This window comes from Amblyomma americanum, chromosome 9, assembly GCF_052857255.1.
Source record: "Amblyomma americanum isolate KBUSLIRL-KWMA chromosome 9, ASM5285725v1, whole genome shotgun sequence".
NCBI classification, from domain to species: Eukaryota; Metazoa; Arthropoda; class Arachnida; order Ixodida; family Ixodidae; genus Amblyomma; species Amblyomma americanum.
This window is the reverse complement of record NC_135505.1, coordinates 624161-912518: the sequence shown is the minus strand read 5'-3', so window position 1 is coordinate 912518 and position 288358 is coordinate 624161. Positions and strand designations below refer to the sequence as shown.

At 46.0% G+C, this 288358-nt stretch overlaps 2 protein-coding genes across 2 annotated transcripts; one reads left to right on the top strand and one right to left on the bottom strand.

Moving 5' to 3' along the window:
- The first annotated feature begins 73983 nt into the window (after positions 1-73983).
- LOC144105238 (ovochymase-2-like) lies at positions 73984-235268 on the top strand. The gene is made up of 8 exons (XM_077638384.1): positions 73984-74062; positions 74476-74512; positions 108602-108681; positions 109539-109642; positions 183185-183323; positions 204544-204658; positions 232367-232515; positions 234979-235268. Exons 1-8 carry the CDS (start codon positions 74009-74011, stop codon positions 235165-235167), a joined length of 867 nt encoding a protein of 288 aa, XP_077494510.1. The 5' UTR covers positions 73984-74008; the 3' UTR covers positions 235168-235268.
- Positions 235269-258321: 23053 nt separating this feature from the next.
- LOC144105137 (uncharacterized) lies at positions 258322-262156 on the bottom strand. Its single transcript, XM_077638309.1, has 2 exons — positions 262152-262156; positions 258322-259129 (listed from the first exon to the last, which is right to left on the bottom strand). Exons 1-2 carry the CDS (start codon positions 262154-262156, stop codon positions 258322-258324), a joined length of 813 nt encoding a protein of 270 aa, XP_077494435.1.
- Positions 262157-288358: the final 26202 nt, after the last annotated feature.

Here is a 288358-nt window from a genome sequence, read left to right as displayed (position 1 = left end):
CTCATCGATATAGTGCCCGGCCACATCATGAAGGTACCTTGTAAACAACACCAGAGCAGCAGCTAAGCATTTCCGGTGTATTCTTCACAGGTTTTCTTCGTTTTTTTTTTTTACTCGCTTGCACATCCCACTTGCTCCTGGCGGAGAAAGTAATCTCCCACCAGATTTGCTCAGAGTCTTCTTGAAATTTTGTAACACCTTGTGCACATCTAGAATGCGTGTGGTTATTTCCTTTGCGGTTTGATAAGCGTTTATGCACACATTTTACTGAATTTGCCTTTCCGCTATCAATGATTGAGCTATGTTCGACAGCAACTTCAAAGGATACTTTGCAGCAGTTAATCTGTTTACATGCTCGCCAAAGCTTTTCCGGGTTTGATGCACGCAAGAGCTGAACAAAGCGGCTTTTATGAACATTTTCGCAATTACGCGTTCCACAAGAAACACATATAGATCTGTCTTTCCCCTGCCATAGCGTCCGAACGCGATACGTGGCAACGTGAAATCGCGACAGTCCTGCAGAAGTGCCAATCGAATTTAGAAGTCGGCTATCATTTCCTCATCAGCAAATCTGAGGCAGTGTCGGACTTCCGGCAGAATGAATGCCCAGCTCATGTAAGCGCCTTTTCTGTCCATGTTAATTATTTCTATTATTATTTGCCTCAGAATGCTGTGACTGTAGAAATCAGGCAGTGCATTGACCGTTTTGTCCTTATCAAGATTCAGAACACGTGTGGGCTAGATGCTAGCATATTTTTAGAAATGCTTGGCGTTTATTTGCAGTCTACGTTCGCAAGTACTGCGGGCAAACGGTTTATTCAAAGACATGGAGTGTGCATTGGATCCAGCCGTGGTCACGTACTCAGTCACCTACATTTAGAACGGTGGACCTAAAAATTAACATGAAGAAAACCAAAGTAAAGTTCAACAGTCTCGAAAGAGATCATGTGGAAATATAACGGGACAAAGCCCTCCGCCCCCCCCTCCCCCCCGCACTCCCACTTCGTGGATGCAGCGTTCCCGCTCGCTAACCGCGGATGGGGTTCGTGCTCGAGGGACAAAGGGAAGGGACGACACAGCGTGAACACTCATATGCTATTTATTACAGTTGCAATTAATACACAGTACACAGAGCGGACCAGCTAGCTACAAAACATCAACAAGGCAGTCCTCGGAAATATGAAGGCTACGTAAGAAGGACTTCCGACTTACTGGCTGGGGCAGGGGCGCGACTTCGGAGGTATCGGCGGCGAACGTTTGTATGCGCCGATAACGGCGGCCGGGTTTTCCCGTGCGCGCCCCATTCTTAGGACAAAGCCATTCCCTAGCACTTGCTGGGGAAGGCGACCAGAGCGCGCGTTTGCTGCGCTCGCTTCGCTGCCTAGAACCAAAAGTCCAGCGGCAAGGCACAACACATCCCCGTGCGCCTGCCGCGGAAGGTAACGAGAGCGTGCGGCTGCAACCGCTCGTAACGCTGGCCGGATCCCGAAGAAACTCTGTTCGGTCCCGCAGAATTCCGCGTAACCTACGAGGTGGCGCTCCCGTCACCGTTCCCTTCCCCCCATGAGGGAGACTTCTCTCCTCGCCTAACCGGTGCTGTCCTGACTGCAGACGATGAAGATGGGCCGCGCCGAAATGGAGGAGGGAAACAGGCTTCCACAATCAGCAGTTGTCAACTGCAAGCGAGGTGCTGGAAGTGGTAGAGGAATACGTCTTTTTAGGGCAGGTAGTCACAGCTGATCTGGACTATGCGAGGGAAATAACTAAAAGGATACGCAATGGGGTGGAGTGCGTATGGCAGGTTCTTTCAGATCATGAATGGCAGTTTACCAATAACTCTTAAGAGATATTGGTACAACAGCTGTATCTTACCGGTACTCACCGACGAGGCCGAAACAAGGAGGCTAACGAAAATGGTTCACCTTAGGTTAAAGACAACACAGCGAGCCATGGTAAGATAACTGATAGGTTAACGTTGAGACCGGAAGCGTGCAGAGTGGATGAAGGAACAAACGCGTTTTAATGACATCCTAGTTTAAATCAAGAGGAAGAAATGTGCTTGGGCAGGACATGTGATGCGAAGGCAAGATAACCGCTGGTCCTTAAGGGTAACGGAGTGGTTTCCAAGAGAAGGTAAGTGTAGCAGTGGGCGGCAGAAGGTTAAGTGGGCGGATGAGATTAAAAAGTTCGCAGGCATAGGGTAGGCGCAGCTATCCAAGGACAGGGTTAATTGGAGAGGCATGGGAGAGGCATTTGCCCTGCAGTGGGTGTAGTCTGGCTGAAGATGATGATGATGAGAGGAGCCTTGAAGCCGAGCCAAGGTTGAAGACGCGTTCATAAGGTCATGAATTACGTCGATGACTTTTCAGTTTCTTATTGCACAGGTCGCACCCAGCAATAATAATAATAATAATAATAATAATAACAATAATTGGTTTTTGTTAAAGGAAATGACACAGTATCTGTCGCATATATAGTTAGACACCTGAATCGTGCCGTAAGGGAAGGGATAAAGGAGGGAGTGAAAGAAGGAAGAAAGAAGTGCCGTAAGGGACAGAGGAGGGTTAAAGAAAAGAGGGAATAATTTCGACCACCCAGCAAACTGCTGGTCAGATTTTTGATGTCTTCTGGCTGGCACTTAAGAACTTACAAGTCACAATCCAGTTTTCTACTAAGAATTGAGTAAAAGTGTTAGATATGAAACTCGTGCTATCTGATGAACATCGGTTCTCGGTTTATTCTCCGTGCCCCTAGAAGAGCTTTCTGCCACTTACAGGCAAAGACAGCGAGTGAAAAGGAAGTGGCATAAGAGTGAACATACTTCTAACCAGGCACTTTGCATTCTGCAGGTAATGCTCGAGTTTCCTTGCCATAGAAGTAATGATCACTTGTTGCTGCAGCTGCCTTTTCCTCAAAGAATGGATGAAGAACCTCTGTCAGCGAAAGTGTTCTCCGCCAAATGGTTGTCGTTGTGGTCGGGCGCCATTGGCCCGGCCCCGGCCCCGAAACAGCCTTCGCAGCCTGCAAGAGGGTCAGACAGCAATTCCTCAATGAGAGGTCCTGCCACCATAAAATTGCGGCGATCGTGCAGACGCAAGCGGTGCTGTTAGCCAAGGCGGGTTTCCCTTGTAAAAGAGTGATGGCAATGGCGGAATGCCTGACGAAGGAAATCAGTCCAGGCGAGCGCTCCAGAAGTTTGCAAAAGGTCTCGGGAACATCCATACCGTACATGCACCAGCTGTTGAAACTTCATTTTCTATTCATGCTTATCCTGTGTGTAATTTGTATGTAGTTTTCTTAAAAACGCTTCACGAGGAGAAATCCCGACACCTCTCGCTTGTTTATGGGAGGCGGCGGCTCCCCTCTGGCGACGGGACTCTGGGAACCAGAGGAAAAGGGCCAAAAGTTGAGACAAGTGGAGAGCTCCTCCGACTGGAGGGGCAAGAGAAAAAGGCAGAGCGAGCGAGGAGCCTCAACGATGAGCATCTAATTCTTCGAGCTCCTGCTCCCCTCCTAACAACAGTTTTGTTGTTTCTTGTTTCTTGCAATAAACGAAGTTACGTAAACGATAACAGTCTACTCTCATTAGAAACGGACTAAATCAGTCAGTTTCTCCAACAACAATGTATAGTGCCAAAGCCCGGGAACGGGGGACATCGACCAGACCCAACGACTCAACGTACCAACTACAGCAACATGGATGTTCTGAAGAATAGGAGGAAGGCGTTCAGGAGACAAGCTGCGCGGCTGGCTGAAAAAACGGACGACATCTTGGCTGCCGGGGAAGGTTGTCGAAAACGTGAGCGTGCTTCTGGAACGTGTACGATTGGTGAAACAACAGCTTGACAACGTAGACACGGCAATCGAGGCATATATCAAAGATGACGAAGCGGAGGCTTAATTCGAGCAAGTAATTCAGCTTGGTGACAAAATTGCTACTTGCATTTGCCGATTGTAACTCAAAAAAGAGCAAACCGAACAAGCAAGCGAAAATCAAAAAACCCGAATTCAAGCTACAGCTGGTGGCGCTTCCGCGGCTCAAAGAATCAAAAACCGAAACTAGAACTAACAAAATTAGACGCCGAAAGAAAAAAACTGGCAGCCATTCTGGGAACAATTCGAGGTGGCAGTCAACAAAAGGACGGAACTTTCTAACATCGACCGCCTCAAATACTTGAAGGCACTGCTTACCGGAGAGGCCGAGACCGCTATTCCAGGACTGCAGGCAACGGGTAATTGCTAGAGCGACGCGGTCGACATCTTGCGACAAAGATTCGGAAAGCCGGAAGCGTTGATCCAGGATCATATGCAGGACCGAACTGACGAGAAACCGATGTACTTTGCAAGGAACGTCGAGCTTTGCGAGGGCTTTATTATGAGATACAGGTTCACATGCGGGGGCTGAAGGCGCTAGGCATTGAGGAAGATGGCTGCCAGGCGACGCTGTATCCTGTAATACTCCGCGCTCTCCCGAAGGAATTAATCTTGAACTATCATCGCTCACACGCTGAAAACTAAGAGGAGGCGACGTCAGTAGTGGTCGACGATTCAGGATCAACGACATCGCCGTCGGGCAGCTTACATCTGACGCCGCTTCGTTCAATCCCTACTTAGATTCTTCCGCTTCAAGCTAGAGTCAAAGTCAAAGTCAAAGTCAAATTTATTTTTCTCCGAGAGGAAGAAAGGGGGCAACAGAAAAAAGCTGCACATGCGCAGCATGACGAAGCCCGGCCCCCTTGGATACAGTTCAGCAGCAATTCAAGAAAAATAAACAAAGGACTCTCAATGCGGCAACAAGCATTGTACAAGATATATACATATGGACGACAATGTCAGGGTTTTATACATGAGATACAAAAAGTAAGCGGCTGACATAATACAATGCACGTGGTACAGGGCGTAGTTGCAGCAATATGTAAGCAAAAATGTCGTTAGCTGCACGATATGAAGAAAAAAGGAAGGGATATAAAATTAGACAGGTGGGCAATAGTGCAGCGGAGGATAAGAAATGAAGCCAGAGACAATGGTGAGGGTATTAACAGAAAGCGGATGCATTACGATCTAATTTTTTGAAAAGTGAGCGTGCAGATTCTGTATTTGTATCAACACCAACACGACTGAGTGCGTTCAAGAGGACGGCGATGTGGTACGATAAAAATTGATTGCCATATGTTGTGCGGCAGAAACGTTCGACCCATGAATTATTGTGTCTGGTGTTATGGCTATGACTGCGCGTTTCAAGGTTGAATAGCTGAAGAAAATAGTTATTATTAGTGCGAACAGCAGTCTTGTACTGGCAAAGAAAGCGGAACGAGTACATGGTTTCAATTGGAAGTATGCGATAGGATGCGAAGTATGCGGACGTATGATCACGGTATGAAATATTCGCAATGGCTCGAATTGCGCGTTTTTGACATATTTTTAGTTTATGAATGTTTTCTTTGGATGTGGTCGCCCATGCAAGATGACAATAATTAAGTGCAGATAAAAATAAGGCGTTGTACACCATCCTTTTTACTTTTGTAGGTAATATATGCCGATTCCTGCTCAATATTCCCGCGATTCTGTTTAATTTGTAGCAAACGTGTACAATATGCTTATCCTAGGTTAGGTTTTCTGAGAAAAAGACCCGAAGTGATTTAACGTGCGTTCGTATATCAAGTTCATTATTTGCTAGAAATAGCTTTTCTGTGGGAGTGACAGTGGTGTTCCTTGCACGAAAAAGTATTGCTTGAGTCTTTTTTGCATTAATTCTCAGGAAGTTATTTTCGGACCAACGCTTAACAAACTGTAATGCTATATTTGCTGTGTGTATCAAATTGTTTGGGTTATCTCCGGTAATGAAGAGCGCGGTATCATCTGCATATCCGATCCATTGTACCTCGCTTATAGTGGAAAAGATGTCATTTATGTAAAGAACAAATAGGAGGGGACCGAGAATACTGCCTTGAGGGACACCGGAAGTAAGTTTTTTGACGCTGGAATTTTTATTATTATGGCTAACATACTGAGAGCGGTGTTGAAGGTACGATGATAAGAGAGCATTAGAATTTCCCCGTATGCCATAATGCTGAAGTTTCATTATTAACGTTTTGTGACACACGCAATCAAATGCCTTTGAAAAATCTATATATATGCCTAAAACTAGTTTCTTACGCTCTAGAGCGTTAATAATGATTTTTTTTGCGTTAAAAGAATAAAGATGAATGTGCATAATTTTTTCTAAACCTTTAGAGAACACTGGGAGAATTAAAATGGGTCGAAAGTTATTTATATTATTTTTGTCACCTCCGTTGTGTGTTACAATAATCTTGGCTATTTGCATTAGCTTTGGAAATGTATTTTGCTCAAAGGCTAAGTTATACATGCTAGTCAACACTGGAGAGATGATATCAATAATGTATTTAATAGGGGCAATTTGCATGTCATTTGCATCACGAGATTTAAAATTTTTGAGCTTATTATATAGATAAATAACTTCACTTTCATTAGTGGGAAAGAATACCATACTTCCAGAGATATTAGGGATGCAATCCGTAGTGGGAGAGTAAGCTGTACTTGCGCAGTCAGTTTCCCCAACGGAGACAAAATGCGCATTGAACGCATTAGATAGATCAGTGCCACTTATGTCTTCATTGTTGATTTTTATGCTGGTGATGTTGGAATGACTGATTGGTTTAATGATGTTATTTAGGCGTTTCCACAACAGTTCGACGTTCCCGGATGCGTCATGCAGATAGATAGCAAAGTATTCGTCCTTGGCAACTTTGAGCTCTTCATTTACCCTATTTCTATATGTTTTATACGCTTTTATTAAATTTATGTCCTTGCTTTTCACAAATTTCCAGTAAAGATTGCTTTTATGTTAATTTTATTGACCAGATCATGTGTTACCCACGGTTTCCGTGATTTCCTGTTCCTTCGTCGCGCTACAGATGGAAAGTGCTTTTGGTAAAGATCTGTAATTTGACATACAAGGGCTTTGTACATTGCATTTACATCAGTGCTTGAAAGAACATGGCTCCAGTCATGACGCTGAACATCGGCTCGAAAAGATGCCAAGAAGATTGGGTTATGTCTTGTCTACAAATCGGCGGAACGTTTGAAGGTGCAGGATAATCTTTTGCATGAATGAAGGCGAAAATGGGCAAGTGATCACTGATGTCGCTAGCAAGCGCACCGCAAGAAGAAACACTTTTATCAGTATTAGTGATGAACAGATCGAGTAGAGTTGCTGACGCTGATGTAACACGTGTTGGTTCATTTATAATGTTTAGAAACCCATATGACTCTAGAATGGACAGGAAATCATTTTTAGGCTTAGAAGTTTTGAGAATATCAATGTTTAGGTCACCGCCAAGAAAAAGAGAGTATTTTTTAAGAGATATAAAATCTAAAAGGCTTTAAAGAAAAAGTAGGAAATTTTTCAGATCACCCTTTGGAGGATGATAAAGAACCGAGAAAAATTGTGAATTGTCACGCGCTGTCACTATTTCGTAGTCGTCAGTTGAGTCAGTAAACTCGGGAACAGGGTACACGTTAAAGCTGTTTTTCATGAATAGCATAACGCCGCCATTATTTTGCAGGGGGCGATTTAACGCAAATGTTTGGTAGTCGTGCGACAAGAACGAGACAGAATTATTTTTGTACCACGTTTCACATACAATAATCGCATCAAAAGAAATGTCAGTTGCATTGAATAAATAATGAAGGTCATCGTGCTTGTTTTCTAATGAACGTGCATTAAGGTGAAGAAAAGATAAAAGACCTTTATGATGAAAATTTTTCAGATCGGAAGGTTGAACTGCCATGAGGGCGGTAGAAAACTACTAAAGACTGCAGGTACAGGGCCACGGACAGGATTGCTAGCCTGATCATAATGTCTCGGTTTGCCTAGCCATTTTTTCCAAGTCGTCCAAACAGTTGATTCGGAGTACAGTGGTGTTTTCAGCTTGACGCGCAAAGATTTTTCCATCTTTCGTCCATGCAAACTTCCAGTTAACCTGTTTTTTCTTTGTGATGGCAGCACCTAGCAGTTTCTTGTTTTTTTGTGTTAGATGTTCATTAACAAAGACGGCGCTTTCGGGGCTGTAGCCTAGGTCTGTTGTCGTTATTCGCGTTTTCTTCGCCATTGCTAATACTAAATTGCGTTTCTCCCGCCGGGCAAAGCGCACAATGACGTTCCTTTCATCTTCTTTTGAGGTGGGTACTCTATGGCAGATATCAATGTCAGTTTTCGAGATAGGTTCGCCAACGAGTGTTCTTAGTTTGACCACAATGTCTGTTGCGTCACCGTCCTAAGGAACCCCTTTTATTTCAAGGTTATTTATTCGGGAATATTGTTCCAGTTCATCTACTCGTCAAGCAAGCTTGCGGTTTTCCTCTCTCATTGCATGATTAGTGTCTCGTAACGCTTTGACTTCCTTGATGAGTTCCTTAACATCAACCTTTGTTTCGGATATGTCATCACATGATTCGCTACAGAAGTCGACGCGACAGAAGTCGACGCGAAGAGCCGCGACAGGCCTCCAGAAGACCGGCACGACGACGCGCATGGTAAGCCTGCTTCTCACTTTGATGGGCAAAAGGCAAGAAAGCACAATGCAGCCTTCTGCACGCAATGCATGTTTCGTGACCGAAAGAGACATGAAAGCCAAGACTGTGATTCGAAGATGACCGTAAACGAAAGGAAAGCAGTCCTCACAGCGAAAGGCAGATGCTTTCGTTGCACGAAGCATGTACATCGTCGAGGCAATCCTGGGTTAAGGTCAGTTGCAGTAGATGTGGATGCAGCGATGGCGTATAGGTAGAGCATCCGCATTGCGTGCAAAAGGACCGTGGTTCTAATCCAGGTGCGGCGCAATTCTCCGCCGGGCTTGAAAAAAAAATCCGCGTGTCGATGGAATTGCAGAACCAGGCCTGGGGTGCGGCCTGATCTCGGTGACCAGAATCGACAACGCATTCCCTCACCAGAACAGGATTTGGCCACCCTGGTGTAGTACTTGGCCATAAGCTTCTATGATCAAACCAATTAACCCTCGGCCCTCAGTCCCCAGCGGCTGCGGAGCAACTGACCACGGCGGCGGTCAGACCTGTGAGGCAGTGGAGGGTGCTAAGAATTTCTGGCTCCGGACAGGCCGCCATTGGAATCTGAACCTGGCAACGTTTCCCGCTAGAACTTTATCTAGTGAGGCTAGCCTAGCAGTGCTGTTTGAGGAGCTAGCGGGAATTAAATGGGATGTCACAGGGCTTAGTGAAGTTATGAGGACAGATGAGGCTTATACAGCACTAAAGAACGGACAGATTCTGTGCTATCCGGATTAACGGCTAGACGAGAACTAGGTGTGGGATTCCTCATTAATCAGGATATCGCTGGAAACGCTCAGGAGTTCCATAGTACTAACGGGAGGGTAGCAGCTATTGTAATTAGGCTCAATAGGAGGTACCAGCTGAAAGTGGTGCAGGCTTACGCGCCTACATCCAGCCATGATGACCAGACCGTTCAAAGTTTCTACGAAGACGTGGAATCGGCAATGAATACAGTAAAATCACACTACACTGTATTGATAGGCGACTTCAATTCGAAGGTGGGGAAGAAGCATGCTGGCGACCATGCGGTAGGCGACTATGGGATAGGCTCTAGAAATAGCACGGGAGAGTTAGTAGAATTCGGATATAGAAATAATTTACGGATCATGAATACCTCTTCTGTACTCATATTTTCTAGCGCTTAGTGAACACAAGGGACAAGAACACAAATACACAGGACGTACGCTAGTCTTCAACTAGTCTTCAAGACTAGCGTACGTTCTGTGTATTTGTGTTCTTGTCCCTTGTGTTCACTAAGCGCTAGAAAATATGAGTTCAAACAATATCCAACTAGCCCAAGTTTCTGCCTTACTTAACCTCTTCTGTAAACGAGAGAACAGGAAGTGGACCTAGAAGAGCCCGAATGCTGAGACCAAAAAAATGAAATCGACTTCATTCTATGCGCTCAACCCGGCATCGTTGGTGATGTGGCTGTCCTCAGAAAGGTTAGCGGAAAAGTTAGCGGTAAGAGGGAAAGTAAAGGAATTCAGCATAACGCTGCAAAACTGATATTCGTATTTAACTGAGGAAGACGATCTTGATGTCCATACAATGAACGATGATCTGACGGCCATCATTACGGAGTGCGCAGTAGAAGTAGGCGGTAGGACGATTCAACAGGATACCGGAAAGCTATAGCCGGGGACGAAAGATCGTATTTAGAAACGTCAAAGCATGAGGGCGTCTAACTCTACCGACAGTATAGAACAGACAGAGCTATCGAAGTTAATAAATAACCGCAAGGTAGCCGACACAAGGAAGTTTAATATGGGGAGAATCAAGCATGCTCTAAAGAACGGAGGTAGCCTAAAGCGGTGAAGAGGAACTTAGACATAGGTAAAAACCAGTTGTTAGCGTTAACAGACAAGGAGGGCAATGTCATTAGCCATATGGATAAAATAGTTAAAGTAGCCGAAGAGTTCTACACAGATCTGTACAATAGCCAATGTAATCATTCGTTAATGAGAGAGACAGTAGCGCAGAGCATTGCGTGATCCCGCCAGTAACGAAAGAGAAAGTAAACAAAGCCTTAGGAGCAATGAAAAGGGGGAAAGCAGCTGGTTAGGATCAGATAACAGCAGATCTGTTGAAGGACGGAGGGGAGATCGTTCTAGAAAACTAGCCACCCTGTATACGCAGTGCCTTATGACCTCGATTGTACCAGAAGCTTGGAAGAATGAAAATATTATCTTAATATATAAGAGAAGACACGCCAACGGCTTGAAAAATTACAGACCAATCAGCTTACTATATGTTGCCTACAAAGCATTTACTAAGCTAATCGTTAATAGAGTCAGGCCAACCTTAGACTTTAATCAACGAAATGATCAGGCAGGCTTTCGTTAAAGATATTCCACAATAGATCGTATTCACACTATCAACCAGGTGGTAGAGAAATGCGCAGAACGTAACCAACCTATATATATAGCCTTCATTGATTACGAGAAAGCATACGACTCAGTGGAAATCTCAGAAGTGATGCAGGCATTGCGTAATCAGGGTGTAGTAGAGGCTTATGTCAAAATACTGGACGATATATATAGCAACTGCACAGCTACCATAGTCCTCCATAAAGTCAGTAATAGAATCCCAATAAGGAAGGGCGTCAGTCAAGGAGACACGATCTCACCAGTGCTATTCACCGCCTGTTTACAGGAAGTATTCCGAGGCCTGATTTGGGAACGGTTGGGAATAAGAGTAAATGAAGAATACCTAAATAACCTGCGATTCGCTGATGACATTGCCTTGCTGAGTCACTCAGGAGGTGAACTGCAAACCATGATCAATGAGTTAGACAGGCAGGGCAGAACGCTGGGTCTAAAAATTAACATGCGGAAAACCAAAGTAGTGTTCAGCAGTCTAGCAAGGGAACAGAAGTTCACAATTGGCAGCGATGGCCTGAAAGCGAAGGCAAGATAACCACTGGTCCTTAAGGGTAACGAAGTGGATTCCAAGAGAAAGTAAGTGTAGTAGGGGGCGGCAAAAGGTTAGGAGGGCGGATGAGATTAAGAAGTTTGCAAGCAAAGGGTGGATGCAGCTGGCAAAGGACAGGGTTAATTGGAGAGACATGGGAGAGGAATTTGCCCTGCAGTGGGTGTAGTAGGACTGATGAGGATGATGATGATGCAATAGATGTAAACGCAGACATTCGACAGCGATGTGTGACCCTGCTGTAACGAAGTTGAGAGCGCACGGTCGACCAACGAAGGGGTACAGCCAGTAAGTCTGCATGCCTCAGGAGCAGAAAAGGACCTCACTCGCCGCACAGTCATAATGCCTACCTAAAGGAACTATGCAATAAATTAATTGAGATTACGTAAAGCAGACGAGAGATAGGCATTTCATCACTCGTCACCCCAACGCAAGAATTTTTAAGCTAGCATCAATAACAACGAAGATACAGACGATTAAAAATTCCGCTCCTCTTCTCTACCCTAATCTCGTACACGCGGGGCACCAGACAAAAATAGAGAAAACAGCTCTGGGACTGGGCCCCGCCCATGATTACGTCATCCGCTGACGTTCGCTTTGCAACTTCCGGTTGTCGCACCTAGCGCCTCAGCAGCAGGGTCGGCGGCGTGATTGCGGCGCGCATCGAGTTTCTTTGCTTGTCGTTTGTTCTAGTTAGCAGTAATTGAAACCATATGATCGAAGGCAATGCCCTGGCTCGCGCTTGACCGAGAGGGTCGCGCCGCGGCACGGGTAGAGGATTTTCACGGCTACCGGAAGTGTGCCCGTGACGTCGTGGCTGCCGTGGCTCCAGCGAATGAGAGCGTGTGGTGGCCTGGCGACGTCATTGGTAGTGTTACGTCTTTGTTCCACGATTTTAGTTCCAAAATCGGCCAGTACGATCACACCAATCGGCCCAACAATTTCAAAAAACACTGTTTTTAAAAATTCATAATAAATTGCCGGCTCACTTACGAAGACTCATACTTGGTGTGAATGCTCACTAGCATCATTTCTAAGCATTGAAAACATTTACAAGCGACTTTGAATTCTTTGCATAGTCCCTTTAACAGCGTTTAAGAAAGGGAGTAGAGCAAGCAAGTTTTCTCGAGTTCTCTTTGATAGCACCAGTGAGAGGACATTCATAACAGAAGACTGCTCCAGAAAACTTGGGTGCAGATTGCTCGGGACAGAGTTCCTATCAGTAGGAGTATTTGGAGGACAGACCAGACGCACTTTCAGGCCAGTTGAAGTGTGCCTCCTAGGACGATACGACCCAAAAGTGCATTACAAAATCGAGCCCTAGAAATACCTTCCATATGTGAACACTGTAGCCCTTGCCCCTACGAACTGATCAGAGAAACACTTCGAGAGCTGATGCTTTTTTGAGTGATGTTTCGGCTCTTAAAGATGGCACACCGATTGGTGTGCTGGTTGGCTCCGATCAGTACTGGTAATGCATCACTGGGAAGGTGAGAAAGCTGCCCAATAAGCAGACTGCCATCAAGACGGGATTTGGATGGGCATTTCAGGGCCACGCACTGTCCAAATGTCAAGAGACAATTTGTACACGTGCTATTGTCATGAGATCATGAGATCGACCATGGCTGATCGAGAAACCGCTCTTATTCTAAAGATGTTCTGGGAGTTCGAAGACACCGGTGCGTCAGACACATCGACCACAAATTCAAGCTTCCAAGCCCTGGAAGTTTTCGCTAAAATGCCAGTAAGTTCCGCGATCCCTACGAAGTAAAGCTTCCTTAGAAAGACGAAGTGGAAATGTCTGACAACCGAAGAGTAGCGGAGAATCGCCTTCAGTATTTTGCGAAGCGGTTAAGCGGAAACCATAGTTTCATGAGAGATTACGAGTCCTAGATGCAGCGTTTAACTGACGAAGGCGCAGCAGAGAGGTCAACAGACGCACATTGCGACTACTCTCAGCGAGTGTACTACATGCCCATCAACTTGCAGTGCGGCAAAGCAGCACGACTACCAAACTGAGGATAATTTTCGATGCCTCATCACACAATGCACAGGCAAAACCTCTCAACCAAATCCTCTAGTGTGGGCCGAACTAAAATCCTTACCTCGATCGGCTGCTGCTGAACTTTTGGCGGCATAAAGTCGTGCTCGTCGCTCATGTCGAAAAGGCCTTCCTTCAGATAAGTGTAACGCCAGAGGACCGCGACGCACTAAGGTTCCTGTGGTTCGCCGAGAGGCCTGTAGAAGGCAGACCATTGCCAGACATAAAAGGGTTCAGAATGACCAGAATAGCCTTCGGAACCACATCGAGCCCGTTTCTCCTGGCAGCAACGCTTCAGCACCACCTTGAAACAATGAAGGATGAATTTCCATGGTAACGACAGAGATATTGAAAAGCTGCATTTATGTGGATGATCTGTTTTGCGGCGCACAGGAAGATGAAGAAGGAGCGAAGATATGCGATGAAGCAAGTCGCATCTTTCGGGCTGCTTCAATGCGCCTACACAAGTGGAGTTCGAACAGCACAAAGATGAATGAACTGTTTTGTCAGGAGATACCCGATGAAATTACCCTGGGACAACTAACCAATTTGCTGAAAGTGGTAGGCTTAAGCTAGAAACCAGGGGAAGACCAACTGACATTTCCTCTTGACTCTGTCAAAGTATTCTCAAAGGCGCAAAATAATGCCAAGCGATTTGTCCTACAAACGACCTCGCAGCTCTCGGACAAATGGGAATACTATCGCTGTGTACAGTGAGAGCGAAGGAGCTCTTTCATGACATTTGGGAGGAAAACATCGCATATGATCAGCCACTTCCAGACCACTTCCTAAAGCAGTGGATCAAGTGGTGCGAAAAATTACGTTTGCTACATGAGGTCCCCATACCAAGAAGGTGACACGCCAGCGCCAAAGGGCGCCCACAGAGCCGAACTTTACGTGTGTTCGCAGATGCCAGCCCGGAGGCTTACGACGCCGTGGTCTACCTCTGCACTGAGAATTCTACAGGAGAAACAACTACCGTCTTCGTGCTGTCCTAATTCCGTGTCGCCCCCTTGAAAACGGTCACCCTGGCAAGGCTAAAACTATTGGCAGCCTTACTCACGTCGAGAATCTACCAGTTCGTGAGGTCCAATCTTGTTGTGAAGTTTGACAAGGTTTTCCTCTGGATCGACTCCATGATCACACTGAGCTGGATTCAAGGAAACGCAGCAGGGTGGAAGGAATTTGCGAGCAACCGCATCGGCGGAAATACAACAAACCACCGAGACCACGAAAAGGCGATATTTCCCAGGAAAATCAAATCCGGCTGCCCTCATGACCAGGGGATTGACAAGCACTCAACTGAAGACCAGCGAGCTATGGTGGAACGGGCCGCAGTGGATAAAAGGTGAAGCTGAGGTATGGCCGATTGAACCACAACCAGGCGACTGCAGGGCTGAAGAATTTGTGCAGAAAAGGGAGGTTGGTGTCTTAAATTTCACCTGCGATAAAGAAGATGAGTTGCTGGATCTGAAATAATTTAGCTGTGTATCTAGAATTATTCGAATAAGAGGTTGGACTTTCCGGATCGTACGAAATCTGCGATCTGCTGACAGAATTGCGGGCCCCTTGACTGCTGCAGAAATCGAACATGCGGAAAAAGTTTGGGTGAGAAGGGCTCAGAAGTCAGCATTTTCTGTGGAACTGAAAGCACAAAAAAGGCATCCGCACCACTAACGACTCCGCCTTGCAAGAATTAGCCCTGTGAACAGATGAAAATGGCCTAGTGAGGATTAAAGGGCATATCTGCTCCACAGAGACGACACTCGACGGACAACACCCGATTGTGCTCCCAAAGCAGCATCGTTACACAACGCTGCTGGTGCACCAAGCACATCGACAGCTGCTTCACGTAGCCGCAAGAGACACACTTGTGGAACTACGAGACAAGTACTAGATTCTGCGGGGCTGTAAGCTTGTGAAAGTGTCGTGAGATCATGTGTGGTGTGCAAGCGGCACAGTGAAACGCACTTCGACGCAGCAACAGGGCTCCTTCCACTTGACCGGACGTCCCAAGTGGACCCGTTTCAGGTCGTGGGCCTCGACTTTGCCGGTCCCCTCTTAGTGAGAGAGAAAAGTCGGAGTGAAATCGTATATTGTGCTGTTTACATGTGCTGTGACGTGAGCGGCGCATCTTGACCTTGTTGCAGACATGAGCACAGAACGATTCTTAAAGGCATTCCGTTGTTTTGTGTCAGGTAGAGGCTTGTGCCGAACCATTTTCACTGACAACCCTCCTTCGTTCAAACGAGCCTCAAAAGATATGGGCGCTTTGTGGAAGCTCCTGCACCACCCTGAAACTCAGAACCATTTTGCCAAGTCCGACATAGAATGGAAATTTATAGTGGAGCTCCCACAGTGCTGGGGCGGATTCTACGAGAAGCTAATCCGCAGTGTGAAAAGCGTGCTGAGAAAAACGATCAGACATCAGTGCCTAGACACCACTGAGCTGTCAACAATTCTGGCTGAGGTGGAGGAAGTCATAAACTCTAGGCCCCTCACGTATACATACGAAGAAAGACTGTGCTCTGCTTCCTGATGGGAAGACGCTTGACGGCCCTGCCTTCGCCTGTATCACGAGCCGTCGAAATGTCCGCCGCTTCGCTCCGGGCGCTCTGGAAGACTAGAGAGGGCGAATGACAAATCTTTTCTAGCAGACATGGCAGCGAGAATACTCGAGGCAGCTACGCTCGGCATTTGCCTCTAAACGACTCAAAGCCGTGACTCCCCGAGTCGCAGAGGTTGTTTTGGTTCGAGAGAATTAACCGCGACTGCTCTGGAGAACAGGAGTTATCGCAGCCGAGTTTCCTGGGCGATACGGTAAGATTCGTTCTTGTGAGGTCAGGATGCCACAGGGGAAGAGTTTGCGACGCCCTGTTGAGTTACTGCAAACATTAGAGTTTTCAGAAACGTAAAATGAGTAAGCTCATTCGGCGGGGCAGTGTTGAAACTTCGTTTTCTTTTCATGTTTATCCTGCGTGTTCCTTGTATGTCGTTTTCTTAAATACGCTTCACGAGAAGAAATCCCGACACCTCTCGCTTGTTTATGGCAGGCGGCGGCTCCCCTCGGGCTACGGGACTCTGAGAACCCGAGGAAGAGGGCCAAAGGTTGAGACAAGCGGAGAGCTCCTCCGTCTGGAGGGGCAAGGGAAAAGGATAGAACGAGCAGGGAGCCCACACGATGAGCATGTAATTCTTCGAGCTCCTGCCCCCCTCCTAACGAACTGTTTGCTTGTTTCTTGTTTCTTGCCATAAACGAAGTTACGTAAACGATAACAGTCTACTATCATTAGCAACGAACTAAATCAGCTAGTTCCTACACCAGCTATCACATCGAGTGAAAAAAAGTTGGAGGGAGTCGCGGTATCGTCGTTTTGTTCACTGCTCCCGAAAAGCTGGTGCGCATGTGCAAAGCCCTGAACAATGAAAGCACGCTAGCCTGCACAATAATAATAATAATAATAATAATAATAATAATAATAATAATAATAATAATAATAATAATAATAATAATAATAATAATAATAATAATAGTAATCAATCAATCAATCAATCAATCAATCAATCTTTATTTTTTCGGTCCCCAGGAACAACCCAAAGGTCTTGGTGCTGGTACACCATTCACACGCACAAAATGTACATTTATTTCACTACAAAAGAAGACACTCAGAGGAGGTAATGCAGCAGTCAAGGCGATAGAAAAAAAAGACACATAAACTAGGCGCGACCGCAAGCATGAATATTAATAATAATAATAATAATATTAATAATAATAATAATAATAATAATAATAATAATAATAATAATAATTGATTTTTGAGGAAAGGAAATGGCGCCCTTTCTGTCTCATATATCGTTGGACACCTGAACCGTGCCGTAAGGGAAGGGATAAAGGAAGGAGTGAAAGAAGAAAGGAAGAAAGAAGTGCCGTAGTGGAGGGCTCCGGAATAATTTCGTCCACCTGGGGATCTTTAACGTGCACTGACATCGCACAGCACACGGGCGCCTTTGCGTTTCGCCTCCATGGAAACGCTGCCGCCGCGGTCACAAACCACGAATGCAAGTTTGCACCTTGGAGAACTGGTATAGGATACCGATTACCACTTTCCTGCGTGAAGTGTTATGTTGGGCAGTCGGGACGCTGCCTAAACGTCCGGCTACGAGAGCGTCATGCAGCGGTTGACTCATTGGCTGAGGAAGTCTTCTTGGCCAAGCATTATAAGCCTTGCGGGCGCTTGCCAGCATCTGATGGTACGTGTGTGCTTGGTAGGGGTGGATCGAGGTTAACCCGATAGATATGCGAGGCCGATCCCATCAACATTCAAGGCGGTAACTGCGTCAGCAAGCCTTCTCTTGCCTCGTCACTAAAAGAAAGGATATACCTCAAAAACTTAATTGGTTTGATCATAGGATAGGGTTAATTGGAGAGACATGGGAGAGGCCTTTGCCCTGCAGTGGGTGTAGTAAGGCTGATGATGATGATGATGATGATGACCTCAAAAACTGTTTGCCATTTGTGGAATAGTGATTTCTTGCTTTGTTTTGATCCTATGCGCGCATGTGCCACGACATTGCTTTTATGTACCCTCTGTAGAAGTGAATTTTCAGTTCATTTTTGCCGCTCGTGCTATCTGTATATACCCCTTTGTTCCAACTCGTTGCGCTGGACTTTTTAACAAATAATGTATGCATTTTTTTTCCTTAGCTGATTGATCACATTGACCAGCATTGGCGCACATGTTTTTCTGAATTTTCGTTCCCACGACCATTAACCCAACCACGATCCACAGCAACATTAAAAGGCATCCTGCAGTAGTTAACCTTTTTACTTGACCAGCAGAGCTTGTCTTTGTTTGATGCACGCAAGTCCTGCGCATTACTGGTTTTGGGCACATTGTGGCAATCCCGCACTCCACTTGCTTTGAAGGAGCCGATTCAAATTTATCAACTTTTTCGCTTCCGTACTCCCTTTAGCACCGAAGCATTCATCATCAACATCATCATCACCATCATCATCATCAGCCTGACTACACCCACTACAGGGCAAAGGCGTCTCCCATGTCTCTACAAGTAACCCAGTCCTTTGCCGGTTGCGCCCACCCTATGGCTGCAAACTTCATCTCAACCGCCCACGTAACCTTCTGCCGCCCCCTGCTACGCTTAAATTCTCTTGGAATCCACTCCGTCACACTTAACGACCAGCGATTTTCTTGCCTTTGCAGTACATGCCCTGCCCAAGCCCATTTCTTCCTCTTGATTTCTACTAGGATGTCATTAACCCATGTTTGTTCCCTCACCCACTCTGCCCGCTTCCGGTCCCTTAACGTTACACCTATAATCTTTTTTTTCCATGGCTCCTGCGTTGTCCTTAACTTAAGCTCAACCCTTTTCGTTTGTCTCCACGTTTCTGCCCTGCAGGTGAGTACCGGTAAGATAAAGCGGTATTACACTTTTCTCTTCAGGGATATTACTAACCTGCTTTTCATGATCTGAGAGAACCTGCCATATGTGCTCCACCCCATTCTTATCCTTCTACATATTTCCCTCTCATGATCCGAATCAGCTGTCACTACCTGCCATAAGTAGACGTATTCCTTTACCAGTTCCGTCCCTCGCTGCCAATTGTGAACTGCTGTTCCCTTGCTAGACTATTGAACATCACTTTGGTTTTCTGCATGTTAATTTTTACACCCAGCATTCTGCTCTGCCTGTCTAACTCATTGTTCATGATTTGCAGTTCACCTCCTTTTTGACTCAGCACAGCAATGTCATCAGCAATTGCAGATTATTTAGGTATTCTCCATTAACTCTTATCCCCAACTGTTCCTAATTCAGGCCTCCGAAAATCTCCTGTGTCGTGTGTCCTTGCTTGACGTCCTTCTTAATCGGAATTTTATTGCTGACTTTATGGAGGACTATGGTAGCTGTGCAGTTGCTATATTTATCTTACAGTATTTTCACATAAGGCTATTCTAGATCCTGATTCCGCAATGCCTGCATGACTGCTGAGGTTTGCACTTTGTCGAATGCTGTCTTGTAATCAATGAAGGCTATATATAGGGGTTGCTTTATAATCCGCATTTCTCTACCACCTGAATAATAGTGTGAATATGATCTATTGTTGAATATCCTTTACGGAAGCCTGCTTGATCATTTGGTTGATTAAAACCTAAGGTTGCCCTGACACTATTAGCAATGACCTTAGTGAATACCTTGTAGGCAAAGCACCATAAGCTTACCGGTCTGTAATTTTTCAAGTCCTTCGCGTCTCCTTTCTTATTAATCAATATAATGTTTGCGTTCTTCCAACCTTCCTGTGCGATCGAGGTCATAAGGTATTGCGTATACAGGGTCGCTGGTTTTTCTAGTACACTCCCCTCCGTCATTCAACAGATTAGGTGTTACGTGATCTTCACTAGCTGCTTTTCCGCTTTGAATTGTTCCCAATGCTTTTTTACTCCCTCTTTCATTACTGGTGGGATGACTCATTGCTCTGCGCTGTTGTCTCTCTAATTGACGTTTTGATTACATTGGCTACTATATAGATTTGTGACATTTGTGTCTTCGGCTACTTTAACTATCTAAAGCAGAGCAGAATTGTGGGTCTGTTGGCATGGCATGTTAAAGAACAAATATACCAGCCAAAAAACCTACACGCAAGGAGAGAACAACACAGGAGGATAGCTGGACTAACAACTGAATTCTTTATTGAGTACAGACCGCCGAGTAATCTCTACGCCTGCGCCAATGAAAGGCAGACACTCAAACGAGGTCACTGAATTAATCAAATAATCAAATTAACGGGAGCAGAAAAAAAACAACAAAATTACGTTTGGCGTTACGCGACTATCTTAACTTTGTGCGTCACTTTGTGCAAATAAAGCATGACTTGAACTTTTTTCTTTTGTCAGTGGCTTCATTGTTTCCCTTCTTGGTCCCTCTGGTCATCTCATTTGATACTGAGTCAGCGACCGCTCTCAACATTTCTGCTGGGATACTTGCATCCGACAGGCGTTTGGGTTCTGACACTGGTTGACACGGAGTGGCAGCAACTTTTTTTTCACAGCGTTCTGGAAACAAGCCTTAGCAATACCTCGCTTGACTGGTTTAGAATCATTAGAGTCGAAGAGTAAGAGCCCTTTGTTCTTGGTGAGTACATGCAGAAGACTGTTTCCAGAACGCTGTGAAAATATTTTCAATGTCACCTGAGCACACTTGTGATTGATGATCCTTTTAAGCTTGACTGTTCCAATACTCTGGTAAAAGAACTTCGAGAAGACGCTGGAAGATTTAACTGTTTGTTTTCGGTGGACATTGAGGAACTGTTTTATTCGGTGCCGCACGAGAAACTTTTCTGGGCCGTCCTTGAGAGCATAGAAGAAGCTGGCGCAGTGGCTTTTCAAAACTCATGTGGTGTTTCTTTGGCTGGATTCTTAGAGTTATTGAGCCTGTACTTGAATTCGATGGTAGTCAGGTTTGAGAATAGGTGCTATGTTCAAAAACGCGGATTATATATTGGCTCTTGTGGCGCGCCAGTTTTATGCGAGGTATTTTCAGCTAAATTTGACCGCGGCATGAAGGCTGATCTCGAAAAGCAAAGCATTGTGGTATTTTTAGATATGTAGACGATTTTCTAGCCCTTCTACAACTAGAGCTTTAAACTGACGTTTCTATGGTTGCTGACTCAGTCTTCTGGAAGTTTTTTGCTTGCTCCAAGACTCTGAATTTTACCCTTGAACTACTTCAGGCCAACTGTAAGCAATTTTTACATCTAAAATTATTGTTTTACTAATGACAAACACCTTTGTTGGTCTTATATGCGCATTCGAAGAAAGCATTGCTATCAAATTATTCATCTCATTCTAAGCTCGTAAAATGTGGCATTGCGTCTTCTTGTGTTGTAAGATCAGCCCTTTTAAAGCCGTGCACGGACAGGGTCAAATCCAGTTTTGACCACCAGGTTGAACGTTTGGAGCGAGCCGAATTCCCGAGTTCGGTAATAGGTTCTGCGGCGGAGTCGCTACTTAAACAATTTAGAAGTCTTGAGAGGGCCGTCGATGTGTCTCACCTCACGCTGCCAAGAGAAAATAGGCCTTTTCAAGTCCTTCCATGTGTGCACAAGCTATCGCACAATGTCAAGAGAGTCGCTATAAGTCCAGAGTTTATGTCGTTTATACAGACCCCTTGAAATTGTCCTGCCTATGCGCCATAACCAGCAGATGCCAAGGCAAAAGGGCAAAGAAGAACAAATGTGTTACCGGACACCAAACTCAGTTTGTGCCTTTCACTGTTGGTGTGGTGTATAAGATTCCGCTCAGCTGTGGGTCTGTGCACATAGGCCAGACAGGGCGCTGTCTAAATGACTGGCTCAGAGAGCATGCCAATTCCCTGGGCGCAAGCGGCGGCTCGGACCTGTCTTTGCATTACCTTAAATGCAAACACTGCTCTGATAGGAATAATAAGAAGAAACAGCAGTGCCGTACTCTACTTCATTCTACGGTTGTTATCGGGTGAATTTCCGATAGGCTTGCCCGGGAAATTGTAGAGGCCCTCGAAATTAGTACTATGGAAGGCTGCGTGAGTAAGGCATCGGTAGCCCTTGTCAAAAAAGAACTTGCTTTTCTTCACAATAGATAACCCGATTTTGTTCGTCCTGGTTTTTATGTTATTCCGCTAAGTTGTGATTTAGCTGTGCCTATCCTTGATGCAATGTTTACTTTACCGATGTGCGTGCTCTTTTTCCCACACGTGATGCTCTGGATATTGTACGCATGCGCCCTTTCTGCTTCTTAAGGTGGTGTATTGTTTCTGAAAATACAGTTGCAAATTCGTGCCCGCGTGTGTGTGCGTGTTTCTCCCTCCCGTCCTGTGTTAATCTGCGCAAAGCTTTCTTCAGTATGTCGCTACAGAAACTGACCCCAGTCAGCTAGACGCACTTGGCGCATGCTAACTCTTACTCTTCCTGCCTTTCTTATTTTGGAATCTCAGGCAACCCCAAAGGTATTGTACATGACCCTTCCCTTTTTTCTTACATTCACTAATGACCTTCATTTCACTGTTTCATTTAACTAATCTTCATTGATTGCTATATGATCTGGCATCCCACTAGCAATACCAACATTCCAACCCTCCAGAACAACTGTTCGCGTGCTCGAGAGCGGCCTATTTGCGAAGTTTAATAGGACTGCACTAATCGTTTTTGTTGTAAGCCATACCCGTCTCCATTACGAACTGATATGTGTCAGTATTTCCTTTTTCCTTGTATCCACCCTGTGTAAAGGAAAGCAACAGAGAGACTCTCATTGTGTGAAGTGGTTAAAATGCTAGATGCGTTTGTTTATGCATGTTGCTTTTATGTACGTGTGTCATTCGATCATTAACCTCGTCTGAAAAGGCCAGACATGTATGCTATGGGGCCAGCGTTTCCAGTGCTGATAAAAGGGTGTCTCCTCCTCCTACTTTGTAGTAAAGCCAAAATTCACATACTGTTCTGCCGTCATGAATGGAGTCAGATTAAAGCTGCACTGATTTTCTTACCCTGACGGCAGTGAAACGCGTCGAAAGGCACAAACCTGTACTCATTTCTAACTTATTCATAGAGTTGCTGTTTTCCTTACATTAGAAACACGAGCTTTCATATAAAGCCATAAAAAGATTATCATTTTGGTGCATTATTTTGTAAAAGGAGGCCACAAACCAAGACATTTGTTTGCCTAATACATGCAGCCCTTCCAGAACGGTTTAAATTCACATACGCTCCCTGTTTGAAGCTGAAAAGTAGGCATTACCAACAATATGCTTAAGTCCTTTGTAACGCGACAGTGAGCGTGTATGAAATTGTTGTTGTATTTTAGAAACTCTCTTGTAGAATTGGTGTGCTACCGTGGCTGCCTTCCTTGTACATACTGACCTTTATTTGTGGCTCAAAAATGAGTATATTATTTTTGTATTGCGTATTACACATACTGACTTTTAAACTTTCTAATGTATAAAGATGTATGTTTCTTAATCTTCCACTGTATATGCCTCATAAATAGGGGGCCCGAAGCTCGTCAAGTGGAAACTTCCACTTTTTCTTCGAGCCCTCCTCGTCCTCCGCTAATCTTTTTGTGAGGAAGAAATAAAATTATTGATTGATTGATTGATTGATTGATTGATTGAAATGTGTTCAAGCAGCTTAGACCAACGACAAAGTCATTTTAACATAAGGTATGCCTGAAGGGAAATTTGCCAGTTTGAAACTGGCAATTAAATGAGCTTTACTTTGCTGAAGATGTAGCTAATCAGGAACAGCTAACATGTACCAAAATATTATACAAGACGAGCGCTGCAAACAAAGCTCACCGTTATCTGCTGTTTTGGTAACCAGAATCACTGTTACGATTCCTCATTTGTTTTGGTCAGAAAGAAGTCTTAAACATCACTGTAAAGCTGTATCAAGGAATACACGCATGTAAGCCCTACACACCCTTGAATGCTTATTTTTTGTTTAATTGTATATTGCGACAACATAACTTTCACCCTGTAAATATATTTCTACAAATTACGCTTGAGATAAGCACTGCGCTTGGTCAGTGTATCCTGTTTTCCTGAACATATGAAGTATTCTTTCCCAGGCACGACCAGGAGCCGTCCGGAGATGTAAGCAACTTTTACCAACTCCCAGATCGTGTTATATTTACACCGAAGGTAAAAGGCATATATGGCCTTTGACGAAATACTAAGCCACCGCTTTGTTTGCATTCACATGGGCACATTTAAAATTGTTTCAGGTTGTACAGGCAACATGTCAGCTTGTTTCTGCATACGTGGCCATTGGCTGGCTCTCCGCACAACTCTCCAGGCTTGTTAGCGCTGCTGCATTCCAGCTTGTGCAATTCTCATTGCAATATGAGCTCAGGAATGATTGCTAAAAAATAAAACTTGTGGCCCGCTGTTACTGTGAAAAAAACACAGCTACGCATTTCAGCACAGTGATACATGGCTTGTCCCCTTTAATTGTCACGACACTGTGCTCTTTAAATTTTGGCTTTTCTAATGGACTGAAGAACATGATAGAAATAAATCAGTATTGTTGCATGATCACTCTTTTGTGAAATGCAGAACTGCCCAGTTACAACTGATTTGATATATTCTAAATTACTGGGAATGTCATTATTTTTTGGTGTACTTGGGTCCGTATTCGACATCAATGTGCTAAAACATGGAATTTTTGAAATCATATGCATTATTCAGAACGCAATTCTTATACCAATGAATAGATAAGTATCTTTTGCAATAAAAGTTAAGTGGAGAGACACCAAGGGCGCTTGTCTGCATGGAAGTGATAATCAATGTTTACAGATGACAACTATACTGTGTATGCAGTAATGACAAAACTACAAGATGAAGGCAATTAGTAATACATGTAAGACAGTGCATTGTGGTAGTTTGAAAAACTGATGATTTAGCCTGTGGTTGATCTGAGCTATGTGCGTTTCCCTCTTATAGTTACTAACGATCAAATATGTAGTGCTAACCTACCTTGTTCTAGTCCCGTGTCCTTGGCTTTGAGAATTCGCGATACGAATCACGTCGTCGTCCTGAAATTGTTATAGCACGTGTGGGTATAGCGTAACTTTTAATGGGGACATTCTTCAAATATTAAGGGGCGAAAATATTAGATCATATAGCGAGAAGCTTGTTGCATATATGGGCGGTCTTCAGCGGAGTCTAACAGACTACCGATCGAACGAGTTGTGTCACGATCGCGGTGTGATGGCTTTTTTCACTTCCTGAAGTATAAATAGCTCAAATATTAATCCTTTTCCGCGACGCTGTTTCAGAACCTCGCCTGCGGTGTTACAGACTTTGTAGCGACTTCATTCGCCAACGTCAGGGCCGGCCGCACCGAGATCCATGGCTATCACAGCCGATCGGGGTTTTACCTGCTACGGAAAATTTCACAGCTAAACATGTCTCGGGTGAGCCACCATATCAATGTGTGGGTATTGGTACTGCAAAATATCTTCGTGTTTTGCTACGGCACAAGCCTGTGCTGCCGCACGGGCGGCAATTACGAGAGCGCCAGTCAGAACGCCGGAGTTGTACGCTCGTTCGCATGCAGCAAATTTGATCGCACAGCACCTGTTAGCTTGTGGATGGATGGATGGATGGATGGATGGATGGATGGATGGATGGATGGATGGATGGATGGATGGATGGATGGATGGATGGATGGATCGATGGATGGATGGATGGATGGATGGATGGATGGATGGATGGATGGATGGATGGATGGATGGATGGATGGATGGGTAAGGGGGTGGGCGGGCGGGTGGGTGGGTGGATGGATGGATGGATGGATGGATGGATGGATGGATGAGTGGGTGGATGGGTGGGTGGGTGAGTGGATGGATGGATGGATGGATGGATGGGTGGGTGGGTGGGTGCATGGATGGATGGATGGATGGATGGATGGATGGATGGATGGATGGGTGGGTGGGTGGGTGGGTGGATGGATGGATAGATGGATGAGTGGGTGGATGGATGGATGGGTGGGTGAGTGGATGGATGGATGGATGGTTGGGTGGATAAATGGATGGATGGATGGATGCATAAATGGATGGATGGGTGGGTGGATGGATGGATGGATGAGTGGGTGGATGGGTTGGTGGATGGGTGGATGGATTAGTGGGTGGATGTGTGGGTGGGTGAGTGGATGGATGGATGGATGGATGGATGCATGGATGGATGGGTGGGTGGGTGGGTGAATGTATGGATCGATGGATGGGCGGGTGGGTGGGTGGATGGGTGGATGGTTGGAAGGATGAGTGGGTGGATGGGTTGGTGGACGGTTGGGAGGATGGGTGGATGCATGGATGGATGAATGGGTGGGTGGGTTGGTGGGTGGGTGGATGGGTGGATGGATGGATGGATGAATGGATGAGTGGGTGGATGGGTGGATGATGGATGGATTGATGGATGGGTGGATGACTGGGTGCTGGGTGGATGGATGGACGGATGGATGGATGGATAGGGCTGAACAATTTAAATCGGCCGGTGGCTCAAGCCACCTAGCAATGACATGAAATTTTACTCTTGTCTTGATTTTAGCCACCACTAAGATAGCCTTCAGTTGGTTACTTCTACCCGCTTAAAATCTACTTTCCCTTCACTGTCCTGAAACCCCAATGCCTTGGATAAATCCACCACCTATCGGCAAGCGGAAGAAGCAACAGGAAGCGTTCTCCCCCTAGCGTCGTCTCCGCGGAGAGGCGCGCGCGACAGAGCGGGTCGAGCATTCGTGCCGCATGGACGCGCTCATCGAGGCTGTCATGTAATCCAGTTAAGCTTTCATTACATGTTGTATGAAAATATGGTTGTCTATCATGTGCACCAAGGCTAACATGGCGACGAGGATCCATTAATTCGTAGCCAACGCGGACAAGCAACCGGAAAGTGCCGTGACTCAACGGCTGATATGACAACGCCACGTGCTGTGCGACCATGAAGGCGCAACGAGTTCAGACGGACTGAGGACAAAGCTGAACGAGGTCATCGACGCGGGACGAAATCATATCGAAAGTACCCGGCCTCCGCGGTGTCAGTGAATGACGTCCCACTCCCGACAATAAAGCGGAACGTACGTTACGCGCGAACAAACGGCATGATTAAACAAGACGAAGCGAAGCACTCAACATTCAACAACGAGTACGAGAGTGACGAAGAACAACACCGAGGTCCGCAACCAAACATGCTTTTCGGCGAAACGTCCACGACCGCGCGAACTGAAACGGCGAACGGTACAACGGAACTCACGATGCTCGTGACTACAATGCAAATGATGGCACGACACTGGAAACACAAATTTGATCAGCCAGAAATCCGATTAACGCGGCCGACAACGACGACACCACGCGACGGGTCAACGAAAGCACTGCGATCCAAGTCACGACAGTGCCCGATCTCACGCCAAGTCTCCCGACGTTCTCCGGGACGGACAGCGAAAGTCTAGACGAATGGGCCACTTCTGTGGAGAGCATGCGCGAAAGGTGTTCATGGAGCGAGATGGTCATGCTCAACGCTGCACTCTCTAGGCTTCGCGGCCGCGCGTCAGCTTGGCATCGCACCGACGGCGTAGGCCTGAAGGAATGAATGGACAACCTGGGTAACGGCACTGCGAAAAGAATTCGACAAGCAGCCACTGTTCTGCGAGTGGGTCGAAAACGTCAACGCACGACGACAGAAGGAAGACGAAACTCTTACCGACTATATGTACAGCCGACTGCAACCCGTAAAGCGTGGCAAGTACGCCCTAAGCGATGACGATATCGTGGATAGGTTAATTTAAGGTGTACGATCAGAAAACGCAAGACCCATGCTAGCGGCCTTCCCCGATCTGAGAAAATTCAGCGTATCGGAATTCATGAACTAGGCCCGACAATTCGACAGCCGCATGACAATGACGAAAAGCGACGGCACTATTGCCAGGACGCAATAAACTGAAGGCCTGGCCGTGTTAACTTGCGTTAGTACGCTACATGTATGTGAAAAACAGAGGCGCCTTTGCTACCCCTGCTGCAAAAGTAAAAGACGGACCGGGCAGGCACGAATTTTTTGACGCATGCATAACTTTATCCTGAAATACGTGCGCTCCTGCCCGCCCTGCCAACGCCGTAAGCAACTGCCTCATCGCGCTGCTGGAGAGTTGCAGCCACTACATTGTCCGCCTCGCCCCTTCGACCGTGTTGGAGTATAATTCATACGGCCCTCTGCCGTGCGCCGCTGCTGGCAATCGCTGGGTCATTGTTACCATTCAAAAGCTGATTCGGTATGCAGAAGCTGCCGCGCTCCCCGCTGCTAAAGGTGGTGAAGTGGCGTCCTTCATTTTGAGGCCCTTAACGGCTTATACCCGCGGTGACCGTCCTTTTGTTACATCGCCACCTGGGTCACGTTACCTTGTGATGTCGCGTGATCTATAATTTGGGTAAAAATTGCAAATCAGAGCGCTCAGTCGCAAACGGCCTTCGCCTTCCCGCAGTGGAAGACGAAGTCAGAGCTGTCGGGCTGTGCCCGCTCGTCTCTGCCACTCCCTGAAGGATTTCTCATCAGTGCTGAACATTTACGTTCTGATAGCCTGCACTGCTATTTCGTGGTATGATTCCTGCGGTGGGTGTGGCTCCACCGGTGCTGCACCCTGGCTCAACACCTGACTGTTCACCTGGCATTCTGTCAGGCCAAACTCAGCAGGCCATACCTGTTGTGCGAAATCTACCTGCTGCATCAAACATAGTGTCTTCAATCACACTTCAGCTCCAGCTGCATCAGGACTAGGATTTCCAGATCTTCATGAACAACGCACCCCTGATGCTTACAACTCGGGCCGTGACCTGCAGCTGCCTTCAGGTCAGGACGATTTTTGATTCGTCAGATTCTTCTACTATCATCTACACGGATACTACTGCGATGTTCGGAGAAGGATCTGAGAGATTTATTCACGTGCCTTCAACGCCGTCGCAGCTCAAAACGGTCACTTATGAGTGCAGATACTCCGAATGTACCTCAAACTCTGAAGCACAACCTTACGGTTGTCATCAAGCCACTTGATTCCGGGCACCGCATTACATGCATTAATCCAATGACATTGACACAAGGATTAGAACCTGTGGCTCCAAACGGCGTTCTTCAATTCGTCCCAACGAGCGCCTAAACCGTCTCGCAGTAGATACCCGTACCGCGCACGCAACTGAACGCCTCTTCCGAATAACAAACATAGCTGGTGTTGCAGTTCAAGCCTACGAGCCTCACCTCCACATCAGCGGCGTTGGTGTCATTAAGGGTGTCCCCCTGGAACTTTCTCAATCAGATATCTACTCAGCGCTGCTACAGAAAGCTGCGATTAAATCCGCCCGCCGACTTGGAAACTCACAAAATATCCGCATTGTATTTGCGACAGAATCTGCTTTGCAATACATTATTCTTGGATATACAAGGTACCGTCCGTACGAGTACATTCAAACTCATCGGCAATGCACCAGAAGGAAGACGATAACGCTTCGGCCGTGTGGCTAGCGCTTGCCGACTTGCATTGCGCTGCTCTCGTTGCGGTGGCAGCCATGAACGAAATGAATGTGCAAGTGATAACCCCCTTTGTCCTAACTGCTGTAAGCAGCATGAGGCGACGTTTCTTCGCTGCACTGCCTACTAAGATGAGAAAACCATCTACAGGTGCAAGAACTCAAAAAATACAGACTAGAAGTCAGCAAAAACTGCTCTACTTGAGCAAAACCAAATTCGGGGAAGTCGCCGCAGGAAAAATTCATCGCGGAGGAAGACAGCTCCCCAATCGCCAGACAAAGATAAAGTCAGTCACCGGCGCGTTGAGGACGTGGTTGCGTTTCCTCCTCTTCCACCGCGACAAATTGTTGAGCCACCTCCGGTAGCGAGTACAGAAGTGAACACTCCACGGCAGCCGCAGTATGGAACCTGGAACCACTCACGCGAAGGATCTATTCGCCAAAACTCTGATAGGTCCAGTTCCTTATTTTGCTCGCTTGTTGAGGCTGTCCGCGCTTTCCTTACACCACATTGCTTGCCGGTGGCGAAGGCTATTCTAACAATCCTTGATTTCACTGCACCTCTTCTTGCACAATGGCTGGTAGCAGTCAATAGACCAGCAACAAGGCCACCATCTTCCAATGGAATGTCTGCAGCCTTTGTCTACGACTGTCTGATTTCCGACAATTTGTTTCGAAGCACCGTTTTCCGATCATTGCCATCTCAGAATCCCGTCTGCGTACTACCATCCGTCTTTCAGGCTATACCGTTCTGAACTCGATAACAGGTGCTGACATCAGCAAAGTTCTTTTAGCTGTTCGGAAAGACGTCACCTCCATTCCACAACCCATATCTGCCGACTCATGGAATGAATATTGTCGCCGACAAACGTAGGGCGGCACGAACAAGGGCTTTTTTAATCCGAAGGCCAGAAACCCAGCAGCGGGCGTTTGGACCGGAACGTCCTCTTCTTCGCTCCCACACGAGCCCAGTAATGCCGCTCGGCCGCATGGCGGCGCTCGCAGAATGTGAGCAGTGTGGCATTGCCCCCCTCCTTTCAAAAGGCATCGCCTCGATGCCTCCTGCAAGGGGGATAAAGAGTGTGGAGACACCGAAAGTGCGATGGCGTGTGGTGGCAGCACTGAATGTGAACTCCGGGAGGGGCTAACTGGCGTAATACGGTTTCATGAGGGACACGTGGACGACTTCAGACTTGGGCGGGCGAGAAGACCGGACAACTCCTTGCGGGTACACTTCATAGTTCACATCGCTGAGTTGACGTAGCACCTCGTAGGGGCCGAAGTAGCGCCGCAGAAGCTTTTCAGAGCGACCGCGCACACGTAGAGGGCTCCATACCCAGACGTGCTCGCCGGGTTGGTAAATCACCTCCCTGTGGCGGAGGTTGTAACGCCGGGCGTCAGTTGTCTGCTGGTGGCGAATGCGTTGTCGAGCAAGGTGGCGAGCGGCTTCTGCATCGCAAACGAATTGGTCAGCGCCTGGGACAAACGAGGGGGTACAATCCGGGAGCAGCATGGCGTCAAGCATGATCAGGGCATCTCGGCCATACACCAAACGGAAGGGGGTGAAGCGCGTCGTTTCTTGGAGGGCGGTGTTGTACGCAAACGTGATGTAGGGAAGTATTTCGTCCCAATTGCGATGGTCAGCGTCGACATACATAGACGTCATATCTGTGATGGTCTTGTTCAGCCTCTCAGTAAGTCCATTCGTTTGAGGATGGTAAGCAGTCGTTTTTCTATGACTGGTGCCACTAAGACGGAGGACCTCGTGCGTAAGAGCCGACGTAAACGCGGTTCCTCGTTCAGTTAATACAACCACGGGGGCGCCGTGGCGAAGCACGATGTGGTGAACAAAGAACTGTGCAATTTCAGCCGGGGTGCCACGGGGTAGAGCCTTGGTTTCACAATAGCGGCTTAGGTAGTCCGTGGCAACAACAATATACCAGTTTCCAGTGGAGGACACCGGGAATGGGCCCAGTAAGTCCATGCCGACTTGTTGGAATGGGATTTGCGGTTGATCAATTGGCTTCAGAAGGCCGGCCGGTTTTGTCGGTGGTACCTTCCGTCGTTGACACTCACGGCAGGTTCGAACGTAGCGTTGGACGACCGCAGCAAGCCGTGGCCAGTAGTACTTGTGGCGGAGGCGTCCCAATGTTCTGGAAAAACCGAAGTGGCCAGAAGAAAGGTCGTTGTGGCATGCAGCGAGAACTTCCTTACGAAGCACGGTTGGAACAACGAGGAGATACGCAGTGTCGGTCGGACCGTAGTTTTTCTTGTAGAGGACTCCATCTATTAAGCAAAACGACGAAAGTCCGCGCGAGAAGAGTCTGGGCGGAGACGGAGCGGTTCCTTCGAGGTACTCGATTAGAGGCAGCAGTTCGCAGTCGGCCCTCTGGTGGTGGGCAAGGTCGGATGTGGTGACAGCGCCGAGGAAAGCAGAATCCTCGTCGGACTCACCTGGTGGGCACGGAAGAGCAGCTCGGGAGAGACAGTCTGCATCGCTATGTTGCCGACCCGACTTATACACGATGGTGACGTCGAACTCTTGCAACCGAAGGCTCCACCGTGCAAGTCGCCCCGATGGATCTTTGAGGTTCGCAAGCCAGCACAAGGAGTGATGATCGCTGACGACTCGAAACGGGTGGCCGTACAGGTATGGGCGAAATTTTGTGGTTGCCCACACAACAGCGAGACACTCCTTTTCCGTTGTGGAATAATTCACTTCGGAACGGGACAAAGTGCGACTTGCGTATGCGATCACGCGTTCCACACCGTCTTGCCACTGCACAATCACCGCACCGAGGCCCACATTGCTGGCATCTGTGTGCAGTTTCGTGTCGGCCTGCTCGTCGAAGTGGGCAAGGATAGGCGTAGATTGGAGGCGGGCCTTAAGGTCTATGAAAGCTTTTTCCTGATCTTGGCCCCAGAAAAAGGGTTCGGAGTCTTTTGTCAGGCGAGTCAGCGGCTCTGCGAGCTTGGAGAAGTTTTGAACGAACCTCCGATAATAGGCGCAAAGCCCCAGGAAACGCCGCCAACTTCGTTTATCTGTTGGCTGGCGAACTGCAGCAACGGCGGCGGTCTTTTCTGGGTCGGGGCTAACGCCCTGAGCGCTCACAATGTGGCCAAGAAACTTGAGCTCCCGAAATGCGAAGTGGCACTTTTCAGGCTTGAGAGACAGACCCGCAGAACGAATTGCTTCGAAGACGGCATGCAAACGTTTCAGGTGCTCCTCGAACGTGTCGGAGAAAATCACGACGTCGTTGAGATAGACAAGGCAGGACTGCCACTTCAGGTCAGTTAGTACGGTGTCCATCATACGTTGGAACGTCGCAGGGGCTGAACACAAGCCGAAAGGAAGCACCTTAAATTCGTACAGTTCGTCAGGAGTAACGAAGGCGGTCTTTTCTCGGTCACGTTCGTCGACCTCGATTTGCCAATAACCGCTACGAAGGTCGAGTGACGAAAAGTAGGTAGCATGGCGGAGGCGGTCTAATGAGTCATCAATGCGCGGCAGTGGATAGACATCTTTTTTGGTAACGTTATTGAGACGTCTATAATCTACGCAGAACCGTAGGCTGCCGTCCTTCTTTGCGACGGGAACAACAGGTGACGCCCAGGGGCTCGTCGATGGTTGTATGACGTCGTCGTGGAGCATTTCGGCAACTTGGCGGCGGATAGCATCGCGCTCCTTCGACGAAACACGATAAGGACGCTGACATAGCGGTCTCTGGTCACTGTCGACGATAATACGGTGCTTAGTTATTCGCGTCTGGTGAACCTTGGATGTTGATGCATAACAGCCGCGGAAAGAGTCAATAAGGCTTTCCACGCGGCGTTTCTGATAGGTCAGAAGGTCAGGGTTCACGTCGGTCCTAATGGCTGTTGCAGTGTCCTGTTCAGCTATTTCGGGGGCCGTTGTTGATAAGGCACATTGGCCGGCATGCTCGCCAAGTTCTTCAAAATGGGCAATCGCCGTGTTTTTCGTCAAATGTTGGGGTTCACAACTAAAGTTGGTCACTAAGAGCGTGGTACGCGCGTGAACAAGTTCGACAAGGGAGCGAGCAACGCAAACTTGCCGAGACAGTAGCAGCGACATATTCGCTTCGGCAATGCCCCGAGTACCGGAGCTGGTATCACACTGGACTGTGACAGACTTGCTTAGCTCTCGGCGGTATCGTTGTGTGGTCATCAGAGATGCGTAATGGTGGTCTGTGCGGCTCGGGGTCGGTATCAACGGCTCGCTGTGTCGAAAACGATACCAATTGCTCGTGCAGGTTGATGACCGCCCCATACTCTTTAAGGAAGTCCATGCCGAAAATCAGTTCTTTAGAGCACTCTCGTAGCACGGCGAAGGAGCCAGTGAAAGTTGCACCGCGGATCTTTATACGGCTGGTGCAGACGCCAACCGGCGTTACCACATGGCAACCAGCTGTGCGTATCTGCGGCCCATGCCAAGGTGTTAGAACCTTTCTGAGGGTTGCGGCTAGGTTACTACTCATGACAGAAAAGTCGGCTCCGGTATCGACGAATGAAGATACGTCATAGCCATCGGCGGCAACAAGAATTTCGGCGGCGGAAACAATTGTTTGACGATTTGTCGGCGAGGTTTTTGGTGCCGTCGTCGATGGGGTCGTCGCTGAGGTCGTCGGTGAGGACGGCGGTGGGATCGTCTTTAAGGTCGGCGGGTGGGGTCGTCGCATAAAATCGTCGGATGGAGGCTGTTCACTGTCTGCGGCAGCGGCGGTCCTACCCCCAGAGGACGCCGTCTTCAGTTTTCCCGGCGGGGAGACGTGCCTCTGAATTGGCCAGATGATGGTGCATTACTGGGTGGAGGAACTCGTCTTGGAGACGGCGACCTAGACTGGCGTCGTGGAGGCGTTGAGGGCAGCACATTATCGGCCAGGTACTGCTCAATGTCTCGCGGTCTCTCACCATAGCGCGGTCGAGGTGCGCTCGGTGGAAATCCTCTTAACCTCATCCGCCGGTAGGGGCAGTTGCGGAGGATATGACCGGGCTCCCCGCAGTGGTAGCATAGTGGCAGGTTGTTGGGTGTGCGCCACACGTCAGCTTTTCGAACAGGGCGCGGGTCACGCAGCTCGGCGGAGGGAAAGTACCCCTGCGTTTGTTCGGCAGCAGGGCGGAACGCATGTGGAACTGGCGCAGGTCTCCGCAGAGCTTCACTGTAGCTCATGATGTACGTCTCCGGCTGCGGTGTCTGTAGGGCTTCGTTGTAGCTGCTGGCGTACGGCTCCGGCTGTGGTGCCGGTGGTGGCTGGACTGCTCGCCGAATTTCCTCGCGGACGGCATCGGCTACAGCTGCAACACTGGCAGGTGGAGCATCTAAGCGGAGGTTGCGCAGTTCTTCGCGAACTACACTCCGCACAAGCTCCCGAAGAGCCTCGTCCCCGGCGACTGGCAGGGACGCACAATAGTTGCTGGCCGCAGCACTTCCCGGACGACCGTACTGCGCACTGCGTTCCTGTAAGGAACGTTCCATGCCTGTGGCTTCTTTAGCGATGTCAGCGACGGTTCTTGGTTGGTCGCGTATGAGGCCAGCGAAGAGCTGCTCCTTCACACCACGCATGAGGTGGCGCACCTTGGTAGCCTCTGGCATAGCAGGGTCAGCCCGATTGAAAAGGCGTGCCATGTCTTTAATAAATATAGCGACGCTTTCGTTCGCCTGCTGTGACCTGGTGCGAAGGGCGAGTTCGGCATTTTCCTTGCGTGCGTTTGTGCTGAAGGTAGCCAGCAACTGACGGCGGAACGCTTCCCAGTTCGTAAAGGATGCCTCATGGTTCTCGAACCATGTCTTCGCAGAGTCTTGGGACGAGAAATAGAGGTTTCGCAGTTTTCGGTCGTCGTCCCACTGGTTAAAAGTGGCCACACGGTCAAAGCTGGACAACCAGTCCTCGACGTCCTCAAACCGATCGCCGTGGAAGGATGGTGGTGAGCGAGGGGTGAGAACTACAACAGGCGGGACAGTGCCGGAAGGCTGGCCTGTCTGACTGCCTGTAGTAGACGTCATGGTACGCACCGGCCTCGTCAGTGGCTGACTCAGGTTGCAGGCCTCGCAGGCGGCGGCTCGCTTTGTGGACGGGTGTTGTGTCCAAGCGTCGCTGATCAGCGTCAGAGTTGCCCTCGGGGTGAGCGTTCATGGAACGATACCCAGCGGCTCCACCAAAATGTCGCCGACAAACGTAGGGTGGCACGAAAAAAGGTCTTTTTTAATCCGAAGGCCAGAAACCCAGCAGCGCGCGTTCGAACGGGAACGTCCTCTTCTTCGCTCCCACACGAGCCCAGTAATGCCGCTCGGCCGCAGGGCGGCGCTCGCAGAATGTGAGCAGTGTGGCAATATGTTGCAGCCACCGTCAAGATCATGAACCGGTCCTTCACAGTGATCGTCGGGGACATCCCTCTCGTATCACCTTTGACGTCGACCGCCTTCAGGTTATCGTACGCAGTACCGCTGCGCCGCACATCATAACGGGAGATTTCAACGCACATCATCCAGCTTGGGGAGGCATCAGATCCACAGCCAGAGGACGACAGTTATTTGATTTCGCACAGTGCAACAATTTCACTTTCCTCAACAACGGCCAGGCAAGTTTTATCAAGGTACAAGATGCAGTGCCCTTGACATTTCGATGATTTCTGATCATCTGCTGTCTTCAAAACCTGGAGTGTTGACATAGAATCTCATGGCAGCGATCATCTACCTACGTACATTGAAGTTGGGGGTGCTTTCTTAACAGCGGCGTGTGGTACGCTACACGAATTCGGAAGTTTTCGCTGACACAGTTGAAAAAGTGGGCCTCTCACACCTCAACTATAAAAGCTTCATCGCTGCTGTAGCACGTGCTAAAATGTCCACCACAAAGGTTACAACTCTGTCAAAAGTGCACTCAACTGCACATGCTGAGTATGAGCGACTTCGAGCAATTCGACGCAGAGCAGTCAGATCAGCGCGCAGAACAAATTATAGAGGAGACATCAGGGTTTCTAGGCGCGCACAGAAACATGTTCAAAGTCATTTAGACAAGCTGTCAAGACGGGAATGGCAATCCTTTTGTGTGAAGCTTGATCCCAGGAAGCCTCTTTCTAAGGTATGGATCGTTGTACGCAGCCTCAGTAGTCAGCGCGCCCCAGTAAATTCTTTTGACTGCGTAACTTTAAATGCGAATATTTCTCGTCTCAATGTAACGGAGGCTTCCTGTTCTAAAATAACTGCTCGATTAACGCCCATATCGGTGCCATTGCCTCTCCAAAGCTTTACCCCTTCACATAATACTGCCCTCTTTGATGAACCGTTCATTATGAAAGAATTCTAGCGGCTTTGGCAGCTACCAATAAAAAAATTGTGCCCAGGACTGGACGGTGCAAGCTACACTGCCCTTTCGCACCTGAGAAGTAAGGCCAAGGTTCGGCTGCTTGCAGTTTATAACACCTCCTGGGAGACCGGCAGCCTTGAAACGTGTTGGGAACGTGCGCGTGTGGTACCTATCCTCAAGCCTGCAAAAATATCAATTGACTTAAACGCTTACCGTCCCATTGCACTTCTAAGCTGCGTCGGCAATTTATGGAGAAAATGGTACACTCCCGCCTTACCTGGGACCTGACGAACAGAGGAATTTACCGTTCAGCCACGTCTGGTTTCCGAAATGGACGCAGCAGCATTGACAACGTTAATGACCTCAACAATTGTGTCAAACGCAGCAAAACAGAGCGGTCTATGATGATTGCTGTGTTTCTTGACACAAAGGGAGCTTTCGAGAATGTCACACATGATGCAATTCACTCAGCCTTACAATCAATTGGCATTGGTGGGAGGATGTATAACTGACTGTGCGATTATCTGCACGAAAGATCGATTTTCATGTCAACAAGTGAAGGGAACACAGCTGTGCATCAAATATCTTCCGGAGTACCTCAGGGGGGATTTTAAGTCTCACCCTTTTCACTACCTCACTTGTTGGCTTGGAAAAATGCTTGCCTCCTACAGTTGCAATCTCCCTTTACGCCGATGACAGCTGTATATGGTGTTCCGGACGCAACAAGCGCATTGTGCATGCCCAATTACAGAGGGCAATAGGATGCATCCAATCGCTTTTAAGTAAGCACGGTCTCGTCGTATCACCAGATAAAAGCTCAGCAATGTCATTTTAGAGGCGTGATCTTCCACGCTATGCGCTGAAAGTTTCTGGTACTCCAATACCATACGTGACAAGCCATAAATTCCTAGGGGTGACATTCGACAGGTCACTGTCATGGTCCCCACATGTACAACAGCTTAAAATAAAGCTCTGCTCTTACTCCTCTATCTTTCGTATGCTCTCAACCACCAGGAATGGCTGCTCTACACTTTCTGTACTACGTCTGTATGGTGCGCTCTGTGAAGGCCTCCTACGCTGCAGTCTCCCAGCTGTTCAGGGTATCTCAACAACACCTCCTACGCTGCAGTCTCCCAGCTGTTCAGGGTATCTAAACAACAAATATCAACCTCCTTGAAGCTATGCAAGCTAAGGCCTTGAGAATCTGCCTCGGCCTTCTCAAGAACACCTCCACAGTGGGTACTTTAGCAGAGAGCAGATGTCTATCTGCATCAGTACTGCTAACTCAGGAGTTGCTTCGTGCCCAGATGAGGTTCGTGGATCGTGTACCTCACCATCCACTGGCAGCGCACTGCACAGAGTAAGTTTGTGACCTTCTCCCACCACGCTACCAGAGCCCTGCCAGGACCTCTTCCCCACCTTGGAGGTACTCAGCATGGCAAATCATGATGACAGTTCCTGGCATCAAAAGGAAATCAAACACCCCCGGTGCTGCACTTATTTATTTTGTTCTTAAGCACATTTTTGGATGCTACAGTGCGTTCCTTCACATCTACAATGAGGCTATGTCACATCCGTCTCATCAGTGATTGGCGTCTGGGTTCCGCCAACGCGCAACACAATTTCGGCGTTACTCAGTCACCGCACCTTGTCTAGTGCTACCGAGCTGGCTGCTCTGCGAGCAGCATTTACTTACATTCTCCAACAACCACCAACAGCGTGGGTTATTTTCAGTGACTCCCGGGCTGCATTACAATCAATTAAGTCATCAGGAAGCCTTCAGGAGCCGATCATCGATGACTGAAACAGAACCCACTCTGAGGCCTGTGAGCTTGGCCACCATGTTGTGCTGCAGTAGTTACCCGCTCACTGTGGCCTTGCAGGCAACAATCACGCTGACGATGCAGCGAGGCTGGCGCATGACAGCATCATCTTGCTCCTACCTATACCATTTTCTCGCAGTGATGGCGTGAGTCTTCCAACTACAACATCCTGGCAGACGCAACGCTCTTTGTGGTGTGATCCGAAGCATCAATATAGACCCGTTCTTCATATAGACCCCACTTGTGACTTCTGCATGCCACGCAATATAGCCAGACGTGATCAAAATTGCCTCTACCGAATTCTCCTGGACGTTGCCTACACTAAATCGTATTTACATAAAAAACTGATGCATCAATTACCCCTCTGTTCCCAACATATGGTGTACCCGAGGATCTGCCACATTTGATGTCCCGCTGCCAACTCTTCAACAATCTGCGCAAAGCACCTTTAAGGGCTTTAGGACTCCGACAGGATGGCCCCGTGCACCTGGAGCATGTCCTTGGACCCTGGGGAGAAGCGGCTTCGGGTGTACGCGGGAGAAAAGCGTTTTTAGTGTTTTTAAGAGAGACGGGTTTGACAATTGTGTGTGTGTGTGTGTGTGTGTGTGTGTGTGTGTGTGTGTGTGTGTGTGTGTGTGTGTGTGTGTGTGTGTGTGTGTGTGTGTGTGTGTGTGTGTGTGTGTGTGTGTGTGTGTGTGTGTGTGTGTGTGTGTGTGTGTGTGTGTGTGTGTGTGTGTGTGTGTGTGTGTGTGTGTGTGTGTGTGTGTGTGTGTGTGTGTGTGTGTGTGTGTGTGTGTGTGTGTGTGTGTGTGTGTGTGTGTGTGTGTGTGTGTGTGTGTGTGTGTGTGTGTGTGTGTGTGTGTGTGTGTGTGTGTGTGTGTGTGTGTGTGTGTGTGTGTGTGTGTGTGTGTGTGTGTGTGTGTGTGTGTGTGTGTGTGTGTGTGTGTGTGTGTGTGTGTGTGTGTGTGTGTGTGTGTGTGTGTGTGTGTGTGTGTGTGTGTGTGTGTGTGTGTGTGTGTGTGTGTGTGTGTGTGTGTGTGTGTGTGTGTGTGTGTGTGTGTGTGTGTGTGTGTGTGTGTGTGTGTGTGTGTGTGTGTGTGTGTGTGTGTGTGTGTGTGTGTGTGTGTGTGTGTGTGTGTGTGTGTGTGTGTGTGTGTGTGTGTGTGTGTGTGTGTGTGTGTGTGTGTGTGTGTGTGTGTGTGTGTGTGTGTGTGTGTGTGTGTGTGTGTGTGTGTGTGTGTGTGTGTGTGTGTGTGTGTGTGTGTGTGTGTGTGTGTGTGTGTGTGTGTGTGTGTGTGTGTGTGTGTGTGTGTGTGTGTGTGTGTGTGTGTGTGTGTGTGTGTGTGTGTGTGTGTGTGTGTGTGCGCGCGCGCGCGCGCGCGCGCGCGCGCGCGCGCGCGCGCGCTTGATTCACCATTCACCCTTTCTTTTTCTCTTTCCCTCTTCTTTTCACAGTCCTCTTCTCTTCTTTCATCCTCACCTGGAGTAGCATGCCAGGCCGGCAATCAGGCAGACCTCTCCTGTTTCATTAAAGGTCTTCTCGTCCTCCTACTTCTCCTCTAATTGCCTCCAACGAATGTTTGCTGCACTTTATACTTCGCCACGCTGCCCCTCGTGAACTCTTTAGTGACAGGCGCAATATAATTCATCGGACTTGTACAGCCTACCATCCGCAGGTCTAACTGAACGATTCAATCGCACTCTGGGCGACATGCTGGCTATGTACGTTGCTACCAACCATACGAACTGGGACCTCGTTCTACCCTATATTACGTACGCCTACAACACTCAATGCTACCCCGTCTACAATCGGTTTCTCCCCATTTTTTCCGCTCTGCGGCCGGCATCCATCCACTCCCATCGACACAGTTCTCCCGTACAGCCCTACCTCATCTTTGTGTACTACTGTTTCTGAAGCTCTCAGCACTCAGAATACTGCCGCCAGATTTCACGGTCACTCACGACAGACACTCAGTGGCGCCAGAAACACCGCCATGACGAAGGTCCACTTGATCCAAGATTCCCACCCGGTTAACTCGTCTGGCTGTGGATCCCTTCCACTGCTCCCGGCCTTTCCAAGACACTTCTTTCAAAGACCCATAGCCCCTAGCACGTCTTCAGTGAACTACGCTATTGAGCCCCTCACACCGTCTTAAGATCTCCGCCGATGTGGTCGCGAGACTGTACATGTCCAATGACTCAAGCCATACTACGATCCGGTTGTGTTGTCCGCACTCTGAGTCGCAAGGATGGCTCCTTTTCTCCCCGGGGCCATTGTGAAGAAGGTCATTACCCTAGCCTTACTGCCATCACTGAGAGTAAATAGATTACTTCAATAGAGTCAATAGATCCCTTTTTTCCTCTTTTGCCGGAGTTTCGCTTCTCTCCGTAGAACATACTTGGTTATCCGCCTCGCTCGACCGGGGCATCTACCTCTGTCTATTCCGATCCTCCTCTGCTTTGGGGCAAGCGCCAAGGGATGTGCCTTGAAAGCGGTGTGCGATTTTTCACGGATATATAATTGTATCAGGTAGATTCTTATGCTAGAATGTGAATTCAGAGCTGTTTCATTTCCGTTTTTTTATCACCTTTTTTAATCCAAATTCGAGTCTTCGACACAGAATTATCCAATTACTCCACTCCTTGCCCATGTGCATCAGCAATGCAGCCTGGCCAATCCCCCGCCGTGCGTATGTGTCATTAAGCCTGAGGACATCATCATCATCATCATCATCGTCATCACCGCTCAGAGCGAGAGCCTGCTCACCTGGACTGACCGGAGACTCTGTCGCCGACGCCTGAACGCTGACCTAATCCCTCGTTATAGCAACATGTTTGGTAAGGTGTTAGAAGCGTGAATGGGTCGTCGTTTAGTAAGTTATGTATATGACGCTGTAAGGAGCGGTCCACAGTAACTTGCTGCGTTTCTTCTCTATGAAAATCGCCCTTTATGGACACTCGGGTTTGTGGGTTTTTTCCTGTGAATAGGACTTCGAGAACGTCAAAGCTGGCTGCTTTAACTTTTGTACCAATATTGTTAAAACGAAGGACAGTGAGCAACTTCGATGATGCGCTTTTATGTTTTTCCGCCATAAGCCTGCTACCATTGAAGTTTTTATCAGCCTTGCTTCGGAATTCCAGAAAAGGGCTCAGTTGATCTGGCTGGTCCGTGTCGATGGAAACCGATTGAAGAGCGCTAACAGAGAGGTCGCAAGGGAAGAACACGGACATATGCGCTGAATAGTATCCAAATGATTTTTTGCGACAAGGAACGCAACAATATAAAGGAAAGATAGCTAGCGAAACAGAAAGCATCCAATATATCGGAGAAACACCACAGTTGGCAAAGATCTACGAGTTAATATATTCCAGACTCGACTCCAAAATTACCTTGAAGATAAGACCCCCACACAGTGGTCGGCTGCCCATCTCGCCTGTCTCTTCAGGACGCCTTCCTATTTCCTAAGGAAGAAGTATCAACACGAATAAGACAAGGGGAAGAACACTTTATCCTCGAGCTTTATTAAACGGACACCTTTGACAACGTCTCGGTTCATGCAATCCTTGATCGCAGGATTCAGTACTTTTGACTAGCGGGTGCGAGCCTTTAATTATTTGAAGATATTTCCCGAAGGTAAGACCCGGTCTGAAAATTTTAACATCCCCAAAAAGGTACACCGCAATTCGCCGTTATGTCTCCACTCCTCTCTAATATTGCAATGTGAAGCCTTGCCCGAGCCCTTAAAAGACTCACAGATATTAGGTACACTTTGTGGTCAGATGATATCGCTATTTGGCGAACTAAAGGCTCGTTAGTACAAACGGAAGGAACAGTTCATGCGGAAGCTGTAAAGATGGAAGCCTTTGCAGCGAGGAGTGGACTCTATTGCGCGCTTAAAAAATCCGACGTAGCTCAAAGAGTCCGCGTCTGTACCTGCATTTTGCCCGGGCTTATTAAACTCTATATTAAGGAACAGAAGATCACGGATTTGGATAAAGTTAGGGTGCTAGTGCTTTAGACATAGAGAAATATCCATCCTTTGCATACAATTCAAACCCTCGAACCAACTACCACCCAGATCGCTCGCATGATAAGGCGTATCGCTCGACGTAACCAAGGCAAGATGGGGGGAAGGCACTATAAGACTGGTCGAAGCCTTAATAATTATTAGCAGGGTATTATACGGTCTCCCGTACCACACGCACAATAGAAGCGAAGAAGCCCCAAATCGACACTACCATCACAGGTGCCTACAAAACAGCAGTAGGAACTGCGCCTCAAACGAGCGGTTAGACGACCTCTTCGTTCACAACAATTTTAAAGAACTCAGAGATGCGATCAACGTCTCTCAGAATGCAACTCTACAATCCATGGCAACAAGCTGAGCCATACTTCAGAGGACTAGCCACCAGGGAAACTCGAAAGTTTTTGAAGCCAAGCAAACGCTACCAAACCGCATTAGGGATCACTCAACGGTTGCACAAATCCCTAAACACATGCACTATGATTTCACGCGGGAGAGCGCAAAGCTCGAGTCTGTCGCAAATTGGTAACGCGTCCCCGACTTTCCGAAGGGGAGCGCTATCGCGTCCAGGCTCGAGCAAGAGAACAAAGAGATCAAGCAAAACAAAACGAAGGCGTATTTTTAATTTAAAGGAAAACAATAATTAATAATAATTGACTTTTGGGGAAAGCATATGGCGCAGTATCTGTCTCATATATCGTTGGACACCTGAACCGCGCCGTAAGGGAAGGGATAAAGGAGAAAGTGAAAGAAGAAATAAAGAAGACGTGCCGCAGTGGTGGTCTCCGGATAAATTTGAACCACCTGGGGATCTTTAACGTGCACTGACATCGCACAGCACAAGGGCGCCTTAGCGTTTTTCCAATAAGAAACGGAAACCAAAAGAAGAAAAACACACACTCAGCACCCGTACAACACTACAAAATAAAGGAAAAAGTTCACCAGGTACTGTGAGTCCAAGGTGAAGCGGGGATGCCTTGTAGACAGTACAGAACGCTGGTTGGTGAACTGCGACGTATAGCTGGCGTTTCGTCGACGGAAGCGGCGAAAAATAGCCAGGTGGTATTAGGAGTGGAGAAAACTGCAGAAAGACGCCGGTGGTCTCCCGCCAACAGCCCGAAGAACTTGGCAGCAGCTGAAAGAACAAGCGTATCCAGGTCTCGTCGATGGAATCACGAAACGCCTGAAGCTTAAAGCAGGCTATCTAAGAGTGCCCTTCAGCAGCACGGACCCTCAGTCCATCGGCTGCCACCTCCACGCTTGCAAGGAACGCAGTAGGCTTGCGTCGGTGATCTAAGGGAAGTCACGGCAGCAAGGACCCAACCTCGGACGGCTGCCACCTCCACGCTTGAATGACACCACCTCCGCTGCGCTGTCTTCCTTGACACCTCGGTTTTCTGACACGTCAGCTCACCGCTCCTCGTGCCCGCCACGCTTTCTGTCGCCGTCGCCTCGCACACACCCTTCGCACGCGCAACGCTGAGCTGGCACGAGCAGCGCTCCGGTGTCCAACGCACCACTGTCGACGTACCGCGTTCAGAAGTCCTCTGATGATCTTTTGTGAACCTCACAGAGTGGAGCGTTTGCGACAAGAACTTCAGAATGACGCTTATGCCACATGCGTGGATGCTGCGGCATATTCGGAGACAATTCCCACTAGTAACAGTCTCTGTTAGGGAAGAAAGCCCTGCCACAGCTGAAGCCAGACCTCTGGCCATTCTTATTAAACACCAAAACAGACGCGCAAAAATTTCCAATCGCTTAACCTAGTTAAAATGAGTAGACGTGCGAACGCAGATGTTCTTTAATTGAAGGCGCACTAAAGCTCCGCCTTAAAGTGACACTGAGGAGAAATTGAAGTTGGCTTGTATCGATGGAATACCAGCTCCTGATCACAAAAACGCCGCTCTTACTGAAAACAAAGCTCTTGTAAGGTAGAAAATAGCAAGAACCAAAATACTGGTATCGCCGCCACAGGCCAATCTCGCAAGTACAAGCGTGGTGACGCCATTGGACAAGAGACGCCACCTTGGAGGAATTTTCCATCCTACATGGGTTCGCGAATATCTGAGGCTGACAAAGGTAGGTTGCGCAGATTAATATTGAAGTAAGTTTTGTTTTAAAACCAATAGTGCACTTTTATCACACAAGAAAGGCAGGCAAAACACAACCTGAATGATGGACGCAAAGAAAACTGATGCTTGGCGGCGCCACAAGCGGCCAGGAGAGTTTCGATTTGTTATGGCGCTTCGCGTCTATAAGCTTTGCGTGCCCCGTGGTTTTGTTTTTGACGCGCCTCGATTTACAAGCGCCGAACAGCAGAGGAGCTCCAAGTGCCGCTTCAAGTGCTAGTTAACCTTTGAAGGAGCCTGTTAAGGCTTGTCAGGTGATCGCTACGGTCGATGGAAAGCTATGATGGCACGATGGTCGGTGATCGTACAAGGCAGCACTTCTGTATTCGCACGCTTGCCCGGCGAAACATTCCCGGCTGTGCCAGTCAACTACAAACTACTTAACGGAAATCGTTTATTAGGGACGGGAGACAAGGTACAAGGCAGTTCAGAATAATTGCTGATGGCCTAGCTCTGTTAGGCCAGGATATACCTAGCGAAAGGGCGGAGATTTCTGCATCAGAAGAGTGCATTCACTAGATGCGCCTTTATTGACGTTGTAACTTGAGCAGTCGTGGCGGAGTGGTAGCGTCTCCGCCTCAAACGCCAAAGGCCCTGGTTCGACTCCGAACCTCAGCACAGGACTTCTTTCCTTTTATTCAGTGAATGGGCGGGGGTCTTCAGTGGTTGCCATGGATGCCGCCGGCGCCGAATACGTTCGTTAGCGGTTAAGCGCAGGCTCTGTTAAGGCGCGTTTATGCTGCGCCGATGCGCGCGCGAGCGCTGCACGGCGAAGTCCCCTTCGTCAAAGCGAGACCCTCTATACTCCAACTGCGCTTGACCGCCGACGCGTTCGGCGGCTTCGGCGAACTCTGACCGCACTGGCGGGGGGAGACTTGGAGCATGTCTCTACTTCGCGCCGAGTGCGCCAGCCGCCGCCGGCCCGGCCAGACTGATTCGGCTCCGCGGCGAGGTGCGCGTTGTATTCAATAGCTGCGGCAGTTGGGCGGAGCTGTTCTTTTCGAGCTCGGCTAATTTAATAGATCCACAGTACATATCTGAAGGTACATGCAAGTGGGCGAGAGAGCCAGATCCAGTGGACCCATTGGATCTAGCGGAAGCCGTTGAAGCGTCGTGCGCCGGCTTTAGTTTCAAGCAGCCGACTTTAAACGCGACCGCCCTTGAGCACCCATTTGTTTTTTGTGGCAAAAAATAACTTCGTCCTTGCAACCGTGAGAGACCTCGACGCCGCCTGCTGCGCCGTGCAACCGCGCCGTTCAAGGAATCACAATCCGTTGGCCCCAAAGCGCCTGTCAGCCTCCGATGGGCGCAAGGCGCCGACCTTGTCCTGGCCCCTTACGATTCCCCGCACTGGGGTTATGATATTTAGTTTGCAAAAGCTGCTCTCTGAGGAAGGGGGAAACCACCCGCCGGCGCCTAACCTAACCGTGCTCCCTGAAAAGCATCGCACGCTCTGTGGGGCTGAGGTCGCTGAAATGCAGGCCAGAGTTTTCGCGAGAGCTACGTCGTCGGGTTCGGGAACGGGATCCATCGTAACGCTGGCAAGACGCCGATGCAAACGTAAACGAAGCGACGGTAGCGACCCCCGACAGATGCCTTGAACGTGCGGCGGCGGTTGCTTTCATTTCGGCAGCTGCTAGACCGCACCGCTAGCCGCCAGAAATCACGGAGTGTCTGTTTACGTCACGTTTCACGTCACTCCGTTCTGTGTCGTCATAAGAGTTCTCCGTGTCGTCATAAGAGTTCTCGAGTTTGAATCGGAGCGGCGGGAAAATATTTTTCAACTTCGAATCCAAATTTCTTTGAAATAAATCCATCCTTTGCTCCCGGACAAGCGTCAACAAAGCCATGAAATGTCGAACTATCAGATATTGCTAACAAAAAAATTTGATAGGGTTCTCTTCAGTGTCCCTTTAAGGCTATGACTTAGTTTGGTTAATGCCCATATATACATAATTGGTGATTCTCTTATTAAAATTTGCATATTGCAGCAAGTCCTGACAGCACTACCAGGGCAGTGGTGAAACGGTTAAGAGATGCGCCGCTGCAGTGGCACGTGGTATCACAGCAACCATCAGGGATTGTGCGACCCGTGTCGCTCTTCCAGAGCAAACTGGCGCAGCTGCCGCGACGCTCCCCCGAGCTTGCCCGAGTAAGCTCGGGTAAGTTTGGAGGAGCGCTGAGAGTTTATCTGAGAAAACACGGGTAGCAACGCAGGTTTCTTGGCAACGGCCCAATATCGGACGCACGGCGATCTGAGGTTCGTGATACGTACGATCTTGGACGGTGTTGGTGAGCGTACAAGCCCTTTCGCAATGAAATGGCTCACGTTATCACAGACTCACATCATACCTATCGTAATTATGCGGACGGTAGACCACGAAAGGAGTAGTACTACCCCTCTGCAATAACATCACCGAATTTCTACTCGGTCATGCCATGTTAAGGGCAACAAGGCGGCTCATTACCTAGCTCGAGCGCTAATTAACCGAGCGGGTCCGGCCGTCCCAAACTCACGCGGCTTCCATCAACATGTAGCGAACGAAGAGAAATATTTTGTCTTATACCCCTGTCACACGGGCACTTTCGATCCTCATCGAGTCAATACTCATCGAACTCAATGCAGATCGGCGGTTGTCACACGGCCACTTTCAAGTGCAATCGAGCTCGATCCTGCTTGGCTCGATGCCGATTCTTCAAGACTGCTAGAGGTTCCAAGCACAATCAAAAGCACTCTCGCTCTCATGAAGCTATAAAAATAAACACTAGTTAACAAAATAAAACCACAATTGTTGTTGTTCTAATTGATTAAAATGCAAGATAGAACATTTTCAGGTACTATGCCTGCTTATATGCAAACATATTTGAAAATAATCTCTGCACCACGCTCCAAGCTTCGCCGTCAGTGTAAACAAAGACGGCGTCCTCCTTCCCGTCGGCGCGCGAACTATGGAGCGAGCGCGAGACAGCCGCTCTCATCGACTGCTGGCAAGACCGTCTAGAATATTTGCGACGCCAGAAGAGAAACGCCACAGTCTATGGAGAGATCGCGGAGGCGTTGCGGACCCTCGGGTTCCATCGCACAGCAGTAGAGGTGCGCCACAAGTTTAGAAACCTGACGCAGATGTACCGATTTGGGTACGGATTTGGCAGCCGCTGCCCCGACTTCACAGTTTAATGGTGTTGTAAGTTCTTAAAAATTGCCATTTTCTTTAAATACGTCTTCCCACACTTTTAACCTTATGTCACCTCTCTGCTTTTTTGCCACCAGTCCTCCGATCGCTTTTTGCTAATTTCCAACGCAGATTTATTTACATGTCAATTCTTATCTCTATACCCTAGGGCCTCAGGAAGACTGACTGGCTGCATCGACAACTGGATGGACACCATCACATTTTAGCATGAGGTGTTCTATTGATTCCACAGATTTGCCGCACACACATGTGTCATCGTCTTCGTTAAATTTCTTTTATAGCTGCGCGTTCTAAGACATCCTGACCTAGCTTCAAAGTGTAGGGCACTGCCTCTTGAGTTATCTTAAAACGCTTCCTTCCTGATCTGCTGTTTCCATTATCGATATAGTTCTGCACTATGTATATATAGTTATTTTGCATTGAATTGATCAATGTTTACCTTCCGCGTTTTTCATTTAATGCTTGCTCTTTCTCCGGCCTGGTTTCGGGCATACTTACTGGTTAGCTTCTTAGATCTCGTTCGGCAGCGGTGCACCACAGAGCAACACCTAATTCCTCTGTCTTCTGCAGCTTTCGGCCCGTGCCCATATACCGTGCAGAGCATCGCTTCGTCGTTGGACCGGTGCTATCAGCGGCCGTCAGCTGATAACTGTAAGCATTGCAAGCTTCGAGGGGTGAAACAAAGACGCCCCCGGCGGACAAAACTGCCTATATTAGGAGCGACGACTCAGCTGAGTCTTCAGTTCGGCAGCGGTGCACCACAGAGCAACACCTAATTCCTGTATCTTCTGCAGGTGAGCAGTATTCTTTTCTATTGTATAAAGCCTGAAATCTTGACTGTGCCCTGCTGCCGAACACAGCAAACATTCTATTTGATGCTGCCTTTGCTTTTGTTGGGTAGTTCTTTAAGGCACTTGCGCTAGTTAAAACGTAAATGAGTAAGGACGTGAAAAATATTGCCAAGGCCCTCGAGGACCTGATGCGAGAACTGAGGACAGATCTCAGGTCATTGAAAGAAAGTGTCAAAAACTGCAACGATACCGGTGATGGTGTCAATGAAATCATAGGTGAAATGAAAGAACTTAGAAAGGAAGTCCAAAGTCTTTCACAGAAAAACGAAGAGCTGGAAGCTGAGAACTGCAGACTGAGTGAAAGGATAAATCAATTAGAACAGTATCAGAGGATGAACAACTTAGAAATAAAAGGAGTGCCTGAGGAAGGTGACGTCGTCGATGTTGTGAGGAGGATCGGGAGTACTCTGAATGAGCCGATTGCTAATTCGGACATTGATATCTGCCATCGTGGGCCCACATCAAACTCTTCCAAAAAAACATTGTTGTCCGCTTTGTACAAAGCACAAAACGGGACAAAATTCTGCAAAAAGCGAGAACGCAGAGGATGACTACAAAAGATCTTGATTATGGTGGTGACGGCACACCCATCTACGTGAACGAGCACCTGACCCACTCAAACAAGATAATTCTGGGTGCTGCGTTCGCGCAGAAAAAAGCAGCAGGATGGAAGTTTCTGTGGGTGGCTGGCGGGAAAGTTCTTGCCCGCAAGGACGAACGAACCACAACTCACAGAATTTGCAGCATTGCTGACATTGAGGAGATAATTGTATAGAAAAGATGTACAAGCTGTACAGTGCAAAACAGCTATAATGGAAGACATACCACAGGAATGCCACTATTATGAATGGGATCATTTCAACGAAAAACATAAAAAAGGCGAAGGAAAGTTTTCAGCAATCCATCTAAATATGAGAAGCCTTAACGATAAGGTTCAAGGTCTTGAAATGTTTCTGCATTCACTTAGCTTAAAATTTACCGTTATAGTGCTTACGGAAACTTGGCTAACAAAAGAAAACGAACCTCCTTACCTTCAGGGTTACAAATGGGAAAGCATAGGTGGAAAAGAACAAAAGAGGTGGCGCAATAGCCATTTACTTAAAAGATGATTTCCCGCACAAGGTATCAGGTAGCATGTGCAGAATGGATGAAAATGTCGAGAGTTTATCGGTAAAACTGCTTAACACCACTCTCTGCGCCATGTACAGGCCACCTTCTGGCTGCGTATCTGAATTCATGTAGTTTCTTGAAACTTCACTTTGTTCTTTTAGCGCGGTGAATGCGCCGTTTATGATCCTTGGAGATATAAATATTGACACAATATCCGGTAACTTACATGCCAACACATTTCAAGACATTGTTCACCAGTACGCGTGCCACAATGTGATAACACTGCCCACTACGGTGACCTTTCACACAGCCACATCCCTTGACATCTGCGTCACATAGATAGCGATGGTCTTTCCACTGGTGTAATCTTAAATGACATCAGCTATCACCTGCCCGTGTTCTGTCTAGCAAGCACATCCTATAAAAAATAGCATAATGATGAAGGAAACCTGTTGCTCAGCACGATAAACGAAACTACGTTAAACATGTTCAGCTGCATTATCTACCAAGAAAGCTGGCAGGCCGTCTATAATGAGCATAACCCAGCAACTGAGTACAAGATCTTCATGGATAAATTCAAACAGTGCTACATTACAGCCTTCCCTCTACGAAAGCAGAAAAAAAAAATAAAAAAGTTAGAAAGCCATGGATAACTGCAGACTTATACAAAAGAATACGTAAAAAGAATAAAATGTACCACAGTTTCATTAGCTCTCGAAATTGCGGCATATTGAGAGAGTTTAAAAAATACAGAAACAAATTATACTTCGATCTGAAAAAGGCAAGGGATGATTATTACGAAAGAAAATTTTGCAACATTCAAAACGACCAACGTAGACTGGAATACTGTGAACGATATAACTGGCCGAGGGCGAAAAACACATATCGTGAATGAAATTAAAATCGATAATACCATTGTAGTTGGGAAAGAGCTTGTTGATTAAATGAATCTACACTTTGTTACCAAAGGTGCATATAACGGACAAAACTCAGAAGTGGATTGTTTTATGACTACAGGGCAGATTGATTCCATTATGCTTACACCAGCGACCCCTACTGAAATTGAACCAATTATCATGGCCCTAGAAAATAAAGCTGCATGCGGGGAAGACGAAATAAAGGCCTTACCTGTGAAGTATGTCGCTCATCTTATTAGTCCTGTATTAACCCATATAAAAAACGAGATGCTTACAGGTGTTGAGTTCCCAGATGAATTAAAAATAGCTAAGGTCACCCCTGTTTACATAGTCGGTGATGAGAAAAAGCTTACCAACTACAGGCCGATATCTGTTTTGCCGGTGTTCTCCAAGATATTTGAGCGTGTTGTTAATGATAGGCTCACGGCTTTTTTTCATAAACACGGAATAATCACGAAGTCGCAGTATGGCTTTCAAACGGATAAGTCTGCAGAACTAGCTTTGATAAACATAAAGGACAAAATAATTGAAAATATTGAGAGCAAACTGCTTACTCTCGGGATTTTCTTGGATTTGAAAAAGGCATTCGACACTGTACAACACGATATCCTTCTTCAGAAGCTTACTGCGTATGGTGTTCGAGGTGTAGCGACGAATTTAATTATATCTTACCTCTCTAATCGGTATCAGTATGTATGCGTCGACCATCTGGCATCACAAAAATTTAAAGTCGAATATGGCGTCCCTCAGGGATCAATCTTAGGACCCCTCTTATTTCTTATATACATAAATGATATAACGTTACTACCAAACTCCCCTGAAATAATAATGTATGCTGACGACACTAATATCTTCTTCACTGGCGCGACAAAAGAGGTCATAGAATCATCAGCTAACAGTTACCTCTTACACCTCTCCAGGTGGCTTAAAAGCAACCGGCTGAGTTTAAACACGAGCAAAACCAAATATATAATTTTTAAGCCAGCAAATCAAAGAGATCCCTACTGTGTTCATCTGAAATTTGAGGACACGTTACTGGAAGAAGTTACAGAGCAAAAGTTCCTGGGCGTTTGGTTTACAGAGGACCTAACATGGAATACTCACGTTAACAAATTAAAAAGTGAGCTATCTCGAGTTACTGGCTGCATGTATAGAATACAAAATATACTACCCACCTGGTTGAAACAAGCAGTATATTACTCACTCTTCTATTCAAAACTTAGTTACGGCATTCTAGTATCGGGAACTACGACAGCTTCAAACTACAACAAACTTACCATTGTACAAAAGAAAATATTGAGAATGTGTGAAAACTATGTGGTGGACAAAGTAGGACTCCGAACAAAACCGCTCTTCATTAAATATAGCATGCTTAAAGCAGATCAAGTTTATTATTTCAAACTACTCCAGTGGATTTTTAAAAATAGGCTGCATACAATACCTGTCGACAGTTGCACTTCATATCCAATACGTAGACCACACCATCTAAAGCCGCCACAAGAACTAATTACGGAAGGCAAGCATTGAATTATCAAACGATTAATATATAAACAGTGATCAGTTTAACATACAATACACACAACCCTTCCACAAATTCAAAAAAGACTAAAAAGCTATTAGTGGGGAGTGACATCGCATTTTCACTTTGTGTAACTTGATCTCATCCCTAATAACACATGTAACCTCGGTTATGTTGCATTATGTTGTGCTATTTCTATGTTAACATTTATGTTATTATCTACTTTATATGTTATATTATGTTATGTTATTTCTCTAAGCGCTTGTAAAATATATTTGCCATTGTCTCAGCATTTACATTGCAGATCTGTCTAAACCTTGTTATTTTCTGAAATGTCTATATGTACTGATCTATTTACTTCATTTGCCATTTATTTTCAGACCAGTGAATTCTATGATTTCCTTTTCTTTTTTGACTTCTGATGCAAGTGAATTTTAATGTTACATAATATTTATTCTTTACGTATCCTCTGCCTTTTAAAAATCATTTTCAAGCACAGGAAGGCTTTGAAGGCACACGTAATAAATAATGGAATTTTTCGTTGCTGTCTGTTGTGTGTTGAAGATATGTTTTTCAGATATCTATGTGAATGATACGTCATGCTGCCCTGAACTGTGGCGGCGCAGAGGCTCTGTCAGGCATTTTGCCTTTACCTCTGCCCCCTACACGGACAGAATCCGTGAACCAATAAACATTCATTCATTCATTCATTCATCTTTTCAGCCATTGTGAGTCAATGCTGTTTCTGTATAGGTATTTAAATACCTTAGCTGCCCACCTTTTATCGTCCGATTTCCTCGGGCGTTTTTCGTATAGTATTTTACTCTCTGCTTCCCGTGCTTCCGGTGTCCAGCCCATATGCCCCTGTACTGCCTCGTTTGTGGTTTTCCCGTGGGCACCCAGTGCTTATCTTCTAACAGCTCTCTGATTTACTTCTAATCTCGACTGAACGCCCGCCCTTAAGCACAGAACCGCATTCCCAAAAGTAAGCTCCGGCACCAATATTCCTTTCCAAATACCTCTCAGTACTTCATACCTGTTGTACCCCTACAATCCCCTATGTTTCATTATCACGGCATCTCTTCGCCCTTTTGATATGAGAAACTGCTCATGCTTTCCTGTGTACATCTGCCCTTCGTTTACCCATATCCCGAGATATTTGTATTCGGCCACTCGGGGTATTTCATGGCCCTGTCACGTAAGCTTCTGATTAGTTGTATCAAAAGAGCTACAACTGGGGCTAGTCGGAAATGCATCCTTGAAGGTATTGGTGAGCGCTACCAAAATACGGAAAGGGACGAACACACAAGACAGGCGCTGTCTTGTGTGTTTGTCCCTTTCCGTATTTTGGTAGCGCTCACCAATACCTTCATAGTTGTATCAATGAATGAATGAATGAATGAAAAACTTTATTGGTTCCTTTAGGAAGTAGTAGCGGTAGAGGACGAAGTCTTCGTCTTGAAGCTTGGGTCCTCCTTGGCCGTGGGTGGGTCCCTAGTCCAGGGCTCCACTGAGTCGGGCAGCTGGTGAGCCGGCTCTCCCATTGCTCCGCACATGGTGTTTTGTGTTTGTGGAATGCTTTATTTCTTCCGCACTCCCATGTGACATGATATAGTGTTGGTTTTGCTCCGCACCACGGACAGTTGGCGCTATACTGTGGGGGGGAACATCTTGTTTAATATGTAAGTTTGGGAAGGAGCCTGTTTGCAGTCTTCGCCATCCTGTGGCTTCCTCCTTGGATAATGCTTTATGTGGTGGGGGCTATTGAAATCTTATCCCCTTATATAGGTTTAATAATTCCGAATAGCTATCCCCGCAATTAATCGGGGGCCCCTCCGGGGTTAATGACGTTCCTGCTCGGCTGGTCATTCCTCGAGCTATGTTGGCTGCCCCTTCGTTGCCCCTGATCCCTGCGTGACTCGGTATCCAGATTATGTTGTGTATTGTTCGTCCCTCAGGGCGCAGAGCTCTACTGAGGATTTTGAGTGCCGTGCTGCTAATTCTGCCTCTAGTATAGTTCCGGCACGCCTCTTGTGAATCCGTCAAGATGTTTTTTTTTTAAGGGATATCTCCCTGTCCTATATCCTTCATTCGCTGCCAGGGCGACAGCAATCTCCTCTGCCTCCGTTATGTTAGATACTTCGGCTGTGAGGCTTGTGATGAGTTCTCCGTGGTAATTTACAACTACTGCTACCGCGCTATTTTTGTGTGTTTGGGGGTATAGGGAGGCATCAGTGTAGACTGTGTTGTCCCGATGCCGCATGTTCCTCATAAAATTCTGCCCTAACCTGTCTCCTGTTAGCATGGAGGTTTGGATCCATGTTTCGGGGGATAGGTTGTATGCATAGCTTATTTCTTAGCGGGTCTGGTATTGCGGCCCTGCTATTTTGTGGCTTTACTATTTCCCGACCTAGCTTTGTCAGGAGCGCCCTTCCAGTCGTTGTGTTGCTATGTCTTCGTATTTGTGCCTTGAGCTGGCATTCTCTTAATTCTTCGAAGGTGTTGCAGATTCCGAGTTGCATGAGCTTGTCGTTGGATGTATTTCTTGGGAGATGAAGAGCTGTTTTGTATGCCTTCCGGAGTATTGTCTCCGCTTGCTCCTTCTCTGCTTTGATAGTCACATGGTACGGTAATGAATATGTTACCCGGCTGACCACTAGGCTGTTGACTAGCCTGAGTGTGTTCTCCTCCTTCATGCCATACCTCTTGTGCGCTACTCTGCTCATCATCCGGCCTACTTGTCCTGCCGCTTTGCTTAGCAGGCTGAGTGTATGACTGCACTTCCGGCTTCCTTGCAGCCACATGCCGAGGATTCTGATCATCTTTTGTTCCGGGATGTTCTGGCCCTCTAGTTTTATTTCGAGTGGAGATCCGTAGGGTGCCTACCCACTCTGAGGAGCTCATATTTTTCCGTGGAACATTTAAGTCCTCTTTGTTTTGTGTATTCTTCAATGCAGGTGGCACCCTCTTGTAGCGCCTCCTGCTTCTCCCCCAGTGAGCCTTGGGTGGTCCAGATGGTGATATCGTCTGCGTACATTGCACGACTTATCCCCTGGACTTGGCTGAGTTTCTTGGCGAGGTTGATCATCGCTATGTTAAAGAGTATTGGCGAGATTACTGAGCCTTGCGGAGTGCCCTTGCATGGCGTTTGAAAGGTGTCACTCCGCAGGTCTCCTAAGCCTACCATCGCTGTTCTGTCCGTGAGGAAGCTTCTAAAGTAGTCATAGACCTTCTTCCCGCAGTTGGTGGTGTTAAGTCCTTCCATAATGGCGGCATGGGATACGTTGTCAAAGGCCCCTTTAATATCGATGACCATGACAACGTTCTCCCCGTTCTTTGGCATTGTTTCGAGGACCTCTTCTTTTAATTGTAGCAAGATGTCTTGGGTTGATAAATTTTTTCTGAATCCGAACATGGCGTTGGGGTACCATTCTCAGTCTTCTAGATGCGTTTGCATTCGTCGGGTAACTTTTCTCTCGTACAGCTTGCCTAGGCATGATGTTAGCGAGACCGGTCTGAGGTTTTCAATTTGGAGTTTCTTGCCGGGCTTGGGGATCATGACGACTACGGCGTGTTTCCACTCCGCTGGGACCGTCCGTTCTTCCCATTGTTTGTTTAGGTATAGGGTGAGTCGGCTGATTGCTTCGTCGCTTAAATCTCGGATTAACGAGTTATGAATTTTGTCCGCCCCTGCTGCCGTATTTTTCGTTGTTGGCCTTATGGCCTCGACGACCTCTTCTTTTGTGATGGGTCTGTCCGTGGTTGGGTTTTCTTAGCCCTGGTAGTCCCCTTGGTAGCCGTCTACCTGGTCCTTCCCGTAGCGTTTCTCTCGTACTGCCTGGAGCAGCTGTTCTTCTGTACCTTTGTACTGATGAATTAGCCTTTGGATGGATTTCCTGCTTTCCGTCTTGCTTTTGCTCGGATCCATGAGTGTTCTGAGGATCTGCCACCTTCTAGCCGTGCTGAGGGTGCCATTCAGCGAGGTACTAAGCTGCTGCCACCCTTGTCTTGCCAGCTGCGTTGCATATTCTTCTGCTTGCCTGGTGATTTCAGCAATCTTCTCTAGCTTTCTGTTTATCTTTTGGCGCTTCCACCGCTTGGTCAGGCCTCGTCTTTCCTCCCAGAGCCTGAGGAGTCGCTTGTCCACTTCTGGTGCTTGTTCTGTTCGATCCGCTTCTTTAGTGTAGAGATCCCTGATTTGTCTAAGCTGTTGGCTCCAGTCTTCTGCCGAAGGTATGTCGTCCTTAAGTTGTTTGCAGTGGGTGCGGAAGGCATCCCAGTCAGTTAGGTTTGCCTTGCCGATCTTCCTTTTGATGCTTTCTGCCTCTGTGCTGACCCTAATGATGTAGTGGTCGCTGCCGAGATTTTTTTGCAGGTTCTCCCATTCGACTTGCTTAGCGCCCCTGACAAAGCTTAGTTCGGGACATGTGTCCACGCTTACGCTATTACCCTGTCTAGTAGGCTGACTTTCATCTGTGAGTAACTCGCAGCCTATGTTTTCCGCTGCTGTGCAGATGCCGCGCCCCTTTTTATCTTCGATCCTGCTGCCCCATTGTGGGCTTTTCGCATTAAAATCCCCTGCTATTATTACGGTATTCTGCCCTGCAGGCTTCTTTGCTTCCGCAAAAAGCTTAATGAAGTCTCCTTTATTTTTAGGTGGGCTGTACAAATTTACTATAAAAGTGCTTTTAGCTTTTCTTTTTCTCTTGGGAATCACTTCAGTTATTATGTGTTCTAGCTGTGTCTTCAAACTCCTTATGAGCTATGGTTGTGATTTTGTTGCTAATGAGAGTTGCTGTTCTTCCGTTCTCCTGACATGAGTATCCTTTTAGGGTTGGGGTGCAATTTGTTTCTTGTAGAAGTATTAGATCTGGTGGGTTTCCTCTAGTGTTAATGAATTGCTGTAAGAGCCCTTGCTTATGCTTGTAGCTCCGGCAATTCCACTGCCATATCTCTAGATGTTGTTGTCCTGCCATGTTATCGTATTGGTACTCTTTTTTTTTCCCTGGATTCTGATCCAAACCTGCGCTCATTGTAGAGGCGGTCCCTAGCGTCATTTACTGTCTTCTGTGTGTTTTGACTCTTTACATAGTTTCTGATCTTGCAGGGCTATCTTTTGATTTAGTTGCTGTATCTGCTGCTGCATCTGCTGCATTTGTGGCTGCATGAATGTCTTTAGATCGTCTATTGTTGAGTTTCCTTCTTCATTAGTTTGTAAACTTTCTACACTCTGTTGTGGGGGTGAGGGTGCCCTGACAGGTGAGCAGCCTGCCTTTCACATCTCTTGCATTTCCGCTATTAATTCGCTTATTTGTTTCTTAAGCTGTCTGTTTTCCTCTCGGGTCTGCTCTTGTTCCTTCCTGATGTTATTAATTTTGGTAGTAAGCCTTTTTTCATTTTCTGTTTGTGTGTTTGTGTTGTTGTTGTGCGGAGCAAAAAGCGTTTTGGGAGGGCCGGCTCCCCAGCTCACATTGACTCCGCCGCTCTTCTGTTGCTGCTTCGGCTTCACTCAGGACTGCTGGCCGCCAAGGGGTGGGTAGAACTCGTCCCGATCCCGGCTCCGGCCCTGGCCCTGGCTGCTGCTGCGCCCCCGGCTGCGACTCCTCGATTCGCTCCGGTAGTCACCTTGCCGCTCCTGGTCCTCGTTCCGGAACCAGCGCGGTCTCAGTGCCCCGCCTCTGCTTCGGCTGCGGCCGCGTCGCTTCTGGCTCTGGGGTCCCCATCGCAGTTCGTTGATTGGCTTCAGTCGTTGTGCACCGTCCTTCGTGCCCGCCGCGTGGGAGCCCCCGCATAGCAGGCACTTGGGTGTACATTGATATCGTTCCTCCGGATCTTTCTGGCCGCATTGTCGGCATGCCTTGATTCCCGGGTTCGGACAGACGTCCGATCGATGTCCGTGTTGGCAACAAACGTAGCATATTTGCCGCGTCGGCCTATAGGGGTAGCACCACATCTCTCCCCCGTAGTACAAGACTTGCTTGGGGAGGATGGGGCCATCAAAGGTGATGACGGCTGTGCTCGATCGGCCTAGCATCCTTGCCGCCAGGATCTTCACCCCTTGTGTGCGGGTTCGTAAATTCGCCTTGAGTTCTTCGGCCGGGGTCCCCGGGTCCACTCCGTGGATGACCCCGCGCAGCGTTCCCTCCGGCGCCGCCACGTGTGTGTTGATTCCGTAGCTATGCTCTCCAAACTTCAGTTGCGTGATGCGCCTGATTTGTTGAGCAGCGCTTTCGTTATCGGTACTGATTATTATAATATTCGAGCCGGTGCGCAGTCGGATGATGAGATCTTCTGCCTTGCATCCGTGTCCGGTAGCCGCGACCACCGCCCGCGCCACTTGGTGCGTCTGCAGGTTCTTCACTGCCAGTTCTTTCGGCGGAAGAACTACTTTTAAATAATCCCTGGGAAGTGGAGGCAGCCTTCTCCTCGGCGCTCCTTCCCCCTCTCCTTGTTTAGATGCAGCTGGCGTGCCACCTGTGCTCTTCGCCGCGCCTAGGGAATTTTCGTTCCCTAGCGCTTTTCCCGCCAAATCTCCTGCTTGGCTTCCACGTTCGCGTTTCTTTTGCCGCTTGGACATGGCTATCTCCCTGTCCGCGTCCAAAACCTTGTTCTGACTTGCCTGTAGCGTTATTGTCGCTGGGGTGCTGCTTTTTAGGGCTTGAAAGGCTGTCGCAGGTCCGTGGGCGAGGGTCTCCCCGGTAGCGTCTTGATAGTCTTCGTCCATATTTTCTTGGGTTTCCGCCATAAAATTCGTCTGGTCATTTAGCGGTGCGCGTTCTACGCTGGGATTTAATGCATTAGTCATCGCTCCGTCGCCTCTACCCCTGACAGAGGCTGGGAGGGCCGCAGAGCCCCACTACTGTGTTAGGCCTAATAGGCCTAGCTTCGGTCGGCCATGTAGGAGATCTTCAAAACCGTATAAATCCAAAAATATTGGACCCACCGGTTTGAAAGAGGTGTCCTCGTGACCCGCTTCGCTTTCGGCGTCGCCTCCCAACAAACGTTTGGCGGTCCAGTCGAGTTAACCGAGTCAAAATTCCCGAAAACTGCAGAGCGCATGTGAAGTGCGTCCGCTCTCCTCGGCTGCTCGCAGCGCCCGTATCTTTGGAATATCAGCCAAGGCGCATCTAAGGTTTGTAAAGCAGCTCTGGCCACTGGATTTCTGAAATGAGGATCCCCCCCCCCCCCCATCTGATCGCCAAGCAACTCTCAACACTTGTTTCTAATAAACTTTATTATCTCTCTTTCTTTCATGTCTACAGCTGCCGTTGTTTTATGGTGAAACAGTTCACGAAGCCTCCATCTTTGTCATTCTTCGCAGCTAACGGTTTCCTTCTTACTGCTACCGTTGCAGTAAACAGAATACACTCGACTCTTTCATGAATTATTTTTCAATATTGTCGCAGATGCCTGTTATCATGGCGAGGTAGCTGTGATCTGTTCGCAGAAGGTTCGTACTGTACTTCGGGCCCCTTCTCAGTCCCTTTGCAACACTGTCTGCAAGTGCTGCATCCTCCAGTTTAAAAGAACTTCTATTTCGACTAGCTGGTTCATTTCGATCCAGAAAGGAAAACAGTATAGCGCCGAAAAACACACAGACACAGTAGAAGAACGACCTAGGACGAGCGCTCCTCCTACGTCGTTCTTCTACTGTGTCTGTGTGCTTTTCGGCGCTACTGTTTTCCGTTCTGCATCCCCCAGGACCGTAAATGCCTCTGTCTGTTCAGACTGCCGCTCTGTTCACGGTCGGAAGGCTCAGTCGAAACTGCTGCTACAAGCATTCTGTGGCTTGGGCAGCCAGATTCTTGTGCCCTTGGGAGCGGCGTTCTGCTGGTGACGGGCAAAAGCGGGCTTCTATGTGAGTCGACGATACATGCGCGAAAAATAGTGAAGAAAATAGACGTGACGACAAGACAGAGCGCAAGATAGTGAGTCATAGCCAGTCTGATAACGCGAGATGTCGCGAAAGTTCTGACTTCTTTTCCTTCCCATTTTTTAGGTGTGACTACAAGACGGCTCAATCGAGCCCCAAGGTGGCCTTGATCCTTCCGGACCGGACCAATGATTTGCAGACCCCAGGAGAGGGCGTTCCATTTGCAGGTCGTCGTGGCGAAGAAATTGACACATGTGATGGCCATATCTTGTGTAGCTTGTCGCGAAGTCTTGTCGTTTCTTTTTTTTATTTTTATTTTATTTATTTTATTTATGAAATACTGCTGACACTAAGTCCAAGCAGGGTGGGCGTACAAGTGAGCGAAATAAGAAAGAAAAAACTCTGGAAAATAGACAGAAATAGCACTAATTGGTTAGACCTCATGGGGCAATGGTTGGTTTATTTGATTCCAATCTATTATAGTTCATGGGAAAAATGAAAACTTGTAGGTGTCTGTTTTGGCGAATATAGGGGTTAGAAAACTAGGGTGGTAATGTCGAGTTTGTCTGGCAGATAACGGCTTTAAGTAAAATGAGGGGTCCAGACCAAATTTGTTCTCTAATAAAAGCGCAAGAAACTCTAACCTGAACTTTTTACTTCGGAGTTCAAATCGTTCAATTTGGTTAATATCCATCAAAGTGGTGGGGGAGTCAGTCTTTGCATATTTATTAAAGATGAATCTGACAGCCTTTCTCTGTATTCGTTCCAAATTGGCTATATTAGATTTAGTATACGGGTCCCACACTACGCATGCGTATTCGAGTTTTGGTCTGATTAAAGAAGAATAACAAAGTAGCTTGATGTTAGGAGGCGCGTTCTTCAGTTTATGTCTTAAGCAGCACAATTTGCGAAATGCGGAAGAGCAAATGTTATTGATATGAAAGTTCCACGTTAATTTGCTAGTTATAGTTATGCCTAAGTATTTGTAGTTAGGTACTTCTTCAAGAGGGGACGAAATTAATTTGTATATCTAACTATGTGGTATGTTTTTTCTTGTTATCGGTAGATACACACTTTTGTCCGCATTGAGAACCATGCCCCATTGGTCGCACCATTTCAAAACATTGTTCACAGCATTGTTCAAAACATTCTGGTCATCCCTATTAGTAATTTCATTGAATAATATACAATCGTCTGCGAACAATCTAATATGCACTGATGGGCTAATTACTTGAATAATGTCATTAATATATAAAAGACAAAGCAGAGGGCCCAAGACACTTCCCTGTGGTACACCGGATGAAACTGGAAGAGAGCCCGAACATTGTCCACCAACTTCAACAAACTGCCTGCGATCCTTTAAGTATGCGTTTATCCAAGTTATGAAAATCTCAGGAATACCAATATGTTTCATTTTTAGAATTAATTTATCATGAGGAACTTTATGGAACGCCTTGCTGAAATCTAAAAAAATTGCATCAATTTGGCTCTTACTATCTATACAGGATGCGAATGAGTTAATTACCGTAATCAGTTGTGTTACTGTCGAGAAACCCCTTCTGAACCCGTGTTGGGATTCGTTTATGACCAAATTTTTTTTCTAGAAACTCATTCACGCAGTGTGCAACTATATAATCTAGTAGCTTACAGCACGATGAAGTGAATGATATGGGACGATAGTTTTGCTACAAAAGACGATTTCCTTTTTTGTAAACGGGGACAATTTGGGCTGTCCTCCAGTCATCAGGTAATTTGCTTGTCAGCAATGAAGCACGAAATATGATCACGAGGAATTTCGCCAGGGTTTCAGCATAACGACGAAGGAATACATTTGGAATATTATCAGGACCACATGACGTTTTCGTTTTTAAGTTTAATAACATAGAAAAGACACCTGAATAAGATATGAAATTCACTTCAGAAAGATGATACACCCGGCTATTCGCGATACACGCGCTCGGAGCGGAAAATACGCTTTGAAAGTACTCATTAAAATGCTGGGCAATAGCCATCTGATCACATACCATAGCGTTGTTCACCGAAACTTGTGACACGGTTTTCTTTTTCTCACTGATGTAATTCCAAAATTTGCTTGGCTCGTTTTTTATGAAATTTTGAAGTGATGTGTTAAATAAATAATCTTTAGAATCACGTATGGCGCATGCTAGATTGTCGAGCAAATGTTTTATCTGTTTAGGGTCTGTGTGCTTCTTCTTGTGCCGTTTTACCTTTCGCCGGAGTTGAATTATACTACGTGTCATCCATGGGGTTTCCTTACGTTCTTTTCTATATTTGCTTGGCACAAAAGTTTCGATGCAATAAAAAAATTTTTTTGAACCGGTCCCAGAGTGCACAGACATCAGTATCATCGAAATCTATAAAGCAGGTTTCTAGATGCTCAGTTACAGATGCGCCGTTAGCACGTGAATAATCTTTAAAACAACGTAGTGATGATTGTTTGTTTTTAGTATGTTGTGCCAAAGGTAAGGAAGCACTAACTAGGCAGTGATCAGAAAGCCCCTGCGCCACAGTGACAGTAAACCTTACAAGATTGCGAGGCAGGAACAACAGATCTAATAATTATTTCGTGGAACCAACTTGACGGGTTGGTTCGTTAACTACTTGCATCAAGTTGTGAGTTAGCATTATATTAAACATTTTATTTACATGCTTACTGTTAGCACCAAAACACTCAAGGCGTTCCCAATCCACACCAGGCAAGTTGAAATCTCCCATCAACAAAATTTTGCTATTTTCGTGCTGTGACATATGATTTTGTAGTTTATTTAAGCAGTCAGGTCCAGAATCGGGAGGTCTATACAGAGCATATAAAACGAAGTTATGACCCCAACAAGACAATTTTACGCATAGGCATTCAATTTCTGGTACCTCGTCCTGCAAGACGGCCGCAATTTGTTTCTTAATGAGGATAGCTATGCCACCACCTCTAGATTCTCTATCTTTTCGAAAGACCGTGTAGGCGGGAGGAAATACATCATCATCATTCACTTCGCTGTGAAGCCACGTCTCCGTAATCACTGTAATGTGTGGATCATGCTGTAATAAGGTTATTTCAAGATTAGCTGTTTTATTAACTAAACTACGTGCATTAAGGTTCACTACGCGCAGCTGCTTGCATTGTTCTGAGTGACGTCATGCCTCGTCCTCTTGAGGTGTTCTAGGTTTTGAGGAGGCTATCTTTACGAGCTTATTTTGGGATTCATCCCAGACAAACATATCTTTATCCACTTTTAGCTTATCGTGAAAAAGGGCGACCTTTTTTTTGATCTCTGTCTTCTTTGGAGCTATCCCAGAGTAGTTTGCGCTTCTTCAGTGTAGACTGCGAGTAGTCATTCTGAATCGACATACCTGAGCCTTTTAGTTTTCTAACGTTCTCCATTATTGTCTTTTTTTCTACAAAATTCTGCAGGTAAATAATTATAGGCCTTTTCCCGCTGTTACGTCCCAGCCTATGTATACGCCCTATAGACTGGCAACTAACTTGCAGTTTATCTTCAAATACTTCCTTGATTACTCTATCTTTCAGCGTAGTTTCAGGCTCTTCAGGGGCTTCGGCGATTCCGTGTATAATTAGGTCCGAACGTCTGCTTCGATCTTCGAGATCGGTTATTTTTTTGGCTTGAAATCCCATCACATTTTCTATTGATTTCAATGTGTGGATTTGCTGAGGCGGATTGGTGAGGGTTGACGGTTCATTAAGCTTTTTTTCCATCAGTAATAGTACACGCTGCAGGTCAGTCACTATATTTAAAGTTTTAACGAGCTCTTTTTTTATTTCAGTGATTTCGGCTTGAAGCGACTCTTGACCATCCAATAATTGTTCCAGAATTTCCTTCTGGGACGGGCCAGGATTCATTTCGACGTCGCCGCAGAGGAGCAATTTACAAGAAACAAAACAATCGTATGCCAAAGAAAGACAACAATGGGGGCACGGCAGGACAACAATACCGCGGCAGTCACTACGAAATGTACTGGTATGACTACCAACGTGCAGTACGAAGAACGGTGTTCCCGTTAGCAACATGGTCGATCCGAGTCCGCCGTGCCCACTGAAGCTGCATTCCTGCGTGGCTTCTTTTATAGCTGTTGGCTCCGATGACGTCACAGTGCGATGCATGAACGTTGACGCTGGAAGAACACGCATGTCCAGAAAAGTGTCATCAAGTGACGACAGCAAGATGTGTGCGTTTTCGATGAGGGTCCGATTTCCATCGCAGCAGCAAGCGACATGGGGCCACACGTGTCAAGTTTTTCGCAATGCAGCGCAACCCAGGATAACCTGCAGTACGAATAACGGTGTTCCCGTTAGCAACATGGTCGATCCGAGTCCGCCGTGCCCACTGAAGCTGTATTCCTGCGTGGCTTCTTTTATAGCTGTTGGCTCCGATGACGTCACAGTGCGATGCATGAACGTTGACGCTGGAAGAACACGCATGTCCAGAAAAGTGTCATCAAGTGACGACAGCAAGATGTGTGCGTTTTCGATGAGGGTCCGATTTCCATCGCAGCAGCAAGCGCCTTGGGGCCACACGAGTCCAGTTGTTCGTAATGCAGCGGAACCCAGGCTAGCCTGCAGTACGAAGAACGGTGTTCCCGTTAGCAACATGGTCGATCCGAGTACGCCGTGCCCACTGACCTCTTTAGCGCGCTACTTACGGATACGAACGAAACGTCACGCAGAAAATCCCCATATTAGACATGGCACAAACCTGAAAAATCAACTTGGCTTATTTGAAGCTTTTCTTCTTTTTAGTTAAAATGGATGCTTGAGCAAATTGGCAAGCCATTTTAAACAGAACAGGGACCAACTAAAAGAAAAGAAAATGACCATTCATAGATTCACAGTCATTCATACATGCCGCATTAAAAACAGGAGATAACTGTGATTATCATTTCCCCCAGCTAAAAATGCCAGTTCTTTGGAACCAATCGATAAAGAGCGGCTTCTGACGCAGGCGTCTTTTGACCAGGCGATATGCGCTGCTTCAATTATTTCACGTGTTAGTTGGTTACTGTGCTTGCTTAAAACTTGTGTGCGAATGAATTCAGGGTGGCAAGTTTTGCTGTCACAGTCTCTACAGCGGATTCCGGGATGCCCTTTCACAGTGTTATGCACATGGTTGTTGTGTTCCTTCAAGCGGTCATTGAGGCATCTCCCCGTTCGACCCTCATAAAGCTTGCCACATGACAAGGGAATGGCGTAAACTACACCTTCACAGGAGACGAATTGGTTTTCATGTTTGATGTCGCACTCTCGAGGAACATATTCGGTATTAACCGTTTTGCACATCTCAAGCTTAACCGGAGCCGAAAAATGACTTTGACAAGTGCTATATTTGCAATCTTTTTTAGCATGTGGGAGAAATGATGATTGTAACGAACAAATCTTGCATGCACTCCAAGCAAGATAGCTTCTTTCACCAAATTGATCGGCTCGTAAAGGCTGATTATCGCAAGCAGCTGCTAGTGTCAGTGTTTTTAATTAGTTTTTTAATTGGTTTTTTGGGGGGTAAAGGAAATGGCGCAGTATCTGTCTCATATATCGTTGGACACCTGAACCGCGCCGTAAGGGAAGGGATAAAGGAGGGAGTGAAAAAGAAAGGAAGAAGAGGTGCCGTAGTGGAGGGCTCCGGAATAATTTCGACCACCTCGGGATCTTTAACGTGCACTGACATCGCACAGCACACGGGCGCCTTAGCGTTTTTCCTCCATAAAAACGCAGCCGCCGCGGTCGGGTTCAAACCCGGGAACTCCGGATCACTAGTCGAGCGCCCTAAACACTGAGCCACCGCGGCGGGTCAATAGTAGTGTCAGTGTCAGAATCTATTCTCAGTAGTTTGAGCAAAAAAAGAAAAGCGGAACGGGCAGATTCATTGACGCGAAAGGAAAAAGAAAAAAAAACACTGTTGTGCCTTACCTTCATCATTTCCCCCACAGACTAAAGAAGATAGCAAATAGAGCACGTGTCAAAGTCACTTTTTCGGCTCCGGATAAGCTTGGGAAGATGTGCAAATTGGTAAATACCAATTTTGTTCCTGGAGAGTGCGACATCAAACATGAAAATGAATTCGTCTCCTGTGAAGAGGGTGTAGTTTACGCCATTTCCTTGACATGTGGCAAGCTTTATGTGGGTCAGGCGGGGAGATGCCTCAATGAACGTTTGAAGGAGCACAACAACAATGAACATAACACTGTAAAAGGGCATCTCGGCATCCACTGTAGAGGCTGTGACATCAAAACTTGCCACCCTGACTTCGCTTGCATATAAGTTTTAAGATATCACAGTAACCAACTAGCACGTGAAATAATTGAAGCAGCGCATATCGCCTGGTCAAAAGACGCCTGCGTCAGCAGCGTCTCTATCTATTTGTTCGAAAGATCTGGCATTTTTAGCGGGGGGGGGGGGGGAATAATGATCACAGTTATCTCCTTTGTTCACTGGCATGTATGAATGACTTTGAATCTATGAGTGGTGTTTTGTTTTATTTTTGTTGCAACCATATATATTCCTCGCTCCAAACAATAAACATTAGTTGGAAGTCAGCGTTCGTCTGTGTCGTGTCTCCCTCGTTGTCCCTGTCAAACAGCGCGCTCTTCTGTTTAAAATGTCTTCTTGCCTTTCGCTATTTGTTAAGTTCAGTCAGAGTGCAAAGCTGTGCATATTCTTGGAGAATCGGGATGGGGTTAACTTGAGAAAGTACACCACTTTAAAACGGCACCGCTGGTTTGTTTGTGAGAGCCTGTATGAAGATACGACGCCTGGTGTGTAATTATGGTCAGTATGAATGGCATCAAAGGGCTTTTGGGCAGTGTTTTAGTTCACTCAGAAGAAATGTAGAAAGATTTGCCTATAATCGTTGAGCAATCCTGATTCATTTTGTTGAACGTCATGTGCCTAATGGTGGCCGTGCATGTGCACGTGTCCGGGGCGGTAAGAATATGGACGTTAAATTGGTTGTATGCGAGCCCTCCTTGACAATTTAAGGTCACGGGGCAATGTAACGTTGCCTGGCATGCCAACTCCAGAACCGACTGCTGATGCATACTCGAGGTCAGACTTGAACTAGAAGAACAAGTATGCAAAGGAATCAAAAAGCTAGAGTGCGAGGTTAAAACAAATAGAAGCGATTAGGTTCAAAGAAGTACAAAGAAGACTATGTGTGAAGTGAGTGTCTAATGCGCAGTGTCATCGAAAACTAAACGGGTCTTATGGTAGACGTTTCTGTCGGAACGGCGCATCTATCACTTGCAAAATTTTTCTGTTGCTCTGGTGGTGTAACCGTGTGAATGAAATGATGGCGTGCGCAAGAGAAAAATTTACAGGGCTGCGCCATTAGGAGCTTTACTGTACGGCCCGGAGATGAGCAACAGAAGCAAACTGGCGGGTCTGTAGATGACACACCGCAGCTCAAAGTCAGTGCGTTCCCCAGAAGACAACATGAGTGCATGCCACCATGTGGTTGGGGCCGAAAGAATCTGGGCCCATGGTTATGCGGAAGGGGATAGGGGTGAAACGTAGGTTGTATCAAAGCCAGAAATCCTTGACAAGTGCATCCTTCAAAGGAAGATTTTTGTGGGCGCAGGTCATCTTCAACTGGCACACCGTGGACGTGAAACGCCCCAAGTCGTCTACGCGCTAGAAGATGTCCACACTTCCTTACTCGGCAGCCCGCCGCCAAAGACTTGCTAGTAATTCACAATCGAAACAGACCCCAAGCCGTTGCTACCTATCTTTATGTCGAAGAAGTCTTGATTACCTTACACCGCGGCTACAAAGGATTAAAATGCGAATGATGAGGTATCAGTACTAAGTCGTATATGTACCTGTGAAAGAACTGCTCGCGGCCGACACGCTTTCCAGAACGCCTCTGGAGGAGACAGACGACATAGAGCTAGAAAGCGACATCGAGGTTTTTTTGCGCTGCGTGAGGACAACCCTTACCATCAAACAGCACTGCCTTCACTGGCTGAGAGAATCCCAACAATCAGAAAGCGTGTGCTTGTATCTCCGAGAACTGTGCGCAAAAGAAAAGCCTTCCCGACGAGATTTGCCCCTTGAGGTGAGATCCTTCTACGAGAATCGTCGACAGCTCATTGTAGAGGACGATCTGCTACTCTACGCAGCCCGTGTGGTTGTCCTAGTCACGCACAGAAAGAAATTTTGCGCCTTTTGCTCGAAGGTCACTCCGGTATCACGAAGACGCAGACTCGCGCTAAGGACTCCCTATGGTGGCATACAGTGGCCAAAGACATCTCAACCACCATAAACCATGGTCCAGAATGTGTCAAGGCATACAGAAACGAAAAATGCCCCTTCAAAGCACCTTGTTTCCTTCAAGACTGTGGCAGAGAGTTGCAATGGACCTGTTCTTCAATAGCCACTGCTGGCTAATCGTGACTGATTATTACTCCACATATCCGGAACTCACTCCTCTAAAGAACCTGTCATCTAGTACAGTGATCAATCACTGTAAATCAATTTTCGCCCGACACGGCATTCCGGAGGTGGTGGTCTCCGATAATGCTCCGCAGTTCTCGTCCTCTGACTTCACTAAGTTTGCTCAAGAATACGGGTTCAAACACGTAACATCAAGCCCACAATACCCTCACAGCAACGGACTCGCTGAGGCGGCGGTGAAAATGATAAAAATTTCAATCAAGAAAACCCAAGACCCGTACCTGACCCTCTTGTCGTACAGGTCAACGCCACTGAAAATAGATACAACCCCTCTGAACTACTTATGAGGAGGCCGTTGTGGCCGAAGATTCCTCTTACTTACGGAAGGCTTGTTTCCCGTTTGCCAGAGGTCACTAAACTTGGGAATTTTGGAACCCAATACCGCGAACGGCAGCGAAGAGACTACGATAGACGACATGGCGTGCGGCAACTTCCGACCCTTCTGGAAGGAGATGGAGTCCGGGGTGACAGACTTTTAAACCGAAAAGGAAACGTGGTGGCTCCTGCAAGGGAATCTAGATCATATATACTTGACACTGGGAACGGCACTATACGGCGAAATCGAACCCATCTTATCCTTTTTTCTCAAGCCTGCGGAAGAGTAGAGCGACAACCAAGACGTCGTATACGAGGAATCTTTGTATAGAAACATACATGAAGGTGACAAGGCACTAACACTCCCTAGGACATCACTTTTTCCAGAAGAGTCACAAACAACCCGCCATGACGCCTCCCACCAGCACACCAGGTGTGGTCGTTACGTCATTCCTCCCAAGAGTTTGCTTCTTTGTCAGCGGAGGCGATGTAGGCAGTAGCCACATGCAGTGGCTGAGCCGGTTAGCTTGGCTGCGCTGCTGCACGCTCGCGCTAGGCTCGCGGCGGCTGGCACGTGTCTTGTGCTCGTGCCTGTATTCGCCTGGCTGGAATGAACCTGTCCTGTTGGCATCTCAGCAGGAATAGTTCATGAACGCAATTTTTTCTTATCTTCTAAGATTTATTATTATCAATCAATATATGCGGAGTTCATGGTAATCAAGTAATATAAACGACAGGAGCTGGACCTGTCGTTTCCGAGTCTTTTATGCCCCCGTTGGGGGCGAAGTCTTCCAATTGCTTTTATCATCAACCGGCTAGGTTGCAACTAAAGCGAAAGTTTAGATTCAGCGTACGCGCTGATATCCTCTAGAAACTTTTGCATTTTTCCACTATTAACGTTTTCGCTAACGTAAAAAAAACGCTCCTGACTGGTTTTCTAAGGCAGCTCTAGCTACTCGATAACCAGCGATGAACAAATCTGAAGAGCTTTCTCTTAAGATTTTGCTACTCAGCGGAAGAATCAACCTCCACCTTCAATACCTTGAAATACTGAAAAATACCAGGTAAAAAAACCCAGCGGAACCGGGCGCCTACACAAGAAAAGAAGTTCACAAGCACGACGCTGGAAACACAACTGAAAATTATACTTGATCGAGGAATCCAGCAGAGCTGGCCGCACATGCGCGTGAGCAGAGAATGCACACAAAAACAAACAAAATGAAATAAAAGGAAAGGCCACTCATTAGGCATATTGTTATCTTGCATGTGGAGACTATGTCCCATACCTCCGTGTTACCTCGCCCGATTATTTTTACACTCCTGAAGAGGGGAGTACAGTTCTGACATTTGTTGCAATGCTTTGGGAGATTGGCCGTATTATCCGGTTGCAGTAATGTGCGATGCTCTATTAAACGGCCATTAATGCACTGGCCTGTCTGGCCGATCTAAGCCTTACACATCATGGAGGGGGGGACGAATAAACAATGTTTGTAGTACATTTGTTGAGCATCGTTGGTGCTTGACTTTACAATCTTTCCTTGTGGTCTTCGCAGAGGTACGAGAACGTAATGTCGAAAGTTTTGTGGGAGCTGTAAACACAACGTTCTCACCGTATTTCATTGCCACCTTTTTGATACCAGGCGAGACCTTGTGCATGTAGGGAATAACAGCAGGCCCCAAATGCTGACGCGACACTTCTTCGTTGTGGGGTGCGTGCTGTAACTCAAGCTTACGTGACAGTGACTCAGCAACTGAGACTAGGACCTGTTCGGGGTAACCGGCTGACCGGAGACGATCAGTTTGCTCAAATATTATGTTTTGCATTACGTGGGGGCGGCTTTTTCGCACGGGATTTCCTGGACAGAGATTGGCTATACCCCTTCTCACTAGTTTTGAGTGTGATGTGGTGTAGGGTAGATGGGCTTTCTTAGTTCGAGGAGCGTATTTCCAGCAAACGTGGCCATCATTAGAAAAGGTCAGAAGCAAGTCTAAAACCCGGATGTTGTCATGAAGTGGCATCTCATGAGTGAAGCTCAGGTTAGTGGAAGTGTGCTGAAAGATCGACAAAATATTATTGGCTGCCGATTCGACGCTGTCAAGAGGGGTTAGCTTTAAAAAGATTAAAAAATCATCAGCATATTTAAAAACTTTAACAACCCGAGCGCCAGTGTTCAGGCTGTTGTGTAACACATTTTCAAAACTAGATAAAGATATTTGCACAACACAGGAACTACGCTCGACCCAATAGGAATACCTTGCTTTTAATATGTGTTTTCACTCCGAGAAAAATCGGAAAATGGTCGCTAAGGTCATATTGAATGACAGAGGACAATGAAGCTTTCTTCTTCAAAATGTGTAATAAAAAGGTCAATGAGGAATTCTGTACGAATAGTAACCCTTGTAGGTGCCCCGTTAATACGCAGCCATTTGCTGAGAGTACTAGAATAAATGTTTTTTTTTCCGCGCTATTATCAGAAAGCAGGTTTGTAATAAAATCTCCACCTAAAATATCACTGAAACCATTATTGTTCACAAAAGTTAAAAAGAGGTCAATGAAGGAAATGAATTTTGCTGTGTGGCCATCAGGAGGCCGGTAGCAAGCCGCAATAATAGTACCGTCAAACTTTAAGCACAGCATTTCGTAGTCGGCTGTGACACAACAGAATTCTGGCACAAGATCACAGCTTATACAATTTTTACCAAAGCACAAACACCACCACCACGGCCTGAAGACCTGTTCATGAAGTGAGAGTTGCAACTGGGCATACTAATTAGTTCTTTATCGCAGGAGTACCAGGTTTCTGTAATCATAAGCACTTCAAAAATATATAGTTGATTAAACAAATACTCATGATCGGCCGTTTTGTTCAGTGCAGACCATGCATTCACATGAAGGCAACGAAAAGTTTTATTTGATCATGTATCTTCACATTGTACTTCATTGCCGTAAAGAGAACTTCGAGTGCTTATGACCGCCGATGTCGGTTTATGTTCATGTTCAAGCAGGATGTTCTCGAGGGATTGGACTTTATTTATAATGCTGCTAGCATTTATATTTATAATCGTCAAGTCCTTGACGGTGTGCGTGTCGAGTAACTGGTGGGCTTAGTTCGTTTTTTTAAAGGTACTTGGTCATTGTTCCCATAATTTTCATTCAGTGGCACAAGCTTCCTTTTTTCATAGTCCCAGACGTATGAACGGCCGTTGATAAACAACTTGTCACACACTAAGGATACCTTTTCTTTCTTTTCGTACTCTTCTTTCGCACTCACCCAAAGGTTTTTTCTGACACCACAAATTCTAGGCGCAAAATCTGCGCCAATACAGAATCGCGTTTCTTTTAGTTTGTGACCGTTTTTCAATATAGCTGTCTTTTATCGCGAGTCTAATAGTTTAAATATAACCGGTCGATGCTTGTTGTTCTGCGGTCTTCCTAATCTTTTGATTCGTTCTATGTCGACCTGGTCGAGCCCAAGAGTGTCCTCTATAATTGTTTTATTAAAAGCCTGCTCGCGGGTTTCTATATTCTCTCCTTTTACTTCCTCTAAGCCATACACTATTAGGTTCGATCGTCTGCTGCGGGTTTCCAAATCGTCTATCCGTTTTTCTAGATTGTCAATCATTTTATTCTTGCAGGAATCTTCACTGTGGCAAGACGCTATTTAGTTTTCTAAAGCGGATAATACATCTAATTTCTTACTTATTTCTCTAAGTCGTTTTTCTTTCTTTCTCTTATTTATTTATTCAACTATTTTTCTATTTATTGATTTAGTACATAACGCGACCCATTGCGTCCAAGCACAAGTTCATTAAGATGCATAAAAAACACTAATGAACAAATTGAGAGCAAGCAAGCCACACATACAAATTTTTATCCCACTACGTAGCTCTCACTAAAACATCGTTCCTGTCCGATGCTGTGCGAGGAAAAAAAGATTTAAATGTACCTGAGCACAGTAGTGCGCCAGTAGATCAATATGATGTTTTGTGTGGCGTGTTATGGCTGGTGATATGTATGTCGACTGCTTGATCTCACGATGCAGCTTGGCAGTTGTGTTCGCTGTGCAGCACAGACCGCAAACAGTCTCAGATTACAGTATTATCTCGAATGACAAACACAACACCTCAGCTTCGCCTAACTCACTGTCTGCATAATAGAGGACAGTATGTACATTTCCTGATATCGGGAAATGAGTACGCCTTGTCGATTGACATAAGTCGGCCTTTGCATCTGTATACAACTACGTTTCCAAAGCAGCACACAACGCAAGCATATGGAAAACCTATATCAGCTCGTCCATCCGAGCGTTTATGAGTCTCATGCGGCCGCTGCAATTCATTGTAGCAAGTATGCAATTTTTCTTCTTTTTTTTTTCGTTGCTACGAATAGGCACATTAGTTGCAGACTATGTGCAAGACCGTCTACCCTGCTTGGGGCGCAAAATCTTTCTAATCTCCTTCGGCAACCCTCATAGCAAAGCTGTGGCGGAAAACTGATGTGAACACTGAAACTGAATAGTCGCTTTGACCCAGAGTGCCTGCATGTAAAGGCTAGTGATCACGGACACGCTTTCCACCTAAAACGTATCAAGATATTAAGACGCGTGGTTATTGAATTGCCAGCTCATTCATTCTGACAGATATTCGGAAAAGTAACCCAAACTATCTTTTTTCCTCTGACACTGCCTCATTGATACATGTCAGAAGTTTTTATTCCAACCGCAGCACCGTTTAGCACGCAAAGACCGCTCTTAAAGCTTCTTGCCTAAACGTTTCCTTCCCTATTTCTGGGGTGCTTGCGAGACCGCGAAACGACAGACCACAGGATGGCGCGGTGGGCTATCACGGTCGTAAGCACTGTCCTTTGTTGTTTCCAAAAGGTTAGTAAAATTTCATCTTAACTTTCAAGTTAAGATGAAAGTTAAGTAACTTTCAAAAATGTGCATCCGTTGTAGTAGTGCGTTTAATAGAGGATCATGAAAGAAGCGGTTAAAAACTCGGCTAAGACGAACATTATTTATAAATTTTATATAGCCCTAAACGTTTATGACTTCTTTATGACTTTTAGGACTATTTATGACTTTTTCGTAGGCGCAGTGCTTTAAAACAGTCTTCATAACGGCGAACTCTAATGATTTACATTACTTACGGAGCTGCTGTAGACATATTTCCTGCTCTCAAATGTACAGTTGCTCCCATAGCATTAAGAGTTGCAATAAAGCAGTAATTAATATCTCCTTCAGTGGGGAAAAGCATCTGATATTCAAAATTAAAATTATCCGTTTTTTTCCAGACTCAATCCTCAAAACTTTCAGAAATCAATTCAGAAGGTAAGTATTGCAGTCATCATCATTTTCAAATATTAGCGCTCTTATAAACGATTATGTTCAGGACGGCACTATATCGGCTAAAAAGACTGTTTCGTTTTGATGCTGGTAGGAAAAATGGCAGGTGGTGTCACATTTCTGTCGAACGTAGGTTGCTATCGATGGCGACGATTCGCCGTTCCTTGGGACAAGTATTCATACCGCAGAAGCTTGAAAGACGCAGACAAAGGTCGAGGCAAGACAAACACGGCGCTGACTGACAATTGAAAGTTTTATACAGAAACAACAATATATCTGCAGAGAAACGAGAACAATCAATGAACCTTCCGGAAGGTTAAAAGGGGGCCATGAACGGTTTCGGCCGCTACCAGCGAGATACCTTTACACGTGTCCCAGCTTTGCAAACAGAAACACAAGTTCATGTCTGAATAAAAAAAAATGATTGATTGATTGAAGACGGTACAATGCCCAGTCGTAGTCAGTCGTGCCTTGCAAGCAAAGATTGTACGACCGCAATCACGTATGCAGGTTGACGAAGGCCTTGCTACACACTCTTCGTCGCCTTCAACGATAGAAAATGGTTCTGCCGCATCACGTGAAACTTTGTTCCGACTTCTCTTTACTATTCGCGTGCCTTTCAAATCTGGCTGACAACCTTGCGGCCTCGACTATGCAGAACAACATTAGAGATGGTTTCCTCAGCCAATCCAGGTGTTCTTTCAGGCACCTAGTTTTCCCTACGTATATCCTGCCCCAGGAAAGATGACTTTTGTACATAACCCCTTCCATGCAGAGCAACAAGCCACATCATGGCAAACACTGCACCCGCTCCTGATGCCGTTATCTATATTACTCGACCGCATGCTCACAGCAGGGCATATCCTTTTCAGCTTATCTTCAGCTTTCAAATCGATTGCGCCCTGTATCTATCACCAGCCCTCTTCAAAACATGCGCAACACCGTGAACGTACGCGATGTCCGCACTTCTTCTCTGCGAATTATCTCAATTCTCTGGCAGGGCATCTTTTTTTTTTCATTTTCTTGGCCATTCTCTAACCAAGTCGCCCAGCGTTTTGTCCTCCGAAATAAATGTACACCTTCACGTTTGCGCACATTTCGGTGCAACATCGGGCTATATTAAAGTCCATGATTGAGGGAGGGAAGGCAGATAGTCTCTGACACACACAAAGTAGACAAGGAAGGGGAGGGCCTCGGCGTCCTTGCCATCGTATAGACAACAATACTTGTCTTCATCTGTGCCAAGCGTTGATCAGTGGCTGTGTTTAGGGCCTTCGCTTCAGAGAGGAAGGCCTGGTGATGGGTAAGAGGACATAGAGTTTTGATTAAAGGTGATGCGCAAAATAGACAACACAGGACGCAGACAGAAGAAACAAAAAAGGATATAAGGATGGGGAGTCTGAATCATGTTCAGGTATGATGGGTGCTAAAAAGGATTAACCGGTTAACCTGAAAAACTGTGAAAACAAATATGCCAGCTTAGTAGAAAATAATTCCGTGGTTTAAAGGTTGAATATATAGCGAACAGGGGCTTGAAGGGCTCCGTGTCCACACATAGGGTGCTGTGACAGGTGGAATGGCATGACCAACTCGGCTGACTTGGAAGCAGAGACCAGGCACAGCGCTGTGACTCGCTTCATCTGCCCTCCTGTTGTACCACTCTGTCGTACCACTGTGTCGTACCAACTAACCGATCACTCTGCGTTGTCCTCGAAGGTGTAACGTTTCGAGTTTGCGTGCAGTGTTTTTAAGTGCAGTGCGTATTTAACAGATTTTTCTGTCGCGAAAATTAGATGTTTCGTGCGTTAGAGGCAGAGCGCTTAAAGACTTCTATGATGCAGTAAGTGTCTTTTAGTATATGGGCGTTCCTCAGGATACCTTCCTTTTTAATATGGAAAGTGGGTTTAACATTATTAGGCGTTGGTCAAATGTTCAGGCGAAGCCCTCAAGGTGGAGTAGCTTTGTAAGGAATTTTTAAATTCGTAATAAGTAATTACTCAATGGCATCCACCCAAGCGCAGCCGTGCGGATACAAAAAAAAGCTGTATAGCTTTCCTTTGTAGCCGTATGGCTGCACTTGGGTGGATGCCAATGAGTAATTTCTCCCTCATTACAACATTAATGATCCGACATCCTTGCTGGAGTGACAGTCAAGACGATGGGCTCTTGCGATTTTTTGCTGATCAATGGTGACGTCCAGCTAATCACGAATAAGGAGACTCATGCGTTCTTCAGACTCAGTGTCAGGCATACATGACAGTAATTAATTTTTTGTAATCAAATTACAGTAAATGAATTTTTTTTTGTTTCTTAATGAATTTCTTTACATTTCTGGGCTGGTAAACTAGTAAGCTTAATTACTTTGGAGCAGTAATTTCACGGAACGTAATTAATTAATAGCAAATTACTTTTTGCTGCACATTGAGTCCATGCTCCTCCTTTTATCGGCGACGCTTTGGTCTTGCGTTTGCGTGGTTGAGTGTATGCAAAGCAAGAAAAGCGTGCGGCCAGCAACAGCCACCACTCCAGCGAAGCGGCGCAGGGCCCCCAGGAGAGCCCCATAACCGTGCAAATGAGGTATCACACTTGGCCCGTGGGGATCTGGCACCGACGTGGCAGCCAGAGATTCATGCTTGGTCTTTCTTCAGCTTGTGCAGATGACGTTGGCTCTTTCTAGTTTTGGATCGAAGTCGTATTCCTGTACGTTTGCATTGCGGATGAACTCTTCCCGGCTTCTCCGTCATACTGGGACTACACAGTAAATAATTTCTCACCCTTTAGGGTGTAAATCAGCTGTCCCCAGACTAACACCCTTTTCCAATTGTTCGGTGCTAAAAAAGGGTGCAGAGATCAGCACCCTTAAGAAAGGTTGCACTTAATGATACTTTAGAGGATGTAGTGGTTGCACCCTCATTAATGGTTACTATTTTTTTATAACACCTTTACGAATGCATGTTGGAAGGGTGCTCCACATTGATCCACCCATGAATCAAAAGCCTTGGACAGATGCGCGCCCTCCAAACTTTCATGTTGTGCACCCTTTCTGAAGGCTGCTGATCTCTGCACCCTTTTTTAGCACCCAAAAGGGTGTTCGTCTGGGGACAGCTGATTTGCACCCTTAAGGGTGAGAATTTGTTTAGTGTGTACCGCACACCACTCAATGTGGCTGCGCTGCTGTCGCCCTTCACCTATCATCTTCTTTGCTGGCAACCTAGGACACTACACTTCACCGCATATCTACATAATCAGCTGCAACAAACGCCCAGTTTGGGACCTGACACCGACATGGCAGCCAGAGATTCATGCTTGGTCTTTCTTCTGCTTGTGCAGATGACGGTGGCACTTTCTAGTTTTGGGTCGAAGCCGTATTCCTGTACGTTTGCATTGCGGATGAATACTGCCCGGCTTCTCCGTCATACTGGGACTACCGCCCACCACTCGATGTGGCTGCGCTGCTGTCGCCCTTCAGCTATCATCTTCTTTGCTGGCAACCTAGGACACTACACTTCACCGCATATCTACATAAGCAGCTGCAACAAACGCCCAGTTTGGGACCTGACACCGACATGGCAGCCAGAGATTCATGCTTGGTCTTTCTTCAGCTTGTGCAGATGACGGTGGCTCTTTCTAGTTTTGGGTCGAAGCCGTATTCCTGTACGTTTGCATTGCGGATGAATACTGCCCGGCTTCTCCGTCATACTGGGACTACCACCGACCACTCGATGTGGCTGCGCTGCTGTCGCCCTTCAGCTATCATCTTCTTTGTTGGCAACCTAGGACACTACACTTGACCGCATATCTACATAACCAGCTGCAACAAACGCCCAGTTTGGGATCTGACACCGACATGGCAGGCAGAGGAGATTCATGCTTGGCCTTTCTTCAGCTTGTGCAGATGACGGTGGCTCTTTCTAGTTTCGGATCGAAATCGTATTCCTGTACGTTTGCATTGCGGATGAATTCTGCCCAGCTTCTCCGTCATACTGGGACTACCGCCCACCGCTCGATCGGCTGCGCTGCTGTCGCCCTTCAGCTATCATCTTCTTTGCTGGCAACCTAGGACACTACACTTCACCGCATATCTACATAAGCAGCTGCAACAAACGCCCAGTTTGGGATCTGACATCGACATGGCAGCCAGAGATTCATGCTTGGTCTTTCTTCTGCTTGTGCAGATGATGGTGGCTCTTTCTAGTTTTGTATCGAAGTCGTATTCCTGTACGTTTTCATTGCGGAAGAATTCTGCCCGACTCTTCCTTCATTTCTGGGACTACCGCTCACCGCTCGATGTACGTAGCTGCGCTGCTGTCGCCCTTCAGCTATCATCTTTGCTGGCAACCTGGGATACTGCACTTCACCGCATGTCTACAGAAGCAGCTGCAACAAACGCCCATTTTGGGATCTGGCACCGACATGGCAGCCAGAGAATCATGCTTGGTCTGTCTTCAGGTTGGTTATTTTTATCGTCCTGCTAGCGGTAGTCCATTTAGAAAACTGGTGCCAGATCCACACTCACCATCCACTTTTTTCTTGATGATTATGCCGTGTCTGTCATGCGCGCTTACTATTCGCAGGCTATTACTGCTTTCAGAGAATATTGAACAAACCCTTGAGCCCTGTCAGCTCAACAAGGAAAACAGATGTTCGATGTGATTATGACAATGCTGTCAATGCAACAAGCACAATAAACAATTCTCGAAGTAATTCGAGCCATTCGTACTGAACAGCAAGTTCTGGAGCAAAAGTTGCTGTAATTAGCAGGAAAAATTGATTCTATGGCAGACAGCGTACTTACTATAAAGGACGACGCAACGAAACTTCCTTCAGGTCTTGCTGTCACCTGTATCAAATTTCAGGACTGCCAAGATGACTTGGAAAACCGATGCAGAAGGAACAATTTATTCTTTTGTGGAATTCAGGACACCTTGAATGAATCATGGGGTGACTCTGAGCAGAAATCGTTTTATTTTTGCTCGCAACAAGTGAACGCCAGAATTGGTCCTGAAGACATTGAAAGGGCGCACAGAATTGGTAATTTTTCCCTAATGAAACAAAGACCACTGATTGTAAAATTCTCATCGCTTAAAGACAAACAACGGGTGCTGTCTACGGCCTGAAAGCTTAAAGGAACAGATTTTGCACTAAGTGAGGACTACACAAGAAAAATACGACTTGATAGGCAAAAAATTGTCGGTGGTTTAGCTCTCGTTAAACATGGAGTGACGTGGTAGCTACAGCTGGCTGAGTGGAAATTGGTCACGCGACCAACCACGTGATCAGCCAAGGCGCCACGCCGCCGTCAGCTGCTTCGCACCATGTGATCAACCACATGACATCATGACACGTGACAGCGTGGCGGCGCCGCCACGCTGAAGGCTAGAAATGCTAAAGTAATGTACCTATCGCTACAAAACAATTTCAGGTTGCTCAGAAACGTGGCGGCCAATTTAAGATTAACTTCAACAATCTGAAAATGCGCAACTAAACTTTGATATTCGACAGTCAAGCCGACAATGTGGATCTATTTGCTTCGTAGGCATTACAGAATGCCCCCTACCGCAAAATAAGAGTAAGTAATGATCATGACCTAGTATTTTTTACTGTAAATTGTCGCAGTATAAAAAATAAAACGATAGAATTCGCTTCACTCATCGAATCATCGAAGCCGCATGTTGTCTTAGAAGCGGAATCTTGGCTGGACGATGCAGTCAATGACAACGAAATATTTCTGCGCAATTATGTCGTTTATAGCCAAGACCGCAGCGTGCACGGCGGTGGTGTATTTGTTCTTATCCATGACAGTATACTTAGCATGCCGACAGACATTGAAACCGAATCCTGTGAAACAGTGTGTTGCAAAATTCTTCTAAAAAACGGCAGCTCTCTTGCAGTTGGTTCGTTTTACAGATCACCCGGTTCTAGCAGTCCCCAACCTCTGTTTGAGTTGAGCAATATATTTTTAAGTTTACAAAGAACATATATAATACTCGCAGGCGACTTTGACCTGCCGAACATAGATTGGTCCTCGTTGAAGCCTGTACTTAAAAATGCATCCCTACTGTACACTGTTTTCCAGGAAGTGGTTGCTGCCCATTCTATGCTACAGTTTGTAAACACTCCCACTCGCACGAGCAGTACTACCGCAGATGTACTGGACTTAGTTTTCTATAATTACTGGGATCTTATATCAAATACTCTCACATTGCCCGGGATCACTGATCATGATGTGGTTGTCCCCAAACTACCTTGTACAGCCCAAACCTGCCGCACTTCAGAACCACGCAAGATGTTCTTTTACGAAAAAGACGCCTACACCTCATTGCCCGCCGAACTTGAAGCATTTCTTCCCCACTCCCGATAACATATCTCACGCCCTGATATTAATGGGTTATGGTATTTATTCAAAACAAAACTACTATCGTTAACACAAACCTTCATCCCTTCGCGTGCAATTTCCGCCAGTGCCGTAGCGGTACGCCATGGCTAACAAGAGAACTTCGCACGTTGATAAACAAAAAAATAATATTGTTTCGTAAGTATTGTCAATTTCCTGACCTAAAGTTGCGCTCACAAATGAAAAAGCTGCGCAGGGTCATTGCAAAAGAAAAGCCAAGATCCCATAATACGTACCTTTCCAATCCAGGCGATAAACTTAAATCCAACCCAAAGGAATTGTGGTAATACCTCGAAAACCAGAAAAGTACCAGGCAGGCTATTCCAGATGTTATGGATGGTACAAACTACAATTTCGACAAAAAAAGCAAAAGCTGAAAGTTTTAATTCATTTTTTAAATCTGCTTTCTCACAACCTGCGTCCGCCGTCGCCGCTTCACAAAGCGTTCCCAGCTTAACAAAAAAGAATGAAGTATCATTTTCCGAATGTGGTATCGTGTCTTTACTGCAGAAGATTAATGTAAATTTTGCCCTGGTCCAGATGGCATATCAAATTTTCGGCTCAAGTACTGCGTGTTAGCTACTGCTCCATTTTTAGTACTACTCTTTGAAACCAATTCAATTCAATTCAGTTCTTTATTCGCCAGGAAACTGGACGGTCTCCAGGGCTAAACGTTTCTGCCTACAACTTGACTGCAGCCCTGGAGCCGTTTACAAAGCGGCAGCAGACATTGGTGGCAGAGTACGCTAACATTAATTACAAACACTGAGTAGCAGAAGGCATCAGAAAATACAGACCTGCTGCATGACTTATCGCAACAATAGATTCTTATCAATTACAATTGAGAAAAGTGTACTCGTAGCTCTTTTAGGGATTTGAAGGCTACCTCTTTGTGTTGATTTAATAAGACCGGCATATTGTGTTTTAATGATTGCAATTTATACTGAGTGCGAAAGTATGGGACTAACCAGGGTTCGGAAATTCGAGTTAAAGAAGGAGTAGCTCTAGATTGCAGCAATGCCATCGAACGAAGGAAACTCTGGCTGTCGTGCTGAGAAAAATAGAAAGCATGTAGCAATCGGTGTTCATAGTGATAGTCAAAACTAATAATTTTGTATTTTGCAAAGAGATGTCTTGTCGTAGAGTGATGATCAATATTGGCTAAATAGCGAAGGTACCTTTTTGCAGAACTATTATCTTCTCAATATTTGCTCTTGTGGAGCTTGCCCACACCAAACTGCAGTAGCTCACGTGCGGGGCGAATAATGCGTTATATAACTGAAGTTTAACTTCTTCCGGCAGAATAGTACGACATCGCGACATAGCTCCAGTCACTGAAGAGATTTTCCTTGCAACATAGTTGACATGAGTGTGCAAACTCAAATGGCACGAAAAATAGACATCGAGAATTTTGTTAGTATCGACAAGGTCAATATTTTTATCTTGAATATTAGGGAATTTTCTAGAATGAATTTCTTATTTCTTGCTCGAAATAAAATAGCTTTCGTTTTCTGGGTGTTTATTTCTATGCGATTTAATTGGGACCAGACAGACAATTTTTCAAGTACATCATTACAATGTGACACAAGGGCATTGGGATCATTACTAGAAATAAGCGCAGTACTGTGATCAGCATATATATTGAATTGTACACTGTTGTTAATATGAACTATGTCATTTAGGTATAAGTTAAACAGAAGCGGGCCTAATACACTCCCCTGTGGTACACCACGAGATATTGGAAGTAAGGATTACTGGTGGTTGCTAATACAGACACACTGAGCAAGAATTTTTACACTCTGACTGGAAGAATGCAACCATAATTCCGATCCATAAGAGCGGCGACAAGAACGTAAGACGTAACTACCGACACATTTCATTAACAAGCGTAGTAATCAACCCCTAGAGCATGTCATTTACACTAAGCTAATTAATCACCTACAGAGTAATAACTTCTATTCACCAACGCACCACGGTTTTAGGGCTGGGTTTTCTTTTGATACGCAATTAATTAAATTTAGTCACGATATTGCAGCCTCATTTAACTTAGGTACGCAGGTTGACTGTATATTTTTAGATTTTCGGAAGGCATTTGATTTCGTTTGTCAGGCACTCCTGTTATACAAAATATCCCTTCTTAATATACCGGCCAGTCTCTTAGCATGGATTCAAGCATACCTGTCTGAATGAAAAGTGCGTGGTTCTGGTCGGTGAGTGCTCATCAAGTGTGTCTGTATTATCTGGTGTCCCACAGTGGTAAGTTTTGGGCCCTCTACCTTTCTTGATTTATATCAGTGTCCTTACTGACCGTACCACTACCCGTGTTCGATTGTACGCGGATGATTGCTGTATCTACCGCGAAATCACCAGCGTGGCAGACTGTCAACATTTACAGAACAAGCTGGACTCCGTTATCTTGTGGTTTCAGGCCTGAAGATGTCTCTTAGTTTGTTCGAATGAAATCTCGTGCGGTTTACAACTACAAAACAGCCAATTGCTTACCAATAATGTCATGAATGGAACTGTCTGTCGGTTGCAAAAGAATTAAAATATTTGGGTGCTGTATTCTCTGCCAAATTGCCATGGAATGCTCATATACATAGCATAACTTTGAAGGCTAGTTAAATGTTAAATTTCCTGAGACGAAACATTAACCAGGCACCAACTAAGCTAAAGGAAAGATTTTTTCTGTAAAATGTACGTCCACTTCTTGAGTACGCTTGCAGTATTTGGATCCGCCAACCCAGTGCAAAACTGCAAAACTTGAACGCGTACAGGACGTGCTGCTCGCTTTGCGTCAGGTAAGCTTGATTTTTGGAAAAGATCTCGCCATATTTCAAAAAACCTGGGGTGGCTTCTGCTTGAAACGAGAAGAAAATACCTGCGCTTGTCGCTATTTTATAATATCTTTTACTCTAGAACAGGCACCGATAAAGATATCTAAAGAAACCAACATATGTATCTGCACGAACGGACCATTCCCGAAAAGTGCGTGAATATGCTTGCCGGATAAACGTATTTAAGAAGAGCTTCTTCCCTAAGACAATACATGAGTGGAACGGTTTGCCTGGAGAAATAGTTTCCGGTACCCCTTCTTTTATCCAGGATCGGAACAATAATCTTTTTTAATGGGTTTTAGCATTGGTTTCAACTTCTCATGCCTATTTTTCCACTTGCCATGGTACAGTGTGATTAAGTGACGGAAATATCAAGAAAACGTCTATACGTATCGTTTCATTTTTCACTGCTTGGTTCATGCCTTGCAATTTGCAGCTGAATTTGTAACACATCATCTGCGCACTCATATTGTTTTTTTCTTCCCGCCCCCTACACTAATACCCGGAAGGGTGCTGTAGGTATTAAAATTAAAAAAATATATAAATACACGCAGACAGACTGCATGCGCTTGAATGAGTACTTTCCTCCAGACTGCTTCATATATCGTCAAATCACCGCACTCACAAGAAGTCTGAATTAACATCTAACAAAGTCTGGTGTGAGTTTTCGGGAAGACTTCTGTGGCCTGATTTGAAGCCGTATTTTTAATCCAAGGGCAACATAGGCGACAGTGCGTGGTTCCGTTTACCTTCGTCATGCAGGTCGGTGGTCCATATGCTCCTTTTCCTAGGAAAGCTAGAAATTATTGTCTGGTGCAACTGCTGAGCCCACGGTGCTGCTTCTGCCTTGCTGTTGAATGTATCAATGTGATTCGTGCTTTACTGATAGTATCGGGCGATGTTGAAGGAAAACCGGGACCACATAATACTGATGCTGTTTTAGCCGAACTGCAAAAGTTGAGCGCTGGTCAGTCAAAACTTATATCCGAAGTCGAAGGCCTTAAAAACCAACTACTAGCAACAGATAAAACAATATCTACCCTAAGCAAACAAATTGCGAACTTGAAACCCAATTAGAGGTAATTAGTACCCTGCGAACGGAAATCGCAACACTCCAAAATAACACTGCTAGAACGACCCACCAGCTTTCCGAGATAGACACCCGTCTGGATGATCTCGAGAACCCCTCAAGAAGAAACAATCTAGTATTATATGGAGTTTCCGACCCAAACGAAAAATACTCCTATCACCATTCAGAAAAAATAATAATCCAGCGCTGCCTTGATAGCTCGAACCTCGTAATCGACCCTAAAGACATAGAGCGCGCCCACCGCCTTGGCCGTCACAGCACTGACCGCCAAAGATCAGTAATAGTGGAGCTTTGCATTAAGAACCAGCGCTGAAAACACACACAGAGGACGAGACGAGACACACCTTCAGCTCCTTTGTGTGTCTCGTCTCGTCCTCTGTGTGTGTTTTTAGCGCTGGTTCTTAATGCAATGGATCACAACCAACTCGCCCATTCCTCAGTTCTCCTATAGTGAAGCTGTCTGCTTTCAAAACCAAAGTGGTCATTCTTTCCAATGGCCCTAAGCTTAAAGATAGAAATTTCTATATAGGCGACGATTTCTCTCGACCTGCCCGAAATGCCCGAAAACACTTTGTGGCTTTCACCAGAACAAAGTCAGGACCCCTTTCTATTCGACATAAAACGCTGCACATGGGACCCAAACGCTATATGTTTAACCAAGACACACAGACCGTGAAAGAAATCGCAGAGGAATCATGTCGCCGGCGGATCGCGCACAAGCAACCACAGGCTACCCGTCGAGTTAATCTTTATCGATAATCTATGCCAAATACGCGGTTTCCTTCCAATGCGCGAAGTCTATCAACTTTCAAGTCTATCGAACTGACCGCGAAGGATCAAGGGGCGGTGGCGTACTCATCGCAGTTCATCAGCAAATTATGTGTACTGTGGTAAACGTAAAATCTAAGCTCGAAATAATGTGGTTACTGTGTCGCGCATCACCAAAAACAGTTCTACTGGGAGTCTGCTACAGGCCTCCCCATACCACTCCCGACTTTTGCAACGAACTCAACAATAACTTAATTCAACTCATAACAAGCTACCCAAATGCCTCCATTCTTCTTTTCGGGGATTTTAACTTCCCAAACATTGACTGGGGTAACCTCCCAGCTTCCGCAATAATAGGTCCCGCCGAGAAAAGGAACTTCATTGACATCTGTTTTAACTTTAATTTAACACAGTTAGTTTCATAGCCAACGCGCGTCACGCCTGAGTGTGAAACCATTCTGTATCTTAGTCTGACTAAAAACCCCGATGCCCTCGTTTCTATTACATATCTGCAAAGAATTAGTGACCATAATATCATTCATGCCACCTTCGCTTTTCCTGTAACACCAAATAAGACTAGAAAGAAAACTATAACACTTTAAGAAAAAGGCAATTATGGCGCGATAAATCATGAACTTGATGCCTTCTTCCCCGCGTTCGAAGCTGCATATCACGGTCAATCGATGCAGGAAAACTGGACAATGTTTAAGAATAAGTTAAATGATTTGGCTAATAAATATATACCAACTGTCAAAATCCGCACCAGCAACCAAAAACCATGGTTCACTAAACCCTTAAAAAGACTAGAAAATAAAAAAGCGTCTCTATCGGGCGGCTAAAAACAACGACAGCTCACTTCGATGGCAAACCTACGACGAAGCCGAAGATGAATATTTGACTGCGATCCGCAGCGCAAAACGTTCATTTTATGCTACTACACTTTCAAATTTGTTACGTACTAACCCAAGACAGTTTTGGCAAGTAATAAACCCTCACCCAACACGCGCTATTACTCTTACAAATGATTTACAGGAAACGATTACCGATACTGACTGTGCTGACTCTTTCAATTCCGCATTTGCTACGGTTTTCACAAAAGAAATGGCAACACCCTTTTCTCTTCCTTCTGTCCATATGGAAAGTACAATGCCAAGCATCACATTTTATGAAGACGGAATTTCATCCATAATACAGAAGACAAAGCTATCATCATCTTTTGGCATTGATGGTATTAACTCTAAAGTTCTATGGAATACGAGACACACGGTTGCTTCATATTTGTCATTGCTGTTCTCCCAGTCAATTTCTTCAGGAACCATGCCGGATGACTGGAAAGTGGGAAAGTCGTTCCAGTCTACAAAACAGGTAACGGAAACTCTCCATTAAATTATCTACCTATCTCACTAACGAGCGTGCCATGCAAAATCATGGAACATGTCATCTACTCTCAAATTATTTCTTTCTTAGACTGTAACGGCTTTTTTCATCCCTCGCAGCACGGATTCCACAAAGGTTTCTCTTGTGAAACCCAGTTAGCTCTTTTTGTTCATGACTTGCATACTAACATTGACACTAATGTGCAAACTGACACAATCTATCTGGATTTCGCGAATGCCTTTAATAAAGTATCTCACCAGCGCTTGCTACTAAAACTTCAACTGCTAAACCTGGACCCTAACGTTATAATATGGATACAGGAATTTTTATCTAATCGTACGCAAATGGTCTTGGTCAACAATTTATCTATCCCCCTCCCAGTAACTTCCGGCGTGCCCCAAGTATCTGTCCTTGGTCCTCTGTTGGTTTTAATATACATTAATGATTTACCTCAGCGTACTTCTTCTAATATACGCATGTCCGCAGATGACTGCGTCATTTACCGCACTATCAATAACACATCTGACCAATCTGCTCTCCAGAACGATCTAAACAGTGTTTCAGAATGGTGCAAATAATTCACTAATGACGCTAAATGCCAACAAATGTAAATGCATGTCCTTCTCCCGCCGGCGCAGTCCCTTTTCCTTCCCTTACAAAATTCTTAACACACCCCTAGAACTGGTGCAGTCTTACAAATACCTAGGAGTAACCTATCTCATGATTTGTGTTGGAGCACACACGTCACTAACATTATCTCCGCAGCTAACAAAACCTTAGGCTTTCTGAAACGCAATCTTAGAAACGCTCCAGCACATGTAAAATTACTAGCTTATAAATCACTTGTTAGGCCAAAACTTGAATACGCGTCGCCCATCTGGAACCCGCACTAAGCATATCTCGCCAACGCATTAGAATCAGTTCAAAATCGCGCTGTTAGATTTATTCATGCATCGTACTCGTATAACATCAGCGTTTCATCTCTAAAACAGAATCAGGTTTATCAACGCTTTTATGTCGACGTCGCATTTCCAGCCTCTCACTGTACCACAAGCTCTTTTTCTCATCCCTTAATCAAGCGCCATACATCACAGCAGCAGCACGCATATCTTATCGAACCAGCCATCCACTTCAAGTTGCGCGCCCACGCGCTCGGACTACCACCTTCACTGCCTCATTTTTCTTCCGAACCGCCACCGACTGGAACGGTCTTCCCCACGAAATCGTTGCTACTGCCTGCCCATTTTCGTTTTTGCAACTTTTGTACGACCATTTTTGCCAATAATTATTTATCATGTGTATTACTGTATGTATAAAACCCACCCCTTATGTAATGCCCCTCCGGGGGACATTTAAGGTAATAAACTGAACTGAACTGAACATTGTCGAATCTCCTCTCATCTTCAGGCAGCAACATACAACTATTGTCATAAAGTTTCGAGACTGATTTATTTTCTTTTCTACAAACGATCCCCCAAAACAAATGTTGGTGTGTATGTGTATCGCCATGACATCTTTTCGGGCTAACCAGGGATATTTATGTTAGTTGCTGTGGCATCCGCTAGATGGCACTACATGTAGCTTGCAGTGCGACCGTTGGTGTTATTTAGATGAGACAGGGTTCGGGAGCTTAGCCGAGGCGGATGAGGCTAGCTTCGTGTGTAAGATGTGCAAGCGGTTTGGGGACGCCGTTCATGCGTTAAAAGGGGAATGGGAAGCTGGGTTTAATGCACTTAATGCGGACCGGCAGGTCGAACGAGAGGCACGGATTAAGCTGGAAGCTCAGGTCGCCGATTTGATTAAAAAGGAGGAGAATAATGCCGCCCTGTTGAAGCGAATGGTGGGCGAGATTAAAAAAGAGCGGGAAAAGCGGACCCAGCTAGAAAAACAGGTTGAAGCGCTCAGGTCGCGGCCGGCTGGGCACCCCAGTTCGGAGAAGTGTCAGGAGGGGGACGAGGCTCGTCGATCGTACAGTGCTGTAGTGCAGCGAGCATTGAGTGAGAAAAATGAGAACGAAATGAAAAAGGTTAAAGCGGGCATGGAAACTCGCGACAATAGCTTACAGCGGCAGGAGAGTCAGCTAGAGCGATCCGGAGGCCAACAGATGGAATTAGGAAGCGAACGTTTGGGGCGCAGGAGAGTTCTGGTGGTCGGGGACTCGAATGTAGCGAGGGTTGAGGGAGGCGTTCTGACGGCAGTGAAGGCAGACAGGCGGGTGCAGGTGGAGGCTCAGTCGGGAAAGTGCATGGTGGATGCAATGGCCAGAGCCCGGGAGGTGGTGGTGGGCAGCATTGATGGCGAACACCCTGTGGTCATCCATGCTGGTCTCAATGATGTACTGCAGGGGAGGAGCCAGAATCTTGAGACGCAGTTGGAGGTGGGGATGCGTAGGCTTAGAGAGGCCTCTGAGAGTGTGCATGTGACCATATGCACAATCCCAGAGGTCCAGAGGCAGGCTCGCGAAACGGAAAGGAGGGTCGTGGAGACTAATCGGGTAATTAGGCTATTGAGTCGACGACTAAGATACGAGGTGATGGAGGTCAACAGGGAAGTGTACGAGGTTAGGCCCCACCCTTTTGCACAGGATGGCATCCACTACGGTGGTGCCACTGGCAAGAAGGTGGGTAGTAGGATAGGTCGCCAGGCAACAGCTTTTTTTGGGGGACCCAGAGCTCTGAAGGAACCAGTGTAGAGAAGGAAGAATTCAGATCAAACGGACAATGGAACCATAGGGGAAGAAAGAGACGCAAGCGCCAGGGCCAAGTTAATTCAGATATAGGTTTCATTAACATGCAAGGTGGAAGAATAGACTGAAATGGGAGGAAATAGAAAAACAGTTAAGACAGGAGGAATTAATGGTATATGGTTTAGTGGAAACACATCTTAGAGACATGGAGCAACCACCTTGTAACCCAGACTACGCATGGGAATATTGCAATAGAACAGAGGGCAGCAGAAAGGGAGGTGGAATTGGGGCATTCATTCATAAAAGTATGAATTTTCAAAGGGTTAGACTGGGATGCAGGGAACATTTATGGCTAAAAGGAACAGTGGCAGGCAAGCAAACACTCCTTGGCTTTGTATACCTGTGGACAGCGGTTAATGCCAAAGAGGAAAACAGGAAAATGTTAGAGTGTATTGCAAGCGACATTGATGAGCTAGGAGGAAAGGGCGAGGTAATTATATTAGGCGACATGAATGCACACATAGGAGACCTGGATGGGTACACGGATTCGACAGGAAGCATGCTGCAGGACATGTGTGACAGGCATGATTTAGTTGTATGCAACAGCACCGAGAAGTGTGAAGGGCTCATAACATGGGAGGCGGGGAGTCTGCACTCGACGATAGATTATGCACTAATGTCACAGTGGATGTATAACAGATTAGGGGTAATGAGCATAGATGAAGATGGTTCCAGAAGTCTAGGTAGTGACCACAAGCGTATTAAGCTGAGCTTCAGAAGAAAAAGCAATGTAGGACTGAATCAAGATAAACAATCAGGGGAAAATTTTTACTCAGAAAAGCAATTGGAAGTAGCAGCCAAACAAATCGAGAAAGTAATTTTTGAGGATAGTGAAACAGAATGGACTTATACCAAATTAACTCGATTACTGGAGCTAGAGCTAGCTAAGGTGCGAGTAAAGCTAAAAGGGAAAAGATACAAACCCAAGAGTTGGTGGGATGAGGAGGTCAAGAGGGCAATAGAAAAGCGCAAGGAAGCATCCAGGGAACACAGATATTCCAAGAAGAGGGGGGAACCAAAACCCGAAGTAGACAGAAAATGGGATACCTTCATAAAGTGTAGAAGGGACGCATGTTATTTGATTAATGAGAAAATTAGAAGAAAGGGTGCCCAATGGATGTCAAAAGTAAATAAAAAGGATAGAAAAGCAGCCCAAAAATTCTGCAAACATCTAAATGCAATGAGTAATAAAACTAGGCTAGAACAAAGGTTTATTGTTACAGATGAGGGTATTCGACTAGAAGGGGATGAAGCAATAAAACACATAGGAACAAGGATGACGGAAAAATTTTCAGCAAAGCACGTGGTACATAATTTATCGAAGGAGGATAGACCGGTTACAGCAATAGCTTCACTTGAGCAAGGAGAGTGGGAAAGGGCAGAGAAGAAGGTTCCTAGTGGCACATCAACAGGACCAGATGGTATCCCGATTATGTTGATAAAGAAGTTAGGACCAAAATCCAAGCAAACATTAATACAGGTAGTGAACAAAATGATAGTGGATGAGAAAGTCCCCGATGAATGGCGATTAAGTAGAATGAACATGATATATAAGGGAAAGAGGGACAAAGCAGACGTAAGTAACTATCGCCCCATAAGAGTGACATCTGTGGTTTACAGGGTGGTGATGCAAATTATAAAGGATAGACTGCAGGCTTGGGTGGAGAACGAGGGGGTGTTAGGGGAACTACAGAATGGGTTCCGGAAACAAAGGAGGTTGGAGGACAATCTATTTTCATTGACACAGTGTATAGAAATTGCGGAAAAGGAACATAGGCCCTTATTGCTAGCATTTCTGGATATTAGGGGAGCCTATGACAACGTTACTCAGGAGCATTTGTGGGACATATTGGGCAGATTGGATGTGGAAAATGGAGTATTTAATCTTTTAAAAGATATATATAGAGGTAACAGAGTGCTCATAAAATGGGAAAAAAATGTATCAGGGCCTGTAGAGATACAGCGGATGCTTAGACAAGGATGTCCTCTGTCCCCTTTGTTGTTCATGTTGTACCTGCAAGGTTTGGAGGCCAAGCTAGAGGGGAGCGGACTAGGTTTCAACCTATCTTTTTTCAAGCAAGGGGAATTGATTAAACAGACATTACCGGGACTAATATATGCGGACGATATAGTGATAATGGCTGACAACAAGGAAGACCTGCAGAAGTTGTTAGACATATGCAGTACAGAGGGAGATAGATTAGGCTTCAAGTATAGTAAGGAAAAATCTGCAGTCATGACATTTAATGAAGAGGGCGGCGAGCATAGAATACAGGAGTTTGTGCTAAAAGTAGTGAATGAGTACAAGTATCTTGGGGTGTGGATAAATAACAGTGTTGAGTATCTGAGAGAGCATGAAAAATATGTAATGAATAAAGCTAGTAGGAATGCAGCTGTCATGAAAAATAGGGCACTCTGGAATTACAATAGGTATGAGGTGGTAAGAGGGATCTGGAAAGGGGTGATGGTCCCTAGCCTGACCTTCGGGAAGGCGGTCCTGTGTATGAGGCCAGATGTTCAAGCAAGGCTGGAAATTAGGCAACGGGGAGTAGGGAGGTTAGCTTTGGGAGCACATGGCAATACACAAAATCAGGGGGTACAGGGTGATATGGGATGGGCGTCTTTCGAGAGCAGAGAGGCTAGCAGTAAGATAGCATTTGAGGAACGATTGAGAAGGATGGAGGCAAAGCGGTGGGCTAGGAAAGTTTTCTGATACCTGTATATAAAGAATGTTGACACGAAATGGAGAGAGCGAACTAGAAAATTGACAAGCAAATATCTGGACAGCAGTAAGGGGGCAAATCAGCAATTATCAGTTAAGAAAAAGGTTAAAGGAACAGAGAGAGCTTTGTGGAAAACAGGGATGCTGACGAAATCGGCACTAGAAACATACCGGACCTTTAAACAGGAAATTGTCAAAGAAAATATCTATGATAATTGTAGGGGAAGTTCTTTGTTGTTTGAGGCCAGGACTGGAGTTTTGCGGACTAAGACGTATAGAGTCAGGTACCAGGAGATAGACACTTTGTGCATTGCGTGCGGAGAGGAGGAGGAAACAGCTGAACACTTGATACTTTTCTGTAAAGGGCTTCACCCTACAGTGGAAGGCAGCGGGGCTGACTTACCCAAGGCATTGGGGTTTAGGGATAGTGAAGGGAAAGTGGATTTTAAGAGGTTAGAAGTAACCAAGCGAAGGTTATCTGATTGGTGGCTAAGAGCAAGACAGGAGTAAAATTTCACAAGACATGGCTAGGTGGCTTGAGCCACCGCCCGGTGTAAAGGGTTCAGCCGTATCCATCCATCCATCCATCCATCCAGTGGCATCGATTTAAAGGGTTCAGCCTTATCCATCCATCTATCCTTCCATCCATCTGTCCGTCCGTCCGTCTGTCTGTCCGTCCGTCCGTCCGTCCGTCCGTCCGTCCGTCCGTCCGTCCGTCCGTCCGTCCGTCCGTCCGTCCGTCCGTCCATCCATCCGTCCGTCCATCCATCCATCCATCCATCCATCCATCCATCCATCCATCCATCCATCCATCCATCCATCCATCCATCCATCCATCCATCCATCCATCCATCCATCCATCCATCCATCCATCCATCCATCCATGAATGTGGAGAGATCGACGTCCACCTCGAACAGCGTGTAAACATAAAATTGTGTGTGAAGCTTGGCAAGACAGCCGCACAGACGTATGAACTCCTTCGTGACGCTTACGGCAACGAGACATTATCGCGGGTGTGAGTTTTCGAGGTGCACAAGAGGTCCGTTTCGGGGAGAACGCTGGTAGAGGACGACACAAGGCAGGGGCGCCCTTGAACCTCACGGAATGAAAACAATGTGCCTCGGATCATGGAAATCTTACAGCAAGACCGTACCATTACAGTCCGCATGCTATGAGATGCTCTCAACATTAGTAAGAGAACATGCCATCAAACTTTGCGTGACAACTTGGGGAAACGAAAGCTCAATGCCAGACTTGTGCCGCACTCCCTCGCACAGAACCAGAAGGGCACGCGGATATCAGTCAGGGCTGAATTGCTCTCTGAAGCAGAGATGGATGCTGCATTCGTCGACAGCATGATTGCTGAAGACGAAAAATGGTGTTTTCAATACGACCCTCAAACAAAAAGGCAGGTTGCCAAATGGCGGTCCACAATCTCTCCGGCGTCGAGAAAGGCTCGGCGACAGAAGACCAAAAAAAGACGATTTTTTGTGATCCCAAAGGTGTCATACATCACGAGTTCGTCCCACAAGGGCGGACGGTGAATCAGGAGCTTTATATCCACATGCTCTAACACATGCCTGATGCACTGCGGCGCCATCGCCCTGACTTATGGGCCTCTGCACAATGGAGCCTTCTCCACCATAACGCAAGGTCGCACACTGCTCTCAGCGTGGCAAAATTTCTCACCAAGCACAGCATTACTGTACTTCCCCATCTGCCATACTCGCCTTACCTCTCCCCATGTGATTTTGTCCTGTTTCGTCTTGTGAAGAGAGCCCTAAAAGGTCACTGGATGGAGAGCGTGGATGCTATTCAAGACGCCACGACAAAGCAACTGACAGCCGTGCCAAAAGAACCGTTTTCCAATTGCTTCCTAGACCTCAAGAAGCGTTGGAAGCTGTGTATAGACTGCAAGGGAGACTATTTCGTATGACTATTTCTAAGTGGTTCTGCACAATTTATTTCAGTGCTAAACGCCTTTTTTTAATGGACTCAGTCTCGGAACTTTACGGACAAAGGTTGTATTAATCTCAACTGAAATATGGCGTACAAACGACCTGACCGATAACGAAATTCTGAAAGAATTGACAAATTTCAACATTTACCGCAACGATCGTCAATGCACACACGGAGGACGTGTCCTTATTGCCATTACCAACCAAATACCATGTTCCCAAGTTAACATTACTTCAGATCTAGAAATGTTGTGGTTCAAATGTTTCCCTCCACCGGAAACAGTTCTACTTGACCTCTGCTGCGGGGCCCCCTACGGCAACCCATGATTCGCGCTTATCCTGAAGGATGCACTTGTCTAGATTACTAAGATACACCCTGCTGCGAAAATTGTTCTCCTAGGCGATTTTAACTACCCTGGCATCGACTGGCAAAACGTAGGCCCACTAAATGCTGGTAACCCTGAAGCAAGAGAATTTGTAGATGTATGCTTAAATTTTAACCTGATGCAAATGGTGCTCGAACCGACACGCGTCGCTCACGGATCTTCAAATATTCTGGACTTAATACTCGCCAACAACCCTGAAAGCTTATCATCGATGACTTACCTGCGCGAAATCAGTGATCATAAGGTTATTCATGCCATGTTCAAGTTCTCTCTCATATCAAGCTAAACGTTCAAGAAAACCATCCGTCTATACAACAAAGGCAATTACAAAATATCAACAACGAGCTAGAAGCATTCCCGCCTAATTTTCAATCCACATTTCATCACCGGCTCGTCGCTGATAACTGGCCAATTTTCAAAAAGAAGATCGCAGAACTGACAAATTTATTCCCTCTATCAGTATTCGTGGAAACCACCAAATACAGTGGTTTTCACACAATCTTAAGAGATTAGAAAGAAGCAAAAAACGACTTTATAGTGCAGCGAAACGGAGCGCAGGCGCAGATGCATGGGATCGGTACTATCAAGCCGAGGACATGTATTACAATGCAATTCGCTGCGCCAAACAAGCATTTTTGCAAACTGATGTACCAACAATCCTAACGAATAACCCAAGAAGGTTTTGCAAAATAATAAATCCGCAAGCAACCGACACCATAGCACAAAGGAATGCCGCAGGCGAGGATGCCAGTGATACTGAATGTGCCAAGATATTTAACAGCGCGTTTGTATCTGTTTTCAGAGACGAAACTGCCTAAACATTGCCCACTCCGTGTACTCTACCGCTGCCAGGAATGTCGCCCATCGAAATCCCAGCGCAGGGTATCGAAAACTTTATCGACAAAATTAAACTTTCGTCGGCCGCTGAAGTGGATGAAATCAACTCAAAAGTACTGAAAAACACAAAACACATTTCTGGCATATCTCTCATTGGTTTTTGCAATCGCTGTCGACAGGAACCTTACCGGACGACTTCAAGGTAGGGAGGGTCATCCTGGCCCACAAATCAGGTAAAAAGGATTCTCCGTTAAATTATCGTCCATCTCCCTAATTAGCGTGCTTGTAAAATCATAGAACATGTCATCTATTCCCATATCATAAACTTTCCAGATTCAAACAACTTCCTTGATCCGGCTCAACACGGGTTTCGTAGGGGGCTCTCCTGCGAAACCCAACTGGCAATCTTCACTCAATACGTGCATGCTATCCTTGACCGTAACCTGCGGACCGATGCGTTATGTTTAGATTTCACGAAGGCATTTGACAAGGTACCTCACCAGAGCCTAATACTAAAACTCGTTCTTTTAAATTTTCACCCTAATATTCAGGAATGGATTAAAAAAATTCTTGCTAACCGCCCTCAGTTCGTTTCTATTAACAACCACCGCTCCAGCGCTCTCCCTGTTACATCTGGCGTCCCTCAGGGATCTGTGCTCGGCTCACTCTTGTTTCTAATATATATTAATGATCTAGCTTCACATTTGTCATGTAAAATTCGTATCTACACCGATGACTGCGCAATCTAACGCACTGCTACTGACCTTTCTGATCAAATGGCCGTTCAAAACAACCTTAACAACGTCCCCAAATGGTGACCTCTGGCTAATGACGCTAAATGCTCACAAATACAAACTCGTTTCCTTTCGTCGTGAACGCAACCCCCTTATTTTTCCTATGCAGTTGCTAACTCTTTTATAGAAAGCGTCGAGTCCTTTAGGTATCTTGGTATCACCCTCCGCAGCGACCTTTCTTGGCGAACGCACATTACCACAATCATACCATCTGGTAACAGATCTCTAGGAGTCATGAAGCGTCATCTTCGTCATGCGCCGCAACACGTGAAGCTTCTCGCTTGTAAAACCTTCATCAGGCCCAAACTTGAGTACGCCAGCCCAATCTGGAGCCCACGCCATGCATGCGTACCTAACAAATGGACTCGAATCAGTACATAACCACGCCATTCGTTCCGTTCACTCTGCATGTTCGTATACCACCCGCCTTTCAGCTCTGAAGAAGAATTCAGGTCTTGAAAACCTCGCAGCCTGCTGCCATATCGCCAGCCTCTGTTTCCTCCACAAATTTTTCCATAGCTCTTTAAATCAACGACCCTATATTACTCATCCGAACCACATATCTCCCCGCACTGCCCATCCGTTTCAGATTGCCCGCCCTTTGTCCCGTACTTAAACTTTTTCAGGCTCATTTTTTCCGCCGAACTGTTGTCGACTGAAATTCCCTCTCCACCGATATCGCTGCCATCACACAGCCGTCTGTATTTCCAGATGCTGTAAGCAATTATATTTCGAGGAAAAGAATTGTACTTGTTGATGAATATGTTAACCCACCCCTTATGTAATACCCCCTGAGGGGGTCTTTAAGGTGAATAAAGTGAAGTGTGTGCGTGCGTATTTCCTCCTCCCGTTCCGTGTTCATGTGCGCAAAGTTTTTCTGAATATACAATCTATGTGCGCCAACGTGTGTCCAGAAAACAGCAGAACTGGCAGTTTGTCTGCGCCCCTTTCTGGAAGGATTACGAATGTGACTTCCTCTACGTCCGTGAAGCGGCTGTTCAGTGGACTAGCGCTGCCTTTCTTCTTCATCTTCATCATTATCCCCACCAGACTGACTACGTCCATTGCAGGACAAGCACCTCTCCCATATCTCTCAATTAACCCTGCCCTGTGCCATCCGTGGCCAACCTACGTAGCAAACTTCTTAATCTCATCCGCCCATCTAACTTTTTTTCAAAGAGGGTCAAAATTTCCGGCGCTCACTTGAAGCTCAGTGGCAAGGCACACAAGGCAATTTGAAAATTTTGTAGGAACTTTAACTAATGCGCAACTTTTATGCGTTGAAACAAACAACGTTTAAAGTACTTTTCATTACTTTTCGGAGGTAATTGTAATGTAATGTCGTTACTTTTTGTAAGTAGCAATGAGTAATGTAATTTAAATCAATTGCAAGATTTCTACGAAGGTAATTCCTAATGTAATTTAGTTACGTTTGAAAAGTAATTTTTTCATGTATGGTGTCAGCATCAAGGTTGGGCTAGTGTCAGGGAAGCCACAGAAGAACAGGCTGTTTCGGCGCGACCAGTTTTCAGGATTATCCAATCTGGTTTCCGGGTTTCTCGTCTGACGGGCCGACGTGGCGGCGTTGGTCATTATGGATTCGATCTGTGGTTGAAATTAAGTGAGAGCCTGATAGAGATTTTCTAATTCGGTTATTAATATTTATGTAGCTACTAACTGGCTTTTTTTTGCTTTTAACTTGTTTAATTAACGACGACGGGACAGTGGCGAGCTTCTGCAGCTCTAAATGTATTGCGGCAGAGTCAGGACCAGGGTTACTTCCAGCGTCAAGTATCGAATGAACAACACCAAAGCATATAACAGGAACAGAAAGGCAGCAGTGCAGGCTGGGCAGCTAAATGATTAAGTATTTACGCGATTTGTTTGCAAAAAAGAGTATGCTTTGCTAACCACCATAGCGTAGACCACAGTGTTACTTGTCCGCGCTGCGGCACAGATTCCAAGCCCACAGAGCGCAGGGGTCCGCTGGCGGTCCTTTATAGTTGACGTAAAATTGTATGACGCTTAAGCTTCGCCTTTAGGAGTGTAATGCGACCGCGTGTTGCAGCACTTCCAGGGAGTCCACGGAACGCCATCGCCCGTTCGGCGCGACGCCTCGCCTGTTACACAAAACGCTCTGCTACGTACGGTGAAGCGGACGCGCTGCCAGGCGCCTTGTCGAAACGCGCGGGACTCAAGTTGCAGTCGTAGTTCGTCGGCACATCGTTCTCGACAAACCCGATGCCACGAACGCCAGCATAGCTTCCGCACCGAACGAACGGGCAGCAAGCCGCAAGCTTCGTGGTGAACGCGCCTTGGATGTGCGCTGCGTTGTTCGCCGCTCATCGCGTGATCCCCGCGTGCCCGCACGGCCCCACGACACGAGCTGGAGGCGATGCCGTCGCGCGCTATCTTTTGGGGCAGTGGCGTACATTGCGAGCAGGAGGAGGAATTTTTCGCTCACGCGGAGGAGGAGGTATTTTTCGCTAATGCGGATGAGGAGGTAGTTTTCGCTCACGCGGAGGAGGAGAGATTTTTCGCTCGCGTGGAGGAGGAGGTATTTTTCGCTCACGGCCGACGCCGACGACACCGGCTTTTCTGCGACACGAGCTCCTTAACGTTGTCGCGTTAAAACATGATTGTTCCGGCAAAATGATCTCCCACGGCAAGCGGATGGAATCAGGCGAAGTCCAAGGGAACGTGGCCGCTGTAGGGGAACGAGCATCAGCTTCTCCACTCGGGTGCTGAGAACATAGCTGTCAGAACCGGCAACAACATGTGCGTAAACACGGGGAGAAGCACCTGCATCACGTAGGAAGGAGGGTTACCAGTACCGCTGTGACACAGCTGTCATGCCCGTAGTGCGCTTCTGCGGTCAGATTTTCTTCTTGCTGAAGATGAACCACTCAAAACCTTAGGCGACCGTGAATGGTCGCGGTAACTATCTTCCGCCCGTTGGTAAAAACTGAAAATGTTAGTTCCGCTGCCAAACATTTTGGTAAACGGTAGACATTAAGGAAGCATCGAATGCGATCTGTATGAAGCTTCAAGGATTGCTCAAAGCGACCGATTAATTAGTAAGCTCTTAGTAGTCAGGGTGTTTCATCTAAGATTTTACAATTTTTTTTAAGATAGCCTTTTGACTTTGAAGACCGCTTTTTTCGACACAGAATTGTCAGTGGTTTAGTACAACAGAATACAGCTAAGAAGTTTTAACTAGCAGGCTGGTTAAATATCACGGAATAGTGAACTTTTTAGCTATTACTTTTGGGTTCATTATTAATTGAGGGCGTGTAGCCCAACGTGAATAATATCTATATCAATTTTTAGAATTTAGAAAACGTAGTTACCCTCGGCGCTGTGGCCCAACAGTTACAAGCAGTGTACAGGTTGCTTTGCCGGCAAGCTTCTCCAAACAGCACGTATTTTGGCGCGATGTAGCCAGAATTTGTTGCGCTACTACGCCGAGTTTAACCGCGTTGTCGAAATAGTAGAAATTGATATGGATCAGTAATAGTTCCGCAGTTAACTACTCGATATTCCTTCAGTAGCCACAGTTCTGATTTACTACTGCGTTGACAATTGGTGCCCGGCGTTAGTGCCCGGCGGCACTGGGGATCGGACCCCGAACCTCCCGCATGTGAGACGAATGCTCAGACCACTAGGCCACCGGTGCGGTATATAAACAGCTAAGAGAAATTGCAAAACGGGGCCCGATTTATCGCTCCTCACTACTAGCGTTACTCAAACATCTCTGTAATAAAAAAAATCTTAACTTGCTAACGTTGGAAATCTTACTTAAAATATGACAACTTGCCTTTTTTCATAAATTATACTATATCTCCTTATCCTACTCCGCACCGCTAACCAGGCCAGCCTTACGTACATTTTTTGGACTTGACCACAATAAAACCAATTTAGTCCTGATTTGTGCAAACAGACGCGGTGAGATTTTTTTTTTGCAACTGTTGATAAGGTTTAAAACATAGTGACTGGCTAGTTGGTTCTGCATACTGGAAAAATTGCAGCGCAGCAGTAACAAATACGAGACGAGAAGGACGCAAACACAAGGAAATATAATGCCCTCCACAGTTATGTATTTGACATATTGGTTGTGATAAATGTATATCAGTACAAAAGTTAGTCCAACTGAGTAGGTGTGCAAGATTTATCTTGTGTTTAGTACGATTTGCCTTCTTTGCAGTCCTTAGTTTCTTACTTAATACCTTGATAATGATGTTTTCCTTACGTCTTTCACTGTTTTTGTTCATTTGTATTCATATTGTTCTCATTGATAACAGCCTAAGCCTTTTGTTATGATGCATTTCTGGATGCTCTTTAATGATGACGGTAAAAATGGGGGCGCAAACAAAATGGAGACACAGAAAGAAGACGACAGGACGAGCGGCTTACAGGACAGGACATTCGTCATGAACAGTATCCAACTAGGCGAGCTTTCCATTATGCTCTTATGTTCCTTTATGTTAGTAGTGTACTTTGGGGATCGTTTTTTTGCGTGTTCTGCTATGTAATGCTCACACGGGTGTTCAGGATAAATAAGTAAAAAAAAATGAAAGTGCTCGTCTCGTACTATCAGCATCGAATAAAACGCGAACAAAAAAAAATCAGGTGACAACCCAAAAATACAAACAGATAAGAACCTGCAAGGGGAATACAAGCCAGGCTGGTTAACACTTCTGAGGAAGAGCCCTCGCGCTTTCGAAGTGAAATTGCCATCCACTAGGATTGAGGTTCACCTGGCTAAGAGCTTATTTTGCTGTTCGTGGCTCAATTGTCTTGTACGCGCTTCATTTCTTGCTGATTGTACATTGTACTAATACTACTTTTGTGCTTTTGCGCTTTTTTTATCTCCGTCAAGAGCTAGCAACAGCCCCAACTATTTTTTTAATAAAATGCAGTGGTTTTTGGCTCTCTTAAAGTAAAACACGCTGGCATTTGAAAAAAAAAAAAGCCTCGATCGCGGCTACTGCCTTGTTGCACGTATTAAGGAACAGCATTAACGAATTCACGCGGCTACCGCTCAGGCCAGGGGCAAGCAGCATGGCCACGGCAACCAAATAACGATATAAGATGGCTGAGTATAGCTAAGTTTTGTCCCCGTGAACCTTGGCTAGCTGCGTAGTTTCCGAATGGCAATGACCACATCTATAAGGAAGACAATTTCGTCACGTGCCCACAAAGGATGCATTCCAATCCAGGAGTACTACAAAACCACAGGACGGGCGCTGTAGTTTACAGCTTTCAGAGTAGTTAGCAAATCGCCCACTGAACCGAGAGTCGCAGTGTGCAAAATCTCGTTCAACTGACATTCATAATTGGATACTCTGTTATTTTGTTGAAGGATTGCGAGTAAATTGATTCGACTTGCGGGGCACACGGCCTCTATAGCTCGGAGCTAAGGCTGCGAGGGCCGAGCACACGCCATCCTGCGTCATTCGGGAGCGAGCGGGTGCATCCAAGTACCACACCCCCGCGCATGTCCGGCGAGCTCTTCCCTCCTGGCAGAGCGGAGAGCATGGGCGTGATCTAGCAAGTGGCTCGATAAAGGCAGAGCGAGCACTGCACCGGCGCAGCACAGCGAGGGAGTGCAGCACCTAATGGTGCTGCACCTAATGGTGCTGCACGAGGTGACGGTGTTTTCTTTGAGAAACTAAATGCATTCTTATGTACTACGAAAGTGGGCATGTCAGCTGGCGTCCAGTCGACACCATGTCAAATCCATTCCTCTTTTTCATGCAGTTTGCCCTAATCGTCTCCACTGCGGAAGCCGGCGCTGTGAACACGGAATTCATCCTCGCTGAACGCCTACGCCAGCACGGAGACTGCGCAAAAGAAAAAGAATTTCCGAATCTGAGTGACTGCTGGGGATCGCCACGTGCTACCTCATCGACGTCATCGACGAACCACGATATAAAAGCCCTCCTGCCATCGTCCTTCTTCAGTGGGCATGTCAGCTGGCGTCCAGTCGACACCATGTCAAATCCATTCCTGTTTTTCATGCAGTTTGCCCTAATCGTCTCGACTGCGGAAGCCGGCGCTGTGAACACGGAATTCATCCTCGCTGAACGCCTACGCCAGCACGGAGACTGCGCAAAAGAAAAGAATTTCCGAATCTGAGTGACTGCTGGGGATCGCCACGTGCTACCTCATCGACGTCATCGACGAACCACGATATAAAAGCCCTCCTGCCATCGTCCTTCTTCAGTGGGCATGTCAGCTGGCGTCCAGTCGACACCATGTCAAATCCATTCCTGTTTTTCATGCAGGTTAGTAGCAATGTTTCTACAATCAAATCCAATAATATGTGCCTTATCCAGCTGACATGCCCACGTAGAGTGCTTGAAGTTTATTTTATTGGTCGTGACTTCGTATTGTCTCTACTTATGCTGTGTGGCGACATTGAGTCCAACCCTGGGCCACCCACTGAACAGCTACTGACCCAGCTCCTTGAAGGCCAGAAAGATATTCAGCGGAGACTGGGCGAAATTGAGGCCAAATTGCACAAAGTGGAAGAATTCACATCAGCTATAAATGAATTCAGAGATTTAAGCCGGGAGCTAGAATCACGAGTTGCAGGCTTAGAAAGGAAGCTTGTCGACCTAGAAGACCGGGGCAGACGAAATAATGTAATCGTGTTCGGAATTCCTGAAAAATTGAATGAAACTTACGAAGAACTGTCACAGAGTGTGTTGAAAGGCGTGTTCTGTGACAAAATGGACACGAAAGTTGTTTCAGCCGAGAGAATTCTTAGAATCGGTCGCAAGCAACCTAACAAGCATCGACCTGTTATTATCAAGCTGATGGATCATCGTGAGAAAGTTAACATACTGAAACACTGCTCGAAACTAAAAGACACCGATTACTCTATTTCAGAAGACTTTTCGTATACCACGCGGCAGATACGGAAGAATCTCTGGGAAAGCACCGCAGAGATTCGAAAAGCCGGTCAGAAGGTTAAGCTAATCTACAACAAGATAAAAATTGGTGACGATCTGTTTGTTTGGGATGACACTAGCAAAGAAAGAGTCCTAGAGCATGGCAGCCGGAATCGAAAACAAACTGACCAATGAATCGAGAACAGTCAAATCAAATCGCTAAAATGTATTCAGTTTAACGCCCGGAGCATTGTGAACAAGTCTGAGGATCTGGAAAGTATAGCAGTGGCGCATAAACCGCATGTCATTATAATCACCGAAACCTGGCTGCACTCTGTTATCACTGATGAAGAAATTACACCACCAGGATACAGAATTATGCGCAAAGACAGGACTTCTCGCGGTGGTGGTGTTGCAATTCTTTTTCAAGAACCTTTCCAAGTAATCAGGCTACCTGACGTGCAAGGAATTGAATGCGTCATTTGTAAACTAATTCTAAATGAACTTAGTCTTGTTATTGGCGCGTTTTACCGCCCACCACGAGGTGACGGTGTTTTCTTTGAGAAACTAAATGAATTCTTATGTACTACGAAAGCACAATCAAGTAATGTACTATTGGCTGGAGACTTTAACATGCCGCTCGTCAATTGGGACAGTTTCCAGAGCCGCTCTGCACATCAGCCGAACTTCTTGTAGACATCGTACTTGATCACGATTTAACTCAATTAGTAAAGCAAGCAACGCGTATACAAAAGGATAAGAAATCCATTCTTGATCTTTTCTTCGTTAGTAACAGTGTCTTTCGTCGCGGTCCTCTACTTCAATATTTCGAAGGCATATCTGACCATGTTATGGTATCTTTAAACATTCCATTGCTTCTTCCGAAAAATAAAAAGAAAGAGGTGCGTGTTGTGCCAAACTTCTCGCGTGCTGATGATGTTGCAGTTTTAGACTTACTTGATATTTCATTCTCAGATTTTGTGGTTCTTTACAAATCCTGCGACTGCTCAGTAGAAAATCTCTGGGTTTTCTTTAAGAACCTTGCTCTGAATTGCATTTCGCGTTTTGTGCCTACTCGGGTAATTACCCTACGCGCCAGCAGCCCTTGGATGACGAGGGAACTTGTACGCATGGGACGAAAGATTAAGAGAGTTCGCAAAAAACTTCGGCGAAGCCAGTCGGCAGTTGATGCTGCTAAACTGTCTGATATGCGCTTGAACTTAAAACAAAGTATCAAAAAAGCAAAAGAGTATCACTTTAGCGTATCTATGAGAAACTTTCTTGTTTCGTCCCCTGCAAAGTTCTGGCGGCAGTTATCAAAGAAAAAGAAACCTGTGTACAGCGTTGTCGTTGACGGCGAACTGATTACTGATGCGACACAGATTGCTTCGTCTTTCAACCGTTTCTTTTGTACTGTGTTTACGCACGATGATGGTAGAAAGCCTCATTTTAACTCAGCTTGTCCGCCTATTACTGATGTTTCTGTAACTGAAGAAGGTGTTTTCTCTCTGCTTCTCAGTTGTGACGCAAAAGAGACGCCGGGAATTGATGACATACCAAATACGTTTCTTGTGAGATATGCCGAATGGTGTTCCAAGTACTTAACGCTCATATTTAAGAAGTCTCTGTTAAACGCCGAGCTCCCGGAGGACTGGAAGCACGGAAAAATTATTCCTATTCCCAAAACTGAAAATTCATCTCTACTTAGCTCATATAGGCCAATATCTTTACTGTGTACTTCTTCAAAAATACTTGAACATATACTTTTTGGGCATATATCAGCCTTCCTGGAAACCAATCACGTAATTGACGACCGGCAACACGGTTTTCGCAAAGGCTTCTCTACAGTGACCCAACTTCTAGAGACGATGCAGGATTTGGCCGCAGCCATTGATAAACAGTGTCAAATTGATGTCATTTTTTTAGATTTCGAAAAAGCATTTGACCACGTGTCACACAGAAAGTTCTTGCTAAAGCTAAATACTATCTTTAAAAACGATCTACTGTTGACGTGGGTACAAGCGTATCTATCGTCTCGATATCAGTCCATATCAATCGGCAATGCATGTTCGAGCCCAGCTTTGGTAAGCTCCGGTATCCCACAAGGCTCAGTACTTGGGCCATTGTTCTTTTTAATTTTTATAAATGACATTGTTAAAGAAATTCCTGTCAAAATCAAGCTGTTTGCCGATGATTGTGTATTATATCATGAAATACGAACTCCTGCTGACCAGCTTCTTCTTAATGACGCCTTGGCTAAAATTCATGATTGGTGCTCAACGTGGCAGATGAGTATTAATACTAAAAAAACAGTTTCAATGTCTATTACGCGGAAGAAGCGGCCATTAATTTTTGCCTATACTATTAATAACCATCCCCTGTCTACCGTGGACAGCTACAAGTACTTGGGATTAACGATTAGCTCTGACCTACGGTGGAACAAACACATTTCTAATATTAAAAATAAAGCTATGAAAAAACTTGGCTTTTTAAGAAGATCTCTCCGGTACTCTACGCAGGAAATTAGGTTACTAGCTTAAAAAACTTTTATCCGACCTGTTTTAGAATACGCCTCTGTTGTGTGGGACCCTTATACTAAAGAAAACATTAAAACACGAAAATATTCAAAGAAAGTCAGTGCGATTTATTTATAATTCATACAGCTGGCAGACGTCCCCTACCATGCTACTTGAGAAAGCAAATTTGGATTCTTTGCTGCTCAGGAGATACCGCGAGAGGCTTAAATACATGTTCATGATTGTTCACAACAAATTAGGAATTAACAGCAGCAAGTACATTGAGCTCGTCCCGGGTCGTTCGACACGATCCTACCATTCTTTAAAAGTGAAGGAATACTCATGCCGCACTGAAACATACAAGAATTCTTTCTTCCCCCGTACTGTGCGGGAATGGAATGTCCTCAAAGCGAATATTGTAGAGGCTTCTACTGTGGAGTCATTTACGGAGTCGCTTAGGAATTCGTAACAATTTTGCAGCATTCAACATTTTTTCTTTTTTTTTCTCTTTCCCCAGTGCTCATTTTGACGCCAGGCGTCGTCTAATATTGTATAATGTTGTTTCTTTTCGTCGTTCATTTTTTCGGTATTGTGTGCTGAGTTGCGTGTACCTCAGGGAGGTTTTCTTTTTGTCAAAGTGTATTTTACACCCACTCCTGCTTAAGGCTTTGCAATAAAGCCAGCAGTCTTCTGTAAATAAAATAAATAACGGCGAGACGCTCATGGTCAGCTTTCATGGCACTGCACTCGACCGGCGGCTTAACAGAAGTGCCGGCCCCTGCGACACCAGCAGCCCCGTAATTTGTTAGCATCGGGCTTCGAGCAGCATCACGTAGTTTATTAGAGTGGATAGCATCTTGTCCATTGATCTCTGCCTGCCAGCATTTTGTCCTTTTTGTTTTGGGAGCGGAGCGAAGTAATCCTTGATCGCTGTAGCGCGTTTGTGGATGTGGCTGCGTCGTTTCGTGTACCCCGGCTAGCGCACCGCTGTAGTTTTGAAGAGCTCGGTCGCTACTGTGGCGCAAGTTTGAGCGCTGTACTTTGCTAGGACGGGGGTGCAAGTGCATCGCTTGCATATTTTAGAGCCGCTTTGTTGGCCGATTATGAGCGGTGTCTTCTGTGCTTGCTGGCGTGCCAGTCGCCGGGCGATACCACGGCTCGTGGACTCCCCTGAAGAGGGAGGTTCCCTCAAGCTCAATCAATCGCTCTTCATTGGAGTTTCAGTAACGATATCTGGTTATTATTGCTAGCGCCTTTCTTGTTGCGACGAGCTGAGGCTTCTATCGCGGCGTGTTCACTTCTGTTGCAGTTAGCGCAATTGACATTACTGCATGGCACATTCTTCGACAGAAGCAAGGATATATCAATGAATTACGCCTAGTGGGATTGGCAGCCAATGGCTGCAGATTTTACGCGCGAGCAAAAAGCAGTGATCTTGCGCCGCGGGAAGTAATTTGCCTGATTACCTTCATAGGCAGTACTATCAGAGGAGCAGGCTTTAAAACAGGCTGGTCACTCCACACGATGGCTGTGACCACATATTTTGGACGAATGGCAGGAAGCATTATTTTTGCTGAGCGGAATATGGGCTCTTGGCAGAGTAGTAAAAAGGCCAGATATCCAGTGAGGGCCTTGCCCGTACGACATTGGAATGGAATTGAAGAAATCTACTTGACAACCACTCAACTCTCTCCACCCTACGCCTTTCCACTATCCCCACTCTCTGCCAGGTGGGCCACCTACGTGTCCCTCCAGGGGGTAGGTGGGCCACTCTGGTCATGTAACCTTGTGACGGTATCAGAACATGCTGCCAGGAAATGCCCACCGTGGCAGTTCAGTTATTGATTGGTCGCTGGGGCTTGCTCGGGAAGAGCAACCTGGGTCTGTAAAGCCCCGCCGGTGGCAGCACCAGTCATTGCAGGGCAGATGCTCATTGCTTGACCGCTGCACCGCTGCGCAGAGTGGTATGACAACGCCCCGCAATCTATGAATGTAACATAAGGAATGCCCGATTCCGAATATATCGGCATTAACCTACCAACGGTGGCACGTCAAACCCTTAAACGGGAGCTTAATTGCACTCTTACTGCGCCAGCACTAAAGCGCCCAGTCACGTAATTCACCCATCTTTGTCTGAAGCCTCCTCCGTCATTTTTTTTACACTTCATATGCATGTTCTTGCTTGCAGCCAATAAGATATTTTCCGTTTTCTTATCTTACATGTTGCTCTTCGAATAAATATGCAACGCCTCCTCTTCTAGTACCCAGCGTCCCCGACCCTAACACGAGTCAGCGTGCTCAACCACACGTGTCATTTTTCTAATCATGTTCCTTCAGAAGTCTAGGAGTAATGTCTCGCAAATGATAGAAATCCTAATAATAACCAAGCCCCTCAGCTTTAGAGGGGTACCGCTTTCTAAAATTGAGCTGATAGCTTTAGGACAAACTGGAAGCATTAAGAAATAGATCTGTTTTTGTTCGGTTAATGATGGCCGAAGCCTTTAAAGGGGTATTTTTGCGTTTTCTCTCCATCGAAAGGCGTTCACAGTGGTCTGAATCTCATTCATGCGCACCTGCTTCATCGCAGAAATAAGTACCGGCTAAGCCATTGCGCTGGAGCTATGCCTTGATTTCCTGAGTGAACAGTCATTGATATCATGTGACTTTTGCCTTCCCCAGCACATCCTGTACCTTAGGGAAGCCAACACTAGAAGAATGCCTGAAGTAGTATTCTCTATTGTATTCTTTGCAGCATGCGGCTTCGCAAACGTTTGCTCTCAAGCGAGAATTATTGGTGGTGCGAAGATCAGCAGATGTGTTGTGCCATGGATTGTAAGTAGCCTGCCTATATTGCGGTTTTTTAAGGGACAGCTTGTGCACCTTAGGCAGATAAATTTCGTTCTCACAGAAGGCAAGACGACTGAATGCACGATACTCTATATAGGTTAAGAATTAGCATTCGTGCAAGCGATATTAAAGCGCGCCCTGAAGAATCCCACTTGAGACTTTCGCTTCTTTAGAAATAAGAGCACTGAATAGCACCCGTTGCACAGCCGTTCCGGAACGGCTCTGTGTTGGTGAGGATAAAAAACTGAAGCTGCACTTGAGCACCTTCGTTGTTACATTCTCACAAAACTAACAGCGCTTGACACTAAAAAGTACTGCCATGGCTGATGAACTGGTCCCTTCTGTTTGAACTAAAAGCAATGCGGAGGAAGAAGGTCGGTAATGCGCGAAATGCAAAGTTCATGTAGCGACGATGAATTTTCTATGAAAAAGCATTCACAGCCGGAAACGGCAAGTCTAAGAGTTCAACTTCTATTAGCAATATCCCTCAGGCATAAACTTGATTAATCAACTTATGATCTGTACTTTCGGAGGGGAGGGGACAGTCTTATATAAATATTACTAAAGAAACTCCGAATGGCGTTTTATTTTAGAACTCATCACTAAGTGTGATTAAATGTGTCACAGCACTAACACATATATATCTGCCACCTTTCTGGACTAAACGCAGTATTTGTTATCCTTCTTGAAAAAGACTTCTGTGTAAGAGAGGAAAGGTTTTCTCGGTATCATAAGCAACATCTATTTCTTCCGTGCTCATCACAGAAAAAAAAAATGATCAGAGTGAAGTTTTGGTCACTAACACACAATGCACATGCACGCCTCAACATTTTCGAGCGCAGGTTCGACTGGAGGTTAAGCTAAGCCAGCAAAACGGAATGCGATGCGGCGGGACTATCATCACAGACCGGGTCATTTTAACTGCTGCCCATTGCATACGTAATAAGTGAGTATTCTACTTCTCTGTTGTGTGTATATGGTTGTACTGAGTGCCACTAATGTGGAAGGCACTCTACACAAATATTCTTTTTTAAAGATAAATTCCTCAGCAGCCTACTCTTACAAGTAAGGGCATTAAAGGCCACCGGCCTTCTCTTCGTGGTATGTCCATGCTCAGTGTTAGTTTCCGGGCAGAGCTTAGTGGTTTATCTGCTTGCATACAATGAATAGAAGAAATTGGTGAATTGCAAGCATGCAGTCAAGGTCCATGCTACTCCGTTGTTGAACTAATCGTTTTCTTGTGGCCCATTTAAAATTTCACAATCTTGTGCCACTTAAGCCTTTATTCCTTCCGTGGGGCACTGGTAGCTAGTAGTGTACATAAGGTGTTCATTCATATAAACGAATAAATTGTCGTAAAACTTTCACAAAACACGCGTGCATAAATTTGCAGACAACACGGACTAGGGTGGAAAGCTCGGAAGCCGAAGAAATCAAAGGAAAAAAATAAGCATAAGAGGATAAAGGCTATTGCAAACCTAGGAATCTCAATTCTCGTTTCGATAAGAATGTAGAAGGCTCGCTGACACAGATCACACAAAGCAGCTATCTGTGTCGCTTCAATGATTTCTCTTGTCAGTTTATCTCTGCTTCTGGCAACGACAGAGCATTTATCCAGAAATGGCACGCACCCGCACTCCTTGCAATGCACGGCCAGATTGCTGCCCGTTAACGACTTCATGTTGTTGTGTTCACGAAGCCTCTCGTTGAGGCACCTACCTGACTGTCCTACATACTGCTTCGCACAGGACAGCGGGATGCTGTACACGGTGCTCTCTGTGCATTTAACAAATCTTTTCCGGTGGCGGACGTTCGGATTTTCGGGACGCTGTTGTGTGGGCAGAGTTATTTTGCATATGGCACGTAGTTTAGCTGGGGCTGAAAAAAACCATATGAACACTTGCCTTCTTTCCTATTTTCTTTAGATTGTGCTACAGACGATGGATATAAGGGATGACAGCTGTCTTGCCTTGCGTTTTATCTGTCGCTCTTCCTTCTTTCTGAAGTTTCTTCTTAAGCAAGCTTTCAGCCACTGAAACACTGATACCATTATGATACCCTGCTTCCAGGAATCTTCTAAGTTGTACTTGAAGTTGTAAGTTGAAGCTGCTAAGGAGGGGGCATGACTTTTAGAGAGCACTTTGGATACATAGGATAATGATGCCTCGTTTCACAAGTTTACAATGAGCTGACTTGTATGGCAGAAGGGTTTCGTTAGAGCCGCCGGTGAAGATTTGTTAAATGCACCGATGGCATCGTGTACAGCGTCCCGCTGTCCTGTGGGAAGCAGTATGTGTGACAATCTGGTAGGTGCCTCAACCAGAGGCTTCGTGAACACAACAAAATGAAGTCGTTAACGGGAAGAAATCTGGCCGTGCATTGCAAGGAGTTCGGGTGTGTGCCATTTCTGGATAAATGCTCTGTCGTTGCCAGAAGCAGAGATAAACTGACAAGAAAAAATCATTGAAGCGACACAGATAGCTACTCTGTGTGAGCATTCTATCAGCGAGCCTTCTATATTCTTATCAAAACGAGAATTGAAATTCCTAGGTTTGAAATAGACTTCATCCTCTTATGCTTATTTTTTTCTCCTTTGATTTATTCGGCTTCCCAGGTTTGGCGCATGGCGCATGCTCATTTCGTGCAGGATCATGTGTGCTGGAGGTATTCTCCGAGGTCTGATAAACCACTCTTAAATTATCAATCAAATCACTCAAAAATTGTGAAGTGCGGCATTGCTGTCTCCTGCCTAGGATCGTCTTTGCTCAAGTCGTGCCCCCACGAAATGAAGGAAAGTTTCTGCGAGCAAGTGAACAGACTAAAATTGGCTGGATTTCCAGAGGACGTGCTGTTTCTAGCTTCTAGCAAGGTGCTCAAAAAAGTAAAAGAGTTCAATAGGTCACTTTTGAAGGGTTCTGAGGAGAAAAAGAAAAATATTGCAGTCATACCTTATGTTCATCGGTTTTCTCATCAACTAAAAAACGTGGGTAACAGATATGGTGTTAATGTTTTCTTCTCTGCCCCTCAGAAAGTTAGTAGTGTTTGTGCGAAGGTTGCTGCGCGCTCTAGCAGTGGTGTATGTGATAAACGAAAGCGGTGCTGCACTGTGAATCACAAAAACCGCTATGTCAGATGTTCAAAAGGAGTGGTGTATCACATTCCCTTTTCTTGTGGCCGGACCTATATCGGTCAAACGGCCTTAATGTGCGCTTGCAAGAGCATTTTTTGTCATTGAATAAGTCGCCTTCATCTAATCTCGCTAAGCACTGTTCAAAATGCAGCGGCTGCAAGCCTTTGCTTGACCAAACTAAAATCTTGTTCCGACACCCTAATCAGCTAACCAGAGAGATTTCAGAGGCCTATCACATCCGTAAGAATCAGCACACGTGTGTTGCCGACCCTATGGTGGTTTTGCATGAAAGAGAGTTTTGTTATATTGACGCACCTGTATGAGCACTTTTCCTGTCACGCCTGTGCGATGGCTTTTGTTTTGTTTGTGATTGTTCTTCCTTTTGTGTGTTTCTCGAATAAACGCGCAGTTGCGAGTAAGCGCTTGTGTTGTTTGGTCTCCCTTGTCTGTTGTCCTAAGTGCGCTTTATAATTTTTGAAAATGAAAAACCAACTAGCTCAGATGTCAATTCTGCGCTCAGTCGTTAGGCTCAGGTCCCGGTCGACACGGTTTTGTGTTTTTCCTCTAGTTGGAAGAGAGCGCTCGTGCTATGTGTTCTGTCTTCGTCCGTTGTCCTGGTTTCACGCTCCTTTTCTCATGGAGCATGGCCCAATATAGATACATTAAACGCACAAATACCAATTTCATACATTTTGTATATATCTATGGAACACAACAACTAAGCAGCAATAACAGGAACTTGGTTGCGAAAAAAATTCAGAATGATCAATCAAAATAAATTTTTACGAGTGCTCTCTTCGCGGTTGTATCCAACCATAGCATACCTCTTCCTGAGGTAACTTTTCGAATAAGGATGGGAGGATAATTTTCGGCACCTTTTTTCATATTTAGTATGTAATTTAGCAAAGCGTAACACTCGGATATTTTTAATCTAAATGCACATATAAGTTGCATGGTGTTAAACGCGTACCTGAATTCGTAATCATCATCATCATCAGCCTGACTACGACTACTCCAGAACAAAAGCCTCTTCTATATATCTCGATTAATCCTCTCCGGTGCCAGCCGCGGGCCCCCTATCCCCGCAAACTTCTTAATCTCATTCGCACATCTAACCTTCTGCCACCCCCCGCTACGCTTGCCTTCTAACGTCTGCAAACGTGCCTGCCACATTTTTTTCATTACCCTTGCTGAAATACCAAGCGTAATATTTTCGTATATTTGTCAATAATTTGATTCCTTTCAAAATGCTTCAAGGTGCTGGAACAGAATCCAAACGAAGTAATTGCATATGCTAAAGCGTTTTCATCAGCTGACTTGAAACATTACCGTAATTTCTAACATGTACTTTATATCAGGTGTGTAGTCCGCGGGGTTGATTTCGGAATGAAAAAAAAATTGTAATATGTTCTCTGAAGCTGCAGGGTCCAGGTGTGAAATTCGCGCATAAGAGTATGTTTACGCACAGATTACACTAGAAACCTTCTTTGTACGTGGACAGAGGGCTTACTTTCGCCTTCGGTTAGTCGAGTGTTTGAAGGAATCCCGTCTGGCGAGGGCGGAACATAATAGCAGAAAAAAGGAGCACTCGCCAAAAAAGAAAGGAAAAGGAAAAAAACAGTTGACGTTTCGGGGCCCGTACGGGTCTCTTCTTCACAATGGCAGCGGATGGACGAAGGTGGTGACTTATGCAAGGCACCTTGACTTATGTGCGGCGCAGGTGGCGTAATGAGCATGCGTAAATCTCATAAGGTTGTCCCGCGTTCGGTTCAAAACATCTGGTGTCGTTTTGACGTGAAGTGATTCTAGAAGAGAGACGACAAATCGATGGCAATCGATGGCATGTGATGCAGCTTGATAGTGTTCAGCCAAGGCATTTTGTTTCGTGCGGCCTTTGGCGACGTCATTTTGATGTTGTTTTAAGCGCCTATTAAACTTGCCTGATTCGCCGATGGATGCAGCTTTGCAGTCCTTGCAGGGAATTGTGTACACCACTCGGGGAATCCGTTTCTTTCAACCCGGTCTTTAACTCCGACAAGTTTTTGCTTCAGTTTACTTGGTGGCACGTGGGCGATATGGACCTTGTAGTCCTTGAAGACCCTGCCTAATGCCTCGCTCACTCCTAGAGCGTAGGGGATGCTTGCCCGCTTGCTTTTCTCGGTGGCGATTGTTTGCACGTTTCGACGTGAACCGCAGCGTTCTGCAGTCATTATCATATTCTTCAGGTACCCGTTGTTGGTAAGATCCTTCCTCGCGATTTTTAGTTCGGATCTTAGTGTCCTCGGGCTTGAACAAAGGCGGAAAGCGCGGCCGAAAAGTGCGGACGCAACGGAGCGTTTATGCGCGACAGTGTGTGCCGAATAAAAACTCAGGTACCGACCAGTGTGAATGGGCTTGCGGTACACGCCCGTAGCGAACCCATTGCTTGTTCTTTGCACAAGTACGTCCAGGGAGGCAATGGCGCATTCGGTTTTTCTTCTTTAGTGAATTGTATTGTCGGCTAAAACGAGTTCAGGTGCTCAAGGAAACTGCTTGCATCCTGTCGGGGAATCACACAGAAACAGTCACTGACGTACCGGAGAAATAGTTTAGAGGCTGGAAGAAATGAACCAAGTGCTTCTGCTTCAATGCGTTCTAGAGCAATGCTTGCTCATACCACAGTGACGGAAGCACCCTTGGCTGTGCCAAACTGTTGGTACAGCCTAAATGGTAACAGCCTAACACGGGCTTCTGAAAGCCATATTTAGTGAAACCGCTGACGATAACTTCACAAGGAAATCCTTTTCAGGCAGCGGTGGCGACGGCTGGGACAGCCTCAAAGTGTTGAAGCGGCGTATTTTTAACTTCGAAGTTCATCGCTTGTTTTGCTGACCACGGCCCTTGCGGAATCGTCTCGTCTGGCTTGACTTCTTCGCTTCTGGATGGGCACGTGGATACCACCGTGTGCTTACCCTTGGACTTGCCAGCTGATACCCTGTGTGATGGCTTCTGGTTTCCCGCTTTCTTCCAATATCTGCAAGCCAGTCATCTCGCCAACTTCTCGTTAGATCAGCCAATCTCGCTGCACTGCTGGTCTATGACGTCACCTGCCAAGGATATAAAGGCCATGTGCGAGGATCGGCTCTTCAGTGGGCTAGGCTGCAGCGGCACCGGCTTCATGTTAAATCGATGCTTGCTCTTCATGCAGTTCATCGCTTGTTTTGCTGACCACGGCCCTTGCGGAATCGTCTCGTCTGGCTTGACTTCTTCGCTTCTGGATGGGCACGTGGATACCACCGTGTGCTTACCCTTGGACTTGCCAGCTGATACCCTGTGTGATGGCTTCGGGTTTCCCGCTTTTTTCCAATATCTGCAAGCCAGTCATCTCGCCAACTTCTCGTTATATCAGCCAATCTCGCTGCACTGCTGGTCTATGACGTCACCTGCCAAGGATATAAAGGCCATGTGCGAGGATCGGCTCTTCATTGGGCTAGGCTGCAGCGGCACCGGCGTCATGTTAAATCGATGCTTGCTCTTCATGCAGGTATGTTACTATTCTGACGCTGAGTGCGTCCGGTCTGATGATCGATACTTGCTGCTGTACCCTTGCCCACGTACTCTTGTGTCCTGCTGCGTACACGCGTTTTATTGTGCAAGTCATCTCCTCCTGAGTGGTGACGTGGAACTCAATCCAGGCCCCCCTCAAAGTCAGCGAACTCCAGTAAAAGCAATGCATCGGGTACCAGACCTTTAACCCGGTCTGTGAGTGGTTCCAGTCTCACTCTCGGGGAGGCTGACGATGCGAGTTCTTCCGCTGTAAATCTTGACAGCGAAATCTCTTCGAATCCTTCGGTGTCTGACATGTTTTCTAGAATACTAGCAGGGCAGAATCAGTTGGCCCGTGACATCGCCGACATTAAGCAATTTTTTGCTTGTCGCTTCGATGCTTTGGAGTCACGCGTGGCTGCCTTAGTCTTTGCCCCCGCCCGAAAATTTGAATCTAATTTCTGATTTACACACTGAAATTAACTCTTTAAATTCCAGAGTAACACAGCTGGTGCAAAAGAATGATGACCTCGAAAACCGCTCTCGAAGAAATAACATTATAATACACGGCGTTTCAGAAGACCCGAATGAAACCGCTGACACATTGTTGGATAGCATCTCATCTGTATTTACTGATAAATTGAAGATTAGCTGTCCCAGTATTGAGCGCTTCCACAGGCTCGGTGCAGCTCGCAGAGGTTACACTCGTCCAGTTATCCTAAATCTTTCTAGCTTCAACGACAGAAGTGTGGTTTTTAAAAACGTCTCTAAACTCAAGGGCTCTGCCTTCTTCATTACAGAAGATTTTTCTGCAAGGGTTAGGTCCATTCGGAAAAAATTATGGGACGCATCAGTGTCTTTTCGTGACAACGGTTCTATCGTGAGGTTAAGTTTCGATCATGCGTTCATTGACAAGGTTCGTTACAATTGGGATGAAAGTTCTAGCTCGTTGGTAAAAGCATACAATGATCCTGCTTGTTCTGCGCCTGTGTCCTTGACTGCCGCATCATCGACTCCCTGACTTAGCTCTGGCCGTCCTGATAAGCTAGTTGTTCTAAATATTAACGCTCGCAGCATTGTTAAAAAACTTCCAGATTTACTGTCCCTTATTTCTGTTCACTCCCCCCATATTATTGGCATAACGGAGACTTGGCTGCATAGTGGAATTTATGACTCCGAATTCACCCCACTAGGTTTTGTTACTGTGCGCTTAGACAGAAGTTGCAGTATCGGCGGCGGTGTGGCATTGCTTATCAGATCGGATTTACGATTCTCAGTTTTGCCCTCTCCCCCTGATACAGAATCCTTGTGGTGCAAAGTTTATGTAAACAATTATAGTATTCTAATCAGTGTTATTTATCGTCCTCCTGGTTCTTCCGTTGATGTCCTTCACGCTGTCGCAAATTTCATGACAAAGATCAACATTACTTCATCAAGATTTATCTGTTTGGGAGACTTCAACACTCCTGGCATCCACTGGCCATCGTTGTCTGCATTTGGTCGTGACATTACAATTTGTAAAGAACTAATAAACATTTCCTTATTGTTTGGACTAACTCAGGTTGTTTCTAGTGCTACTAGGCTGAATTCCATCCTCGACTTAGTTTTTCTAAACTCTACTTTGGCCCAAAATGACTTCTCTTGTGAAGTAATTGATGGGCTCTCAGACCATAAAGGCGTGTTAGTTTCACTCTCTTGTCCAGTCTCCAAATCACCCTATTTGTTTACTACTTTTCCTGACTTCACTCGTGCTGACGACCATTCCATTATTGAAGTTTTAGCTGATCGTTTCGATACATTCACTGCTTTCTCAGCAAGCCACGACGTAAATTTTCTTACTAATTACTTTGAATGTCTTGTCAAGGATTGTGTCCAACGCTTTGGTCCTATTAAAACTAAGAAAAGAAATACTAATGTTCCTTGGATGACTCGAGACATTTTGCATTTATCTCGTCGCCTTCGTAGGCTAAGGCGTTCGAGAAGAAGCAACGATCCCATAACCTTATAACCTTAGACAGATTTCACAAGGCAAAAAAAGAACTTAATCTTCAGTTGCGCATGGCCAAGGATTTTTTTTTTCGTGTCCACCTGCGCGATCTGTTAAGAACTAACCCCCGAAAATTTTGGTCATCCATCTTACCTCGTGACACTTCATCCACTTCGTTCAGATTAGATAATGACGTCATCAGTGAGCCTGCTGTAATATCTGATGCTTTCAACAAATATTTTAACTCGGTGTTCGTTCCGGATAACAACGTCATTCCGCCACTCACTAATATAATTTCTTCTCCAGCAATCAGTGATGCTGTCATAAACACTGATGGCATCCTAAATCTTGTATTAAACCTCGACGTTAAGAAATGTACGGGCCCAGATGGAATACATAATGCGTTCCTGGTTCGTTACTCCATGTGGTCTTTGAAATATCTGACCATCATATTCAACAAGTCCTTATCATCCGCTACAGTTCCTTCTTCTTGGAAATTGGCCAATGTGCTCCCTCTTTTCAAATCTGGTGATAGACAGTGCTTGTCGAACTACAGACCGATTTCATTGACATCACAGTCATGCAAAATGTTGGAACACATCATTCATAAACACATCATGCTTTTTCTTGAATCCAATAATTTGCTATCTAACTTTCAGCATGGGTTTAGGCGTGGTTTTAGTACGGTAACACAATTAACAGAATTTGCTCATGATATATTACATAACCTCGATGTCGGTAACCAAGTTGATGCCATTTTTATAGATTTCTCGAAAGCATTCGATACTGTTCTACATTCCAAGCTTCTTGCTAAACTAAATGCTATACTAAACAATCCTCACTTGGTTGATTGGATTTCTAGCTTTCTCTCATCTCGTTCCCAGTTCGTATCCTATAATTCTTCTCATTCTACTGCTGTTGATGTAACGTCAGGTGTGCCTCAAGGCTCCGTCCTTGGACCACTACTCTTTTTATTATATATAAATGACTTGCCGCATAGCATTTCTTCTAACATTCGTCTTTACGCTGATGACTGCGTTTTATACGAAGTAATTAATGGCCCTAATGATCATAGTCACCTCCAAGAGTCATTTGCTATGTTTTGTAGTTGGTGTAGTACCTGGCAAATGAGAATTATTTCGACAAAACCGTCCTCATGTCTTTTTGTAACAAATCTTCCGTTTCCCATTTTAGTTACTCTTTCAATGGCCGTGAGGTGGATAGGGTCTCGCAGTACAAATATCTTGGTGTCATATTCACGCATAACATGTCTTGGTCTAATCACATTGATTACGTATGTAATAAAGCACTAAAAAAAACTAGGTTATCTATGACGCACGCTACCCAATTCACCAAAAGACACAAAGCTACTGTTGTATAAATCTCTAATCCGCCCTGTTCTTGATTACGCAGCTGTAGTGTGGAACCCGTACAAGCAATTCCAAATTAACATGTTAGAAGCAGTCCAGAAGAAAGCTGTGCGTTTTATATGTCATCGTTATGATCGCGATTTCTCACCCTCTTCTACACTTCTCTCATTGAATTTAACCACGCTGTCTGTCCGTCGCCACACTGAATCATTAAAATTCTTACATTGTGTCGTCAATTCCTCAGTAAGGCTGTCAGCTAACCACTACATTAAATTTGCACCATTATGATCTACAAGAAGTCATCACGAGCTTAATTTGATACCGTATTTTGCGCATGCTCATTTGTTCAAATTCAGTTTTTTTCCCCATTCAATAGAAGCCTGGAATTCTATACCCGGGTCCATTCGTTCTTGTCCATTTCAAAACTTTGTAACTGCCGTTGAAGACGCATAATAGCTGTGTATTCTTACCCTGTCGTTAATAGTTCCTTGCTTGTTTGATATTTCATTTGTGATTTTAACTTTTTGTAGTGCTCTCTTTGTACATTTTGCTGCATTTTGTTTCCTTGCATCTTTGTGTTTTCCCACTCCTGCCATAGCGCATATAATTGCGCTGCAGTATGTATAAATAAATAAATAAATAAATAAATAAATAAATAAATAAAAATTACGCCGCTCACTTACATCCTTCCGTGTACGGCCAAGATCTTAGGCATTAACATATCACCAGTATTGCCAGTCGGCATGCATGAACATGTCAGTTTGGTTACAGAAGCACAGCGTAAGTAGAAAAACATTGCTGTAAAATCGCATAGGGCATTTCATAACACGATTCGTGAATACTGCAAAAAGAAAAAAATTGCATATTAGGCGCCTATATATAGCAAGCTAACTTAAAATATCAACATGAAACCATATGTACACCATTGATTCTTGCTGGCAGAAATCATGTTAATTTTAAATTTGCAGAATTCCGTGTCTAGAGTTCGCACGGCCAAAAAATTAGTCGGTAATACGAGATAAAAAAATAAAGTGATCAACCAATGAAACTTTCGACACCGTACTATTCATTGTAGACCACAATATTGCGAAATATTGCCAAGAATAGAAAACTGAGTAGGACATCTAGGACTAAATGTATGAAAATTTTTAGACATACACTGAAACTACGCAAGCAACAAATTATTTCTCATTGCGCTTGTCGTGTAGCACGTTTTGTGTTTGCTCTTTCCCGGAATTTGAGATTCGTGAAGAGTTGCACCAACTAGCGCCACGAATCGTACTTAAGGATATTTCTTCTACTGTTGGCACATCATTACGTGCTCCTTGATCGTGCCCTCAAATTTCCTCTCGGCTTATAGCCTATGTGGCGTGTACTTTTTTGCGCAACTTCATCATGTCTGTAGCGTGTAATGTTTATTTTTCAGCTGAGAAACATACCCGATGAGGCTTTCTGCAAGGGAAGCGTAAAAATAAAATTTGAAATGTGTTGCATTTAAAGGGGTTGAGGCATCAAATTTCGAGGTTATGCAAAGTTTCTTATGGGCTTCCTCTCTATGTAAGGTCACCAGCGGAGAAGTATGACATGCAGCAAACGCTTAAAATATATTTTAATTTAGCTCCAAAGAGTCCATAAATTATCTTTCTCACAATCGAGACCCATTGCTAATGCTTTAGTTTGGTGACGCAGAGCTGTGGGAACGATATCCGCGAAGAGTAGTGACATCACAACACAGTAACCTGACGTAATAAGAACGGCGATGTGCGACATCGGCCAGGCGCTGAGCGATCGGCGTGCTGTTCGGCAAATATGCCGTTCCTAACGTACTAGCCGGAACCAGCATTGACGGCCCAGCGAAACCGTCACTTCAATGAGACGATGACTCTAGTTGCTCTTGTCTGCGCCTTCTCCGTAATAAGAAGCGAAACGAGCGAATAAATTTCATGTTCACCCTGTGACTCACCAGTGGTAGGAATACGCTATAAATTTTTTTGAAAAAAAAAAGCTGACATTTTCAGACAGCTGGCCCTGCCCGAAAATATCTGTACAGATCTGTTTTCTGTTTTTAAATTATTCAGTTATTTCTCAAAGTTACCTTTTCTTTATTTACCGACAATCTATGTAAGATTACTGTGAAGTTCAATTTTCTATTTTGGAGGAAGTCTGTGGTTTTCAAATTTTTCTTTCTCATTGTTTACTGAAACCTTGTAAAAGGTCTGTGAAGCCCTATTTTATGTTATGCATCTGTTATTTTATAATATTCCTTTTCCGTCATGTACAGAAAATCTGTGAATATAAATAGAGTTCACTTGCCTGTTTTCAGCCGCCTTGTTAATTTACATATATTTTTCTTTTGTTGTTTTCAGAAAATTTATTGAACATTCGCCCAAATTTCTGTTTCCTGGTTGTTTTTGTTTGACTTTAAAGTTTATCTTTCAACATAAAATATGGTTTCTATGCAAGCATTTCAGAAAATGCACATTAAATTGAAAAAAATGATATTTTTGTCGCTTACACCGATGAAAGTGTGAGAATGGCCAAAGGATAGCTATTACAGCTAGAAGCTGTCAATCCTGCATGCACATGAATAAGCAGCAATAAACGTACCAAGTTTATATTATTCGCTGCTAGAGGGAAGTTGCCTGTACCTACTTTAACAATATCTAAATATATAATCTTTGCACAACGCACTGATTTTCATTGGTATAGCATTGCCTGGGAACCAAGGGCAAAACAGCTTGATATGATAGAACAATTTATTGAAATTGAACTGAAAACATGAGACCATGAGAATTAAGCAGTCTCCTCCGAAACTATTTCTTAGCACCACACTCATCCATGCAATAATGAAACACTTATGACTTTAGCAAAAAACGTCCTGTCCTAGAAAGAGTAACATAAACCAGAAATCTAAAAGTCGTAGTCCTTCAGTGCAGTCATCACGTGCAGCAACTCTTGGTGCAAGGCACCTTCGTGCCTCTTTCCACCTTCGTGCCTCTTTAAGGGCTAATAGCTGCAATAGCCCTGAAACAAAGAGGCACGAGCTGAGAGTAACGATGAGGCACAAGAACTAGAAACTTCTTTCTTATAGTTTAAAGGCAATAATATATATGTTGCACACTCGCGCAACCACTCCGACATGTGCAGAACAAACTAAGATGCGTTAAAGAAAATACCAGGGCTTATGTATGATTCCCTATTTATCTGAGTGGTAAAAGATAAGCAAACAAAAAACAATATTCAACAAGATCCCGCCCAGAAATAAAACTCTAGCTTTGTGAAGAACCACTTTCCTGCTCAAACTTCCTTGGCCAGCTCCTCATAACGATCAAGCAGCAAGATTCGATTCATCGAAAATCGTACATCAGCTTGTGTCGGAGGTACTGCTAAGCAGAAAGAGCATATGATGCCTCTACATTCTCATTTTTTACGGGGCGCATGTGTTTGTGGAGTTTTCTGTCCTACACATACCATCGGAGACAGAAGTCTCTTATACGCTAGTAAAGCCATTTAAGCGCATGTTTCACAGTGATCACATAACTTTACCACATATCAAATAACTTGAGATCCCCTTTCATCTCTACAAGTGAGGTTTTGATCCGGCAGGTAAAACAGGTAAAAATACAGCTGTCGGCTGTGTTCGCAGCTCATGCATTCTAGCAAGTTTACGTCTTTTAGGGGGAATGGATAAAACAAGGTGCAGTGTGCTTTATCTAAATTTTAGGTATTTTCATAAAGTTGAATGACGCAAGGGAACGAACACAGGAAGACACAGAGGCAGAAAGAGCGCCTCTCTCCGTATTTTGCTGCGTTCGTTCCCTTGCGCCATTAAATTTTATGATGAACCAACTCCCCCAACAGCAAGTACTTCTGTTAGGTATTTTCTGCCTTTCCTTGCTTGAACAGTTTCCCCAACACAGCAACCTCCCATCAAAAAGCAAAGCCTGAATGCCGTACCCGGATTTTATTGCGTTAAGTGTTTGTGTGAATTCCATTTCTTTCAATTTATCATGGCGCACTCCTATCACTAACATCATTTCAGCATCGAGCAAAACACTAGGTTTTCTTAAGCGCCACCTCCGTCGTGCTCCAATGTATGCAAAATTGCTTCCGTATAAATCACTTGTAGGACCCAAGTTGGAATATGCATGCGCCATATCGAGGTCACATTAGCGTATCTAATCATTGCATTAGAAGCCGTTCACAATAGTTCCGCCCGATTAATTCATTCCGCATATTCACACGACGAGAGTGTTTCATCTTTGAAAGCAAAATCTGGAATTCCATCCCTGTGTTTACGTCACCGCATTGCAGGCCTCGCCCTTTATCACAGGGTTTTTATTCCCCTCTCAGTCAAGCACCGTATATCACACCCGCAGCGCGCATAGCTCACCGCAACAGTCATCCCTTTCAAGTTGCGCGCACACCCTCCCATACTACTACGCTTTCTGCTTCATTCTTTTTTTCCGAGTAGCTACCGACTGGAACGGCCTACCCTATGCCATCGTCACCGTGGCCTCATGATCTGCTTTCAAAGATTGTGTAAATGATCTTCTTCAGTTACATTGCTCAAGCAACGGGCGCGCCTCACGCGCTCTGCCGCCCGTCCTGGAAACTAGTTTTATTTGAGAGTAGCTAGAGTAGCGGCCGATGACCAAAATTTTGTGACGCAATATATAGTGAAAAGTGTGCCGAAGAATTTTTTGTTTTAATAATGGCAGTAATAGATTCATTCGAAGGCTTTGTTGTTTTTAAAAGAGTAAATCAATTGAATCAAATGAATATGCTAATTCCGGACAAACTTCGAGGAGTACTTTGCCTGGCATAGTTGTTATCATGACTGGGTACGCCATACATTGTGTGGTGGCGCCGAAGCGTCGGTGCCAAGGCGAGATATGAGGCCAAGGTTCGTGGGCGGCGGCGTACCACCAAATGACCCACGTTTATTCTGATGACGATTTTTATATGCAGAAGAATGTAGGTGTTGCTCATGTATGTATGTATGTATGTATGTATGTATGTATGTATGTATGTATGTATGTATGTATGTATGTATGTATGTATGTATGTATGTATGTATGTATGTATGTATGTATGTATGTATGGAGGGAGGGAGGGAGGGAGGGAGGGAGGGAGGGAGGGAGGGAGGGAGGGATGGATGGATGGATGGATGGATGGATGGTTGGATGGAGGGAGGGATCCACCAACCCACCCACCCATGGATAAATGGGTGGGTGGGTGGGTGGGTGGATGGATGAGTGGGTGGATGGATGGATCGGTGGGTGGATGGATGAGTGGGTGGGTGGATGGATGGATAAGGCTGAATCCTTCAAATCGGGCAGTGGTTGAAGCCACCTAGACATGACTTCTGAACTTTTACTCTTGTCTTGATTTTAGCCACCAATCAGATAACCTTCGCTTGATTACTTCTACCCGCTTAAAATCTACTTTCTGTTCACTGGTCTTAAACCCCGATGCCTTGGATAAATCAGCCCCACTGCTTTCCACTGTAGGGTGAAGTCCTTTACAGAAAGTTATCAAGTGTTCAGCCGTTTCCTCCTCCTCTTCGCACGCAACGCACAACATGTCTCTCTCGTGGTACCTGACTCTATATGTCATAGTCCTCAAAACTCCCGTCCTGGGCTCAAGCAACAAATAGCTTCCCCTATAATTATCATATATATTTTCTTTCGCAATTTCCTGCTTAAAAATCCTGCATGTTCCCAGTGCCGATTTCGTCAGCATCCCTGTTTTCCACCGAGCTCTGTCGGTTTCTTTAACCTTTTTCTTAACCGATAATTGCTGATTTTTCCCCCTACTGCTGTCCAGATATTTGCTTGTCAATTTTCTAGTTCGCTTTTTCTATTTCGTGTCAACATTCCTTATTTACAGGTATCTGAAAGCTTTCCTAGCCCACTGCTTTTCCCCCATTTCTCTCAATCGCTCCTCAAATGCTATCTTACTGCTAGCTTCTCTGCTCTCGAACGACGCCCATCCCATATCACCCGGTACCCCCTGTGATAGATAACAATAGCGCCCTCTATACACAACATCTTTCCCCCTTAAAAAAACATAAAAAATACTAAAACTCCAAAATTGGTTGAGGCAGGCAAAAAGGAAAAGAAATCAGGACCTTAAGTAGCATATTTCTGTTACTTAATCCCGGTACCACGTGGGCACTGTCCGTTGTCGCTGGGATCTAGGCGGCACTTCCGCAGCCGCATTTTCCGTCCGCAGATTGGTACTTGCTGTTGACCGTGTTCCGTCTGCTGCCCGCCAAGCACTGCCAACTCTGCACCAGAAGTCGGCGTAACTTCTTGATGCCTTGTGTCTGCCTCTGCTGCATCCTGCAGCGACTCCTGACGATCACCAGCCGTTGTCGCAGTGTCTGCTGCTGCCACAGTCATGTCCCCAGTATCGTGGCCTGCAGAAGACTCGAATTAAGGCACATCCGTCTCCAACAAAACCCCTCCAGCATGATGCCCCTTCACTTTCTCAACCAACATCCGTGCATTTTGTTGACCTCCCCAGGCAACTACTGTCAACTTCGACGCATTTCATTTCTTCCCGTCAGCAGCGGGGGCGGCGGAAGCATTTCGTCCTGACACGTGCGCTTGGTAGTGTTGCAGTTGCAGGTCGCTGCTGGCTGGAATCACTGACAGTGCCCTGACCGCTCTTATAAGCTGACTACTCCGGATCATCTGAGAAGAAACGTCATCAAGAGTGCCGCCACCAGGGGCAAGGCCTATAAGAACAGCACTGCGGACCAGCGATCACTTGGCAGCAGCTGGGGCGGCGGAAGCATTTCGTCCTGACACGTGCGCTTGATATCGTTGCAGATCGTTGCTGGATGGAATCGCTGACAGTGTCCTGACCGCTCCTATCAGCTGACTACTCCGGATCATCTGAGAAGAAACGTCATCAAGAGTGCCGCCACGAGGGGCAAAGCCTATAAGAGGAACAGCACTGCGGACCAGCGATCACTTGGCAGCAGCGGGGGCGGCGGACGCATTTCGTCCTGACACGTGCGGTTGCTATCGGTGCTGGTTAGACACGCTTTTGCATTGTGTTCAAGCCATGCTAATTGCCCTGCCCTGGATGCTGCCCTTGTGTTTCCTGTTTTGCCTGTTGAATTTCCCAACATGTCGGAATTAACTCGGTTCCGCGACGAACTGCGAAAAGAAATGAATGAATTCAAAGGAGAGCTTGAAAGAGAGAGATGAGATAGGACATCAGACAATTTAAAACTAGTTTGGAATTTTGCAATAATGACCTTGAAGAGATAAGGCAAGAAAAAACCTAATTCCTAAATGACAACGGAGCTCTCAAGGAAGCTAATGAGGCACTGCTCAAAGAATGTGAAATGTTAAAAAAGAAAACCTCCGAACATGAACAACGCATGACTGCTTCAGAGCAGTACTACAGAAAATGCAATCTAGATATAAAAGGAATTAGAAAAGAGACAGATGAAGATGTTTTCAAGACCTCGATTGAAATCGGCGTGGTGATAAACGAACCGATAACCGAGTCAGACATTGTCAGGCATCCCGGGAAAAGATTCAAATACAACTCCTAACATCACTGTGCAAATTAGGAACCGTTCAAAGCGCGACACAGTGCTACAAAAAGCAAAGAAAATGAGAATTACAATGGAGGATTTCAGATAGTCAACCAAAACACCAATATACATAAATGAACATCTCTGCCCCGCTCCCAAAGCCCTGTTGAGTAAGGCTGTAGCATAGAAAAAAGCCGCAGGCTGCAGCTTTGTTTTTGGAGAGTTGGCGGGAAAATCCTGGCAAAGAAAGACGCATCGTCATCTAGAGTGCGCATTTGAGATGAACTGGATCTGGCAAAGACTGCATAAGTAAGGACATTAGGTGCTTCTTCGTTATGTTTTTAGCATGGCAGTCTTACCCCTTACGTAAACGCCGTAAAACGCTCTTACACCGACGTATATCTAACCTGCGTTCATCTAAACATTCGGTCTACGAGACATAAAGAAGACGAACTATCCGTCTTGATTAATTCAGTTTTGAATTCGATGCCATATTTTTGACTGAAACTTGGTACACACACAGCACTGAAGTTTACAAACGAGAGAGCTACCAAACCTTAAGAAGCGTAAAGGATTGGGCAAGTTGGTCAGACATGTTTAACGGACAATGGCGCAGATCAAGTGACAGGACAGCAGGAGAGTACAAACACACACAAGCGCCAACTTACAACTTTATTGTTTGGCTGCCATTATGCCGAACTTATACGAAGCAACACGCCCAAACATTGACGCACATGGACGCGATGTGCGAAGCGGCAAATCATGATATCGCACGAGGCAAACGACATGACGAGTGCACTAAGCTCTACCGCAGCACGTAGAACATCCCTGTCTCAGATGACTAACTGGCAAAAAACAAGAGGTAGAAGACGGGACGACACAAGCTAAAACCTAAACTAATCACGAACATATCACTGAAGAAAAATTATGACGGAAGGCCACGTCACAAAACCAGGGAAATGACAAAGGAGGTCTAAAAGGGCTAAAACCATGAGAATGAAACCTGAAACGTCAACAGAACACGCAAAAACTCACTGTAAAACAAGACGCATAAAACAAAATTACAAAGCCAACAAAAACACGGCTAAATTCGATGGAAGTGAATAACAAGGAACCTGGTATAAAAGCGCAAAAAACACACTAAGCATGCTGACACGACCTCGGGGCCTTGTATGACGAGTAAAGGACAACAAAATCAAAACCCTTCAAATAGGTCTGCCACCTCCAGAGTGCTCTCGTTCGGTGAGGAAGGTTAATTCTTTTTTCGTTAGGCAGATTGATGCCGCGCTGATGCAAGTCTTCTCAGTTCGCGCTATTTCTTGCGCTTCTACAACTTCTACAATAGGTGGCAGACCTATTTGAAGGGCTTTGATTTTGTTGTCCTTTACTCGTCATACGGGGCCCCGAGGTTGTGTCAGCATGCTTAGTGTGTGTTTTGCGCTTTTATACCAGGTTCCTTGTCATTCACTTTCATCGAATTTAGCCGTGTTTTTTGTTGGCTTTGTAGTTTTGTTTTATGCGTCTTGTTTTACACTGAGTCTTTGCGTGTTCTGTTGACGTTTCAGGTTTCATTCTCATGGTTTTAGCCCTTTCAGTCCTCCTTTGTCATTTCCCTGGTTTTGTGACGTGGCCTTCCGTCATAATTTTTCTTCAGTGATATGTTCGTGATTAGTTTAGGTTTTAGCTTGTGTCGTCCCGTCTTCTACCTCTTGTTTTTTGCCAGTTAGCCATCTGAGACAGGGATGTTCTACGTGCTGCGGTAGAGCTTAGTGCACTCGTCATGTTGTTTGCCTCGTGCGATATCATTATTTGCCCCTTCGCACATCGCGTCCATGTGCGTCACTGTTTGATTATTGTTGACAGTTTGGCCGTGTTGCTTTGTATAAATTCGGCATATTGGCAGCCAAACAATAAAGTTGTAAGTTGGCGCTTGTGTGTGTTTGTACTCTCCTGCTGTCCTGTCACTTGATCTGCTCCATTATTCCGTTAAGCGTATCAAACCTTCTTCCTAAATCGGACATCTAAACATGGGGGTGGGGTGGCAATACTAATGAAAGATGCTCTAAACTGATGTAGTCGAGGGTTCGACGGCATACCGTCTGGTCAGGAATCATGGCTTGATGAGGTTCACTGGTCACTGACCAAGGTCAACAAAATAATGATGTTTCGGGAGTGCTACGGCTTCCTTGTTCACAATGAGCAACCAGCTGGACGTCCCGGGCTTTTTGTAGCGGTTACTATCGTTCTGATGCATTTCGCATAGATAGGGTGCAATGTGCCGTCATTATTATTTATTGTGTTGGGCGTAGTCTGGATGATTAATGACAAAACTACAAAGCCAACAAAAACACTGCTAAATTCGATGGAAGTGAATAACAAGGAACCTGGTATAAAAGCGCAAAAAACACACTAAGCATGCTGACACGACCTCGGGGCCAGATTTCGGCGGGCTGATACATCCTTTCCCGTTGTCACTATATCTGCTTCATCCCAGCTGATTTCATGACCAGTCTCTTGCGCATGCTCCGCGATTGCGTTCGTTGTCACTTTTCCTTTTCGTATATCGTACTGATGTTCTTTCAGGCGTCTCTTGAAATCTTTCGTTTCGCCTATGTAAACTGATGAACAATCGGCTCAGGCAATCTTGTAAACCACGCCGGGAAAATTGGCACGAGGGAGCTGGTCTTTCACGTTTGGAAGCTCATTTCTTATCTTTTTCTTGTTGGGACATGTGCAACATGGACACCGAGCTTGCGGAACATCCGCGCCAGCGCCTCGCTGATCCCTGGTACATACGGGATAGCGGCTCGTTTCGGTGCGTTAGCTCTTTCGTCTTCTCGGGCAGCAGGCTCACTTGATACAGCCACTCTTTGCGTGTTCCGAATGAAGGAAAGCGGGTAGCCGTTTCTTTTCAAATCTTTTTCCACGGTCTTCATTTCGTGGTTTACGGCGTCGTCTTCACTGCATACTTCCCTGGCACGGTTGATTAGAGATGCCACCACTGACCGCTTATGACTGACAGGGTGTGCTGAATTGAAATTTAGGTACCTTCCGGAATGCGTCGGTTTCCGGTAGACGCGAAAACTAAGACCTGTTGGAGTACGGGTTACCACGGTGTCGAGGAACGGAAGGCAGCCGTCAGTCTCTTCCTCAACAGTGAAATTGATTGAGAGCTCAATGGCATTAAGGTGATCGAGGAAAGTGCGGGTGTGCTTCCGGTCTATGACGCAGAAGCAGTCGTCCACATACCTAAAAAATACTTTTGGTCGCGGTTGGAAGGTGGCCAAAGCTTTGCTCTCGATGGCTTCCATAGCGATGTTAGCCGCTGTGACCGAGATGGCTTCCCCCAATGCTGTGCCAAAGGTCTGTTGGTAGAAGTTGCCGCTGTACGTAAAATATGTGTTGGCGAGACAGAACTGAAAAAGTTGGCTAAGCTCCGCTGCTTCGAACGGTGTCCGATCCTGCCACGAGGTGTCATTCTGGAGACGTTGCTTACATGTCTCAACTGCGAGATCAACAGGCGCGCTTGTAAAAAGCGAGCAGACGTCGAAAAAACGATCTCACCTGTGTCTTCTAGGGCGACCTCTTTGGCCTTGTTGATGAAGTCGGATGAATTCTTGATGTCTGTGCCTGTCTTGCCCACCAGCGGAGAGAGAACACCATGAAGGTACTGTGACAACGAGTATAAAGGAGACTTTCTAAAATCCACTATTGGGCGCAAGGGAATCCCTGGTTTATGTACCTTTGGTAGTCCGCATATGGCGGGCGCTGAGCCGTTTGTACATAGCAACTGGTAATAAAGCCGTTTCATAGACGGAGGGATGCCCTTGAAGATTTCTGCTAGCATTTTTTTTGAGGAGAGGTCTGCACTTTGGTAGTAGGGTCTTTCGGTATCCGGCAGTAAGTGGTCTCGTCCTGAAGCATGGCCTCCATTTTTTCCTTGTAAGAAGACCGGTCAAGGATAACAGTGACATTCCCTTTATCTGCCGGTAGGACGGCTATATCTTTGTTAGCCTCGAGGCTTCGGATTGCTGAGCGTTCATCTTGACCAAGAGGGCGGTTTGATGACGTCTTCTCCATGCCTGACAACACACCTATCGCCTTTGTTCGAACTTCGTCATGAACGTTTTGTTCCAGAAGTCGTCATACTGCCCCTTCTACGGCACATGCAACCTTTCGTGGGTCCGGTGCCTTCCCAGGGACGTCCAGCTGGTTGTTCATTGTGAACAAGGGAGCCGTAGCGCTCCCGAAACGTCATTATTTTGTTGTCCTTGGTCAGTGACCAGTGAACCTCATCATGCTCTAAACTGAGATATTATACCCGAATTTTCTTTCATAAGTGATGATGTAGAATGCTTAACAGTTGTGTCCAAAATAAATGTGTTTTCATTCATGTAGAAACCACCGGGTTCTTCTGTTGATGTTTTTATCGATCATTCAGATCAAATGCTGAATTATGTCAATCAAAAAAATGTTAACCTCATTCTCGGTGGAGATCTCAGTATCGACTTTCTGAAGCCATCTCCTGCTCAAATGATGTTTGTGTCAACGGTAGAGTCTAGTGGCCACCTTATTTTAACACAAACTGCAACCCGCGTCACAATGCAAACTGCTACCCTTGATATTTTTTGTAACCTACATAAATAGTAATTAAGTTTTCTCCGGAGTTCTATGCTGTGATATTAGTGACCATTTCCCGATTTATGTACTTGCACGAGGCATCAAAAAGCAAACAACTAATTTACCCGCCGTGAAAACAACACAGTGCATCACACCCGTGACCCTTGAAGCGTTTCGTTTAAGTATTGTAAACGAAAGATGGAATGACGTATTTTCTTACGATGCAGCCGATGATGCATATGAGCTATTTATTTCTCGTTTTAAGTCATTATATCATGAACATTTTTAAGATAAGGTGATGAAGAAGTCAAGAAGAAATCGTAAACCTTGGATCAGCCGCGAATATCTAAAGATATTTAAGCGGAAATCCCGGTTGTTCAAGAAATTAGTGAAAACAAAGTCGCTGGCTGATCGACAAAGATGCAAAGAGTATCGTAATAAATTAACTACTCATTTAAGAAATTAGAAAAGAAAATATCTGCATAACGAGATTATGAGCGAAAATTGCGATCGAAGCGCTGAAGTCTGGATGAAGAGAAACAAACTACATGATTGCAAATCAAGTTGTGCAGGCGTTAAAAGTCTCTCTTTCGAAGGTCATAATGTAGAAGGAATTGAGCTTGCAGAAAAGTTCAATCAGTTGTTTTAGTATGCGGTTTCACAAAACGCACCCCCGACAACTGTAAATCCAGATATAAAAGCCAAAGTTTGCAGTATTTTTGCCCCCTTAAAAAAAGCAGAGCTTGTGATATATATATAACATTCAAATTGCGCCGATAAAATACGTATTGACTGCATAGCTTCTATTCTCACCCATATTTACAATCTCGCCCTATCGACTGGCTTATTCCCAAAGTTAATGCAAGTATCAAAAGTTATCGTTGTTTACAAAAAGAGAGATAAAAGTGATATGTCTAATTATCGACAAACCTCAATATTACCGGCCTTTTCAAAAAGATTGGAGAGAATAATCTACAAAAAAAAATTAATTCAATTTTGATTAAAGTTCATTCTTTTTCCCCTTCCCGGTATGGCTTTATACACGGGAAATAAACTGAAACGGCGTTATGAACGCAAAAAGAAATCATACTGGATGCAACTGAAAATCGAAAAATCTGTACTGCAATTTTCTTAGACTTCTAAAAGGCTTTCGACCGCCTCAATCATGGTGTTTTACTGCAGAAACTGGAATTATACGGCATACGCGGAACGCCCCTAAACCTTGTAAAGTCTTACCTTCAACGTCATTATCAGAAAGTCCAAATAGGGTCCCATCTATCATCTCAAGCAGTTTGTACTGGTGTGCCGCAAGGAAGAATTTAGGGCCCCTCCTTTTCATATTATACATAAATGATATAGTTACAAAACATGATAAGCCAAAAATGCCATTTACGCATATGATACAAGCTTATTTTTTCAAGGTACCTCATTTCAGCTTCTTCTCCCAATTATAAATGATGCAATGACTCGATTAAAAACCTTGAGTGAAAATAATGTACTACTTTAAAATATTGAAAAAACTAAATCCGTACTTTTTCATGCAAGGCAATCAGCAATTATTCAGAACTTCGACATGAAGCTTGGGAGTAGCCGCCGCGGTGGCTGAGTGGTTATGGCGCTCGGCTGCTGGCCGAAAGACGCGGGTTCGATCCTGGCCGCGGTGGTCTAATTTCGATGAAGGCGAAATTCTAGAGGCCCATGTACTGTGCGATGTAAGTGCACGTTAAAGAGCCCCAGGTGGTCGAAATTTCCGGAGCCCTTCACTACGGCGTCTCTCATAGCCAGAGTCGCTTTGGGACGTTAAACCCCCGTAAACCAAACCAAATCAAGCTTGGGAGCACCAACATATAATTCAAAGACATGATTAAAACACTAGGAATATTTTTCCATAACCACATGAACTGGAACGCCCAAGTTGATTCTGTCGTCGCTCATCTGTCACGGTGTGTTGGTATTCTCGCAAAATTCCGATACTTCCTTCCTGTCTCAGTCAAGTTAAAGATATATAATGCCATTTTTTTGTATCATTTAAACTACTGCTATTTGGTGTGGGGCACTACAACAAAAACTAATAGGTATAAAATTTACATGCTGCGAAAGAAAGTATACGTTACATTCCCAATGTTGATTACCACGCCCCTACTGCTCACTTATTTTCCCACTACCGGATTATACCAGTTCATAGCTTGTACCCGTTTTTCTTAGCAACCAGATACAAAAAATCTCTACAATACAATAATCGAGGGTTTTAAGACGTGACTTGCCTCACTCAGACTTTACCGGCTTACACCATGCGCAATACCAAGTGTCACCACTTCGCGCACTTTTGCGTGCGCACTCAGACACCCTTAGAGCGTGTGGGGGTAGCGGTCTCGGTCACAGAGGAGATGCCCTCGACTCAGCGTGGCAAGCTCAGCCGGAGACCAGCTACCAAGTGACAAGGGGGTTGGTCGTTTGGTGCTCAGCTTTCGCCGGTCGCAAGCCAGAAAATGGGTCGGAGCCAAAGGTTCACAAAACAAAACAAAGTTTATACAGCTAAGAGACGGTACAGAGGATTTCAAAATCATTCATACGAGCACATACAAAATTATTCACAGACACAATGCAACTCGTGCAAGGTAACTTTTGAGAGAGATAACAATTCAACAAAATCTTTGCACCTTTAGTGCACTAACAGAGAGACAAATAATGAAAACACAATTTGTTCACCGGGCACTGCGACAGTCCGACGACTTGAGGAGCACGACTGGGCCGATCCGCAGACTGGCTCACGTTGCCTCGCTGGTCCTTGGCTGGTCGAGTGATGTTCTCCCGGTAGTCGAGCAGGCGCGCTTCTCGGAAGCTTAAAAGGCGGCTCGGGCTGACAGACAGCGGTTGAAGCCCCTCATTTATAGGCGCAGTCCGCGTCTGTTTCTTCCTCGCACCAGGGCAGGCGCGCACGTACACGCAGCTTCAACTGCACAAACTCCTTGCGCCGGGCGCGCGACCCCATTTGTCGAGCGCGGAAACCACCTGCTAGAACAATCTAGGTCATTCGCGGCACGCTGAGTCAACTGCTCAGGAGCGAAGCCGATAGGGTATCACTGGTATCACTTTGGCGCGGTCAAGGTTACCCCCTTTCCATCAACAACGAGCAAAAAATTCGACAATCTAGAAAAATTGACGCCGTGTGCGGCCATGCCCCCCTCTGCGCCGCGCCGGCGAGCTCAGTTGCAGCAATACACAAAGCTACGCCCTCTACTGGGGGTACTTTCCCGCTGTTTTTTTTTATTTTACCGCGCGCGGGCGCGGTTGCTTAGGCGCAGCGCCGGTTTTTTTTTTCTAAAATGCGCCGAATTTTGTGACATTGCCTCTTCCTTTAGGAATATTGTGCAACATTATTTACAAAACACAAAATTTGTGCGCACATGCTTGTGCTCACAATCTATGTGGCGAATGCCAAATACAGACATTCAATCGTGTTCTTACATAGATGGCACTTGACAATAGTCACAATGTATTTCAACACATACCGCGACTCGGCAACACATTAACACAACACATACAGGGGGCATTCAAGTTCAAGGCATGCTTGCGCCTATACTTCCAGATACATTTCCTACTTGCGCTTCCGTAATGCGCGCGTGATGATCTTCACAGTTCACAAGAGTCTCTTCGACTTCGGGGTCTTTTTCTCGGTCAACCTGGGCTTCTGTTTTGTCCAGCCTGAACCCTCAAGATAAATTTGCCGACTCGGAAAGGAATTGTGCGCTTAGGTATGCACACACAAACAAGGCAATCAATAAATTCCAGGGCACCTGGCTGCGTCAAAGCACGGCTCACAATATTGACCGGTGTGAATACCCTCTTGGTAACCTTCCAGAATTTTCCTGTGTGATCGAAAGGCAGCTGAGGTAATGTGCACAAAAGCACGATGAACATGTCCACAACCTGCCCTGAGCTGAGCTTAGCGGGAGTTTCAGACACCTTGTCCTCTTGAGCTGTCTTTCTTTCGCGTTTCGCTGCTTTCTTTTCACCTCTCCGTGGTCTTTCTTTCGGCTTCGCTCGGCTTTCTATCGCAGTGCCAGTCTCTTCCTGCGGAAGCTTCTTTTCTTCCTCGGAATGTTCCTCCGCGGAACTTTTCCGTTCTTAATGCTTGGCTGTCTGCTTCACTGCTCCTTTGCTTGAGCTAGCATGCTCGCGCTTCCTTCGCCACTTCCTTTTCGCTTGGCGATCACTGCGCTGTTCCGAAGAGTAGGATTCGGATTTCTCCGTCTCTTGGCTACTTTCTGGGCCTTTTGGAAATTTTGTCCCTTTTGTGTTTCCCAATATGAGGTCATATATGGGGCGCTCCATGCACAGTGCTGTTAGTTTCCCACTGTAGTAGGGAGTCTGCACATGTACTTCAGCTTCCGGCAAGCGCTGAAACGAGCCGTCCACTAGCCGCACAAGGCTCTTCGTTCCAGTCAGATCCTTATCTCTCACTAATCTTCGCTTTATGATAACCGCGCTGCTTCCCGTGTCTCGCAACACTGTAATTGTTTTCTCTCCCACCTACCATTTCAGGACAGGCATTCGGTTCATTTCGGCTTCCGGTAGCGCGTTCACTACGGCGTTCACGACTGGTACCTTCTTGCCGTTCTTTACTTCTACAAACCAATTTTCATCTTCTTCCTCCAGGTGGTCATCTGAGGAGGACCGTACGCACGATACCTGGGGGATGGGTTTGCTTGGGTTCGGACAAACCGCGGCTTTGTGCCCCCTCTGGCCGCACTTAAAACAAGCCGTTGGACTACTGTTTGTAGTTCTGTTGCAGCGATTAGACGCGTAGGGGCCTGTCTTGTTGTACAGGTAGCACTTTGGTGGGGCCTTTGGGAAAAATCGAGCATCACGGCTGTCGGATTTCCCCGCGCTCTCCGAATTCGTATTCTTAATCTTGGTCAGATTCGTTCCTCCTTGAGCTTCAAGGAAATGGTCGGCAAGATCCAACATTTCGGAGACAGTCTTGGCTCTTCTTTCCTTCAAGTACAGCGACAAGCTCGGGTGACAGCTACTCAGGAATTGTTCCGTGATGTGTAGCTCGCGAAGTTCACTGTACTGCTGTGCAATTTCGGAAAGTTCTATCCACCGATCAAAGTAGTGGCTTAATCTTGCCGCAAACTGGGTTGCCGTTTTGCCATCTGTGGGCTTCCCTGTTCAGAATTTATCTCGGAATCCTTCGGAGGTAAGTAGGAACCGCTTAAGCAAGGCGGCCTTTACCTTGCTGTATTGAAAGCGGACAACTGGGCTAGTTGGTGATCTTTAGATTCGATGCACAAGGTAACTAGCCCTAAAGACAGGGACAGAAGAAAGAAAGATGGACACCACGAACGCTAGACATCAAAGGTTTTATTCCAGGAAGACACATTCAAGATATAGGCAAACATGTACAATAGATCATACCCTAAAGCGCATGTGCAACGGCACCTTCTCGTTCATGAAATAAAATTCTATTCATAACAAAGGTAACGTTGGGCTGCTTACGCACGACTGTCGTTCCAAGGCATCTATCTGCAGGCCGCTGCCTTCTTCTCTACTGCTATGGACTTCCGCTGAGTGGTTCCCAGCACGTTGGAGCTCAAGCTTCATGGCAAGCAGTTGTTTTTCGCGTTTGAATTCTCTCTCTCTTTCTTTCTCAACCCTCTCTCACTCCTTTTCGGCTTCTTCTCGAGCCCTCTGTCTCTCCTTTTCAGCCTTCTCTCTCTCCTGGTTCACAAATTTCCGTAGTTCAGCACCGGATATCCCCATCTGGGTGCCAATCTCAACTAGCTCCTTCAAGATCATATTCGGATACTGAACTTCTCAAGGCAAAGACTACCTCTAAACGGTGAACCTCAATAACCGCTTCAGTGCGGCACCTCTCAATATCGCTTTGCTGCTAAACACTAGTTTATGACCTCTTCGGAAACTCCTACCGACTTTTTCTCCGTTCTCTGAGCTCACAAAGCACCAAACATCCTGTCGTGAATGCCAGAATATGTCACCACTTCGCGAATTTTTGCGTGCGCTCCCAGACACCCTTAGAGCGTGGGGGGGAGCGGTCTCGGTAACAAAGGAATGCCCTCGACTCTGCGTGGCAAGCTCAGCCAGAGACCAGCTACCAAGTGACAAGGGGGTTGGTCGTTTGGTGCCCAGCATTCGCCGGTCTCAAGCCAGAGAATGGTTCGGAGCCAAAGGTTCACAAAACAAAACAAAGTTTATACAGATAAGAGACGGTAAAGAGGATTTCAAAATCACTCGTACGAGCACATACAAGATTATTCACAAATACAATACCACTCGTGCAAAGTAACAATCGAGAGAGATAACAGTGCAACAAAATCTTTGCACCTTTAGTGCACTAACAGAGAGACAAATAATGAAAACACAATTTGTTCACCGGGCACTGCGACTGTCCGACGACTTGAGGAGCACGACGGGGCCGATCCGCAGACTGGCTCACGCTGCCTCGCTGGTCCTTGGCTGGTCGAGTGGTGTTCTCCCGGGAGTCGAGCGGGCGCGCTTCTCGAAAGCTTAAACGACGGCTCGAGCGGTTGAAGAACCCACATTTTTAGGCGCGCACATACACGCTGCTTCAACTGCACAAACTGCTCCTTCTTGCGCCGGGCGCGCGACCCCATTAGTCGAGCGCGGAAACCACCTGCTAGAAGAATCTAGATCATTCGCTGCACGCAGAGTCATCGGCTCAGGAGCGAAGGGGAGAAGGTATAACTTTGGCGCGGTCAAGGTCGACGACGAGCAAAAACTCCGACATTCGAGTAAAATCGACGCCGTCCGCGGCCATGCCCCCCTCTGCGCCGCGCCGGCGAGCAGAGTTGCAGCAATACGCAAAGCTACGCACTCTCCGGGCGGTCCTTCCCCGCTGTTTTTTGCTTTATTTTACCGCGCGCGGGCGCGATTGCTTAGGCGCAGTGCCGGTTTTTTTCGAAAACACTCCGAATTTTGTGACACCGCGAAATGGTTTATTCTTTTTGCCGCACCAACTATGGGAATCAAATGTTACAATACAATATGCCACAATTATTAAACCAATGACAGTCTATGAATGTCGATATTTCAAAAAGCAGCTTGCGCAAAATTATAGCCGCCTTTACATAAGCAATAAAACGCGGTCTGAGTATATATTTTTTATGTGTAAAATATTTTGTTTGTATCTCTGTGTCTGTGTAAAAGGTTTTTTGTAGTGTTGCCCGATCTTCGGATGTTTACAATCTTTTACTAATTACTCATATTTCCTTCTGTATGCCATGTAAAGGGGATTCCGGGGTCCCTCAAGTGATCTGCGATCACTTTTTACCCGGAAGTACCCACGTGTATGATGTAAATAAAATAGACTTGAAACTTGAAATTCACAAAGTCCCCGGCGTTGATGGTGGAATCTCTGGCACCCAGTTTTTCATCCGTGTAGCTTTTCACTGGCTGCTGCCGGTTCTTGACCCGCTGCCGCACCTCTGCCATGTGCGCCACTGGCTCATCGAAGAATCCTTCTCCTGGAGGACCAACCACATCTGACCGATTCCGAGGTCTCATCCCGTTGTAGCTGGAGACATCCCTGTTGTGGCATATGGTGTAGCACTGTAGGCACTCATGTATTCCAGGATGGCTTCCCTGAACGGCCTTCTCTCCAGTGACGCAGTCCGCAGGCACTCTTTCAGAACGCAACTGAACTGTTCGACCTGGCCATTGCACTGAGGGTAATACAACGACGTCACACTAAACTCAGCGCCCCAGGCCATTAAAAATACTGAGAATATGTGCACATGAATTGATGGTGATTATCTGTGACCACACTCCGAGGGTACGCATCCCGTGCAAAAAGCTCTAGCAAGACCTTGACTACTGACTGTGCAGTTATAGATGAAACAAAAAAAACTTCAAGCCACTTGCTCTGATAATACATGACTGTTAGTGCAAACCTGGTCAAACCTGCAACTCTGGTGGTGCCCGTTGCATTGGCCCCGCAGTATCTATTCCCAACATATGCCATGGCTTCTCTAGTCATTGTACTGGCTGCAGGGGAGCTGTCATAGTTTTGCAGACTTATCTGCTGCTTTTGAAACTGCACAGCTCCTGATGGCACGTTCCACATCGTCATTCATTCTGGGCCACCGATAAAACTCTCGCAGCCGCTGTTTTGTCCTGACAATGCCCGGATGAGATTAATGAGCAATTTAAAAAAACTTGGACGTGAGATCTGCTGGAGGCACTGTTTGCTATGAAGGAAACAACCCCTCCACAACAGATAGTTCGTCCCGAATGCGTACGAACTACAGCAGGTTTCCTGCGACCTCCTCTATTTACTGGCCAGCCATATACATCATACTGCATCACCTCTTGTAACACTGGGTCATTCTGTGTAGCTTCCTGCAGTTGACTTTTCATAACAACACTTGACACTGCAGCAACTACTTCCTTCAAAGGCTCATCTTCCTCTGATGGCACGGGAAACCTGGACAGTGCATTAGCCACTACGTTGGTTTCTCCCTTTTTGTATTGTACAGCTTTAGTCTTGCAGACCACCTTTCTATTCGAACGGGGCGCAGACCTGTGCTATCGCTGGATAGCAAAGTGATTAGTGCCTGATAGTCAGACCTTAGAATGAACTTTCGGCCCCACAAATACACATGCCAATGCTCGCAAGCCCATAGGCATGCTAATGCTTCCCGTTCTCTTGTAGAATACCTGCGTTCTTGTAGTGTTAAGGTCTTGGATGCTAATGCCACCGTGCGTGACTCGCCATCAACAACTTGTTGCAACACAGCCCCTAATCTATAGGCTGAGGCAGCCCCTAACCCATAGGCTGATGTAGCGCCTTGTCGAGCATGCCCACCGCCCCGCACTATACCAGCAGCACTTTGGCTTTGCGGAAACTGTCCTCGGCGCTCTGGTGCCAGCAGAACCCCTGGCCCTTGCGAAGAAGCCGCCGCAATGGCTGCACTTCCTCTGCATGATGTGAAATAAAGCGAGAATAATACACCAGAAGTCACAAAAAAGAACGAAGACCAACCACATGAGTCGGTTGCTGCGCAAGAAGAATTGGTTCAACTTTCGACTTGAGGGGCCTGAGCCCTTCAGCACTGACATGGTGGCACAAGAATGAGAGTTTTTGAACTTCAGACACACATTTCTTGTTTAGTTGCAGGCCGGCCTTAGCTATCGTTCGCAAAACCTAAGCAGGTGGTGAATGTGTTCCCCTTATGTTCTGCCGAAGATAATGATGTCGTCCATATAGAAGAGAATTCCATTACAACCCTTCAATATCTCCATCATCTGCTTAAATGCAGCAGGGCCCAGGCGAGGCCAAAATATGCTCTGCGGAAACGGAACAGTCCTTCAAGCGCCAGGAACGTCGTTATTTCCCGACTGCCATCAGCCAGCTCCACTTGGTAATATGTGGACGCCAAGTCCAATTTTAAAAACCATGCTGCCCTGTTCAGCTTGTTCAAGAGTTCTTCAGTATGAGGCAGTGGTTATTCATCAGCCACTACTGCTTTGTTTGTTTCCCACAAATCCATGCAGAGCCGAAACCTTCCATCTTTTTTTTTTTTACTACAACTATCGGCGACACCCACTGCGACGCATTCACACGCTCAATGATGCCTTCCTGTTGCAATCTTGCTAGCTTGTTAGAAACTTCTTCCTTTAGTGCAAAGGGCAGGCGCCGAACATTCGCTGTCACGGGCTTCCCATCGGTGCGGAGCTTCACTTCATGTACTGCGTCTTCGCTAAGCCCAATTTGGCGGAAAAAAGGAAAGAAAACTCACATAATTTTCGGGGCAGCGACTCGGTGCTCGCCGTCTCTGCAAACATGCCAATCACCATGCCACCAGTGCGCAACCGTAGATGCTGCACTGCATACAAACGCAATAACGCCATGCCCTGTGGAACCAGGTGGAAACGAACGTTGGCAGACACACTCCCGTGCACAGTCTTGGCCACAAACGCCCGATGGCTGGAATCATTTGGCCAGAGAACCGCAGCGTCGCCAACGCAGCATTCAAGTCAAACCGGCAGGCGAACTATTCTTGGTATATTGGGAGAGGTAAAATCGACACAGCTGAGCCCCTGTGTACCAGCAGCTGAACTGATTTGTCGTCTATGCATATATCGACGACCAAATTCCCTCGTACCGCCTGCGCCGCCGTCACCAAGCCCAACTCTATGCAGTCTTCGTCTCGAATAGCTCGCACTTCTGCTTCTGCGCGGCCTTCACACATTGCTTGGAAATGCCCAATCTTTTGGCACCTTGCACAACATTTCCCTCGCGCCTTGCATTCTCGGGAGTTAGCTACGTGTCCTGCTATAGCCGCAATTGTAGCACATACGCACCGGACCTGATGAGGACCTGCCCCTCATCGGCTGACCTCTGGCCTCCGTCACTCGCTAGCCCCGGCAAGCGTCGTAGCCATCCTGATACAGTCGAGCACCGTCTACTGCCTCTTCATACGTCCGCAGAATGTCGACTGCCTCTTCAAACATAAGCGTCGACCCTTTCAATAACAGCTCCTTTCGCAGTTCTACACTTCAAGGAATACTTGTTGTTGGGCTAATTGGTTAGGATCCATGCTAGCAGCGCACTAAGGACGAGGCAGAAGAACTAGAAGTACGACGGGACGAGGCACTGAATTATCAACTTTTATTTTGAAAGGCGGAGCGGACCAGTATTTAAGAAGTGTCCTATCAGGTCACGTGACCACCAAAAACAAATCGAAACCAAACGAAACATGACAGAAAAACTTCAAATACGAAGAAGCGATGGCAAGACCTTACGTGACTAAGAAGGAAAATAGAAAGAGCCGGCGTGCAGAAACCCAGTGCACCTCAGCGGAGGTGTCTCCTTACCCGACAACGTCCGACGAGCAATGGCCCAAAGTGCGCCATTGAACCATGGGTGTCCGCACCAGAACTACTGACTTACTGAGACAAGTCTCAAAACTAGCTCCATGTTCTGAAGCTGATAAGAATTTCAGAGGGAGTGGATATGCTCACAATCTATGAAGGTACGAGCAGGAAGTTTCCAGCTGAAAAGAAACTGTCCGTTCTTTAAAACAAAACGCTTTAATCTTGCTCACTGCACACAAAGAAGGTGGTTTCAGGATTTTAACGCGACAGGTGTAGTTCTCAAAAGAATCACACTGCAGGCCATTCATTCAATCATCTTTTGACCAGTGATGTTTCCCTTTTGAAGGCAAAGCAGGAAGTTAAAAAAAGGATGCGAAAAGATGCTCGTGCTAAAATTGTCTAACGCTATAAAAGATAGCGAGAAAATAAACCTTCACATGTTCTTCACGGCAAAGACGCAGAAACCAGCATGCCCTCTCCGTGTTATTTTTAGAGGAACCGGAACTTGGCAAAAATGTGTAGCAATGTTTTTGAAGCAACAGCTTAAGAAATTACATGTCCAAGATCCTTTCTTAGTAAAAGATTCGAGTGATGTCATTGAGTTTCTTAAAAACCGGCAAAAAAATGCGCTGTTACGGTTTTCGATAGATAATAAAGGTTTATATTACCCGATTCCTCAAGACGAACTACTCAGATGTTTCAATGATAGTATAGATAAGTTTGGGGCTGTCGCCTTTCAAAACGAATATGGCATCCCAATTGAAAGTTTAATGGATCTGTTATCAGCCTACCTGAAACAACTTTTGCTATGTGGAAGGAATGTTTTTTTTTTTTTCTGAAGCAAGGCATTTGTATTGGCTCTGTTATAGCTCCCGTATGAATAGCCACCTGGAAGGACCGCAGGTGGTAAAAGTAATCAGATTTGTTGATGATTTTCTTGTACTTTTAAATTGTAATCAGGATAGTTCTGAATTAGAAGTTGCCAACATAATCCGTTCTAATGATTAGTGTGTGAGCAAACCTTCAGTTTCTTTGTTGGAAAAAGAGAGAGCCTTTTTAAATGCTAACAATACTTTTTAAGTTCCTGGGTTTTTTTCTTCTTAGCATCACAGTTTTGACTTTGGTGTTTTTCATGTTTTGCCGTATTTTTTGTTGGCTTCTTCATGTTCATCGTCAAGATTTTAGCGTTTTTTACTTTTCTCCCTAGCTGTGTGAATAGTTGGCTTTTCCGGTGTTGATAGCGCTTTCACTTAACATCTGTCATTTTTATGTTTTTTTTGCCGTGTTGGTGTTGGCTATCAGTGTTCAACAAGTTTTTATTCATGCGTAAGGTCTAGTTTTAGCGAGTTGATTTCCCTTCAGGTGGTTTAGGTTTGATTTTTTGTGCTTGGTTGGCCTTGTATAAGTTTCAGCTGCGCAAAAATTTTTCACCTGAGTTGATTTTCTTTGTAGTAAGATATATTAGCTGTCCTTGTTCTGATTCTGTATTTTCCTTATTAGTCACGTGAGGTCTTGCCCTCGCTGCCTTGTATCTGAAATTTTTGTGTCCTGTGTCGTTTTGTTTTTGTTTGCTTTCTTGTGGTCATGCGGCCTGATAGGACACTTCTTAAATACTGGTCCGCCTCACCTTTCAAAATAAAAGTTGATAGCTCAACGCCTCGTCCCGTCGTACTTCTTGTTCTTGTGCCTCGTCTTTAGTGGGCTGCTAGCACGGATTCAACACTTCGAATGCCACCGACAAACTTGTCACGCAAAGCTGCCTCAAGAAAATCAAGTCGCTATTCTTTGCCACTAGTCGCATAGCTGTGACGTAGTCGCGTATCGGTTCGTCCGGGAGTCTGTCGCCGCGTGAATCTGCGACGCCAGCGAGAACATTCACAGCGCTTATGAAATGGCGTTTCAGCACGGCGTGCGCGTCTTTGTAAGCGTCCGCAGGAGTACACGCTTGTCCCATCTGCTGGTCGAACGAATCCGTTGCAGCGCTCGCGACTTTCGGTCCGGGAGTAAGCTTGCGCAAAACCTCCACGACACTCAACGCCTATACATTGCAATAGGATGGCCCTCTTCCAAACCTGTGATTTATCGTCGAGTCCTGTTCCTTGTAGAAAATTTTCGAAGTCCTCCTTCCATTGGTGCCACGGTACGAGCGGTTGTCCAGGTACTTCAAGAAAAAGGGCCACTGGTGGTAGCACAAGCGAATCCATCGCCTGAAACGCCTCCCGCGCGGGACTAGCCGCGATCCTGTAGTCGAGATGGATAGACGTCAAGCCACCGGGCCGTCGACGGCGCCAGTGTGTGGTGGCGCTGATTCATCGGTTCAAAGGCGAGGAATGGCGCCAAGGTTTTTGGGCGGCGGCGTGTCACCAAACGACCCCCATTTATTTCGATGACAATGTTTATATACAGATGAATGTAGGTAGTGCTGGATGTGTGGCTGGATGATCCTGAACCTTTTAAATCTGGCGGTGGTTGAAGCCACCTAGCCGTGACTTGTGAAATTTTTATCTTGTATCGATTTTAGCCACCAGTCAGATAACCTCCGCTTGGTTAATTCTACCCGCTTAAAATCTACTTTCCCTTCACTGTCCTTAAACCCCGATGCCTTGGATAAATAAGCAACGCTGCTTTCCACTGCAGGGTGAAGCCCTTTGCAGAAAAGTATCAAGTGTTCAGCCGTTTCCTCCTCCTCTCCGCACGCAACGCACAGCGTGTCTATCTCGTGGTGCCTAACTCTATATGTCCTATTCCGCAAAACTCCCGTCTTGGCCTCAAACAACATAGAGCTTCCCCTAAAATTATCAATTATCATTGATATTTTCTTTTGGCACATGGTGTTATCAATTTCCTTCGTCACTTTCTCCATTTCGTGTTAACATTTTTCATGTACAGGTATCTGAAAACTTTCCTAGCCCACTGCTTTTCCCTCATTTTTCTCAATCGCTGCTCAAACGCTCCCTTACTGCTAGCTTCTCTGCTCTCGAACGACGCCCATCCGATATCCTCCTCTACCCCCTGATTTGGTGTATTGCCATGCGCTCCCAAAGCTAGCCTCCCTACGCCGCGTTTTTTGATTTGTAACATTGCTTGAACATCTGGTCTCCCGCACAGGCCCACTTTGCCGAAAGTCAGGCTAGGATCCACCACCCTTTTCCAGATACCTCGGTTTATTCTCTCTGACTTTCGGCGTACATCCAGCGTAACCGCTATGAAAACTACCCTAGGCTTATCTTCACTTGCATCACGACGCAAAATTGCACGCCTGTGCCTTTTTCACAAAATATTTCATCATGAGTCTATTCGCTACGCGTTACTTCTTCCCCCTTCCTATATTTGACGCCGTACAGATCGCATACATAAGGTAGGCATTTCTATACTCAAAACTAAAACATTCTCGGATTCTTTTATTCCTCGCACGTCATATGACTGGTACCACCTTCCTTCCTCAGTTGCCACAATTCCTGACCCTGTATTGTTTAGGTCTGCTGTTACCGCTTCTATTGAATGATATATTGTGTTGATCACTTGTCCTAGCTTATCTATGTTGTGATAATTTATTGTTCTCTGCTGTTGTTTGCATCTTCAGTGTTATTATGTATTACCCACTCCCGTCTGTAATGCTTTGCCCTAAGGGTAAAATAAATAAAGAAATAAATCACTTCATGCCTATTGTGATTCCACAGGGCCCTATTTTTCATGACAGCTGCATTCTTTCTAGCTTTACTCATTATATATTTTTCATGCTGTCAGATAATAAGCACCGTTTTTTCACTAAGGGCGTCAGTTTTGCTGCTGAAGTGTTGGGACATTGCTGTTGCATTGACTTCTCTGAAATTGTTTGTAGATTCTTGTGCGTGGTAGCTTTTCTTATCAGACAGGTTCTTTTAATAGAACCTGTCTAGAATGGGAATGGGCACGAATTCATCTGAGAAGGGCACCCGGAGCGACAATCGGGATGCGAGAACGGAGATGAGAGAAATTGTCAAAAGTATGGAGCATATTAATAAGGATTTTGAGCAATTTAGAAGAGACTTGGGGGAGGTCCTTGCCGAGAACAAAAGTTTAAGAAGGAGAATGAGTGCCTTCGGATGAAGTGTGAGGAAAATGAGAAACGCATAAAATCTTCACAAAATGTTTGTTCGCAAACACCAGTACTCTCTAAAATGCAACCTTGATATCAAAGGCGTAATTCAAACAGAGCCACAGAACATTGTCGGGCTTGTTGGTAAAATTGGTGCTGCTGTCGGCAAACCTTTGACGCCTTCAGATATTGAGGCCTGTCATCGTGTGTCAGCGTTAAATGCTAGACAGAGCCACACTGCCGAGCAGAACAAACATCAAGAAATGAAGAAGTAAGCAGTGAGCAATATCGTTGTGCATTTCAGAAGCCGTCAGAAACGTGACCAAGTTTTAGAATAGGCAAGAAAGAAGCGCATCACTAATGAAACTCTGGGATTGTTTGACAGCAATGCTGACGACACAGATATCGCTGCAAGCAGCCCTCCCGTCTTCATCAATAAATACTTTTGTCCAAGCGTAAAAAAAAAAAACTGCTGTCAACGGCCATTGCACGTAAGAAAATATGCGAGTGGCGGTTGGTGTGGATCCTTTCTTCCGGTGCTCTCATATCTTTTATTCCATTTGTCCATTCTGCCTGCCATCCTTTATTTCCGTTGCCCCAGCTCAGCTGCTTCAGTATCGTTGGCAGATGCCGGGGCTAGCAAAAAAAATCTTTTTTTTTAATTTCCGAATACTGCAGGCCAATGTTTGGCCCAAGCAGGAATTAATTTACATTGTTACATAACAAAAGAATAAAATTATACAATATTAGCAGCACACGTATACCAAAAGAATTAACCAAAAGAATAAAATTATACAGTATTAGCAGCACACGGATACAAAACATACATATAAACAATATCAGCAGGTAAGTAGACGATGTAATGCATCAGAAAAATTTTGTGAGGAAAAACAGATGCCAGTAACGAATTCAAGTCTTGCACCGTTCTAGGGAAACTGTTAGTTTTGGTGAAAAAGGAAGCAAGTGAATGCTCATGAACGCCCCGAGTCCTTCTCACTAAAGGCCGCTTAATGCACTCTGGAAGCTTGAGTTTATTTTCTCCTGTTAAACTGTTAAACAAGAATATCAATCTATTAATCTTTCGGCGGGTTTTCTAAGGTATGAATAATATTTGAGATCAATAACTGCGAGGGAGAGTCTTCAATTTAGTATTTTCCGTATATAAACCTAACTGCTTTCCTACTGACTTTTCAAGGATCATTATGCCTTTTTTCGTGTATGGGTTCCACACTACTGAAGCATATTCAAGTAAACACCGCATACAAGTTTCGTAAGCCAATTTTTTTATATGTGCTGGGTAAGTTGTTAGCTTTCTTTATAAAACCCATAGCTTTCGTAATGCAGCTGTAGAAATATTAATTAGCTTTAGAAATATTAGTAACTTATTATCAAGTGTTACACCTAAATATTTATATTTCTCAACTTCCAAAATCATATTGCCGCGAAGACGGTAAGGAAGCAAACAAGGAGACTTTTTTCTAGTTATATGCAAGAGAACAGATTTTTCACTATTAAGTTCCACAGCCCATTGCCGACACATTTCTTCAATGGCAAAAACTGCTTTTTGTACAGAGCTGTGGTCATGTTCGGATGAAATTTGTTTAAATACAACACAGTCCGCGAATAACTTAACAGAGACATCTTCAGGAACAACCGTAACTAAATCATTGACATGTATTAAAAAAAACAATGGTCCAAGCAAACTTCCCTGGGGAACCCCTGAGTGCACCCTAACAACAGTAGAAGCGGTATTATTAATATACACATATTGCCATGCCGTCTGTCTGTAAGGTGGGCCTGAATCCATCAAATGATAAAGAAAGGCACAACCATACATTCTATCTTATAGAGACGTCTGCCATGTGGCACCTTATCAAATGCCTTACTGAAATAAAAAAAAACCACGTCCGTTTGCCCTGACATATCAAGTACCCGCGCAAGTTCGTGCACAGACAAAGTAGTCTCAGTAACAGTGGGTAAACCCTGCCTAAATCCATGCTGATTATCAAGCAAAAGATTATGATCAATTAGGAACTTTCGCAGGTAGCCGTCTACAATATGCTCCAACATCTTACAGCAACTGCATGCTACGGAAAAAGGCCGATAATTTGAAACTGACAATCAATCACCTTTTTTACATACGGGAGCCACTCGTGCTATTTTCCAATCTGAAGGGATTTTTCCACTTGCTAATGATAGTTTAAAGATGTCTGTGAGGCAACCTGCTATTTGTTCTGCATATCGCCTCAAAAAAGCGGATTTTTTAGCGTCCAGTTTCAACAGCATCGCCAGGATACCCTCACGAGTTACTTCAATGCTATCCTCTAGTGCAGCCGCTGCTTTCATTTCATATTCATTTAATTCTGAAAACACCTCGTAGAAATACTGATTAAAAGTCTCATCTATTTCGGTAGTGTCCCTGATAATCGTGTCACTAACTTTTATTTTCGTATGTGCATCTTTGGGTTTACTCAAGTGCCGCCAAAATTACTGCGGATCAGTCTTTAGAAAGTCTGCTAAAGTGTGAGAAAAATATTTAGTCCTGGCGCAGCTCACTTCTGATAATAGGTCATGTTTGAGTTCTTTAAACAGTGGCGTTGACGTCCCCTGCTTCTTACGATATCTCGTAAGTCTACGCTTAATGTGTATAATTTCACCAGTAATCCATGGATGTTTCCGCCTTTTAAATATTTTTTCTGTCTGGAACGTTATTTTTAATGCAATGCCTAAGCACAATAGCGAACCATTGCCAAGAGCTTTCCACATCATCACATGTAATCCCAGGATTTTCTTCAATATAGTCAATAATCGCCACATCGTCAGCTCTGCTTTCATCATTATTTTATCATTATTTTAATAAAACCACTTACTACTTCGTGTGGATACGCAATGGCGAAATTTTGGCACAAAGACGGGAGGGTAGCGATGTTGTTCACACCGAATCTGTGGACGACCTTACTATGATTTCATAAATCGATCGTCCTGTTAATGTGCGGGTGCGAATTTAAGCTAGAATAAATATGTCTTCCTGAAATCTTATATCAGCCGCTTGTTTAAACTGGAGGTGCTAAACTGTGCGCATTTGCAAAGAGCACATTATCCGTTATTCACCATAACATCCGTTCTCTAGTAAAAAACACGATGAATTTGTTCTTTTCATTTATGAGTTTCTTCCCGATTTCACGTTATCATGCTTACTGAAACTTGGTGCAACGCGATCAACTGTGCGCCTTTGTTGCCTTTGTTGTAATAAGTTTTCTGTCAATCGGACCAATATGCGTGGTAGTGGCGTTGGCATGAACAGTCGGGGATCAAAGTCTCCGGACCACGCCTTCCATAAACGAGCCCACAGCTTGGTCATTAAACAACCGGCCAGAGATCACACTTGTAGAGGCGAAAAAACAAAATGTTGGCTTTCACCTCCACAAGCGTGGTCTTCAGCCGCTGGCTAATAGTAGAGGTATCACCTTCATTTGTTAAACACGTCGTCCCGAGACTTTTGTCCCTGACTGTACATTTCTCACAGTTTACCATGCGACGAAGTATGCCAGTTTACCACAATCACCAAAGAATTACGAAGCACTTTCTTTTCAATGAGAAAACACTCTTTTCGCTTGCGTATATTATACAGACCTTCTTCCGGCGATGCTAAAAGATTCCTGGACTTTGTGGCTGACCTACTGGACTATGCATCCTTTAAACGATTGCGACTAGTTCTTGAGGGAGATTTTAATGTTAATGGTATTGCAGGTGGCAGCTCTTCTACTGAACTAAACAACAACTTTAGAGCCTGCGGGCTTCAATACGTCAATAAAACGCCAACACTTGTCATATCAACAACTTCAGCAGTTTTGGACCTATTAATTACTAATAGCAACGCACCAGTAACCGCAGCCGGCATCGTCAATTGGAGCTTCAGTGATCACTGCCTTAATTTTATGGCTTATTCAGACCTAGCTCTGCACCGCAAACATTCTCGTTCAAAGTTCACTTTTTAATGTATAAGGGACGCTTGTCTCGACGATTTTAGGAATAAAATTTGTAGCACTGACTGGCCTCCAGTTTTTCCAGAAAGTACTGCAGATGAAGCATACGTTACATTATGGCCATCTTTTCTCAGCATTACTAGGCAGACTTCAAACTGAAATCGGTTAAGCAGCGACGATCGATAAGAAACCTTGGATCGTCATCGAGCAGGCAAAACTGATGGAAGAAAAAACTTTTCGCTCAGTTTCTAAAAATGCGTAATGGTTCCATAGTTGCTCAGTTAAAAACACTACGCAATCGAATCACATCGGAACTGAGGAAAGCCAAAGTGCAGTACTTTCCGCAGCTGATTCCGGATGCCTCGTTATCTTGTCCTGACCAGATCTGGAAGATTGTAAACGACGCACTCGACCTGCGAACAGTTGTGCCTAATCAGTTTCGTATTACTCTCCACGGTAAACTGCTTACTGAGGGCGCTCGATCAGAGCATCTCAACACCTACTACATCACTGCTATGACGAACAACGCTACTCCTTATGAAATGTCATCCTTCCTGGATTACAACATCTTGGACTTTGTTTTTAGGTGCCGACGAGTACAGTTGAAGTTTACAACATATTTACGTCACTGAAAAACAGTAACACCTCGACAAATGATACCCAGAATCGACCCGTCAAATACGCCCTCAGCGTCATCTGCCCAGCCGTCGTACACATTTATAACCTTTCTTTGGAGACAGATTCTTTTCCGCACAACATTAAACGCGCAAAATTTTCAGTTATATTTAAAGGCGGCGACAAAAATGATGCCGCCAACTACCGACCAGTGTCAGTTCTCCCAGTTTTTTCAAAGGGTCTTAACAAAATTATTTTTTCCCGGCTTGACACATTTTTTACCAAGAATAAACTTCTTTCAGAATGCAAGCATGGGTTCAAAAAAGTGTGCTCTACAGAGTCGGCCCCTTTAGTTCAAAAGGAATTAATACTGAAAAACATTGAGGCGAAGAAACTGACGCTGGGGGTATTTGTAGGATATAGTAATGCTTTTTACTGCCTCAACCATACAGTTCTCCTTAATAAGCTGCATTATTATGGCATTCTGGGTGTGCCTCACTCACTCTCAAAATCGTATTTTGCAAACCGCATTCAGTCTGTAGAGATCGACGGCAGTTTGTCATCCCTCAAAGAAATACCATGCGGCGTTCCTCAAGGCAGAGTTTTGGGACCGTTTTTATTTAATGTCTATGTCAACGATGAGGTTAGTATTGATAGGCGTGCCAAATGTGTTTTGTACGCTGATGATACCGGCTTGTTTTTCACATCAGATAATAGTTCACACCTGTTGCGCACCGCCAATGACTCCCTCTGCAAATTGCTCGATTTGTAGAGCAAAAACTGTTCAAGAATAGACCCTAAAAAATTAAAGGTTATACTGTTTGCCTAAAAGGCCAAACCCGTAAGTTTAATTGGCGCTTCGGCAGCTCTACAGTCGGTATAGTAGAAGAGCGCAAGATTCTGGAGTGGTGCTGTCGCAGCGCATGACTTGGGATGCGCATTTGATAATGATGATGAATTTTTATGGCGCAAGGGAATCTATGGCCAAAGAGTGCCATGGCACAAGGTATTTTTCAAATTCTCAAGGTGGGGTCGAAGACCCATTTCTCAAGCATTTCACCCTAAATAAGCCGAACACCAGACCAAGGGAAAGCTTGTACCCATTGTATCACCGGTGGGTACCCGGCGGCACTGGGGATCGATCCCGGCACCTCCCGCATGCGAGGCGGATGCTCAACCACTTGGCCATAGATGCGGTGCCAGGATGCGCATTTTCAGCAACTGGCGAAAAAGCTTTCTTCCGCTGTTCGCTTAATACACTGATCTCGTGGCTTGTTTCTAAATAACATCAAATTTGAAGCTTTTCACTCCGTTGTTCGGTCCCACATAAACTACTGCACGTTAGTTTGGGCCATGACGACTAAAAAAACAACTTTACTAGATAGGCTCGAAAATAAAGCTGTCCGCTGCACTGCTAACGTTCCATACTGTCACCATACTCATGACCAGTTTGCTCGTTTTAACTTATTTAGTATAGAACAAATTTACAATTACCGTCTGCTGTATACCTGCTCCACCTTTCAAGAATATCTTACCAGCAGTTCCTCAAGGAATTGTGATCTCTTACATTGCAAACTCGCACATATCAAACCAGGTCATCCGAGGGGTGCTTAGTGCCGCGGCAGTGCACAAATTATTTGGTGCAAACAATAACGGACAATGTACCGTTTCTGCTAGACAAGCTGAAAACACATCTTTCTGGTTTCATTGAACTAATTCGTACAACACTGCACGAAATATTTGTTTCTGGCCAAATTTCATAGTACTCAGTTCTGATTTTGCCGCGGAAATTGTGTGATTGGGCATTGATTTTGATTTGATTTTTGAGGGGTTTAACGTCCCAAAGCGACTAGGCCTATTAGAAACGCCATACCGAAGGGCTTCGGAAGTTTCGACCACCTGGGGTTATCTAACGTGCACTGACATCGCACAGCACACGGGCCTTTAGAATTTCGCCTCCATCGAAATTCATCCGCCACGGCCGGGATCGAACCCGCGTCTTTAGCATCAGCAGCCGAGCGCCGTAGCCGCTGAGCCACAGCGGCGGACGAGTGTGCTGTTTGTCTTCTCATCGGGATTTCACATGAAAAACGCTTCAGGGTACTAATTCCATTTCTTCGTAGCGCAATTTTATTGTTGTACAGATTGTTTTCTATTGTGTATCCAAATTATGTTGACGAATGGAGCGCATGTTTTCTATTGTAGTATTCACTGCACTGTGTAAACAATGTCGTTGTATTTATAATATTGCAACTTTCACTTGTATTTGAAGCATTGTAGTGTGTATGGGAAATCGCTGCTGCCAAAGGCTCCCTGACCTTGTCAAGCTGTGTTCAGAGCTTTTTCTCAGGGAAGCCATCAACATTGTACCAACGTTGAAAATAAACGTTATTTGATGTTATTTGTTATCTATCCACACCCCACCCATGATACTTGTACTCAGCCACAACTTTTAGCGAGAATTTCTGTATTCTGTACTCGCTGCCCTCATCATTAAAAATCATGACTGCAGATTTTTCCTTACTAAACTTGAAACCTAATCTACCTCCCTCTATACCACAGATGCCTATTAACTTCAGCAAATCTTCCTTGTTGTCAGCCAATAGCACTATATCATTCGCGTATATTGGTGCCAGTAATGACTGTTTAATCCATTCTCCTTGCTTGAAAAAAGCAAGGTTGAACCCTAGTCCGCTTCTCTCTAGTTTGGTCTCTAACCCTTGCCGGTACAACAAAAGACACAGAGGACACCGTTGCCTAAGCCCCCGCTGTATCACTGATACATTGAGGGATGGATGGATGGATACGGCTGAACCCTTTACATCGGGCGGTGGCTCAAGCCACCTAGCCATGTCTTGTGAAATTTTACTCCTGTCTTGCTTTTAGCCACCAATCAGATAACCTTCGCTTGGTTACTTCTAACCTCTTAAAATCCACTTTCCCCTCACTATCCCTAAACCCCAATGCCTTGGGTAAGTCAGCCCCGCTGCCTTCCACTGTAGGGTGAAGCCCTTTACAGAAAAGTATCAAGTGTTCAGCCGTTTCCTCCTCCTCTCCGCACGCAATGCACAAAGTGTCTATCTCCTGGTACCTGACTCTATACGTCTTAGTCCGCAAAACTCCAGTCCTGGCCTCAAACAGCAAAGAACTTCCCCTACAATTATCATAGATATTTTCCTTGACAATTTCCTGTTTAAAGGTCCGGTATGTTTCCAGTGCCGATTTCGTCAGCATCCCTGTTTTCCACAACGCTCTCTCTGTTCCTTTAACCTTTTTCTTAACCGATAATTGCTGATTTGCCCCCTTACTGCTGTCCAGATATTTGCTTGTCAATTTTCTAGTTCGCTTTCTCCATTTCGTGTCAACATTCTTTATATACAGGTATCTGAAAACTTTCCTAGCCCACCGCTTTTCCTCCATCCTTCTCAATCGATCCTCAAATGCTATCTTACTGTTAGCCTCTCTGCTCTCGAAAGACGCCCATCCCATATCCCCCTGTACCCCCTGATTTGGTGTATTGCCATGTGCTCCCAAAGCTAACCTCCCTACTCCCCGTTGCCTAATTTCCAGCCCTGCTTGAACATCTGGCCTCATACACAGGACCGCATTCCCGAAGGTCAGGCTAGGGACCATCACCCCTTTCCAGATCCCTCTTACCACCTCATACCTATTGTAATTCCACAGTGCCCTATTTTTCATGACAGCTGCATTCCTACTAGCTTTATTCATTACATATTTTTCATGCTCTGTCAGATACTCAGCACTGTTATTTATCCACACCCCAAGATACTTGTACTCATTCACTACTTTTAGCACGAACTCCTGTATTCTATGCTCGCCGCCCTCTTCATTAAATATCATGACTGCAGATTTTTCCTTACTATACTTGAAGCCTAATCTATCTCCCTCTGTACTGCATATGTCTAACAACTTCTGCAGGTCTTCCTTGTTGTCAGCTATTATCACTATATCGTCCGCGTATATTAGTCCCGGTAATGTCTGTTTAATCAATTCCCCTTGCTTGAAAAAAGATAGGTTGAAGCCTAGTCCACTCCCCTCTAGCTTGGCTTCCAAACCTTGCAGGTACAACATGAACAACAAAGGGGACAGAGGACATCCTTGTCTAAGCCCCCGCTGTATCTCTACAGGCCCTGATACATTTTTTCCCCATTTTATGAGCACTCTGTTACCTCTATATATATCTTTTAAAAGATTAATTACTCCATTTTCCACATCCAATGTGCCCAATATGTCCCACAAATGCTCCTGAGTAACGTTGTCATAGGCTCCCCTAATATCCAGAAATGCTAGCAATAAGGGCCTATGTTCCTTTTCCGCAATTTCTATACACTGTGTCAATGAAAATAGATTGTCCTCCAACCTCCTTTGTTTCCGGAACCCATTCTGTAGTTCCCCTAACACCCCCTCGTTCTCCACCCAAGCCTGCAGTCTATCCTTTATAATTTGCATCACCACCCTGTAAACCACAGATGTCACTGTTATGGGGCGATAGTTACTTACGTCTGCTTTGTCCCCCTTTCCCTTATATATCATGTTCATTCTACTTAATCGCCATTAATAGGGGACTTTCTCATCCACTATCATTTTGTTCACTACCTGTATTAATGTTTGCTTGGATTTTGGTCCTAACTTCTTTATCAACATAATCGGGATCCCATCTGGTCCTGTTGATGTGCCACTAGGAACCTTCTTCTCTGCCCTTTCCCACTCTCCTTGCTCAAGTGAATCTATTGCTGTAACCGGTCTATCCTCCTTCGATAAACTATGTACCACGTGCTTTGCTGACAATTTTTCCGTCATCCTTGTTCCTATGTGTTTTATTGCTTCATCCCCTTCTAGTCGAATACCCTCATCTGTAACAATAAACCTTTGTTCTAGTCTAGTTTTATTACTCATTGCATTTAGATGTTTCCAGAATTTTTGGGCTGCTTTTCTATCCTTTTTATTTACTTTTGACATCCATTGGGCACCCTTTCTTCTAATTTTCTCATTAATCAAATAGGATGCGTCCCTTCTACACTTTATGAAGGTATCCCATTTTCTGTCTACTTCGGGTTTTGGTTCCCCCCTCTTCTTGGAATATCTGTGTTCCCTGGATGCTTCCTTGCGCTTTTCTATTGCCCTCTTGACCTCCTCATCCCACCAACTCTTGGGTTTGCGTCTTTTCCCTTTTAACTTTACTCGCACCTTAGCTAGCTCTAGCTCCAGTAATCGAGTTAATTTGGTATAAGTCCATTCTGTTCCACTATCCTCAAAAATTACTTTCTCGATTCTTTTGGCTGCTACTTCCAATTGCTTTTCTGAGTAAAAATTTCCCCCTGATTGTTCATCTTGCTTCAGTCCTACATTGCTTTTTCCTCTGAAGCTCAACTTGATACGCTTGTGGTCACTACCTAGACTTCTGGAACCATCTTCATCTATGCTCATTACCCCTAATCTGTTATACATCCTCTGTGACATTTGTGCATAATCTATCGTCGAGTGCAGACTCCCCGCCTCCCATGTTATGAGCCCTTCACACTTCTCGGTGCTGTTGCATACAACTAAATCATGCCTGTCACACATGTCCTGCAGCATGCTTCCTGTCGAATCCGTGTACCCATCCAGGTCTTCTATGTGTGCATTCATGTCACCTAATATAATTATCTCGCCCTGTCCTCCTAGCTCATCAATGTCGCTTGCAATACATTCTAACATTTTCCTGTTTTCCTCTCTGGCATTGACCCCTGTCCACAGGTATACAAAGCCAAGGAGTGTTAGCTTGCCTGCCACTGTTCCTTTTAGCCATAAATGTTCCCTGCATCCCAGTCTAACCCTTTGAAAATTCATACTTTTATGAATGAATGCCCCAATTCCACCTCCCTTTCTGCTGCCCTCTGTTCTATTGCAATATTCCCATGCGTAGTCTGGGTTACAGGGTAGTTGCTCCATGTCTCTAAGATGTGTTTCCGCTAAACCATATACCATTAATTCCTCCTGTCTTAACTGTTCTTCTATTTCCTCCCATTTCAGTCTATTCCTGCCACCTTGCATGTTAATGAAACCTATATCTGAATTAACTTGGCCCTGGCGCTTGCGTCTCTTTCTTCCCCTATGGTTCCATTGTCCGTTTGATCTTAATTCTTCCTTCTCTACACTGGTTCCATCAGAGCTCTGGGTCCCCCCAAAAAAGCTGTTGCCTGGCGACCTATCCTACTACCCACCTTCTTGCCAGTGGCACCACCGTAGTGGATGCCATCCTGTGCAAAAGGGTGGGGCCTAACCTCATACACTTCCCTGTTCACCTCCATCACCTCGTATCTTAGTCGTCGACTCAATAGCCTAATTACCCGATTAGTCTCCACGACCCTCCTTTCCGTTTCGCGAGCCTGTCTCTGGACCTCTGGGATTGTGCATGTGGTCACATGCACACTCCCAGAGGCCTCTCTAAGCCTACGCATCCCCACCTCCAACTGCGTCTCAAGATTCTGGCTCCTCCCCTGCAGTACATCATTGAGACCAGCATGGATGACCACAAGGTGTTCGCCATCCATGCTGCCCACCACCACCTCCCGGGCTCTGGCCATTGCATCCACCATGCACTTTCCCGACTGAGCCTCCACCTGCACCCGCCTGTCTGCCTTCACTGCCGTCAGAACGCCTCCCTCAACCCTCGCTACATTCGAGTCCCCGACCACAAGAACTCTCCTGCGCCCCAAACGTTCGCTTCCTAATTCCATCTGTTGGCCTCCGGATCGCTCTAGCTGCCTCTCGTGCCGCTGTACGCTATTGTCGCGAGTTTCCATGCCCGATTTAACCTTTTTCATTGCGTTCTCATTTTTCTCACTCGATGCTCGCTGCACTACAGCACTGTACGATTGACGAGCCTCGTCCCCCGCCTGACACTTCTCCGAACTGGGGTGCCCAGCCGGCCGCGACCTGAGCGCTTCAACCTGTTTTTCTAGTTGGATCCGCTTTTCCCGCTCTTCTTTAATCTCGCCCACCATTCGCTTCAACAGGGCGGCATTATTCTCCTCCTTTTTAATCAAATCGGCGACCTGGGCTTCCAGCTTAATCCGTGCCTCTCGTTCGACCTGCCAGTCCGCATTAAGTGCATTAAACCCAGCTTCCCATTCCCCTTTTAACGCATGAACGGCGTCCCCAAACCGCTTGCACATCTCACACACGAAGCTAGCCTCATCCGCCTCGGCTAAGCTCCCGAACCCAGTCTCATCTAAGTAACACCAACGGTCGCACTCCTGGCACTGTACTAACTCCCCGTCCTCGTCCTCCTTAACTTTCCTAGCTTGCCGACCCATCGTCCGGCCGGCTACGCCTTGTGAAAGCCCGCCAAAATTCCTATGCCGATAGCCCTCGACCCTGCGCAACGTAAAAACCCGCTAAAAATTATTCTCACACACCTCCGCTGGCCTCCCTACCCTTAACTCGGTTTAAAACTACCGCCCGACAACATGTATAAAGTGTAAATACCAAAAACACTTAGCTTCGGACGTAGTCGCTGCAGCTCCCAGCCACGTTGCTCCAGCCAGCGCGATAGATAATAGCGCCCTCTATACACAACAGTTGGGCTTAACAACAATCAAGAAGTTGGCCAATTTATTTAAAAAACGAGGACAATTTCTCACCTATATCATCACGGAGGGGGTAAAGTGACCAAAATGAAAGCGAATGCAACCACTTAGAGCGAGCTATCACGCCATGAAATGCAGCAGCGACGCCGTTTTTGGCCCGGAGCGGGCGGGCAAGGCGTAGCCATGCTGTAAACGCTAACCGCGCAAGCAACGCAAGCATCGCAGCGCAAAGTCCGCTGGCTTGCGTACGTACGCGAGACGCAAGGCTTACGCTTGCGGTCTGCGCATGCGCACTACCGTCCCTGCAAGCTCCTTGCGTACGCCATGCCTTTGCGGACGCCCAACTAAAACTGTCTAATAAGTTCCCACCAAACAGGCGACTGCGCTATCACACCTGGCTTTGCCTACTTTGCTCAGAGGCCTCATGGTTTACTGCTTCATCATACCCGACAACAAAATAACTAAGAAAGGTTAGAAACTGCACAAAAGGAGGACCGAAGTTAAAGGAACGTACACGATACCACGGGCAGGTGAACAGTTGGCATACTGAAGAAGTTGGAGCGGAACAACGAGGACAAGCGAGACAAGGACGAGAGCTACTCACAACTGAAGGTTTATTCCAGACAATGCTCGAATACTCAAGTAACACTTGTTCGAATAAATACTCGAATAAATAGTGAAACCAACAAGAACAAAAACAAACAAACATCATGAACACCACAATTTACCCCGTGAATCCCAACGGTTTGGTTAGGAGCAGATACTCCCTATCAGAGAAGCGGACGGAAGTCTGACTAATGCACTTATCGCCACTGATGCGCGTATGAAAGGCTTCCATGAGCTCACGCGTGAGTTGCTCCCTGTGCCTGAATAGGATGGTCGTTTTTTCAAAAAGCGGTTTACACTGGATTTTTTTTCCATGTCGTTTGTACTCCACGTGCGGCAATGTTTTAGGAGGTTATCAAGAGAATCTCCCCGGAGCAATCTTCGGTGTTCTCCTAATTTCTCGTTGACGCATCGTCCAGTTTGGCCGATGTATAGTGCGCCACACTACAACGGCAATCTGTGCACAACCCACCTAGCACAGGTAACGAACGGGGCTTTGTGTTTGATGCTGCATTCATTTCTTGTTTCTCGTACCGTTCTTTCGCCTCCTGCTTCCATCCGGTTGTGCACATGTGAGCAGATTGCTCCCAACTTCCGAGGGGCGTAAAACACAATCGGAATTTGATAACGCCCGGCAACATTTTTCAGTCCATGCGCGAATCTGTGCACGTATGGTATGACTGCAAAATTTCGTCGCTCTGTTTCCCGGAGTTTAGGTTGCGACCCACCCTTGATCCACCTTACCTTTCATCCACAAGCTTATACGATTATATGCTGAGGGTACCCGCTTTCTTTCAGCCTCTTCACCTGGGACTCGATGCTTTCTTTGATAGCATGTGAGCAAGACTTGGTGATGGCCGCTTTCAGACAGGAAGTGACTATCCCGTTCTTTATGACTTTGGAATGACCGGATGAATAATGAAGCAACGCTTTTTTTGGCCCTAGGGTCGTATGCCAAACAAACATGCTTGGAACAGAAAATCCAGTGTACAAGTAAAATCCAAATACAAGGCAAAGAAAATTCAGTGTAAACCGCTTTTTGAAAAAACGACCATCCTATTCAGGCACAGGGAGCAACTCATGCGTGAGCTCATGGAAGCCTTTCATATGCGCATCAGTGGAGATAAGTGCATTAGTCAGACTTCCGTCCGCTTCCCTGATAGGGAGTATCTGTTCTTAACCAAATCATTGGGATTAACGGGGTAAATTGCGGTGTTCATGGCGTCTGTTTGGTTTTGTTCTTGTTGGTTTCACTATTTAATCGAGCATTGTCAGAATAAACCTTCAGTTGTGAGTAGCGCTCGTCTTTGTTTGTCTCGCTTGTCCTTGTTGTTCCGCGCCAACTTCTTCAGTATGCATATCAACCAACTAGCCCAACTTTCTGCTCTCCGAACAGTTGGCAGTCTGCGCCTGTGGTGTCGTGTTCGTTTCTTTGTCCTTGTCCTTTTGCGCCGTTTCTAACCTTCCTCGAAAATCAACCAACCAGCCCGCAAGAATGCCGTGCTGACAATTAAATGACCAATGTGGCGCAAAGCGGATGACGTTGAAGTCGACGAGACGCAGGCATTGCTAGCTCTGTTTTAACTCTCGTGCAAGAATAAGATTTTCTCGCTCCGTACAACACAGCAGCCATTCTTTACAGGAATTGCCCGATCCCGCTATAGAGTAACGACAGTGGCTCGCTTCAGCTTTAATTCTGTGACTACAATAGGCATGCTGACATGCAAATACATAAACCAATTGCCGCATCAATTTATGGACGGAGTAACTTACTTGTCCGATTTGCTAGGCTCCAGTAGAGTTAACCTCTGCATTATAAATACCGTTACGCAAGTTGTTTTTTTTAGCAATAGCTACATTACGGTAGCATTTCGAGCCTTGAGCTTGGCGGCGCCGCCACGCTGTCACGTGATGTGTAGCAGCTGCCGGCGTCGCGGCGCCGTAGCTGATCACGTTGTTCATCACGTGGTTGGTCACGTGACCACGTTTCACTCGGCCAGCGGTCCGAGGTTTAACTCCAGGTTTAACTCCAGGTTTAACCAGAGCTGAACCACCGCCATTTTTCGTAAATATATTTAAGCCAGGAGAAAAGCACCAGGCATGTGCACTAATGCAGATGCCCGGTGCAACATAAATGTCTCACAGCGGCGTACATGATCAAATCGAATTGACGAGGTTATTCAAGACAGATGAGTGGCATGCCCGCGATAGTCTTCATAATTAAACTAACCAACACTGAACATTGATTTTGAGTGTAAAATTGGGCTAGTTGGTTTATCTTGGTGTGAAAGAAAAGAAAAAATAATGGTTAATGATGCCTGCGCCGTACCCAGCGGATTCTCATTACAAATTTTCTGCGGACATCGCTGTAAACACATGGATGACTTAAATCACGTCCAAAGAATACCCACCATACTGATTGCTACGCGCTCTTCCCTGAATAGGCTGCGGAGTTAAGTTACACGCTCTATTAGCTGCTTTCGAGACGCTGCAAAGATGCGCACCTACCTAAAATTCCGCAGATCGATGTCTTCACGTCTGATTGCGTGTGGCAAGCACCGCTACTCGCACCAGGCTGCATGCAAGCGTCGGCAGCATTCGACGCAACGGACTACGTCAGCAGCGATGCGTATTCGCTCGAAGCTTAAACTTAGCCCTTAATAAACCGTCGCGTAATATGTCCCCTTAATCTGCTCGTAATTTAAGCATGCTGTCAAGCATCTGCGCCGTTTTCAACTCTGCAGCAGTCACCGAAGAGAACGGACACCTACTGGCGAACGACGGCCCGTGCCCAACATAACATGCATCTCATCGTCCACAACTGTCTGCAATACGTGATATAATACAGTAGTAGCTCTTATTAGCCGGCAAACAGATCAAACAGGATATTTAAGATTAAAATTCTTGAGATTATATCTCGCAGCCATAGAAAAGTCGTGTAGAACCTATTCAAGTCTTAAGCCGACAAAGCGGCGACCACCAGGCCGCCGAGCCTGCCGAGGCGATGACGTGCTCCGCCGCAATACACAGGGGAGCGCTACCGCGTAGGAACCGCAGAGCGTTGCTTGTCAACAGCTAGGCAAGGGCCTAGCCTGCAGCTTTGTCCTCGCGCGAAAGTTTGAGCACATGGAGTTTCAGCACTCGCGAGTTCGAGGATAGTGCGAGCCGAACGGCCTCCGCTCAACCGTAGCGCCAAGTGAACAAGATGAGGTGCGCACTCAACTTCGACTAGAGAACACAGCTCGCTGCATGGAAAGCCCCCGAGCGTACATAAAGTGAACTTGAGCCCACAGGAGAAAATCTCGTATGTTCCTCGTGTTTGTAAAGAGATAGGCAGGAGTAATTTTACAGTTTCCTTTCATTTATCCCAAGTAAAATAACAGTCCACATGATCCCGTAAGTGAATGCTCTGTAGCGTGTTACTGAAACGCCTTCCAGCGCGGACACAACTGCTGCGTCCCGCTGCGAGCAGGAAGCTCGGCGGTTGTTTTATATGAGTAACCAAAAAGCATACAAAAAAGGAAACTGAGCTTACGCTACAATTTTGTCATTTTGCTTCTTACGCGGTATAAGCATCGCCAAACTCCGATCAGTTCGCCACAGGACGAGCAAGCACCCTGGTGCCTCTGCATTCGGAACATGGAGCATGTCACATATATTAAGGAGCCTAAATTAAATTTTAAAGAAAAAAGCGTGTGAAGAAGACGACGCAAATTAACCGAAGAACAAAGAAGAGGAAGAAGAAGCATTCGTTGAGGTGGAGAGAGATGATTGGTGAAGAGAAAACGACGACGACAAGGCTTACGTGGACTAACACCGAGGCTATAAAAGGGCGAGTGAGAGCGAGACACAAGGGGGAACAGCAGAGAAGCGGAGGCTCCGGCGGGCCAGGGACACTCTGGCTGGAAGAGAGCGACGCCGGCTACTGCTCCGGTGAGCTCGCTTTCTACGGCTTTGCATCGTGGACTTCCTGCCGTGCCTGAGCCCGTTCCGGGGAGTCAACGGAGGACGCTGCCACCTGCTACGGCCAGGGGTGTCTCCAGAGCTGTTGCCACCCATACGTGTGGTACCCCCAACGCCAACAACACCGGCATAACCTCCACGGGCGCTTGGACTGGGAGCTTGTACGACGCAGCCAGGGACGCCGCCACCAACGCCGACAACACCGGCATCACCTCCACGGGCGCTTGGACCGGGAGCTTGTACGACGCCGCCAGCAACGCCAGCCCAAGCACGCCGAACGCCGCCTCGACGCCGACTACGGGATCCATACAACGCCGCAGCCGCACCGAACCAACCGTGAGCATGAACGCCGACTGCTCATAGTAGAAGGCTAGTAGTAGACGCTGGTAGCAATGTGCCCGGGTCGTGTTTATTTATAGTATTTGTGTTCTGAGTTAGTTTTATTAGTTTTGTGTTCTAGTGTGTGTGTCACGTAGGGTATATTAAATGTGCGTTTGTGTGGGTACACCCGTCGCCTAGTCCATTCTTTCAGTCCGAATGTTCCGGAGAGATCCGTGACAGAGGAAGGAAAGATTCGAAACGACAAGCTGGTGACGCAGGGGCCGGAATCTCGCGAGGCTGGTTCCGGCTCGCGCAACTGACCGGCCAATGACGCGAGCCGAAGCCCAAGCGAGAACATGGCCTCAGGCAGATTTTAACCTCAGCGCGCACGCCACACCAGAGCACATTGCAAAGGCTTCGAATAGACTTTAGAGACAATTGTGAACGCGAGGGAAATTAAGGGCTTCTTGACTGCTGTAGCGAGGCCGCGGCACGATTTAGAAGCTAGCACGATTGCACTAAACACACGACGCTTGCCGGTACAGCGGCGGCAAGGGAATCGCGCGTGAGTTCTCGTCCTCTTCCTTTTATTTATGTGTCAACGTTGCACCTTCACCATTAAGACGGTTTAAAATTGGGCCAGTAGGCAGTTAACATGATCACACATAATTGCGCTTTTGAAATGACTTGGGACAACACCGGGACGACAAAAACACTGGTGCGCAAACTGTCAACCGAAGTTTATTGCGGTGTGCACACATGTATAAGCTCCGCATGTCAAAACCAAAATCCCCAAAAACGCAGTTAGAGCAGCAACTTAGCTGTCATATCAACAAGCATCAATACGACTTTGTCCCAGCAGATCGGTTTACCTTAATTATTACTTTCCCGAGAATTGCTTTTCTTGGTTGGAAAGCAAAACTGAAGGCCACTTACACAAGTCCCTTTTCCTGATTCCAAGCAGTAGGCTTCCCACAGCTCCCTGATTGTCTTATCTCTAGATTTCAGCAGAACTGTAGTCTGTTGGAAGTGGGGTCTGCAGCTGTCGCTCCTGGCGCAATGTTTCTCCAGATTTCCAGGTGAGCTAATGCGGCGACAGTTATGGTGATGCTCTCCGAGTCTTTCATTTAAACACCTGCTCGTCTGGTTGGTAAAAGCAACACCTCTTTCCCAGTGCAGGGTAGCCAACCGGAACCCCTTTATGGTTAGCATCCAAGTCATTCCCTCCTCTTCTCTATCTATCTATCCTGCCCGTCTGGCCCACATATGCTTGGCCGCATGATAGCGGTATCTTGTAAACCACTCCTTCACAGCACTCGACAAACCTGTTCGTGTGCCTGACGCCACAAGACTATTCTTCTCTGGGAGTGGTTTCTTCATTTGCCTTCGCACACATTCCTTTTAGTTTTCTTGGTGCGGAAAAAACTACTTTCACTTTATATATTTCACCTACTTTTTGCAAGTTGTGGGAAAGTGCATGAACGTACGCTAGAACAACAGGCCTATTATTTTCTTGCTTCTTGTCTTGGTACATTCATTTCACAAAACTTCTAAGCACTTTTTCTGCTACTGATACAAGCAGTGGTTTCGGGTAACCGGCTTTTTCCAGTCTTGCTGCCTGGTTGTTCAGACTACTTCGCATCTTGTGGCTGCAGGACTTTTTTATTGCCTGCTCGAAGAAGTCATTGCCATATTTCGCTTGATCAGCTTTGAGTGAGCCGAGTCATATGGCAGTAGGCCTTTTTAGCGGCGTGTTGCGCACTCCCAGGACAAACGGGTTTTCAGAGATAAAGCCAGATCAAGGGACTGCAGGTTGCCGTTTGTGGGATCTTCGTTAGTGAACGTCAGCCCTGAGTGGGCTAACTTGAATTGTTCCAGAATTTTTCCTGCAACGTTCGGTATGGCCAGAGTGTTGTCAGCGCAGACTAAAAAGTCATCGACGTAGCGAAAGCACTTTGTGACACCAAGTAGAGCCAAGGCTTTTTCAAGTTTCTTGTCTCCTCTGGCAAAGAAGTGGTCACCGAGAACTGGGGCTATGGTGGATCGCATGCTCAGTTCAATTCAGTTCAGTTCAGTTTATTACCTTAAAAGTCCCCCAGAGGGGCGTAACATAAGGGGTGGGTTCTTATACATACTGTAAAGGTCATGCGAAATAATTATTGAAAAAATGGTCATACAGAAGTTGCAAAAAGGAAGATGGGGAGGTAGTAGTAGCGATTTCGTGGGGAATGGCGTTCCAGTCGGTGGCGGTTCGGAAGAAAAATGAGGCAGTGAAGGTAGTGGTCCGGGCGCATGGGCGCGCAACTTGAAGTGGATGGCTGGTTCGATAAGACATGCGTGCTGCTGCTGTGATGTATGGCTCTTATTTATTTATTATTTATTTCATCATACTGCAGGCCCTTTTCGGGCCCTTGCAGGAGGGTTAACAAGGCATCAATGTGATCAAACACAAAAATACAGACACCTTCTGTGATCTGAACACAAAAATAATAGAGAAAATTAAACAGAAAAGTGAATTTTTTTAATATAATTAACAAATAATTTCACGGACGTACACTTCACCGCATCTTACGTATCTTACGGACGTACAATTCACCGCAGGCATGAAATAAAGAGCTTGTGGTACAGTCAAAGGCAGGAAATGCGACGTCGACATAAAAGCGTTCATAAACAGGATTCTGTTTTTAGAGATGAAACGCTGATGTTAAATACAAGTACGACGCATGAATAAATCTAACAGCGCAACTTTGAACTAATTTTAATGCGTTGGTGAGATATGCTTGGTGCGGGTTCCAGATGGGCGACGCGTATTCGTGTTTTGGCCTAACAAGTGATTTACAAGCTAGTTATTTTACATGTGCCGGAGCTTTTCGTAGATTCCGTTTCAGAAAGCCTCAGGTTTTGTTACCTGCCGAGATAATGTTAGTGACCTGTGTCCTCCAAGACAAATAATGAGATAGGGTTACTCCTAGGTATTTTTAAGACTGCACCTATTCTAGGGGTGTGTTAAGAATTGTGTAAGGGAAGGAAAAGAGACTGCGCCGGCGGGTGAGCATATATTTACATTTGTTGGCATTTAGCGTCATTAGTGAATTATTGCATCATTCTGAAACGCTGACTAGATCATTCTGGAGAGCAGATTCGTTGGATGGTGTTATTGATTGCGCGGTAAAAGACGCAATCGTCTGCGAACATGCGCATATTAGAAGAAATACACTGAGGTAAATCATTAATGTATATTAAAAACAACAGAGGACCAAGGACAGATCCTTGGGGCACGCCGGAAGTTACTAAGAGGGGGCTAAATAAATTGTTGTTAACCAAGACCATATGCGTACGATTAGACCAAAAATTCCTGCATCCATGTTGTAACATTAGGGTCCAAGTTTAGCAGTTGTAAGTTTTAGTAGCAAGCGCTGATGAGATTATTTATCAAAGGCTTTCGCGAAATCCAGATAGATTGCATCAGTTTGCACATTAGTGACCATGTTAGTATGCAAGTCATGAACGAAAATAGTTAGCTGGATTTCACAAGAGAAACATTTGGCAGTAGCGACGACCCGTGTGCGCACCTATGTAACGCTTTGCTTCTATTTCCCAGTTGTGGCCTGCACCTGAAAACGTCCATCGCCTGGGCAAGCCCAGAAGCCCAGCCGATCAAGATTGCCTCGAACAGCGAAAGCGTCCACTGCGCCTGCGCTGTGATACGCCCAGAACGCCGCCATCCCTGACGCTATATACAAAAGGAACTGCTTCATCACCTCCTGCTACATTTGGCAGTAGCGACGACCCGTGTGCGCACCTTTGTAACGCTTTGCTTCTATTTCCCAGCTGTGGCCTGCACCTGAAAACGTCCATCGCGTGGGCAAGCCCAGACGCCCAGCCGATCAAGTTTGCCTCCGAACGGCGAAAGCGTCCACTGCGCCTGCGCTGTGATACGCCCAGAACGCCGCCGTCCCTGACGCTTTATAGAAAAGAAACTGCTTCATCGCCTCCTGCTACATTTGGCAGTAGCGACGACCCGTGTGCGCACCTATGTAACGCTTTGCTTCTATTTCCCAGTTGTGACGTGCACCTGAAAACGCCCATCGCGTGGGCAAGCCCAGACACCCAGCCGATCAAGTTTAGTGAAAGTACAGTTTTTTTTTCCTTCCTTTTTCCTGCACTTCGTCGCTACTGCCGGGTGGGTAACTTAGTGCTTTTGCTGCAAATAGTCTTGTGGAGGTAGGTTTTTCAACAGCTGTTTGTTCTTGTCTCTTTGCATCGTTTTGACTGTACGTTAACACTTGTTGAGATGAAGGACGAGATGAAAGCTGAATTTGCCATGATGAAAAAGGAAATGAAGCAGGAACTCAAGGTTTTCCGTGAGTCGATGGAAAGAGACCTGCGTAGTGAAATCCGGGATCTAAAGAATGAACGAAGGAATATAACTCAACGCCTTGAATTCGCGCATGCAACAACAGAAGAGCTAAAAAAGAAACCGGATGACGAGGTTGCTAAAAACCGCCAGATAGAAGCTCAAAACGAGGCACTTCAAACCAGGCTCATGTCGACGGTGACCAAATTGAAAGACATAGAAAGCCGGCTAACCCGCTCCCAACAATACTCTAGGAAGAACAACCTTGAGATGCAGGGTGTGGTTAAAACTGGACACGAATCAGTCCCTGATATTCTGGCAAAGATCGGAGATGATATTAAAGACCCAATTACTGAGGCTGACATCGAAGTCTGCCATCGTGTGGCGACCCGAAATACCGATAAAAGTAACATCATCGTCCAGTTCCGGGCACGCACTAAGCGCGATAACGTCCTCGCGAAAGCGAAAAAGGCTCGTTTCACGAACAGCAACGTCGGTCTTAACACTTCAGAGCCCGTCTACATAAACGAGTACCTATGTCCTGCGCTTAAAAAACTTCTAGCCATGACTGTTAAGAAGAAGCACGAGAACAGCTGGAAGTCCGTTTGGACAAGAAATGGAAAGATCTACGCAGATCACCTCCCTTGCTTTTTCAAAGCATCACCGATACTTCTTTGAACAGTTTTCGCACTGAACAGTTTTCGCACGACTGGACTCAAGTTCTTGAAAAAACTGATGTCAGATATTACAATCCTGTCCAGAAAACATTTACCGTAACTGTCACGCCTAAATAACAAAAACTCACGGAAGTCATGGATTACAAGCTATCTTCTAGCTCAAATTAAAATAAAAAATAAGCTGTACTGAAACTTCTTAAAATCAAATAATGTGTCAAAGCTTCAAACGTTTAAATCATTCAGGAATCGTTTAAATGCCAAACTTAAGCATGCGAAGCATCAGTATTTGATGGCGCGTTTCAATGATGCAATTAAAAATACTGATTTCCTGTGGAAGCGTTTAAACAGTCTTCTACGATGCAAAGGACAAACTGTACATACAAGCATGAGGGTGGGTAGAACAGATGTGACTGGCAAGGCGCTCTCTGATATGCTGAATGACCACTTTATTGGTGTGAGTGTCTCAAGCAGACTGCCGGCAAAAAGTTCGGTCCCACTTGCCGGACGAATTTCAGTCAGTAATAGCATGGTATTTTTCCCCACAACTCCGACAGAAATTACATCTGCACTTCAGGCAATGAAAAATTGTAAATCACTGGATGTCAATGGTATGCAGGTTAAGTATGTCCTTGATCTAATTGCGTCTGTCTTATGCCAACTATGTAACTGGTTCTAGAATTCAGCTGTTTTCCCAGGAACACGCAGATTGCAAAAGTGGTGGCCCTATACAAAGGAGGTGATAAAAATAACAGCTAACTTTCGTCCCATCTCCGTACTGCCTATATATTCAAAAGGTTTGGAAAAGATAATGCACACGCGTCTTTACAGTTTCCTAAACAAATTCTCTCTGATCTCGCCGTATCAGTATGGCTTCGTGAAAGGAAAATCCACGGAATCAGCACTATTAGCTGAAAATGAGGTCATCATTGACGCCTTTGAACGTAAATAACTTGTACTAGGTCTGTACATTGATTTTTCAAAAGCGTTTGACTGTGTCCATCATGAAACCTTATTTTCTAAGCTGGAGGACTACGGAGTGCGCGGCAGTGCAAATCTTCTTTGTTCATATCTTCATAACAGGTGCCAATACGTAAATCACAATAATCATAATTGTAACATAAAAAGCATCTCTTCCGGCGTACCGCAAGGAAGTATCCTTGGGCCTTTGTTATTTGTTGTTTAAATGTTTATATTAAGGATATTTTTCTCCCTGCATGACGCCACATCATGGGTTGGTTACGCGGATGATACAGCTATGTTTTTCAGAGGGGCAAATATTGATGATTTAATTTACTCTGCAGACCATGCACAGTCATTTGTTAGCGACTGGTCGCAAAGAAATCATTTACGGTTCAAATCTAAAAAGATAGACTATTCTTTTCCGCACTAAGAAGACAAATGTTAACCCCGAAGGTAAGATACTTTTAGACCGTGTGGAAGTAAGTATTGTTAACAAAACTAAGACCCTTGGCGTCACAGTTTTTGATACCCTTACGTGGAATAAGCTTGTTTAAGTACTCTGCAATAAACTTAACAAGGTTTGCGGGATACTAAACAGACACTGCCACTTCCTACCAACCGCAGTTAAACGCGTAATTTATAACGCACTATTTCTGTCTACACTAAACTACCGCCATCTAATCTGGTCAACTACTTCTAAGGAAAACATAGGGAAACTTAAAATCTGTCAGAAACGTGCCTTGCATGCAATTGCTAATATTTCATGTCATGCGCATACTTCTGATTACTTTCATCACTTTAAACCTCTTCCCATAGAATCCACCTATCTTTTTCGTCTCACGTCTACATATCGCTCGTCCGTTTTGTCGTGTAATCGCAGCTTCCTGGACTTAATAAATCTTCGACCCCGCATTTCCTTCTGCAATACTCGCCGAAATAACTCATGGATTGTGCCTTTCTGTCGTACAGATTATGGTCGCCAGTCCATTTCTTGTCACGCAGCTGTTCTTTTAAATAACGTTGCGGCCATCGATGTCTGCCCGGAAAAGATATCCAAACGAGCAGTTTATGCACGTTTTCTTGCAGCTAACGCCTGATAAATTTTGTATGCTTGTGTTTTTACTTTTTGGTGTTCTTGATGTTTGTTACTTGTTGCTTATTGTATTGTGTACTGTGTTTTTGACTGCCATGAAGTGCTCTGTACTGCTGCAGATTCTTTTTCTGCATGGTGTCGGAAGGTTCTTTTATAGGCATTGTGTTTAAGCTGAAGTGTATTTAACGAAATATGTTTCTAACTAACTTTTTGAAGCTAAATGTGTTTTTTTTTCAACCTGCAGCCGAATTGTACATGAGGTGGCAGGGCTTCGTCAAGCCGCAATCATGCGGCTTTTATCCGCCACCTCTTCTTTCTCCTTGAGAGAGATATAAAGATCTTTCAAAACCTTTGCGGAACCTATGCTGCGAGGCATTAAAAAATTCATTACAGTCTAAGAAAGAAATAATTTCAGAGTAGATGACATGTTCCATGACATTGCATTGCACGCTCGTTAGTGAGATAGGTCGATAATTTAATAGGCAGTTTCTGTTACCTGCTTTGTAGTCTGGAGCGACCTTTCCCACTTTCCAATCACCCGGCATGGTTCCTGAAGAAAGTGACTGTGAGAACAGTCATGACAAATGAAGCAACCGCGTGGCTCGTATTCCTTAGAACTTTAGAGTTAATACCATCAATGCCAAATGATGATGATAGCTTTGTCTTCAGGATTATGGATGAAATTCCGTCTTCATAAAATGTGATGCTTTGCATTCTACTTTCCATATGGACCAAAGGAAAAGAAAAGGGTGTTGCCATTTCTTTTGTGAAAACTGTAGCAAATGCGGAATTTAAAGCGTCAGCACAGTCAGTATCGGTAATAGTTTCTTGTATATCATTGGTGAGATTAATAGCGCGTGTTGGGTGAGGGTTTATTTATTCCCAAAACTGTCTCGGGTTAGTACACAACAAATTTGGAAGTGCAGTAGCATAAAACGAACTCTTTGCGCTGCGGATCGCAGTGAAATGTTCATATTCAGCTTCGTAGTAGGTTTGCCATCGAATTGAGGTGTCTTTTTTAGCCGCCCGATAGAGACGCTTTTTTATTTTCTAGACTTTTTAACAATTTTGTGAACCATGGTTTTTGGTTGCTGGTGCGGGTTTTGACAGTTAGTTTACATTTATCAGCCAAACCACTCAACTTATTCTTAAACATTGCCCAATTATCCTATGTCGATTGACCGTGATATGCAGCTTCGAACTTGGGAAAGAAGGCATCAAGTTCATGATTGATAGCGTCGTAATTACCATTTTCGTAAAGTGTTCTAGTTTTCTTTGGAGTCTTATTTGGTGATAGAGAAAAAGAATAGGTGGCATGAATGACATTATGGTCACTAATTCCTTGCAGATATGCAATGGAAAGAAGCGCATCAGGGTTATTAGTCAGAATAAGATCCAGAATGGTTTCGCATTCAGGCGTGACGCGCATTGGCTGTGAAACTAATTGCGTTAAATTAAAGTTCAAACAGATGTCAATGAAGTTCCTTTTCTCTGCGGGACCTATTATTGAGGAAGACGGGAGGTTACACCAGTCAATGTCTGGGAAGTTAAAATTCCCGAAAAGAATAGAGGCATTTGGGTAGCTTGATATAAGTTGAATTACGTTATTATTGAGTTCGTCGCAAATGTGGGGAGTGGAATGGGGAGGCCCGTAGCAGACTCTCATTAGCACTGTTTTTGGTGATGCGCGACACAGTAACTACATTATTTGAAGCTTAGATTTCACATTTGCCACTGTACACAAAATTTGCTGATGAACTGCTATGAGTACGCCACCGCCCCTTGATCCTTCGCGGTCAGTTCGATAAACTTGAAAGTTGAGTAGATCTTCCAAACGAAGACCTTCCCCAACCCCGCGATATATGCCCGCATATACCCTGGCGTCTACTCTCCCTCCTGTCAACTATGCCCCTCTATCCCACATACTCTGGGCTTGCCCTCAGGGCTCCCCTCCGCGAGGTTAGCAGCTCTCGAATCCAGACCAGTGGGATGCCGCATTGCTCAGTTCCGACTCGGACACGCAGATCCGGGTTGTGACAAGAGCCCTAGAAGTCGCCGAACACCACGGGCTCATGGCCACTTGATGGGGCTATAACCCCACAACAACTGCTGCCTTGGTCGACGAAAATAAAGTTTATCCTCCTCCTCCTTCAAGACTTCATTATCAGTGACGTCCTTGCGTAGCCAGCTTTCTGTTAGAATGAGCAAGTTGTTGCCTGTTGATGACATGATGTTAGACACGAGCTCTCGCTTCGGAAGATAACTGCGAATGTTAGTGTAAATTTCGGAAAACTAAAGGTCACATCTGGAAGTAGGCCCGTAGGTCAATCGTGCGCTTGTTAAGGTCGTTTATTGTTTTGTCTGTGGTTGTCAGCTGTACTTTCAGGTCCTTAATCTCTTCCACAAGTAGCGCTTGGCCTGCGGTTAGTTTTCGCAAATCGGTCAGGACAGCGTCTAGGTAAGCGGGGCCAGTATTTGTTTCTATATCACCGGGTAAGGTTAGCAACAGGCAGACAACATGGACACATTCAGAAGCAATAGCGACACAACACTGTGGGCTCGGGAGCTGTACCAAGAAGTAATTACTCGATTTTTTAGCATAGAGTGCGTATGACTGACTGACGCGAAAGGGAAGCGGTATGCAAACTGCTATGGCACAGTCTCCGAGCCCACAAAGCTGCGTCGACGGTGGTTCTTCCTTTATAGCTGGCGGACAGGCTCTTCTCTATGGCGGTGAGGATTTCCAGGGTAGTTCGAGAACAGGTATCTCTCGTTCCACAGATCAGTTGAAACCTGGAAAGGGCTCGCATATGGCCGCCCCATCTGCGTGGCAGGGGAGGCCCGTGCTGACGAGGCACCCAGAGATACACAAGCCAGGGCGGGAATCAGCAGCTTGCAGATTAGACAGACTACCATCTGCATGGCCAAATGGAAGCGGTTAGCAAACTCTGCCATGGCACAGTCTCCGAGCTCACAATGCTGCATCGACGGTGTTTCTTCCTTTATAGCTGGCGGAAAGGCTTCTCTTGATGGCGATGAGGATTTCCGGGGTAGTTCAAGGCCTGTCATATGGCCGCCCCATCTTCGTGGAAGGGGGAGGCCCGTCCAGACGAAGCACCCAGAGATACACAAGCCAGGGCGGGAATCAGCAGCTTGCTGATTAGACAGACGACTATCTGCACGGCGAAAGGGAAGCAATTAGCAAACTGTGCTATGTCACAGTCTCCGAGCACACAAAGCTGCGTCGACGGTGGTTCTTAATTTGTAGCTGGCGCAAAAGCTGCTCTTGATGGCGATGAGGATTTCCATATCCGACTGCATATACCGACTGCCTACTGCCATATGACTCGGCGCTCTCAAAGCTGATCAAGCGAAACATGGCAAGGTCTTGTTTCGAGCAGGCCATAAAAAAGTCCTGCAGCCACAAGATGCGAAGTAGTCTAAACAACCAGACAGCATTCATTATTGAAAAAAGCCGGTTACCCGACTTTTCATGGAAACAGCGCAGCGGATTACTCCTTTGTCGGTTACCCGAGACCACTGCTTGTATCAGCAGCAGAAAAAGTGCTTAAATTATTTTTGAAAAGAATAGACCAAAGCAACAAGCAAGAAAACAAAAGGCCTGTGGTCCTACCACACATTCATGCACTTTCCCACGACTTGATAAAAGTAGCTGAAAGGTATGAGGTGCAAGTAGTTTTTTTTTCCGCACCAAGAAAACTAAAAGGAATGTGCGCGAAGGTAAATGAAGAAAGCAGTCATAGAGAAGAGGAGTCTTGTGGCGTACGGCACAAAAACAGGTTTGTCAAGTGCTCTGAAGGAGTGGCTTACAAGATACCGCTATCTTGCGGCCGAGAATATGTGGGCCAAATGGGCAGATGTTTAAATGAAAGACTTAGATAGCATAACTGCAACTGTCACCACATTAACTCACGTGGAAATCTGGTGACACAGTGCGCCAGGTACGATAGCTGCAGACCCCACTTCCAACAGACTACAGTTCTGCTGAAATCCAGAGATAAGACAATCAGAGAGCTGGGGGAGACTAACTTCTTGGAGTCGGGAAAAGAATGGACGTGTGTAAGTGACCCTTCAGTATTGCTTTCCAAAAAAGAGAAGCATTTCTTTGAAAAGTAATAATTTAGGTAAACCAATCTCCTGGGACAGTCTTTTATTGATGCTTGTTGATATGATAGAAAAGGTGCTGCTTTGGCTGCGTTTTTTGGGATTTCTGTTTTGACATGAAGAGTTTATATGTGTGCCCACCGCAATAACTTCAGTGGACAGTTTGCGCGCCAGTGTTTGTACCGTCCCTGTGTTGTGCCAAGTCATTTCTAAAGCGCAATTATGTGTGATCACCTGCGTGAGAATTTATAGAGCATGTGGGCAATTTAAGTTAACAAGATGGAGGATAAAAGTTTTACATAGCTCGGGCTTTCCGGCCATTTTGTGAGATGCGTGCTCTGTGCCCAAGCAGTAACATTTCGCTACAGCAATCCATCTCCATTGCGCGCAACATCTACAATAGACTTTAAATACCTCCTTAGGTAACACAAAAAGAAAGCACACTGTCTGTTTCAAGCGGCAGAGAATGTTTTCTTCCCTAACCTGTCCATATAAAGCGATCCAGTAGACGCAGCAATAAATCCGCCGCTATTCGCTCGGCACCCATCTTGCGAAGTGTAGCTCCGCATCAAAAGCAGGACCACAGAGTACTTGTGCAGAAACGTTATTGGTATCCTTCCGTTTACTACATTTAAGGGTTTAAAAATAAAAGGTTGTTTCAAAGGTTTTCCGCTTCTTGAGAACTGGCCAGTACCATAGGCTGTGGCTTTAGTGAACTCTTACTGACTTTGCCTAGTGACTTCATTTTGCTGCTACTCTCTTTTCCCCTTCATCTTTTTATCCCCTCATCAATTTCCACCCATGCGGGGTAGAAAACCGCTTATTCTCCGCGTTACCCTTCCTGCCTTTCCTCTTCCTCCTCCTCCCCGGTGCATTATTCGTTTCCTATTTCGGACTAGAAACGCACGTGACTAGAGCAGGGCAGTCAGAAACAGCAAGTGGCTGCTTTTTGCTTCATCACGTTTCTGTTATTTCCAGTAACTGATTTTTTCTGAGCGGCAACATTGTTTCCGCAAAAGTGCCTGTAATTTTGCACACTTTCTTTAGAGATATATAGGCCTTGCGACTCCGCGGGGTTTGTATATGCGATGTAGAGGTTTGTGGAGAGGAAGTTTCCGAGTTTCGGCGAAAACAAATGGTCATTGAGCATTGTTTTGATAGCAGAGACCTGAAATAGAGGATTACTAACACCTTGGGACGCGAATACATTGAGCGGGAAGCGGCGCTGCTAGCCGGTGTGACACAGACTGCAGGCCGACAGCTGCAGCGCCCAGCAGCAGTCGTCGGCGTCGCATGTGGACAACAAATTAAGCCATTTTAATTATTGCAAATGGGTGGCGATCGCACCTGTAAATAAATAAATTTAAAGTATTGGACACATCGAAAAAAAAACAGTTACAACGAGCGGGAAACACCGGACGTACGCGGCGTCAGAAATCTGGCTATAAATCGTTCCCCAGGCTGGCGCTCGCTTTCATCGGGGATATTCTTGCTGAGTTACCGCACCTGCTTAAGCCAGTAAACGTGAACCGGCACAGAAAAAAGCTATTATTTTATTTATTCATCCTATTATTCTTCCTAAGTAGAACGCAGCTTTACAATTAATTACGAAGGAAAGCGCAGTTGCTGCAGTGTAAACAAGAGTAGCACCGAGGTCAACGTTTTTAGATAAGGACAGTTGGAAAACTTGCACCCGGGAATCGCCAGACTTTTTTTGCCGCTTTCATCGGCTGGAGGGATGGTTAGAAAGTAGGAGCGTGCCATTTGAAACGAGGTGATGGCAGTTGCCACCATGCTAAGCTTTTTTTTTCTTCATTTTGTTTAATGGTGTTGTAAGTTCTTAAAAATTGCCATTCTCTTTAAATACGTCTTCCCACAATTTTAACCTTATGTCACCTCTCTGCTTTTGTGCCACCAATCCTCCAATCGCTTTTTGCTAATTTCCAACGCAGATTTATTTACATGTCAATTGTTATCTCTATACCCTAGGGCCTCAGGAAGACTGGCTGCATCCACAACGGGATGGACACCATCACATTTTAGCATGAGGTGTTCTATTGATTCCACATATTTGCCGCCGCTCACTCATGTGTCATCATCTTCGTTAAATTTCGTTTTATAGCTGCGCGTTCTAAGACATCCTGACCTAGCTTCAAAGTGTAGGGCACTGCCTCTTGAGTTATTTTAAAACGTTTCCTTCCTGATCGGCTGTTTCCAGTATCGATACAATTCTGCACTATATATATATATATATATATATATATATATATATATATATATATATATATATATATATATATATATATATATATATATATATATATATATATATATATATATATATATTTCCATTGAATTCATCAATTTTTACCTTCCGCGTTTTTTATTTAATGATTTCTCTTTCTCCGGCCTGGTTTCGGGCATACTTACTGGTTAGCTTCTTAGATCTTTTCAGCCATTGTGAGTCAATGCTGTTTCTGTATAGGTATTTAAATACCTTTGCTGCCCACCTTTTATCGTCCGATTACCTCGGGCGTTTATCGTATAGTATTTTTCTCTCTGCTTCCCGTGCTTCGGGTGTCCAGCCCATATGCCCCGGTACTGCCTCGTTTGTGGTTTTCCCGTGGGCACCCAGTGCTTATTTTCTAACAGCTCTCTGATTTACTTCTAATCTCTAATGAACTCCCGCCCTTAAGCACGGAACCGTATTCCCAAAAGTAAGCTCCGGCACCAATATTCCTTTCCAAATACCTCTCAGTACTTCATGCCTGTTGTACCCCTACAATGCCCTATGTTTCATTATCCCGGCATCTTTTCGCCCTCTTGATATGAGAGACTGCTCATGCCTTTCTGTGTACATCTACCCTTCGTTTACCCATACCCCGAGATATTTGTATTCGGCCACTCGGGGTATTTCATAGCCCTGTCTTGTAAGCTCCTGATTAGTTGTATCATTGAAAATCATCACACTGGACTTACCTGCGCCAAAACTGAAACCTAGACTGTCTCCTCCATTTCCACAGGAATTAACTAGTTTGCAAATCTTCCTGGCTATCTGATAACAGTACAATATCTTCCGCATACATTAAAAAAGGTCGTCGTTGCTCAACAACCTTTCCGCCTAATCTGTACGACAGATTATAACCTATATATTGCTTCCTTGTAACCCTCTTTCCATACTTGTCATATAAAGCGTGAACAGCAGCGGTGATAGTGGACAACCTTGCTTTCATCTTTTGTGTACCTCGACGGTTGTCGTACTCCTAATTCCTTCCCATGTGATTACAAATTGATTTTGTCGATACATTTTCTGTAGAAAGTCAAATACCTCTTGACTGATACCTTCATCGTTAATATGTTAAACAGGAGCTCCCTGTTCACGTTGTCGTATGCTCCGCTTATGTCCAGGAAGGCTAAATACAAAGGTCTGTTTTCCAGCTTAGCTATTTCTATGCACTGGGTAAGCACCAAAAGGCTATCATCTAATCGCCAACCAGTTCTGAACGCGTTCTGAAGTTCTCCGAAAATTCTATTACTTTCTGCCCATGACTGCATTTGTATTTTCACCGCCTGCATCACCAGCCTGTATATAACTGATGTTATTGTAATTGGTAGCAAGGATTTTATGTTCGCCTCATCACTTTCCCCTGTATAAATCAAATTCATTTACTCTGTTTCCAGCTGCGAACAATTTGCTTATTTGTTATGACTGCCTCCAATGCATTTATCAGTGTTTCCATGCCTCATGGGCCAAGTTTAATAACTTGATTGGAATTTCGTCTATCCCTGGGGACATGCATTTTGGAATATTTGCTTCCACCTTTTTCCAGTTAAGATTGGTCAGTCCTAAGCTCTTTTCTTTTGTGCTATCCTGTGTTGCTCTCTCATTTGGGACGATTATCCTATCGTCTTTCCTAAATGACTCAGCTATAACTGACGCTATGTAGTTCACAGCGTCATCTCTATATAAATATTTTCCTTCGGCATCATGAATCTGTTCTTGCTTTCTGTGACTCGCTTTACCCAGCCAGCTTATATGATTCCAGAATTTTCTTGACCCCCCCTTTAGTTGTATCGCGAACTTCAGCCAGCCAGCGATCAGGGGACTGCTTTTTTAGCCTAGAGGAGGACCTGCACTTGTTGTTTATTTTGTCGATAAGATTCCCATTTTTGGCCTATTTTCTCTTCAGATAACTGTGCCCCCTTTGCTTCTCTGTGTTCCCGTGATGCTAACCGTCGTTGTTCGATGGCCTTCCGAATTTCTTTATTCCACCAACTTCCTGGCTTCCTCTTTCCTCTCCAGTGGTTTACTCCTTTTACTTCTTTTATTTTTGTACTAATGAGTAGTTCTAACTGATTATAATCCCACTTTTTCACAGGATGTTTCTCTGTTGCTTCCTCCATACCGGCCGTTATATGCGCTATTTGTTCGTCATTTAATTTTGCGCACTCTTTTTGACTTCCATGCATTTCTCTTTTGAGCAGGGCTCCCAACTGTAGACGAAAACGCTTGTGATCACTTCCGAGGCTGTACTTCTCCTCTTAGTCTATTTCCATTATAGCGAGCTTGCTCTACATCCCCTGCGACATTAAGCAGTAGTCAATGGTCGCTTGCCTGTTACGGGATTCCCACGTGATTTTTTCCTCACACTTCGTTTCTCTATTTACAATAACTAGGTTGTGCCGCTCACAGAAGTCTAGCATCAACTTCTCGTTACAATTTGTGTATCCATCCAGATCTTCGATGTGGCCATTCATGTCACCCAGCAGAGTAATATCGGCGCCTTCTCCAAACTGCTTTATATCGTCATTGAGACACTTAACTAGATCCGTGTTCTCTAGCCTGCATTTGTCCCCTGTCCCTAAATAAACTACTCCCAGCCATGTCCTCTTACCGGCTATTGTACCAGATACCCAGTCGTGTTCCTTGCAAGTTGATTTTATTCTTTGCCAATTTGTTCCTGGAGTATCAGCATACCTACTCCCCCTCACCTCCTCTCCGTTGTTGTTCTCTTTCTCCCTTCCCAGACGTAGCCATCAATATATGGTGGGTCTTCTAGATCCCTGAGATATGTTTCGCATAGCGCGTATACCCCTACTTCTTCGTCCTTTAACTGCTGTTTTATCTCTAACCACTTCGCTCTCTTTCTACCGCCTTGCATGTTTATGTACCTGTATCAGGTGTTAAATTTCTTTTTTGTATTTTTCTTGCTGAACCTCCTAGTGGCAATTTTATTGGCGTCAGCCTCCATTGCTACTCTTTCTACTTTGCTTCTAGCTACCCCTATGCCCCGAGCCGCAGTGGACCCCCTAAAAAAGCTATTGCCCTGCCTGCCAGGCGCCAGCCGATCTCTGCTCCTTGCCTTCCATTAAAGTGGATGCCACCTCGTGTAAAGCCTCCTCCAAAACCTGCTCCATGCACTTCCCTGTTTATGTCTGCCCCTTCAAAGCCTTTCTCTTGGCTTACCTTCTTTATCTCTCGATTAACAGCCGCAACGTCCTTGGCAAATTCTTCGTCCGTCTTTGCACCTCCGGCACTATGCAAACCACGATCTGGACTTGCTGTGCTATCGCCCTTAAATCGTCAACTCCCTCCGCTAATCTGTCCACTACTTTTGCGGCTTCACCATTCCGGATATCATTTAGCCCCGCCGCTACCACTACCAAATTTAGCCCTGCAACACTCTTAGAAAGTTCGCTTTTTGTCTCTCTCAGTATTGCGTTCATTGTCCTGCCTGGGAATGCCCCGACTGCTACCCGCTTATCACCCCTTTACACGCTCCATTATAGTTCTTTTGCACCCACACATATTTGAGTCACCACCAATAAGTACTAGGGAACTTCCTTCCTCCCTCCGATCTTCCGCGTTATGCTCCCTCTTAAGACTGTCTGTGAGCTCATTCCTTGGGGTTTTAAGCACTAGGGTATTCTTTTCCTCCCTCCTAACTTCGGGATTATGCTGCCTCATATCATTGACTATGACCTGATTCCTTGGTGTTATCTGGTACCCTTCCTCTCTATCGTCTCCAGATTTCTAGCTGCCACGTGTGCGCACCTGTTCCTGTCTGAACCCGCCTGACGTACTTGTCTATTGCTGTCCCTCACAGTGCTGGCCCCATCCACGTGGCTTGCGCTTGAATGTCCGCTAATGTGACTTCGCATGGCGGTGTCAGCAATTTTTGCGCCTTACAATTCACTAAGCTTCTGTTGGAGTTTGCGCTTGTCTGCACTGTCTACCTGTAGCTCTTTTCCTAGAGCATCCATACGTAGCGCTAGGATGGTGTTCGCTTCTTCAGCCCTGTCCAGGCGTGCGCTTAATACGCAGCATTTGCACTTAAAATCTGCGCCTTCGGCATCCCCTACAGATTCGAACGGCGTTTCTTTCAAATACTCCGACGCCTCACACTCCTTGCGTTTAAACTTCAATTGTTTGACCATCTTAGTAGCACTCTGTTATTACTACCACAAAATGCAAGAAACGAAAAAAAGCCACTTGCAACCACGAGCTCAAATAATATTCTGCGTAACGCAAAAGCCGATCACCTAGAAAAGAAATAGTAACCAGCTGTCTAAACAATTTAACACGCAAATGAGCCCTGCAAACCTACAGTTGCCGGCCGGGAAAGACTAGGCTATTAGGGCACTGGCCTGCTCTTTCGCGAGCACTTCACCTAACTAGCGTAGATCGAAAACTAGCCTAAATCTAAACTCTCAAAATATTTAATTAAAGAACTCATCTATTTGTTGTAGTTAGGGACTCTCGCAGTCGTCTATCCGTCCGATCCCAGCCGCCACGCATAATTAAAGGGACGCGAGCGCCACCTCCAGGGTTTTGACAGTACCCCGTTAGTTTTCTTGGTTTTATCTTCGCCGCTGCTACGCCCATTGCCTGCACTTGGTCACGTGGAGAGTTTGCTGCATATCTGATCTACGCTAGCTCGCGCCTCGCATCGTCCGTGCCGGGCGAGGCTGCTTCAAACGGCGCTCGTCAACGTATTGAAAACTTCGCGTGCGCTTCACGCCTACGGTACGAGAGGCCAGGATACTCGGGATTTAGCTATTTGCTGTAGATCTCGGCCGCAACTTAAACCCCTTCTTTCCGCGGTTCCACGCGGCAAAATCAGAGAAACAGGACGTGCGGCGTATTCCCTCGTAGTTTGGGTTTCTCGAGTGTGTGATATGCGGTTGTGCAAAGTAGACTGTAAACATTCCTCTTTTGATCAGATCACTAAAACTTGAGTGTCTGTAAATAAAACTAGGCAAAAGCTTAAGAAGACACCAAATGCTTTTTCTTGCTTTTTTCTTGAGGCAGACGCACATTTATTATTTTCTTCTGCCACTTTCCCTGTCTTAATCAGTCGAGATGAAAATATGGTCGTCCTGGGGGTTGAGGCATTTTCTATAAGTAAAGTGATCCATACTGGGAGCACGGTAGCGTTACCTTTTGAATGTACCTAATACGCATGTGATAAGCTGTTTGCCAACGTGTCTTCAACGTGCCCGGCTAGGTTATGGTTATACGTGCTACTAAGGCGTCTTGTTTCATTATTGCAAAAGAGATGAAGGCGCAACTTACGTTTGTATTCATTATAAATACGTTTCTGTATGCACACGAGTCACCATCTGCTGACGCTCCTCAAGCTGGAAGTAGTAGACAGCGCGCCCATCTCAAAGGGACCGCAGCGCCACCGCCTAGGCGGCAACCGTTTTGGGCCCGCTCACTGATCTCCTCTCTGCTCCGTGGCGCGCCGCCGCAGTTTTCCAACTGCCTTTGTCTAAAAACGTTGACCGAGGTACAGTCGTCGCCATAGGCGCATTCCTGTGGAAATTCCGTAATCGCGCGGCAAATGGCGAATCCGTAGAATTATCAAGCACTAATTCAGTGAATACACGGACTGTTTGCTGTAGCAGCAGCAGGAAAAAAGCGATCATATAATATCGTAATCACCAGCCACGGGACTCTGAGCAGTCTTGCAGCGCGTCTGCACGGGCAGAGCGAAGTGAAGACAGCGACGGGTATTGGTCGGCACGAACAGTGAAACATGATGTCGTTGTTATGTGACCAAGGGATCTACCGACTGACGCGCTGTCGGCTATGGGCCACCGACACAGACGTCCGCCGAGTGTCGGTGTAGTGTGGAAAAGCTAAATACAATGCATTAACCATGCAGTATGCGGATTGGGATCGACCCAAGCTAGCCGCTTGGTTTCATAACGCTTTGTCGCCCCTCGACAGCTTGGCTTTTCTCAGTGCATCGCAATATATACTTGCCGGCATTTCGAAAGGCCCCGGAATGCACAGCATGCGTGCGAGAGCAGACGACGCAGCGGTCCGCGTGTCACTCCTTTTTAGGCCCACGTGACCAGGGTTGCACTCTTTTTCAGGAGAAACGTCATAACACATCCCGGCACTGAGAAACCGAAATCGCTCAATATAAATTAATCAACAAAAAATATTTACCGCGCATGTATGAATAGCGGAGCCCATTTCACACGCCCTTGGGCAACACGCAAGATTTGAAACAAATAACACGCCAACAGAAAATTTGGTACCTCCACCCCTTTCAAACAGAAGATACAACTCAGAATAGTGCAGTATGTAATACGCACTCAGTAAAAGAAAACAGGCAAGTATTGCAATAACGGAGCATTAATGCAAGCTATGCGAAAATATACACTGCATGACACACCGGGAAATTTGTAAACTCATGCGCGTTGCACTGTACGCAATTAAGACCCTCGGAATAGCACCGCAGGTTTGCGGTGATAATATGCACTGACTATATAAAACTATTTGAAGTAAATTACTATGAAAGGGAGCAGGTACGAAGAGAAATTCATTGAGTCAATGCGAAGTTTCAGCGTTCCCTTGGAGAGCTAGATCAACGTTTCGTGAAGCTCAAAGCTGCTTGTCATTGAGGCTCATATCTGCATCAGATGCTACACGCATTTTCCCGCACTCGTTTGTTTGTCAGGAAGTTCTTCGCGCGTCCCACTCAGTGTGATTACTTAATGCTGCAATATAACGAGACATGTACAAATGTGTACGTTCTCTCTACTTCAAGGAATTATTCCACGCGAGCCATCCATATCTACATAGATCCAACGGAGAAGACTGCAGGACTTCGGCGTCAGGCACAACAAGTAGTGGTGCATCCTGATTACAACGACCAGATCTACGCCAATGACATCGCTCTCATCAAAGCAAGTAACTTGGATATTTTTGCCACTCTGACAGCGAGCATCGAATAGAGATGTAATTTGGCATGGTTATTGACGTAAGAAACCATTTCAAGTGCTGTGCAGAGAGCCAAAACATTTTTGCTGTGGCAGTGCGCTACGCCTAGCGCACTACCACAACCTCCTTGATATCAGAAAAAAATGCAAACTTTTTAGGCCAAATAGCGAACGCAGATAAGAGTATTCTATAAAACAGTAATCTTGGTAACATCTTCGCCAGTAATACGACTTTTTTTTCTAACTTCTGAAGTCACACACGTATTCTAAAAAAAATTAATTCCCCGGTTGTGTAGGTGTTCATGAGAAAAATTCAACCATTCAGATGTTTTACAAACCTAAAAAATTCGCTTCTTGAGCACTAGATTTACTCTTAAAGAGGAAACATTTTCTCTCTGAAATGAAATAACGGCGGGCGTCTGAAAGGTTAAGCACATAGCAAAGAATGTATTAAGTTTGAACACGGAAAAAATTGTATCTTTGTCCATTTCTTGCTGGTCACTTCTTGTGAGTAGCTAGAAACTCTGTCTAATCTGAAACTCTACAGAGTGTTCTTCGGAGCAATAGCGCAACAGGACAAATGACCAAGAAAGAGCATACACATATAGCGCTAACTTCCAACAACTTTACTGAAAACAAATGCACAACAATTTATACATGCATTATTTCCGTGTCATCCCAAAACATGCATAAAATCGGTGCGAAAGTAGGTAAGCAATTTCATTTTTTGAGAGTCTGACAAAAGGAGTGCTTACACAAACACACCATAGTCTGGCTAACTTTTCTGCTTCCATGATCTCACGAGAGCGCTTGTCTTTGCTATTCCCAACAAAAAAAAAAAACGCTTGTGTAGCCACGACCGGCACTTTAAACATGCGTTGCAATGTTTAACAAATTCTCCGTCTTCTTCGTTTTTATTACTTACATTGCGATTACATTGACCACGTAGGCGGTCATTAAGGCAGCGACCAACATACAGTCGTCCACATGAGAGCGGAATCTGGTACAACATACCTACCTTGCATTCAACAATCAGCATTTTATGTTTCTTCGTGCATTGATTGGACACAGGACGAACACATATGTATACAGCAATACTTTCATTTCAGCTAGTTGGTTGTAGCATGACATTGTTTACGCATAGAGCGTACAGGCGCTAAAGCACAGTGGTTTTTCCATGAATAAACTTAGTTGGAAGTTGGCGCCACTCCTGTCTTGTGTGTGTGTTGTCTCCGTCTTTTAGCGCCTGTACGCTTTTTGCGTAAACCATGACATTTGTTTACCTTTCATAGGCTGCTTATCTTTTCAGAGGAAGAAAAAACAACTAAAACGTCTATCCTTCTTGTTATGCGCTTCAGATTGTGAGAGATGGTATGCAAGTATAGAATTACTGACTTTTTTCCTCTTTCTCTTCAAGGGCACACACGCACAAGGTTGCAGCTCAGTACACAGCTTTCTGAGCAAACTTTCCGCTACTGAAATCTGAAGGTGATCAGGATAGCCAGCATGCGATAGCCTACTGCACTCTTGGTGCAGTACATTGGTATATTAAATCGGTAGAATGTACATTGGTACATTAAATCCGGGCAGGATTTTCGGTGGGCATTGTAAAAGCACAGGCTCGCTATTGCTCTTTTGACCAGTTTAGAGTGGGCCTATTTCAAGGGCAGGAGTGCCTTGCTATTGCGAGGTTCGCCGCAACATTAGTTAAAATAATAACTGCTTTGGCAGGCCGTTTAGTCTGCCCAATGTATGCATGACAAGTTTCTGACAGTTTCAAGTTTCATACAGAAAAACCTTGGTTCACAAACAATTGATGATCCGTTTCTTGTGTCTAATTGCCTGGCTGTTGTTGACTCTTTGAAGTGTTATAATCCGCGTCTGTGCAGTATGTTCAGCATAGATGTTCAAGACTTATTTTATTCACTTCGGCACAATAGTCTGCTACGATATGTTAGCAAGTGTATAAAAGATTACAATGATGAAAGCGCTTTCATTGCAAAATGCGGGATCTCTGTGGGGCCATTTTGGAGCTTTTTTCGTTTTATCTGAAGTCCAACTTTGTTGAATGGGAAGGGAGGTTGTCCAATCAAAAACAGGGGTGTGCATTGGTTCAAAAGTGGCTCCTGTACTAAGTAACATCTTTCTCAGTTATGTAGACAAAACTATTGAGAGCAACTTGGGTGTCGATACAAAACGCATCTTCAGATATGTGGATGATTATCTTGTTTTTCTGGAACACGCTGACTTCAATAGGCAGGTCGATAAAGTGTTAAAGATTTTTGACGAAAGCGGACATGGCCTAACTTTCACCTTTGAAGAACCCCAAGAGAATGAGCTACAATTTTTAGAAATAAGATTGGCAACGAAGCAAGATCACGTGTGCTGGTCCTTCCTACAGAAATCAGAAAAGCCTTTGCTCAGTTTTCGTTCGGCGCATTCGAAGGTAGTAAATTGTGGCATAGCAGTTTCTTGCCTAAGTGCTGCCATTGCCAAGTCATGCGTGCATGGTATCAGCACAAGCATTAATCAGCAGGTTCAGAAGCTAAGAATTGCGGGCTTTCCAAATGTTGTTTTAGTACTTGCGTGCAGTAAGATACTTAAAAAGGTCAAAAGGGGAGAATGTCGGGAACTTTCACAAAAAGATAAAAAGAAAATTGCTGTTCTACCGTACATTCACCAAACGTCACACCGTTTGATGCAAGTGGGCAGCGGATATGGCGTTGATGTTTTATTTTCTTCACCAAAAAGCTCGGCAAATTATGTGCCTTTATAGATAGAAAGGGCAGGGAAGAGGAAAAGAAAAGAAGAAAAACTAAAACAGGGCGCCAGATAAAGCATGACCTGAGGTTTGTTCCTTGTGCTGAAGGGGTTGTGTATGAAGTGCCGTTCACGTGCCGGAAGACCTATATAGGTCAAACAGGAAGGTGCTTGAATACCCGCCTACGGGACCACACCACCTCTTTGAAAGGGGCTCCGTCCTCAAATCTAGCTTTACATTACAGGAACTGTCCCCGGAATAACCAACCTGATTCTTCTGAAAAATCATGTACACCCATTTTTAATAAAACTAGAATCCTGTACAAACACAAAGATAAACTAACAAGAGAAATCAGTGAAGCGTTTCATATTCATAAAAACATTGACTCATGCATGAGCACCCCCTCTGAACAGTTCATGACTGCGAACTAATGTATCTGGATTCAAGTGATTGATTTATCACTGTGGCTTTTGATGTTGCGCACGCGCCCGTGGTTGTCAAAGGAGTATATTTTGCAGGTTTTTTTCTAATAAACGTTCAGCTGTTAGTCAGTGCCGGTCCTGTTGTCTTCTTCTTTCTTTATCCCTCGTCTCAGCGCTGTTATTCCCAGCAGTGTGTACCAACTCGCTCAACTCTCCGTTTTATTGAACCTCCCATGTTATGAGCCCTTAACACTTCTCGGTTCGGTTGCACAAAACTAAATCATGCCTGTCACACATGTCCTGAAGCATGCTTCCTGTCGAATCTGTGTACCCATCCAGGTCTTCTATATGTGCGTTCATGTCGCCTAAATAATTATCTCGCCCTGTCCTCCTAGCTCTTCAATGCGCTTTCAATACATTCTAATATTTTCCTGTTTTCCTCTTTGGCGTTAGCTTCCGTTCACAGGTATACAAAGCCAAGGAGTGTTTGCACCCCTTCCACTTTTCCTTTTAGCCATAAATGTTCTTTGCATCCCAGTTTAACCCTTTGAAAATTGTTACTTTTATGAATGAATGCCCCAATTCCACCCCCCTTTCTACTGCCCTCTGTTCTATTGCAATATTCCAATGCGTAGTCTGGGTTGCAGTGTGGTTGCTCCATGTCTCTAAGATGCGTTTCCGCTAAACTATATACCATTAATTCCTCCTGCCTTAACTGTTCTTCTTTTTCCTCCCATTTCAGTCTATTCCTGCCACTTTGCATGTTAATGAAACATATATCAGAATTAACTTTGCCCTGGCGATTGTGTCTATTTCTTCGTCTATGGTTCCATCATCCTTTTGATTTTGATCTTGGTTCTTCCTTTTCTACACTGGTTTCCTCAGAGCTCTGGGTCCCCCCCAAGTAAAGCTGTTGCCTGGCGACCTATCCTACTACCCACCCTCTTGTCAGTGGCACCACCGTAGTGAATGCCATCCTGTGCAAAACGGTGGGCCTGACCTCGTACACTACCTTGTTAACTTCCATTACCCCGTATCTTAGTCGTCGACTCATTAACCTAATTACACGGTTAGCCTCAACGATCTTCCTGCAGTCACCACTTCGTGACATCTGGTGGAGGTGCTGGGTGGCCGTTCATGTTCCGGACGCCTCTTTCAAATCGTGACATCAGGCATCAGCGCTTCGCACCCGAGGACGAGCCAGCAGCTCAGCAAGCCAGTCGACGTCTCCAGGGAGAGGAGCCTGAGTTCGGGACCCTGCCGGACTGCTCCAGACAGCGAAAAGGCGCTGCTAGGAGCACCGCTAACAGGACGTCTACCCCCTCCCCCGCATCGACGACACACTGGACCGCCTCTGCAACGCCAAATATTTCTCAACGATGGACCTCAAGAGCGGCTACTCTCAAATCGAGGTCGACGAAAGAGATCGCGAGAAGACAGCATTCATCCCTCCGGATGGGCTGTTTGAGTTCAAGGTGATGCCATTTGGTCTCTGTTCCGCACCAGCGACGTTTTAGCGAGTAATGAATAATGTACTGGCAGGCCTGAAGTGGCAACTTTGTCTGGTATATTCACATGACGTCTTTTTCTTCGCCTCAAACTTTGAAGATCATCTCAAAAGACTTCGAACAGTACTAGACGCCATCACGTCGTCTGGCCTAACCTTGAAAGCAGAGAAGTGCCACTTCGCCTACGAATAGCTACCGTTTCTAGGCCACATCGTTAGCAACGTGGGAGTACGCCAAGACCCGCAGAAAACAGCTGCTATTGAACAGTTTCCACTGCCGGCTGATAAGAAAGCACTGCTCAGATTTCTCGGACTGTGCGCATGTTACCGACGATTTGTGAAGAACTTATCGCGCGTCGCCGAGCCCCTGACCCAACTGACGAAGGCAGACGTGTCATTTAAATGGGAAGCGCCGCAAGCAGAAGCCTCCAGAGAATTCAGCGCCGTTTACAGTACCCACCTATCCCCGCGCATTTTGATGAAAACGCCGATACTGAAGTTCATACCGACGCAAGCAGCGTGGGCTTAGGCGCCGCCCTCGTTCACAAGAGCGACGGGCTGGAGAAAGTCATCGCATACGCTAGCCGTTGCCTTTCCAAGTCCGAGGCTAACTATTCGACAACTCAGAAGGAGTACCTTGCAATCATCTGGGCAACGTCGAAATTCCGCCCCTACCCGTACGGACGACCGTTCAAAATGGTCAGCGATCACCACGCGCTGTGCTGGCTTGCCAATTTGAAGGACTCCTCTGGCCGCCTCGCTCGATGGAGCCTGCGTCTCCAGGAGTTTGACGTCACCGTCGTTTACAAGTCCGGACGCAAGCACTTTGACGCCGATTGCCTCCCAAGAGCCCCTGTAGATACACCGCCACCGGAAGACGATAAGGACGCCTTCGTGGGACCCATCAGCCCCAGCCTTTTTGCTCAGCAGCAACGCTCGGACTCCGACCGACAACGCCTCATCGAGTACCTGCACGGCAAGGTTTCTTCACCCCCGCCCCCCCTGCTTCATTCAAGTGAGGACTTTCTTCCTGCCGTGTACAGAATTATGTCCTTGTGAAGAACTTCGCAGCGAGCAAAACAGCCTACCTCCTTGATGTACCTGCTTGTCTCCGCGAAGGAGTTCTACACGCTTCACACGACGAGCCGACATCTGGAGATCTCGGGTTTACTTGACCCTCCGCAGTATTCAAAACAAGTATTACTGGCCCAGACTGTCTGCTGATGTCGCACATTATGTGAAAACCTGCCGAGATTGTCAGGGACGAAATACCCCTCCCACACGACCAGCAGGATTTCTGAACCCCATTGAACCTCCTTCAACGCCCTTTCAACAGGTCGGCATGAACTTGCTTGGCCCTTTTCCAAAGTCAACGCCTGGAACTAAGTGGATCATCATAGCGACTGACTACCTGACCCGCTACGCTGAGGGGAAACCCCTACCGAACGAAACAGCAGCAGAAGTTTCATTTATTTCATTTATTTTTCCCTTAAAGGCCCGAAGGCATTAAATAAGGGGGAGCAAAAACAAGGTCAAAGGGAAAGAATAAATTGAGAAATAATAAGTGGCCAGATTTTTCGTGGCGTGCATTCTCCTGCGAAACGGCGCCCCGATGTACTCATAACACACAGCGGAACAGAATTTATGGCGGAACTAACGCAAGCCATCCTCCGTTACAGCCAAACCAGCCACCGGAGGACAACTGTATGCCATCCGCAGACGAACGTACTGACCGAGCGCCTGAACAAAACCATCACCGATATGCTCGCCATGTATGTCGATGCCGAAAACAATACCTGGGACGTCATCTTGCCTTACGTCGTCTTCGCCTACAACACCGCAGTGCGGAAGACCACCTAGATAACGCCTTTTAGGCTCGTCCATGGCTGGGAGGCCACGACCACGGACGCCATGCTGCCCAACATTACCGAAGAAGAGAACGTCGACGTCACCGCCTACCTTTACCGCGCAGAAGAATCTCGAAGACTAGCCCGATAGCGGATCAAAGATCATCAGCTGTCCGATGCCAGACACTACAACCTACGAAGACGCAACGTGGAATACAAGACAGGAGACCAAGTATGGGCTTGGACGCCCATTCTCCACCGTGGAATGAGTGAAAAGCTTTTGGGCCGGGCCCCTATTTCGGCCCGTACATGGTTCTTCGTGGGCTAGGTGAATTGTATTATGATGTCATCCCTGATGTAATGATTGCATCCCAGCGACGCCGAGCACGACCAGAAGTTGTCCATGTCGTCCGTCTGAAGCCCTAGCATGCGCGCTAAATGACACTGCATTTGAACACTCTATTCTCGCAAGATCCGTTTTAGTTGTTGCTAGTCGCATTATTTGTGTCAGTGCACCGGGTCGATGCTTCTTTCAGAGGGGAGTAATGCCGCGAATCTTTGAAGTGTTTGTTCATTCTACAAATCTGCCGCCACGTCGCTTTATCGCTTTGTTTGTGACCGAAGACGCGACTAGATTTATCTCGATTGATAGCAGCCAGGCAGAGCTGATTCTTCGTTCTTCCAGAATGTTGTAGTAACTTTCCACGCTTTATCTAGAAAGATCGCTATCAGCTTTAAATTGAGCACGGCCGACAGCGGCGGGCATTCTGTTCGACGACCGCCGAGCACGTTTGTTGCTACGCCGCAGCCTAGTTATTCAGTCCATTTTGGGTGCAAGTCAGCAAGCAAAGTTTTGTTCAAACGCCATCTTTGCAGTCGTTCTGCTCCTCGGATTGTAGTCATCACTTCGTGACAATATAGCTTACATGTTTTAGTCGCGTTGGAGGCTATCTTGCAACACGAGTTCGGATCGATGACATATGCACCTCTAACCGCATGCTTTCTGATACTATACCTCTTCCTTTAAAGCGAAGTTCTTTGATCTTTCGACATGTGAGTTATCGCGCCCTTCTAAATTTCCGTGATACAATTTTCGTATTAAAATTCTGACGCAATGGTTCTTCACGTCGTAATATGTCGTAATACCGTATACCACGAAGTGTCGCAGTATGTCGCAGCAGTAAATTGCCGAAGTGGTGTAGTAGTCACACGTACGCAGCCTCAACAATACACGCAATGCTTTCGCATTTCTCGAGTTGAGCAGCATTCAGTGCCCTCGCAATTTTTTTCTTTCCTGCATAAACACTGCATTTTTAAGTAGCTTATACTCTTATTTCGTAAGAGGCAGAGACGGTGCACGTACGCACGCTGCCCTTCCTTAGAGCGTAATGCGTAAGGCTTCCAGTATCGCTTTCGTTATCTTTAACGCGATAGCGTTAAGGAGCTCATGTCGCAGAGAAGCCGGTGTTGTTGACCGTGAGAGGAAAATTAACGAAAAACCCCTTGGAAGCAGGTGGGCCATCTATGCTCACGTCACCTTATAACGTCATCACAGCCTGCCAACCGGATAGTGAGCAAACTGCCCATGGCGGGTCGCAGTTTAAGAAATTGTTGGTCAATCGAGAATAGCAACCTGCGTTGCGCAAGGCACGACGGTGAGAGCTCCTGCCATCCCACGGCAAGCGCTTATCGCTTAACCGCTACACCGCTGCGCCAGGATTCTTATGCAGCATAATATTGCCACACTGCTCACATTCTGCGAGCGCCGCCATGCGGCCGAGCGGCATTACTGGGCTCGTGGGGGAGCGAAGAAGAGGACGTTCCCGTTCGAACGCGCGCTGCTGGGTTTCTGGCCTTCGGATTAAAAAAAAAAACCCTTTTCGTGCCGCCCTACTTTTGTCGGCGACATTTTGGTGGAGCCGCTGGGTATCGTTCCATGAACGCTCACCCCGAGGGCAACTCTGACGCTGATCAGCGACGCTTGGTCACAACACCCGTCCACAAAGCGAGCCGCCGCCTGCGAGGCCTGCAACCTGAGTGTCAGCCACTGACGAGGTCGGTGCGTACCATGACGTCTACTACAGGCAGTCAGACAGGCCAGCCTTCCGGCACTGTCCCGCCCGTTGTAGTTCTCACCCCTCGCTCACCACCATCTTTCCACGGCGATCGGTTTCAGGACGTCGAGGACTGGTTGTCCAGCTTTGACCGTGTGGCCACTTTTAACCAGTGGGACGACGACCGAAAACCGCGAAACGTCTATTTCTCGTTCCAAGACTCTGCGAAGACATGGGTCGAGAACCATGAGGCATCCTTTACGAACTGGGAAGCGTTCCGCCGTCAGTTGCTGGCTACCTTCAGCACAAACACACGCAAGGAAAATGCCGAACTCGCCCTTCGCACCAGGTCACAGCAGGCGAACGAAAGCGTCGCTATGTTTATTGAAGACGTGGCACGTCTTTTCAATCGGGCTGACCCTGCCATGCCAGAGGCTACCAAGGTGCGCCACCTCATGCGTGGTGTGAAGGAGCAGCTCTTCGCTGGCCTCATACGCGGCCCACCAAGAACCGTCGCTGACATCGCTAAAGAAGCCACAGGCATGGAACGTTCCTTACAGGAACGCAGTGCGCAGTACGGTCGTCCGGGAAGTGTTGCGGCCAGCAACTATTGTGCGTCCCTGCCAGTTGCCGGGGACGAGGCTCTTCGGGAGCTTGTGCGGAGTGTAGTTCGCGAAGAACTGCGCAACCTCCGCTTAGATGCTCCACCTGCCAGTGTTGCAGCTGTAGCCGATGCCGTCCGCGAGGAAATTCGCCGAGCAGTCCAGCCACCACCGGAACCACAGCCGGAGCCGTACGCCAGCAGCTACAACGAAGCCCTACGGACACCGCAGCCGGAGCCGTACATCATGCGCTACAGTGAAGCTCTGCGGAGACCTGCGCCAGTTCCACATGCGTTCCGCCCTGCTGCCGAACAAACGCAGGGGTACTTTCCCTCCGCCGAGCTGCGTGACCCGCGCCCTGTTCGAAGAGCTGACGTGTGGCGCACACACAACAACCGGCCACTATGCTACCACTGCGGGGAGCCCGGTCATATCCTCCGCAACTGCCCCTACCGGCGGATGGGATTAAGAGGATTTCCACCGAGCGCACCTCGACCGCGCTATGGTGAGAGACCGCGAGACATTGAGCAGTACCTGGCCGATGTGCTGCCCTCAACGCCTACACGACGCCAGTCTAGGTCCCCGTCTCCAAGACGAGTTCCTCCACCCAGTCATGCACCATCATCTGGCCAATTCAGAGGCACGTCTCCCGGCCGGGAAAACTGAAGACGGCGTCCTCTGGGATTAGGACCGCCGCTGCCGCAGACAGTGAACAGCCTCCATCCGACGATTTTATGCGACGACCCCACCCGCCGACCTTAAAGACGATCCCACCGCCGACCTCACCGACGACCTCAGCGACGACCCCATCGACGACGGCACCAAAAACCACGCCGACAAATTGTCAAACGATTGTTTCCGCCGCCGAAATTCTTGTTGCCGCCGATGGCTATGACGTATCTGCACTCGTCGATACCGGAGCCGACTTTTCTGTCATGAGTAGTAACCTAGCCGCAACCCTCAGAAAGGTTCTAACACCTTGGCATGGGCCGCAGATACGCACAGCTGGTTGCCATGTGGTAACGCCGGTTGGCGTCTGCACCAGCCGTATAAAGATCCGCGGTGCAACTTTCACTGGCTCCTTCGCCGTGCTACGAGAGTGCTCTAAAGAACTGATTTTCGGCATGGACTTCCTTAAAGAGAATGGGGCGGTCATCAACCTGCACGAGCAATTGGTATCGTTTTCGACACAGCGAGCCGTTGATACCGACCCCGAGCCGCACAGACCACCATTACGCATCTCTGATGACCACACAACGATACCGCCGAGAGCAAGCAAGTTTGTCAGTCCAGTGTGATACCAGCTCCGGTACTCGGGGCATTGCCGAAGCGAATATGTCGCTGCTACTGTCTCGCAAGTTTGCGTTGCTCGCGCCCTTGTCGACCTTGTTCACACGCATACCACGCTCTTAGTGACCAACTTTAGTTGTGAACCCCAACATTTGACGAAAAACACGGTGACTGCCCATTTTGAAGAACTTGGCGAGCATGCCGGCCAATGTGCCTTATCAACAACGGCCCCCGAAATAGCTGAACAGGACACTGCAACAGCCATTAGGACCGACGTGAACCCTGACCTTCTGACCAATCAGAAACGCCGCGTGGAAAGCCTTATTGACTCTTTCCGCGACTGTTTTGCATCAACATCCAAGGTTCGCCAGACACCAATAACTAAGCACCGTATTATCGTCGACAGTGACCAGAGACCGCTATGTCAGCTTCCTTATCGTGTTTCGTCGAAGGAGCGCGATGCTATCCGCCGCCAAGTTGCCGAAATGCTCCACGACGACGTCATACAATCATAGACGAGCCCCTGGGCGTCACCTGTTGTTCTCGTCGCAAAGAAGGACGGCAGCCTACGGTTCTGTGTAGATTATAGACGTCTCAATAACGTTACCAAAAAAGATGTCTATCCACTGCCGCGCATTGATGACTCGTTAGACCGCCTCCGCCATGCTACCTACATTTCGTCACTCGACCTTCGTAGCGGTTATTGGCAAATCGAGGTCGACGAACGTGACCGAGAAAAGACCGCCTTCGTTACTCCTGACGGACTGTACGAATTTAAGGTGCTTCCTTTCGGCTTGTGTTCAGCCCCTGCGACGTTCCAACGTATGATGGACACCGTACTAACTGGCCTGAAGTGGCAGTCCTGCCTTGTCTATCTCGACGACGTCGTGATTTTCTCCGACACGTTCGAGGAGCACCTGAAACGTTTGCATGCCGTCTTCGAAGCAATTCGTTCTGCGGGCCTGTCTCTCAAGCCTGAAAAGTGCCACTTCGCATTTCGGGAGCTCAAGTTTCTTGGCCACATTGTGAGCGCTCAGGGCGTTAGCCCCGACCCAGAAAAGACCGCCGCCGTTGCTGCATTTCCCCAGCCAACAGATAAACGAAGCTTGCGGCGTTTCCTGGGATTTGCGCCTATTATCGTAGGTTTGTTCAAAACTTCTCCAAGCTCGCAGAGGTGCTGACTCACCTGACAAAACACTCCGAACCCTTTTTCTGGGGCCAAGATCAGGAAAAAGCTTTCATAAAGCTTAAGGCCCGCCTCCAATCTACGCCTATCCTTGCCCACTTCGACGAGCAGGCCGACACGGAACTGCACACAGATGCCAGCAATGTGGGCCTCGGTGCGGTGATTGTGCAGTGGCAAGACGGTGTGGAACGCGTGATCGCATACGCAAGTCGCACTTTGTCCCGTTCCGAAGTGAATTATTCCACAACGGAAAAGGAGTGTCTCGCTGTTGTGTGGGCAATCACAAAATTTCGTCCATACCTGTACGGCCGCCCGTTTCGAGTCGTCAGCGATCATCACTCCTTGTGCTGGCTTGCGAACCTCAAAGATCCATCGGGGCGACTTGCACGGTGGAGCCTTCGGTTGCAAGAGTTCGACGTCACCATCGTGTATAAGTCGGGTCGGCAACATAGCGATGCAGACTGTCTCTCCCGAGCTCCTCTTCCGTGCCCACCAGATGAGTCCGACGACGATTCTGCTTTCCTCGGCGCTGTCACCACATCCGACCTTGCCCACCACCAGAGGGCCGACTGCGAACTGCTGCCTCTAATCGAGTACCTCGAAGGAACCGCTCCGTCTCCGCCCAGACTCTTCTCGCGCGGACTTTCGTCGTTTTGCTTAATAGATGGAGTCCTCTACAAGAAAAACTACGGTCCGACCGACACTGCGTATCTCCTCGTTGTCCCAATCGTGCTTCGTAAGGAAGTTCTCGCTGCATGCCACGACGACCTTTCTTCTGGCCACCTCGGTTTTTCCAGAATATTGGGACGCCTCCGCCACAAGTACTACTGGCCACGGCTTGCTGCGGTCGTCCAACGCTACGTTCGAACCTGCCGTGAGTGTCAACGACGGAAGGTACCACCGACAAAACCGGCCGGCCTTCTGAATCCAATTGATCCACCGCAAGTCCCATTCCAACAAGTCGGCATGGACTTACTGGGCCCATTCCCGGTGTCCTCCATGGAAAACCGGTATATTGTTGTTGCCACGGACTACCTATGCCGCTATTGTGCTATTGTGAAACCAAGGCTCTTCCCCGTGGCACCGCGGCTGAAATTGCACAGTTCTTTGTTCACCACATCGTGCTTCGCCACGGCGCCCCCGTGGTTGTATTAACTGACCGGGGAACCGCGTTTACGTCGGCTCTTACACACGAGGTCCTCCGTCTTTGTGGCACCAGTCATAGAAAAACGACTGCTTACCATCCTCAAACGAATGGACTTACTGAGAGGCTGAACAAGACCATCACAGATATGATGTCTATGTATGTCGACGCTGACCATCGCAACTGGGACGAAATACTTCCCTACATCACGTTTGCGTACAACGCCGCCCTCCAAGAAACGACCGACGCGCTTCACCCCCTTCCGTTTGGTGTATGGCCGAGATTCCCTGACCATGCTTGACGCCATGCTGCTCCCGGATTGTACCCCCTCGTCTGTCCCAGGCGCTGACCAATTCGTTCGCGATGCAGAAGCCGCTCGCCACCTTGCTCGACAACGCATTCGCCACCAGCAGACAATTGACGCCCGGCGTTACAACCTCCGCCACAGGGAGGTGATTTACCAACCCGGCGAGCACGTCTGGGTATGGAGCCCTATACGTGTGCGCGGTCGCTCTGAAAAGCTTCTGCGGCGCTACTTCGGCCCCTACGAGGTGCTACGTCAACTCAGCGATGTGAACTATGAAGTGTACCCGCAAGGAGTTGTCCGGTCTTCTCGCCCGCCCAAGTCTGAAGTCGTCCATGTGTCCCGCAAGAAACCGTATTACGCCCGTTAGCCCCTACCGGAGTTCACATTCAGTGCTGCCACCACACGCCATCGCACTTTCGGTGTCTCCACACTCTTTATCCCCCTTGCCGGAGGCATTGAGGCGATGCCTCTTGAAAGGAGGGGGGCAATGCCACGCTGCTCAATTCTGCGAGCGCCGCCATGGGGCCGAGCGGCATTACTAGGTTCGTGGGGGAGCGAAGAAGAGGACGTTCCCGTTCGAACGCGCGCTGCTGGGTTTCAAACCCTTTTCGTGCCGCCCTACGTTTGTCGGCGACAATATCAAAACAGCGCTAAGCAACAACGACCGAGAACTAAGGGAACACACACAATTAACGGCGCTGATCTTACAGCTAAATTTTATTTGAAGTAAGCACGTCAATTTATACGTGCCCCAGAAACACGCATATGCGCATGCTCAAACACAGATGTACTCATTAAAAAATGCAAATGAAAATAAAACGACATCAAAGGCGCGTGCAGTTAACGCCGATTTGCTATCCCCTGTGCAACAGGCACATTTCCTTGGAGGTTAGGGTAACTGAAGGTGTGCTGACGCAACTGTTTGTTTTTCTGATGATATGGAAGGCCCCTGCTTGTGCGCCGATCATTGTGCACAAACAACACTTCCGTGTCGACAAAATACGGTGTGCATTGACACGTGAAGCAATGCTTGTCTATGTTAGTCTCTTTTTTTCCCAAGGAATTGGCGTGCTCCATGCGGCGTACATTAATACATCGGCCGGACTGACCTGTCTACGTAAGACCACAAGACAACAGGATCTGGTAGACAATGCCAGTCCTGCACTGGACATATTGATTGACATGGTTGATGCTACACACTTTCCTTTTTCTATTTCCTTCGATTTTTCTTTGTACTGCGGCCCCTACTTTACATAGTTTATTAGGAGCTGAAAAAGGAGCATTAACTCCGTGCTTAACCCCCATTTTTTTAAACCGGTGTAGTCGGTAATGAACAAATGGCATGACAGTCAGTGTATTTCTTTTTTACTAGACTGCACATCAGCGGTGCGCTCTGACGACTTCTACGTTTTTAATACTTTATCAGCACTTGATACAGTAAGCTAGTCCGTGTATCGTGCTCGGTCATGCCGGCATACGGCACGTGGTGCGCACCGTGTTGCGCGTCAACCGAGAACGGCCTATATAAGCGCTCACAATAAACCCAGCGGCAGCATTGCCGCTCCCGGATTCTTAGTCGATTGTCAGTCTCTTATCAGCCTGTCTGGGACTGATACATGGTGTCAGAAGTGGGATACATGGTGGAAGCAGCTACGACGCTTCGTTCGTCCCGGCAAGCATGGAACTACTGAAGCCAAAAGACCATCTTCGTCTCACGGGAAATGTTCAGAAGAACTGGGAGCTTTTCAAGCAAAAGTTCGAACTGTACGAACAAGCAACACAGTCAGCAAAGCCACTGACAGAAGCTGCTAAAACCGCCAGGCTCCTGACTGCTGCCGGGGACGACGCACTGGAAGTCTTCAACAACTTTACGTTCGCCGAAGATGAAAACAAGACTACAAGACTGTGGTAAAAAAATTTGAAGAGTACTGCGGAGAACAGCAAAACGAAGTCTACGAAAGATACGTCTTCAGAACAAGGACGCAAGATGAAGGTGAACCAGTGGAGCACTTCATACGAGACCTGCGCAAGCAAGCAAGGTACTGCAACTTCGGTCTGCCTTCCGATTCAATGATTCGCAACCAAATCGTGTTTGGTACCTGCAGAAGTAAACTAAGGGAAAAAATGCATAGAGAGAAGAACTTGACGCTCCAAAAGGCAGAACAAATATGCAAGGCCGCAGAAGTGGCGAGCAAACAAAACGAAGCATGGCAAAGTAACGAGGCAAAAGTGGACGCTACCGAAAAGGGCTATCCACGGGCTGAAAAAATGCGTTCCAGTGCTTCAAGTGTAACACAAGACACGAGCCAAGGAAATGCCCCGCCTTTGGCAAAATCTGCCGCGCTTGTGCAGGCAGAAACCATTTCGTGGTTTGCTGCAGAAAGCATGAGGTTGCCGGAGTGCAACACGAAAATGAGGATTTCGAAATACTGGACGTCACCGTATGCGGAATCCAGAAAATGGACTGGATTGTTAATGCCCAAGTTGGAGGACAACAGGTTGCATTCAAAGGGGACACTGGCTCCCAAGCCAATCTACTACCACTGTCTGTGTAGAACAGATTCCGAACGAAGCCACGCCTGAGGACAAGTAATTCCGTCTTGCGGTCCTATAGCGGGAATGCAATCATGCACTGCGGAGTGACAACTCAAGTAGTTACGATCAACGATCGTCGGTGCCTAGCAGACTTCTTCGTTGTGAAGCGCGGCCAGCCCATCTTAGGTCTAGGACTGGCTGAATCCCTTACACTACTGTCCCGTGCTGTGGATTCCGTGACCGCAGACAAGGTTGCCCCAAACCCAGCATTGGTAGACGGTGTAAGCAAACTGCCCGTGCCAAACGATAAACTTGCCATTCAGCGCATGCTCGGCGTAATCAACTATTTCGGCCAATATCTGCCAACACTAGCTGAGAAAACAAAGCTTCTTAGAAGCCTCATACGGAAGGACACCGTGTTTAATTGGACAGAAAAGCACGCACAAGAATGGGAAACAATCTGCGACGCACTGCGCACCGCCCCGCTGCTGGCTATATTCGACCCCGCGAAAGAAACGAAGATAACGTCAGATGCTTCTAAAGATGGCTTAGGCGCTGCTCTGCTTCAGCGACACACCAGTGGCTGGCGTCCTGTCGCCTACGCGTCGCGAGCGATGACCGAAGTTGAAAAACGCTATTCCCAGATCGAGAAAGAGGCCATGGGAATTGCATACGCCTGTCACAAGTTCCAACTTTGAACAGATCTCTTAGTGGCCTTTATCTCTGTACCGTTTGTTGTTTCAATATTTTATTGCTTGTCGCATTGCTCTTTCTGTGCTGTTGTGTTAAAAAAAAAAATGGGAAGATGTATCGTGCTCGGTCATGCCGGCATACGGCACGTGATGCGCACCGTGTTGCGCTTCAAGCGAGAACGGCCTATATAAGCGCTCACAATAAACCTAGCGGCAGCATTGCCGCTCCCGGATTCTTAGTCGATTGTCAGTCTCTTATCAGCCTGTCTGGGACTGATACAGTCCGGGTATCCTGCTTCCCTGCACTTGCGCACTTGGGATAGGAGACTGCTGCTCATTTGATGAAGACAAGATTTATTTACTGCCATACTTAAACAACTAGTAGCAATTCCAGCTTTTACATGTTTGGAATGAAACGACTTATAGTTCAGTAGGGGCTTCTCGCTCTGAGGTGAATATTACCAACTCACATATCAGCGATAATTGCACGAGCCTTTCATGCAGTTTTAATTTTATTTACATTTTTAATGAGTACATCTGTGTTTGACCATGCGCATGTGCGTAGTTCTTGTGTACGTAGAAATAGACCTGCTTACTTCAAATAAACTTTAGTTGTAATATCAGCGCCGTTAATTGTGTGTGTTCCCTTCGTTCTTGGTCCTTGTTTCTTAGCGCTGTTTTAATATTATGGAGCATTTCCAACTCGCCCACTCTGCCTTTTCTTCCTATTAGGGCTCCCAGAGATCTATGAGTGTAGAGAATTCTACATGTACGGTAATCAACCCACTACGCTATACCGTCATGCATTTAAGGCGGAGCTCAAGTGTCCTCTCCAATCTTTTCTCTTTCGCTAGGGTGGAAAGCCGGGGCACAGTTTCTACATTGTCCGCAGTGACGTGGCAGGTAATTCTTATCCGCCTTTTCTATTCACAGAATCGTTATGTTCACATTTCCGATCATTCGCGAAGCTACTAGAATAGTTTGCGCATGTAGTAGTGAGAGAAGCACCATGTTTTGTCCATTCGTTGGCTGCCTAATGGTTGAGCGTGTGCTAGATCGAGTTCCACGTGGGAGTTTTGGGCGTTGATAGGCATGCGTTCTTCAGCAGGTCGCCCATGATTCAATAAAACATTACTTCTTATTCGAGCGTTGTACTGTGGACTTCGTTTTTGTGTGTTCTCGTTTTTATTTCTCATTCTAATAAGTTTTACAGATCAGACATGTGAAGTCCTTGTGGGGACTCGCCCCGTGGTCCCCTTAATCTTGGCTTTCCCTCGATGCGCCCTGCAGCAACAGCTTCGCCTCGATGCGGGGCGCGTCACGTGTCTCTCCCTGCTTATATTAAAGGGACACTGAGGAGAAATTGTAGTTGGCTTGTGTCGTCAGAGTACAAGCTCCTGATCACGAAAACGCAATTCTTACTGAAAACAAAGCTCTTGTAAGGTAGAAAATAGCAAGAACTAAAACACAGGTATCGCCACCACAGGCCAATCTAGCAAGTACAAGTGTGATGATTTCATAGGAAAAGAGACGCCATCTGGAAGAATTTTCCTTACTCCATGGACGAATCTCTGAAGCTCACAAAGGAAGGTTGCGCGGTTCAATATTGAAGTGCTTTTTGTTTTGAAACCTACAGTGCACATTTATCACACAAGGAATAAAGACAAAAGATAACCTTAATGTTTGAAGCAAAGAAAACCGATGCTTGATGGCGCCACGGGGAGCCATGTTCCGGTTTGTTATGGCGCTTCGCGTCTATGAGCTTTGCGTGCCCCGTGGTTTTGTTTTTGACGCGCCTCGATTTACAAGCGCCGAACAGCAGAGGAACTCCAAGTGCCGCTTCAAGTGCTAGTTAAGCTTTGAAGGAGACTGTTAATGCTGATCAGATGATCGCCACGGTCGATGAAAAACTATGACAGCACGATGGTCGGTGATCGTACAAGGCAGTTAGCAGCATAAAGAGCACTTGTGTCTTCGTACGCTTGCAGGCGAAACGTTCCCGGCTGTGCCAGTCAACTTCGAACTACTTAACGGAAATCATTTATTAAGGACGCGAGACAAGATACAGGGAAGTTAAGAAAAAGATTTGGAACCTGGAGAGACCGTGCCTGCGTTCACCTCCAACTCCTTCGTTTTGGGCTCCATTCAACAGCTTCGGCAGTTGGGCGGAGGTGTTCTCTACGAGGTCTCGGCTGGTTTAATCCATTCACAGTACACATCTGAAGGTACATGCAAGTAGAAGAGAGAGCCCGATCCAGTGGACCCCGTACCTCCGGAAACGCGCGGAACGCGTTGAAGCGTCGTGCATCAGTTTTCCTTTCAAGTCGCCAACTTTAAACGCGAGCGCCCTTGAGCATCCAATCGTTTTTTGTGGCAAAACAAAAATAATTTCTGGGCCCTTGCCACCGTGAGAAACATCCTCGACGCTACCTGCTGCACCGTGCAACAGCGTCGTTCAAGGAATCACAATCAACTGGCCCCAAAACCTTGGCCAGCCTCCGATGGGCGCGACGCGCCGACCTTGGCCTCGCCCTCTCTACACCCCGCACTGGGCTGAATTGTGGCTGAATCGCTGATTCAGAAGCTCAAGAAAGAACGTACGAAGCGGGCTGATGTTGGTGCAACTGAGCGCAAGAAACTCGAGGAGATGCCGCACGTGCATAAAGTGAGCCACAGCATCAAAAAAGTTGCGGCCAAGCAGGGAGTGAGTGGGGTGTTTTCTGCTCCTTGCAAGCTTTCGGGTCTATGCTCGCGCATTTCTCGAGGCAGGGAAAGGAACCATGTTTGCACAACGCAGCACGAGAACCGTTTCACGACATTTGTCGCACAGGTCGTGTACAAGTTCCCCCTCTCAGGCGAGAGAGTACACATATAGGCCAAACAGGTCGGTGTATTAATGAGCGGCTGCGTGAGCGCCATTCCTCCCCGTGGTCCGATGACAGTGACAACTTGTCTCGCCACTGCAATGAACGTGGGTGTCATCCACTGTTCAGCAACGTAATGATTCTTGGTAGAGGCAAGGGTAAGCAAGAGCGAGAAATCTTGGAGGCATACCATATCAGTTTTTCAGGCCAACATTGCATTAGCACAACTTCTGTGCGCTTACTCGAGAAAGAATTCGCTTTTTTAGGCCGGTCACGGTAGATGTGATATCTTTTGTGCCCTATGCGCTGTGAGTTGTGATGCGGCTGTTGCGCATGCTCTGCTGGCATTGCTGGGTCTATGTTATGTCTAATAAATCTCAGCTGATAGTCCAGTCCTTTTGGCGGGAACACTCTTCTCTTGTTCCTTGTGTTTTGCGACTGTTTTTTTATTTCAAGTTCTTTCCCCATCTCGTCCCGTCCGGCTTCGGAGTACCCCTTGCCCTAGCGTGGGCGAACGTTTGCTCGTAACCTTCCATGGTGAGTCGGACGACCACGATTCCTCAGCGTACCTTGTTCCTAGCGGGCGCTATTGTTGCTGTAGCAATAAGCGCCTCTTTGTGTCAGCCAGAGTGTCGTTGCTTTGTTCCCTCAGAGGAAGGCCCGCCGTCGTCGGCGTGCGCTCGGTAGCGTACGCGATCACGGCGTGGGATCTGGCGGTTTTGAACCGTGGCAGCCGCGATTAAGCGGGAGAAAACGTATTTGCTCCCCCATACAAACCTCCCAACATGCATCAGCGGGGAACCTACAGAATCAGAGTTGACTTCTAAAGTGGCTGTAATACGTGATGCGGCGCTATTGAGTCCCTGGCCCAGCATTGGCGAAACGTGAACCACGTAAGAACTCGCATCATAGCCCTTGGTTATGGAGCATTGAGGAAAAAATTCCCGATGCTAGTGGGCGCTAGGCAGTGAGAGTTTCTTATAATAGCGCTGAGCAGAAGAAGTTTGAAGCTACGTTCAGAATAGTCCGCGGCAAAGCGTAGGAGCCGAGTTGTCTTCAATGCCCGTAAATTGGGCACCATATATATAGTTACTTGAGTGAAACAGCGCGAAAAAAGCCCGAAGGCGGAACGACGAAGCGACACGAAAGACCGCTGAACTGGCAACCTCCATGCAGTTGTGAGTTCAGCGCTCATTTCTTTATTTATTGACCTGAAAGAATGCCTGTGCTCTGGTAAGGGACGTGCAGGCAGGGATATTGCCGCGGCGAGTCTTTGCGCTGTTCGTTCGTTCGTTCGTTCGTTCGTTCGTTCGTTCGTTCGTTCGTTCGTTCGTTCGTTCGTTCGTTCGTTCGTCGTTGTTCGTTCGTTCGTTCGTTCGTTCGTTCGTTCGTTCGTTCGTTCGTTCGTTCTCTCGTTCGTTCGTTCGTTCGTTCGTTCGTTCGTTCGTTCGTTCGTTCGTCAAAGCTGCGGGCACGCCGCTTTATCGCTTTGTGATGCTAAGCGCGACCAGGTTTATACCGATTGATAGCATCCAGGTGGAGCCCATTCTACGTTGTTCCAGAGTCTTGTGGTAACATTGCATGCCGTATCTCGCAACTTCGCTATCAGCTTTAAATGGGAGCACGGCCGATATAGGCGAGGATTCTGTTCGGAATTGCTGCTCAGCGGCGCAGAAGAGCGGGGAAGCTTAACTCATCGGATCCCGAACTAGCTGTCTGACAATTAGCGGTTGAGCGTAGGAATAACGAACAGAAGAAGGCGTATACCGTGTGTGTGTCATTGAAGCAGCAGTAAGCATGATAATAAAGCTAATCCTAGACAACCAGGAAAGCTAAGAATAACCAGCTGAACCTTAGCTCACTCTACGTATATCCTGGCATAGCCGAGCTAAGTCACAGCTAATTTTTTTCATGTTTTAATCACTGTCTGGAGTGACGTCACCATTCCGGGACAAAGTAAAACCTTTCTTTCGCAGGTGAACAAGAAAATAGAGTTCCAGGAGTGGATCATGCCGGCTTGTTTGCCAGATAGTAAGGACATGAGCGTGACGGTCGAGTACATCACAGCTGGATGGGGACTGACAAGCGAACGTGAGTACTTGCCGTCCGAATCGACAAGCACGCGGGTCAGGTGAACCTTTTGCGGCATCCTGAGAGAGGCTCAGCAAACAATATACTTCCTACTTTAGCACTTCAAACACACTGAACGGTGTATGCAAAGGCGATGTGAAAAGCAGACAAAACATGGCTGCAGTGGTCGCGAAAGTCTGCCTACTGGGCTCTTGAAGTCATCGTAGTTCGGCATCCTCCCTGAAGCATTCGCTCACTAGAGGAGTCGAGTGTGGGCAGTTAGTCAGCATATTACCACAATGCTGGTCAAATATTTTAGGGAATCCCCCAAGGTGGAGTAAATTTGTAATAAGGGAGTAATTACTCTTTTGCATCCACCCAAGCGCAGCAATACGGCAGCCGTATGGCTGCGCTTTGGAGGATTCCAATGAGTAATTACTCCCTTATTACAATTAACACAATCTTTGTTACAATAAAACAAGATTATAATTACTGCAATCATTTTTAATCATTACAAGAACTAGCATGCGGCAGTCCTTTCTGTCAATCTTGCACATGTATCCTTTTCTTTCTTCATATTCCGTTTATTGTTTTCTTTTTTCACAGTTGGTTAACAGTTCACATGAGGCAGGAACGCCGCCGCAGTGGCGCAGGTGCTACGGCGCTCGGCTGCTAACCCTAAAGACGCGGGTTAGCTACAAGGCGCAGCACAATGCAGGAACTCAAGCGCTAGTTCATGGAGGTATTGGAAATCAACAGCATACGTGTGTACGCAAACGAAAAACTAGAATAATTCATGGTAACACTGGAAGATAAGCTCGGAGAAAGAATCTCTCGTTCTGACATCGACGTGCTGCACCGAACATCCGTTGCAAACAGTGAAACTGAATGTCCTGCAATTCACAGGCATAGTCCTGCAATTCACAAGCAGGCGGGAACGAGATGCCGTTCTCAAAAAGGCGCGGAAAGCCAGGGTGACTTGTGAATGATGACTCAACAATTATTGGGCCCGAAATAAATCGGTGGTGCACGCAGGCACCAGACGGGGTGGTTCCCTAGTTACAGGACCCATATGTTTCCAGGAGCTCCTGGCTCCTGTCTCTCAGTGCGAGCTGAATCGGTAGGGCGGGTCTGGATAACAAGGTCTCCCATCGCTCAAGGGGTTGGGGATTTGGGGTGTTGGCGGGAAGGGGAGGAGGGGGGTCTTGCAAAGATTTTGGGTTTCAGACTAAAGGTTGTGTTTTCGTCAGTTACCAGTTGTGCCCATAGCGGACGCGACTACGTAGCTAAGCGAATGGCAAAAAAGGAGATGAGTTGGAAGTTTGTCTGGGTACGCAATGGCCAGATCAACGCTTCTAGACGGGAAAAGCACGATGCTCAAGATCAACACTTTGGATGATGTAGCCGAAATGAAAAGAATTAGCTAAGATTCCATCAGTACAGTTTCGATTGTTTGCTTCTAGATGGCTTCTCATCTCTTTTCCTCTTCGGCCTTATATGTGCTAGCCTGCAATATTGACCCGAGTTGCATGAAAGTTTATGAAAGTTTTTCAGTTGAATTGTCGCTCTGCAAATATCAAAAGTGAAGAAATAGCGTCATTGAGTCCTTTAAAATTTTTTGATATGATAATGTTTACAGAATAATGGCACCACGATGAATCTAGTTATCTAAACCTTCATGATTACCCAGATTACGAGATTTTAACTGTAGAAAGTGGGAAACGCATGCATAGCGTGCTGTATCGCTTACCCAATGAAAATTTTCATGCATTGCTGCGTCTCTTAGAAATTCATTTGGCCCATGTATCGTTGAACGAGACTACGTTATTTCTCGGTGACGTTACTGTTACGACGTAGTGGAAGCGGAAGACGAAGTGGCCTCTCGAGTGAAAGGGCAAACGAAGAAGAAGAGGTTAATGCAGCTTCCTGTTCGTGTTGGTGCTCCCTGCTAGGAACTCTTCTTTATAACCACCAACGCTTGTAAATAAATGTAAATAGTATTTCCCCGTAACAATATTATTGTTGATATGATAACTGCTTCTGCGTCGCAGGAAGAACTCCTTACAATGCTCAGTAGGTACGGTGTTCGCAAACTTATTGAGGTGCCAACGCGTATCACCTGTTCGACTGCGATGTCAATTGACCTTATCATCACTAACATTGATAGAACAAACATACAGGATGGAACAATTCTGTCCGACGTCAGCGACCACCTTCCTTTGTTGCCTTCATTCCAGACCACAGTTCTTTTCCGATACCAGAAAGGACTGCGTCATACTATAGAAAAATAGACAACACTCTTGAGCGTTTCTGCACGGAGGTTAGTGAGATAACATGGGAGGATATTGAATGACTCAAGGAAGTTAACAAAGCATATGATACTTCGTTAACTACATTAAAGGCAGTTTACGATAAGTGTTTCCAACTAGTATGTAGCCGTAAACGTAGTGCAAAGAAACCATGGGTCACCGAAGAGTTACTACGAAAAATAAAGAAAAAACAAAGACTGCACGGGCAGCTTCTGAAGCCTAGGAATCTTGCAAAACTGAAACAGTATAAAAAATTCCGAAACCACCTCAACAAGGAGCTACGCAACGTAAACCTTGCATACTTTACTAAAGAAATATGCTTTAGTAAAACTTGGGGCTAGGCTATTTGGTTAAGCATTTCTTTGAAACAGGTCAGCGCTAAAAAAAAAGACAAACACATGGAGAGAGAACCACGACACAACGGAGATCTCTGTCGTGTCGTCGTTCTCTCGCCGTGTGTTTGTCTTTTCTTAGCGTTGACCTGTTTCAAAAAACGCTTTACTAAAGAATTTTCTACATCGCCCAGCGAAACTTTAAACCGTGGGCTCATCTGAATAAAATTTTGAAATTTAATACATAGACTACAGTTGTTAGCGTCATAAGAGATGGTAAACTTATTAAGGGCGAAGAGCTATCAAATTAACTAAACAGTTCTATGTTAATTTCATAAATTTACCTTTGCGGACCTTTTACTGGTACCACAGGGTATGATTATAAAACTCCAAGTGTTCCTGAGTCGATGTTTTTTCAGCCAGTAACAAAGCACGAAATAATAGCTGTATTCACAAACCTAAATACTATTAAAGCACAGGACAAATACGGCTATCAAATCAGGCTTTTAAGTTTATGACTAACTTACTTGCACCGGTACTGTTAGGCATTTACAATTTTGCTCTTTCCACTAGTACGTTTCCAGACCAAATGAAAACCGCAAAGGTTGTGGCTTTATATAAGGGTGGTGCGAAAACAGGACTGTCCAATTGTAGACCGATTTCAGTTCTTCCTGTACTGTCCAAGGGCTTAGAAAAATTATACCAGACTAACCAAATTTTTAGTAATACATTCGATGCTCTCCTACTGTCAACAGGGATCCAGGCAAGGGAGTCAACAACAATCTCGCTTAATAAACAAAAGTAGCTGATCATTGATTCTTTTGAGGACCAAAAAATTGTTCTAGGAATTTATATTGATTTTAAAAAGGCATTTCACTTAGTCCAACATAGTCTGCTACTTCAACGTAAGCTACTTCATTATAGAATCAGAGAAATAGATTTATCCTTAATTGAATCCTACCTAGAAAACCACTTGAGAAATGGTTGTCAATGACCGCACATCGTCCACATTAAAACCTATTTTTTTTCAGGAGTCCCACAGGGCAGCATTTTAGGCCCCTTACTCTTCAATATCTATAATAATGATATATTTACATGCCCTTACCTCTTACCTTAATAGCTTACGTCGACTATCTCACATTGCTTTTGACCGGTGATAATGAAAGAGATCTATTATTGTATCGAAACCAAGTTTTAGAATATTTGCGCGAATGGTCGGGAAAGAATTTTTTTAGAGTAAATGCTAGGAAAACTAATGGTGCAATTATCTTCCGTCCAAAGAACAAGCACATCTCCATGAATTTTGATCTCATGATGGGTAACAATAGAATTTAAGTTGTAGACACTATAAAATGCCTCGGTGTGATGCTCATGGAAACCCTGAGTTGGGAAAACATATAAACGCTGTCCGCAAGAAAGTTAACCGAGTCAATGGTGTCCTGTGTCGACATAAATAAACACTTCCAACAAAGATAAAGATTTTTATCTGATATTCATACTTACTTCCTATTATTACCTGTTGCATAAGTGCGTGGCGTACCACAACATAACCTAACAAACACATTTGTTGCACAGAAACGTGCTGTCAGATTGATTGCAAATGTACCATGGCATTCTCATGCGTTTACTTACTTTACGCAATATTGTATTCTGTCTGTTGATATATTGCACCCGTTCAAATTGTTATATACATTCAAAAGTGTAGTTAAAACATAATCAGCTGTTGCTTGCAGCCTTTAATACATCAGTACACACCAGTGTAAAATACACGATGTCTTTTACCCTGGCTTCTACCCATTTGCCGTATCTCATACTGTAAGCAGTCCTTATCATTTCATTTCATTTATTTCAATTATTTACCCTCAGGGCCGTTAGGCGTTACAGAGGGGATTGGGAATAACATACAAGTACAAAAAACAAAACAGCAGCTAAAAAATTTGAATATAGTTACAGCACACACTGGTTTAATATCAATAACAGCACTAGCAAAAGGCAGCATTACACAAAACAAACCACAAAAGAAAACAGCACCTAATAAAATAAAACATAGATATAGACAGAGACTTATATAAAGTTAGTAACAGCGTTACGAAAGGCAACAGTATCAGTAATTTCAGCAATATCGTGGGGAAGGTGATTCCAGCTGACACAAGTTCTTGGTATGAATGAATCGTGAAAACATCTCGTGCGACAATGAGAGATCCAAACTTTGTGGCGGTGATCAATGCGTGCTGAAATATACGATGGTCTTTTTAACAACCTCTCTTTAAGATAAGGATTATGATAAATTTTGTGAAAAGTACATAATGAAGCTATTGACCTGCGATGGGAAAGAAGCGGGAGGGAAAGGTTAGCTTTCATGGCAGTTACACTACTAGTACGATGATAGTTGGAAAGTATGAAGCGACAATCCCGGTTTTGAACTGATTCTAAGTCAGAAATGAGAGATTCGACCCGAGGGTTCCACACCGATGAAGCATATTCCAATTTAGAACGGACCAAAGTTTTGTAAAGTAGTAGTTTTAATGAACTTGGTGCAGATGAAAAATTTCTGCGAAGGTATCCAAGGATGAGGTTAGCGTTATTTATAACGTAGTCAACATGAGGTTTCCAAGACAGGTTAGAAGAGACATGAACACCCAGATATTTATAAGACGACACAGTTTCAAGAGTGATGCCATTAATGCAGTAGGTAGAGTGTGTAGTAGAAAGACGAGAAATGGGCAAATGCTTGCATTTAGTAATGTTTAGCTTCATATTCCACAGGTTACACCAATCCAGTACCTTGTTAATATCTGACTGAAGAACAGATGTATCATTGTCGTCATTAATTTCGCGGTAAATAACACAGTCATCGGCAAAAAGACAAACGGAAGACGATGTAGCAGTTGGTAAGTCGTTTATATAAATGAGAAAGAGGAAGGGCCCAAGAGCGGACCCCTGAGGCACAACAGAGCCAACAGGCGAGGAATCTGTATTGACGTTATTTGCTGTTACGAACTGACTTCGGTTTGAAAGAAAACAATACAACCATGCAAGTAATGTGGAATCGATGTTAAGGCTGTTTAGTTTAAGAAAAAGAAGCTCATGGGAAACCTTGTCAAATGCTTTAGAAAAATCCATAAATAGAAAATCAGCATGAGATCCGCGATCTAGAATGCAATGCAAGTCATTTGTGAAGCATATGAGTTGCGTTTCGCATGAAAATGATTTACGGAAGCCGTGTTGGGCATTACTGAAAAAGCAATTGGATTCTAAAAAGGTAGCAAGATAAGAGTAGATGACATGTTCCATGATTTTACATGGAATGCTGGTGAGCGAGACAGGGCGAAAGTTATCAGGGCAATGTTTATCGCCAGACTTGTGCAGCGGAATCACCCTCCCAACCTTCCAGTCATTGGGAATACAGCCTGTTTCCATAGACTGGTCAAAAGTTTGGTAAGGATCGTTGAACTGTACATCTTTGTATTAACCAGAAATATCGAATTAATGTTATCGACGCCACAGGAGGAAGAAATTTTAAGGTTTTCAATTATTCTCAGGATGCCAGTTGTGTCAAAAAGAATTGGATCGATGGGAAAAGCGTCCAAGACCGGACACTCCTGATTGGTAAGGCAAACATTGCCAGAAAAAGCAGCAACAAAAACTCTATTAAGAACGCTAGCGCAATCATTAGGTGAATATGCAACGCCGTCAGAAGATGTAAGTAGTATTGACGAACTATCTGGTTCACAGTGTTCCAAAACTGTCTAGGGTTATTAATCAGCAGAGCAGGTAAAGTACTGTTAAAGAAGGAGTCCTTAGCATTTTTCAGAGCTAATTTGTACTCAGCGGCCGCAGAAAGGTAACTGTCCCATCGTTGTTGCGAATTCGATGATTCGGCCGAGCGAAAAAAACGCTTTTTCTTATTGGATAGCCTTTTTAAAATGTCAATAAACCATGGTGATTGTCTATTACACCGCAAAAGTCTTAGTGGCACAAATGTATTAGTGAGACGTTCAACAGTGTCCCTAAACAATTCCCAGTTAGTGTGGACAGAACGCTGTGAAAATTCTGGTAAATAACTGTTTAAGAAAAGAGCTAATTCACGATTAATGGCATCATAGTCCGCCCGTTTGTAATTTGTAATCTCTAATGGGCTTGAAGATGCTCCGGCGATTAAGAATTTTAATTTTTACATCGAAATGAAGCAAGGAGTGATCACTAACACCAGGTAAGTAGGAGATTGAAGGGATAAGACCCGGCGCGTTGGTTAACAGAAAGTCTAATATATTGGAAGATGATGGCGTGACTCGAGTTGGTTTAGTAACTAGCTGCGAAAGGTTGAAATCCAGACAGGTTCGCAAAAAGTTATTGCATTCGGTAGAAAAGGGGCGAGGATACGGCGATGTAATAGTCCACACGATGCTGGGATAATTGAAGTCACCAGCAAGAAGGATTGCCACACCCGGATAACGTAATGAGATCATGTTAAGAGCATCATGCAAATCTTCAACGAAAGTTGCACACGAAGACAGGGAACGGTAGCATATGCCCAGAATCAGTTTCCTGAAATGAACACGGAGTTCAACCCAAACCAACTCCAAGGTGTTAGAAAGACTTATGGGTGAAGACACAATATTATCGGCGATGGCTATTAAAACACCTCCTCCACTTCTCTGACCTCTATCAGAACGATAAACATTGTAGCGCTTCTTGCAATCGAACAGTTCCTTGCTCTCTATCTTTGCAGAGAGCCACGTTTCGGTCAGCAATACAACATCGGCATCACATGAGTCGATGACAGAGTTTTGATCTTCCCACTTTGGTATTATGCTTCTGATGTTTGTGAAAAGAATTGAAAGCGCTGTCTTATCTCCAGTCGCCCGTCCACTGCCCCTCCCGTATCTCTATGGCGAAGCGTGTGGCGAGCCAGAAGCAGGAGCAGTGCGATAAGGGGCCACTAAAGATCCCGGTGGGCCAGCTAGCTCGAAAATGCTATCGCGAATAGGGTCAAAGGCGTAGCATTTGTTGTTACAATACAGTTTGTTATACCTCAACTTATACTTGAAGTCAGCATCCTTCGCGAACTGCACAAGCTTCTTTCTAGCGACACGTGTTTGCAAAGAATAATCTTCACTTACAGTGACCTTTTTATTTATAAGTTTGGCAGACTGCACCTGGATTTGTTGTTTTGTTTTGAAAGACCGGAACTTGACAACAATCGGACGACACTTTTTATTCGAGAACGCACCAATCCTGTGTGTTCGTTCAAACATGTCATTCGTAAGAGCAGGATCAAAGCAGCCTGAAACAAGGTTCAATAATTTTTCTTCCGTTTCATCCCACGTTTCCAAAAACTTAGGAAATTACCTTAACTTATTTGCAGCCAATAATATCTGTATACAAGACATCTCAAAGAATCGGTTATTATCTGTCACGTGCATTTTCAAGTCTATTGTGGCATCATCGCAAATAGGTTTGGAGTATTGCCATATATGTTGTCCTTATTATTTATGTGCATTTGTTTTGTTGTATACGCGATCAGGATTATACTGTTGTTGTCCTTTTTCTTTCTACTCGCCGCGGTGGCTCAGTGGTTATAGCACACTTCTGCTGACACTAAAGACGCGGGTTCGATCCCGGCCGAAGTGCCGGAATTTTTATGAAGGTGAAATTCTAGGGGCCAGTGTACTGTGCGATCTCAGTGCGCGTTAAAGAACCCCAGGTGGTCGAAATTTCCGGAGCACTTCACTACGACGTCCCTAATAGCCTGAGTCGCTTTGGGACGTTAAAACCCGATCAACCAAACGTTTTTCTTTGTTTGTTTTGATGAAGATATTAAGCTTACCTTAAGCCTGATGTTCGCGAAACACAGCTGTCGATGTATTCTTGTGGCACTGGGTGCTGCATTGAAGAAGGATGGAAAGTTGGGCTAGTTGGTAACAGTTCATGGTGGGTGGAACTGCGCGAACAGACGATAGACGAGAAGAGAAGACACAGACAAGCGCTGACTCGCAACTATCCGAATGTTTTGTTTCGCCATAGAGAAATAACAGGGCGGGCACCGACCTGGCACCTTGCAGGAATGGGTCGATCCACCATTACACATCGGATCATCCGACGCACTCCGGCTCTGGCGGGCTTTTCTCCTATACTTCAAGGAAGAAGAAGGGCCTGGCCGTTTCTTCGCAGAGCCGACCACAGTACCACCCCACTTCGAAGAAGAAGTGGAGACCGGCCCGCCTCCCTCTCCCCCACCTCCACCCCCATGAAGCCCCTCATTTCTGCCGCAAGGCTAGGTCTATTTTATGCAGAAATAAAGACGTATAAAAAAATAACAACCAGGCAAATAACGGAGGCATATTTCATTCGGAAAAAACAAGCGGAGTGTGTGAGCCAGCCTTCCTTGATTCTTATTGATAAGGAGGTTTCTTTTTTAGATAATTCATGATGTAACCATTGAATTCAGCGAGGTAACCATTGAAAAGTGCCAATGCAATTGCTATGTGCCTGATATATCACGTGTTTTTTTTAATATAAAATGTATGTTCTTCTTAATAAAAACATTAGTTGCGAGTCAGCGCTTGTCTGTGTCTTCTCTTCTGGTCTATCGTCTGTTCGCGCTGTTCCACCCACCATGTGCTGCATTACGCAGGCTTTAGCTCAGTGTCCCCTTATCTCACTGTAATGTGTGTGGAGAAATGCGCTTTCAATTTCAAATATTAAACCTGGGCAAACAGTTGCAGTCAGCGACTGTGCGAGGGAAAAAAGAAAACTTATACAAGTTTCTTCGTGCAAAATACCACAACATTTTTAAGTGACGGCAAGCCGAAAAACTCGACGTGATGATAGATGGCGATGATATGATTTAATGGCTGCGGGCCTAGCACGAGCGCTCCTGCCCGCGCCACTGCCCGCTGTTGTGCTCGCGCTTCCTTCCTGCTGTTGAGTTCGGCGAATTTGGACATGAGGAGGATTAACTGAGGACCACCGCGGGGGTGTGTGAGCCCTCTGGGGGAGATGTGGCTGCAGGAATGCCGGAAGCAGCGACGATAATAGCGTCACCACGTGTTCGAACAGGAATGCCGGAAGCAGCAACGGCCATAGCGTCCCCACGTATTCGTTCCGGTCATCAGGCGACGAAGTGCAGGATCAGCGTTGCCATCTTCACTCACGCTGGGATTGAGCAATTGACCAAGTGCCGCGCCTTCGACAGAGGTTCCGCGTTCCGGTCATCAGTACAAGATCTTTCAACCCCTGCTGTGAGACAGTCCGCATTCCTGTGTCACGCAGGTGCCTTCCAGGTCAGCATGGGCGCGGTCCGGACGCACGTGCGCGCCGGCCTGGAGGCCGCGGGGACGACAACGTGACCGGGTCCTGTTCCCTTTCCCTCGACCGAGCTGCGAGAGAACATCAGGACCGCCCGGCCGTGGGTGGTAGCATCAGTTCCATCGTGCGATTGGACATCATTGTTCGAACTATATTCCACAGCTAGGGATCTGAGGAATGCGAAGAGTATTTAAGGAGCTGCTGGTTTGGTACCAGAAGAGAGCCCCCCCTCTTGAGAGATACCAGAGACTCCCGACTGCTAAGAAGCTCTCTTTACTGAGAAGCACTCTCAGTTGCCCTACTTGTACATTATGTAAATAGTCTTTGTATAAAGTTTTCTTCCTCCGATCGTCCTTGTCTCTTTTCCGGCCCTGTCACGCTACCTGAATCCCAACAACTGGTGGCAGCGGTGGGATGTCCACGTGAAGTTACCGGCTCCAACGGACCTCGGCAGCTACGGGACTGACGGGCGTCAGCTATACCTTGGCAGGGTGAGTGCCTAATGTTTTCCGTTCATTTCGCCACACCGTACTAGCACAGGCAGATGCTAGGTGCGGATTCCTGTTGTCTAGGAAATTGATTTAAGGAAACTGTTTTGTCCACTTCAAGCTAGGGCTTTTGTTTTAGTGGGCTTGCTAACGCATGGTGGAACTCACGATGGAGAAGTTAGAATTGCAGGAGCTGCTAGAAATTTGCCAGGAGCTGGGGATTTCGCTATGTTCTGCGAAAAAAATATTCTCGAGGTTATGCGGCAGGAGGAGGTGACTACAGAGGAGGCTGACGAGGCTTGGGAAACGATTGTTGGACACAAAGAAGAGCAGAAAAGACGAGAGTTGTGCGAGCAAATAGAAAAAGAAGAGCTTGGGTTGGCTCAAGAGAGACGGGAGGTCCGTGAGGCAGAGGAAAAAGCGAGAGAACATGCTCGAAAAATGAAGGAGCTCGAAATCACGTCGAACGAAGGGAATATGGCTCGTCTTAGCCCTTTAGCTTCGGTAGAGGAGCAAGGGAGGCAGAGATTGCAGGATCTCGTCTCCTAATGCCGCGTGGGAGGCGATATTGCACTCTTATTGGTAAATTTCGAACGCGCATGCGGGAAGGTGCACATCGACAAGAGCGCTTGGTCGGAGATGTTACTTGCTCTCCTTCCGTGCGATGCGGCCGCAGTGGTGGCCCGTCTCTCACGGGAAGAGTGGGACGACTTCGAGAAGGTAAATAGCGCACCGCTTAGAAAGTACCGGCTTTCTGCTGAAGCCATTAGGCAGCGATTCAGGCAAGCAAAGAAAGGCGGAGAGTCGCATACCGACTTCGCGTACCGGCTAAGAGTGAACTTAAATGAGTGGCTTAAGACCTCTGAGGTGCACAGAAGTCATGACAAGGCACTGGAGCGCATCGCACTAGGGCAGTACTATAGCGCGATTCCAGAAGGTCTGAGGATATGGCTGCAAGATAGGCTAACAGATATAGACCTAGACAAAGCAGCACAGCTCGCAGACGAGTATTACGTTCGCCGAAACATTCAAAGCAAGGCAAGGTATGATAGCTGGTTAGGAAAGGGAAAAACCTATTTAAAGAGAATCCCCGACCGTATGGTGCCACCAGCACGCCGAGATCACCGAGCAGAGGATGCGGGGTCAAAAGGAGGAGGTAGCGAAAAAAAGATTGAGTCACCCAAATCAACCGATTCGCCAATACAGCAGGAACCAGCAGCTCGCGCGTTTGAAGTGCGAAAGCCCATTGTCGGCTATAATTGCAACAAGGAGGGTCACATCTCATTGAACTGCAAACAGCAAAAGATGGCGTTCACGTGCATGCGAGAGTCGGAGGAAAACCTCAAATTGCTGGAGCCATAAATGCGGGACGTTGTGATAAATGGTAAGAAATTCAGAGCACTGCGGTATTCAGCGGCTACCATGGATGTTGCTCACCCGTCCTGTGTTTCCTCCACGGCCAATACTGGCGAATGCGCTTGGATTAAGCAGGTCGCCGAAGAACAGAGTGCATGCTTGCCTATAGCGAAGGTGACTCTAGAGGGAACTTTCGGCCGGCTAGACACAGGAGCGGCAGTTAGCGCAAACTTGCCGACACACTTGCCCTACCTGTTTCCGAACAAATCCCACCAGCTGCTGAAAGAGAAAGGTCTCTCTTTCAACTCGGGCTTGGTTTGCATGGCGCTAACACGTTCTCGAGCGCGAGAGCTCGCAGAGAAACTCGACTGCGCTCCGATAAATGAGCAGGCACCGAACCATTCTCCAGACCAGCCGGGGGATCCTTACAAGAAAACTGATCCGCCTAATCCGCATGAACAATTCCATGAAGGTGTTCCCGAACCAGCGGTAGCTCATAAAATCCAAGGAACTGCCGATTCCGTAGAGAATGGGGCGACAGGAACCAACGCGAAGGGTTCGACATTAACACCTGCTTCGACTTGTTGGGAGGAATTGACTAAGGTTGATAGGAAAGCACTCATGGCAGAGCAGAAAAGCGAGCCATCGTTAAGAGCTCCAAGCAATAATGTGAGAGAGGGAGTCGCCAGAAAGAACATCAGCTTTCATGAAATATCAGGCCTTCTGTGCCGGAAATACTGCGACTCAAAGGGACGCGCATGTGAGCAACTCCTAGTGCCTGAGAACTACCGGCGGCAGCTTCTAGAGCTCGCACACGGAAACGCATGGGCGCGCCACCTGGGCATAAAGAAAACAAAACCTAGATTAGTCCTCGAATATTACAGGCCTCGCAGCTGGAAGGATGTGGAACAGCTTGTTAGATCATGCTACACCTGGCAGCGGGTAGGCAAGTCGACGGATAAATGGAAAGCGCCCATGACACTGGTTTCCATCACTGCAGAACCCTTTCGGCGTCTTGTAATATATACTGTCGGCCCGCTGCCAGCGTCCAACTATGGTTGTCGCTACATTATGACCTCACGTTGCGTGGCAACCAAATTTCCCGAGGCCATTCCCTTGAAGGAGCAAAGTTCAACATGTGTTGTAGGCGCTCTTTTGTCAATTTTCTCTCGCGTGGGATTCCCTGCAGAGATACAAAGCGATAACGGGAGCGTGTTCACAAGCTACTTGACAGCAACGTTCTTTGAACGGTGTGGGATTAAAATAATCCGCAGTTCCATTCACCCCCCTCTGTCAAATCCAGTCGAGCGTGTGCACTCAGTGCTAAAGCAGATAATTATGCCTTTGTGTTTTGAGCATAAGGAAGATTAGGAAGGCTGCATTCAAGCAGCACTCTTTACAATGAGATCCGTACCCCACGAAGGCACAGGATTTAGCCCCGCGCAACTAGTCTACGGGCGTTACTTGAGGACCCCGCTGCGCATACTGAGGGCGTCAGGGGAGGGTTATGGAAAGGCCCCTGTGTAGTGGAATACGTCCTGAAGCTACTGGAAAGACTTGAGAAAACCAGAGGCCTCGTGGAAGCAAATGTCAGAGCATGGCAGTCACTGTCTAAAGTGTACTACGACAAATCGGCACTCAAGCGCACCTTTCAACCTGGCGACCAGGTGATGTTGCTGCGTCCGTCAAAAAGGAGCAAGCTTGAGGTGCAATGGGAAGGGCCAGCTAAGGTAGGTGTCCAAGCTTTCGGACACCAACTTTGAGGTCAAATTTAAGAACAAACACAATCGTATAATCCACAGTAATTTGATGAAGCCTTATGTGCAGCGTCAGGCCATGGTTAAGATGGCGCTGAGCATGCCAGAGGAAGAGATCTCAGACATACCTTATGTCCCACATGAGGACAAGCAAGCAGCGAATCAGCTGCTACATTCAATCGACAGAGAGCCACGTTTGACAGAAAGTCAACGAGGAGACATGAAAAACGTCGTCCGCGGCTTTGAGGCGGTGTTTTCAAACAAGCCAGGCAAAGCAACCTTCATCGAACACGACATTCAGCTGTCCAGCGAACAGCCTATCAGGAGCAAACTGTACCGTGTCTCTCCAAGACAAAAAGAAATCATTGAGACGAAGATCAGCCGTATGTGCGAACTTGGCGTCATGGTGCCCTGCGAAAGTGACTATACGTCACCAATCATTATTGTAGAGGTTCCAGGCAAGGATCCGAGACCTTGCATGGACTACCGGATACTGAATTCAATCACAGTGGACCCGACCTACCCCATTCCGAACATCGAGGAGAGGGTTTAAACAGTCGCTCAATCAGAATATATATCCACACTGGATTTAGTTCGTTGTTACTGGCAGATGCCACTTACTGACCGCGCCAGCAGGTACGCAGCATTCGTGTCCCCCGCGACACGTTTCGCCCTGTAATGTTGAGCTTCGGCTTGAAAAATGCTCCGTACTGTTTTTCAAAGTTAATGGATCAAGTGCTGCGGGGACTTGCAGATTTCGCTCTCCCCTACCTTGAAGACGTGGCCGTTTTCTCCCAAAAATGGGAGGAGCATATTGAACACCTGCGTATTGTGTTGAGCCGACTGCTTGAGGCTGGTTTACGGTAAGTGCGGGAAAATGCTACATGGGGTGCGCCGAAGTGAACTATCTTGGGCACGTGTTTGGACGAGGCCAACGGAGACCTGCAGAACTTAAAGTGGTTGCCGTGATGAAGTACCGTCGCCCAACCATAAAATCGGAACTCGGCGCTTTTCTTGGCCTAGCAGGCTATTATCAGCATTATGTAAAGGGCTACTCTGGTTTAGCCAGCACCCTGACCGACGCGCTGAGAAAAAGTGAGCCTGCCAGTCTTTCTTGGTTGGGACCAAAAGAAAGGGAAGGCATTTTAGAGCCTGAAAACAGCCCTAAGCGAGCGCCCGATACTGGCAGCCACAGATTTCTCGAAACCCTTTATCATACAATGTGATGCCAGCGACCGCGCGTTATGCGCTGTTCTTTGCCAGGAAAGCGATGGCAGGCACACACGGCCTGTCCTTTACTTGAGCCGCAAGCTCAGCTCGCGGGAAGAGGCGTATAGCACGTCTGGAAAAGAATGCGCATGCCTCGTTTGGGCGATAGACAAACTGGCATGCTACGTATCCGGGTCCCGTTTCACAGTAGGAGCGGATCATTGCCCTTTGACTTGGCTGATCAATATGTCGCCCAAAAATGGTCGTATACTGAGGTGGAGCTTGGCACTCCAGCACCACAGCTTCGAGGTTCGCTACAAGAAAGGCAAGCTCCACACAAATGCCGACGGGCTAAGCCGAGCCTTTTAGCTGGTAAAGATTTTACCAAAGGGGATGTCTCCCCAAAATTTTAGTTTTGGAGATTTATTTCATATTCTCTTCCTAATGGAGAGCGTATATCTCCCACTTTCTTTGCAGTAATGTTGTTCATAATCAGGTAACATACCTAGGAGTACGTTTTCCTTATTTTGGCCAGGATAAGTAAGAGCGAGTGGTGTAACGTGCCTTGACTCTGAGGTACTGGGGCGGGCAAAATTGAACGCCACGTCGGCCAAATCCAGTCGCCTATTCCCGTACCGCGTGCCCTCTGCGCACCAACCTGATTTCATTTAGCGAATTTTTTTCCTATCCTAGTGCGCCTCGAGCGGGAGCACACGCATTGGACAGGTGCCCTGTCTAAACTCCTCGTCGGTAGATACCATGTGTTCTTTCAGGCAAACCAATTGATCTCTTCAAGTTTTATTTGAATTTTTTTTGCTAAGTGCAATTTTGGCACTGAGTTTTGGTCTGGCGGGATGAGTGGGTTCTGAGGGCGCTTGGTTTTGTCGGGTGTGGTTTGGCGTCTGTGATCCCTTTTGGCTAGCAATGCAGAGAATTTCCTAAAACGGCCATCTGACGAGGGGAAGCGATGCCGAGCTTCGGCACTGAAGGTCATCCGAAGACTCCCAGAGAGCATCTGGTTCCTAGCACACCCAGTCAGCCGAGTTAAGTGCGAGCAGTTCATCTTCCGGGCGCAATATCTGCCGGCGGGGGTGCTGTTGCGCTCGCGCTTCCTTCCTAGTGTTGAGTTCGGCGAATTTGGACATGGGGAGGATTCCCTGATGACCACCGTGAGGGTGGGTGAGCCCTCTAGGGGAGACGTGGCTGCAGGAATGCCGGAAGCAGCGACGGCCATAGCGTCCCCACGTATTCGCTCCGGTCATCAGGCGACGAAGTACAGGATCAGCTTTGCCCTCTTCATTCACGCTGGGATTAAGCAATTGATCGAGTGCCGCGCCTTCGACAGAGGTTCCGCGTTCCGGTCATCAGTACAAGATCCTTCAACCCCTGCTGGGAGACAGTCTGCATTCCTGTGTCACGAAGGCGCCTTCCGGGTCCACATGGGTGTGTTCCGGACGCACGTGCGCGCCGACCTGGAGGCCGCGGGGACGACAACGTGACCAGGTCCTGTTCCCTTTCCCTCGACCGAGCTGCAATAGAACATCAGGATTGCCCTGCCGTGGGTGGTAGCATCAGTGCCATCGTGTGATTGGACATCATTCTTCGAACTATATTCCCTAGCTAGGGATCTGTGGAATACGAAGAGTATTTAAGGAGCTGCTGTTTTGGTACCAGAAGAGAGCCACCCCCCCCCCCCCCCTCTTGAGAGATACCAGAGACACCCGACTGCTAAGAGGCTCTCTTTACTAAGAAGCACTCTCAATTGCCCTACTTGTACATTATGTAAATAGTCTTTGTATAAAGTTTTCCAAGTTTTCTTCCTCCGATCGTGCTCGTCTCTTCTCCGGCCAGTCACGGTACCTGAATCCCAACAACTGGTGGCAGCGGTGGGATGCTGCTACCTGAGACCCAACAACTTAATCGTCTTCTAGTGCGTCACATGACCCGCGGCCACGGAGCGATCATCCCGATCGCGCGCGACCTAGAAGAATGGCAGAGACAATGAAACGCAGGACGCGACGATGTGCGTCGCAGAAGGGATGAACAGAGCAGAGAAGATGAAAGGGCCCGCCATCACGATGAAAGAGATGAGCAGATGATAAGTGGGTGCAGCTAGGTCCACGAAGACTCAGGAGCCACTGGTTTCCAGAAGCCAACGCCGAGGCATGTGGACTCACTCAACGGCACGGCAGGGGTGCTCTGTTATATCATGTGTAAGTGGGTGGTTAGTGCTGTCTCTTGTCAATGGCGGCGACCTAGGATCAGTGGGGTCCTAGCTCCTCGTGCCTCCCGGGTTCTCATGAATAGGTAGTCAGTAGGGCCTCAGGTGAATCACGGCGGTCTTCGATAGTGTGTTTATTGCCATGTTGTCGTGTGTTCTGGTAGGGCTTGGGGCGGGGCGGAGGATAGCGGCGGTGTCGGGGCGTACCTGGCAAATGTGGGAACGTCGGGATGTGCGAAGCCACGAGCACTCCACAGAAGGCCTCGGGGGACCGCAGGCTACCAAGCTCCACATCGGAATGAAGTTACCCCGCACCTTACGCAAAATGCTACGTGAGAGCAAATCGAAGTACTATACTCGATGACAGATGGAAATAATATGATTTAATGGCGGTGGGTCTGGCACGAGCTCTCCTGCCCGCGACCCCGCTTGCTTTATCCTCTTCTTAATGAAAACAGTATGGTAGTGTCGAGAGCTTCTAGAAGACTGTGGAATGAAATATCTGGACGAATAATGCCGTAGATTACTGCTTAGTAACAAGGAAATAAAATCGAGATTTTTTCACTGACATTCTAAAAGCGGTGAAGAGGAATCTAAGCATATTTAAAAACCAGATGTATGCTTAAGACACAGACGGCGATGTCATTAGCAATATGGACCAGATAGTTAAGGTAGGCGGAGATTTCTGTGCAAATCTATAAAGTAGCCAACGAAATTAGAACGTTAATGAGAGACGCAGTAGCGCACAGATATGGGACATTTAGCCAATAACGAAAGAGGAAGCAAAGAAAACATTAGGAGCAGTGCAGAAGATGAAAGCACCTGGTGAGGATCAGCTGGTAACAGCAGATCTGTTGAAAATTGGCGGGGAGAATGTGCTAGAGAAACTAGTCACCCTGTATACGCAATGCAATATAACCTATAGCGTACCAGAAGCTAGGAAGGACGTTAACATAATCTTAATTCATAAGAAAGGAGATGTAGAGGACTTGAAAACTTACTGACTGTTTAGCTTATTGTTCATTGCCTACAAGGCATTTACTGAGGTAATTGCTAGTAGAATCACGAGAACCTTAGGCTTCAATCAACCAAATGATGAGGCAGCCTTTCGTAACGGACGATTATTGCACTTTCGATAAGATGATAGCGAAATGCGCTGAATATAACCAAATCCTATATATAGCCTTCTTTGATCACGAGTAAAGCATTTGACTCAGTGGAAACATCAGCAGTCATGCAGGCATTTCGGAATCATGGCGTAGAATAGTCTTATGTGAAAATACTGGAAGACATCAGTAACGATTGCACAGCTGCCATAGTGCTCAGTAATAAAATTCCAATAAGGAACGGTGTCGGGCAGGAAGACACGGCCTCCCCAATTTCACCGCCTGTTTACAGAAGGTGTAGCGAGGCCTGGATTGGGAGCAGTTGGGGACAAGAGTTAACGGAGGATACCTAAGTAATTTGAGTTTCGGTGATGACATTTCCTTGCTAAGTCACTCAGGAAATGAAACTCAAAGCATGACCAATGAGTTAGACAGCGCAGAACGGTGGGCAGAAAACCACAGTAACGTTCAACACTCTCGCAAGACAAGGGCAGTTCACAATTCGCAGCGATGTGCTGGAAGTCGTAATGCAGCACGCCTACTTAGGGCAGGTAGTCATCGCTCATCCGGAATAAAAAATAACAAGAAGAAATAGTTTATGGTTTATGATTGTTTAACTTCCCAAAGCGACTCTGGCTATGACGGACGCCGTAGTGAAGGTCTCCAGAAATTTCGACCACCTGGGCTTCCTTAACGTGCACTGACATCGCACAGTACACGGGCCGCTAGAATTTCGCCACCATCGAAATTTGACCGCCGCGGCCGGGATCGAACCCGCGTCGTTCGGGCCTGCAAACAAGAAGAAATAACTTAACGAATAAGAATGGCATGGAGCTCATATGGCAGGTTCTCTCAGATCATGAATGGCAGTTTGCCAATATCTCTTGAGACAAAAGTATACAAGAGCTGTATCTTACCGGTGCCCACCTATGGCGAAGAAACGTGGAGGCTAACGAAAAGGGTTCAGCTTAAGTTAAGGACAACACTGCGAGCTGCGAAGAGAAAAAATTATGAGTGAAACGTTAAGAGACCGGAAGCGTGCAGAAGAGTTGAGGGAACAATCGCGAATTAAAGTCATCCTAGTCGAAACCAAAAGGAAGAAATGGGCTTGGGCAGGGCATGTACTGCGAAGGCAAGACAACCGCTGGTACTGAAAGGATCCCTGAAAAGGATGCTTGAGGTTGCCTATAACATGATTGCATTCTGTACAGTACAGGCCATAGACCGAGCATGCCGCGTACAAGACCTCAAAAGCGAGCCGACAATTGACAATACAATTTGAAAATCTCCCGCTCCCGCGCCTCGCGGCGACCAGGAGTGCCGGGCTTTCACCCGAATCCGCGCGCAACGCGTCATGCAGCGCTCGTTATGTCAGCAGCGGACTGCTATCATCGGGTCGCGTGCCAGCTGCTGGCGGAGGGGCGCCGACATTTAATTGTGCAAGAAGTGACGAGAGGAGATGTAAATGCGCGAAGTTGCGGAAATTCAAATTTGAACTCAGCTTCCGCAAAACGCATAAAAAAAATTTTTGCTTTACGATATTTTTGACGCGGCGTCCTTTAGCATCCTAGGCATATCGCATCTTTGTTGAGACCCCCTTTCATGGCTCCTTTAAGGATAACGGAGTGAATGCCAAGAGAAGGCAAGCGTAGCACAGGGTGGCAGAAAGTTACATTGGCGGAGGATATTAAGAAGTTTGCGGTGATATGGCGGTCGCAGCCAGCAAACCCTTAGCGAAAAAAAATGCTGTGCTAAAAATGCATTTCGAACATAATAGATTAATTCCGTATTGATTTTGTATTTTTGTCGCTATGCTTAAATTGCAATAGGAATACTTTCGAAGTATGCAAGGAGTAATATTTTTTAACATTCTTACAACTGTATACGTTGAAATTATAAGTTTTGCCTGCTCAGTACATTTATTATACACTAAAATATATTAATACGTGCATTAAATATATCACATAACGCCGCAAATATACGAAAAATTTAAGTTTATTACTTTAAAAATATGCTTATTCCTGCTTTGAAAGGTCTTCTAGCCGGCTTTACCGTATGAGATTGATTAATGTTGCTCAGCACAACTTATCTGTGACCCGGCTCTAAGCGACATGAATAAGAAGCCCATAACTCAGAAAACACGGAGTTGTCAATTTAGAGATTATGACATTCCAAGGTAATTTGATGAAACTTGAACTGGAAAAATGCTGCCACACATCAAAAGCTCACAGAAAGTGTCCAACAAAACAGGAAGCGCTCCCGCAAGCCTAATTCTTGGCTTACTTTATATATATTCCCCAAGAGACGACGGATTGTCTTGCCCGAAGGGGCATTTTTTGCGCACAGACTGTCGGCTAGCAAATTGGCGCACAGGTGCCGGAATGGTCGCTTTCGAATCTGGGGGCGATGTAGAACCGCATTGCTTGTCGTAACCTGCGTCAGGCATCGGTCAAAAGTCCAGCTATCAACCAACAAATAATGGGCGTCTATGGGAGCAGCTCGGCCTTGCCAGTCGGGGTCCTTTACACTGGCATGTTCGGACCCGGAGGTGCCCAAGGCGTCTAGCCGATGTAATGCTATCACATCTCCTCCACACGTAATGCAAATATGTGGTTATCACCTTCATCCTAGAAGTCACCATAAAAGACAGGAGGACAGAAAAAGGAGAGTTTTCTTTGTTCCCTGAAACCTGATTTCGAGCACTAGTTTGTTCCGAGGCATCTTGAAGTGTGCTGAAAATATGTTTACGCGGACTAACCGGTTGTTATAATTTAGGTATACATTGGACAAATTAATTTCGTATTTCCACCAGTACATCTTTGGTTACAGGTTCGAAAACAGACACAACACAAGGCAGAAAGACGAGACGGAGCGCCACTCACAACTGATTTATTCGAAGGCAACACGCATAAATGTACACCATCTTACACGCAACGAATACTATCATCTTCAAAGTTGATATGATAGCGAATGGGTGAAAAAATTGTTCTCAGCCGTATACAAAGATATGGACGCGTCGCTGACGCACATGCTTCCTTTGTTTGCAACCAAAAAAGCTTAGATTAACTCCTTGACTTTTGTATCTTTGCTTTTTGATAGAATTTGTTAGATACAAAATCCAGAGAATAAATCGAAGCTTGTATTTTTGCAAAGAAAGAAAGCATGTGCGTCAGACACGTCCATATCTTTCTATAAGGCAGAGAACAATTTTTTCCCTCGTTCGCTATCATATCACTTTGAAGATGATAGCATTCGTTGCGTGTAAGATGGTGTATATTTGTGCGTGTTGCCTTCGAATAAATCAGTTGTGAGCGGCGCTCCGTCCCGTCTTTCTGCCTTTTGTTGTCTGTTCTCGCGCCTGCCTGGTTTCGTGCCTGGTTACATGTAACCAAAATTGTACAGTTACCAACTTGTCTAGCAAGACGTTCTTTTAAATTCAAGAACCTACTTCCTGCACATTTTTTAGTGCATTCATGAATACATAATATGTTGAAAATACAATATATATGTCACGCTGCGTATTCCAAACGTATTAGTTTTCACTAAGGGAAAGACGGGGTTAATTGCAGGAACATGGGATGGGCCTCTTCCAGGCAGTGGGCGTAGTCAAGGTGATGATGATATCGTGACCTTGCACCAATTCGGAAGGAGAATCGATTTCAGTTAACTTCGAGTACATAAGCCTTACAGCTTTCCTTTGCCCGTTTCTAGCCTTTTTTTTAACAGGTCAGCGCTAAACAAGAAGAACACAAGGCGAGAAAACGACGACACATCACAAGGGCTCATCTGTGTCGTGTCATCGTTCTCTCGCCTTTTGTTCGTCTTTTTTAGTGCTAACCTGTTTCAAATATATGTCTAACCAACCAGCCCAGCAAAAAGTTTTTCTAAAGGTTCTTTGTATTCGGTGTAGCGTACGGATCCCAGACTATGCACGCTTATTAAAGCTTTCACCTGATTGACGAAAGTTAGCTGTGACGCTTAACGCTATGCAGAATTTTAGGAATGTGTGCCACAGCAAAACCAGTTTTCTATATGCTGGTATACAGACATTGCAAATATGTGTGTTCCAGGATAGCTGATTTTTAATAGTCATTCCTAAATATCTGACAGATGCGACTGCCTTTAGCCCAGAAGACGTGAGGTTGTACCTATATTTTATGTGCTCTTTTCATGTGCAAGTGCGACGGAAACAGTTTTCTCCGAATTAAGAGCCATGCCCCAATGGCCGCATCGGTTTACAGTGTTATCAAGGCCAGTATTGGCGTCACGTTGATGTTGAATATTTAAGATTTCACGGAATAACATTCTATTCATCGGCGTACAATCAGATCTGACACCAGGATAAACTTCATGCACAATGCCATTTATACATAACAGGAACAGTAATGGCTCCAGGACCCTTCCCTGGAGCACACTAGCCGTGACGGGGAGGGAACCAGATTGTTGCCCCCAAGAGCGACGTATTGCTGTCATTTACTTCTACAGTCACTTATCCATCAAATAAATGCCTGAGAGAGACCAATTCGTTATGATTATGTTATTAGCCTATTATGAGTAACTACTCAGGAAGCGACGTTATGGGTAGCTAAAATATGAAAAGAGTGCATCAATCTCGCTGTTATTGCCGAGGATTGAGGCAAAAGATTGGACTACAGACGACAGTTGCACCACAGTAGAATATAATATAATAGAACCTTTCCGGAAGCCGTGTTGGCAATCTGATATAACTAATTTCTGCTGGAGAAACGCATGAATGCAAGTGACAGTAACATGTTCGGTAAGTTTGCAGCAGGACAAAAGTAATGATATCGGCCGCCGCGGTGGCTCAGTGGTTATGGCACTCGGCTGCTGACCCGAAAGAAGCGGGTTCGATCCCGGCCGCGGCGGTTGAATTTCTTTGGAGGAGAAATTCTAGAGGCCCGTGTACTGTGCGATGTCAGTGCACGTTAAAGAACCCCAGGTGGTCGAAATTTCCGGAGCCCTCCACTACGGCGTCTCTCATAGCCTTAGTCGCTTTGGGACGTTAAACCCCATCAAACCAACCCAAAGTAATGATATGGGACTACAGTTCTTTAATACCTGGCAATGGCCTTTCTAAAAAATGGGCATGACTCGTGCTGTCTTCCGTTCACCTGCCACTTTCCCTATCAACAAAGATGTACGAAAGATAGTGACGAGGAAATTTGCAACTGCTCCGGTTTACCTACAAAGAAACATGTTTGGAATATCTTCAGGCCCAAAAGAAGTTTTAGCTTGCAGGCTCTGAAGCATAGAAAACATGTCATTATAAGTTGCGACATTCACCTCTGACTCGTGGCAAGAGCGTGCATGGCTTCATGACCGAAACAAAAACACTATGGAAGTAATTGCTGAAGTTCCAAGAAATGGCTCTTATATCACTCATTATATTATCCGCAACTACTGCTTCAGATACAAACCGCCGCGGCGGTTCATTGGTTATGGCGCTCGGCTGCTGGCCAGAAAGACGCGGGTTCGATCCCTGCCGCGGCGGTGGAATTTCGATGGAGGCTTGGTTTAGGTTTACGGTGGTTTAACGTCCCAAAGCGACTCAGGCTATGAGGGACGCCGTAGTGAAGGGCTCCGGAAATTTAGACCACCTGGAGTTCTTTAACGTGCACTGACATTGCGCAGCACACGGGCCTCTAGAATTTCGCCTCCATCGAAATTCGACCGCCGCGGCCGGGATCGAACCCGCGTCTATCGGGCCAGTAGCAGAGCGCCATAACCACTCAGCCACCGCGGCGGCATTTCCATGGAGGCGAAATTCTATATCCTCGTGTACTGTGCTATTTCAGCGCTCGTTAAAGAGGCCCAGATAGTCAACATTTACGGAACCCTTCGATTCAGCATCCCTAGTAGCCTAAGTTGCTATGGGATATTAAACCCGATGAACCATAAGCTACTTCTGATACGGGTTGCTTTATATCGCTAAAATATGCGCAGAATTTACTCCCGTTGGTTAAAATGCGTCTGCCTTCGACTGCTTAAACAGTACCGGTGATAAGCAGGCGTGACTCCAGTGGATTCGTGAAGAGCAGGTCGATCTTCGGCTCTATTTGGCAGAGAACTGCTATCCGCTGTTGCCTGCAAATAATTTTATAATTATAACACATATGGGGTCGCCTATGGTCATCTAACATTATGGATTTTGTAATAAGGCAGCTCTGTCTGCATTTTGTTTATAAACGGAATCAATTTTTTTTAATTTCTCACCTCCTATTGTACTGTAAAGACACAGATGGCATAATAAATACCAAAAATGCACCAAACGAGCAAACAAGCCGCAAGACAGTAGCGGTATTCGTGTTCTAAATACCATTCATGAAGAAAGGTGGAAAATCCTGCATTAAAAAAAAAACATAAAATAAAGATCTGTGCTGTTTTTGCTGCGTTTGGTTTCATCAGTTGTTCAGTCTGGTTTGTAAGCTTCATTATTTCGCTCGTAATTTCGCTAGTAATACACTTGTTTGGGCGAGTTGGTTAATCTTTGAGCGGGTGCGAACTTGCGCGAAGAAGACGGGACAGAACAAAGGAACACACACGGCATGCACAGAGTCGTGTGTGTTTCTTTGTTGTGTCCCGTCTTCTGGGCGCAAGTACGCACCCCTTTAAAAAAAAAAAGCTCAGTTGTGCTCAATAGAAAATCACACCTCTCTCTGCTTAAAGAGACTTTGGTTATGGGTCCGCAATAAAATGTTCCGTAGTCGCCGGTATTTTGCACACGCCGCCCTTCCAGGTAGTCTAAATTTACTAAGAAGGCGGTAACATGCCCGCTTTTCCCGTAACCGGGTGTACGTAATATTCTATGTGAAAGTAACTGGTGTGCTGCGTCGACACCAGGCGTCTGATCTCATCTTATACTCAAAAAAGGCCGCCTTTAATTTGAATCGCTTTTGTCCGACTCTCACTGCACCTTATAATCTGGAAAATTTGCGTAGCGAATCGTGCTATACTGGTTACCATGAGACAAGAAAACGGCCGAAGTACATCACTCATCACATCACTTTATTTTCCTTGAAGACCCCTTGCGGGGTGTTACATAAGGGGTGGGTTTTTATGAAATACAGGTGTTCAATGCAGTCATGAATGTTCCGGGGCAGGTGATGGCAGCGATATCGTGGGGAAGGCCGTTCCAGTCAGCTGCTACTCGGCAAAAAAAATGAATTAGAGAAAACAGTGGTACGGGCACGTGGGCGCAAAACTTGAAGAGGGTGAATGATGCGATGGGATCTGCGCGGCGGGGGTGCGCAGATGTAGGGTTCTTGTCTGAGTGGCGAATAAAAAAACTTGTGAAATAAGACGAGACTGGCAGTGCGACGGCGAGCAGAAAGATTAGATAGACCTGATTGCAATTTTAGAGATGATATGCTAACGTCGTATGAATACGAGGAATGAATGAATCTGGTGGCCCTGTTCTGCACAGCTTCGAGGGCGTTTGTTAGATATGCTTGGTGAGGGTTCCAGATGGCCGATGCGAATTCCAGTTTAGTTCTGATGAGTGAAATGTATGCTTGTAGTCTTACATGTTGAGGGGCATCCCGCAGGTGACGTTTCAAGAAGCCAAGTGTTTTATTAGCTGATGATATCAGGTTAGTCACATGCAGACGCCAGGATAAATCATTAGAAATGGTGATACCTAAGTATTTGTACGACTGGACGAGGTCGACAGAGGAGTAAGAAATTGTGTACTGGAAAACAAAAGGATTTCGGCGGCGGTGAAAAGACATATACTTACATTTGTTAGGGTTGAGTGTCATCAGCCGCTGCAAACACCAGTTTTGCACATGGTTTAGGTCAGCCTGTAGGGATTCTTGGTCAGAAGGGTTAGTGACTGAACGATAAATAACGCAGTCATCAGCAAACAGACGGATATGACAAGATACATGCTGGGGTAGGTCGTTAATGTAAATAAGGAATAACAAAGGACCGAGAACGGAACCCTGCGGGACGCCGGAGGTTACTGGAAGCGGGTGGGAGGGCTGATTATTAATGAAGACAGACTGAGAACGATGCGTGAGGAGTTCTTTAATCCACGCGATGATGTTTGGATCTAGGTTCAGCTGAGAGAGTTTGAGATGCAAGCGTTGATGAGGTACTTTGTCGAAAGCCTTAGCAAAGTCTAGGAATATGGCATCAGTTTGTAGGTTAGTGTCAAGGTTGGCGTGAATGTCATGAAGAAAAATGGCTAGCTTAGTTTCGCAGGAAAAACCTTTCCGAAATCCATGCTGGGACGGATGGAAGAAGTGATTGGAATCTAGGAATTGTATGATTTGGCTGTAAATGACATGTTCCATTAATTTGCAGGGTACACTTGTTAATGAAATAGGGCGATAATTAAGAGGTGAATCAGTAGTACCTGTTTTGTGGATGGGAACGACCTTCCCCACTTTCCAGTCGTCAGGTGTGGTTCCTTCAGACAATGATTGCGTAAACAGTGCACAAAGGATACTGGAGAAAGCTAGTTTAGCGTGCTTTAAAATTTTTGAGTTTATATCATCTATGCCGGTAGCGGATGAGTTCTTTATTTTATCAATTATGGATGAAATTCCGCTACTGTTGAAAGTTATGGGTTCCATGGCTGTGGTGATAACAAGTGGTAGTGTAGAACAGGGCAATTCGGATTCGTCAATAAAAACGGACGAAAAAGCAGTGTTAAAAGCGTTTGCACATTCGGTATCAGTCATTGTAACACCGGCATTGTTAGTGAGGGTGATAGCGCGCGTTTATTTTGGGTTTATCACTTTCCAGAATTTTTTGGGGTTATCGATTATCATTTTTGGTAGGTCGACTTCGTAGAAGGAGGGCTTAGCTTTAACAATCGCGGCCAAGTACAAGTGTTCCACTTCATGGTATTTTACCCATGCATTTGGGTTTCCTTGTCGCTTCGCTGTACGAAATGCGCGTTTTTTCTTATTTTCGAGTCTTTTTAGTGTTTTGGTGAACCACGGCTTCTGATTACGCTTCCTAAAACTGCACGTCGGGATATATTTATTGGTTACGTCAGCTATTTTATGTTTGAAGAGTGTCCAGTTTTCATTTACACTTCTGCTATGAAAGGATGTTTCAAACATTGACAAGAAGTTATTTAATTCATTGCTGATTGCTTCGTAGTTTCCCCTGTCGTAGAGCATAATAGTTTTCCGGGAAGGTTCTTTTAACACAGGTGTAAAGCTGAAAGTGGCATGAATTACTTTATGGTCGCTGATTTCGCGGAGGTACGTAAGGGATTCTAAGCTATCTGGATGAGTGGTCAGAATGAGGTCTAGAGTGTTAGCTGCTTCTCCTGCGACACGTGTTGGTTCAGATACTAATTGAGTCAAATTAAAATTAAGACAGACATCAAGGAATTCTCTCGACTCTTCCTGACTGACCATGGGCTGAGGTTGACTATTCCAGTCGATATTGGGGTAGTTGAAATCCCCAAATAGGAGGATATGTGCCTTAGGGTGCTTTGAAACCAGTTGATTTAGGATATTGTGAAGCTTGCGAGGAAAGTCGGGACTACTTCGAGGTGATCTATAGACAGTCGAAGCGCTTCGTCTCTCTAGTCGTTCAGCCCTGCGTTTTTTGTTTGTTTTTTTGCTTACAATGGAACTGCAGCTCTATCTCTTTTCACTAGATGCGAAACTTCCCAAAGCACTGAGGGCGGTTCGTCTCACTCGAATGCCGGACGGCGAATGTGAAAAGATACTCAAGCAGTCAGCACAACAAGCAATCGACAGCGCTACCTTCTTGTGTACCTACCACGCCGATAGAGGCTTCTGTGCGGTAAGTTTTCGAAATGGGAATGCAAGCCACGGGGACATCAGGCTGTCGTTAAATAAAGATAATAAATGAATGCAAACATGTTTGTACGGCATTTCGAAAGAAATGGGGCGCTGCACTGGAGCAAGGAGGAGAGTTTGTGGCTGCTTGGACCATTTCGAAAGAATTCATTTCATGCCAGGAGCAGAAATTAATACTCTTGGCTTTTCACCTGCGCGTGCTTAAAAGCTTCAACCACAAAGTAATGACCTATGAATTCTTATCATATTGTTATCAAAGCACAGCTGTTGAGGGCTGTCGGAGCTATCGAAAGCCTGAAGACAAGTCTTTTCGTGCCGGCAACATGTACTGCTGCGGAAATATTCCCTGTTGTGTTGTCAAAGGTCTCTTTTAATTTTTTTATTTTTCTGCAAATTCACTTCAAGATATTTGTTTAACACTTGTTCCTCATCCATACTGTCGCTTTAAATAAACTAACAACAGGGGAGGTGGAACGAATTTGGCTATTCATTGCGCCAACTGCACATGGTGTGAACCACGACTGAGCGCTATAAAGATTCTAGGTGAAGGTCGTGATAAAACCGCACGCGAGTTGCTAGAAACCTTTCATATCAGGAAATTGTGCGACAAATGTGTCAGTGATACGTCGGTTAAACTCTACAAAGCAGAAATCGGGTTTCTTGAGCGTGTGGTTTGATGTGATCATTTGGTTGCCTTGTCACCTTGTATTCTTTTTATCTTGTGTGTACTGCGCATGTCTTCCCCCCCTTTTATATATTTTCTGCTGTGGCTGAAAATAAATCAGATGTGAGTTAGCCCCAGTCCGTGTCTTCCTCTGTTCTTGTCTGTGTTGACCTGTGCGCTTATTATTTCGTCAATCTGCAATTCACCATCTAGCCCGTCAGCAGGTGTTGTTAAACAACAGTATACATGTGTTCTTTTCCATTCATTTCATTTGAAAACTCCTGTAACTGGCAAATGTTCAATATCCGGGGCCACCCTAAGCCAGCAATTGTAGATCAACCAACAGTGATGTTCTCCTTAGGCGTCAAGTCGGCGTCACCTGGTGGGCGGCCATTGTTATCCAGGTTGTGTGTCGCGCAAAAGAACTTCGCAGACGCGCAGAACGCAGTTGGTATTTTTTTTCAAAATTATTCGCTACCAAGTTGAGACGAGCGGCCCAGATACATCCGTGACTTTTAGTCTAGTGTACAAAGTTTAATAACTGACAGTGCTGCTTGCATGAAAAGCGAAATAGGGAAGGCTATCGTAAGAGTGAGGAACAGTGAAGCGGAAGTTAGGGAATAAGAACAACTTTATGATATCCTATACTTGTCATCAAGTTGAGGAAACAGAGATGGGAGCACAGTGATTGACCTTTGCCACAGCGCTGTTGGTTGCGGCAGAAAATAGGCTCACGGGTGCACGACTCGGATTTCAGTGGGAAGAAGAGATGAGAGCAGACTAAAGGGGCTAAAAACGCTAATACGAAAACAAGCAATACAAGTTTATCAGTAACTGAAGAGGCATACTGCGGCACCGTTTTGCTAATGCCAATCACTAAGCCAGCTAAAGACGACTCTCGCGGCGGCGAGTGCTTCACCATTTTACACGCAACATTACTGTCACGGGAGAGTGCTTTCAGAGTAGGACGACAGCCTCGCCGCAGTGGCTCAGTGGGTATGGTGCTCGGCTGCTGACCCGAAATACGCGGACCGGAATTTCGATGGAGGCAAAATTCGATAGTCCCATGTACTGTGCGATGTCAGTGCGCGTTAAAAAACCCCAGGTGGCAGAAATTTCCGGAGCCCTTTACTACAGCGTCTCTCATAGCCTGAGTCGCTTTGGGTCGTTAAACCCCCCTAAAACAAACCATAATAGGACAACAAAAAAGAGGCGAGATCTCGAGAGACGCGGAAATCCGAGACTGTAGATTTTTTGGCTGCTGCGTGCAAAAAAAAAGAAACTCGCCTCAATACTATTTAAATCGCTTACCTGCTAAAATTAGAACTTTCATCATATACAGCTAATACTAAATTTCCTCACTATAGCTGTTCGGGAAATTCTCGCTAAAATTTATTCCATACTATTAGGGCAATTTGTTTTTTTTTCTTGTCAGTAATCAATAAGGGATGAATGAACTCCTGCGCGGCAAAATAAGTGCTTTGCCTTATCATGGGAATTGCTCTCAGAGACCTGTCATAATTCATGCTTAAACATAAAATCCATTCAGCTACGCGTGCTTATGAAGGACGTTTAAATGAACCTCGCACTGCAAGTGTGAAGGTTATGTCTCAATGTAGCCCTGTATTATACAAAATGCACAGTGGCCAGAAATGAATGACTTGTGCTTCTGATACAGTTTGCCTAAAATTAATGTTGTAATAATTGAGTGTTGTTGGCTTTTCTACCTTCAGCTCTGTTCCGTTAAAGAATTAATGCTCCTGCATAAAAATTTTCGCGTAGGGCGACTCCGGCGGTCCTCTCGTCGGTTTCAGGAGTGACTTACGCTGGGAGCTAGTCGGCATCGTCTCCTTCAACTTCGGCTGTGAGCATGCCTGGGGACCTAGCGTCTTCACGCGAGTTTCATACTTCATGCCCTGGATAAAACGGCAGCTTATGAGCAACAGTAATTGGCGAAGGTTCCATGGCTGAGGCTTATGGGCTTAATTAATAAGAGCAGCCCCTGAGTCTCAGCAGTTCCTAGATTGTTCATAGGAAGTGTGAGAGTTGTGGCGATCATATATGCATAATAAGGTGGGTACAAGTTAATAAATATTATTCACTTATCGGAAACTGTGTTAGTTCTCTCTCTGAGACTACACATGCCGGGCTCAGTACTCTTAGTAGCTGCGCCTAAAGGTAAGTTCTGTTTGACTGAGTGAAAAACTGCTCACCAAGACAGGTAAGTCTTTAACAGCTGTGCCGGGCATTTGTTCTGCGCGGTTGACTTTTGGCGGCATTAAATCTGCCCCATTTGTAGCAGCACAGTGGGTTTATTTATTCCTTAATTTTGTTTTATTTAGTCATACTGTAAGCGAGAAAAGGCCCATAGAGGTTTAGGTTGATAAACCAGAACGGAATTACAAGCAGAGAAATTGAACAAGAACAACCACTATGCAATGCAAAAGTAAAGCAGCGAAAATGCCTCATGTCTGAAGTAACAGTTCAGTTTTGCTGGTGAATGCATCGACGCACATGATATTCATAGTATCATGAGGCAGGGAATTCCATCTTTCAATGGCCATTGACTAAGACACAATGTATGATTTAATCTGCTGGTTTCGTTTGAGGGTGGTTTGAGGTGTTCATTATTTCCTATGTTTACACTGTTGCCGTAGATAAGGTAGAGAAATTTCACTGATGGAATGCATCGGCGGGATTCTAGGGTCGGTACGCGCGCTTTGCCGCTCAAAGCAGTTACATTGTCATCGCGTGATAGCGAGAGTAGATGAATCAGAGAACCGAGTTCTGGATTCTTTCAAGGTTACCAACTTTCAAGGCGGCGACGTCGACGACTGGCTTGACCACTACGACCGCGTGAGTTCGTTCAACCGCTAGGACAACTCCCTTAAACTCCTTAATGTGTCCTTCTATTTGACTGACGTCGCACGCACATGGTTCTTAAATCATGAGATGGATATTCCCAACTGGACAAGTTCCAAGCAGCAGTTTACGACAGATATTTGGCGCTCCGGCTCTTCGGTCTGAAGTAGCCAAGAAGGAGCTCGATGACCGCATCCAGAGCTCTACCGAGTCCTGCACTTCTTATATTGAGGATCTACTTGCGCTCTGCCGGCGTGTCAATGCCACCGTGACCGAGGCTGACCGTGTTCTTCACGTCCTAAAGGGTACTTGCTCTCTGGCGTTCAGTGCCCTTGCCGTCCAAAACCATACGTCCGTCGATGTCCTCATCGCGGCCTGCCAACGCCTCGATCAGCTGCAATTCATCCGTTTACAACCTGTCTCGGCTGCCTCCCTTTCGCCCGCCGACTCCGACCTGCGTGCCCTAATTTTTGCGCTCATTCGTGAGGAGCTTCTCGCACATGGTTCTTAATGCCTCACCGCACCTGCGCCTCTTGCTCCGTCCTCTGCTGGTGCTGGCCTTCGCAGCATTATCAAAGAAGAGTTGTCGTCAGTGACCTGCTCTCTGGCACCAGACACCCCTCTCTTCGCCCTGCATCCACGTACGCTCCGGTCGCCCCTATGCCACCTGTTTTTGGTCCGTCTCCAACGCCGGCGCCGCCACGCGACCATGTCACAGCTTTGGCACCTCCAAACTCAACGCCACCGTTCTACTCGCTCAGGTGTCCCAGCCGCCCGAACTGTTATTATTGCGGCTTCCGGGGACATATTTGCCGCTTATACTATCGGCACCTTCACGACGAACGTTGCGGGTATGAAACCTTCGAAGGCGGCTACACTACTAGCGGTCCCTCTCATCAACGCCGTGCCTTCACTGACTCATCAGGACGTTCTTCTTCGTTTTCCCCTAGCTCTGCCCCGCCTCATGGGTATCGCCCCACTAGGGCTCGATCCCCTTCGCCGTACCGCCGCTCTGCTCCGCTCCGGTCGGCTTCTCCGGCGCTTGACCTGAGCTCGAGAAACTAGCTAGTGCAGTTTTTGGAGGGAACGCTCCATGCTTCGAACGCCCACAAATATCCCCGGGACGCCCGTCCAATATATTTTAGTGTGGGTTGAAGATTTACAGCTTGAGGCTTTGATTGACACTAGCGCTGCAGTTTCTGTTATTCAAGCAGACTTGTGTTCTCGCTTGCGGAAGGTGAAAACGCCGTACAATGGGCCTCACCTCCGTGGAGCTAATGAGGTCATCACTCGCCCATCCGCTAAGTGCACTGTCCGGGTTTCTGTTGAAGGTGTCCGTCACCATGTATAATTTGCTGTGTTTTCTCTTTGCTCTCACTTTGTAAATTTTGGCTGGGGCTTCTTGTCTTCCGCAAGTGCTTTCATTTCTTTGCGTGACCGCATCGTGCACATGACCGAGAGCGACCCATCATCTGAAGTCCTCGAGCCCTATCATCGCCTCATTACCGCTGTCATTTCGAATTTGCTCGCTCGAAGTCGAGATCTTGGCAGGCTTACTTCTGATACCATCGTTCATGGGGATGTCCTCATCGCGCCTTCTGATCAACATCTGATCACGGCACTTGCCTTGCCGCCTAGCCTGATTCGGTTTGAGAATGGATCAGCCGTCGTCGCTGCCTTGAACACTTTCCGCGAACCTCTAGTGCCACCCAAATGCACTTCTTTTTCCTGCACGTTGGACATGCACCCGGTTTTCCTCGTCATGCTTACCGCGCCCTCGGCAAGTATTACTGGACTTGGTTCGCAAGCACCAAATCTCTTTTGATGTGGCTTCCGCTACCTTAGGCAAGACTTCCGTTGCCGAGCACTGCATCGTTACCGAAGGTACCTTGGTTATTCACCGCCGCTCGTACCGCGTTTCTTTATCTAAACGCAAAGTCATCGAGGACAATGTGAGTGATATGCTCCGCCGAGGCTGTATTCCCCCTTCCGCCGGTCCCTGGTCTTCTGCGGTGCTATTGATGAATAAGAAGGATTGGTCAAGGCGATTTTATGTTGATTACCTTGCACTCACCAAAATTGCTCGTAAAGACGTTTACCCTATGCTCCGAACTCTTTACTCCTTCGACGCTCTCAAGGAAGCTGAGTACTTTTTGCACTCTAGATCTTCGTTCCGGCTATTAGCAGATTCCCATGCGTAAAGCAGACAAGGAGAAGGCCGCGTTCGCTACTCCCGACGGCCTTTACGAATTTAATGTTATGCCATTTGGACTGTGCAACGATCCTGCTGCTTTTGAACACATCATTGGTACAGTCCTTCGCGGCCTGAAATGGAGAACCTGCTTATGCTATACGGACGGCATTGTTCTTTTCTCTTCAACTTTTCGTGAACACTTACGCCGCTTCGATGACGTGCGCACTTGCCTTGCTCCTGCTGGCCTTCAACTCAATAAGAAAAAGTGCCATTTCGCCAGGCAGGAAATCATGATTCTGGGCCACCTCGTCAGCCGGGACGGCATTCGACCCGACCCTGACAAGCTTGCCGCTGTCCTGAACTTTGCTCGTCCCAAGCATACTAAAGAACTCCGTAGTTTCCTCGGTCTGCCTTCTTATTTTCGGCGCTTTATACGAAACTTTGCTACGATTGCCGCGTCAATACATTAGCTCCTCACTGCTCACAGTGATATCGTTTGGACTGGGCAATGCGAAAGTGTTTTTCATACCTTGAAGCAAGCTCTCTCCTCCGACCTTGTCCTTGGCGACTTCGGTGATGCTGCTCCCACCATTTTACACACTGCCGGTAGCGGCCACGGCCTTGGTGCTTTTCTTCTGCTACGTGATACGACTTCTCGCGAAAGAGTTATTGCGTTCACCAGCCGCACTCTGACACCTGCGGAACGTAACTACACTATTACTGAACAGGAATATTTTGACGTCGTTTGGGCAGTTCATAAATTCCGCCCCTACCTTTACGGTCGCCATTTCACGGTCGTCACGGACCATCACGCATTATGCTGGTTGCCTAGCCTCAAAAATTTGACTGGCTGCCTTGGCCGTTGGGTTCTTCGTCTCCAGGAATACAGTTTTGACGCCACCTACAAGTACGGTTGAACGCACCGAGACGCCCATGCCCTTTCTCTTTGCCCTCTTCTGGACTCTTCGTGTCGGTCTTCTACACCGCCTTCCACCTGTCACAGCGACTCCTCATCGTCGCAAGCTCTTCTGCACCTCGCCGCCCTGATGGCACCCGCTGGGTTCCAGTGGTACCACGTACGCTTCGCTCCAGTATTTTGGAGGCCCTCCACGATGACGCGACGGCCGGTCACTTAGGTTTTCACAAAACCTATGACCGCGTCAAGAGCCATTTCTTATGGCCTGGCCTTTCCTCCAGCGCCTCTAAATACGTCGCATCTTTCCCGCTCTGCCAGCGACGAAAACGGCCTACTTCACCTCCCGCTGGACATCTGCAGCCTCTACCATGACCCGCGACGCCGTTCGCCGTCGTCGGCATTGAGTTTTATGGCCCGCTTCCTCTCTCTACGCGAGGTAATCGATGGATAGTCACTGCCATCGACCACCTGACACGCTACGCCTAAACCGCAGCCTTGCCTGATGGCTCGGCGCCCGAAGTTGCCTCCTAGTTTCTCCAACCCATCGTGCTCCGCCATGGCGCCCCTCAGGTGCTTCTCAGTGACCGCGGCCGGACGTTCCTTTCGACCGTTGTTGCCGAACTTCTGCAAGCTCCTTCTACACATCACAGGATTACGTCCAGCTATCACCCCCCGACGAATGGTCTTACTGAGCGGTTCCATCGCACCCTGCCAGATATGATCGGTATGTACGTCGAACAAGACCACCGGAATTGGGACGCAGTCCTTCCTTTCGTCACTTTTGCCTACTTTTGCCTACTCCCCATTTTTCCTCGTTTACGGCCGTTCTCCCACTACCATTCTCGACGCCTCTTCCCTCTCGACGCCTGCGAACTCCTCACCGTCTCTCCCCGAACAATTCCTCTCCCGCATGGCCCGATGCCGCCACCTTGCTCGCCTGAACACTGAAGCCTGCCAGGAAGATCGCAAGAGCCACTACGACATGGCGCACCGAGTTTTCTCGTTCAACCCTGGAGACGAGGTCTTGCTTTCTGCCCCTCTGCGGGCGCCTGGTCTTTGCTGCAAGTTTCATCCCCGGTTCATTGCTCCCTATTTGGTGCCCCAACCAAACTTCACCAGTTAACTACCGCGTCACTCCTGTTGATCCTCCTGACCGCCGCTACCGCGGGACTGAAATTGTCCACGTTCCCCGCCTGAAGCCTTTCATTCGGCGCTCATTCGCTTCCTTTCATTAGCTTTCATTCGGCTGGCCGCTTCTGACCGCACGGGTAGTTGTTGTTGTTATCCTATCAAAAGATGACACATACCCACACTGAGGGATCGGCCAAGAATCGGGTGGCTATTCACCTGTACTCAGTTCATAAAAAAGAAAAGCACGTGGGAACGCAACACTGGTCAATTCTACCTCATGGAAAGAAAATGGATAAGAGTTTTGCTTTAAGAATAAATAAATAATAATAATCTTAATAATAAACAGAGAGGGGGAGATCCAAAATAGTTATTAAGCCAAAATGTAATAATGGATAGAAAAGAAAATTTTGTAACACTTAGCAAGGCAGTCGGTGAGATTCTAGCAGGAAATTTAGAACAGCAGTACAAACAGATCTGTGGCTGAACCCAAATGTAGTGGCGCCAAATGATAGCAAGAGCTGGCTGCTCAAACTAAGCCAAAGACGCTGCAACGGCTCCTCCAGCAACCTTCTTCTCAAAGAGGTGAATCGGCGACACAAGAGCCAACAATGATAAATAGAATCAGCGTCACGGCAAAATGCACAAAGGGGAGAGAGCGCCAAAACCGACCTGTGTAGATAGAAATTTAGAGGAGAGATACTGCACCGCTGCCTCGTCACAGATACTTCTAGCTGGCTCGTAGTTACATAAGAGTGCGCTAACTTTGGAACACACAACACAAGAAAACAGCACAGACAAGCGCTTGCCTGTGATTGTGTCTTGTGGTGCTTTCTTGTGTTTTTTGTTCCGAAGTTAGCGCACTCTTATGGAACTACGAGCCAGCAGGGCTTTTCAGCGTTGGCCTGTCTGCCCGAGACCAACCAAGATCTCACAAATACCAACGGTGGCAGCAACTGCTAAATTTCGCAGTGCTTTTGCACTGTGTACGTTTATTGTAAACCATTTCTTTCCTCCTTTAACGCCAACCCGGCGGATTTCTCTCGTTGCGGTTGCTCTCAAATTCTTGTTTTATTGGTACGTCGTTTACTAAACTTCTAACTTAATGTTGAACAATAACTTACAGAAAATCAATGCAATTCTGTGTCCAAGCTAATTAATAATGCAATAAACATTTCAGAGAAAAGGAATGACGGAAGAATTAAAATAACCTAGTTGGCGGGAGGTTGAGAATTGTTTATATAAATCCGAAAAGGATGCGTTAGAAAGTTACAAACTGCCAGAGCTGACTTCGGTCAAAAAGACAAGTCGTGCTAAATGCGACACATTGTTTGGTTTTTTATTGGCACTGGCTTGGTTCTGGTTGGTTTAGATATTACCAAATATGCTTTCCTTCATCTAAGAAGATTGAATTTGCCGGTGAATTTTATGATAAACAGGCAGATTTGTGTCCTGCTAGCAATTCTGGCTTCTCTTACACTCTATTGTCATTGCAGAAATTGTAACTGTTCTTATTTCCGTTAATTATCAAGACTGCCTTGCGTGCGTTCCTTGCATAATTGTTATTACGTTGATCACCCATGAGCTATTGCTAAACTTATTTTTTGGTTTTTGCTGAGCTACATATAAATCATTTTTCGTCATACTTGCTACTCGCAGGTCGTGTTTGCAAGCTGCGAATAACCTAAACTACCTGCTTCTTCTTGTAAAGATTTTATATTCATTAAAGAATTTCGCGATGTCTGACCAATCATTTATCTTTATGCTCCCAGATAACGAAAGTGAACGAGACCCTTGTACTGTTTGAGAGGAAGCACACCACTAATACGACGCTCCGCTGCCAATCTTCGAAAAAAATACAAGAGTACAACCAAACGCATTATCTATACGCCTTCCGCGCAATGGTTCAAAACGGCACTTCTCCTGTGTAGTAAGTAGCAATACTTGCAGAGCGAGCTCTTATGTTTTCTTTTAAATACCGTGAAAACATACGCCAGCGATGAAAGCGTCATTTGAAGCTTTCCTTTCTTTAGTGGTGCTGTATATTTCAACTGAAGACCGCAGTGGTGGCCCAGTCATTCGAGAACGCGCCTCCCTTGCGGGAGGTGTGGGCTTCGATCCCCAGTGCCCCCGGGTACACAACAGTTATACAAGGGTACTAGCTCTAACCTGCCTGGTGCTAGGCTTCGTTAGGATGAAATGCCTGGAAATGTGTCTTTGACCCCAACCTGCGTATAAAAAAAAAGCTCTTGCCATTGAGCTCTTTGGCCACAGATGGCTTTGGGCCATAAAGAAATCATACTCAGATCTAAATTGAAGCACGAAATATCCATCGTTAGAAGATGACGGGGGACTGAATCACCTTTTTCCTATGGAGGGAAACTTAGGACAACTTGAAGTTGCTTGATCTTAACAGTTGACTGCATTTAAAGACAACCCTTTAGTTTGACTTAAAAAAGAGCGTTTTAAAAGCTTTTCAAAAGCTTTTTTTTCAAGCGCACATTGCAGATTGTAGGCTACGCCATCATTCACTTCAAAACGATGATCCCCGGGTCCTTCTCTGTGGAAGCATTTCAAGTTCCATTGAGTGGGAGGAAAATGTTTAAACTCACTCCTTTTTGACCGATAGATGTATCCGTTGCACCCAGACAAACTTATACCTGAAAGAGTCTACTTCTAACATGTAAAAATAGACAGTCTTGTCCTTAATGTTGAGCTTTGTTTGAATTTGTCACAACACACAGCTGTGAGAGATTGCTGTTATTTGAGAGAACATACCTCCGCGGTCTAATTTTTCGTCTGACACGGCCTTTTCTTCTTTTTGCCTCGTCGGTTAAAAACCTTGCGATAAAACTAGCAGGACTGCCTAGTACTAGGACAAAGAAACGTATAAAGCTAACCTCTATTATTTACGGTACAAGACAACGTTCGTGAGATACGTTTTAAATCCAAACTTCACAGACGCTCAGTTTCAAGGAATATTAGACCCCTGATTTATTCACAAATATATGATATTATTATATGCATGCTTACATTGATATTCTTTCTGTTGCAATTTCTTGCAGTTCCGTACTGTATGCACAAGTTACCTTTGCACCTCTTCGTAATAGGACCATATACAAGGCACGTTACACTGACCAATGTAGGTTGTTATGTGAATCAATTACTTCTTCCTCGTTCCTGGAACAACTAAGGGAATCTTCAAAGCATTTCAGAACAAGAGATAAGAAAACACCTTTAACCTGCAGTTCCAGAAACCTGCAACTTATTTCTGATTGCTGAGTGGCATGCTTGAGACAATGTTTTTATGCCAACTCTTATAAAACTACATCTGTTATGCTGTACATAAATTTCAAGTAGCGCACTTCTCGCATGCTTGAGACAATGTTTTCATAAAAACTCTTAGAAAACTACATCTGTTATGCGGTACATAATTTTGAAGTAGCACACTTCATTGATTGTAAACATAGAGGCCCACGTCCCGAACACAGACGTTTAATTTATGGCTTCCCGGCGGCACCCACTTTATGAAGGCAAATCCGATGTGTTTTGTATTGCGTTTTATGCTGCATAAGCTGCTAGGTGTATCATGCACCAAATAATGCTTAAACTGTCTAGTTTGAGATAAAAAGCCTAAACTTTCAAATCAACATTCATTCAAAACGCTCTATTTGGAAACCAGAGAAATCATGACAAATCAGGCTGTACTCCAAAGCTGTGTTCCAAAGGGCACCCTGTGCACAAAAGGACTGTATTGACTGTTACAGTAGCATTAACAGTTAGAGTTACCGTGTTTAATCTGAAATAATCTCTACTCGCACCGATAAAATATAGTTGAGAAACTTCACCAACGAAGCGATGAGCAAAAATCGGTACAAGCAAAAAATGTGTCCATTCGTCATACCAAAAAATGAAATGTCAAACAGGCTAAAAGACTTTCAAACAGCAGTAAACTAATTTTAATTTTCATGCCAACTAACGCAATCAATGGTTTCAATGTGTGAAAAAGTGAATAGGATGAAGAGTAGAAAGGGGCCATGCAAGAATATACGCGGTGCGCAAAACATTTTATTAGTAATACACAATTCTCTTGAGGAAAACAAGTTGACCAAACAGAATACTCAATAAATATGCGTCAGAAGTACCCCGTACAAATACATTGTATATTCCTGAATGGTAGGATTCTGCACTTGTTAGCGCGATTTTGTTGGAGTTTTCTAGGTTGAGAATTGAGCCCGGCTTGTCAGTCTGCGAACGTGTCCCAATGTTCAAGATAATCCAGTTAGGTCTTGCGGGCACCGAGGCTTTGCTGTCCCGACGAAGCTGCACTTAAATGCGATCCCGCGAACCTGCCAAGAGCTTTCAGTGGCAAAACCATAATAATGTAGGCGTTTGAATGAAGGGGTGAGGCTCAGATTGCCAGCAAATTACAGTAGCATTAGTTTGACGCTGAGGCATCCATTCAGTTTTGACCCATTTGTATTTCCAGGCACGCTTCGCCACACATTGGTTGTTTAGAAGTACCTCTCTCAACTCCCCTGTCAGCACCGTCCTGTCGCTCCCTTCAGATCATTTTAACCAGAGGAAAGTGAATGACAAACCATGGTGATGATGACGTAAAGGAGTTCCAGCGTAAATCAACAGCCAGTTCGACATTGTGGGCTCGGTTTGCAAAAGCACATTAATTTTTACGACGAATGTCAGTGTTAGGTATAGTTTTTAACCCGTCCATCATCACTAATGTCATAGCGAGATTCGTTTAAACGTAGATAACAATGAAATCCACACCACCTTAATTACGTGCCTGTTATAGAGAATATGAGACTGGCTAGCACGTCGACTGCGCCACGCACTGAGAGTTGTTGAGCCTTTTATGACGACAATAGCCAGGCCCTGAAAAATAAGCTGTGGCTTAGTGGGTTGGTCAAATTACATTATTTTATTACTCCGTGTGAATTGAATAATGCAATCTTTTTTGCACTCTAGATGGAACAATTGTAACTCTCAGGATGAAGGCAATGGACCCAAATGGAGGTTGTTTCGTTATTCTTATTCTTAAAAGCAGCGGCGTAAAAGGCAAGTTCAACCTCATTACTTTGTGCTAAAATCTTCGCCAACTATGAAGTGTGCAGATAACGTCAGGTGCAGTTTTGCTCTATTGTCAAGTATCGACACGAACTGTAAATTATAGTCGCAATATGCTCAACAATTATTTGCACCTGCTTAATAACAGCTCCAAGCCAATTAGTTACCTTTGTACTCAATGAAAAGCTGGAGTGTGTGATTAAAAATAAATTCAACGCATTTAAATTTCAACGCATACGATTTTGTGCACCTTATTTATGCTTTGAGCATATTATTCACAAAAGTTCTCGATATGCCATGTTTGGAATAACCTCTTGAACGTTCCGAGGCTGAGAACACCATATAAGCAGGATAATACGTTTTTTTTTTTTTCACGCTCTCTTTTAAAAGCTTTGAGAGATAAGACGGTGTGGTCTGCTGAGCTGGCGTCTACCAGAGGGTGAAGATTTTGTACCTTATATGCAGCAATCATTATACCATAAACGTAAATCACTAAGAAACTTTATATTATTAGTTTAGGAGGCAAGGTTGTATTGCAAAATTGGTGCCCATAAACATCGAAGAGGAGCCGTGTTTTTAGCTTTCTTAATCGACAATGTGGTTTCAAATATACAACGTCCAAAAATACGCATTTTAAATGTTTTTCATTTGCCTTTCAATTCTTTAACTTTAAAAGACCTCCTGCACTTGATAACCCCGCCGACATACAGATAATTTCATTTAGGTTATCTAATAAATCAATTGCTCCTGTATTTTATTCATAAGAAGTTCGTGAGGCGCTATTCTAAGAATGTGCAATGCGGAAAAGCAGCTTATCTCAAATGCGCACTTCTGATGTTCGATATTTCCAGCCACATTAAAGGTTAGGAAAATTCAAAAACATAACTCGCCTTCGTGTTGCCGACCACCGATTTCAAAATATAACCTTGACCCCAACATCAAAAATAAACATTAGATGATTTTAGTTCATAACAGTAAATATTTGTTCCTTCATACCAAGTACAAAATGTCCCCCTTCCTGTAAAATCCAGGTTGAAAGACAGGCCCGACATCTAACCCGCAGTGGTTACCGTCAAGGACTTTAAAGGTTCTAAAAATTCACCCTGAATCGCCAGCTCTTCTTTACAACGGCAACGTCGCCAAAAGATCTAATTATAAACTAGGGCCTGTGTAGAAAGCCGTTGATTATCTCATTTATATACCTACGGCACGAAATGTATGTTCTCGAGCGCATTGAACTACGGTTCTTGATGCTTCAAAATAATTACACGATACTGGTTGATTGGTTGAAAGTGTGTGATTATTATTTTACGACAATTCAGCAATTTATCACTTCTCTTTCTTAGGCTGCGATCTTCTTGTACCTAAATCAAAACTGCAAGAAAGGATTCCTAACGTGTGCAGGAACTACTACGACAAAAAATGCAATGGAACTAGCCTTCTGCTTTACGACACCAGCTGTATTTTCGAATAACTGTGTTGTTTACACCACTATTACAATTGTAGTAAGCATTCTATTAGGAGATGAAATAAATGAGTTTTTAAAACCAACATTTCAGTCAATTATTTTTTTGTTAATTTGAACTTGCTACAATATGTTCGACCAAACCAGCCGCAATAAATCTCGCGTATGTACAGCATCACGCCTGAGATTTGTGTCATGTGGCTGAAGTGAACTTGTGAACTGTATACATATACAACCAACACTCAGCATTGCATAACGTATCGGCGTAGTAAAAGTTTCTGGTCGGGAGGTTATGTAGGCATACCTCCTTGTGTGCACAAGAGCAAGAAGATAAAACTCCAGTGTTAAAGCGGGGCTTTTTTTCTGTATCCCCCCGCAAAAGTTTCATACAAGACAGAACACCTTGTGCACTTGAGCGATTGTTACGAAAATTCGTTTGGTCACATTCAGCGACCACTGAATCGGACTAAAAATACCAGCTTATTTGGTAGCAGACGACTGCGCGAGAACGATAATGGAATGATTCATTGGACGCGCTACGCGAGCTAGTAGCTTGGAAAACGTGTTCGACCCCACGAGGTGAAGAACAGCGATGTATTTTCAAGAACCTAATGGCGTTGTCGTTGAATACACTCACGTATTTTTATCCTGTAAATTATGTTTATTATTAGAAGAATGTCAACGCGTAGCTTTTTGCGTAGTATTTCATCCTGTCTGTAAAGACGATCCGAGGCTGCTCTCACACAAAGCATAGAGGTATCAAGACTAATGTTCATCGATTAATAATTTAAAATAAAAAATGCACCCAAACATGGAAATTCGAAATGTGCCTTACTGCAGCAAAATCTATCTGTAGAAAACATGTCAAGGTCGCAGGCGCAGGAAGCATAATCAAGGATCAGGTACAGATTTCACAAGCATGTTTCCCTTATATTAATAAATACCCACTTAAAATTCATCTGAGCGAGATTAACGTTGTATTAACATGACAATAGCTGACAATGTCAGGTACAGTGAAACGAGTATTTCAGGACACGATCTAGGACCACGATCTCAGAAGAAATACGACTATCACCCGATTTGCAGCCGACACACACAGGCGCAGCCAGAATAATACGGAGCACGCGACAGGCGACGCATCAAGGTGAAACTAAAGCCCCTTGATATTGAAAGTAACGCCTTTCCGTGAACTTTGCTGCCGCGCCGCGAACTCTCACACGTCCTCCTCGCCCGATTCTCGGCACGGCGCCTTTCTGAACGATGATTGGCTCGCCTGTCCGTCGTCAAGGTAATGTGCGGGAGAGGGTCGTTTTCTTGTGTTTTCTTCTTTCGTCGGCGCCATGTGCAGGCCGTCTGCCTCTGCTGCGGGTCCAGCTCTGTTGACTTATGGGCTGACAATTCGAACCCTACACATTTAATGCCGCGTTATTTCCGATTGCGGTGCATTTTAGTGCACAAGCCGGAGTGAAAATGGCGTCGGGCTGTTCGCGATTGCTCGAGGGAAAAAATGACAGCCGAATAACAAAGGGGACCCACTACATCGCCCTTAAGGAGTTTGTTCCGACAAAGCACACCGTCCTCGGCGAATTCCTGTGCATCTCGTGATAGCCAACCTAGTGAGCATGCTTAAAACGTTTCGTAAGATCATCAGGAAGCTGATAATATTGCTTCATTCGCTGATAATTGTGCGTCGTTTCAGATGCTAATCTTTCCAATTGATGGCATTGCTCTGTGTGTTCTAATCGCGTCTGTTGGCATGAGGATTACACTTAATATAGATACTTTAATTTCTGAATCTCAGTGTGCGTTTCCGCGAAAAACGTTTGCATCATCAACGTTCATTTTTTTTTTTTGCTAGTAAATACACCTGCTGCTGACCTTGAGCACAGTAGAAAACATGTTGATTTTCGTAGCGTGAACGGCAGTCTCTCTCCCTTGTGCCCAGAGCTCTACCGTGGTAGCTTTAACGGCGTTATACCATCGTATGTCTCATGGATTAAGGCGCTCGATCCACCGTCGCGACTGCGCGCAACTCTACCGCTATTCCGAGGTCTGATGCCACCTGAGGAGCGAGTCAGAGAAAAGGTGATTTTTAGAGCAAGCTTTGAATTGTCGCAGGCGAAATTGTTATGATGATTGCATTGAATGCTGATTTCAAAATAACATCAGATTCTTTAGTTCCGTATTTTATAAGAGTACAACTCGTTCCCGTGAGACTCACTTAGTCACGGAATCGCTCCCAGGGGACACTTCTCTCTTGTTGCATCCATGGTTTTCGGCCACTGACCCGGAAGTCTTCAAAACGAGGGCTTAAAAAGCCAAGCTGCGCCTCGCCCGTAGTCACACCATGAAGAAGGGCCCGAGCCGGTCCCGAAACGCCTTGCTTTTCAAAAAGTAACCTGGTTGGCGCCAGTCATCTTTCGATTAAATTAAATTTCTCAACCAGACAGACTTCGGTGAAATGTTTTTGTTTAATTTTTTGGAATGAATACATCACTTCTGATCGCGCATTACAGTCCTGAATATTGATTCAGCACGGGCATCTGACGCATTCCTTGAATGCATTCTAGGGATTAGCTTAGATGAGTAAGCAAGAGAATACCAAATCTTTCTGCCTCTTAATAAAATCTTCTGTTGGCACCAGTAATCACCCCAAAATTTTAGGCCAAACCCTTGGCCAGGCTCGCTTCTGCAGTAGATAAGGTTAACGAAAAAACTAGAAAATAAAGTTCTTAGCTTTCAAGCACCCGTGAAATTTGTAAAGAAGACAATAAAGCCGCGGCGTGTGCATCTCTCCGACGAACCAAGCTTAAAATTTTTGGTCTGAAAACTGCTAAAAAATTCATAACGCGCATTAAAGAAACCTTCCCAGCATTTTTGCTACCACTCACTCACTCGTCAAACGACTTCGTTACCTAAATTACCGCAATCTTTACCTCGTTCGATTGCAAAATAACAGAGTCAAGAACAGTATTTTCGTGAAAGTATAGTGCTAGGTCAAATCTACCTTTTGTGGAGCGTCAGTGAGCTAAAAAATATTGAATAAAAAACGTAACGCAAATCTCTGCTCATACGACCCAGCATATTGAGGAGCACGGAGTGCGTTTTGATTGCTCATGCCGCAAGCGCTCAAATTTAGTGTTTTTCTTGCTCAAACGAGAAAGAGATAAATGTGGTTTGTGGCAGCGTCACGGATGTCGCATCACTTTCTTGTGGTTGTGTTCAATAATAGAGCTTGAAAAGAAGCGCACACTTCGGCGCGCTCTTGTGTGTCAGAGAACACATCGGGCCGGCGAGCGTGCGATGGCCTGCGGAGCGTGCCGTGCGCAGCGCGCACAGCCGACGGGAGAGCATAATAGAGGAGGAAAACGGGGGAGCGGAAGTGAGCGCCGCTACTTTCAATATCAAGGGATTTTAGGAGAAACTGCATCTAAGCGCCTCCTATCAACGAGAGAAAGAAACACTTGGCTCTCTGCGCGCAGCAAGACTACCCGCCAACGAGCCGCACTCTAATTTGCTTCAACCCAGGCGTTATCTTTGCTCGATAGATGCTGAGCTGTTCCGAGAAATTCCGCAAGGTGATGCCTTCCTCAAAGCGGGCTAAGTTTATCGCGATGTCGCACGCCGAGCGTCAAGCGCGCAGCCTTTCCTTTGCTGAAGGCATGCAGACTATGGGGAACCTGCGCTGCCATGGTGACACTCCAATTGTTCCATTCGTTGACTCAAAACTGCTTTTGTCAGCCGCTTGGGCCGCTGCAAACGCGAGAACACATTCTGCGCGATTAGATACCCGCGTTTGGCTGACACCATTCATTGCCTAGCTTCTCTCGGCGTAGCCCAGATAGCTGACGCACGGCACGTGCGCCTTCTACAGAGCGTGGAGGCTCACGCCAGTAAGCGCCTGAAGGTGGCGCGGAAAAGTACTAAGAGTACTACCCAAAACTGCTTGCTCTTCTCGCTAGGCAGTGTTTTATGGCGCTGCAGTCGGCACTGCAAACATCAGCGCAAGTTCTCCATACATTGATGCCGATAGGCCTGCGGCAGAAAAGTGAGTCCGTGCCCCGGCGCCTCTCTGCGCTTGCCGACACGCATAGTTCTCGACGCTCGTGCTAGGTAGCGCGCATAAGCAGATCTCCGCAGTTCTGCGACCATTCCGTATTATTCTAGCTGCCCCTGTACATAGCAATTCTGGAGGAAATCATTTTTCAAAAGAGTTTATCAACGCAAATTTTTCTTATAGTACAACATCCCACTATTATCAGTATAACCACAAATATCCCATCGCTAGGCTTTCATTTTTTTTCTATTACATTACATTCAATGTTACCATTGCATTCAATATCCTTCGAAAGCTTAAATGTTTATTCGTTCATGCTTAATTCCTTCATGACAAAAATTACCACTTTCCGACGAAAGATGTGACCAATTCAATCTTGAATCATCGCAGCCAAGCGGAACTGATTCTACGTTGTTCCAGACTGTTTCGGCTACTCTGCAGCCCTTATCTGGAAATGTGTTGTCAGCTTTAAGCTGAGCTCGACCGAGATAGGCGGCAATGCTAATCGAAGACCACCGAGCAAGCTTGTGGCTATCACCACCCACCACCTAGTCATTCATTCAGCTTCATGTGGGCACGAGCCGGGTGGGATGGTTAGACCAAGCTGCGGTGCATGTTCTTTGCTCCAGATGGCGCAGCATGGGTGTACTTCGAGAACAATGAAAAATACCTATCAACGTGGAAGAATTTAGGACATAAGGGCCGACTGCGAACTGCTGCCTCTAATTCAGTACCTCGAAGGAACCGCTCCGTCTCCGCCCAGACTCTTCTCGCGCGGACTTTCGTCGTTTTGCTTAATAGATGGAGTCCTCTACAAGAAAAACTACGGTCCGACCGACACTGCGTATCTCCTCGTTGTCCCAACCGTGCTTCGTAAGGAAGTTCTCGCTGCATGCCACGACGACCTTTCTTCTGGCCACCTCGGTTTTTCCAGAATATTGGGACGCCTCCGTCACAAGTACTACTGGCCACGGCTTGCTGCGGTCGTCCAACGCTACGTTCGAACCTGCCGTGAGTGTCAACGACGGAAGGTACCACCGACAAAACCGGCCGGCCTTCTGAATCCAATTGATCCACCGCAAGTCCCATTCCAACAAGTCGGCATGGACTTACTGGGCCTATTCCAGGTGTCCTCCAATGGAAACCGGTATATTGTTGTTGCCACGGACTACCTAAGCCGCTATTGTGCTATTGTGAAACCAAGGCTCTTCCCCGTGGCCCCGCGGCTGAAATTGCACAGTTCTTTGTTCACCACATCGTGCTTCGCCACGGCGCCCCCGTGGTTGTATTAACTGACCGGGGAACCGCGTTTACGTCGGCTCTTACACACGAGGTCCTCCGTCTTTGTGGCACCAGTCATAGAAAAACGACTGCTTACCATCCTCAAACGAATGGACTTACTGAGAGGCTGAACAAGACCAACACAGATATGATGTCTATGTATGTCGACGCTGACCATCGCAACTGGGACGAAATACTTCCCTACATCACGTTTGCGTACAACGCCGCCCTCCAAGAAACGACGCGCTTCACCCCCTTCCGTTCGGTGTATGGCCGAGATGCCCTGACCATGTTTGACGCCATGCTGCTCCCGGATTGTACCCCCTCGTCTGTCCCAGGCGCTGACCAATTCGTTCGCGATGCAGAAGCCGCTCGCCACCTTGCTCGACAACGCATTCGCCACCAGCAGACAATTGACGCCCGGCGTTACAACCTCCGCCACAGGGAGGTGATTTACCAACCCGGCGAGCACGTCTAGGTATGAAGCCCTATACGTGTGCGCGGTCGCTCTGAAAAGCTTCTGCGGCGCTACTTCGGCCCCTACGAGGTGCTACGTCAACTCAGCGATGTGAACTATGAAGTGTACCCGCAAGGAGTTGTCCGGTCTTCTCGCCCGCCCAAGTCTGAAGTCGTCCACGTGTCCCGCAAGAAACCGTATTACGCCCGTTAGCCCCTCCCGGAGTTCACATTCAGTGCTGCCACCACACGCCATCGCACTTTCAGTGTCTCCACACTCTTTATCCCCCTTGCCGGAGGCATTGAGGCGATGCCTATTGAAAGGAGGGGGGCAATGCCACGCTGCTCAATTCTGCGAGCGCCGCCATGGGGCCGAGCGGCATTACTGGGCTCGTGGGGGAGCGAAGAAGAGGACGTTCCCGTTCGAACGCGTGCTGCTGGGTTTCTGGCCTTCGGATTAAAAAAAACCCCTTTTCGTGCCGCCCTACGTTTGTCGGCGACAATATCAAAACAGCGCTAAGCAACAACGACCGAGAACTAAGGGAACACACACAATTAACGGCGCTGACCTTACAGCTAAATTTTATTTGAAGTAAGCACGTCAATTTATACGTGCCCCAGAAACACGCATATGCGCATGGTCAAACACAGATGTACTCATTAAAAAATGCAAATGAAAATAAAACGACATCAATGGTGCGTGCAGTTAACGCCGATTTGCTATCCCCTGTGCAACAGGCACATTTCCTTGGAGGTTAGGGTAACTGAAGGTGTGCTGACGCAACTGTTTTTTTTTCTGATGATATGGAAGGCCCCTGCTTGTGCGCCGATCATTGTGCACAAACAACACTTCCGTGTCGACAAAATACGGTGTGCATTGACACGTGAAGCAATGCTTGTCTATGTTAGTCTCTTTTTTTCCCAAGGAATTGGCGTGCTCCATGCGGCGTACATTAATACATCGGCCGGACTGACCTGTCTACGTAAGACCACAAGACAACAGGATCTGGTAGACAATGCCAGTCCTGCACTGGACATATTGATTGACATGGTTGATGCTACACACTTTCCTTTTTCTATTTCCTTCGATTTTTCTTTGTACTGCGGCCCCTACTTTACATAGTTTATTAGGAGCTGAAAAAGGAGCATTAACTCCGTGCTTAACCCCCATTTTTTTTAAACCGGTGTAGTCGGTAATGAACAAATGGCATGACAGTCAGTGTATTTCTTTTTTACTAGACTGCACATCAGCGGTGCGCTCTGACGACTTCTACGTTTTTAATACTTTATCAGCACTTGATACAGTAAGCTAGTCCGTGTATCGTGCTCGGTCATGCCGGCATACGGCACGTGGTGCGCACCGTGTTGCGCGTCAACCGAGAACGGCCTATATAAGCGCTCACAATAAACCCAGCGGCAGCATTGCCGCTCCCGGATTCTTAGTCGATTGTCAGTCTCTTATCAGCCTGTCTGGGACTGATACATGGTGTCAGAAGTGGGATACATGGTGGAAGCAGCTACGACGCTTCGTTCGTCCCGGCAAGCATGGAACTACTGAAGCCAAAAGACCATCTTCGTCTCACGGGAAATGTTCAGAAGAACTGGGAGCTTTTCAAGCAAAAGTTCGAACTGTACGAACAAGCAACACAGTCAGCAAAGCCACTGACAGAAGCTGCTAAAACCGCCAGGCTCCTGACTGCTGCCGGGGACGACGCACTGGAAGTCTTCAACAACTTTACGTTCGCCGAAGATGAAAACAAGACTACAAGACTGTGGTAAAAAAATTTGAAGAGTACTGCGGAGAACAGCAAAACGAAGTCTACGAAAGATACGTCTTCAGAACAAGGACGCAAGATGAAGGTGAACCAGTGGAGCACTTCATACGAGACCTGCGCAAGCAAGCAAGGTACTGCAACTTCGGACTGCCTTCCGATTCAATGATTCGCAACCAAATCGTGTTTGGTACCTGCAGAAGTAAACTAAGGGAAAAAATGCATAGAGAGAAGAACTTGACGCTCCAAAAGGCAGAACAAATATGCAAGGCCGCAGAAGTGGCGAGCAAACAAAACGAAGCATGGCAAAGTAACGAGGCAAAAGTGGACGCTACCGAAAAGGGCTATCCACGGGCTGAAAAAATGCGTTCCAGTGCTTCAAGTGTAACACAAGACACGAGCCAAGGAAATGCCCCGCCTTTGGCAAAATCTGCCGCGCTTGTGCAGGCAGAAACCATTTCGTGGTTTGCTGCAGAAAGCATGAGGTTGCCGGAGTGCAACACGAAAATGAGGATTTCGAAATACTGGACGTCACCGTATGCGGAATCCAGAAAATGGACTGGATTGTTAATGCCCAAGTTGGAGGACAGCAGGTTGCATTCAAATGGGACACTGGCTCCCAAGCCAATAATAATAATAATAATAATAATAATAATAATAATAATAATAATAATAATAATAATAATAATAATAATAATAATAATGGTTTTTATTTGCGCCTAATGAATACATGGCGCGGGAGACCCGCAGTAAAAGCTGTCACAAGCGACAGCTTGACAAAGCCGGAGGCCCCCCTATACACTTGACAGCGTCATAGGCGCAATGAAACAGCATGTCTCATCCAAAAACTAAATAGAACAAAACATGAAAACATCTGAAATTACAATCACTCACAAGAACTACATAAAATTATACAGAAAATGTGGTAGAATGAAGTTAGAAAGCACTTACAAAAGCAATGAAACATTCATGTGCAATGGCAATGAGCTTAGCGAAAGTAACAGATAAATTAAGCACATTTTGCTTCAAATAAAATTCAAAACAAAGTGAGTACAGACAAGCGGTACAGTCAGGGTAAACAACAACGTGACAGAGTAAACAGGAATGGCAAGCGAAGTGTCCTAGTACATGTTGAAATACCGGCGGAGTGTTTTGAACGTCACCTTTTCAAGTTGGATATGTTTATGATTTAAATCATTTAGTAACCGGGGTAGTTTATTCTGTATTGTTTGTAGGCCGTATGTTGTGCGAAACGTCCTTACTTTCCAGAGCTCCGTGTGACGTGTCTGGCGTGTAGTAGTGTTTGGTTGTAACCTGGCTAGACGATGTAGAAATGAACTGTTGCTAGCGTTTTCATTCTTAATTGCCTTGCAAAGGATATAATCAAACAGTTTGGTAACAGGAATTATGTTGTATTTGGGAAATAGATGATACGTATGTGAATAAAACGGCAGATTTTCTATTACTCTTACAAACCTTTTCTGCAAAGCTTCTGCAAATTTCCGTAAGTTGTCGTAGACCAAACTAAGTGACAATAATTGAGTCGGGAGGAGAATAAGGTATTATAAAGTAACAGTAAGATTTTTGGTGGTAGTAAATTGCGATTGCGGTATACTAGCCCAATTACTTGTGCTAGCTTAATTAGCATGCTGTCCACGTGGACATCCCATGACATATTCTGCTGAAAGATAACACCTAATGTCTTAATACTGGAAGTTACTTCGAGAGGAGTGGCATTTAAGTAGATAGACTTTTGTACTGTTATGTTTTTGTTTTTACTTCGAAAGAATACGGCTTTTGTTTTGTTTGCATTAATCGTCAGGCTGTTTTTACGTGTCCATTCGTCTAGTTTTATTAATGTTAAATTAGCAGCATCAACAAGGTCGTCACTAGTTTTACCAGTTAATAATATGCTGGTATCATCCGCGTACATGATAAATTTCACGGTTGCATCAATATTCACAATATCATTCACGTACATATTAAATAAAAAAGGTCCTAATATACTGCCCTGTGGGACCCCTGCTGAAATAGATAATGGGTTAGAACTGTGGTTGTTTATGACGACTATTTGTGTACGAAATTCCAAGTAGGAGCGTATAAGAGATGCAGCGTTACCACGAAAGCCATAGTGTTGGAGTTTCTTAATTAAAAGTTGATGACTGATGGAGTCAAATGCTTTTGACAGGTCAATAAAAATTCCTAGTACAAGTCTTCCTTCCTCAAACTGATTTAGTATGTGTTCTTTTTGTTGTAGCAATGCGAGTTGTGTGCCTAAACCCTTACGGAAGCCATACTGGCAATCAGTCAGCAGGCAATGTTTCTGCTCGAATTCGGATAGTCGCTTTAAAATAACTTTTTCGAAGACTTTTGAAAAGACGGGAAGGATTGATAACGGTCGATAGTTTCCTAAGTCGTTTTTATCGCCTTTTTTAAAGAGCGCAGCGACTCGCGCTATCTGCATCGTTCGAGGAAACGTGCCTTCGCTTATACAGATATTGAAGATATAGGTAAGACAAGGAGAGAGAAGGTCAGCAACATATTTGATTGGTTTTATTTGGATACCATCAATATCTTTAGCGGTACTATTATTTAGACTGTGAATTGTGCTAATTATCTCTCCCTCATTTACTGGATACAAAAATATAGAGCTAGAGTTGTATGGAATACCATAAAGATCATTGTCTGGTGCGTTGTTACTTCCAATTTTAACAAAGTGTTCGTTAAAAGCGTCTGCAAGTGCTTTTTCCTGTAACTCAAGACCATTTATTTTTAAGCTCTGTATCCTTTCCTCGGGAATATTGCAGTTCAACAAAGAGTTCAGTTTTGTCCAGATGGCGGCCGTACCTGGAGCTAGTGAATTAAAGGAAAGTGTATAGTAATCTCGCCTGGCCTTTTTTATATCTTTGTCTAAACGCTTCCTAATTTTTTTAAAAGCCTGAAATATTTCGGGGTCTCTGGTCTTTATAAATTCACTGTATAATGCATTCTTTCTCCGTATTCTGGCAGATAGCTCTGCACTAATCCATGGTTTACGTATTTTCTTTTTGTGTTTAATGCACTTAAAAGGAAAGCTAGTGTCATAACTTTCTTTCAATAGGCTCAAAAAAGCCTCGTAAGCCAAATTTGCGTCTTTAAGATCGTATACAGTGTCCCAACATGTCTGAGCTATCTTCTCGCGAAAAATAGAAAGAGCCTGATCAGTTATTAGTTGAATGAAATGGTTTGTCTTTGTTTCCTTGTTTCGAACGTGACCCTTGAAACATAAATATATCGGCAAGTGATCACTGAGATCCGATGCGAAGACGCCAGCGTTAATGACTTCAGAACTTAAATTCGTAATAAATACGTCAATTAAAGATGAATTCTCGGTCACTCTGGTAGGAAGACTGATAGTATTCCAACACGCATTCATCTCCAAGAGAGTATCTAACCTAAGTTTTGGTGAATCATTCTTCATCATGTTAATGTTGATGTCTCCGCCATAAATTAAATTGAATTTGTTGTCATTTATAAAGACGAGAAAAGTTTCTAAGAACTCCAAGAATGATGTAACGGAACCATGCGGAGGGCGATAGCAAACAGCGAAAACAGTATTGTTTTGTATCACTGATAAAAATTCATAGTCATAAGTTATTACTGAAAACTGGTTCAATATTTCACATGCAGACGGCTTTTTAACCAAGGTGCATATTCCGCCACCACGACCTGTTGATCGATTCAGGTAGAAAGTATTGTACAATGGAAGCCGAAAGATGTTCACATCGTCAACACACCAAGTCTCTGTCAGCATAATGACGTCAAAGGATTGCTTTGTTTGCTCAAAAAAGAGTTGTAAGTCATGTTCCTTGCAAGTAAAAGAACGTATGTTTAAGTGAAAACATTTGAAAGGCTTCGAAAACGCTGTACCTAAGTGATGGTTGAAAGTGTGTGGCAATACGTAAGAGTGAGTAGGTGCCATAGTGTTCTTTGTGTACAGCTGATCTGTTGCTTAAGTTTGTCGCGGTCACTAGAGCAGGAAATGACCACCGCGTTTTGCCCATCAGCTTTCCGGACCAAGACCTTGTTGTTGTTGTGCCATAGGTATTTGTAGTTATTTGCCTTGGCCCAGAGCTTTGTTTCGGTAAGCAGAGTACGTGTCCTTTTTGTCAGGTTTTCTAACACAAAAATGCTGTCATTTCCCTGGCACAGTGTTTTCCTGTTTTGCCACCATTTGTCTCTTACTGATTGTTTGGCGAAACGACAGATAATGCCAGGTATCTTATCTTGCTTTGAGGGAAGGCGATGAGTGGACACTATGTCACTTTCCTGAACCTGTGGCAGGTTGTTTAGAGTTGCCAGCTTATTTATCTCATCAATCAGGTTTTCATCCTTCATTGCTTTAATTCCATGGAACTCAAGGTTCAGCTTTCGGCTTCTCCATTCCAAACAGTCCATTTCGTTTTTCAGCTGCGTTATTTCATCGTCTTGCTTTTCAATCTTGTCTACCCTGTGTTTCAGTTCCTTGACCTCACGTTCGCTCTTTTCTACCCGAGTTAGAAGCTCATCGTACTGGTCACTCATGTACTGAACTGTGTCTTCGACGCTGTCAACTGTTTCTTTCAGCGGTAAAAGGTACTCCAGCTTTTCATTGATTGATTTCAGCAGTGCACGAACATCCTGGTCATCCGTATCATTACTGGATCTATCGAGTTGTGGAGTACGACCTTTCGAACGCCTGCAATTTGAGCAACGCCACGCACTGCGATACTGCTCCCCTTTGGACTTGATAGTAGCATCTGAAATTCCTGCACATTTCCCCGTGTGATAGATCTACAGTCACTACAGTCGATTTTGGAATCAAGTTCCTCGAGTTGCATATCACATGACCCACAGTGTTCATCAAGGGGCATAGCGACACTTTTGGCAGCAGCAGCAGCAGTAAAAGAGGACAGCGGGAAGATATATTAACAGAGCAGCAACTAACCTGCAATTGCAGAGAAAACTTCTTAAGATGGTGCCTTTCCCGTGCCGCTGCCGCTGCCAGTGTGACAGCCGCAGGTCTCTGGGCTTTCTTTATAGCCTCGTCCGATGGGTGGGCGTGTCCGCTGGCCGGTAGCGATACAGTCCTAGATGACGTTATCTTCCGCAGCAACCAGCACACGTGCACGCAGACGGTTGTAGTCGATGTCAGAACTTCATATCTGCAATTGCAGAGAAAACTTCTTAAGATGGTGCCTTTCCCGTGCCGCTGCCGCTGCCAGTGTGACAGCGGCAGGTCTCTGGGCTTTCTTTATAGCCTCGTCCGATGGGTGGGCGTGTCCGCTGGCCGGTAGCGATGCAGTCCTAGATGACGTTATCTTCCGCAGCAACCAGCACACGTGCACGCAGACGGTTGTAGTCGAAGTCAGAACTTCATATCTGCAATTGCAGAGAAAACTTCTTAAGATGGTGCCTTTCCCGTGCCGCTGCCGCTGCCAGTGTCTACTACCACTGTCTACTACTACCTGTCTACTACCACTGTCTGTGTAGAACAGATTCCGAACGAAGCCACGCCTGAGGACAAGTAATTCCGTCTTGCGGTCCTATAGCGGGAATGCAATCATGCACTGCGGAGTGACAACTCAAGTAGTTACGATCAACGATCGTCGGTGCCTAGCAGACTTCTTCGTTGTGAAGCGCGGCCAGCCCATCTTAGGTCTGGGACTGGCTGAATCCCTTACACTACGGTCCCGTGCTGTGGATTCCGTGACCGCAGACAAGGTTGCCCCAAACCCAGCATTGGTAGACGGTGTAAGCAAACTGCCCGTGCCAAACGATAAACTTGCCATTCAGCGCATGCTCGGCGTAATCAACTATTTCGGCCAATATCTGCCAACACTAGCTGAGAAAACAAAGCTTCTTAGAAGCCTCATACGGAAGGACACCGTGTTTAATTGGACAGAAAAGCACGCACAAGAATGGGAAACAATCTGCGACGCACTGCGCACCGCCCCGCTGCTGGCTATATTCGACCCCGCGAAAGAAACGAAGATAACGTCAGATGCTTCTAAAGATGGCTTAGGCGCTTCTCTGCTTCAGCGACACACCAGTGGCTGGCGTCCTGTCGCCTACGCGTCGCGAGCGATGACCGAAGTTGAAAAACGCTATTCCCAGATCGAGAAAGAGGCCATGGGAATTGCATACGCCTGTCACAAGTTCCAACTTTGAACAGATCTCTTAGTGGCCTTTATCTCTGTACCGTTTGTTGTTTCAATATTTTATTGCTTGTCGCATTGCTCTTTCTGTGCTGTTGTGTTAAAAAAAAAAATGGGAAGATGTATCGTGCTCGGTCATGCCGGCATACGGCACGTGATGCGCACCGTGTTGCGCTTCAAGCGAGAACGGCCTATATAAGCGCTCACAATAAACCTAGCGGCAGCATTGCCACTCCCGGATTCTTAGTCGATTGTCAGTCTCCTATCAGCCTGTCTGGGACTGATACAGTCCGGGTATCCTGCTTCCCTGCACTTGCGCACTTGGGATAGGACACTGCTGCTCATTTGATGAAGACAAGATTTATTTACTGCCATACTTAAACAACTAGTAGCAATTCCAGCTTTTACATGTTTGGAATGAAACGACTTATAGTTCAGTAGGGGCTTCTCGCTCTGAGGCGAATATTGCCAACTCACATATCAGCGATAATTGCACGAGCCTTTGATGCAGTTTTAATTTTATTTACATTTTTATTGAGTACATCTGTGTTTGACCATGCGCATGTGCGTAGTTCTTGTGTACGTAGAAATTGACCTGCTTACTTCAAATAAAATTTAGTTGTAAGATCAGCGCCGTTAATTGTGTGTGTTCCCTTCATTCTTGGTCCTTGTTTCTTAGCGCTGTTTTAATATTATGGAGCATTTCCAACTCGCCCACTCTGCCTTTTCTTCCTATTAGGGCTCCCAGAGATCTATGAGTGTAGAGAATTCTACATGTACGGTAATCAACCCACTACGCTATACCGTCAAGCATTTAAGGCGGAGCTCAAGTGTCCTCTCCAATCTTTTCTCTTTCGCTAGGGTGGAAAGCCGGGGCACAGTTTCTACATTGTCCGCAGTGACGTGGCAGGTAATTCTTATCCGCCTTTTCTATTCACAGAATCGTTATGTTCACATTTCCGATCATTCGCGAAGCTACTAGAATAGTTTGCGCATGTAGTAGTGAGAGAAGCACCATGTTTCGTCCATTCGTTGGCTGCCTAATGGTTGAGCGTGTGCTAGATCGAGTTCCACGTGGGAGTTTTGGGCGTTGATAGGCATGCGTTCTTCAGCAGGTCGCCCATGATTCAATAAAACATTACTTCTTATTCGAGCGTTGTACTGTGGACTTCGTTTTTGTGTGTTCTCGTTTTTATTTCTCATTCTAATAAGTTTTACAGATCAGACATGTGAAGTCCTTGTGGGGACTCGCCCCGTGGTCCCCTTAATCTTGGCTTTCCCTCGATGCGCCCTGCAGCAACAGCTTCGCCTCGATGCGGGGCGCGTCACGTGTCTCTCCCTGGTTATATTAAAGGGACACTGAGGAGAAATTGTAGTTGGCTTGTGTCGTCAGAGTACAAGCTCCTGATCACGAAAACGCCATTCTTACTGAAGACAAAGCTCTTGTAAGGTAGAAAATAGCAAGAACTAAAACACAGGTATCGCCACCACAGGCCAATCTAGCAAGTACAAGTGTGATGATTTCATAGGAAAAGAGACGCCATCTGGAAGAATTTTCCTTACTCCATGGACGAATCTCTGAAGCTCACAAAGGAAGGTTGCGCGGTTCAATATTGAAGTGCTTTTTGTTTTGAAACCTACAGAGCACATTTATCACACAAGGAATAAAGACAAAAGATAACCTTAATGTTTGAAGCAAAGAAAACCGATGCTTGATGGCGCCACGGGGAGATATGTTCCGGTTTGTTATGGCGCTTCGCGTCTATGAGCTTTGCGTGCCCCGTGGTTTTGTTTTTGACGCGCCTCGATTTACAAGCGCCGAACAGCAGAGGAACTCCAAGTGCCGCTTCAAGTGCTAGTTAACCTTTGAAGGAGACTGTTAATGCTGATCAGATGATCGCCACGGTCGATGAAAGACTATGACAGCACGATGGTCGGTGATCGTACAAGGCAGTTAGCAGCATAAAGAGCACTTGTGTCTTCGTACGCTTGCAGGCGAAACGTTCCCGGCTGTGCCAGTCAACTTCGAACTACTTAACGGAAATCATTTATTAAGGACGCGAGACAAGATACAGGGAAGTTAAGAAAAAGATTTTTAACCTGGAGAGACCGTGCCTGCGTTCACCTCCAACTCCTTCGTTTTGGGCTCCATTCAACAGCTTCGGCAGTTGGGCGGAGGTGTTCTCTACGAGGTCTCGGCTGGTTTAATCCATTCACAGTACACATCTAAAGGTACATGCAAGTAGAAGAGAGAGCCCGATCCAGTGGACCCCGTACCTCCGGAAACGCGCGGAACGCGTTGAAGCGTCGTGCATCAGTTTTCCTTTCAAGTCGCCAACTTTAAACGCGAGCGCCCTTGAGCATCCAATCGTTTTTTGTGGCAAAAAAAAATAATTTCTGGGCCCTTGCCACCGTGAGAAACATCCTCGACGCTACCTGCTGCACCGTACAACAGCGTCGTTCAAGGAATCACATTCAACTGGCCCCAAAACCTTGGCCAGCCTCCGATGGGCGCGACGCGCCGACCTTGGCCTCGCCCTCTCTACACCCCGCACTGGGCTGAATTGTGGCTGAATCGCTGCTTCAGAAGCTCAAGAAAGAACGTACGAAGCGGGCTGATGTTGGTGCAACTGAGCGCAAGAAACTCGAGGAGATGCCGCACGTGCATAAAGTGAGCCACAGCATCAAAAAAGTTGCGGCCAAGCAGGGAGTGAGTGGGGTGTTTTCTGCTCCTTGCAAGCTTTCGGGTCTATGCTCGCGCATTTCTCGAGGCAGGGAAAGGAACCATGTTTGCACAACGCAGCACGAGAACCGTTTCACGACATTTGTCGCACAGGTCGTGTAAAAGTTCCCCCTCTCAGGCGAGAGAGTACACATATAGGCCAAACAGGTCGGTGTATTAATGAGCGGCTGCGTGAGCGCCATTTCTCCCCGTGGTCCGATGACAGTGCCAACTTGTCTCGCCACTGCAATGAACGTGGGTGTCATCCACTGTTCAGCAACGTAATGATTCTTGGTAGAGGCAAGGGTAAGCAAGAGCGAGAAATCTTGGAGGCATACCATATCAGTTTTTCAGGCCAACATTGCATTAGCACAACTTCTGTGCGCTTACTCGAGAAAGAATTCGCTTTTTTAGGCCGGTCACGGTAGATGTCATATCTTTTGTGCCCTATGCGCTGTGAGTTGTGATGCGGCTGTTGCGCATGCTCTGCTGGCATTGCTGGGTCTATGTTATGTCTAATAAATCTCAGCTGATAGTCCAGTCCTTTTGGCGGGAACACTCTTCTCTTGTTCCTTGTGTTTTGCGACTGTTTTTTTTTCAAGTTCTTTCCCCATCTCGTCCCGTCCGGCTTCGGAGTACCCCTTGCCCTAGCGTGGGCGAACGTTTGCTCGTAACCTTCCATGGTGAGTCGGACGACCACGGTTCCTCAGCGTACCTTGTTCCTAGCGGGCGCTATTGTTGCTGTAGCAATAAGCGCCTCTTTGTGTCAGCCAGAGTGTCGTTGCTTTGTTCCCTCAGAGGAAGGCCCGCCGTCGTCGGCGTGCGCTCGGTAGCGTACGCGATCACGGCGTGGGGTCTGGCGGTTTTGAACCGTGGCAGCCGCGATTAAGCGGGAGAAAACGTATTTGCTCCCCCATACAAACCTCCCAACATGCATCAGCGGGGAACCTACAGAATCAGAGTTGACTTCTAAAGTGGCTGTAATACGTGATGCGGCGCTATTGAGTCCCTGGCCCAGCATTGGCGAAACGTGAACCACGTAAGAACTCGCATCATAGCCCTTGGTTATGGATTGATTGTAAAACATTTTATTCGCCGGGAAGAGCTTGACAAGAGGTCGCGTTAAGTGGTCGAGAGTACATAGCCCTCGACGACTTTGTCAGCCCACTCCACCGCCAAAACTTGCGTTCTGGGGTCAGAGCTAGCCAGCACGGTCTCCCACCGCTCGAGAGAAGGAGCTGTAACTAGATCACGCGGAGGTGGCTCTATTTTGCAGTCCCACAGGATGTGATCGTAGGTAGCTCGTTGGCCACAGTGTTTGCAGTTTGGGTTGTAAAGATCTGGATAAATGTGCGCGAGGAGTGATGGGGTACGTATCGATCTCGTCTGTAGACGACGCCACGTAACCTCTTGTTCTTTAGTAAGTCTTTTGTCTGGAGGGGGGAAAATTCTCCTCTCTAGTTTAAAATGATTGGTGAGATCATGATATGTGATCATTGAGTCCTTCGTGAAATTCAGGGAGCCAGACTCATCCACTGCCCGGTCGACGAAACCTCGGGCTTTATTGTGGGCTGCCTCGTTCCCCGGATTCCCCGAATGGGCTGGGACCCATATCAATTCGGAATAATTTGGTGAGAATTTGGTTGCGTTAAGGATTCTAAGGGAGGTGTTTGTAATTCGCCCTTTAGCGAAATTATTGATACCCATTTTGGAATCGCTGAGGATGATGCTCCCTTGGGTATGTGCTAGGGCGAGGGCTATAGCCGCCTCTTCTGCCGTTTCAGAGGATTTCGTTTTGATTGTCGCCGAGACGATGTGGTCACCATTCTCGTTCACAACCACAACTGCAAAGGCATTGGTATTTTTGTATTCTGCCGCATCTACATAAAGTGTTGCAGCGCACTGTCTGTATTTCTTATGTAAGGCTTTGGCTCGTGCTTGTCTTCTACCCTCATGGTGTAAGGGGTGCATGTTTTTGGGGAGTGGTTTGATTAGTAGGGCCGTCCTATAGGCGTGGGGTAAGTCTACTTTAGCATCGTTATTCGTAGGCTGAAAGTTAATTCCGAGCCTGGTAAGAATACTCCTGCCAGTTCTGGAATTGGCTAATCGCGCTGTTTGAGCCATTAAATGGGCTTCTTTCAGTTCATTGTAGGTGTTATGTATTCCTAACCTCATAAGCCTTTCGGTTGAGGCATTTAGTGGGAGTCCTAACGCAGCCTTATAGGCCTGCCGTATCATGCTATCCAATTTGTCCTTTTCTGCTTTCGAAAATTTCAGATAAGGGGTGACATAGAGTATCCTGCTCAGCGCAAAGGCCTGCACTAGGCGGCATAAATCTCTTTCCCTCACCCGTTGTCTGCGGTTAGCTATGCGGCGGAGTAATCGCGCCGTCGCTTCTACCGTGCGTTTTAGCTTAGTGAGTGTGTCAGTATTTTTTCCATTTGTTTGTAAATACAACCCCAGTATTCTCATGGTCTGTACCTCTTTGACAGATCGTCCATTAACATAGACGTTTATTTGCGGGGGGGATGTCGTGGTACGCCCACCTCTTTGTTTACGACGGATCACGAAGAGTTCAGATTTTTGCTCAGAACAAGTGAGGCCGGAATCCCATGCGCATGCCTCGATGATGTCCACTGCTGCTTGGAGTGTGTCTTCTATGTAGCCTTCGTATCCTTTGGTTACCCAAAGTGTGATGTCATCTGCATAGAACGTGTGATGTAGGTCTGGTATTTGTGCCAGTTTGGGGGGAATTTTGATGAGGGAGAGGTTAAAAAGGAAACGGGACAGGACGGAGCCGTGTGGCGTTCCTTTACTTCCTAGTTTGATTGGGGCAGACTCTATTGTTCCGACCGTTATCACTGCTGTTCTGTTAGTGAGGAAGGATCGGATGTAGTTGTACGTCCTTTCTCCTGGGTTGATTTCTGACAAGTTTGTCAAGATGGCTTTGTGGGTGACGTTGTCGAAAGCTTGAACAACGTCTAAACCCAATATTGCTTTCGTTCCTGTTCCCTCGTCAGCTTCAATTATGTCCTTGTTAAGCTGCAAGAGAATGTCCTGGGTAGATAGTTGGGCCCTGAATCCTAACATTGTTTCAGGTAGGAGGTTCATGTCCTCCGCATAGTTTTGGAGCCTATTGAGGATGACATGCTCCATGAGTTTGCCTAGGCATGATGTTAATGAAATTGGGCGTAGATTCTCAGTGCTGAGTTTCTTACCCGCTTTAGGAATAAAAGTGATTTTCGCATGTTTCCACTCTGGTGGTATGTTGACCTCTGCGTCTGTGATGTCTGCGTCTAAATGTGGATTAGGAGTCCCCCGGTAGTCTGGTTGTGTGGTACTATCATCCGTGTTTAGATAACGTTCTGCTAGCTCTTTGATTAGGTCTTCAGTTGTACCCTCATATTTATGTATGAGTCTGTACAGTTGACTTTGTTGCACGGGACGTGTTTGTTCTGGATCGAGCAGGTGTCTTAGAAGATGCCATGTCTTCTTATTTCCGAGCTGTCCATTGACGTTTTCACATATTTGGTTCCATTGTTGTGTTTGGAGAGTAAGTGTATGTTCCTCGATTCGCCTCTCGATTTCAGCGATCTTTTTGCGTAGTCGCTTGTTGTGTTTTTGCTGCTTCCAGCGTTTTTGGAGGCCTTTTTGTGCCTGCCACAGGTGTAACAGTTTTGAGTCTGCAATCTGCTCCTCCTTCTCAACTGGCACCACAACGCTAGTGGAGCTGACATCCTCATTCAGGGAGATAACCCAGTCGCTAAGGTTAGAGATCTCCTTTGGAGCTGTTTTGTCGCGAAGTTGCCTGAACTTGTCCCAATCCGTGGTTCGTATTTCTTTTGCTTTGTTTTTAAGTTTTGTCGTGGGGAAGGTGATGCTAAGGATGAAGTGATCACTACCAAGGTTTTGCCCGGTGTTGACCCACTTTGCGTCCTTGACGTTTTTAGAGAGGGATAAGTCTGGAGATGTGTCTACACACACACTGTTACCCATGCGTGTGTGGTCGCTCGGGTTGTTTAGCGTTGTGAGCCCTAGTGACTGTATGATTTGCCAGAGCAGGTTCCCTTTCGGAGTTGCTTTGGTATATCCCCATGCTGGGTGTTGAGCGTTGAAGTCTCCCACAATTAATAGTTGAGCCCTAGCAGCCAGCTTTACTGTGTTTATCAACAAGTGTGGGAGTCCATTGCCTTTGTTTCTGGGAGGGTTGTATACATTAAGGATGAAGAGATTTGAGCCTCCTTTTTGCCTTGGTACTATTTCAAGTAGGGTGTAATCTTCTTCCGAATCATTTATAAAATGTTGAATTGCGGTGATATTTCTATGCACCAGAGTGGCTGTGAAGGAGCCGGCTGCGTTACTAGTATCATAATGAGGTGGCAGATATGCTTTATAGCCTGGCAGTGTAGCCCTGCCGCTAGCTTCTTGCAATGCAATCACGTCTGGGGTTGGAACAGACGGTGCTTGTTGGATGTGGAGCTGCAAGTGGGCCCGCTTGCGGCGGAAGCCTCTGCAGTTCCATTGCGAAATTTCAAATTTTTGGCGTGGTGCCATGTTGGGTTATAGATGGTTGTGGCGTCGTGGACAGATCCAAGGTGGGGGGTAGGCGGGCCTCGATAGTTGTAAGCCTATCCATTATTTGCTGCATGCAGGTGGCTATTTGGGATACCTGTCCCTCTAGTGTTGCAAAGCGAATATCTATCTCTGCAAATTTGGTAGTAACGAGGCCTTGGAAGCTTGCTTGTTCTGTTGATATAGCGCTAGTTCTCTCTGACAGAGTATTGATGTCTGCCCTGAGTTTGGTAGGCGCTTTGGTAGGAGCATTGAGGAAAAAATTCCCGATGCTAGTGGGCGCTAGGCAGTGAGAGTTTCTTACAATAGCGCTGAGCAGAAGAAGTTTGAAGCTACGTTCAGAATAGTCCGCGGCAGAGCGTAGGAGCCGAGCTGTCTTCAATGCCCGTAAATTGGGCACCATATATATAGTTACTTGAGTGAAACAGCGCGAAAAAAGCCCGAAGGCGGAACGACGAAGCGACACGAAAGACCGCTGAACTGCCAACCTCCATGCAGTTGTGAGTTCAGCGCTCATTTCTTTATTTATTGACCTGAAAAAATGCCTGTGCTCTGGTAAGGGACGTACAGGCAGGGATATTGCCGCGGCGAGTCTTTGCGCCGTTCGTTCGTTCGTTCGTTCGTTCGTTCGTTCGTTCGTTCGTTCGTTCGTTCGTTCGTTCGTTCGTTCGTTCGTTCGTTCGTTCGTTCGTTCGTTCGTTCGTTCGTTCGTTCGTTCGTTCGTTCGTTCGTTCGTTCGTTCGTTCGTCAAAGCTGCGGGCACGCCGCTTTATCGCTTTGTGATGCTAAGCGCGACCAGGTTTATACCGATTGATAGCATCCAGGTGGAGCCCATTCTACGTTGTTCCAGAGTCTTGTGGTAACATTGCATGCCGTATCTCGCAACTTCGCTATCAGCTTTAAATGGGAGCACGGCCGATATAGGCGAGGATTCTGTTCGGAATTGCTGCTCAGGGGCGCAGAAGAGCGGGGAAGCTTAACTCATCGGATCCCGAACTAGCTGTCTGGCAATTAGCGGTTGAGCGTAGGAACAACAAACAGAAGAAGGCGTATACCGTGTGTGTGTCATTGAAGCAGCAGTAAGCATGATAATAAAGCTAATCCTAGACAACCAGGAAAGCTAAGAATAACCAGCTGAACCTTAGCTCACTCTACGTATATCATGGCATAGCCGAGCTAAGTCACAGCTAATTTTTTTCATGTTTTAATCACTGTCTGGAGTGCCGTCACCATTCCGGGACAAAGTAAAACCTTTCTTTCGCAGGTGAACAAGAAAATAGAGTTCCAGGAGTGGGTCATGCCGGCTTGTTTGCCAGATAGTAAGGACATGAGCGTGACGGTCGAGTATATCACAGCTGGATGAGGACTGACAAGCGAACGTGAGTACTTGCTGTCCGAATCGACAAGCACGCGGGTCAAGTGAACCTTTTGCGGCATCCTGAGAGAGGCTCAGCAAACAATATACTTCCAACTTTAGCACTTCAAACACACTGAACGGTGTCTGCAAAGGCGATGTGAAAAGCAGACAAAACATGGCTGCAGTGGTCGCGAAAGTCTGCCTACTGGGCTCTTGAAGTCATCGTAGTTCGGCATCCTCCCTGAAGCATTCGCTCACTAGAGGAGTCGAGTGTGGGCAGTTAGTCAGCATATTACCACAATGCTGGTCAAATATTTTGGGGAATCCCCTAAGGTGGAGTAAATTTGTAATAAGGGAGTAATTACTCTTTTGCATCCACCCAAGCGCAGCCATACGGCAGCCGTATGGCTGCGCTTTGGAGGATTCCAATGAGTAATTACTCCCTTATTACAACTAACACAATCTTTGTTACAATAAAACAAGATTATAATTACTGCAATCATTTTTAATCATTACAAGAACTAGCATGCGGCAGTCCTTTTTGTCAATCTTGCACATGTATCCTTTTCTTTCTTCATATTCCGTTTATTGTTTTCTTTTTTCACAGTTGGTTAACAGTTCACATGAGGCAGGAACGCCGCCGCAGTGGCGCAGGTGCTATGGCGCTCGGCTGCTAACCCTAAAGACACGGGTTAGCTACAAGGCGCAGCACAATGCAGGAACTCAAGCGCTAGTTCATGGAGGTATTGGAAATCAAAGGCATACCTGTGTACGCAAACGAAAAACTAGAATAATTCATGGTAACACTGGAAGATAAGCTCGGAGAAAGAATCTCTCGTTCTGACATCGACGTGCTGCACCGAACAACCGTTGCAAACAGTGAAACTGAATGTCCTGCAATTCACAGGCATAGTCCTGCAATTCACAAGCAGGCGGAAACGAGATGCCGTTCTCAAAAAGGCGCGGAAAGCCAGGGTAACTTGTGAATGATGACTCAACAATTATTGGGCCCGAAATAAATCGGTGGTGCACGCAGGCACCAGACGGGGTGGTTCCCTAGTTACAGGACCCATATGTTTCCAGGAGCTCCTGGCTCCTGTCTCTCAGTGCGAGCTGAATCGGTAGGGCGGGTCTGGATAACAAGGTCTCCCATCGCTCAAGGGGTTGGGGATTTGGGGTGTTGGCGGGAAGGGGAGGAGGGGGGTCTTGCAAAGATTTTGGGTTTCAGACTAAAGGCTGTGTTTTCGTGAGTTACCAGTTGTGCCCATAGCGGACGCGACTACGTAGCTAAGCGAATGGCAAAAAAGGAGATGAGTTGGAAGTTTGTCTGGGTACGCAATGGCCAGATCAATGCTTCTAGACGGGAACAACACGATGCTCAAGATCAACACTTTGGATGATGTAGCCGAAATGAAAAGAATTAGCTAAGATTCCATCAGTACAGTTTCGATTGTTTGCTTCTAGATGGCTTCTCATCTCCTTTCCTCTTCGGCCTTATATGTGCTAGCCTGCAATATTGACCCGAGTTGCATGAAAGTTTATGAAAGTTTTTCAGTTGAATTGTCGCTCTGCAAATATCAAAAGTGGAGAAATAGCGTCATTAATTGAGTCCTTTAAAATTTTTTGATATGATAATGTTTACAGAATAATGGCACCACGATGAATCTAGTTATCTAAACCTTCATGATTACCCAGATTACGAGATTTTAACAGTAGAAAGTGGGAAACGCATGCATAGCGTGCTGTATCGCTTACCCAATGAAAATTTTCATGCATTGCTGCGTCTCTTAGAAATTCATTTGGCCCATGTATCGTTGAACGAGACTACGTTATTTCTCGGTGACGTTACTGTTACGACGTAGTGGAAGCGGAAGACGAAGTGGCCTCTCGAGTGAAAGGGCAAACGAAGAAGAAGAGGTTAATGCAGCTTCCTGTTCGTGTTGGTGCTCCCTGCTAGGAACTCTTCTTTATAACCACCAACGCTTGTAAATAAATGTAAATAGTATTTCCCCGTAACAATATTATTGTTGATATGATAACTGCTTCTGCGTCGCAAGGAAGAACTCCTTACAATGCTCAGTAGTTACGGTGTTTGCAAACTTATTGAGGTGCCAACGCGTATCACCTGTTCGACTGCGATGTCAATTGACCTTATCATCACTAACATTGATAGAACAAACATACAGGATGGGACAATTCTGTCCGACGTCAGCGACCACCTTCCTTTGTTGCCTTCATTCCAGACCACAGTTCTTTTCCGATACCAGAAAGGACTGCGTCATACTATAGAAAAATAGACAACACTCTTGAGCGTTTCTGCACGGAAGTTAGTGAGATAACATGGGAGGATATTGAATGACTCAAGGAAGTTAACAAAGCATATGATACTTCGTTAACTACATTAAAGGCAGTTTACGATAAGTGTTTCCAACTAGTATGTAGCCGTAAACGTAGTGCAAAGAAACCATGGGTCACCGAAGAGTTACTACGAAATATAAAAAAAAACAAAGACTGCATGGGCAGCGTCTGAAGCCTAGGAATCTTGCAAAACTGAAACAGTATAAAAAATTCCGAAACCACCTCAACAAGGAGCTACGCAACGTAAACCTTGCATACTTTACTAAAGAAATATGCTTTAGTAAAACTTGGGGCTAGGCTATTTGGTTAAGCATTTCTTTGAAACAGGTCAGCGCTAAAAAAAAGACAAACACACGGAGAGAGAACCACGACACAACGGAGATCTCTGTCGTGTCGTCGTTCTCTCGCCGTGTGTTTGTCTTTTCTTAGCGTTGACCTGTTTCAAAAAACGCTTTACTAAAGAATTTTCTACATCGCCCAGCGAAACTTTAAACCGTGGGCTCATCTGAATAAAATTTTGAAATTTAATACATAGACTACAGTTGTTAGCGTCATAAGAGATGGTAAACTTATTAAGGGCGAAGAGCTATCAAATTAACTAAACAGTTCTATGTTAATTTCATAAATTTACCTTTGCGGACCTTTTACTGGTACCACAGGGTATGATTATAAAACTCTAAATGTTCCTGAGTCGATGTTTTTTCAGCCAGTAACAAAGCACGAAATAATAGCTGTATTCACAAACCTAAATACTAGTAAAGCACAGGACAAAGACGGCTATCAAATCAGGCTTTTAAGTTTGTGACTAACTTACTTGCACCGGTACTGTTAGGCATTTACAATCTTGCTCTTTCCACTAGTACGTTTCCAGACCAAATGAAAACCGCAAAGGTTGTGGCTTTATATAAGGGTGGTGCGAAAACAGGACTGTCCAATTGTAGACCTATTTCAGTTCTTCCTGTACTGTCCAAGGGCTTAGAAAAATTATACCAGACTAACCAAATTTTTAGTAATACACTCGGTGCTCTCCTACTGTCAACAGGGATCCAGGCAAGGGAGTCAACAACAATCTCGCTTAATAAACAAAAGTAGCTGATCATTGATTCTTTTGAGGACCAAAAAATTGTTCTAGGAATTTATATTCATTTTAAAAAGGCATTTCAGTTAGTCCAACATCGTCTGCTACTTCAACGTAAGCTACTTCATTATGGAATCAGAGAAATAGATTTATCCTTAATTGAATCCTACCTAGAAAACCACTTGAGAAATGGTTGTCAATGACCGCACATCGTCCACATTAAAACCTATTTTTTTCTGGAGTCCCACAGGGCAGCATTTTAGGCCCCTTACTCTTCAATATCTATATTAATGATATATTTACATGCCCTTACCTCTTACTTTAATAGCTTACGTCGACTATCTCACATTGCTTTTGACCGGTGATAATGAAAGAGATTTTTTTAGAGTAAATGCTAGGAAAACTAATGGTGCAATTATCTTCCGTCCAAAGAACAAGCATATCTCCATGAATTTTGATCTCATGATGGGTAACAATAGAATTTAAATTGTAGACACTATAAAATGTCTCGGTGTGATGCTCACGGAAACCCTGAGTTGGGAAAACATATAAACGCTGTCCGCAAGAAAATTAACCGAGTCAATGGTGTCCTTGTGTCGACATAAATACACACTTCCAAGAAAGATAAAGATTCTTATCTGATATTCATACTTACTTCCTATTATTACATGTTGCATAAGTGCGTGGCGTACCACAACATAACCTAACAAACACATTTGTTGCACAGAAACGTGCTGTCAGATTGATTGCAAATGTCCATGGCATTCTCATGCGTTTACTTACTTTACGCAATATTGTATTCTGTCTGTTGATATATTGCACCCGTTCAAATTGTTATGTACATTCAAAAGTGTAGTTAAAACATAATCAGCTGTTGCTTGCAGCCTTTAATACATCAGTACACACCAGTGTAAAATACACGATGTCTTTTACCCTGGCTTCTACCCATTTGCCGTATCTCATACTGTAAGCAGTCCTTATCATTTCATTTCATTTATTTCATTTATTTACCCTCAGGGCCGTTAGGCGTTACAGAGGGGATTGGGAATAACATACAAGTACAAAAAACAAAACAGCAGCTAAAAAATTTGAATATAGTTACAGCACACACTGGTTTAATATCAATAACAGCACTAGCAAAAGGTAGCATTACACAAAACAAACCACAAAGGAAAACAGCACCTAATAAAATAAAACATAGATATAGACAGAGACTTATATAAAGTTAGTAACAGCGTTACGAAAGGCAACAGTATCAGTAATTTCAGCAATATCGTGGGGAAGGTGATTCCAGCTGACACAAGTTCTGGGTATGAATGAATCGTGAAAACATCTCGTGCGACAAGGAGAGATCCAAACTTTGTGGCGGTGATCAATGCGTGCTGAAATATACGATGGTCTTTTTAACAACCTCTCTTTAAGATAAGGATTATGATAAATTTTGTGTGAAAGTACATAATGAAGCTATTGACCTGCGATGGAAAAGAAGCGGGAGGGAAAGGTTAGCTTTCATGGCAGTTACACTACTAGTACGATGATAGTTGGAAAGTATGAAGCGACAACCCCGGTTTTGAACTGATTCTAAGTCAGAAATGAGAGATTCGACCCGAGGGTTCCACACCGATGAAGCATATTCCAATTTAGAACGGACCAAAGTTTAGTAAAGTAGTAGTTTTAATGAACTTGGTGCACATGAAAAATTTCTGCGAAGGTATCCAAGGATGAGGTTAGCGTTATTTATAACGTAGTCAACATGAGGTTTCCAAGACAGGTTAGAAGAGACATGAACACCCAGATATTTATAAGACGACACAGTTTCAAGAGTGATGCCATTAATGCAGTAGGTAGAGTGTGTAGTAGAAAGACGAGAAATGGGCAAATGCCTGCATTTAGTAATGTTTAGCTTCATATTCCACAGGTTACACCAATCCAGTACCTTGTTAATATCTGACTGAAGAACAGATGTATCATTGTCGTCATTAATTTCGCGGTAAATAACACAGTCATCGGCAAAAAGACAAACGGAAGACGATGTAGTAGTTGGTAAGTCGTTTATATAAATGAGAAAGAGGAGGGGCCCAAGAGCGGACCCCTGAGGCACAACAGAGCCAACAGGCGAGGAATCTGAATTGACGTCATTTGCTGTTACGAACTGACTTCGGTTTGAAAGAAAACAATACAACCATGCAAGTAATGTTGAATCGATGTTAAGGCTGTTTAGTTTGAGAAAAAGAAGCTCATGGGAAACCTTGTCAAATGCTTTAGAAAAATCCATAAATAGAAAATCAGCATGAGATCCGCGATCTAGAATGCAATGCAAGTCATTTGTGAAGCATATGAGTTGCGTTTCGCATGAAAATGATTTACGGAAGCCGTGTTGGGCATTACTGAAAAAGCAATTGGATTCTAAAAAGGTAGCAAGATAAGAGTAGATGACATGTTCCATGATTTTACGTGATATGCTGGTGAGCGACACAGGGCGAAAGTTATCAGGGCAATGTTTATCGCCAGACTTGTGCAGGGGAATCACCCTCCCAACCTTCCAGTCATTGGGAATACAGCCTGTTTCCATAGACTGGTCAAACAGTTTGGTAAGGATCGTTGAACTGTACATCTTTGTATTAACCAGAAATTTCGAATTAATGTTATCGACGCCACAGGAGGAAGAAATTTTAAGGTTTTCAATTATTCTCAGGATGCCAGTTGTGTCAAAAAGAATTGGATCGATGGAAAATGCGTCCAAGACCGGACACTCCTGATTGGTAAGGCAAACATTGCCAGAAAAAGCAGCAACAAAAACTCTATTAAGAACGCTAGCGCAATCATTAGGTGAATATGCAACGCCGTCAGAAGATGTAAGTAGTATTGACGAACTATCTGGTTCACAGTGTTCCAAAACTGTCTAGGGTTATTAATCAGCAGAGCAGGTAAAGTACTGTTAAAGAAGGAGTCCTTAGCATTTTTCAGAGCTAATTTGTACTCAGCGGCCGCAGAAAGGTAACTGTCCCATCGTTGTTGCGAATTCGATGATTCGGCCGAGCGAAAAAAACGCTTTTTCTTATTGGATAGCCTTTTTAAAATGTCATTAAACCATGGTGATTGTCTATTACACCTCAAAAGTCTTAGTGGCACAAATGTATTAGTGAGACGTTCAACAGTGTCCCTAAACAATTCCCAGTTAGTGTGGACAGAACGCTGTGAAAATTCTGGTCAATAACTGTTTAAGAAAAGAGCTAATTCACGATTAATGGCATCATAGTCCGCCCGTTTGTAATCTCTAATGGGCTTGAAGATGCTCCGGCGATTAGGAATTTTAATTTTTACATCGAAATGAAGCAAGGAGTGATCACTAACACCAGGTAAGTAGGAGTTTGAAGGGATAAGATCCGGCGCGTTGGTTAACAGAAGGTCTAATATATTGGAAGATGATGGCGTGACTCGAGTTGGTTTAGTAACTAGCTGCGAAAGGTTGAAATCCAGACAGGTTCGCAAAAAGTTATTGCATTCGGTAGAAAAGGGGCGAGGATACGGCGATGTAATAGTCGACACGATGCTGGGATAATTGAAGTCACCAGCAAGAAGGATTGCCACACCCGAATAACGTAATGAGATCATGTTAAGAGCATCATGCAAATCTTCAACGAAAGTTGCACACGAAGACGGGGAACGGTAGCATATGCCCAGAATCAGTTTCCTGAAATGAACACGGAGTTCAACCCAAACCAACTCCAAGGTGTTAGAAAGACTTATCGGTAAAGACACAATATTATCGGCGATGGCTATTAAAACACCTCCTCCACTTCTCTGACCTCTATCAGAACGATAAACATTGTAGCGCTTCTTGCAATCGAACAGTTCCTTGCTCTCTATCTTTGCAGAGAGCCACGTTTCGGTCAGCAATACAACATCGGCATCACATGAGTCGATGACAGAGTTTTGATCTTCCCACTTTGGTATTATGCTTCTGATGTTTGTGAAAAGAATTGAAAGCGCTGTCTTATCTCCAGTCGCCCGTCCACTGCCCCTCCCGTATCTCTATGGCGAAGCGTGTGGCGAGCCAGAAGCAGGAGCAGTGCGATAAGGGGCCACTAAAGATCCCGGTGGGCCAGCTAGCTCGAAAATGCTATCGCGAATAGGGTCAAAGGCGTAGCATTTGTTGTTACAATACAGTTTGTTATACCTCAACTTATACTTGAAGTCAGCATCCTTCGCGAACTGCACAAGCTTCTTTCTAGCGACACGTGTTTGCAAAGAATAATCTTCACTTACAGTGACCTTTTTATTTATAAGTTTGGCAGACTGCACTAGGATTTGTTGTTTTGTTTTGAAAGACCGGAACTTGACAACAATCGGACGACACTTTTTATCCGAGAACGCACCAATCCTGTGTGTTCGTTCAAACATGTCATTCGTAAGAGCAGGATCAAAGCAGCCTGAAACAAGGTTCAATAATTTTTCTTCCGTTTCATCCCACGTTTCCAAAAACTTAGGAGATTACCTTAACTTATTTGCAGCCAATAATATCTGTATACAAGACATCTCAAAGAATCGGTTATTATCTGTCACGTGCATTTTCGAGTCTATTGTGGCATCATCGCAAATAGGTTTGGAGTATTGTCATGTATGTTGTCCTTATTATTTATGTGCATTTGTTTTGTTGTGTACGCGATCAGGATTATACTGTTGTCCTTTTTCTTTCTACTCGCCGCGGTGGCTCAGTGGTTATAGCACACTTCTGCTGACACTAAAGACGCTGGTTCGATCCCGGCCGAAGTGCCGGAATTTTTATGAAGGTGAAATTCTAGGGGCCAGTGTACTGTGCGATCTCAGTGCGCGTTAAAGAACCCCAGGTGGTCGAAATTTCCGGAGCACTTCACTACGACGTCCCGATAAACCAAACGTTTTTCTTTGTTTGTTTTGATGAAGATATTAAGCTTACCTTAAGCTTGATGTTCGCGAAACACAGCTGTCGATGTATTCTTGTGGCACTGGGTGCTGCATTGAAGAAGGGTGGAAAGTTGGGCTAGTTGGTAACAGTTCATGGTGGGTGGAACTGCGCGAACAGACGATAGACGAGAAGAGAAGACACAGACAAGCGCTGACTCGCAACTATCCGAATGTTTCGTTTCGCCATAGAGAAATAACAGGGCGGGCACCGACCTGGCACCTTGCAGGAATGGGTCGATCCACCATTACACATCGGATCACCGGACGCACTCCGGCACTGGCGGGCTTTTCTCCTATACTTCAAGGAAGAAGAAGGGCCTGGCCGTTTCTTCGCAGAGCCGACCACAGTACCACCCCACTTCGAAGAAGAAGTGGAGACCGGCCCGCCTCCCCCTCCCACACCTCCACCCCCATGAAGCCCCTCATTTCTGCCGCAAGGCTAGGCCTATTTTATGCAGAAATAAAGACGTATAAAAAATAACAACCAGGCAAATAACGGAGGCATATTTCATTCGGAAAAGACAAGCGGAGTGTGTGAGCCAGCCTTCCTTGATTCTTATTGATAAGGAGGTTTCTTTTTTAGATAATTCATGATGTAACCATTGAATTCAGCGAGGTAACCATTGAAAAGTGCCAATGCAATTGCTATGTGCCTGATATATCACGTGTTTTTTTTAATATAAAATGTATGTTCTTCTTAATAAAAACATTAGTTGCGAGTCAGCGCTTGTCTGTGTCTTCTCTTCTCGTCTATCGTCTGTTCGCGCTGTTCCACCCACCATGTGCTGCATTACGCAGGCTTTAGCTCAGTGTCCCCTTTTCTCACTGTAATGTGTGTGGAGAAATGCACCTTCAATTTCAAATATTAAACCTTGGCAAACAGTTGCAGTCAGCGACTGTGCGAGGGAAAAAAGAAAACTTATACAAGTTTCTTCGTGCAAAATACCACAACATTTTTAAGTGACGGCAAGCCGAAAAACTCGACGTGATGATAGATGGCGATGATATGATTTAATGGCTGCGGGCCTAGCACGAGCGCTCCTGCCCGCGCCACTGCCCGCTGTTGTGCTCGCGCTTCCTTCCTGCTGTTGAGTTCGGCGAATTTGGACATGAGGAGGATTAACTCAGGACCACCGCGGGGGTGTGTGAGCCCTCTGGGGGAGATGTGGCTGCAGGAATGCCGGAAGCAGCGACGATAATAGCGTCACCACGTGTTCGAACAGGAATGCCGGAAGCAGCAACGGCCATAGCGTCCCCACGTATTCGTTCCGGTCATCAGGCGACGAAGTGCAGGATCAGCGTTGCCATCTTCACTCACGCTGGGATTGAGCAATTGACCAAGTGCCGCGCCTTCGACAGAGGTTCCGCGTTCCGGTCATCAGTACAAGATCTTTCAACCCCTGCTGTGAGACAGTCCGCATTCCTGTGTCACGCAGGTGCCTTCCAGGTCAGCATGGGCGCGGTCCGGACGCACGTGCGCGCCGGCCTGGAGGCCGCGGGGACGACAACGTGACCGGGTCCTGTTCCCTTTCCCTCGACCGAGCTGCGAGAGAACATCAGGACCGCCCGGCCGTGGGTGGTAGCATCAGTGCCATCGTGCGATTGGACATCATTGTCCGAACTATATTCCACAGCTAGGGATCTGAGGAATGCGAAGAGTATTTAAGGAGCTGCTGGTTTGGTACCAGAAGAGAGCCCCCCCTCTTGAGAGATACCAGAGACTCCCGACTGCTAAGAAGCTCTCTTTACTGAGAAGCACTCTCAATTGACTACAGAGGAGGCTGACGAGGCTTGGGAAACGATTGTTGGACACAAAGAAGAGCAGAAAAGACGGGAGTTGTGCGAGCAAATAGAAAAAGAAGAGCTTGGGTTGGCTCAAGAGAGACGGGAGGTCCGTGAGGCAGAGGAAAAAGCGAGAGAACATGCTCGAAAAATGAAGGAGCTCGAAATCGCGTCGAACGAAGGGAATATGGCTCGTCTTAGCCCTTTAGCTTCGGTAGAGGAGCAAGGGAGGCAGAGATTGCAGGATCTCGTCTCCCCATGCCGCGTGGGAGGCGATATTGCACTCTTTTTGGTAAATTTCGAACGCGCATGCGGGAAGGTGCACATCGACAAGAGCGCTTGGTCGGAGATGTTACTTGCTCTCCTTCCGTGCGAGGTGGCCGCAGTGGTGGCCCGTCTCTCACGGGAAGAGTGGGACGACTTCGAGAAGGTAAATAGCGCACCGCTTAGAAAGTATCGGCTTTCTGCTGAAGCCATTAGGCAGCGATTCAGGCAGGCAAAGAAAGGCGGAGAGTCGCATACCGACTTCGCGTACCGGCTAAGAGTGAACTTAAATGAGTGGCTTAAGACCTCTGAGGTGCACAGAAGTCATGACAAGGCACTGGAGTGCATCGCACTAGAGCAGTACTATAGCGCGATTCCAGAAGGTCTGAGGATATGGCTGCAAGATAGGCTAACAGATATAGACCTAGACAAAGCAGCACAGCTCGCAGACGAGTATTACGTTCGCCGAAACATTCAAAGTAAGGCAAGGTATGATAACTGGTTAGGAAAGGGGAAACCTATTTAAAGAGAATCCCCGACCGAATGGTGCCACCAGTACGCCGAGATAACCGAGCAGAGGATGCGGGGTCAAAAGGAGGAGGTAGCGAAAAAAAGATTGAGTCACCCAAATCAACCGATTCGCCAATACAGCAGGAACCAGCAGCTCGCGCGTTTGAAGTGCGAAAGCCCATTGTCAGCTATAATTGCAACAAGGAGGGTCACATCTCATTGAACTGCAAACAGCAAAAGATGGCGTTCACGTGCATGCGAGAGTCGGAGGAAAACCTCAAATTGCTGGAGCCATAAATGCGGGACGTTGTGATAAATGGTAAGAAATTCAGAGCACTGCGGGATTCAGCGGCTACCATGGATGTTGCTCACCCGTCCTGTGTTTCCTCCACGGCCTATACTGGCGAATGCGCTTTGATTAAGCAGGTCGCCGAAGAACAGAGTGCATGCTTGCCTATAGCGAAGGTGACTCTAGAGGGAACTTTCGGCCGGCTAGACACAGGAGCGGCAGTTAGCGCAAACTTGCCGACACACTTTCCCTACCTGTTTCCGAACAAATCCCACCAGCTGCTGAAAGAAAAAGGTCTCTCTTTCAACTCGGGCTTGGTTTGCATGGCGCTAACACGTTCTCGAGCGCGAGAGCTCGCAGAGAAACTCCAGACCAGCCGGGGGATCCTTACAAGAAAACTGATCCGCCTAATCCGCATGAACAATTCCATGAAGGTGTTCCCGAACCAGCGGTAGCTCATAAAATCCAAGGAACTGCCGATTCCGTAGAGAATGGGGCGACAGGAACCAACGCGAAGGGTTCGACATTAACACCTGCTTCGACTTGTTGGGAGGAATTGACTAAGGTTGATAGGAAAGCACTCATGGCAGACCAGAAAAGCGAGCCATCGTTAAGAGCTCCAAGCAATAATGTGAGAGAGGGAGTCGCCAGAAAGAACATCAGCTTTCATGAAATATCAGGCCTTCTGTGCCGGAAATACTGCGATTCAAAGGGACGCGCATGTGAGCAACTCCTAGTGCCTGAGAACTACCGGCGGCAGCTTCTAGAGCTCGCACACGGAAACGCATGGGCGCGCCACCTGGGCATAAAGAAAACAAAACCTAGATTAGTCCTCGAATATTACAGGCCTCGCAGCTGGAAGGATGTGGAACAGCTTGTTAGATCATGCTACACCTGGCAGCGGGTAGGCAAGTCGACGGATAAATGGAAAGCGCCCATGACACTGGTTTCCATCACTGCAGAACCCTTTCGGCGTCTTGTAATATATACTGTCGGCCCGCTGCCAGCGTCCAACTATGGTTGTCGCTACATTATGACCTCACGTTGCGTGGCAACCAAATTTCCCGAGGCCATTCCCTTGAAGGAGCAAAGTTCAACATGTGTTGTAGGCGCTCTTTTGTCAATTTTCTCTCGCGTGGGATTCCCTGCAGAAATACAAAGCGATAACGGGAGCGTGTTCACAAGCTACTTGACAGCAACGTTCTTTGAACGGTGTGGGATTAAAATAATCCGCAGTTCCATTCACCCCCCTCTGTCAAATCCAGTCGAGCGTGTGCACTCAGTGCTAAAGCAGATAATTAGGCCTTTGTGTTTTGAGCATAAGGAAGATTAGGAAGGCTGCATTCAAGCAGCACTCTTTACAATGAGATCCGTACCCCACGAAGGCACAGGATTTAGCCCCGCGCAACTAGTCTACGGGCGTTACTTGAGGACCCCGTTGCGCATACTGAGGGCGTCAGGGGAGGGTTATGGAAAGGCCCCTGTGTAGTGGAATATGTCCTGAAGCTACTGGAACGACTTGAGAAAACCAGAGGCCTCGTGGAAGCAAATGTCAGAGCAGCGCAGTCACTGTCTAAAGTGTACTACGACAAATCGGCACGCAAGCGCACCTTTCAACCTGGCGACCAGGTGATGTTGCTGCGTCCGTCAAAAAGAAGCAAGCTTGAGGTGCAATGGGAAGGGCCAGCTAAGGTAGGTGTCCAAGCTTTCGGACACCAACTTTGAGGTCAAATTTAAGAACAAACACAATCGTATAATCCACAGTAATTTGATGAAGCCTTATGTGCAGCGTCAGGCCATGGTTAAAATGGCGCTGAACGTGCCAGAGGAAGAGATCTCAGACATACCTTATGTCCCACATGAGGACAAGCAAGCAGCGAATCAGCTGCTACATTCAAACGACAGAGAGCCACGTTTGACAGAAAGTCAACGAGGAGACATGAAAAACGTCGTCCGCGGCTTTGAGGCGGTGTTCTCAAACAAGCCAGGCAAAGCAACCTTCATCGAACACGACATTCAGCTGTCCAGCGAACAGCCTATCAGGAGCAAACTGTACCGTGTCTCTCCAAGACAAAAAGAAATCATTGAGACGAAGATCAGCCGTATGTGCGAACTTGGCGTCATGGTGCCCTGCGAAAGTGACTATACGTCACCAATCATTATTGTAGAGGTTCCAGGCAAGGATCCGAGACCTTGCATGGACTACCGGATACTGAATTCAATCACAGTGGACCCGACCTACCCCATTCCGAACATCGAGGAGAGGGTTTAAACAGTCGCTCAATCAGAATATATATCCACACTGGATTTAGTTCGTTGTTACTGGCAGGTGCCACTTACTGACCGCGCCAGCAGGTACGCAGCATTCGTGTCCCCCGCGACACGTTTCGCCCTGTAATGTTGAGCTTCAGCTTGAAAAATGCTCCGTACTGTTTTTCAAAGTTAATGGATCAAGTGCTGCGGGGACCTGCAGATTTCGCTCTCCCCTACCTTGACGACGTGGCCGTTTTCTCCCAAAAATGGGAGGAGCATATTGAACACCTGCGTATTGTGTTGAGCCGACTGCTTGAGGCTGGTTTACGGTAAGTGCGGGAAAATGCTACATGGGGTGCGCCGAAGTGAACTATCTTGGGCACGTGTTTGGACGAGGCCAACGGAGACCTGCAGAACTTAAAGTGGTTGCCGTGATGAAGTACCGTCGCCCAACCACAAAATCGGAACTCGGCGCTTTTCTTGGCCTAGCAGGCTATTATCAGCATTATGTAAAGGGCTACTCTGGTTTAGCCAGCACCCTGACCGACGCGCTGAGAAAAATGAGCCTGCCAGTCTTTCTTGGTTGGGACCAAAAGAAAGGGGAAGGCATTTTAGAGCCTGAAAACAGCCCTAAGCGAGCGCCCGATACTGGCAGCCACAGATTTCTCGAAACCCTTTATCATTCAATTAGAATTGTTTTGTTTATTTTCCTTGTACAAGCCGATCTGACTTTGTAAACAAAGCATTTCTGTATTTTGGTTTGTGTTGTTATTATGCCGCTCTGCCATTATTTTATTTTATTTTTTTTTTTTTCCTTGTCCTCTCTTTTGTTTCTTGAATTTTTTGTAATCTGGGGAGCTGGGAACTAGTCAAGCTGAATTTTCAGCTTTTTTTCCCGCACTCCCTCACTTCATGAGTGAAATAAAGAATTTATTTATTTATTTATTTATACAATGTGATGCCAGCGACCGCGCGTTATGCGCTGTTCTTTGCCAGGAAAGCGATGGCAGGCACACACGGCCTGTCCTTTACTTGAGCCGCAAGCTCAGCACGCGGGAAGAGGCGTATAGCACGTCTGGAAAAGAATGCGCATGCCTCGTTTGGGCGATAGACAAACTGGCATGCTACGTATCCAGGTCCCGTTTCACAGTAGGAGCGGATCATTGCCCTTTGACTTGGCTGATCAATATGTCGCCCAAAAATGGTCGTATACTGAGGTGGAGCTCGGCACTCCAGCACCACAGCTTCGAGGTTCGCTACAAGAAAGGCAAGCTCCACACAAATGCCGACGGGCTAAGCCGAGCCTTTTAGCTGGTAAAGATTTTACCAAAGGGGATGTCCCCCCAAAATTTTAGTTTTGGAGATTTATTTCATATTTTCTTCCTAATGGAGAGCGTATATCTCCCACTTTCTTTGCATTAATGTTGTTCATAATCAGGTAACATACCTAGGAGTACGTTTTCCTTATTTTGGCCAGGATAAGTAAGAGCGAGTGGTGTAACGTGCCTTGACTCTGAGGTATTGGGGCGGGCAAAATTGAACGCCACGTCGGCCAAATCCTGTCGCCTATTCCCGTACCGCGTGCCCTCTACGCACCAACCTGATTTCATTTAGCGAATTTTTTTCCTATCCTAGTGCGCCTCGAATGGGAGCACACGCATTGGACAGGTGCCCTGTCTAAACTCCTCGTCGGTAGATACCATGTGTTCTTTCAGGCAAAACAATTGATCTCTTCAAGTTTTATTTGAATTTTTTTTGCTAAGTGCAATTTTGGCACTGAGTTTTGGTCTGGCGGGATGAGTGGGTTCTGAGGGCGCTTGCTTTTGTCGGGTGTGGTTTGGCGTCTGTGATCCCTTTTGGCTAGCAATGCAGAGAATTTCCTAAAACGGCCATCTGACGAGGGGAAGCGATGCCGAGCTTCGGCACTGAAGGTCATCCGAAGACTCCCAGAGAGCATCTGGTTCCTAGCACACCCAGTCAGCCGAGCTAAGTGCGAGCAGTTCATCTTCCGGGCGCAATATCTGCCGGCGGGGGTGCTGTTGCGCTCGCGCTTCCTTCCCAGTGTTGAGTTCGGCGAATTTGGACATGGGGAGGATTCCCTGATGACCACCGTGAGGGTGGGTGAGCCCTCTAGGGGAGACGTGGCTGCAGGAATGCCGGAAGCAGCGACGGCCATAGCGTCCCCACGTATTCGCTCCGGTCATCAGGCGACGAAGTACAGGATCAGCTTTGCCCTCTTCAGTCACGCTGGGATTAAGCAATTGATCGAGTGCCGCGCCTTCGACAGAGGTTCCGCGTTCCGGTCATCAGTACAAGATCCTTCAACCCCTGCTGGGAGACAGTCTGCATTCCTGTGTCACGCAGGCGCCTTCCGGGTCCACATGGGTGTGTTCCGGACGCACGTGCGCGCCCACCTGGAGGCCGCGGGGACGACAACGTGACCAGGTCCTGTTCCCTTTCCCTCGACCGAGCTGCGATAGAACATCAGGATTGCCTTGCCGTGGGTGGTAGCATCAGTGCCATCGTGTGATTGGACATCATTCTTCGAACTATATTCCCTAGCTAGGGATCTGTGGAATACGAAGAGTATTTAAGGAGCTGCTGGTTTGGTACCAGAAGAGAGCCACCCCTTCCCCCTCTTGAGAGATACCAGAGACACCCGACTGCTAAGAGGCTCTCTTTACTAAGAAGCACTCTCAATTGCTCTACTTGTACATTATGTAAATAGTCTTTGTATAAAGTTTTCCAAGTTTTCTTCCTCCGATCGTCCTCGTCTCTTCTCCGGCCAGTCACGGTACCTGAATCCCAACAACTGGTGGCAGCGGTGGGATGCTGCTACCTGAGACCCAACTACTTAATCGTCTTCTAGTGCGTCACATGACCCGCGGCCACGGAGCGATCATCCCGATCGCGCGCGACCTAGAAGAATGGCAGAGACAATGAAACGCAGGACGCGACGATGTGCGTCGCAGAAGGGATGAACAGAGCAGAGAAGATGAAAGGGCCCGCCATCACGATGAAAGAGATGAGCAGATGATAAGTGGGTGCAGCTAGGTCCACGAAGACTCAGGAGCCACTGGTTTCCAGAAGCCAACGCCGAGCCATGTGGACTCACTCAACGGCACGGCAGGGGTGCTCTGTTATATCATGTGTAAGTGGGTGGTTAGTGCTGTCTCTTGTCAGTGGCGGCGACCTAGGATCAGTGGGGTCCTAGCTCCTCGTGCCTCCCGGGTTCTCATGAATAGGTAGTCAGTAGGGCCTCAGGTGAATCACGGCGGTCTTCGATAGTGTGTTTATTGCCATGTTGTCGTGTGTTCTGGTAGGGCTTGGGGCGGGGCGGAGGATAGCGGCGGTGTCGGGGCGTACCTGGCAAATGTGGGAACGTCGGGATGTGCGAAGCCACGAGCACTCCACAGAAGGCCTCGGGGGACCGCAGGCTACCAAGCTCCACATCGGAATGAAGTTACCCCGCACCTTACGCAAAATGTTACGTGAGAGCAAATCGAAGTACTATACTCGATGACAGATGGAAATAATATGATTTAATGGCGGTGGGTCTGGCACGAGCTCTCCTGCCCGCGACCCCGCTTGCTTTATCCTCTTCTTAATGAAAACAGTATGGTAGTGTCGAGAGCTTCTAGAAGACTGTGGAATGAAATATCTGGACGAATAATGCCGTAGATTACTGCTTAGTAACAAGGAAATAAAATCGAGATTTTTTCACTGACATTCTAAAAGCGGTGAAGAGGAATCTAAGCATATTTAAAAACCAGATGTATGCTTAAGACACAGACGGCGATGTCATTAGCAATATGGACCAGATAGTTAAGGTAGGCGGAGATTTCTGTGCAAATCTATAAAGTAGCCAACGAAATTAGAACGTTAATGAGAGACGCAGTAGCGCACAGATATGGGACATTTAGCCAATAACGAAAGAGGAAGCAAAGAAAACATTAGGAGCAGTGCAGAAGATGAAAGCACCTGGTGAGGATCAGCTGGTAACAGCAGATCTGTTGAAAATTGGCGGGGAGAATGTGCTAGAGAAACTAGTCACCCTGTATACGCAATGCAATATAACCTATAGCGTACCAGAAGCTAGGAAGGACGTTAACATATTCTTAATTCATAAGAAAGGAGATGTAGAGGACTTGAAAACTTACTGACTGATTACCTTATTGTTCATTGCCTACAAGGCATTTACTGAGGTAATTGCTAGTAGAATCACGAGAACCTTAGGCTTCAATCAACCAAATGATGAGGCAGCCTTTCGTAACGGACGATTATTGCACTTTCGATAAGATGATAGTGAAATGCGCTGAATATAACCAAATCCTATATATAGCCTTCTTTGATCACGAGTAAAGCATTTGACTCAGTGGAAACATCAGCAGTCATGCAGGCATTTCGGAATCATGGCGTAGAATAGTCTTATGTGAAAATACTTGAAGACATCAGTAACGATTGCACAGCTGCCATAGTGCTCAGTAATAAAATTCCAATAAGGAACGGTGTCGGGCAGGAAGACACGGTCTCCCCAATTTCACCGCCTGTTTACAGAAGGTGTAGCGAGGCCTGGATTGGGAGCAGTTGGGGACAAGAGTTAACGGAGGATACCTAAGTAATTTGAGTTTCGGTGATGACATTTCCTTGCTAAGTCACTCAGGAAACGAAACTCAAAGCATGACCAATGAGTTAGACAGCGCAGAACGGTGGGCAGAAAACCACAGTAACGTTCAACACTCTCGCAAGACAAGGGCAGTTCACAATTCGCAGCGATGTGCTGGAAGTCGTAATGCAGCACGCCTACTTAGGGCAGGTAGTCATCGCTCATCCGGAATAAAAAATAACAAGAAGAAATAGTTTATGGTTTATGATTGTTTATCTTCCCAAAGCGACTCTGGCTATGACGGACGCCGTAGTGAAGGTCTCCAGAAATTTCGACCACCTGGGCTTCCTTAACGTGCACTGACATCGCACAGTACACGGGCCGCTAGAATTTCGCCACCATCGAAATTTGACCGCCGCGGCCGGGATCGAACCCGCGTCGTTCGGGCCTGCAAACAAGAAGAAATAACTTAACGAATAAGAATGGCATGGAGCTCATATGGCAGGTTCTCTCAGATCATGAATGGCAGTTTGCCAATATCTCTTGAGACAAAAGTATACAAGAGCTGTATCTTACCGGTGCCCACCTATGGCGAAGAAACGTGGAGGCTAACGAAAAGGGTTCAGCTTAAGTTAAGGACAACACTGCGAGCTGCGAAGAGAAAAAATTATGAGTGAAACGTTAAGAGACCGGAAGCGTGCAGAAGAGTTGAGGGAACAATCGCGAATTAAAGTCATCCTAGTCGAAACCAAAAGGAAGAAATGGGCTTGGGCAGGGCATGTACTGCGAAGGCAAGACAACCGCTGGTACTGAAAGGATCCCTGAAAAGGATGCTTGAGGTTGCCTATAACATGATTGCATTCTGTACAGTACAGGCCATAGACCGAGCATGCCGCGTACAAGACCTCAAAAGCGAGCCGACAATTTACAATACAATTTGAAAATCTCCCGCTCCCGCGCCTCGCGGCGACCAGGAGTGCCGGGCTTTCACCCGAATCCGCGCGCAACGCGTCATGCAGCGCTCGTTATGTC

Excerpts from the sequence above, each read along its gene's own strand:
- LOC144105238 (XM_077638384.1), top strand. The coding sequence starts at position 74,009 with ATGGCGCGGTGGGCTATCACGGTCGTAAGCACTGTCCTTTGTTGTTTC. Across the intron at positions 74,513-108,601 it reads TTCAGAAATCAATTCAGAAG|CATGCGGCTTCGCAAACGTT; the intron begins GTAAGTATTGCA and ends TATTCTTTGCAG. Across the intron at positions 204,659-232,366 it reads ATGGGGACTGACAAGCGAAC|ATGCGAAACTTCCCAAAGCA; the intron begins GTGAGTACTTGC and ends TCTTTTCACTAG.